The sequence below is a fragment of the Anoplopoma fimbria genome, chromosome 15, assembly GCF_027596085.1.
Source record: "Anoplopoma fimbria isolate UVic2021 breed Golden Eagle Sablefish chromosome 15, Afim_UVic_2022, whole genome shotgun sequence".
In the NCBI taxonomy this organism is placed as follows: domain Eukaryota; kingdom Metazoa; phylum Chordata; class Actinopteri; order Perciformes; family Anoplopomatidae; genus Anoplopoma; species Anoplopoma fimbria.
The window spans coordinates 22910206-23198563 of record NC_072463.1 but is presented as its reverse complement, the minus strand read 5'-3'; the positions used below and the strand labels follow the sequence as shown (position 1 = coordinate 23198563).

General features: G+C 38.8%; 15 protein-coding genes, 6 non-coding genes and 1 pseudogene across 28 annotated transcripts in view; 6 read left to right on the top strand and 16 right to left on the bottom strand.

Moving 5' to 3' along the window:
• Positions 1 to 8071, bottom strand: part of ppp2r5ca (protein phosphatase 2, regulatory subunit B', gamma a) — a 17585-nt gene extending 9514 nt beyond the window's left edge. For 2 of the 3 annotated variants that reach the window (XM_054613362.1, XM_054613363.1), the window contains exons 1-3: positions 7865 to 8070; positions 1890 to 2089; positions 75 to 185 (exon numbers count right to left, since the gene is read on the bottom strand). In XM_054613362.1, the coding sequence (XP_054469337.1) occupies positions 75 to 185; positions 1890 to 2089; positions 7865 to 7958 (405 nt within the window). In that variant the 5' untranslated portion in view covers positions 7959 to 8070. Of the gene's footprint in view, positions 1 to 74; positions 186 to 1889; positions 2090 to 7864 lie in introns of all 3 variants that reach the window. The other variant, XM_054613361.1, reaches the window with a different exon arrangement.
• Positions 8072 to 34022: 25951 nt separating this feature from the next.
• On the bottom strand, positions 34023 to 35180 carry htr1d (5-hydroxytryptamine (serotonin) receptor 1D, G protein-coupled). Its single transcript, XM_054614411.1, has one exon. It carries the CDS (start codon positions 35178 to 35180, stop codon positions 34023 to 34025), a length of 1158 nt encoding a protein of 385 aa, XP_054470386.1.
• An 87017-nt stretch (positions 35181 to 122197) lies between these two features.
• LOC129103035 (60S ribosomal protein L13a-like) lies at positions 122198 to 125356 on the bottom strand (annotated as a pseudogene).
• Positions 122613 to 122687, bottom strand: LOC129104049 (small nucleolar RNA SNORD50). The gene has a single exon (XR_008531789.1). It is a non-coding gene; the product is annotated as a small nucleolar RNA SNORD50 (small nucleolar RNA).
• On the bottom strand, positions 124500 to 124581 carry LOC129104046 (small nucleolar RNA Z195/SNORD33/SNORD32 family). The gene has a single exon (XR_008531786.1). It is a non-coding gene; the product is annotated as a small nucleolar RNA Z195/SNORD33/SNORD32 family (small nucleolar RNA).
• A 4425-nt stretch (positions 125357 to 129781) lies between the features above and the next one.
• On the bottom strand, positions 129782 to 133968 carry rpl13a (ribosomal protein L13a). The gene is given in 8 exon segments (XM_054613281.1): positions 129782 to 130029; positions 130411 to 130470; positions 130683 to 130768; positions 131261 to 131362; positions 131583 to 131648; positions 131941 to 132013; positions 132563 to 132695; positions 133955 to 133968. Coding segments are annotated over 8 exon segments (744 nt in total). The 3' UTR covers positions 129782 to 129819.
• LOC129104048 (small nucleolar RNA SNORD50) lies at positions 130210 to 130284 on the bottom strand. Its single transcript, XR_008531788.1, has one exon. It is a non-coding gene; the product is annotated as a small nucleolar RNA SNORD50 (small nucleolar RNA).
• LOC129104051 (small nucleolar RNA SNORD50) lies at positions 130871 to 130946 on the bottom strand. The gene has a single exon (XR_008531790.1). It is a non-coding gene; the product is annotated as a small nucleolar RNA SNORD50 (small nucleolar RNA).
• On the bottom strand, positions 131448 to 131527 carry LOC129104047 (small nucleolar RNA Z195/SNORD33/SNORD32 family). Its single transcript, XR_008531787.1, has one exon. It is a non-coding gene; the product is annotated as a small nucleolar RNA Z195/SNORD33/SNORD32 family (small nucleolar RNA).
• LOC129104045 (small nucleolar RNA Z195/SNORD33/SNORD32 family) lies at positions 131713 to 131794 on the bottom strand. Its single transcript, XR_008531785.1, has one exon. It is a non-coding gene; the product is annotated as a small nucleolar RNA Z195/SNORD33/SNORD32 family (small nucleolar RNA).
• A 1187-nt stretch (positions 133969 to 135155) lies between the features above and the next one.
• Positions 135156 to 136888, bottom strand: atp5if1b (ATP synthase inhibitory factor subunit 1b). Its single transcript, XM_054613581.1, has 3 exons — positions 136745 to 136888; positions 136151 to 136263; positions 135156 to 135860 (listed from the first exon to the last, which is right to left on the bottom strand). The coding sequence occupies exons 1-3, from the start codon at positions 136811 to 136813 to the stop codon at positions 135719 to 135721; spliced, it is 324 nt and encodes a 107-aa protein (XP_054469556.1). The 5' UTR covers positions 136814 to 136888; the 3' UTR covers positions 135156 to 135718.
• A 673-nt stretch (positions 136889 to 137561) lies between these two features.
• zmpste24 (zinc metallopeptidase, STE24 homolog) lies at positions 137562 to 142993 on the bottom strand. The gene is made up of 10 exons (XM_054613577.1): positions 142898 to 142993; positions 142583 to 142793; positions 141967 to 142113; positions 141533 to 141736; positions 140877 to 141029; positions 140582 to 140723; positions 140238 to 140413; positions 139493 to 139597; positions 139207 to 139350; positions 137562 to 139019 (listed from the first exon to the last, which is right to left on the bottom strand). The coding sequence occupies exons 2-10, from the start codon at positions 142691 to 142693 to the stop codon at positions 138795 to 138797; spliced, it is 1407 nt and encodes a 468-aa protein (XP_054469552.1). The 5' UTR covers positions 142694 to 142793; positions 142898 to 142993; the 3' UTR covers positions 137562 to 138794.
• Positions 142994 to 144057: 1064 nt separating this feature from the next.
• On the bottom strand, positions 144058 to 160853 carry rlf (RLF zinc finger). Its single transcript, XM_054613279.1, has 10 exons — positions 160841 to 160853; positions 160700 to 160724; positions 159059 to 159305; positions 155433 to 155587; positions 154113 to 154194; positions 152223 to 152358; positions 151892 to 152094; positions 150461 to 150597; positions 150170 to 150311; positions 144058 to 149233 (listed from the first exon to the last, which is right to left on the bottom strand). The coding sequence occupies exons 1-10, from the start codon at positions 160851 to 160853 to the stop codon at positions 144596 to 144598; spliced, it is 5778 nt and encodes a 1925-aa protein (XP_054469254.1). The 3' UTR covers positions 144058 to 144595.
• znf593 (zinc finger protein 593) lies at positions 160658 to 162839 on the top strand. Of its 2 annotated transcripts, XM_054613578.1 has the most exons (4): positions 160658 to 160744; positions 160844 to 161051; positions 162247 to 162309; positions 162461 to 162839. In XM_054613578.1, the coding sequence occupies exons 2-4, from the start codon at positions 160852 to 160854 to the stop codon at positions 162585 to 162587; spliced, it is 390 nt and encodes a 129-aa protein (XP_054469553.1). In that variant the 5' UTR covers positions 160658 to 160744; positions 160844 to 160851; the 3' UTR covers positions 162588 to 162839. The 2 variants fall into 2 exon arrangements, with proteins under 2 accessions (XP_054469553.1, XP_054469555.1); XM_054613580.1 differs by having other exon boundaries at positions 160714 to 161051.
• Positions 162840 to 164242: 1403 nt separating this feature from the next.
• selenon (selenoprotein N) lies at positions 164243 to 169171 on the top strand. The gene is made up of 12 exons (XM_054613576.1): positions 164243 to 164448; positions 165286 to 165403; positions 165520 to 165650; positions 166063 to 166275; positions 166366 to 166490; positions 167152 to 167289; positions 167384 to 167465; positions 167809 to 167997; positions 168092 to 168197; positions 168350 to 168462; positions 168571 to 168672; positions 168988 to 169171. The coding sequence occupies exons 1-12, from the start codon at positions 164275 to 164277 to the stop codon at positions 169153 to 169155; spliced, it is 1659 nt and encodes a 552-aa protein (XP_054469551.1). The 5' UTR covers positions 164243 to 164274; the 3' UTR covers positions 169156 to 169171.
• A 2237-nt stretch (positions 169172 to 171408) lies between these two features.
• On the bottom strand, positions 171409 to 188919 carry si:ch211-15d5.11 (nuclear receptor coactivator 7). 2 transcript variants are annotated; one of them, XM_054613574.1, is made up of 16 exons: positions 188837 to 188919; positions 187958 to 188171; positions 186295 to 186491; positions 186035 to 186114; positions 184464 to 184610; positions 183784 to 183957; positions 181961 to 182092; positions 181687 to 181871; positions 181143 to 181534; positions 180884 to 181043; positions 179613 to 179796; positions 174805 to 174921; positions 172168 to 172320; positions 171968 to 172063; positions 171656 to 171729; positions 171409 to 171549 (listed from the first exon to the last, which is right to left on the bottom strand). In XM_054613574.1, the coding sequence occupies exons 2-16, from the start codon at positions 188056 to 188058 to the stop codon at positions 171414 to 171416; spliced, it is 2328 nt and encodes a 775-aa protein (XP_054469549.1). In that variant the 5' UTR covers positions 188059 to 188171; positions 188837 to 188919; the 3' UTR covers positions 171409 to 171413. The 2 variants fall into 2 exon arrangements, with proteins under 2 accessions (XP_054469549.1, XP_054469550.1); XM_054613575.1 differs by having other exon boundaries at positions 183784 to 183954.
• A 1728-nt stretch (positions 188920 to 190647) lies between these two features.
• mtfr1l (mitochondrial fission regulator 1-like) lies at positions 190648 to 196885 on the top strand. Of its 2 annotated transcripts, none has more exons than XM_054613927.1 (8): positions 190648 to 190764; positions 191911 to 192041; positions 192227 to 192313; positions 192425 to 192534; positions 192938 to 193149; positions 194117 to 194489; positions 194739 to 194900; positions 195074 to 196885. In XM_054613927.1, exons 2-7 carry the CDS (start codon positions 192027 to 192029, stop codon positions 194854 to 194856), a joined length of 915 nt encoding a protein of 304 aa, XP_054469902.1. In that variant the 5' UTR covers positions 190648 to 190764; positions 191911 to 192026; the 3' UTR covers positions 194857 to 194900; positions 195074 to 196885. The 2 variants fall into 2 exon arrangements, with proteins under 2 accessions (XP_054469902.1, XP_054469900.1); XM_054613925.1 differs by having other exon boundaries at positions 192206 to 192313.
• An 11937-nt stretch (positions 196886 to 208822) lies between these two features.
• On the top strand, positions 208823 to 237224 carry stac (SH3 and cysteine rich domain). 2 transcript variants are annotated; one of them, XM_054613660.1, is made up of 12 exons: positions 208823 to 209149; positions 210356 to 210388; positions 212036 to 212369; positions 219897 to 220030; positions 223570 to 223651; positions 223827 to 223933; positions 224729 to 224810; positions 225791 to 225858; positions 229004 to 229101; positions 231545 to 231596; positions 232228 to 232365; positions 235683 to 237224. In XM_054613660.1, the coding sequence occupies exons 1-12, from the start codon at positions 209036 to 209038 to the stop codon at positions 235779 to 235781; spliced, it is 1341 nt and encodes a 446-aa protein (XP_054469635.1). In that variant the 5' UTR covers positions 208823 to 209035; the 3' UTR covers positions 235782 to 237224. The 2 variants fall into 2 exon arrangements, with proteins under 2 accessions (XP_054469635.1, XP_054469636.1); XM_054613661.1 differs by lacking the exon at positions 210356 to 210388.
• On the top strand, positions 217866 to 244915 carry LOC129103278 (antimicrobial peptide NK-lysin-like). 2 transcript variants are annotated; one of them, XM_054613664.1, is made up of 6 exons: positions 217866 to 217876; positions 243384 to 243458; positions 243553 to 243638; positions 244231 to 244308; positions 244404 to 244558; positions 244665 to 244915. In XM_054613664.1, the coding sequence occupies exons 2-6, from the start codon at positions 243410 to 243412 to the stop codon at positions 244738 to 244740; spliced, it is 444 nt and encodes a 147-aa protein (XP_054469639.1). In that variant the 5' UTR covers positions 217866 to 217876; positions 243384 to 243409; the 3' UTR covers positions 244741 to 244915. The 2 variants fall into 2 exon arrangements, with proteins under 2 accessions (XP_054469639.1, XP_054469638.1); XM_054613663.1 differs by lacking the exon at positions 217866 to 217876 and having other exon boundaries at positions 243376 to 243458.
• Positions 244916 to 245363: 448 nt separating this feature from the next.
• On the bottom strand, positions 245364 to 258215 carry tonsl (tonsoku-like, DNA repair protein). Its single transcript, XM_054613718.1, is given in 29 exon segments — positions 245364 to 246322; positions 246949 to 247082; positions 247342 to 247415; positions 247523 to 247698; positions 247944 to 248115; positions 248509 to 248816; positions 248905 to 248983; positions 249084 to 249240; positions 249386 to 249501; positions 250389 to 250576; positions 250664 to 250783; positions 250786 to 251146; positions 251672 to 251913; positions 252015 to 252138; positions 252775 to 252938; positions 253038 to 253110; positions 253404 to 253493; positions 253609 to 253664; positions 253784 to 253982; positions 254193 to 254318; positions 254607 to 254759; positions 254881 to 255032; positions 255131 to 255245; positions 255363 to 255534; positions 255681 to 255810; positions 255930 to 256113; positions 256287 to 256429; positions 257815 to 257910; positions 258000 to 258215. Coding segments are annotated over 29 exon segments (4329 nt in total). The 5' UTR covers positions 258025 to 258215; the 3' UTR covers positions 245364 to 246122.
• A 9508-nt stretch (positions 258216 to 267723) lies between these two features.
• Positions 267724 to 274290, top strand: LOC129103573 (gamma-aminobutyric acid receptor subunit rho-1-like). Its single transcript, XM_054614100.1, has 8 exons — positions 267724 to 267816; positions 268727 to 268794; positions 269457 to 269680; positions 270537 to 270619; positions 271079 to 271219; positions 271668 to 271820; positions 272719 to 272915; positions 273844 to 274290. The coding sequence occupies exons 1-8, from the start codon at positions 267735 to 267737 to the stop codon at positions 274144 to 274146; spliced, it is 1251 nt and encodes a 416-aa protein (XP_054470075.1). The 5' UTR covers positions 267724 to 267734; the 3' UTR covers positions 274147 to 274290.
• Positions 274291 to 277553: 3263 nt separating this feature from the next.
• On the bottom strand, positions 277554 to 282535 carry LOC129103032 (peptidase M20 domain-containing protein 2-like). Its single transcript, XM_054613278.1, is given in 7 exon segments — positions 277554 to 277729; positions 277872 to 277979; positions 278187 to 278313; positions 278657 to 278811; positions 279341 to 279483; positions 279588 to 279736; positions 282113 to 282535. Coding segments are annotated over 7 exon segments (1281 nt in total).
• Positions 282536 to 288358: the final 5823 nt, after the last annotated feature.

The following is a 288358-nucleotide window of genomic DNA, read 5'->3' as shown; positions in this document are numbered from 1 at the left end:
TTCTCCTAGGTTCAGAATGACCGTTTATAAACCTCTCGCTGTTTTGTGACTGATTTAATGATTTAAATGTCAACCTGGAGGTGTGGCCATGCAGCTTCAAGTGTAGGCTCGTCTTCCTCTGGATCAAACTCCGCTCCAGTGGGGTTGGACGATGGAGGCAATGTTCTGAACATATTCACCGCAAACTGGAAGAAGGGAAGTGAAAATTATAGCGCGAGTGTTTATTCCTCAGTACAGCACGCTAATAAAGTTAACTTCCTTGTGTTGTTTTGATAACCCGATGTTTATAGTTCATGTTGAGACCACACAAATGCCAATAGCTCTACCCAGCATAGGTTACAAGAGATTCTCACGAAGTTTATAAAAAAAACAAAGGAAAAAGAACACACAGCTAGACCAGGACTTCCTGTCAGAAACGTCTCACTCTTGAATAAATGTTTCCCATCATAACATGATGACAAACAGTGAAACCGCATCAATACAGTGAATTTTTTCTACAAACATGATTTTCACGCATTTCACGGCACAATGTAGAGATATTCTTGTGTATGTATGCGACAAAAATGTTTTCCCCTAAACTCATAAACACGATTTTAAAACAATCAATGCAATATCAGTAACAGCAGTATTTCTGTGATGTCTGTTTTTAAATATTTCTTTATAATTGATCCCCTTTGCTCAGCCTCCTTTGGGACAGGTCTCTACACAGTCTGAAGCACTTAATGTTAGCTTAAAGGTTGATTATAAATGCTGGTTCATCATGAGCAATGCAGCTCAACTATTCAGTTCCTTGCCCTTGTGTTAAAGGTTAATGAACATGGGTAAGTGCCACGTTTCATGATTTATTTTCCAAAAGTCAGTCAATTCTTGATTACTGCTAAAAAAACAAAAAAAAAAAAAACGGTACAATATTTAAAAAAATAATAAATGTAATAACATTTTGGCAAGAAAAGGCCTACCAAGTGTCCTATCTTATGCATTCTTAAAAAAAAAAAGGAATCTTTTTAGGTTAATATCAAACTTTGTCCTTGCAACTGGCCCCCTAGGGTTTGGCCCACAATAATCCAAGTGTGTTGTGTTTCTGGTCTCTCACAGTGTCAACTGACTCCCCTGTGGGCTGCTGTTCCCTGGCAGGCAGATCATGGGACAGTGCAGGTGGCCTACTAAAACACTGGGAGCCTTGTTTCAAAAGACAGGCTACAAGGTAGACGGACTATCTGGACTGTGCTGCCATTCAACTCAGAACAGGCCTTTCGAGGTGACTGTGCATTAACTTCACAATGGAAACTGTGAATGATAATGTCATAAGAGTTATTATAGCAGTTCTGCTGTTGGCTTTGATAATGAAAAGATCAAATATAATAACTTGTAGTCTAGTAAGACTCTTCCTTCGCCATGTCTTTAGCTTCATTTCTGTATCTCTACACACTAAAGGCTGTGATGAGATGGTAAGCAGAACATCCGTCATCGTGATTATTTCTGGCATTGAGTCATAAACACATTTCATTTTGACTTGATGATGACTCCATAGGAAACACTTGTATACACGAAATCTTGCAGATCATTACAGCTTTTGCAAGAGTTGCTACGTAAGCATAATATGTTTTTCCCTCTCCTTTTTGGCTTTAACCCACTTTATCCTTAAAAAACAACAGCAAGTATACTTACTGAACAAATCATTTCAAAACAGGTGACTGAATAGACACCTCAAGAAACCCAGATCCTCTGCCCAAAGCAAAAAGCCACATCAAAACCTGATCACAAACATCAGCTGTGCTCAACTCCCACCGGCTCTGTCCTGCAGCTACAGCCTGCCCCTATTCTTGGCCCAAGTTTCACCCTCAACTTCAGCTTTAACCGCAAACCTAACCCCCTCCGGTTTTACTGACCATGTGCACCACCTCCGGGTAGATGGGCTCTGTGATGACATTCCTGTTGTGGGTGATGTACTCCACCATCTCGCTCAGCGCCGCCCGCTTCACTTCCTTCCATTTCAGGTCGCTCAGTGGGTCGGACAGGAAGTCAAAAAGAACGCAGCACTGCCGTAGCTTTTGGATGAAGAGCTTCTCCTGCTCTGCGGGGGCCACATCTGGGGAGACAAAGAGAGGGGAGAGTGAGGTTTTGGGAAGGGAAGAAAAGGATGCAAGAGTCCAAGGACGGACAAATGAGAGAAGAAGGCGCTACAAGGCTACACAGTGCTGATGGAATAAGGCGGTAGGGAATATCGGAAAATAGAGCAAATGTTCAAAGAGTGAGGGGTCACAAGAGAAAAGAGGGGGCGGTTTAACTGTCAAGGATGACAGTAAAAGCGGCGATGCGATAGAAAAAAAGAAATATCAGGCAACAAGAGAGTGATGAAGACTGGCACAATGAGTCATGAAGACTAAAGTGCATTGAGAGAAAAGCTGAGATGGTTAGAGCCCAGCGGGAGGATAACGTCAGAGCAGAGAAGACAGGATGGAACTAGGTGAATGGTCACAGTCCAGCCATCTCACACTCTCTCTCTCTCTCTCTCTCTCTCACTCACACACTTTAAAAAAGGAATCATTATGAAATTCATTATATTTGTCCCTGGTGGTTTGCGGGATTTCTTCTTTTCACTTAGTTTCCACCAGTACACATAAGAACACCGGCCTGTAAACAAACAATCTCTTCCAGCGTCGTCACTTCACACTTAACACAAAGAGGAAAACATCCATTTTGGTTACTCTAAGTTCCTACCTGCTCATGTGCTGAGTAATAACACATAGTGACACCATAATTATGTAGTTATGTGACACAACTTTGATGTTGCTCGCCGTTTTTTTAAGAATGTTTGGTTTTATCTTTGATAGAAAATCTGCACGGTATGTTTTTAATCTACCATAATAATCGCAGATATGACTGACACACACACACACACACACACACACACACACACACACACACACACACACACACACACACACACACACACACACAAGCTGTTTCCATTTCCAGCCATTATGCATGCTTAGCTAAGCTAACCGGCTGCTACCTGTCGGCTTATATTTAATGGACAGATGTGAGAGTGGTATTAATCTTCTGATCGGTAAATAGGTGCATTTATCAAAAATGTCAAACTATTGCATTAAGGCCAGTAGAGATAATAACCTAAATAGATTCAAACTTGCTTAACTAGGCCTGCTGTTTCCTTTTGAACAGTGTAGCAGTGTAAACCCTGGAACCAGTGCCGCTTTTGTCAGTAAAGTTCTCTCTGCAAACACAATAAAGTTTGTGGTGTTGTCGAGTAAGATGCAAACATTTTTTACTTCCCTTTATAGAGAGTACTCAATAAAATAACAGACATGTTTTATCATATCAAGTTTATATCCTGACTGACTGATTTAAATTGATTCTTTCTAAGCCCAGCCACAGCTCAAACACTTAAAAACTTCTTCACTAAACTCAGGTGTGGGTTCATTCAAATGACACAAACAGCTGCATGTGACATACGTAGTCCGTCAGATCAAGATGTTGCTAGTGATTAACAATGCATCCGCAGAACCAACTTGTAAATGCGGCTGGTTTGCTAGACTTACATTTATGATTTCATTAGTGCCTCAGCTGGTGACCTACGTTCTGTATCTCATAGAAGACGAAGCGTTAAACAATTACTACACACAGCACACGACACATACAGTAGCTTTACATTAAGAATTTGCAATGGCCTCTTATTAGCAGGAATTCAATTCTACAACTCTTATTGCAATAGAAGATAATAATACAGTGCAGTGAGCGAATTCATATCATCCTTACATTAAGGATATACAGCCTATTGTCTGTCTGTCTGTTGTTAAACCTCAATAAATAAATCCAACCTAACAAAAGCTGCACTTTTCTATACCCCATAATTAGTGATCAGTAAAGGGTGTGGCATTGACAATAGGCTGGCACTGAGGCTCGGAAGCCGTGTCTGCACATGAACGAGGATGTTGGCGCTGTGAGCGAACTGAATGAGATCAGATATGTGGATGGCATATACTGTAGGTCAAAGAAAGAAAGAAATGAATACCATTCCTCCTCCATGACTGTACTGTTACCTGTAGGCAGAACACTTCTAATCACCGACAAGAAAATTAGGTTGTGAGACAAATGATGTTTCCTGAATTTGGCAAAGGGATCAAATAAAAAAAATTAAAAAAGGATGTATAACAAACAATTGATTGAAGGCAAACGGAGCACTGCAAACACACTAGATGCACGGAGGACTGTATATAAATCCAAATTATCCTGAGATAAATTAATTAGGTCTCTTTGCGTTGCGGCCAACCATCTTGTTTTAATGAGACTGAAAGTAATGAGCAAAAAAAAACAAACTGGCATAAAATGATTCTGCCAATTCATTCATGCAGGTGTGTACTAAGGAAACACTGAAGGAAAAACTTCCAGGTAAATAATGGCAGCGAACCTACTCGCTCATGCCCTAATTCCAATGAATGTACACAAAGAGTGACTAAGGCCAGTGAAAGGCGCACACACACACACACACACACACACACACACACACACACGTCTTGCAAACAGGCAGGTTCTAGGTAAGAAGAGAGATATCCTATTCAGACATGATGGAGACTTGGCTCAGACACACACACACACACACACACACACACACACACACACACACACACACACACACACACACACACACACACACACACACACACACACACACACACACACACACACACACACACACACACACACACACACACACACACACACACACACACACACACACACACACACTTCTGCAGTGTCAGTTTCAAGTCGGCCAATTTATCTTGATGACAGCGAGAGGTTGGGGATTCCAGAGGAGAGAGGGCAAGTGTGTGTGTGTGTGTGTGTGTGTGTGTGTGTGTGTGTGTGTGTGTGTGTGTGTGTGTGTGTGTGTGTGTGTGTGTGAGCTGCCATTAACGACCATTTTTATGAAGATTTGATGGCCAAAAGCGTTGTCACTGTCGCAACGGAAAAAAAACACCATGAGTGCCAGTACGCCTGATTAAAAACACATAAGAGAGAGAGGTTCATCCAATTGACATTTAGCATTATTATTACTGTCTCCAAAGAGGACACCCCTTTTCAAAATAAGGCCTGTTAAGGTCAACTGAGGTGCACCCAGAAGGCTGGTAGAGACAAGTGGATCAACAACAGGTAGAATACAGATTATCTTTAATATTAAGTGTTTACTTCCTTTTCCAACACTTAACTCTGTCAGTGAACCTTCCCTCTCCTTGGCATTCGGTTTACACTTTTTTTTTTAATTTGCTGGTTGCACTGGGACATGACGCTGCCCTGGAATGTGTTGCCATGCCTCGCACCGCTGACCGTGTCAGACTTGCTCCTATTACATAAGTCTGTCTGCTTGTGTTATAAAGTTTGTGTGCACTCCTAAAATATCTAGCGGGTTGTTGTGTAACAGATAAAGGCCCAGCGTTGTGATCCCAAAATTGACATTAACCACAATGTGGCGTTTATTAATGTCGCTAACAGAAGCCCTAGGAGGGTGAACAAGCATGCACATGCACACACACGAGCATCGGGTCTTGTGGAGAACAGAGAGAGATTTATCCTAATGCTCCCTGTTCAAAACAAAGATAATACATAACTGGAGTCACATTGGAACCGCAGGCTCTACTTTACTTCTCTGTAAATGGGTCAAATGAACAGCTGCTGGTCAAATCTGGAGTTGGGAACGGGTTTGCCAGTCTGCTTTATCGACAGTATGTTATGATCAATGTAAACATTGACTGATTACTATTTATAGCTATGCAGAGGGACAGTGTGTTGTGGTTTTAAAAAGGCATATGAACAACTAGGTTGGCCACATTCATTCATTTAAGTTGTTTTTGGCAGCTTTGAAAGCAACACATGCAGGATAAATATACAGTAAAGTAAGGTTCATGTGTGTTTGAATATAGTTAAAAGTATGCTACATTTCCACACTGGAGGCACATTGGTAGCTGCCATTAGGAAGCTACCTTGCGACTGACAATGGCTTAAAGTGCTTTGCAGTGCTCGTTTTATAAAATGATGTCTTGTATCTCAAAGAGACAGAGATTCACGGGCCCTAATCACACTTGGTGCAAAAATGCATCTTTTGTGACACATTTTCAGTCCCAAAATTCCTGACACCATAAACATGGCTCTGAATACAGACATGAGTGCATCCAAAACACACTGAGGAAACTGTTGGATGTGGAGTCTAACTCAGAGGTGGCCAGGGATTCATGTGTCAAAATAGGTAGTGTGGTGGGAACGGAAATGTGTTCCTAACAACGCTGAAGGGCCACCTGATCATTTTTGTAGTGTGTCTGAGGCCCAGAAAAACATCCCAAACACAGTTAAACATGGATGCTGGCTTTCAAATCTTTACCTGAGGTGGTCCTCTCCTTTCTTGTTCATATCATATTCATTTGCATGTACAGATACACAGACACACACACACACACCTATAGATATCCCTACATACAAAACCAAATGTGAGAATGTAAAAACCTCCAACAAGTGGTAGTCAAACCTAACTAAGAAACATTTAGATGCCAGGTATAAAATGTAATGTGAATCTGACAAATCTGGAAAGATCTGGATGTAGGACATTTGTTCTGAACGGGGTCATAAATGATAGAGACATACAAAGAGGAAAGAGGCAGAGAGAGTCCGATTGTTCCCCAACACCGAGTTGTCATTCAAGGCAGCGGCCTCTGTGGTTCAATAGAGTTTAATCAATAACTGCCCGAGGCTTCATCTAACGCTGGGCTGCACCCGAGTACAGTGGTAACAGGCTGGTTTCTTTCAAACATGACTGAGTACATTCTACACACATTAAAAAAAAAAAAAAAAGGGCCGTGCTTGGCATTGTAATCCTAAAACATACCTCCTATGGCGGGGTCACATTGACAGTGGTGCCTTGTTGACAGATACACTTAAAAAGGACACATTCAGATTTTTGTTTTCTTAATAATAATAATAATAATCAATCCTTTATTAGTCCCACAATGGGGAAATTATTTCTCTGCATTTAACCCATCCCGGAGGAGCAGTGGGCTGCAATGAAGCGCCCGGGGAGCAACTTGGGGTTAGGTGTCTTGCTCAAGGACTCAGGGGTTTGAACCACCAACCTTGTGGTTACGGGACAAGCGCTCTACCTCATGTGCCACAGCCGCTTGTGTCTTTTATTGGAGGAAAACATCTCCAAAAAAAAAAAAAAAAAAAAAGAAGGTGCTTTAGCTTGTCGCCCACAAGGGAAAAGGGTGGGGAGATGGAGCAGAGGGCTGCTCGCTGTCTACAGCCTACACACTATGACCAATCTGTGCCCAGATGAACTGGAGTGTGACAAAAATGCTGGTCTGGGTAGAGCAGCTAGGAAGGAGGAGGAAGAGGAATGGCAACATTTGACTCCTCTTCAGCTTCCCCTGCAATGAATTACTGCAACCACAAATGCATTAAAACACAATTAAAAATGAAACACATGAAAAACTAAAAAGGAGAAGACCCTTCCCTAAGCTATGACCTCACTTCCTTTGACATCACTAGCTCTGCTGGGGGATGGGCAGAGAGAGCAGCTAGCTAGTAAAACCAGGATTTCTGTTTTTTTGTTTGTGTGTTTGAATGCAGCTCCCCTGTCTCCCAGTAAGAAACACAACCTGTTCAAATCCCAATAGAGCTGCTTTCAGAAAACCACAGAAACAAAGATGTGAATGCTGACTAACCCAGTGGAGGGGAACAGGAGCACAGCAACACACACTGCTCTCTCTCTCCCTCTCAGTCTCTATGTCTCTCTCTCTCTCTCTCTCCCCCATAATTCCCTAGGACAATACAGGAAGAAAAATATGTCCTCACATACCTCTGAAGTGCATAAGAGCCACCGGCTGGAAAGGCCCATTTGAATTCGGCGCATCCACAACCATCCTGTCTGCAGATTTATTGCATGTCAACATCTAAACCTCAACCAGGAAGGCGATCCACTTAAGGCGAGAGGCCAGCCTCCATTTTAGCACAAAAGCAGATCAGAAAATGAAGCTCTCTTGCTGCTGGAGGGAACTGGCTAGTTAGTGACGTCAGCAGCGGAGGAGCTAGCTGATTGGCTGAGGGGCAGGCCGCTCTGGAACAATGAGGGTAGAGGCCGCCGGGAGAGAGGGAACGTGATTGGCTGAGAGGACGCTCAGGGGGCGGGACATGCGGTGGATTTTTTTTTTGGCTCCTCCTCCTCACTCACTGGTCTCTGATGACGCTCAGTAAGGCAGGCCCTGCTACAGATCTTAGATCAGATTGATTTAAATCCTCCCCACAGTTTAACCATTAGAAGGGGTTTCAGCATAATCTGATTTGGAATAAGCAGCTGAAAATAACTTACTCTGAGTGTGCTTAGACAGAGAGGCCCTGGCTGAATCTTCAAAGTCTCTCATTGTTTCCTTGGTTCTTAATCAAAGGGAGGTAGAGGAGAGTGTGGGGTGGCTCAAATCTTGGATTCAATGAGGAACAGGGGGAGATGAGAAGAAACCACATGAGGGGCTGAGGATAGGACTATTGGGGACTCAAACTACAGAGCTCTCCAGCAAGGAAAACGAAATAAAAACTGTAGAAATCTGTGTGACTTTTTACATTACATTACATTACAGTCATTTAGCAGACGCTTTTATCCAAAGCGACTTACAGGAAGTGTATTCAACATAGGTATTCAAGAGAACTACTAGTCACCAGAAGTCATAAGTGCATCTCCTTTCTTAAACAAGCATCTTAAAGCATAAACCAGAGCAAAAGTATAGTGCAGAGGCAAATTACTACGAAAACAATAATTGCAACAGACTAATACGAATATAATAAGTGCTACAAACTACTACGAATAGGATAAGTGCAGTAAACAAATACGAATTCGATAAGTGCAGCGAACTGATACGAATACAGTAAGTGCAACAACTAATACGAATGCAATAAATGCTACTTTTCACTATACAAGATGAAATACCATGTAAATGTGTGGCGTAGTGTCATCCTGAATAAAGAAAAAAAATATGAACTAAAGAAATGATTAGATCCAGTTTATGAAGACATGACATCGACAATGAACTCTCCAATCAGAACAAAGCGAAGCTTCAATCAATCATTTGCGGTGGCTTCACATAATGTAGTTTGTGAAAGGGTTTTATGACTCACACGATATTCGGGGCAATGGCAGAATTTTCTGCATTATGTTATTCTGAGTGACGTAAAAGCGTTTAACAAAATTAGATGTAAACAGGAAGTGAAAGTGAGAGGAAATAACAATAAATGCACGGTCACACAATGCAGGAAACTGCTGCAGCTCAAAGCATCATTTTTGCAGCCTGTCTGTTTATCTAGTGAGTTAAACATCTGGTTTAAAATATAGAAATCTCTATCTCTGTATCTCTCTTTCATAGTGCATTCACTTTCAGCTATGTATATTTAGACTAACCCATAATTCAAGAATCTGTTCACCAAAATAAATCCAACTACAAGGCAACAAATGCATATAATCTGCATTTCATCTTTACATAATGAAGTAGCTGTCCCTCTCATGTGACTCATCAGAGGACACGCGAAGTGGAACCACATTCGCATCACAAGGCCGACCAGAGTTTTGGTGGGGTTCGACACCCTTTTCCCAGTCATTACACAGTAATTTAATAACAAAGGGACTGTGCTGTTGTCCAACAATGAGCAATGTCAGACAATTATTACATTACATTACATTACAGTCATTTAGCAGACGCTTTTATCCAAAGCGACTTACAGTCAGTAGTATATTACATATCATTCACCCATTCACACACTGATGACAGGCTACCATGCAAGGTGCCACCATCAGACTCTAACTAACATTCATCATCCAGTCCACACCGATGGCAAGCCTTCAGGAGCAACTTGGGGTTAAGTGTCTTGCCCAAGGACACATCGACTGCCGAAGCCGGGTATCGAACCACCGACCCTCTGATTGGTGAACTATCTTGCTCTCCACTACACCACAGCTAATTAAATAAGAGTTCACCAATGAGGAGTGGAGGAGAGGTCACTGTTGTCCTACATAGTGAAATTTAAAGGCCTAAACGCCTTGATCAAATTGTTATCGATCTTGAGCACAAAATAGGACATTTTAAAGATATGTGACCCCAAAAATATGGCTGGTATGTTTGCCTCAGCAGGTGTTGTAATAGCTTTATTGTGAACTGACTTTGTTCTTCCTGTTTCTTAATTTTTTTGGGAGGTAAAGGAAGAAGATGAGAGGAAGGCCAATTGTATCACCAAGCGAGTCAGACTTGGCATTCTCTCAGTGAGAGGCCAAAGCCTCTCCAAGAGGTGCCATTACATTCCTCAGACTTGACAACGGGCGCCGGTATTTTCCTTGAGCTGCCACTTACTTCCTACTGGTATGACTGGGCAGCAGTGTGTACCAGTTCAAAAATTCTCCAGGACTCCTTTTTGGATTTTTCATTTAGACAAAAAATGGTTGGTTGAACGATATTTCGTATTGTAAACAAATTTCATTCAAAAGACCAAAAAAACAACATGGACATCTTATCAAGAATGATCTGACTTGCATGATGCATGTAATACCTGAATTGTTGTCCAAAACGATTAAAAACACATCTAAGAGCATCACTGTTGCTCAATGTTCAATGTTCCTGCTATGAACAAATGCTTTGTAGTTTATTTTGATTCTGACCCTCACACATCCCCAGCAAATGCAAAATATACTGCGGTTTGAGTAGTGTGTAACCAGCTGTTTTATGAAATTAATTAGCCTATTCTTTTTAAATGAAAAAATATGTATGCACCCCGTTTTTAGAGGTTTGTGTCTTTATAGGCATAAATAGTCTTGCAGAGAGCGCAGGGAAGTCAGAACGTATTGAGAGTTGGGAGAAACATTTTTGGTTCTGGTCTTTTCAGGGGATTTGTTGATAGGAAGTAAAATACAGAATATATTATTTTAACAGAGTGCCATATGGCAGCAGTTTAACTCAAATAAAAAGGTCTGACATTATATTACTATGACAACTCATAACAGTTTACTGTCAAAGCTGAGTTCAGGCAAGGAAACAAATAATTCCTATCTTCAGCCAGAAGATGGCAACCCATGCTCGTCCATTTGTCCAAGAGCGTCTGTAACACAAGCCCATCACTAAATGTTTTACTGACACTTGGCACAACATACTGTTTACGCTTCTTCATCAAACATGCATTGTTGCTCTCCTGACAACACATTGCCGCAACAGCAAGTAAAACTCTGTCGATTAAAGTTGTCTGAAAATATCTCATATTTCCTCCATTATCGAGATATTTGTGGTATTATTGTATTTGTCGTGTCAGGCAGATATTTATAGACCAGACTAGTCCCTCTCTCACACACAGAAACAGAAAGCACAAATAAGAACCTTATATTTTTAGTTGTCTGTGTAAATGAATAGCTCCTTTAGCTAAAAACTAAATCCATTTGACTTCTCTTGTATTCTGGTTCAGCTCAAAACCCAGAACTCACAGAAACAGGATTTCTTTAAATGTAACATCAACCTTATTTTGTATTAATTGTCACACGTTATCAACTGTGACCGTGTCTCCCTCAAATTTGCTAATTCTCTGGATTGCACACCTCTATTGTTTCTCTTCAGTGTCAGGCGGCTCATCCAGGTATGAGAACAAAGCATAGCAGGATATAGTTTACAGGAAACCACTTAGGCCAGATCCTGCCTGTACTGCCGTGTGTAAACAAAGAAGCCATGAAAGATTGATGTAAATGTGCAAACCTCAACCTCACAGTCGTGTCTCAGAATGGGCATTAAGGGTGATATGTACTAATCTATCACTCAACACTGAAAGATGGACCAGCTGGCTTGTTTTAGTTACTGTGGTTAGTTTGCTGGTTGCTGATAACTTAACAAAGCCATCCTGGTAATTTAAGCCTCTTGGTTAGTCTGTATTAAGATAAGATAAGATAAGATAATCCTTTATTAGTCCCGCAGCGGGGAAATTTGCAAAATAAGCTTATGATTTACAGCAAACTATTGAAATGTTTGCAGAACTCTAAGATGCCTGATGCTCTAAGACATGTCAGAGTTTACGGATCATGTTTGATTTTGGCCTATTGGGTTATTATTGGATGGCCTAGATTCCAACACTGTCCATTCAGTCTGAGTTATCTAACAAGGTAATATATGTTTCCTTCAGGTACAGCTGGAGAGACAGCTGATTGCACATCATTTGCATTACAGATAAAGCTGACGGGCAGTCTGCCTAGCTATAAATTATGTAGTGAGCAAAGGGCTCAAGGTTAAAAAGGCGGTTATGAGGATCCACTAAGGCTATGAATTGTTAATATGATTCCCTGCATCCATATGGGCCAAACATGAAATCAGATAAAGGTCAACTAGTATTTTCCAGGAGAAGACAGAAAGCTTATCTATAGGACATTATTGTAGTCAAGACCACTTAAACCAAGAACACGTCATGACCAAGACCAGAATGTATGAAGACCGAGACAAGACCAAGACCAGTACAGTGCGAGTCCAACACTGCATGACCCACTTACGCTAAAATGTGGGACATGCAAACCATATATACTCCTCAAATTGATCGGAAAGATCCACATTCCCATAGAAACACCCAGAGAAAACAAATGAAGATTCCTCTTCATTAACCTCTTTTATGCCATGTAAGGGTATGTGGGGATTTTTTGTTTATTTTCTATGAGCAAACTAATACAAACAAAATCTAAAGAGCTGAAAAGAACTTAACCACCTAATTCAACACTGCTTTTCCATGTCGTGCTCCCTCTCTAAGGGCCTATAAAGGTTTGATGTGGTCCCAGCCCTTTCAGTCAGTGTTGCGTTGCAGAATTTACATACTACTGTGTGTTGTGTTTTGGACGTGGTTTTGAAGATGAACTCTTTGTGGTTTAGGTAGCAAAGTTGTATTATTGAAGATTTGGCTGCCTTGGAGTGGAGGGGTGACAACCGTTAACAGTAACAAAACATTCTAAATAAAAATTGGGTCATGTTGCATTTGAAGTAGGACATTTTACATCCAATCACATTAATGATGTCGACAAATAAATCAGACAATGCACGTGCACTTCAGTGGTATCCACTGATTTGAGACCGAGACAACACTGAGTAAAAATTTGGTTGATTTTCGAGACGAGACAGGTTAAATCAGTCTGGAGACCAAGATCGATCTCGACTACTACAACACTGGGACATGAATTATTACAGTGAATGAAAATGTAAAGGAGTTGCATTGGAAGAAAAGGGGGATATCTTCTAATAGAGGTACTGTGTATTTGAGGGAGTCATACCTGCAAGTGCAGGCAGTTTCTGCAGCTCCCTGTTAGCACTTAGGGGGAAAGAGGAAGTGCTGAACCTCTTCTCCCTCTTCACGGCCGAGTTTGACCCTGGCTGCTTCACCCTCATCACCTGAGTTGCGGGAGGCACTTTCTTATTGGAGCCCTGCGGAAACAAGAGTCGCAGAGGAAGAGCTCCCGTTACTGGAGCACGGTAGGGCGAGGTAGTTCCTGCATCCAAAGGAAAAGGCACAGGAATCACTTTGATCAAGTGTCACTGTGGAGTTCAAAGGAGGAGAGGAGAGGAGAGCAGAGGGGGAAAAGGAGAGAAGGAGGGGAGAGGAGAGGGGGAAAAGGAGAGAAGGAGGGGAGAAGGAATGAGGGTGTTGTGGTTAAGGGTCAAGTTCCTTTCCGAATCAGATCAGGTGATTCTCAGTGAAGCAACCTGATCACAGTCGGTGGTGTACCGTGCAGCATCTGTCGACGGAGTTTGTGATGGACCTCAGTGGACAGAATAATTGAGCAGATAGAGCTGATAGAGCTGTCAATGGGAACAAACAGCAGGTCCAGCAGTAAATCAATCAGGTCACTGCCAATCTCAGAGCACTGTACTCAACATCACTGATGCATGCCAGAAATAATAAGGACAGAAATAGCCGCCACAATGAGTCCTATTATAATCCGAGGCCAACAAGTCATGATGGGGAGTACCAGGGATTGACGTGTTTTCAGAGAAAATAGAGTCATAAGATCATGCCGAGATGTCACATGAGCAACTTCGTCTTCATTCATCCGAAATATCTTCCACCTAAAGGCCAAACTAAGTTTTCAGGGAAACACCTCATTCTAATAAGGTTGTTTGCTCATAATGACACCAATTAACACTGAAAACAAACAAAAGACTCCCTGAAATGCACAACAGCAAAAAAAGAGCTTGTTCTCCAATACAACTCTCAATACCATCCTTATTAGAACAATTAACAACAAAGAAAACCTTTGTAGTATCCTGCAGTATCTTTACAATCATTAGATTTACTCTATATTTGTTCTACATGCCAGTATTGCATTTCTTAAATGTGTAGTACATTTTTATAAAGTAGCTAATGCAAGTCTTCTGATCAGTGAAAAGTGCAAAAATACTTACATCTTGGTTGTCTGCAGTACCATTTTTACTTCCAGATTTTTTAGATCTTCCAGATTTAGTTTCCTAAAGTAAGTGAGAGTGAGACACCAATAAAACTCAACAATCACAACATACATAACAATAATAGCCTTTCTAAAAAAAAATGACATATTAAAAAGAACATTTGCATCAATCATCCACTTTACCTTTTCTCTTTTGCTCTTGTGAGGCATGCTCAGATGGGAATCCCCGGTGTCAGCAGGTCGTGGTGGTCACACACTGACAGCAGATGCCTGGTTAACGCGTCTGAACACACACTGATGTGGCTTTCACAACTGACCATCTAAAAGCACCATGTGACTGAGACCGAGCAGCAACTAGATGTCATTCTATTTCCGTGGCTGTGGCTGCATACCACAAGTCATGTGTTGGCAAAAAGAAAAAAAAAATAGATATAGTTCATAATTAAAAGGAAATACTATATTGTGTTCGCAATCAGTCTACTTGTGCTGGTAGCTGCACTTTCTGTGCTCCAGCCCGACCAAGAGATGTGTCATCAGCCGGTTGTAATACTCAGTAGGAACCACAGGAGGGCAGTGTTGTATGTCACAAAGAGGAGCTAGACTGATCTGTAGTGTTATTAGTGTTGACCCAATGATGGGTCATCGGGGTTTTGCAGTGCTATGTTAGTGACCTACCCATTTCAGGCATTAAGTACTGTTTTAAGTTACACAACAACAGATATTGGATGTAGGAGTTATCCAAAGGAGTGCTCCCCATATTTATCTTCCCTAAGCTCTATTGTTTTGAATGTGTGTTGTAGCCTGACTTCTGCATGCCTTTCACAGATATTCTTTATGAATTTACCTGAAAAGATTGAGGTTGATTGCACATCTAAGCATGTTTAGCTTTTTGAAATAAATCTTGGATTTACTAACTTTACTCTAAATAACCAATTCATAAAAGGAAATCTTGGATTTATTTCAGAAGCTTCAATTTGAAATGATTTGATATGAACATAAAGGTAACATTAAAGCTACTGCAAATTCTAAAGCCAACAAAGTGTTCTGTCCTGCTGTGCTGCTACAAATTAACATTACTAACTTAATTCTAAATAACCAATTCTCATTTTTAGTTGCAGTTTTGAGGGATAAAGCTGGATCTGTTGTCTAGACATAGCTACAAATTAATTTGACATGAAAGTGGGTATTTTAACATACAAAAGGCTTACGTAGAAAGGCGTAGATATTTTTGTAATGCTTTTCATAGTTTCAACTTTGGACCGAGGTGGTGTCAATTGAATAATTCCAATGTTAAAGATAAATAAAAAAAATAATAAAAGAATGAAAAAGGAAACTTAAAAAAACAAACTCATGTCTCCTTTCTACCCTAATGCAATTTCCAAGATCATCCATCTGTAATACAACTACATTGAATATAATCACCACCCAGCATCGTAAAGCAGAAATCCCAAATATGTAAGTGTGATCTCATTTATGTGTCTCCCTAAGTTGAGCTGGCCTCATCTCTTCCATGAATAACAAAGCAATGGGATGTGGTTTAATTCCTGGTGGCCTGTTTTCCTAATTTACTGTCGTTATATTGCTGCAATATGTAACTCAGTCCACGTGGTGGCAGTGTTGCCTCCTTTTGAACTTTGTGTATACATAATATTGATTCTTAGTGGCTGCATTTCCTAAAGACTGGTGTGCATGAAGGGATCAATAAATATTACATTTGGAGCAAAGAGTTTGTAGGGACTTCTGTCATATTTGTTTACCATACAATGATAATGTAACTTTGACAACCCAAAGTCTATTTTTATTTTCAGCAAAATTTATGAAAAAACTTAAACCACCCACATGATCCTTTAATACTTGTTTGCATTAAAGCAGCCTCAAGGAGATTAGCCTTCTTGAATGTATCCACCTCTGCCTGTAGGTTGAAAAATGAATGACTCACACTTAATCCAGAGAGTTTAAACTATACTCCACTATAGTGCCTGTTTGACACTTGTTTTCACACAAGCATGTGTGTTTCATCATGACTGATTGAAGAACAAACTACAGACTGACATGAGCAATGAATGTGTGTGTGGGCTACAAACAGTAGGACTGTTTTCTATTCTGGTTGTTGATGCAGCACACTGATGTGTATTGATTAGGTTGAGAGTGTTCTGTTCTCTGATTCATTGTGTTTCCATCTCTCCATGAGCTTCATCATCAACATGGTGTTATTACTCGGTGATATGGCTCCCTTCATTTCCTGCCTCGGCCACAGCAGTGAATGCAACAGCATAGGGAGGAAAACAGAATTTTATGTGTCAGTGCATGTGTGTGTAGATGGCTGGGAGGATGGACGACTCTCTGTGAGACGGCACAATATGTCCTGTCTTCACAAAGAAATCCAATAAATTACCTTGTATTTACAGGCAGCTGGAGTAATGAAGAACATCAGTGATGTGAGTGAAGATTTGTATTCCTACCATCCTTCAATGAATAAATCTTTTTTTCCACATAAATCTGTCCAGTCTTTTCTTATTCGGCGATTTCAGGCTGAAACAATTTTCTCACTCAAGTATGTATTTTCTATTTTTATCTTGAGTTTTTAGCTTTCTTTGAGAATAACCTGATTTAAATTCTTCAACCTTCACAACAACAATAGAACCAGTTTAACACCAGAGCTTTGCAGCACACTCAGTGAAGAGTGAGTTGCCATAACACCAGCTTGTTTAATGAGAAAGCTGTCCAGTCAATGGGGCAAATGAGAGGCGCTGCTCAACAACAGCTTGTTTATTTTTCCAGGTGACAGACACACAAAAGGGTTAAGGTGAAAGGGACAGCTTACTATAATGTATGAAGATTGTTTGAGAGAACAAAAGAGAACCAGAGGGGAACGGGGCAGTGACGGCCTGGCTGACTGTAATCACTGTGCTGCATCGCAGGTGCACGATCCTCAATGATAACACATTCATGTGCATTGATTGTTTGACACAATTTGTCTCACACAAGCTCTCACACTTGCATGCCTGTCTGTTTGCCTGCTTTTATTGTGATATGGAGCCGTCATGGTTTGGCAGATTGATTTATGAGGTAATTCAAGAGGGCGATTTCGACCTTCTTCGGTTGAAATTTCTACTCGTCCAACAGCTCAGTTCATGACAGGATACCTCTAAAAGTAATAAATGTATTCACAGGTTCAGGGGGGAAAACAAGAACATAAGCATTGATACTGCAGGAGTCCTTTCAGTTAGTATTATGTTCTCTATTTGAAGCAATGGAAAAGCAAAGAAATCCACATTGTACGATGAATTCTTAGAAACACTCAGTGTTTCTGAGTGTAGTTCCAGACGTCTGAATTGTAGCACCTCATCTCAGATTCTTTTTCAGCAAGATTGTTCAAATGAGTTTGATGTTGTTCCCAGTGACAGATGTTTCTGCCGGTTTGGAGAAACAGTAGACAAATCAGAGTTTAGGCAGGATTAAGAATGCTAGCAGCCCTGTGAGGCTCTCATTACACAAAAGATTGTTGGGCAGATGATGAACAAGAACTTTGCTCTTCTCTTCCAGAGCTTTCAATTATATAACATGCCATTCATCAGCAGATGGAGCTTTCTGAGTAGTCCTTTAATAGTTCCATTAAAACTTTTTTCTGAGCACTTTAAGGATTTTTTTATCCACGTTGGCTAAACAATTTTAGTAATTTTCCTTTTGGAAACAGCGGTTGACAGAACAGTCTGACCTGAAAGACTATCTATAAGCTGTTCTGAAGATTTCTATCACTTCACATGTACTCCATAAGCAGGTGAAACAATTATTTATTTGAATATTTTAAACGTGGATAATTAAAAACAAAAAATAATAATTCGAATAAATAATTGTTTCACCTGCTTATGGAGTACCTTCGAAGTGATAGAAAAACAAAGTTGAGCTGGTTCCCAGTGTGTGGGAGGAGAGTTTCCGGTTTGGGGACCTGAGAATCGCATCCCTGCTTTTTGCAGATGATGTGGCTCCTTCAGAACGTGACCTTCAGCACGCATTGGGGCGGTTCGCAGCCGAGTGTGAAGCAGTCGGGATGAGAGTCAGTACCTCCAAGTCTGAGGCCATGGTTCTCCTCAGAAAAACGGTGGATTGCACCCACTGGGTTGGGAGTGAGTCACTGCCCCAAGCGAAGGAGTTCAAGTATCTCGGGATCTTATTCACAAGTGAGGGTTTAAAGGAACGGGAGATGGACAGGCGGTTCGGTGCAGCGTCAGCAGGGATGCAGGCTTTGTACCGGACCGTTGTGGTGAAGAAGGAGCTGAGCCGTAAGGCAAAGCTCTCGATTTACCAGTCCATCTACGTTCCAACCCTCATCTATGGTCATGATCTTTGGATTGTGACCCAAAGAATGAGATCGCGAATACAAGCGGCCGAAATGAGCTTCCTTCGTAGGGTGCTCGGAGTAGAGCTGCTGCTACTTTGCGTCGAAAGGGTCCAGCTGAGGTGGCTCGGGCATCTGATCAGGATGCCTCCTGGACGCCTCCCTTTAGAGGTTTTCCAGGCACGTCCAACTGGTAAGAGGCCCCGGGGTAGACCCAGAACACGCTGGAGGGATTACATACCTCATCTGGCCTGGGAACGCCTCGGGGTTCCCCAGGAGGAGCTGGAATGTGTTGCTGGGTAGAAGGACGTCTCATCCTCCTGTATACCGGTGTGCCGGTGTACCGGTGTTTTCATTTAATGTTTTATTTTCTTTATTTAAGGTTTTATTCCTTTATTTAATGTTAAAGAGCTAACTTTATTGAGACATTTGTTCATACATATAATTTTCTTTATTTAATGTTTTATTACCTTTATTTAATGTTTTATTCTCTTTATGTAATGTTTTATTCTCTTTATTTAATGTTTTACCGCTTTATTTAATGTTAAAGTTATTGATTTTTTCAATAACTTTATTGAGACATTTGTTCATACATATAAATTTTCTTTATTTAATGTTTTATTATTTTTATTTAATGTTTCATTCTCTTTATTTAATGTTTTATTATCTTTATATAATGTTTCACTCTCTTTATTTAATGTTTTATTTTATTTTTTTAATGTTTCGTGTAGCGGTGCAGTGACGTCATGTGGTGACGTCAGAAAAATGGTGACGTGTTCAATACTTATTCACCGTTCACCGGCGATCACCGCGCATTGCATGCCGGGTAGAATTTTTTTTTTTTTAAATAACTTTATTGAGACATTTGTTCATACATATAAATTCTCTTTATGTAATGTTTTATTCTCTTTATTTAATGTTTCATTCTCTTTATTTAATGTTTTATTTTCTTTATTTAAGGTTTTATTATCTTTATTTAATGTTTCATTCTCTTTATTTAATGTTTTATTTTCTTTATTTAATGTTAAAGTTATTGATTTTTTTCAATTATTGAGACATTTGTTCATAATATAAATTTTCTTTATTTAATGTTTTATTATTTTTATTTAATGTTTCATTCTCTTTATTTAATGTTTTTAGCACTCTCACTCCGTGTACAGAGACAGCACTCACCTAACCCAGCAGATGTCTTGTTTGATGGGCCTGGAAGAACATCATGTACCGCCTACCTCAGGAACATCATCCTCTGGGATTCAACTTTCCAGTTCCTCCAAGGTGACCTTATAGTCCGTTCGCCTGTAGCTACTTTCTGCACTCACCTTGATGTTTCATGCCAACTCCACTCGAACTCAGCTGTTTTGCAACCTACAGCTCATGCTGCACCAGCTTCAACCTCTTTTCCTTTCCCTGGGGTGTTGGAGTGCTCCTAAGATAGTGCTTCGGTCTTCCCTTTAAATTTGTGTTGCAGATTGATTTCTGCATGCCTTTTACAGAGATGTTGTGCTTTCAGACACCTTTTATCATTCAACCGGAAAAGATTAAGGTTGATTGCGCATCTACATTTTAGCTTTTAGAAATACATCTAGGATTTTTTTCAAAAGCTTCATTCAGAAATGTTTTGAAAACAAAATCTAAAGGCAGTACAGATATTGAATGTTACTTGTTAAGATATTCAAGGATTCCAATGTTTCTATCAATTTAAAATAAACATTTCATAGGTGTTTACTCATGTCTTTCTCCACTTTAGGTAGATTCTTATACAGCAAGAAAATAAAGGAGAGAAGATGAAGGTAAGATCATCCATTCCCGATCATTATGGCTGACAAGTCACTTCTAATCCTAAACTTCATCAACAATCAATTATGGCAACCATTCAGCTCTGACACAGACATAATGGCCATTGATTAGCTGACTTGTTACACCTTGTTTCAATAGACTCATACCAGCATCCTCACATCTCACCCCTGTCTCGTTGAAGCAATTAAAGGCCTTTTCCTAGAATCAGTACATTCCCTTTGGCTCTGGTGTCTGACCTCCTCTTTTACTTCAGCGAGACTCATTGACCATGGTTCACAGAGCAGAACGAGGGGTATTAAGTCTTAAATGTACATTGAAGGGCTGGTTATGCTTGTTAAGTCAGTGAAATGGGACTTTATTTTGATTTATTTGTCAATCTTAACAATTTAAACGAGAAAATATTTGACATGTGTTTTTGACCTTTAAATTAATTTATTCAAAACTGCGTTTGTGGTTTAATTAAAAACATCGAGTGTAACTGCACACTCATTGAAATTAGTACTTGAAGGTTAATGGTTATCTAGATATGACACATTTGCTAAAAACTTTGATTTTTCTTCGTGGTAAAGTCTAGATGTAGTTAGAGAATAAAAACATTTTGAGTTTGTGAAAAGGTCTTTGTGAGAGCCACAAATGTTTTCTACTTAAATCCTCTCATCACCCTGAGAGCACAAACAGCATCTCTTGTAGGTCAGGAGGGCCTGGCTTTTAAGAAAAGCCCTCAGGTTTTTTCATCTCTTTTTCAGAAAGTACACACATGCATACAAATGTGAATACAGCCTGCACATTTAGCGCGAACACTGCATGAAGATACAGAAGTATGGCATGTTTTGGGATCTGCAGATTTCGATGAAGTGCACATTGAGTGCGATGTTGAATGAAATAGTATTCTCTGACTGAATCATTGTTGCCAAGCTAAGCCTTTGTGACTCTGACCGAGTAAGGCATTAGTATGATACTACCGCAGACGTTTCTTAGGGCTGGAGACGAAGGCATTTCAGAGATTACAGGAATGAAGAAAAGCCTGTAGCTCTGATCTGTCATCATGTATGTCTATTCCCCACCTGCCTGCACACATATGCATGCACGAAACATACACAGGCTTTGAATATAAAATATACGTGTGATACAAGGGGAAGAACAAACAAATTTGAATCATGGCAGCATCAGAACAGTGGTTTGAAACTAAAATAATGCCCTGGGCTGCAGTTATATTGTTTGGTAATCACTGGTTTGCAACATAAAAGACAACAAAGGGCTTTGTGTGAGCTGCACTATGTTTTAAGGAATTGTTCTCCATTTTGGGAAATGTGCATATTTACTTTTTCGACAAGAGTTCTCATGTCCGTCTTTCTGTTTTATGTAAAGTTAAAGCAGGAGCTGGTTAGCTTAGCTTGAAGACTTGAACACGGGTAAACAGCTAGCCTGGCACTGGGAGTCCACACACAACCCGCCTTAAAACAACATTTTATATGTTGGTTTCACAAACAATAATTAAAATGTTTATTGGTGAGCTTTAGAGGTAGTGGTTGGCAGAATTTATTATCTTTTATTACAGTTGTGTAAGATAGCTTGAGCAACACAGTTGGTATTTAAATGTTAACCTCTGAGTAACAAGCTTTAAAGAGTGTACATCACAAGATGGACAATATAATATTACATTTTGCTATCAGCTGAATGCCCATGCATGGTTGCACAGACAGACAAAGACCAGCATATACACCCACAAACTCTTGAACATAACATAATCCCATTAATAACCCCAACTATTGTACAGCGAGATATGTGCAGGGTCAGCTTAAACTCTCTGCTCTGTATCTTACCTCATACGATACCTGCTGTCATGGGTGTGTGACTGGCTCTTTCAGCTGGAAGGGATTGACCTTCTGCAACAACAGCTGTCATCTGGTTTGTTGGTCTTGGGTTTTAATGAAGGAGAAAAGTTCAGGTACAGCTCGTCCAGGAGTTAAGGTTCTTGTTGCAGAGTGGACTTATTTCTTCTGCTGCCACGGTGAGAGAGTGGATCACTAGGTGAAATCTGCAGGCTCTTCTAACACTGTGGGTTACAAGGTAACAATAAAACTGGCTCCCCTCTGTGTAAGGGTTAGACCTTTTTCCTTTTTCGTCTTTACCTCCTTTTATCTAGCATAAAGGGGAAGGAAAGGGGAATGAAAAGTCCGGTCACAGCTGCAGTTGTCAGTACTTTAAAAGAAGAAGAGAGATATTGGGAGGAAAGTGGTTCCGACTTAAGAGAAGATGTATATTAATAATCAGATTCAAACATTGCAAAGATGCAATTCTACGTTGATTCATTTTTAGTTTGAGTTTTAATAGAATAGTATATTAACTCAGATTACAAAAGAGTAGCAATGGTGCCATTTAGATCTTCTTTGCGATGTATAACAGACAAAAACAAGTTGTTTAAATAACAATAAAATATATTTTGATTCTCAATACAGGAAGTACTTTTGGAAAAAATAAAGGTTAGATAAAATAAATTAAAAAGAAGAGAATTGCACCGATTTGCCATTGAACTCCATGAATATTGTCGGAATCACAATGGACAGTTAAATAAAGAAGGATGGAGAAGTACCAGATGGCATCTAAATTACACACAATGCAACTTGACCATCGACAGTTGAGCTGGAGAACTCAGAGGTTTGTGACTGTACGCTAATAGCGGCTAACGTAGCCACGAGCCGCTATGATATGAGGGCTGTGTACTGAGGCACATACTAATGTACTACATACCACATACTCATTCAGTGTGTGCTGCATACTGATTTCCCCAAAATGACAAAGTATGCTTTTACCTGCAGTCTGTACACTCTGAAGTAAACTCAAGCAGTAAGTCTTCTCTGCATCACATGACTGTATGACTGTATGGCTCACTAACTGTATGGATCACGATGTCACTGGTCCGAGCCACAGTTGAATGGAAATTTTATATCACAAATTTAAGTCAACATTAGCTCATGTCATTTTTTAAGTGTTATTTTAAGGCAAATAATTATTTTTACATTTTTTTATGTTAAATATGTTTTCTACAGTACAATAGATACGTGAGCTACTGAACTCTTCCTCTTAATTGTACCTTAATGTCACTACCCATTCACCTCCCTAGTGACAGCTTGTGCTTCTATAGCTCCTGTGCTGCTGTGAAATGTTAGAGTTTGTTGAAGGTTATGCTGCTATAAAAGAAAGCAGGACTGTATAACAGACTTATACGGTGGATATTTTGGATGCTATCTCTTTGTATTCAATTTTTTCCCCCTTAAAGTCCATAGCAGCATGAAGTTGTGAAACTAGTGGATTATGACTGTAGCTTTAAAAAAAAAAAAAAACTGCTGTCTGGTGTCTTCACCCTGCTTTCACACACTATATTTCATTAGAGATAAAGTCCTACTGAAAAGCTTGTGAGATTAAATAATCCTCTGTCAGTCAGTGGTTGCTCTGACCCCTCTCTTCTCTATGTCAGAGCGGCTTTTCTCTTTTTCCGTCCTATTCATGGATCTTCATCCTATCTCCTCCTCGCTCTATCCTCTGCATTCTCTCTCAGCCTCAGCTCAGTTCCTCTCTGCTGCTGAGTTACTCAGGTCAGAAAATGAGCCAGCTGTCCGGGCTAATCTGGGGAATACAGGCAGCTGGATACGGAGACAGAGGTTGACAGAAAGGCCAGCTTTCCACATCGATAAAAGGCTGTGCTTGTGCCTCAAGTCAGATACCATCCAACTTGACCTATAAATGCACTGGAACGCAACAGAAAAATAAGTGCATCTTCCTGTCTGGAGAGGCTCCATCGCCAGACGTGAAGTTCAAAATTACCCTTCAGAAGGAGAAATTTGAATTTGACATCAGGACCTCAGATTTATAGAAAAGATTATGCTGTGTATTGACATTTTAGAAGATAGAAAATAAAACCATCAACAGGGGAGTAATATTTTGAAGCATTTTCACATCAATCATCTGCTTGTAATAAAGACATTTTTGAATGGGTAATTACATAATTGCATGTTACTGTACATGTGGGATTTGTAGATTGCTAATTAGGGCTTTTTTAATTCATGCTTAAAACCTTTTATCTCTGCAAAGAACGTTTTTCGGGCTCTGCTTCTCAGCTCAAGGCGCAGATTTAGAAATGTAAAATACAATTCCTGCCAGGTATGGATTCGCATAATTAGAAATGAATTGTGTATTTCAAATAATGCTGAAAAAATGACTTTCCCCACTAATTAGTCCCACTGTTACTTTGCAGGCATTACAGCAAGTTTGGAAATTACTAAACTATTATATCTCCCTCCATGGTTGCATGGCAGCACTTAACAAAGACATGAAATGGGGATGAAATTATATTTTTGGCAGTTAGGCTTATGCCCTGGAGGAAGAGCAATGTCCCGATGGCTGCCTGTGTGTGTGTTTGTGAGTGTGTGGGGCCAACTAAGCTGGAAGGGAACGCCAGATTTTCCGGATTGTTAAGAATATTTCTGTTCTAATTAAAGTTGACTGTAGATGGGTAGGAGGAAAACAAACATGCTTAACTAATAACACATGTATTCTTATATACTACAATAATGTGGATTGTTTATGTACTGTCATTTGTGCGTGTATGACTTTGTTGGGGTATTCACCATGGGAGCACTTCTAAAGGAACGATTTGGCCATCTTTAACTGCTGTATCCAGTTATTCCGTAATATATGCATGCTTAGAACACGCAACAAAGCTACTGGCATGTTTTAAAGATAAATGTATAATTAACGCAGCTAAGTTGATTTTCTTCCCAAACTTTTAACAGCTTAGCACAAACAGTAACTTAGGTAACTTGAATGCAGATAGCCAATCTTGTTGACTATTAAAATATACTTATAGGAAATGTTGTACGTTTCTATTGACAAAATTGCTGCAGTAGGTCTGAAAAACAAGACAGTTTTTATTCCTGGAGAAGCAGCAGCTATTAAGTATTTATTGAAGCTGTCACTGGACAGCGTAGGAGGATCACTATGGTTGGGTTGTCTGCAGTTGCAGCCTACCACTGATGGCAAAAGTCCTACTGTATCTGAATGTGAGCAGCAACTAAGGCAACTATTGCCAGTGTCTATAAAGAGTACAGTGAAGACGAGTATTCTTCCATTGTGCTAGGAGAACATATCACAAACATATACAGGCAGCATAGTAGGGGACCAAAGCTAACCCGGTAAATACTCCTATAATATATTATTATTATTATTATTATTATTATTATTATTATTATTATTATTATTATTATGTTACTTCTATTAAATGGGGATTCTAAAAAAATGTAATACAATCATCTTTGTAAAAATACTGTCTGGTTTCATATTGAGATCATGTTGTCATTGTACAGATTTCTTTTGATGTGAGGATCTGTCTATAATTAAATTGCCTCTGAATAATTAATGAAACATCATCTCCTTAATTCAGGATCTTTTCTTGTTTTGTGAAATAAGGATCAAAGGGCCGATGTCTCTTACAATTTCTATTTATTAATTAAAGAAAAACATTAAGGCAGCTATGTATTTGTTTTGCTGCAGCCCTGGGTGTTCACTTTCTTTTATTGTGTGAGCAGTAAGTCAACAATGTTTTAGTGCGGTTATTCACATAGGGCTGCTACCTGGAGGTTATAACTAAAATTGCAGGTCTTCCAGCGTGTTCATAGCTCATCCTCTCCAGAAAAATAAAATAATTAAACACAATGTTAATAATTAATTGGATGATTGATTAATTTGCTTCAATGCTCAACTGTGGATGCACAGACTTTTAAAACATCAGCTTTAAATAATTTGCACAATCAATTCTTGATTCAGAAATAGACAGATTAGATTGATTGCTATGTCTCATTCCATTTGGGTTCAACTGTGGTTCATGTGCTCTCTAACCTGCATAGATCACTGACTGAAACAGACAACCACTGGGCTGTGTTTGCATCTTTCCTTCCCCCTTCCCCCTTCCTCTCTCTTCTCCCCTCCCTTTAAAACCTTGCCAAGAGCTCCTCAGCATGAATAATATCGTTGTGAGCAGCAGGAGTTGTTATAGCAGCCATTTGCTTATGTTTGTGTCTTTGGGTGTCTGTATCTGTGACCTGAGCATGCAGCTCGTCTTCTCAGGTCCCTGCATGGCAACATGTGCAGTACATGTATGTACAAAAGGTCTAATCAGTTTCAGGATCATCATCTGTTGATATGGTAGCTGACATTGGGTTTTTTTTCACAGAGTAAACAGGCGTGTGTGTTACAAAAGGGATTTATAAGGTTAATCCGTTACTCCATAGTGACTGCCCATTTCCTTTGTGAAAGGCTTAACCTGCCACGTGTTAACTAATTGCTGAAGCCTCAGTGACCAAAATGTTAGGAGGACCTTTAGTCACCTTTAATATCCTGACCTTTTCCTGTCCAGCACCTCACAGTCGCACAAAGAACAGAATATCAAAGGCTAATTGTGTCATGGCAAAGTAAAACAAAAAAAAGAAAGGCTGACATTACACTGCACAACTCAAACACAGCTTCAGTTTTAGGCAGCTCAGTTGTGTTTCTCTATAAATCATGCACTTGCAACAAATTGCGGGCATTTTTTTGTTCAAAATGAGATTTTATCTGAAAGAAAAATCTCTATTTTCTAACCCATATGCTTATTTATATATGTGTAAGTTATCTACTTTCACTGTCATGCTCTTTCTACTCCCTTTTGGCTTTAAAGATGTAGAAATATCATCATGATATCCCCCCTACTTCCCCCCCTACTGTGGAAAGTCAAACTGCTATATCACAGATCTATTTCAAGGAGGAGAAAGAGGCAAGAGAGGGACAAAGAGCTCTCTGAGGGAGTGCTTGCTGAATAATTACTCAAAGATTTGAAGCTTTAACGGAACCTGTTTCAAAGGATAACAGTTCCAAATTGATTGTAAATGGGCCTGAACATTTTTGCTTTGAAAGTGTGTTGAAAGTGGCAGAGATCGGAAATTGGATGAAAGAGATGAGAAGCCTCCAAGGAAAATACATAGTGCTTCAGTGTAACAGTGTCCTGCAAATACTGTACTTCTCAATTTACAATTTACTCAAAGTTTGTCCAGTTGAAGGCACAATATGGATTTAGTGGCATCTAGCAGTGTGGTGAACGTCCCTTCACTCACACCTCCCTTTCAAAGACTGCAGTAGCTACAGAGTGCAAAACCGCTGTAACGCCGTTCATCTTCTAAGAGGTGATCCTCGCCACAATAACACTACTTAGGGAGTTAAGGACTTAAAGGAACATTGTGGAACATTTAGGGGGGGTTATCGGCAGATATTGAAAGTAATAGTCATAACTATGTTTTAATCAGTGCATAATCAGCCAAAAACTAAGATTTGTTATGTTTTCCTCAGGTGATATACACTAATTAAAACATAACTATATTTTATTTCTGCTTAAAGATCATGCCAAATCCTACACACTGATCCTTTAAGAGATTGGTGTAGTTTGATATTGAGAATGCAACAAAAACTTAACATAACGGCTTGTTTTGCAAACCAACAAATTTCAGTAAAGCTGTTGCTTAGTTTTGGGGCACTTTTGGTAGGTGTCGGCCAAGAGCTTTCTTGGTGGCAGGCATTTGAATCAACCTGCAAGTATTCAGAGCCTCAAACCAAATACAGCTCTCAATTTAAATCAAAATGTTTGGCTGTTGGGCATCACAAATATCTAATCTACACACCATACTTCACTGATTCCAGTTTATTGCTTCTCTGTTTTTAGATTTTTTTTCAGATGTCCAAACAACCGATAACATCTTACAGTGAAAACTAGTAAGATTGAGTTCTGCACTGCTGGAAGGTAACTAGAGAGCACTAGTATGAGACATACTTATTTTTTACATCTGTTTACTCACTTCTGAATTCTGCCCCTACAGCTATTTATCATGGTTTTAGTCTTCAGCCTGCCAACCAAGCTCTGCTTGCTTGGTTAACCTTCAGTCCAATGGGTAGCTTTCTGTGAAATCAGCAGATACTCAGTGCTTTCCCCCGTACTCACTGATTTTAACTCTCTCTTTTGTTCTGCCTCACCATCCGAGCCTCAGTCGGAGGTTGTACGTTGCACAGCTTGCATAAAGGTTGCTGTAAACTTACAGTAGTGATGACCTTGCAGTATACTTTACATCACACCTTCATGTTGTAGATGATAAGATGATATATGACTGAGGTCTACTCAACCGTGTCTGATGCTCATGTATGTTTTAAACAAATGTTCTTTTGGACCCTCGCTGCTAAATAAATAATGAATCCTCAGCTTGCGTCGAAAAACCGTGTGTAAAGAAGTGTATGAACACACAATGGAGAGGGGGAAGAACAAAGTCATCTTTCAAACAACACTAGTATTACTTATTCATTAGTATTTTGAATACAACTGAAAAAGGTAAGAGTATACACAGGTGACACTGATCTTGGTATTGACTTAGTTTATTCGTTTGAATCTTGGCTATGATTGAAGAAACCCATCATGAATTTAATTAACTTAATTGATTACTTCAGTAAATGTTGCAAGGTCGGTTTTATTTATCCTTCAGTAAGTCTCGCTCATTGTCTGCCTGGAGTAAAAATGTTCACTGTTTCTGAATGAAAGAACATCTTTTTTTCTCTTGTAGTAGTATTGATTGTTGTACAAAATAATTCCATTCCTACTTCAATGGAGGCAGGATGTTTTTTTATTTCATTGACACTTCATGTTGCTTGCTTTGTGCCTCATGTGGCCTAGTAAATCATTTATCTCCTATGTTTGCGATCATGTACTATATTGAGTTAGCAAAGGTGTTTTTATGAGTGTGTGTGGATGTGTATCTATATAGAAAGCATATAAACCACACTGAATATGCATATGTTTGAGATGCATGGACAGAGTGCAGTCTAAGTGATTGTGTGTAGGTGGAGAAAAGCTTGTCAGATTGCATATGTGTTTGTTAATGAAAATGTGAAGCCATCGTGGACAGCACTCCGTCTCAGATTGAGAACGATTGCATAATTTAAATATTGTGTGCTCTCTTTCTAGCTCTTCTTCTGAGATAGAAAAACTTAGAAAGGAACGTTTGACAGTGTGTCTCTCGCAGGATGATGATATTTGAGCTTTTGATAATCAGGTTAACGACAGCTTTGAAATAAATATATCATATATTAGATCAATTTTTTTGTAATATTATGTTAATAATATGCGTATATGGCACTACTGCCATTTCAACATTTCTCTTCTTTGGTTCTTTAACTTCACTACACAGATGAGGTTTGACTGAGGTGCAACAATCATTCATAAATATCAGCACAGAAACAAACCCCATGGGAATTCATTTTATTTCAAATCAGCTGATATTGGGTCGCTATATCTGTTGGGCTTGATCTTTTTACCTGGTAATGTGATTTATATGTTGAAGTGGCACCATATAACCCTTTGGCCTGACTTGGTTACCAGTGCCTGTTGGGCTACTTTGGTTTAGTGGAGAATGGGTTGAGAAGTGACAGACAATCCCATGAGGTTAAGTGCATCCTGATCTATGGGTTGCAATGTTCAAGACAGCCTAACTCTATCCACGCTGATCCGGAGTGACAGAACTACTTTTGGCTCCCTTTTGTAATTTTTTGGGGGGCATTTTAGCCTTTATTTGAGAGTACACAGTGGAGGGAGACATATGCTGCCTGATTTGAACCCAAGATGAAGCAATTGCCTAACAAACTCAGCTGTCAGGATGCTTCTTTTGTGTCTTATCTTGGGATTTGAGCAGATATATTTTTTGTTTCAGTTTCTTCACTGCATGCTAATTAGTTCAGACACATTTGTTTGCCTCAGTGATTCCCAAAGGCAAAAAATCAATAGCTAATGGACTAACTGTGGTATCTTTAACACTATCCTGAAAAATAAGGATTTCATTTGTTCAACACTGCAAAATGTGACCCATCTTTACATTTGGAGAGAACATTAATTTGATCACACTGCGGGGGTGTGTGTGGCCTCTATTCACAGAGCTTGGCATATTCACGTTGTTATTAATTTGATCACATTAGCCATTAGCTCCCATGACAATTAAATATTTATTCAAAGCTGTAGCTATGTGTTCAAAGGAAGAGTAAGAATTCATATTGTCCCCCTTTTAACTTCTGTCCTACTTAGCAGTTGTCTGCAACTGAGTCACAGATTTTACCAAAGCAGGACACATTACACGTGAAGACCCAATTTGGAGATGACCTTTTACAACTTAACTGATACAAATTAGAGTAAAGTTTGGTCCTAAATTTATCCTAAATTGGTAATGTGTCTGCTACATATCTAATGATCCTCGAGCTTAAGTTCAGTGAGAAAGACTTTGCTTTTGCATGCTTAGGCCTGTAGTTTATCTCTCATACATCTGCCATTTACTCCTCTCACACATGCTCACTCATAATTTTCTTTCTGTCATTGTTTGGGGCTGTCAATATAATCTGCTTTCTTCTATTCAATCCTGCTGCAGTCTGTCCCTCTAACTTTAGGACGTTCATGTTGCTGTTGCACACCCTTGAACCTCCACATCTTCACCTGGTCTTCGCCAGATTCATCAGCTTCATCAACTCATCATTCTATCAGAATCATCATCCACCACCACCACCACCACCACCACCAGTGTCTGGGCTCCACTGGGAGATTTACATTGCTACTGCTCAGGGAAGCCGCCCCTCGATTACAAATCTCTCTGTAGAGTCCAAGCACCAAACTTCCCAAATAGACAATGTCATTAGTTTAGCAAGTATTTGGTCACCAAGGTTTTAGAAACGTTAAATTGACATGATGATGGTACTAGATGAAAAGTTAGTTAATCACCAAAGTTATGATGATTCATCCTGAGGTGGACATGAACGCACTTAGAAGATTTCATGACGATGCAGCCAATAGACCACAGCTCTCTTCAGAAATGGAAACAAATTGCACATTAATATATTATATTATTAATACATTTATTGTGAGTCAGTTTTATTTCTTGTGAACTGAATTTAGTCTGATCCAGCACTAACCAACCCAAAGACTGTCCACTCCACAGGTTCATCAAGAATTGATGGCAGAAACAAGTGGAGGTCCATTAGGTCACTAATGTTCTTGCTCCATAGTTGGTGATGGTTGATTCCGGTCTGATCTGCATCTGTGGACTGAGTTACTTGCAAACACACATCTCCTACCCAAACTAAAATTATTATATGTCTTTTCAGTGACTTTATCATTTCTGTATTTTACTGGACAGAATAAACATCCATAGAATAAATTTAGACTCATATGCCCACCACCAGCCTTTTGAACTGATGCCTGCAGGATGCACACGGAGTTGTGACCATTCCCGTGGACAAACATGAAGGTTATCCAACTTCAACTGTTTGACTCCTATGTTGTCTCTTTTTACATTTGATAGTCTCAACTTTAAGATTTAGTGTGTACATTACCGTGAAACATATTAGTACTCCACAGATGAATGGCTAAGTTGACCTGCAGCAAATGTATAGCAATTCAGGATATATATTTCTCAATCACCACAAATGAGATATTTTGTTTCTACTTACTGCCATGGAATTTCTCTTTGCTTGTCACGCATAAAAAGTTAACCACAGCTTTGATGTTACCGTAATATCTTCAAGGAAACGTGCAGCAAATAACCCACAATGTGGTTTCTCATCTTGTCTGTAAAAGATTGAAGAAATAGCTTCAAATTTGCATCCCTCAGTGTTGTGAAAAAAGTTAATATGACATTGAATATCTCTTGCATTAAAAGTCTATATCTGATGCTGAAATTCACGTTAAGGTGTTCAATTATTCAGACTGTTTATGCTGCTTATACACAAAAGTGAATGAAAGCTGGAACCTGAGAAAATAAACATCATGATTTCTAAGGTATTCACGGTGTTTAGGATTCATGTCTCCATGTGTGGAACTAAAATCTTATAGATGACAGTATTCTTAATTTCATGTGAATAATGACTAATCAGATTAGAAAATGTATATAAACGTAATCATTCCTCACAACTGTAGAGGGCATTTCAATATTATTTAAGTAATTTAACATGTTCCCTAAGCAGTGTACAAATCAGTTTTCTGGGTTTAGTTGCTTGTTGTTCACCATCAAGACAAACATAAGCTTTAAAAATGTCATAAGGTCAAGTCTAACACATTTTCATTGTTATTATTATTATTATTATTATTATTATTATTATTATTATTATTATTGCTAAGAGTTGCTGAGTTGATTCAAATTGTGGTGGCAGAAATTTAGTTGCTTACCAGTTGTTCATCAACTTTTTCGTTTCTTTATTTCTTTATCACACTTTCAACTTTGTGTTCCATCTCTCAAAGTCACTTTTTTGCATCCATTAAGCCCCCCAAAGCAGCAGCTCCATGAAGGCACTATTTAAAACACTGACATTAGCCAGGTCCTTCTCTGTCTTGGTCATTTTTAACACCAGTGAATCAGCTTTCCTTCCAATGACCCTCTTTCACATACCTGAAAAACAAGCATTTACCTGAACAAAACAAACACAATAAATCACTCAAAATGTGTCTCAATTTGCCCTCAGTATCCGGGATTCTGATCATTTGTTCTTATCTTGTCCTTTTTGCTTGAGCATATCATTTCATAACATTCTTTAGAGGGTTTATTTGTTGCTATGGTATTTACTTAAAATTCAGAGGCAGAGTGAAAATGCTGTTTCCATTTCTGTCTCTGTAACGACGTGACGAGCCTCACTGGAGAATAGCAAGTATAAATGTCAAACACTTGACAATCCTCCCCTCCTCAAACACGCATATATTACAGTAAAGTAACTTTACACACACTCATACAGACATACACCTACACACACACACACACACACACACACACACACACACACACACACACACACACACACACACACACACACACACAGGTACACGCAGAGGCACACCACTTTCAAATATAATTGCATATATTGCGACATACTGAATCTCAATAGTTTTGTAGTCTTTCCAAGTACTTTACTGTACCACAGAAACATTATATGGGAGCACAGAGACAACATATATTTCATGGCTTTTCATTTGAGCTGGATTAAATCCAGTCTCTCTAAATTTGCTCTTTCCATACAGTTACATCTGCTTTTGTGTCCCTGTGACATGTAATAGACTTCAAATATTCCCTCTTTATCTTTTTAATTCTTCACGCTCAATATTTTCTCTTTTTTAGCATGCATGCATAAGCCTATATGAAAGATATGCTACCTAAAGAGCTATGGCACGGAGCTGTTCGATATAAAAAACAAAAATATATCACAATTAGCATGTGTTCACAAGATGGGGTATTTAAGTGTCAGTTCTTCCATTATCATGATTATCTAGTCTGCATCTAGTTTGCTATTTTTCATTCTTATTTTACAAGAGAGTTTTAATCCTTTTTGTTTCTTTCAGGAGAACCGTCTGAATTTGATGAGTTTTTGGAAAGCCTGTTTGAACTCGTCGTTGAATGCGGTGTAGATAACAGGATTGATGAGGGAGTTCAGGTATCCCAGCCAGGTAAATATATCAAAAAGCAGTGGATCAAACCAGCACTCTTTACATATGGCCATGACGAGCGTGCCCACAAAGAACGGGAGCCAACAGACGATGAAAGCGCCCAGGATGATGCCCAGTGTCTTGGTCGCTTTCCTCTCCCTAGCCGAACACAGGCGTTTCCTCTCCAACACGCTGTCCGCCAGCTTCACCTTCACACTATTCATGAACAGAGGCGAACCTCCCCCTCCTCCTCCCCCACCCCCCGCATTGAGAGAGTGTAGGTGTGCTTCCTGGTTGGAAGCAGAGTTAAGAGAACAGAGAGAGGAGGCCGCAGAGGTCTGAATGAGCTGCGCTGTGGTGAAACGTTTCCCGGAGGACAATGGCGTCTTAAAGATGCGGGAGCGGGCGGCGACATAGATCTGTCCGTAGAGGATGATGAGAAGCACTGTGGGGACGTAGAAGGCGCCGAAGGTGGAGTATAGGGTGTAAGAGATCTGATCTGTGTTCACCATGCACTCTGTCAGCTCCTCGTGGGCTTTGGCCTGCCGCCAGAAGAGTGGAGGCATGGAGATCGATATGGAGATCACCCACACCACCCCAACCATGATCGCCGCCCGGCGCATGGTGCGGCGTTTCGAGTACTCCAGCGCGTCTGTGATGGCCCAGTAGCGGTCCAATGCGATCACACACAGGTGCAAGATGGAGGCCGTGCAGAAAGTGATGTCGGACGACAGCCAGATGTCACAAACAATCTGCCCCAGCGACCAGGTCTTGCTGACAGTGTAGACGATGCTAATCGGCATGACTAGAATAGACACCAGCAGGTCGGTGACGGCGAGGGAGCCGATCAGGAAGTTTGCCGGTGTGTGGAGTTTCCTGGTTAGAAAGATGGTCGCGATAACGAAGGCGTTTGAGAGCACAGTAGCCAGGGTGACAACAGCTAACACTGCAGACAGGGAGATCTGGAGGCCGAGTAGCGTGGCCTCGCTCCAGGGTGGAGGTGTAGTGGTGTCAGGAATCTCTGTCAAGTTGCTGGAGAAGTAGCCCAGAGAGCTATTATCCAGCTCCATGTCGCCTCTGCTCCTTTTAAACCTTTCTCCAAGGTTTAAACCAGCCTCACCGCATCAGTTTAGGCATGGCACTGAGCATGCTGTACAGCGGCCTGGCACTGTTGGTGTTGGCTGTAGAAAAATGGAGAAGCTTGTCTTTTAACCTCCTTATTTCACATTGCAATGTCCTTTGTATTGCAATGTGATTTCATATCAACCTTCAGCAAACATCTAATTCCATCCACAGCTAATGCTTCTGTAATTGAAGATGGCCAATTTGTCCATTTCGCCCCTCTGATATTGATTTGCCGACTGGTGTAGCTACAGGAGAGACAAATCCTAATTGGAATTCAGACAGGCACTCCCTTTCTCTCTTCCCAATGTTCTTATCTCTTCTCCTGCCAGCAGCGAGCTGGCAACTGCACCTTCTGACCAAACCTTCTATCAAATGCTTTAATGGGCTCCTCCTTTTCAGTGAAGCTAAGCGGGGAGCAGCGTGTAGGAAGATGATGACGAAAGATACACAAGGTTCGCTCCTGTTGTTCTTATGTCGACGGGTAGCCTTCTAAATTGAGGTTTGTACTGATACTCGGCTGGGTCTTGTGCCTTTGATGATATTGAAAAGCCGGAACGTTACAGTTATATGATTCAGACGAGGAAAAAATCCAGTCATCCTGTGGATAATTGTCTCATATCCATATAGCATTTTTCAGTTGTATAGAAGTTTGCTGAAATGCAGCGTTCACAGCGCTTTTTCAGGTTCCCAGTGTAAAATGCTTGTGTGTTAGTTTCTCCTCTTCACTGTCAGAAAACCTTTCAGTTGTAGTGTCCATACATAGCTGAGGTTTTGTCATGAAGCATTCTCTGCAGCATGTTCAACCTAGGGGAGACAAATGAGAGGGAGAAATATGAAGGAAGATTAGATAAATTCAACTTTAGCATCATCCCCTCCCATACTGAACACATGCATACACAAACAAACCTCCTACATGACAAAGCCCACACACAAGGGGCAATAAATGCAGATCAACAATCTCTGTAAACTCAACCTCAACCTGTAAATGGAGCATTATGACTTGATAAATCTTTAACACCCACACCTCCAGCCGTTGTTTTGATTTATTACAATTGTTTTAAGACTGTACATTTGATACCTTTATAAAGACTGTGCTTTATAAAGGTATCAAATGTACTTAATTCGAAACATGAAAGCAATTAATACTTTTAATATTATTTCAAATTATGTTGGTATAAATCAGTATAATCAAATATAAAATGTTATATTGATCATATCATTTTATTAAATACATTTTTGTCTAAAGCTCATACAAAGCTCATTAAACGTTTTTCTCTCATGTAGATGAACACAGGTAGACTTTTGGACTCCTGACATATAAACTCAACTCGCTTCAGATTTACTTTTATTGATGCTCAGAAACACTGACTAAGATGCCTCCAGGTAACAGAACATGATCACAGGATGGAGAGCTGACTCACTTTGAAGTACAATGAAAGAGTAAGAACTGAAATGTGGTCTTATCTCCCACTGGGGATGAGGATTGTTAATCACCACAGAAAGCATTTCCTCCCCCAGCCTTCCATCTATACATTGCTTTAATTTATCATTAAAGAGCAGCAGCATGGATACGGACAAAGTTAATTTCAGAAGAAATAGTTATATATATATATATATATATATATATATATATATATATAGAGAGAGAGAGAGAGAGAGAGAGAGAGAGAGAGAGAGAGAGAGATGCTTCTTTACTGTAAGTCGCTTTGGATAAAAGCGTCTGCTAAATGACTGTAATGTAATGTAATGTAATGCATCAACAAGCTATGAAGTGATGTTACATTAAGGAACAAAGCTGCCAAAAACAAGTAATGGTATTTACCACAGTAATTACAAATGCATGCTTTTTCACAATCCACACAACCTTCTGCCGGCAGATTAAGAGTGTCAAGACTGATTTCTGAGTGCATGTTTGTTCCTGATACAACTCTGCAAATCACCTCCATTAAGTAAGTGTTGATTGGCAGCTGAACTCTAGAGTGGGATTATTATCTTCAGCTGTGACAATAAATATGTTTATTAAATAGTAGATGAGAACAGCCTCCGCTTAGCACATTCATTTACAGACTCTCGGGTGGGCATGAACATTTTTATAAACTAAACTCAGTAAGAATCCTTTTGTTCTGTATGTGCAATGTTTGCTCTTGGTTACGATGCTTCTTGAGGGTCATTAAAGGAACAAAAAAGAGTTGCTTCATTTATGGGACAAAAATAACTTCACGATTCACTGATTTAAAATAAATATTTTTAAGGCAGAAATGAATGAGTGTCCACAGTAGATATAGACTAGGGGACAGGGCTTCTATACAATCAGACTTTACAACCAGTAAAGTCACCCCCTGCTGGCCTTTAGAACAAATGCAAGTTTAAGGGCATGTCTACACTATCCCGTTTTCGTTTGAAAACGCATATCTTTTGCTTCATTTGGACCGAGCGTCCACACTATACCGGAGTTTTAGGGCACCGAAAACGAAGCAGTTCTAAAACGATGAAATAGGCACCCGCGTTTGCTATTTGATTGGGTCTTAGGAGTTACGACGTGTCCTTTCCTGATTCATCACCCCCTTACCACGTGACCCTTTTCCGGAAGAGAACAACAACAACAACCTTGATTACCGTTAATTCAACATGGATAACTGATTCCAGGCGTTGTTGACCTAGCTGTTAGTTGTCTTTGCTAGCAGCTGTTGCGCAGTTCAATTCTGCATTTTATAATTCTACTACTGCCGACATGCAGAGGAATCAGCTGTTATTGGAGCGATTAGCGAGTGGTGTGTCCAGCGGTGTTATCAGCCCTACGGAACGGACTTCTGAAGTCCTGGGTTGAGGCTTTGAGGAGAATGATAGACACAAAACGAAGGACTTTCCTTTTACTAATTAATGCTTATTTTCTTCTCCACAACTATTGTGAACTTCACAAATAACCAACGAACGAAACCGAGAGGAAACGAGTGAGAGACTTTAATCTAATCTAGTAAACTTTGTTTAATAACTGTTCATTTAAAGTAAATTTGCTGTCTGTGTGGGAGAGATAGAGTTGGACCTGCAGTGTTGTAACTAAGCTTGAAAAATAAAACTTCTAAAAACTTCCACGAAATGTGTCTGTTTGAGTTTATAGAGGAAGATTTTAGAGGAAGTTCTTAAGTATTAAGCACGACGAGTATCAAGAGTAGTGTAATCGTATTATCTGTAACCAAGCAACCAATGTACTTCCTGTTTACACCGGCACGCGCATGCCCAGTGTACGTGAACAGTCACGTGATATTCGTTTTCAGGGGGGCAAGTCTGGATGCAAATCATTTCGAAAACGATGCAGAAATGCATATGTGGACGGAGATCGTTTTTGTTTTAAAACCCCGTTTTCATTTGAAAACCACATTGACTTCACTTTTTAGAATTGGATGCTGCCCCTTGAAAACATTTCTCTGGTTATATTTTGTTTTTGTGTGTTGTAGATTCAAAGAAGAAAACATGAAGTACAGATGTGATAGAGATAGCTGTAACTACTGATGGGTGAAGCATTACACAGTATGACAACTTAACAGTCTCCCTTCACTGCATCAGTGGAGAAGAGACTGATAAGTGCAATAATGTTCAGTCCTAGTGTTGTCGCACCACACAGTGAGCTAAGTAAGAAGATTGTCGTGGACAGCATCGACTTATTCATTAAGTTGTCTCCACAGTAGCATGTTTGATAGATGGTTGAATAGCTTATCTGTCTACACATCAAACAAGTCAAGGATGAGGCTTATCTCCTAAGGGTCTGGTTTACAGCACAATGAGGTTATGAGGTTCATAATGAATGGATGAGAGGAAAAGGATTTTGAATCGAGAACAGGCCTCGCCTAAATTGGGCTGACTGTTTGTGTGAAATATATTAGCTTCCACATCTGGCTTTGAAATTGAAGATCTAATCCAGGGAGACATGTCTCAGCCCAATGTGATGAGATTGATTCAAGATTTTTTTTATTTTATAAAGTGGGTATGCTGAAGTAAAATCTGCATAATAACAAGCACAAAAAATGTCAAACTTATTGCTGCAGGTCTGACAAAGTGCAGAAGAGGAGTCGTATACATCAACACAGCCCGGCCCAGTTGGCCTCATTGCATCACACATCCATTCACTACAAATCCAATTCATTCCTTTCAGGATTGGGCAAAATCCAAGCAGATGCTGCAGCATATGCGGCAGGCTGTTTGTTGGTCTGGAAGAAACAGTGGTACCCTCTTAACCCAGCAGGCCTGCAAACACCGCATGGCCCTACTGGAGATAGGCTAATTGATTTAGCTCAGAGGAGGTAGAGCCATCTCTACCTCCGCTGTCAGCTAATGTCTGGTGTTTACTCAAGCGTGCACTAAACGGTAGGTGAGCAAGGATGTGCTGTGTGTGTGTGTGTGTGTGTGTGTGTGTGTGTGTGTGTGTGTGTGTGTGTGTGTGTGTGTGTGTGTGTGTGTGTGTGTGTGTGTGTGTGTGTGTGTGTGTGCGTGCGTGTGGGGGGAGGAAGTTTACATAGATAGGGAGGTTGGGGATTGATGATGGAGTAAATGGAAGAATGTTTTGATGGAAGGAGTCATGGGAGCAGACTATTGGAGCTCTACAATGAATCATGATGTGAACCATTTTTTTTGTCAGATCAGCTTCTAACCGAAAAATGACGTTCGTCATTCCTTGTACCCGCACCGGTTTCGGTGAAAACTGTTTTTTAAGGCTTTGGACCGGCTTCGTAAATTAGATTATTTCATGCACATGCATTTAAAAAATAGGATTAAGGTTAATTTGTGCTCTGATTGTACTTTCCCTTACATGGGATGAACATTCTTTGATTGATGCTTTTGCTGGGTTGTTTTTAAATCTGTTATCTGTGTTTTTATGTGGTTGCCATCTTGACCAGTATCCCTTGCAAAAGAGATTTAAAAACTCAATAGGATTATCCTGGATTAATAAAGGAAAAAAAAAAGAAAAAAATCAAATACATTTTTGTCATAGATGCAAATGCTTTGCAGGGTTTTTATGTCCTGGGTTTCGCCTCTCGTTCTACATACAGGCAGCCTATCATCTTGAGCTGCGTTTGAATAATCTTTTTTGCTCAGGAAGGTTCCTCACTTAGTGGCAGCAAAATAAATATATTTTTACAATGCAGTTTGCTCAGAACAATGCAGATACTGAATAATAGATAAGTGAGCTGCATCAACTGTGGGGAAATGAAACGATAAAATATAGATTAGTAGGAATATCTTAGCAGTCAACATGACTTCAGAAGTGATATCTATGAAAGTGCAGCCTAAAGGTTAAGGTGCATGCAATCAAAACAAGATCAAATAAAACAACAACAACAACAACAACAGCAATACCAGTATGCTATGCAGAATAACAGAAACACATTTCATGAATGGCTGGCATGCATGAATTTTAACATGCTGGCATGTCGCGCTGCAATTCAGTAAATTAAATCACATTATTTCTGGAGGGCTCAAGGGTTTATCTTATGTACTTTGTTTGCAGCTGCCTGGGAGAGTGGAGAGTAGGTGTTTTGTTCGAGCCATGGGGGCTGCACATGTATACAAGCTTTCACATGTGCAATTACATCCATCCACCTTCTGCACCACCCTCCAGTAATCCTACCACCACACACACTTAAAATATCACATTATTCCTCATAGCAAACTGGCTCTAGAGGACACTGAAGGAGCTCCAAAGGTTCATGTTGATTTATGGTGACTGATTCCTGTGCCGGCAAATTAATTTACATAGAGGGTGTGAAGTAGCTAAAGTTACCCAGAGACACAGGGACAGCGGTCCGCGCAAACCTCTGGGTGCAAACCTCAGGACTCATTAAAAAGGCTGGGGAGGATAATCTCAGATCTTCTATAAACCAATAGAACAGGAACAGATTGTTGAAAACAGGTCAATTCAGCCTATAATTGCTATTGCTGTTAATGAAAGAACCCCCATTTATTAACAGGTTTCACAGCAGCATGTTAAAACTGTTTCAAAAGCACCTTTCACGTCTTTTCTGCCTAGAATAAACTTTATCGACACATACTGCAGAGACAAGTTTTTTTTTTTTACACCATCGTGCATTAATACACTTTCTAATGACCCTTAGAAAGTGGAACAGGTCCAATTCAAATCTAGGACACCTGAGAGGGCCTTCTTTGAGAGTGGGCCTCGGATGAGCTGATGCAGAGATTATCTGTCACAGCTGGCTGTGTGTAGATGTGTGTGTGTGTGTGTGTGTGTGTGTGTGTGTGTGTGTGTGTGTGTGTGTGTGTGTGTGTGTGTGTGTGTGTGTGTGTGTGTGTGTGTGTGTGTGTGTGTGGTGTGTGTGTGTTGGAAGTAGAGAGAGAAACAGACAGGACAAATGAGGATCTGGTTTAAATCTGGGGAGATGCTAAAAGAGCTTTCTGTTCAGAACTTTGTTAGTGCTAAGTATGTTTTAACAAAACAAAAGATACATTTTAGGCAGTCCCTCCTGAAACGTGTGATCTTGTGCAGGATCAGCGGAATCATTTGTGAGAGCTTGTAATTGTTTAAATCCCTGCTTAAATGTTTGCCAAATTTACAAAATGATTCTAGTACAATAACATTATTGTCATTTCCCACATAAAATAATTTATATTCCGCCCACTGTTGTCAGCACAAATAAAATCAAACTTCACCCATAACAAATGAAATTCCTTGCAATAACATTAACGCTTGTCTCTTTACAGAAGCCACTGACTCACAGGCGCTGAATTGCCTCCAATAAGTCTTGTCTTAGCAAAACATTTAAATTCTTCCCCTATATTTAAACATCTAACCTTATAACCAAGCTTATACATATATATAGTCTATAACTACTCACACTTACAGCAGCCTTACAGAGTTAAACTATAAAAAAAAAGAATTTCATATCATTTCTAATCTCCCAGGATTTCATAACTACATAAATATAAATATTTCACATTTTTGCTACTGACTTGCATTTTAAAGAGTGTTAGTTAATGCAAGAGGATGTGAATTGCATTGCAAATTTTCATTAAAGTTGTTGCAGACTGCTTCATGCTTTCAAGAGCCAGAGTTTCACTTATTAATCCTGTTTACATGAAGTAATCAAGTGGAAATCAGGGGCATTTATCCCAAAATACACTACTTCAAAGGGATCCCTTCATGTTAGGTTAGACATGTTGTTCATAACTAAAATCATAATGATTTAGCAGCCACTTTTGGGGAAATCTATTGAGAGTATAGTTGCTGCTCTCCTACCAACAAAGCATTTGAAGACACATACTTTTCTTTAAATACCATCAACCTGCCAGGTACTGCAGATGAAAATTAGCCTGCATGGCTAAATCTGGCACACATGATCACGTTATTTCATGTGCATTGTCCCTTCTTAGATAAAATAAACACAGAGCAAAGACCGGTGAGAACAACTTTCAGAGAGGCTGAAATGAGCATCAGCTAATGCACATTATGAAGGGACTGTGAATTCCTTAAATGAGTATGTGTGAACTCATCACATTAAGTCATAGTGACTTGATCATTCCTGATACATCCTGCATTAAATCAGCATGAGTCTTGCATTAGTTAAGTATATTATTGGCCCAGTATTATAAAGTGTTACTGACTCAAGTGCTAAATTGTGGTTTGTAAATATCACTGCTGAGCCACAGAATTACACATTCACATAGAATTACATTAAACAAAATAAGCCCACTCATGCAGTCTCTGTATGTTTCTTTCTTTGTCCTTTACTGTTTATTTCAAACTATTTAGCTGGTTTGTCCCAAAGCCTAAATATGGTTCAAATGACAATAAATGGAGTTACCATCCCTAATAGGAACATTAATGCCACGCAATGTCTCTATGGATCATTGCAAAAATGAGGAGAACAACGTTTGAACAACATTATCAATACAACCAAATTTGATGAGTGTAAGTGGAGAAGCTCTGCAGTTGGATTCATGTTTATCTTCATCTTCTATGTTTGAGTGTTTGTATGAGTTATGAAAGTGAAGTGGTAGCGGTACAACAGAAGTTAAGAAACAAGGATCCATCCATAAGGCAACAGGAGATGTTTGACTAGAGCACCGAAGAGTACAACATTAAAGCCTAATAGAGGTTGAGTTTTAACAGAATGACAGAAAGTGATGATATAAAGATGAATAATAAAGATGGCATGGTTACTAAAAGTAACAAAGCACAAACTGTTTTACACAAAGAGCAACACATTTAGACAGGGAGGAAAGTTTAAACAGGAAATAACTACTAAAATGGGGAAATAAGCAACAACAACCAGAGTTAAATATAAAAGCCAACTCAGGTATGTTGTAAAATAGTTTGACTAATGGCGCTGGGAGCAATTGCTAATGTACTGTTTAGTTATTAAAAAAATTAGATGTGGAAGAGTTTTTTTCTTGAAGCACAGTACACTATAGCTGACAGCTTGATTATATTGTGAGACCCAGAAACCAACCAATACTTAATCCTGGAAAAAACACCATGTGAGCACAATATAAAGTGAAATACAAAAGATTTAGTCAGCACTTTAGTTCAACACAGCGCCTCTTTACAAGACAGGGACTCAAGATTTGATATTGTACTTTAGTGGTGCAAATTCCAGTCAAGTTCCCAGGTAATCACATTCCCAAAAACCAGCAGACACAGACAAGAATGTTTTCATTTTCTCTTCTTACTCTACACTTAAATTATTCTATAAATTAGTTTTACAAATGGTGGGCAAATAAGACCCTGAAGGTGTTCAGCTTGTATAAAAAATGTAAATGATTTTTCACTTTCCTAATGGTATCTTCAGATCAGGAAAAGTCATCAAATGTCATGCTGAAAGTAGGACGTTGCCTCTGCTGTTGAATCCATGAAAAGGTATTTTCTGTTTTTTGTTATTGCAGATTTATGTGTTCATTTTCATGTAATTGTAAATAAATAGACTGGATTATTTAAAATGGAGAGGCAACACATGTAAAGCAACCCTTTCTTTAAAAAATGACATTCCCATAAGACTAAACTGCATTCTCAATGACGTTCCGAGGGAAACTTATTTTTCTCCCAGATTACAGTTGCCGTTTTAAACATGTGGTTAAAATTGTTAATTGAAAGAAAACACAACCAAACTACTTGGTTAATATTAAGTAAATACATCATGTATTTCCTCACTATGGGTATATTACGTTATTTAAGTAACGGACATTCATAACGGACTAACCCAACCACCATCCAGAAGCTCCTCCCACCATGGACTTCTGTGGACAATGTTTGTCATAACATATTTGTGTTATGACAAAAAAAAGACGTTTTACTCGAAACATAATCAACGATGAAGTTTCGTTAAATTGGAATGTAGTTTAAAGACACCAGGCTGAAATATACTACACACCAAAGAGAGAAGTTTTCAGGGATTTAGTTTATAGTCTCTAGATTTAAAATAAAATGTTACTCCACTTGTCCTTAGAAGTAGGACTTGGTAAGAGGCAGAGCTGTTACAGGGGTGGCATTAACATGGCGGTGCAAGAAAACATTATGATTCACATGACCGAGGGTTAACATGTGCACTGAAATTGGACCACAAATTGAGTCCTGCAGTGCTGTGCATGTTCTGAGGAAGATGAGCTGCAGCGGTGAGAGATGATCCGGTTTAGACTGATCTTAGCAGAGACATTTACATGTGGGTTGATTTGATCTTGTGCACAATCTTATCAACCCACTGTATGGTTTGTGCCAAGGACACACTTTTTTTTTTGTGCACCGTAAACATGATGGTTATAACTCCAGGCATTCAATTCGATTGCAGTATTGTTTAAGGATTGAAATGTAACAGTCAGCCAGCATCAACTGACATCAGAAGGTAATTAGGCACTTTTTAAATATATAGGTTATGTAAAGCTCTCAAGGGAGATTTTAATTACTTAGAAATGTTGTTAGAAAGCAAAATCAGCTTGATAAGACGTGCTCTTGTTAAAAGTTTTCATAAAAACGTTTACAGACACGGTTATAGATACACAGATTAATTACTGTTTTGTAAATAGTGCACGTGGCTGTAACTGAAATCGTGCAATACAAATAAGCTTCTTTCTGACAAGGAAATAGGTTTAAATCAATTAAAAATTATATTCCTTTTCTGGGAAAAAAGGTATTAAAAAGTACAAAATATGGCTGTTCTTTCAATGGATTAATGAGACTTTTGCTGTATGTTAAGCCGTTTTGAATATTTCTGCAAATGGGCAGTAAGAGTTAAGGGCTAGTTGGTGAGAGTTGCACAGACAACTGTAACTTTCTCTGAGATGGTGTTTGATTTTATTGTCAATTAAACAGGATGGATCCATATTGCATCGCAGATCCCCAGAGAAATTGTGTGGAAGCCCATTTGTAAGTAAAGAGAACAGAAACTGACATCTTGTCTCGGACTTTGGTCAAGTTTCTGACAGAGAGAAGGGGCTGTCAATTAACACAACAAACTACTTTAAAAAATGACAGAGGGGCGCTTTCAACTTTGTGTTCAGAGGATTGTCTGAAATATAAATCTAGAGTTTGAGACCCCGGGCTTATATGCTAATGTTTTAACAAAAAGCCCAACATGCAGAGTCCTAACAAATTTCAAAATTCTTCCAGTGATTACAAACTTATATTGGCTGAGCTCAATACTGCATAGCAAATGCAACATTTCAACATCACTTAAAACACAGGCCCACACATTTTGGTGTGGTTTTGGACTGGTTTACAAAAGAATATGATTTGTGGGCTGATGAGTGAGTCATCATCGTTGGCGACCCTAAAATTGCCATAAGAGGTCCTTTTCTGCTTTGTGTGTGTGTCATGAAAATGTTACCAAAGAAGATTAAAAAGAAGAATTTAACATCGGGCTCTAGCTTCAAGTTTCGATTTTATAATTCAGCAAACTAAAACAGAACAAAATTAGCCGTCAGTCACAATGAACAACACTGCAGCTGTCATTGACGTGTCATCAGAGCAGAGCTGTACACTGTGACACAAATAAAGAGGCAATGATTTAACATTATTAGTCCACAGTCACAGAGATATGTGACGGATGAAGACTACAGCCTTCGAGGATGCGTCAGAGGATGATACTGGATTCTACGAGAAAATAGGTGAATGCCATGAATTCTCTGAAATTGCTGTTTGTGTGAGCGGTTCTTGTTAGGTCTTGGTCTTTATTCATCAATGACAAATAATATTTTGCTTTTATCAAACTATTACAATAGTTACAGCAAAATATGAATACACATTCCCACACATAAAACCAATTTTCTCCCAGTGGCAGACAAAATAAAAGAGCTCTGAGTACTGGAATGTTTTGAATAATAACAATGCTTTATAGTAAGTCTTCTTTTTAACCTAAATACAATTTTAAAACATGTGAATCAACAAACTGTACAGTAGATGCTGTTTTGTGGCTCAAATAGAAACTGTGAAAATGTGTTTTTGTTTTTTATTGCCTTGTGGTAATTTCAACTTCTCCTTATTTCTTCTCTACAGGATTCAGTCAACAATTTTCAGGCTGCTGGATAAGGTGACTCAGCTATACCTCCCTCAACTGGCTTATAGCGCTGTAATTGAAACCGGCATCTTTCAACAAGTCAATCTCGAAACATTGACCACTAATGGTCTGAGTGGAACAGCTGCTGATGTGAGAGTGATGAGTACAGGCCGTCATTTTCATGATAATTGCCAAATTGTCTCTCCTTCCTCATTTTATCCAGTAGTGAGAAACCTTTTTATTCTGCTTTGTGTTCTTTACCGTCTTTCTTTCTTTGAGGATACCGCTAGGCCTTTATGCTGCTGTTTTTATGACTCATAGTTGGATACCTGATGATGGTGACCGGTTCCTGCTCTGGATGCCACTGATGATTGGTGTTAAGTGATGATAATTTCCTCCACTTGTTCTTCCCGTACTGTTCAGTCTCAGCTCTTGTTCGGTTGCTTCCCAACACCTTTGCATGTTTACTTTATTTTACTTTCATCGGAGGGCACTGTCTACAGGTAGCCGAGTTCATCCACTCGCCTTCTGTGTTATTGCTGCTATGGCATAATAACACATTGGTTTCAGTTTTAAGAGTTGTGGGATTTGGAAGTAATGCTGCACTGAGACCTGCTGTCACATTGTCTGATAGCTGCTCACTGAGTTTAGGGATTTTTTTTGTCTGATGGTAGTTAACTCTCTCATGTCAGCAGTTGGGCCACTTAACGTGTATGGTGTCAGTGTTTATCTCATCTTCCTTATTGCACTTCCAGTCCTCTCAGTGCTGAAACAATGGTCTAGAAAATGAAAATGAGAGAGAGCGACGTTTTATTTTGGGAGTGAAAGACTGCTTTCTCACAGTGTCCAATCCCATGTGAATAATCCTGCCTGTAAATCCGATGAGATTACCATTGATACAGTCTCAATTCTAATGGATTATTTTAATTCCAGTGTAAAGAGAAAACACAGCAGCATAAAGTGTGACAAGAGGATTTGATGAAAGAAGTGAAGAAAACATGTTATAAAGACTGGGTTTGCAAATGTCTGTATTCTTCAAGTATATCGTAAAGATCTAGCTGAGCCATAGTCACTTTAAAACACTGTAACTTCCAAGTTTCATATTGTGAAATTTGTGAAACTCAAACAAATAAATTTAACAGCGCATGTGAAAGTCAACAGCTTTTTGGGGCTAATAAATATAAATATTAGGAGTAGGAGTCACTTTTGAGATGGGAGAGTTCAATTACTTTTCTTACTACTGTACTTTTCTTGCCAAAAATCTCAAATTTTAGGGTTTCCAAAAGCAACATTTGCACCGAACACTGCCATTGATCTAAACTTCACCTCGTTGCGGGGTACAATGTGTGATTATTAAGCGAACTTCAGCCTTGGGTTTAGCACAGTTAGTTTAACACTGATTCAAGTTTAAACCTCCAACTCTGTGAGGAAAACTTTAAACTGTGAGTCAAGAATAACAGAGCAATCAATTAAATGATTCACCGCCATAATATCAAGATGTTGTTTGAACTGGGATCATATGGATGAATGGGACCAAAGCCAGTTCTGCATGATGATCTGATACAGTCCTTTGAAGAACAGCAGTGGGGTTGTAACATCCATTGTGAGCCAATCGTCTCGTTGCTATCAAACTTTAAAAACGATCTTTTCTCTTCTGCTGTCAGCTGTCATTACGGTGTCTGCTGTGAACCTCCTCAACTCAATTCCACTTCCCATCAGAACCATTCTTCCCAATTAGTCCTTCCAGTGAGCTCATTAGAAACCCCTGTCTAAATCATATAGATTTAGATCTTCAGCTGCTCTTCCCTCCTTCACCATCGCCTCCAGAGTTAGGCGCATCTTCCTTAATTGCTTGTGGCATGACTTCCCCGAAAAATGGTGAGATCACAATGTGGTCTAAATACCAAAAAACACATACAGTATCCCTGTATCACATGAATTCATATCTTTAAGCAAGACTTTCAATTAGTCTCTATTGCTTGAAAGGCTAGAGTTTGTCAAGCAGAACTGGGTTGTTGGCCAGGAGTTTAACGAGGATCTCCATGATTCTCCTTCCTCATTTTATCCAGTCGTGAGAAACCTTTTTATTCTGCTTTGTGTTCTTTACCGTCTTTCTTTCTTTGAGGATACCGCTAGGCCTTTATGCTGCTGTTTTTATGACTCATAGTTGGATACCTGATGATGGTGACCGGTTCCTGCTCTGGATGCCACTGATGATTGGTGTTAAGTGATGATAATTTCCTCCACTTGTTCTTCCCGTACTGTTCAGTCTCAGCTCTTGTTCGGTTGCTTCCCAACACCTTTGCATGTTTACTTTATTTTACTTTCATCGGAGGGCACTGTCTACAGGTAGCCGAGTTCATCCACTCGCCTTCTGTGTTATTGCTGCTATGGCATAATAACACATTGGTTTCAGTTTTAAGAGTTGTGGGATTTGGAAGTAATGCTGCACTGAGACCTGCTGTCACATTGTCTGATAGCTGCTCACTGAGTTTAGGGATTTTTTTGTCTGATGGTAGTTAACTCTCTCATGTCAGCAGTTGGGCCACTTAACGTGTATGGTGTCAGTGTTCATCTCATCTTCCTTATTGCACTTCCAGTCTCTCCTGGTCCTTAATGTAATATTGACATTTCCTTGGCAGGTGATGACAAAGATATGTAGTCAGGCAGAGTGTTTTACAGCCGAATGGTAAAGTGTTCTTCACAGTCGCTGCCCCACCATCTGCTCAGCTACTACTAATGTGCTGCACAGTTCTGTAAACAGTAGTCTACAGAACTAACAACGTAGTGATGACACTGTTAAATTAACTCAAGTGTTTTACGGCGTCTGCTTTGTTCTGTCTCCTGGAAAAAGTTACATTTAGGTACAAGTAGCAAATGTTAAGATTGTGGAATGAAGCTGTAACTCAACTGAATACATCTGCTTTGTGTTGTAGTTGCAACACAGTCCTGCAAGTGAAATACCTCCAGTCACGTGAAACTCCCATCAGGCATTGCCAGACCCAAGCAAACATACAATACTTAAGTTGAATTATGACATCACATCTAAATTAAAATCTCCAACAAATATGTCATTTTAGTCCACCTATATAGTCAACGTCTTTAGCAACATTTTTGAAAAAATGTTCCTCCAATAAATAGAACATTGTTAGTAGATGTGAGAGCACTACACAAGAAGGCTACTATCTTTTTGAAATCTTACACATTGGAGATGAAATCATTAACCCTACCAATCTTCCACCGATCTTGTTTATCAGCAAGGGTGGGGAAAACGATCAAGCACTCAAACTACCGTAAAATACAAGTCGAACATCTGCCAATGGCTGTGAAAGAGATCATTTGGCATACAGATGAGAGGCATTTTAACATCTTCAAAAAGCTCCCTTGCTCACTTATTGCTGTAGTTTGCCAATGGATTAGCTACCACGTGCCAATGGTTGCCTACCCCTGATGTTAACCCACAAAATAATGGACTTAGGTACTTAAGTGTTTGTAGGTTTCTGTTCATGTCGGTTTTAAAGTACATTTTTGTTTTCCTTCATCTTATACATAGCTGACTCTCAGCGTCACTTTGCTTGTCTCTGGCTTTCCTCAGTGATTTGTGGTCCAGAGTAGTGAATGCCCATTAGTGGGAGTTTTCCTTTGGGAGTTAAAACAATATGATGCTTGGCAACTGAACGTGAGAGAGCAAATGAATGGGGATTAGATTTTTACCCCTATATCCTCTTCATGTAAAAAGATGTTCTTAGAGAGAACTGTTATATTATCATGTGCTGCACTCTTGAAACCATCAGGCATAAATTGCTTCTTCCTACATTAATTATTAAACACAAACTTTATACTTTGGTTAATGAGCTCTGAACCAGTCCTCTTTGTGATATACTCTCTCATGCCCCAGATGAGGGGAGAAAACTCCTCCATCATTGTATATGAAAATGACATTTTCAACAGTATGTTAATGTTTCAGTATCATACACATTTCCGATTTTTAACACAGTGTTATTATTAAGTAGGGAGAGGCTTTGGGATGATAGGATAGGAGTTGATTTTAATGGTTTGCCGATTACATTTTCTGTCTTCAGTCACACCCTGATTGTTAAGGAGCATGTGCAGAGGCATGTGTGTCTGTGTGTGTGTGTGTGTGTGTGTGTGTGTGTGTGTGTGTGTGTGTGTGTGTGTGTGTGTGTGTGTGTGTGTGTGTGTGTGTGTGTGTGAGAGAGAGGGGAGAGAGAAAGATGGGAGAAAAAACAGCGTCAGTGTGAGAGAGGAAACTGCACGAGTGCGTCTCCCGACGGAGTGGAGGTACATTGTGTTCTTAAAGATACTTTTCATCAGAGCACCGTGATGGTGATTCCCTTTCATTTTGCAGAGTATCTCTCACATCAGTCAGCCTCTCAAAGCAAAAATATGCATCTCTCTCTCTCTGCGATCAGAGCCTGAGGTGGGTTACTGAAGGACAAGCCTATTTTTTTCCAACTTGAAATGGACTTAATGCTTGGGCTGCTCCTCCTCACCACTTCTTCAAATAGAGGAAGGTCACACAGAAGGGTGCAAAAAAACATTATAAAGATTCTTGTCAACAAAGGGCCAATTAGAACATGAATATTATCATACTCCCTTGCATCTCCCATGGCAACACACCAAATTACTACAACTTACATGTTTTTGAATGCCTCCCACAAAAAGCCCAAAGGGCGCATTACTTCTAATTAATATCACCATGTAACTTCACCCTCCTGCCCTACATTTGCTTAATGAATTCATGGCCAGCCAACCAGTGACTTCTCTCCTACAGCAGAATATTAAAGATCACACAGGAATTCAAGCCTTATGACTAAATGAAATATGCTTAATTACAATAGAAGCTCCTCACCTGCCAAACCCTTAAACTATTAACTTAGAGGTTTAAACAGGTATAAAAAAAAAAACATAAAGTCAGTAAAAAGACCCTGTATCCTTCAAGTTAGCATTATTTTCATAGAAATCAGGAAAAGCTAATGAATAAATGTGTAAAGTTATATTAAACTGCAATTAGTGACCTTGAAGAACTGGAATTAGTGTTTTTTTTTAAAATAAATAAATAACGATACTAAGGTTACGGTTTCTTTTTTAAACATAATTTGCTTCCTGCATCCTCCAGCTGCTTACTCTCCATGTAAATTGTTTTTGTTTTGTAAGTTTGTTTCCCCCTTAGGGACTCATATATTGAGCCTAGTGACCTCCACAAAGCCTATTTTGAGACATTTTCATCTTGTTTGTGGGATTTTTTCCTAGAATCTCAGGTTAGTTTTATGATCTCTTTATAATAGCCTATTGGAACCTGTAATGTTTGCGTTAGTTAAACATTATATTGCACTCCACTGCGCTCTCAGATGCGGACAGGTGGTGTTTATTTATTTATTTATTTATTTATTTATTTATACAAAATAAAAATAAGATCTTAAAAACTTACCATGAATTTTCTTCATTTGACGAATTTCTCTCCAACCCTCTTTCAGAAAAGAGGAGCACCATAGAGATCAGGGAATCCACGTCCAGTAATAATAAACACAGACTGGTGCTGAGATTACTTCACATCTCATCTCAAAGGTAGAGCATGTCTGTGTGTCTATAACCACAGTAAAACAAGTTCTTCCACAGTTGTCCCGAAAAACTTGTAGCTCCTCGAAATGATGACATTCAGCTTCAAAAATTATCTTTTTCCAACAGTTCAATGTCTGAAAGGTTTAAAAAGTGTGTTGACAGCGGAGCTCCATCTGATCCATCACAGCTCAGCTCCGGAGGAGACACGGAATCGTTAACAAGTTGCATTAAAATCTGCGTTTCTGGGAGGTTTCGATAGGACTGGCTGTAGGAGAGAGCCTGTTCTGTGCACACACACACGCCTGCGTTGTGTGTTTGCAAGTAATCCAGTGGATATCTCTCTGACAGTCCATCTCTTGTTAGTGTATGATGGGAAGAGGTTCTCAGAATATGGTGCAGGGACCTCCCAGAGCCCCCTGGCAGTTTAAAATGGTCCCACAGCAAAAATGATCAACTCATTTCCAATTCTGTAAATATTAATGATAGATTCTTCAAGAATATCTGGGGAAATAATTTTGATTAAATCTGTCTGAGTTCTGAGATAATTCCAGACTTACATTTTAGTCCTGTATTTAAAGGAATAATGCACCCAAAATCAGTCTTAAGAGGCTCTAACTGACCCCATGGAGACTTAAAGCATGGTTGTCAAATCTCGATTCAAAGCAGGATTTCAAGTTTACGGAGTTAAAAAAAAAAAATAATCCAGAGAAACTTCTCAGAACATTCCTACAGGATAATGCCAATACTCTGTTTCTGTTCTGTCTAAATATGCACCAGCAAACCTTTGTTGAGTTTGTTGCAAGCATTGGTTTAATTAATATGTAATGATTTCTGAACCCTCGTCCGCATACATTATACCTTTTATGTCGATACAGTCTAGATGGGATTTCCACTGTAATGCTGAAGCTGCATACTTTGGGTTGGCATAGTTTTTCAGTGAAAGTGCACGCGTCAGTAACACACATATGCACTGTTGCAATGCAGCATGAGTACAAATTAGTAGCCGCCTCTCTCTCTAATGCACTGTAAACAGAACTACGATGTAATTTAAGAGCTCATTTTGATAAAAAAAATAAAGGTTTAAAATAGTATCTTCAGAGGAAGATTGAGATAAACATTTCCTGACATAACAGTAGTCATTTTGTTAAGTTAGTAATATTCACTCTGCTCAGGCTATTTGAGCAGTCTCAGATTCAAGCAGAGTAATGAGGAAAACTGCAACGTTCTGCTGGTATGTCTTCCTCTTCTTCTTGAGGTGGGGGCTGTTTATCAGACAGCAGAAACATGGTTGTTGACGGCTATTTGCCAGTTTACCACTTATTTCCAAAAGTTGAGGGAAGCACCTGCAGCGAGAAACCTTGCAAATGTCATTGATGACATCCACATCTCAGCCATTCTTCCTTCAAACAGATATTTTCCATTAACTTCATCATCATACTGCTCCGTTTCTCGTGGATATCAGTGAATTAATCACTAGAGAGTTCTCTGAAAAGCTCTACTTTTAGATACGAACAAAGTGTCTTAAAATGATTTCACAAACTCCACACTAATTCACAGAAAGAGCTGCCTTGTTGGTTCATTAAATGCTTTGATTAAACTACTTTTCTCTCTCTCATCTTCTGTATATTTTATCATTAATTGAATCAATAGCAGCTCCTTGAAAGCTTATTAACAGGCTCTTCAAGTATAAGAAAACGTTAATCAAGAAATGGAGCCCATCACTTTCAAATTTGTAGGCACACACACACACACACACACACACACATATACACATATACACACACACATAAGGGCTGTTTTAAGTGGAAGTAAAAACTGCCTGACGTAAAATTGACAGATTTGTCTTTGATCCCATCATCTCGTCCTCGGGAAATGGAGCGCCCACGTGGGAATGAAATACAGTGCAGTTATTTTGGCAGTTTAGCTCTTTGAAATACTTCTCTCTGAATGGAGGGTCAAACTATGTCTGTGTTGAGTTTTTCTTTGGTGCGGTGGGATGTTCGGATATTTCAGTTAAAGGTTCAATTTACGAGTTCAGTCTTTTATTTCTCTTATTCTTATTTTGCAGAAGATTGTGTCTTTTGCAACACTTTGAGGAACTGCAATTCAAGAAGAAGTTTGGAAAGTTTTTCTCTACCCACTGGAGAAGTCCCTTCTTTAATGACCCTCAGATTGTGTAGTTCTTAATTTATGACCAGATACTCTTATAATAGATAGATAGATATTTTTTTATTTTCGTGTCATGCACAAAAACGTGCCCAACCCTCATGGGTTTACAAGACACCAACAATACAGCTGCAGTGGATCCACATCTCATCAGGTCACATTTGATTACAAAATAACATGTTGCTTCATACTATAATACTAATAATTAATAATAGCATATTGGACTTTAAGTTAATTAAGTAAGTCGAAAAGAAGTGTTATTGCACAGTACAAAATATATATGTTTGTGAAAGATGCTCACCAGGTAGGCATACTTCAGACAACATAAAGGATGTCATGTCATTCAATACTATTCTTTCCAGCCGCAGGTCCCAAATCAGCCTTTTTAGAATAGCTACACATTAAATAAAACATATTTGCATCCATGTAAGTGAAACTATTAGCTGTTGCACCACATCTTTCTTAGTCTGAGTATGTTATGCCCTTGATATTGAGTCGACTGTAGATGACAGGAGATAGGGGGGGAAATAGAGATGAAACATATAGAGATACAATTTATGATCAGCTCCTAAAGCCCATCGGTAACCAGGCACCCAGCATCACATCTTTCATCAGGACTGAGTGGGTTGGTCGGTTCTTCTGGTTCAACTTTAGAAAAATGTTTTTATCATTTTAAATCCCAGACCACCACTGATTCTTATCAAAGGGCTTGAACCGTTTAATGAAACTTACTAAAGTACTGAATCATCTTTGTGAAACTCTAACACACCAATAACAATGAAAACATCTGGTGACCACAAACACCTCACTATAATCTGCAGTCAAGAGTTTATTACCCTCATTCAAATCATCTGGATCCCAATTTGCTTCTCAGGGAGCCGTTGCATTAATGGTTACAGGGAGACTCCAATAAATCCTGTCACATCTTTATTTGACATTATTATTTGAGTTGTGTTTGACCTAGCGGGAGGTGAAGCAGGATGAGTTTGAACATTATGGTCTCCTGGAGAATTACCAAGAAGGAACCAGATATCTTTATTGCCTCTCCAATTGAAACACTTAAAATATAAACTTACAGCCCCTCCCTGTTTGTCAAGCACAGAACAAAGGCTTTATTGTATTATCATGATATCACAAGGCAAAAACATTTGCCTCAAGGCTCAATAGTTTGTCATAACCCTGTACCTTAAAACATAACACACAATACAGCTTTTTTACAGAATTTTCCAAATGTTGTCTACCTCTGAAACCTGCAGTTGCATATGGATCAGTGCAAAAGTATTTTCAACAAAGATAATGGATATTGAAGACTAAATAAATGACCACAGTGAGTGAGATGGATGCTTGACCCTCTCACACTAATCCATCATCATTCTTTATTAAAGTTAATAGAGAGAGAATTATTAGCTCACATGCTGTATGTAAAGTGTTTTGCTGGATACCAATTTATCCAAGAGTTGCCATGAATTGAAAATATAGTGAGAGCGTACAGATCAGGAGTTGCACTGCGAGGGGTAAATTGATTTAATAGACTGATCTGACATGAGAAGAATCTCCTCAACAACTTGAAATTAGGTCCGTCATGGGGTTTGCTGGTATATTCTTTTTATTTTAAAAAAAGAGACGATGATTGAAATAATACATGTCAGCTATTACAGTGATGTTAAGAAGGTGGAATAACTCATTTAATATTTTTCTTTGCATGTTTTAATTGAGCTGTAACTACATATAAATTAATCCAACAGCATTCAATTTGGATTAAGCCGTGTTGTAAGAGATACAGAAATGATATGTTAGGAGTCAGAATTATTAAGAGACACACATTGTTGGTTTTTGCCTTTTCTTTCTTGGCAATAAGAAAAATCTGAATGTCTCTGTTGCCCCAAGTTGACATATTTCTTGCTCACTACATCATAAAACAACACAACAGTGATTTTCTGAATCTTTTTAAAAATAAAACTGAAGTTGCTTTTTGTTTAAAGACAACCCAAAGGCAATTTGGCTGCAGAGCCGTGTTTTTTATTTCTTGCTGCTCACCATGAAGAAATCTTTGCCGCATTTGTAAGGTTCAAAGGCCAAAGTGATGAGATACAAAGGCAAAAGTAACAGTAAATAGAGGGACGACTGAGGGAGAAGATGAATAGCGGCACACAATACTGTCAGTACTATACTCACAACTGTCAGAGAAGGATAATGTTATTATAACAAACATGTTTATTCATGTTCATTTGTGCCTAAATTACCTAGAAAAGCTTAGTTTAGTCTAACTTCTTGTGAAATTCCACTGATGTCCTTCAGAAAAATAGACATTTTACAGTTGCTTACTTCTATGCAAGAACTATATTATATAATTTGCAACAGCAAATATGTTTTGTGAGAAACATAATGCCACTTGAATAATGTTTCAAAATAATGAGAAAATGTTGTTAAAATCTCTATCAACAAAATGTTCACAGACAACATATTTGTTTGCTAACAACATCCACTTGTAGCAACTATGACCCTAGCTGAACACCTTCCTACTTGTGTGCGTATTAAACAACATTAGCACCTCCTTCACTGGAAAACAAGGTTGCCAGGGAACAAAATCCAGGCAGTGATTGTTTTTCCCAGCAAAAAGTAGTTTGAAAACTACTAGAAAACAGGTTTGGAATAGTATGTTGAATTTGTGAACAGGCTGTTTAGTTTGTGGAAGTATTCAGAGAAGGTGGCGGACATTAGATACTTTCCCCACTAAATCATGTAATGATGCAATCAAGGTAGGGTTTTACCCAAATACACGACCAAGAAACCAGGCAGATACAGAAGGAAAAAAAAAAAGTTTGTCTTAAAACATTAACAAAAAAGAGAGGAGTCAAGACCAAGTTCAGGCTTCAGAGGCAATTTCAGAGACAATCTGAAAGGGAACAGGTGGAAATAAGCTGCAATATATACTGCATGGCTGATGAGGGAAGTGGGAACGGGTGATCAGGTGGGTGTGGCTGTCAGTTGATGAATGACTTGAACAGGGGTTACTGCAGGTCACTAGGGATTGGTAGGGTTTGAAACAACAGGAGAGTTATAAGTGTTGCAGGGAAACAAGCAGACTGACTTGTGACATGAATTAGGCTTGTGTTGAGACACATCAGTTTTATCTGTTGTTTTAAACCATTAAAGGAAATTAGACAGTCCAATCAGCCCAGTGTTTTGGTATAATAACACAGTAAACAAACACTTTATCATCTTACACAGGCCCTCTGTCACAGCAGCAGTTATTCAGCAGCTCAGTGGTAGACAATCAATAAATAATCAGTTTTCGTAATGATAAAACACTAGTGATCACAGATTCCGTTAAGAGTTGTGTGCTGATGAATGCAATCAGATGGGCAAACTGTGCAAGTGCAATACATCCACAGTAAATGGAGTTGTGGCCCTTTGTGACCGCAGGCAGGCATAGTGGGATCTGTTTCCAATGCCAAGCCACTAATGAGTATTCTTTCGCCAAATGGATTATAAATAACTGTAGCGGTGTCCCATTATCTAAACCACTATGAAGTAATGAATATGTTTTTCATAGCACTGGGTGAGAGCCAGAGCTGCATTATTTGGTCTAATTTGCTCTAAATTGAGGCACAGCTATAAGGCTGAAAGAAAGGGTCCCTCATGCCCCTTAAACTTGACACATCTTCAGTTTGTGTGAACTTTTGGGGAAATTAAAGCAGCACAATACAATCTTCTAGATAGTTTTTTGGGGAGTCTCACTGTGCTAGAAACCGTTATCTCTAAATTATGCATAAGCCTAAATCCCAGTAGGATTCTTCCCCCCTAAGTTTGCCTCAGGATAATGTTGTTTCCACATGACTCACCTGTCCGATGCAGTTTGCCCAGGTGGGTCCAATCTTTGCACTCACACACACACACACACCACACTTTAAGTCATTAAGTCAAGTGAAGCTCCCGCTCTTTACAGTTGGATTGTCTAGTGGAAATGATGGAATCAGTATCAGCTCATTAATCCTTACGCCGGCTGCCAATGAAAAGCTCCGGGAACTCGGCCCCCTTCACCCGAGGTCTGTCAGTTCAAATTCCACCAAGCAGGCCGACCTTTAAATGCTGACTAGACGAGGGATTGGAGGTTAAAACGGCCAAGAGTTCTTGTTAAGATCCATCCTAGGGGAATTTGTTGAAGGGCGCTGAAAACCGTGTGAGGGATTGTGAGCCAAAGATGCAGAGATTGTCTTATGTGGCCGAGCTGCAGTTGTTAACACAGAGCAAGTTTGCTTTTTGTACCCTTCTCAGCTTCAACATCCTGTCAAAAGTCTTTAGATACTTGGCGAACCTCAATTATATTTACCATCTATCACATTCGAAAAATAAATGAACATTTAATTCATTATTTTTGGTAATTATAGTTTTTAACAAATGATATACACAAGTCAAAACAAACACCAAGGATATATTAACTAATACATTTAGAACAAGTAAATATTAATTAATGTTTGACTTTAATTTAAAGGTCTATAATGAAGAATATGCTAAATTTGAACAAACTGTTGAAACTCTGAGAGCTAGTCCAAATAACACTGCTAGCATGCCACTAACTGTTGGCAGTATGGGTCCTGCATGTTTTGGATTAAATCCAAAATGGCAGAAACTACAGTGAAAGTATAACAAGACCGGATTGCTGGGATAGCTGGTTAGCATGCTCATTTCAGTAGATATCAGTGCAAAACAAAACGTCAACACAGTAACCTCTTCACATTCTGTTGTTCAGTTTCAAACTATAATTCTGGCCAGATCTTACACAATGCAACTTTTGAATCAATATGTCTTTGGATTTGTGAGGATTTTATAGAAATACACTTATCTGTAATAATGGCCTGAAATGAGTAAAAAACATTGGAATGGTGTTGGTCTCAAAATAATCTTTCCGTCCTAGAGAGCCACAGAGTTCCAGTTCCTTGACATTTGGCATTTAGATGTTTGTAGATTACACCCACACTGTAGATGCCTAACACAATGTTACTGTAGATAAACAGAAACACATCACTGAAAGATTCCCCAAAATCCATCTAACCCAACTGACTGAATACACTGACTGGACTGCTGGAAATACACAGTGCACAACTTCTAATTCAGGCTCTCCTGAATGTTTGGAGAGGCAGAAAACATTGATAGCAGAGTGTTCACCAAGACTAGATTGTTTCTATAAATGTCCTGCACTCACAGCTCAGCCCAATGCTGTCCGCTGATATAATGAGCAGCTGCTGACAAAGGCCTCAGCTGATACACACACACACACACACACACACACACACACACACACACACACACACACACACACACACACACACACACACACACACACACACACACACACACACACACACACACACACACACACACACACACACAGTAGGGTTGCAAAATTCAAATGGACTATTCCAGGTGGAAACATTCCATGGGAAGTAAAGTAATTTATTGGGATTACCCAAAATTATAAAACGTGGATGTGATTTTTACGACGTCAACATTAGCAAGCAAAATAACTAATGGGGAAAGGTACTTTGGAAATGCAAGACAAAATGGGCTGGGTTAAAACTTGGTGTCAAGTTAACAACTAATTCAAAAAAGAAATGCTTTAAAGTGAAGACAAAAAAAAAAATCCTGCATTTTAACAACTGGCAGAAGGTATTAATAAGTTACAAAAAGTGTACTTTGCTTTAGGCTACTGTCTGCTGGTGAACTGAACTATCATTAAACATTTTTTAAATGTAATAACTCCAGTAGAGAAGACGCCAAAAAGTCAACTATTTAACACAGTCACAGTGATGGTAAAATGTGGTTATGAAAGAGGGGATCATTCCATTCGGGCTACATGGGAAGCAGAATGTCAGATTTTACATAGAATTACTTGGTTTCTCCCAATAAATCATGATGTATAGTCTATTTTGGTATAAATATCAGGCTATTAATAAAACTGTTAATAGAAAATGGAAAAGGGAAATAGAAATGGTCTTTCAATCAATCTCTCTTCATTTGTGAGAATATATAAACATTTAGACCAAGTTTTCTATCCAAGGTTGCGGGACCATCGGAGAGAGCTGAATGCAGTGCATGTTTACAGTTCAATAAAATGTGCGTGCTTTTAGCCAAAACATGACATAAAACATTGGTTTTCTTACATGTGTATTCCCCTAGAAGTCATTTATTCAGTGTACTTTAAAAAGTACACGTAATGTTCTTATCTCAATTGAGCAAAATTACAGCGCTTCATTTTCTGTAAATTGACTCCTTTGCAACCCTAGTGTGTTTATCTGTTATTAGGGAAACACATCTTCAGCAGTTACATATTAATCCAACTGTCCTTTCCATCCCAAAATACAAAATAACACCTGTCAGTTTCCTTCTGTTTTAAGAAAACCACTTGCTTCATTTCATAATTGTGAGAAGGCAGCACAAGTGAAACATTTTCAGTGAGCTTCACTGTTTTTCCATTTGAGGGGTGTTCAGAGGTGACATGTCACCTGAAACTGCCAACGTGTTTACACTTGGATGCAGGATGTCTCAGCCTTCAATCTTTTGGAGTTGGTTTGTGATCCTCACTGTACCTTTTTCAGTGCATTTAAACCTGCACTCAAATGAAGTCTAACAGTATTGGATAGGCAATCCGCCACCTGAGAAGCATAATAATGATAGTTGTAGACAGAATGTTCAATCAAAGTTGTAACAATAATTGTTCTGCCTTCCTTAATATCAATCTTTCCATTCTTGCACTTACACTAGTTTGTTATATCACTTCATTTCCATCAACCAAACAGGCAGTTCTGTTTATTTGTTATTTCAGCACTCCCTCTGTTCCTCTGTTAATGTACTGAGGAGGTCAACAGACTACCTGTCGCAGTGAATTTTGACTGTCTGGTTATGATATTTACTGTCATCACATCTCAACCCATGAGTTTGCAGGAGTTATAAAACTCAGACTGTGTCAAACTAACTAGCTTCTATTGTATGTGCGTGGCAATCTTGAACGTCAGTTTATTTCCATTTGTACTATGGCTTTTTATTAACATTTCACTTTTTACCTTTTATTAACATAAAACAACAAGAAAATGTTTTAATGTTAAAACGATAGAAATTAGGAATAAACTGTTAAGTAATTGAATGAAAACTGTTGTTAAATACAACGTTTTTGTCACAGTTCAAATTGGTGATGACAAGTCATGGTTACAGGTTGCCTTAGCAACGCAACTCGCTTCCACTTCAACACCAGTTAGGGACCAGCTGTAGAAAGATTTGTCACTGAAACCAGAGATCATGGAGTGGTGGCATGTAAAACAAAATAATCACTATGAACCACTGGTCAAGAAAGTTTGAGGTCAACCAATATACTGGGAGATGCCCAGAGAGGCTTAATGCACAGATTTCACCAATACTGAAAATCCAATGTTTTAATCCTCTTTTGAATAGCTGCAGTATCACATAAAAAGTTTATATTTCCTTACACAAATGTGTGTTCTTTTTTCTCATTCACCCTCCTATCAGTCAGCAGCAATAATTGTATTTCAAAGTAGCGTTCCATGCTTCATTTCAATATGTTTAAGAACGCTAATGATTATGCACCGCACCTGAAAAATAAAAAGAATAGAAAGTCATGACTGTGCTTTAGGAGGATACAGTAAAACTTCACTAAGCAGCAGATGAGAGCTGAATTTGTGTACATCTCAGTCATGAGCGTGGCTATGCTTATCTCTTATAAAAATAGCAGAGTTACATAGAACCGGATTGATGTGCAGTATGTGGAAGTACAAAGGCATCGATTTTACTGGCTATTTTACATACTGTATATATATATATATATATATATATAGGAAAGTGAGAAATAACACTCCCCAGACTGTATATTATTTTACTGTTTGTCCTTTCAGTATAAATGAACATATACGATGACCAACAGCTATTATCCAGTTTGCTTTTGACCTTATTCCCTTCTAACTTCCTTTTTTACACTTGATATTAAATCCCAGCTTTCCTCATTAACACTTGGATGTTTAATTGACAAAGGGGCAGACGTAAGACAGCTTCTAATGGACAAGTTAGCTTCTCTTCATAAATCATTCTGTGTTCAGAGTTCAGTGCACTTAATGTGTCTCACCACTTACAGTAGTTGGAAAAGCCTATAATCTCCCCCGGGATGTCCCTGCTGCCAAAATGTCTGATTAAATTGGGGGGGGGGAAAGTTCTTATCCTTTACAGTCCAGATGAGATGATATAACAAGGCAAAAATCCACACTGAGTGAAGAAAAGCTGTTAGAGACAGAACACACTGTTGGTTTTACATTGTTGAGATACAATATTTGGTCAAAATTTAGGCTTTTGAATGTCTCAGTCTTGTTTTTTCACAGTAGCTTTAGTTAATGTTGTGTTTACAGTCTGTACAAATGTTCATGTCAGCAAAATGAGATTAGTCAAATTAAAAAGGCTTCCCCTTCTGTTTTCATAAGCAGACCCAACTCACATCCAATCACTCTGTGTGAGCTCAAATTAATAGGATTAATAGCGTATCTTAATTTTTAATTTACCTCAACTCTTTGAGACGGAAAAAAGGCTTTAATGAGTTTGAAGTATTTGTGGAATCCGTTAAAAACAACAACACACTTTCCTGCTGCGGTGTTGTTATTATTCAGGAGTTGCTATGATATTCACTGCAAGTAAGTCAGCGAAAAAATGCTCCTGCCTACTATTTCAAACACTTAAGGCAGACATGTAAGTACAAACAGCCACATGTTTGTAACCTCATTGACATAATGCATTCCCATAACCCCCAAATTAACTTCACTTCATTTCACATAAATCTATGACTACACAACAAGTCTGAGGATTTTTATGCCTCCACACGGGCTACAGCTGTGTCTGGAGGCATTACGTTTTCAAGTTTTCGTCCATCTGCTCCATTCTCGTGAACGCAAGAATACATAACATTAGAGATCAAAGGTCAAGGTCATTGTGACGTCCGTCGAATTATTTTAATTTCCTCAAATTTAGTCTTAACATCCACTTGTAGTAAAGCGAGAACTTAGAAACTGGTGGTCAAAGGTCAAAGCTGGTCAATACTTTTCGGTCTTTGGCCTTGAAACAAGAACTGACATGCTAAGTATGACAATTACAACTTGACAGGCTGACGACAAAAAGGTTGATACAAGGCTCTGTTCACGGTGTCAACAGCATATCGACAGACATCAACATAACATGCCAATATTATAAAATAATAATCACAGGAGAAAAAGCTGTACATTCACAAACATGTTGCATGGATGCAGGGGTATATTCTAATGCCAGGAGGTCCCCAGATGCAACCAGCACCAGTGAGTGTTTGTTGATCAAACCTGCCCATGTTCATCATAGTGAAATAACATGGTTACCCATTGCAACTGAGATGTGTTTTTATTTGTTTTGGGGCAACAATGAAGTTCTATAGGACACAAAGGGATCAGTTACATCAGGCTTTGGCTACACATACAATACTTCTATATCACCAGCCTCAACCTTTAATACTAAAACCAAATATTAACCCTCAAAAAGGCTTTTAGAAAGTGAATCACCTCTCTCCCACTGTATAAAACTCAAATTAGTTCTCATAAAGATAGATGTATAAGAGCACACACACACACACACTCGCATACACGCTTCACTACCTCGGCTAGCGGTGTGTAACCTCCTGTCATGGCCAGTTTGGCTCAGAGCTGAGGATCCAAGTTGAGGAAAGTGTCACATGACTTTAATCGTTTAATGTGATACGCAAGCACTTTTTAGATTATCAGTCGTTTTTTCAATTTTTTCTCATTAAATCTCATCATGGTGAAATCACAGATCCGTCTTGACGTTCCTTGCCTGGAACACCTTTCCTATTTTTCCTCTCATCAGACTCGCTTTGGTTTGAGTGCTGTTACAGTCTGAGTAAAAAGAACCATATGAGCTAAACTCGACACAGAGGGCAAATTAAATGAGTCACTAGTGTTATTAGATAATATGTGTGTGCGTTTCATTAGACATCGGCTTTATCGTAAGTAATATTTTCACTTGAGTGCAACAAAGGGAACATTATGCTGCTAATGATAGTTATAATTTCTCTCTTTATAAATTTATAAAAGGTATGGATACTGCAGTAATTTGTATTGCTTCCTCCTTTAAGCTCATAATTTGGGAAATTTCATAAAGATACAGTAATTGCAACTGTTGAAAATTAATTTTGCGGCAAGCAATGCAAGCTAATGGCTATGTATGCCTGTTACAAGTAGAGGTTGCAAACCTTTGACAAAAAAAGTCAGCTTGAACCATCTAACCATTGGTGTATAATACATCAATGCATCCAACCCATCTACAAAAAGTTCAGAGGTCTACAGGAAATGTTCTCAATTGGGCAAGTTTTAATAGTCCTTACATGTCAGCTAGTATTGATCATATTTCATGTTCAGAAAAATTTAAAGGGTTAAATCCAAGAAAACGCTGACAGCAGAAACAACTGATCATTCATGTGAATTAAATGAAAACTTTTTTTTACAATAAATCTTATGGAATTTTGCCATTTCTGTGCAGCTTATCTAATGGAATACCTCAAAATGTGCATAAAAATGTGATTGGAAACACCGCTACAAAGACTTTCTGAAGACCTTTGCAATAGTAGATAATTACATGTTGTTCGTGTCAATAACACAACCATATTTAGATTTTCTTAGGTTACATTTCTTTCAACTTTTATGCCAATACAATTGCTGTTATGGGCAAAATATTTTTTATCATACTAAAAGTAATTTTGCATTTTTAATACTTTTTTAAACAGCTCATTATTTTACATCCTAAAAAACACTTTTATACCTCGCAGTGCCGATGTGCAACACATCCTCATCCACACTCACAGAGCCCGAGACTCAAACACAGGGAGAGTGGGATTTTTAGATTTTATGAATGAGTAATTATTCACGGCTTATTGTAATTCACTGATAATGTGCTGCTGGCACAGCATGCAGCTAACAGCAGGGGTGGGCGAATAAATCATCATATGCGCCCTGAGATTATTCTGTCTGATCTTACAAAGACAAGAGGAAGAGAGAGAGAGAGAGAGAGAGAGAGAGAGAGAGAGAGAGAGAGAGAGAGAGAGAGCATGAGGAAGATAAAATGCATCAGGCGGTGATAGATTGATGGATGGCAAGAGGAAAGTCAAACGTCATTTTTTCTATCAAGAATCCCTATACATCAGAGACCTAGTTTAAAAGCAGTTTAAAGCCAGAGATTTAAATATTAAATAAACCTTAAGCAAATATTTAAATTAAAAAAAACAGTGTTGCACAATGTAGTTAATCATTTTGACAATAACTATCTTCACACACCTATGTTTTGGAAATGTATTAGAAACGATCAGTTTTAATGTACTGTATTCCAATACCTGCAGCAAGATTTCACTTGACTTCATCCAAATTATGAATCGGAAAAAGGCGTTTTGCCTCAGCCACCGAGCATCAGTTTCAGCCGAGTATGTCCATATGTTCTTTGTGACTGGAGAGGGACATTTACATGCACTTACATTATCAACATTTCCCATTCAGTTGTTTCATACTGTACAAAACATAATGGTATTTGTAGATACAATCCTACTTTCTATAGCTATAAAAAAGTTCTGCTAACCACAGAAGTTGAGATAAAACTCTCCACAAAATATTAGTGCCAGTCAGTGGCTTAATTTAGATCTTAGAATGCAGAGTTATATTTTTAGAAAATCGATTCACAGGTTTTATTAGTAACAGAAGAGGTGCCAGATTCTACAAAATGTTGTTGGTGCTGGCCCCAATCGAGCCACCACAGGGATCCATGGTACAAACAGAAATATAGTTTTATCCTCTTCTACTGAAGGCGATATGTCTCTGTGTTTGCCTCAACTCAATCAGCCTTTTGGGACATGAAACCATAATAATATTTTCTATTTTTCCTCATTAACATGCTTTGATCGCAATTGAAACATATGTGTGAGTTTCTCGACATCTTTCTAATTCAACACCTTTGAATAAGCAGTATCAGATTAGATTCAAAGTACCGTCTCATAAAGCGTCATAACTGTGAAGTATTACTCCCTCGTGTCACAGTTGACATTCGACTAACAGAGTAACTGAAAAAGGTCACAGCTCCATTTTTTCAGGAAGCTTATTTCTTGTCACACTCTTTAGAGTTTACAGATCTTTAATATCTCTATCTTCTTTCTCCTTTGCCCTCCCACACTTACCGTTTCATTTCATCTTGTTTTTGTATTTGTTAGATTTCAAATTTTCTATGTAAATGACTCTTTTTTCTCTGTCGTCCTCTTCATCTATCCTCCTGCACTGCATTGAGGCTCAATGCATGTAGTGTCACATCACATCAGTGAGTCAGCTCAGTCATGTGCCTCACGTCGGGGATCTCCATGTTTCCCGTAGTGCTCCATAAGGTGGGCTGTCTTTAAGATTAGACTTAGTGCCACGAGAATCACCGCACAATGATAGATAAATTAGTTCAATTTCACCGACCAACTGTAATAAGACTTGTAATTTGGTGCCATCAATGCAGGTGACTGGTTTTAGCACACAGCATGTTATTTCAGCCAGATATATTTGAGCAAACCTCAATGTGACTTCCATGCAGCTTTGGCTGCTGTGATTTAATTTTATTTAAATTTTAAGGAGTGGGATACATGTCACTGGTCATTTGGTTTGGTACTCTGAGCCAACAAATGAAGCTCTAGTGTAAGTTCAGTCAGGAAGACAATACTCTCGCATGCTTAGTCTTGTTTATTTCTCATACATCTGCCATTCTCTCCTCACGCATGCTCGCCCATGATTTCCTCGCTGTCCTTGTTCGGGGGTGTTAATAATGACATCAGCTGTTTAGATCAGCGGGTCTCCTCAATCCAATAGCACAGCGACACAATTACATCGTTAGCCTATCATCTTGCTGCTGTCTCTTTTTAAATATGATTGTCTCTCTACCTTCAGTACGTTCATGCTGCTGCTACGCGCCCCTCCATCTCCCCATCTCTGCCCGATCTTCGCAGATTCATCAGCTTCATCAACTCCTCATTCTATCAGCCTCATCAGCCGCCACCACCACCAGTGTCTGGACTCCATGGGGGGGATTTCTCCTGCTGCTGTTCAGGGCAGACACCCCTTGATAACAAAACTCCCCGTAGAGGCTGTACAGGTGGAGCTTTGAACAACATGCTCACAGTGTTTAAGATGCATGTTAGCATGCTACTGTTTATTAATTGGCATTAAATATATTATATAAACATCAATTTTGACCTGACCATGGAACTAGATGAAAAGTTGAGGGATCTCCAAAGTAATTACAAATCATTCCAAGTGGGACATGAATGTTTGTGCCAAATTTAATGGCAGGCCATCAAATAGTTATGATCAGACATTTCCCCCAAAAAGCATAAATGTCAATCCCATGAATGTCTGTACAAAGTTATAGCAATCCATTTAGGAGTTGCTAAAATATTTCAGTTTGGACCAAGTGGCGAACTGATCAACAGACTGACTGCAATCCTTGGAGTCATGCTGCTAGTAGCACTGTAGCACTTATTGTATTCGTATTAGTCTGTTGCAATTATTGTTCTTGTAGTAATTTGCCTCTGCACTATACTTTTGCTCTGGTTTATGCTTTAAGATGCTTGTTTAAGAAAGGAGATGCACTTATGACTTCTGGTGACTAGTAGTTCTCTTGAATACCTATGTTGAATACACTTCCTGTAAGTCGCTTTGGATAAAAGCGTCTGCTAAATGACTGTAATGTAATGTAATGTAATGTATGTAATGCTAGTGTGGCTACAAAGCATAGAAGATAATCACTGACTGAAAGTAGACGACATTTTTATGCGTTGATGCAGACTTATATTCACACATCAATAAATGTGAACTTACACCTCCTCTCCCAACACATTTTTCACCTTCTGTTCTTGCCTTCCGTTCCTCGATTCATCCAGTTATCAGTGAGAGATGGTGGGAGGAAGAGTCCTCCATAGGTGAGCGATTGCTCTGCAAGCCTAATTACTAATTCAGTCAGATCAAAGGTTATCCACTCAGGTTTATAACAATGACACCCTCTGCTCGTCAGCAGCAGCAGCAGGTCAGGCAGACCGAGAGAGAGAGAGCTGGAGAAGTTTTGATGCTTGTCATTGTCGAACAATTTCAACTCGTCACCCATTCCAACAACTGTTATTGTATTTCGGATAGATAAATTTGCTTGCACACATGATTCATCAGAAACTTCCAGAAAGCCAACTTAAACAAATCTCCACCTCCTGATAGTCACAAATTCCCATATTTTTTCATGTAGATTATGATACCTAGAGACTGCAAGGGTATTTTAAATATTGAATCAAAGAATGTACATTTAAAGTCTAATACAGCAGCCCTGCAAACAAGGTTGGGGGAATAAAGGTCAGTGTTTCCTTTTTTTGTTGAATATAATCAGTATAATGACCTGAAAGAAAAACAGTTACTGTACGTCTTTGCAGAATCTTGCAAAAAAATAAACAGTTGTGATTTAAATCACTAAACAGATAAAGCAAATGAACAGGAGAAGGTCTCAGGGGAAATTAAAAAGCTAGATCAGACAGCTTTGAATTTATATTTTTATTTTCTAAATCATTACTCTTAATCTAATTCTACACCAAATATTCAGGTTCTGCATTACAGATTCAATCAGTATGTCTGGGACAAGGCTTATTTTGTATTTATACTTATTTACTTTTTTTAATATATCATATCTCAAAGATAGACACAGTGGGACGTTTTTTAATCGAGCCACAAAATATCTGTTCCCCTTGTTTCTTGTTCCTAACCATAACCAAGTAGTTAACAGGCAGATAACCGTCACATGAATATTTTCTAGCATGCATATATGAATTGTTTTAGAAGGCAACATCAAGTTTGAGGCAATAACAATTTTGGAGCACGCATTATACTAAAATCTACTTTATTTTAATGTCTTACATGTTTATTGTCAGTAATAAACATATTTCATCTGTAAAGTTATTATCCTTTACTTCTCAGTCATTCAAGTTTCTTATTCTGAGGGCTTGTAACTGTAAGAAAAAAAACCTTGGTTCCTTTCTCCTCTCCTCTTTGCGTCCCTTTAGTCTCCAATTTTTCTCTTTCTTCAGCACCTCTGTCCCCTCAAGACAGAGCCGGAGCAGCAGTATGACACTGCTCCCCAGTTGTTGCTGAGGGTGGTGAAGTCAGTTTTTAAAGGTTTCCTCTAGAGACGAGACGTACCAGGCAGGTTGGTGTTACTGCTGGCAGGTTACAGTGGGAGGTATAAGGCTCCAAACATCATCACTAGAAGTTGACTGAGACCTGGAGCTGTGGCTGAAGGCGGTGAAGACGGCTGGCTTGCTCAGTGACAGCAGATGTGATGGAGCTGGATGTTACTGCCGGCACGCTGCAGGAGGAGGCATGACGACTCACAATTCAGTCTCTCAGTATCATCACCAGAGTGTGACTGAAGCTGACAACAGCAAGGCAATGAAGTTAAATGTAAGACTTTGAAAGGGGGAAGTATTTGATATAACTTCTTGGAGCAGTTTATTGTACAGATTAATATTCAAGCCCCTGTAATTTCTTTGAATAGTCACATAAAGGCAGGAATGTATCAGGTTGTATAGAAAATAGCGTAATCTAAAACGAATGGGACTTTGAGTGTGAAGCTGAGTCTCAATTCACAGAGCAATGCGAAACGGATGACTCTGCAGATGATTGTGTGAAAGCAGCTGATATATCCAACTCAAAGTGTGCAATAGTAGAACTTGAAAGAAATCACCCCTCCTTTAGGGTGACTATTTTCACCTGCTGTACAAACAAAGGTGTCAACTTTTATTTCAAGTCACCAAATCAAAGACCAGAGGTATATTCACAAAGAAAAAGAAGACAATAGGATTCTATGGAACCTACATGTGGAAACATTAATTCTCTTAAATGTAAAAACAGAGGAAAAGAAAAGGGAACTAGTGCTTTTCACTCTACAAAATTTGCTCCCACTCATCAAATTTTGTGTAATCACAGTCCCAGCGTCATCCTAAATGCACTGCAGCCATATAAATCCGTTTTTGGTGGCACCTTTTGGAAGTTGGAGCATGGCCCAATTATTATCCCCCACTCAAAGATGCTACCCCTGTAACTGAATGCTGCTTTTCAGCATACTGTTAAACATACTAATTGAGAATAAAACATTAAACATGAGCGACTTTTCTCTCAGTGTAAGCGCAGAGTGTGTCTTTCCATTTGCTCAGATTACAGTAGAATGGTTTGTCTCTTTTCTCATGGTTTGTGTCTTAGTCTTCTGCCCCAACCACACAACAGAAAACACACTTGTTGTTGTTGTGCTCTGAGCTGATCAGCTGATCATCATGACACACTGCCTTGGCATCTGCTCGTGTGTGACGGAAGACCTGAAGGTAGATGCTGCTTTTACTGGTGTGAAGTTACAGTGTTATGCACAGAATGCTTCAAGGTATAATCATTGTGCTTTACCAGGCCTCTGCAATTTAACATGAGCTGTTTGATATATCCTCTTGAATTTCGTTGAATTTTTGAGTAATCCTTAGATTTTGTATAACAGGTATTAAGGGTTCAGTGTGCTTCAGACAGACCAGGTTGTACAGTGTGTTGGCTGACCATGTCTACTTGGGTTTATTTGGTCTGGACAAGCAGATAATGCTGCAAATATTGCTGCACTTTTCTGAACCTGATGTGATCTTTTGTCTTCTCTGTCGTCTAGTTGTTCACTTAGCACCAGAGAGTGATTGACAGCTTTCCCACCAGCCTTAACAAAATGAAACAAACAGGCAAACTAATTAAAAGGACTGTGAACACCACTTGAAAGACTTACTTTTGCACCTCCACACACTTGGCCAATTACTATACAATGAATGCCTAAATTACCTGTTTTGAAATCTTAAAACTTTTTAAGACAAAAACCCAATTGAAAGCTCCAGAAAAGCTTCAACATATAGTAGACCTGAATGTGTGACAACAGATATATATTGTATGATCTAGGAAAGTAAAATTACTTGGTTAATGTTTTTTGTTGTGAGTTCATGCTGAAAGCAGCAAAAGGTGGTGCAAAACAGGAATTACCAAGATGATTTTCAGATCAACAAAACATTTTTTAAGAAGCCACATTACTGTCACAGTAGTGCCACTTGAAGAAGTGAAAGTACCATTAATAAACAGAGCCTCATATTTATTCTTAACCATACTCTGAGCTGGATACACAGTGGATACAATGCTCCATTGTGCTTGTCAAAACCAAGACTCTTGCTTCTTTTAAGTTATCTTTCTAAAAATCTTCCAGCTTTCAGGTGAATTCACACACATGTGCAGTAACCCTGTGACCTTGCTCCTGCCTTCATCTGTCTTATGAAGAGGTCCATGTGGTTTCTGCTCTCTAAGTCCCCGCCGGGAGCCACTGAGAAATGTCAATAGTAAGCCGTGTTGTAGAGCCACTTCAAGATCAAAAGACTGACCCTGAACCATAAAAGAGCCTGTCCACTCATCGGCTTCGGGGGAGTTGTGTGATTCAATGAATACAGATCATTTCAGCTTTCATTGTGCATTGTCCATTCTTCAGTGTACGTATTTAGCTGAGTACAACCACCCACACTCGTAGTGGCGTCAGTAGTGATGCAGGAAATGTACAGAAATGTACAGAGCTCAGCTGGAAGGCAAATCTTTCAATTTACCAGTCCTATTGTTCAAACCCTCACCTTTATGGTAATGAGCTTTTGGTAGTGTCGGTACAAATGAGATTGTGGATACAAGCCGCTGCTCCTTCGTGTCAAAAGCCTCCAGCTAAGGAGGTTAGGTGTCTGATTAGGATGCATATTGGACGCCTAACGTTAAGAGGTTTCACGTACGATTAGTGGGAGGCCAGGCAGTAGACCCAGAACATACTAAGGAGATATCTCATCTGGCCTGGGAACGCAGCAGGCTCCCACCAGGAAGAGATGGAAAACGTTGAGGGACGTTTAGAACAGCCTGCTCGCCTTGCTGCCCCCCCGCAACCCGGATAGATGGACGGACAATCGCCTCTCTGCATTTCCTTAGTTTGATAGTTTTGCAAAAAAAAATAAAGATCGGCATGCGAGGCTCCTTTACGATGGGTGCAAAGAAACTGCAAAAATCAGTATCAGTTGAATATTAATAGTTGAATGAGCTGCAATTACAGTAAGCCTTAAATAATGACCAGAGAGAGAACTGGAAAAATATTGGAAGTGTTTTACAATGTAGGTCTGCCAGAAGCTATTAGCGAAGATCTGATTAGATTTCACTGTAATTACAGGCAATTTATTGAGGTACCATCCTACAAGTTATGTGTGCTGGTCAAGTTGCCCCATGTGCTGTTTAAGTCCATTCTAAACCACCTCCTTTTATTTTATTAAATACTTTCTGTATATTTGTGCTGTAGGGACATTTTGCACACGTGTATGTTGTTCAAGTGTTGTCATCTTATCACTGTGAAATTTTTGCAAATCAAAGTTATCATACACCACACACCCTTGAAAATAGCTTTGTGCCAGCAAATAGCCTCTTTCATCTCCATATTCAACTGTAAATTACCATACGTGCTTCATGTGTAATGCTTATCAATCAAGATTGGAAACCTTGCGCCCTGAAGAGTCCTTTTTCAGTTGAGTGTCCTCTGATCTAATATTCCAGGACCGAAAAATCCTCCTTCGCTTGTTCGCCTAACAATACCTCCATTACAGCAATGACAGCAGCCTTAGTGGAGAGGAAGCCCTCAGAGTACCACAGTAATTTGAGGGGATTTGCTGCAAGTGGTTTGGATTCTCATATGAATCCAAACCACTTGCTCATATGACTCATATGGCCTTTAAAGGTGTCTGGAGTGTTTCATTAATAGAACGACACTCTAATTTAGTCATGTCAGAAATATGCATTACAGTGGTGTGAGAAAAGTGGAAAAAATGACCCAGTTATACCAACTTCTTTGGATGCTGCACTGAAATATCTAGTAGAAATAAATCACGACCTTGACCTTTGAAACAGTTGACTCAACTCAAGGTCTACTTATTCACTTGTTTGGGAGTTGTTTACCATTTATCACAGCCCTCATCAGCAGATGGAGTTTGCTCAGTTGCCAAAGAACCTTAGATGTTAAACTTCATAATTCTTAACAAGGACTGTTCATCAATGTTGACTTCCAAGTTGAGCTTGACGACACAAAAAACCCGAATCAGAGCCTTAACAAGCAGCAGTCCACAGGTACGAATATGTGTTTCTAGTGACTGTAAAAGTACCGCCGGACTCTGTCTCTCCAGCAGAGACACAGTGACTCACTGTATCATAGCTGATTGTTCGCTCCCCCTCATACCTCCACTTCCCTGTTTGCATTTTCAAAATATGCTGGAAGGGATAGTCTGAGCAGACTTTGAGGGTGTACTTACTCTTAAACAACCAAAATGGTGCTCTGCAGGATCCAAAGGTGTTGCTATGCAATGCTATGAGGGTGGTAGGAGTGAACCAAAACCATAAAGTTGTTGGCAGATGGCAACCTCAGGTTTTGACAGAGCAAAGGCAATGTGGAATTACCTTAATGTTGCATTATTTTTAATGGCCAGCAGGGGGCGACTCCTCTAGTAAAAAGAAGTCTGATTCTATCGAAGCCATTGGAAAAATGACCCTAATTCTCACTCAAATTTATTAACTCAGACATGAGTTTATGGTATCAACTGCTTGTTTCAAGTCTTATCCAAAACAGCATGTTTGTTAAGTAATGTATGGTCCTGTTTAGAGTAAAATAGATGTTAAAGCAGGGTATGCTTTCGGGCGTTGCTGGCCTGTGATTGACAGTTTGCTGCCACGCCGTTGTCTGGGAGTTGTCCATGTTTTCGTCGTTGAACCTTTCACAATGTGTTGTCAGTTAATGAAAGTTAATTGTAACCTTTTGGTCGCCCTTCAAATGTCTTGTTCAGCGTACAAATACATAGAGTTAGAAGAACGATTGAAACATGCACTTTTCGTTTACCTCCTGCATTTAACAGATTTTATTTGTTGCACATGTGCGATCTTGCTTCATCTTGTTTTACTTCTTAAATTCCGGGTGTTATTGCTTTTATGTTTTTATTGTAAAGCACTTTGTAACTTTGTTTGGAAAGGTGCTATATAAATAAAGTTATTATTATTATTATTCAACCAAAAGTTGTCCGAGCTATGTAAAAGTTGATTGGACTGTCCTGAGCCAAGTCAGCACCACCGCTGCTAAGAATTCTTACATTGACTAAATCTACTATAATAATTGCACCATTGCACCATCCGCCAGCAACAGCTGATTGCCAAATAGACTTAAACCTCAACTCATTGTTTGGAACCACGCCATATCAATTATTCTGAGCTGCACAACATCAAAAAAATGCTTGTCTCAGCATTCTAATTAAATGGAAGTCAGATATGAGTAATAGACCATCTAGCTTCATGCATGCAGGACCTGGTAGGATGACCTCGTAGAAGTAGACAGTGTGACCAAGGTCATTCTTCAGAGTATATTAGATAATCTATTCTCTCTCACAGATAACATCATGGTGTTATGCTTTATCTTGTGTTTATACCAATGAACTTTTGTCACACAAGCTACTACTATGGTGTAGACATTTGTTAAGAGTAGAGGCGTGGTTTTAAAATCGGCTCCTCCCACGCTTCACAGTGCATCTTTCAGGAGCAGGAAATGGGTGGGTATAGGCTGTTAGCATTAGCAGTTGCTAATTAGCACAAAGTACAACTGAGTCTGATGGGAATAGTATTAGTTGTGCAGGTATTGGTATAAGGCAATTCAAATAGTTGTTCTGAAATGAATGTGTGAACTAAATTTCACGACAATCAATTCAATAGTTGTCAAAACATTCTGCTCAAAACCACACGTCAACCCCATAGTAGCCTATCTCTAGAGGAACAGTCGGGGTCACCGAAGTCATTAGGAGCCATTCTCCGTGAATGATGAATCTAAAATGGAATGGATAATCTCCTTGGTCACGTGGGTTTACCATGTTGTAGATTTAGCACATCCCATCCTGTGATTTCATTAAAAGATGACCGCTCATCTGTTGTACAGATGATCTCACCATAAAATGGTATAAAGCCGCTCTGGCATATTCTCACATTCAACATATATTTAAATCTCTTTTGACTTGACAGCTGTGAGGTGCTTGTACTGTATTTTTTTTTTTTTTTTTTTTTTTTTTTTTTGCGGAGCCATGGTGGGAAAAGCATATGTATTATTTATGTGTGCGAGGTGAGAGGGTACAGACACTACATGAATTATACAATATGTTATTTGAGCTGCAGTCTTCCCCCGCTATGAAATGGTGCTGCCTAAAGGCTCAAGATGCCTTCTGCTGACATGAAACTCGAAACAACGGTGTGACCTGAATGATGCTAGAGTCTGCTAATCTTTTTTATTTAAAATAAAATGCCATTGATGGATATTATTACCGTTATATTTTTGTTTCTTCACCCAAAAATAGCATTTATTATTATAAATTTTACTATCTTCACATTTTCTTTAAAACTGAATGAAGCTCTGGTTTGGAAACATGTCCAGTTTTCAAACAAACCCTGTTGTAGCATGAAATGGTAAGATGAGAAAATGTGAAAGCAGTTAACACAATTCAGAATATATGGTGTATTTTTCAGCAATCTGCATCAGGTAGCTTTTTAATCTCTCCAATCTCTCCTTAAATGTGGATTAAATGACAACTACTTGATTTAAATGTGTCTTAGATAGAAGTAAGATTGTGCTGAAAGCTAGTCAACCCTATAAACGTGGTTCTTTTGAAGCCCACACTCAGTAACAGTTGCTTTAGATACGCATCGCCTCAGTGAAAGAGCAGATGTGGCCATCTTCCCTTCTTAAAAATGCTCTCACATTGCCATATTAAGGACAAAGTTCTCATCACAACAGTAAAAAGAAATACTTGTTTGTATGCCATAACACTTTAATACTCTGGTATATCCAAGTGTAGTTTAGATGAGTAGTGCATTAAAATTCAGTTCAAGTGCATCCAGAATCAGTCAATTCTTAAACGGTTCTCAAGGAAGTACAAACAAGTATGTGAAAGCTTCCAGACCAGCAGGAGTGGCTGGTGATAACAACCAAAACAATATTGGAATTGGTATGCCAATGCTGATGTCTGTAGCTGTTGGTCGTATTGGTCCATTTATGCGTTTGGTAGTCGAGTCAACACTCTTTCTGAAACACTTCAAAAATATCTCTGACATTTCTGTGCAGATATTTCTTGTTGCTATTTGGCCTCTATATATGGCATTATTTATGTAACACTATGTATATATGATAAGCTGAAATATGACAATAATACTGTCCATGCTGATACGTCATTTCTACTCAACATGGTGAGGTACAGCATTAGCCAACATTACAAGCAATTTGGGCAAATAATGGAATACATTATACCAGTGTTCTTTCAATGTAACACTTGAAACTGTCATGTAACATATATGTTTTATTGATATCAGCAGTTGTGTAGTAATAAGAGCTGGAGGTGAACTGGCTGCTCATTCTCCTGACAGGCCTGAAGCCTGGAGACACAGGGTGAAGAGACGGAGCTGCCTCATTTTCACTTTAAGCCAGAACATGATGTCTGGAGAGTTGGAATAGAAAGGGAAGGGCCCTATACAGCTCCAGAGATTTCCATACCTCCACATAATATGGCCTCATTCCAGTTTACGTTCCTATATTTGACAACAAGTAGGGAGAGGAAACGAGTGGTGAGCAAAGGGCAAACTCCTCCACATATTCCAAATGTTCTCATTCCTACAGTATAATAATTCAGATACTGCAGATATGCGCTGTATGTTCACCCACTATATGTCCCCTCCTCCACATACAGCACATGCAGTGCTCTTCATGTTTCCAGAGGGGACAAAATGTACTGATTCTGTCTGGTCTGTCCTCAGCACAGCACTGGTGTTCCTGTGTAGTAAGAAAATCCCCCAGGTGAACCCGCCGAGGTTTAATCAGGTTTCTGCTTGTGTCCAGGTGGATAGCTGCTCCTCTGGCTGTGCTTCTCTTAACACCTCAGTTGGCTTTTCTTTTTCTTCAGAGACAGAGTAGACTGCAAAGCCCCTGCATCTAACCTCACATGGCATGAGTCCACTTCTACAGCTGTTTTGGCAGCAGTCGCTGTCCAGAAGCTCATACTGTAGTCGTAGTTCCTTCTCAAAGGCCTCCCTCAGAGGTTCTACCTCAGGGACTTTCTGTTCTAGCAGGACAACTTGCTTCAATCCATCAAAACTATGTCTGATGTTAGGGTGGTCATGAATGATATGATTTTGGTGAAGGTGGACCTGATTCCTCCGGCTTAAAAATACTTAATACTTAAAGCTAATGATTTAAAACTCTGCAATTCAGTGATGTTTTACTGGCCTCATCTCAGTGCCAACTGTACCAGGTGTTCAAATCGGAAACAGCAATGCATTAAATAGACGCTCGGGTCTAACAAGGGTTCTGCTTCCGGTAATATGATCCAGAAAGGTAGGTTTGAGTCACAGATCATTGCTTGAAGAGAGCCTGTAGTTTAACTGACCCCCGCTTTGGGACAAATGTGATCCAGTGCAGTTTGTGAGAATGTGCATTAAAAAAGGAAATTGTCTCTGCATTTCTTGGATACCAGGACGGTTATGAGAAGAAGCCGAGCCAAGGTCTTTGGTTTTGAATGTGTGCATGTGTGTGTCAGGGGAGAGAGAGAGAGAGAGAGAGAGAGAGAGAGAGAGAGAGAGAGAGAGGCGAGTGTGCTGTTTGGATTCTGTTGCAGGGTAAAGTTGTTGCGTGGTTGTTGTGTGAGTGGCCTTATTGTCAACGATTAACCTTGGTGATTTGTGTGTAATGCATGTAGGCTTTAGCCAAGTTAACTGCCTGGGCTTGCATCTATGAAATCTTGAATATTGTGTATTGAGTCTGTGTAAGACTTCAGCATAACACTCAAGCACTAGGTAGGTGGGACCCCCCCGGAGGTATTTTCACACACCAATGGTAGTTCAACATTTTTACTTGAATGATCCAATATGCGCTTGGAGCAGGTAATAAAAAAATAAGAGAAAGAAAAGAAAAACCTTCATTACAAGAGAGCTCTGCTGTTGGCAAATGTAAGTCTGTTCTTCGACCTGCGATTTCCCACACACCACCATTACTCTTAAGTTGCATTTTTCCAGATGGTCTGAGAAGGAATTGATGAAAAATCTGAACACATTGTGACGTCTCTCCACTAAAATTCAACTTGTAAAGTAAATTTGGAGGATATATAGAACAAGTTCAGAGGTACAACATAATGTTCAAGTTCTCATAAACTCCAATCTAGTCCACTCCCTTCTTTTTTTTTGTCAGTAACCTGCCACAGTTAGTGCCTCATCAACACTGATGTGTGTGTTCCTGTTGCCAATTTATTTCTCTTTAAACCTCCCTGCAAACAGAGCCTTCTCCTGATTGATCGCTATGAGTTTGGGGATCAGTGTTTTTTGTCTTTTCTCTCGTCTCTTCCACCTCTTATCCCTGTCAGAAAGCGAGTTGATTGTGTTTCCCCAGTCCTTCTTTAATCTCCAAGCCATGAGATAGACGACGTGGAAAGTGTATTTTCTTGCTTAGTGTCTAAGACTCTGGAGGCAATCTGTCAACTCAATCCCCATCAACAACCTGCGTGCATGTGTGTGCACACATTTGTTCATATGTGTGTGCTCCTACTCACTACGCCTGTCACCATTCAAGTGTGTGAGGCCACCCGTGGTGGTCTCCATCTCTTTTCACGCCTACGTGGGTTTCTCTGCCGGTGAGGCTGCTTTGCTCCCTGTGATAAGCATTACTACATGAGGTTACAGCTACTGTTAACGGTGGTTGACAGACCAGGGATGGCACTGGGGATGATCATTACTCTACAGAGAGGGACGACATGGAAGCATGGCATTAATTAAATCCAAGCAAGAACTTGAACTTAAAATGGTTTTATATCAAAATCTGAAGCTGTAAATTGTCTTGTCGGGATGTTCAGCAAAAATGTGAAAATCAGCTCCTGATGCACTGAACCATGGACGTGATGAAAAGCTCCTTTTTAAGTAATGTTGTTGCCAGGCATCCTGCCAATGTGGTTCTGTTCTATTTATTAAAGCAGTAATACCTTGTTACTGATCGGTGTGTGTGTGTGTATAATTGCATATTTTATCCCTTTGAGGATCTAAAAGGATGCATATACATCATATATAGGCTCTTTTTATTTTGTATTCACCACGCGGCCCGCCAATCCATATGAATTACATTTTAAGCAGCATAAAATCGTTCACGTATAAGCTTTAACCATGGTGAATAAATGCTTATAAATGCGATTAAACTATCCATTCACATCAGTCAGTCAAATGAAGTTCAGCAGCCCAACCCCCTTCCTCACATTTGCCGGTTTAAAAAATGATTCCGAGCTTAATGTCTGTCATGTGTTCATTTGTGTGTGTCAGCCAATCATACAGTGCATTTACAGTGGAGTATATATTTTTATTGTATAGCAGCTTTAGATGCAAACCTCTGTCTTCAGTCTTTTTCTTTCATTACAGATGATTTAACAGAGTCAGCCATTTGTCTTCCCCCCTGACAGATTTATAGACGTCAGTTTCTGAAATCTGTTAACTCCTTTTAAGAATTACTACCCTTAGTGTAAATCTCTGTGTGTTTGAGAGTGCACGTGTATTAAGCTGTCACACATGGGATTTATAGTTGTGAGGCTTGTAAAAGACTTAAAAGGCTGAAGCTGTAATTCGTGGCTTACAAGTATTAATGACAGCAAACACTGTCCTCTATGCCTGCTTAACGACATGCCAGATTACAGCAAAATCAATGCAAATGATCGTCCACTTAAGAATAGATGTTAATGTTTGACACGCTCAATTTCGGTTACCTTTTGATGACGTTGTTACTGTAGATAAACACAATAAATTTCCTGTTTTACTTCCCTGGGTAAAGCCCTTTTAAATTCACTTCAAAGTAGTTGTTCCTCAGATAAATCTTCTTTAAATGTATTTGATAATTTTAGGAAACCTTTAACTGTCACGCAGGTGGGTCGAGGCAACAAGATATTGGACCCAAACGCAGACAATCGAACAGCCAGGAACTGTTCTGGGATTTATTTGAGGTATGATACAGTGAGATATAAAGCTTACTGGCCAGTCCAAACAAGTAATTGGTAATCAGTACAGGGGGAATGGAGCAGGGAAGAGTTCTGGCAGGCAGGTAGGAAAGTACAGATAAGGGTTTAAATTACAGTTTCATGTTTAGACAACAGGGTTTCAGTTGCAGGGTTGAGAGGCTGGAAGGTAACACATGAAGCAACTATGACGATCTGGCACGGGGTGAGTGGAAAAGGTCTTATTAAACACTCAAGGCTGATGAGGGGAAGTGGAAACAGGTGAGCAGGTGGACGGGGAAGATCAGGTGACATGAAGGAAGAATCCATATTTATTCAGTCCATGTAGAGTATTTCATTTTCCATCTTCAAAACTTTTCTGATTTATATTTTTGATATAACAATACAAATTTTGTACTTTGTCAGATATTTTTCAAGATACATAAGATTGTATGTTTGCAGGTGAAAGAAAATCTATAGTCTGAACACACATCGTTTCTGTCGCTTGACTTTGTGAGCTGTATTTGCAGTTGGATTAGGGAGGGAGGACGAGGCAACACTGTAATCATACCCTGATCAATAAGACAACAGAATATATATCTGAGGTCATGACCGCGACAAATTGTTGAAATGAATTGAATTGAAAGAAGTGTCTTAACCGCATGAACATCTGGACCTGATGTCTAAAATACAGCTTTGTATGGTGGGAGGGATCTGTGATTCTATGTGTAATGTTTGGCTGGGTGTGTGTGTGTCTGAAATATGTTTTACTGTAGCTTTCCTGGATTCTTATTAAAAAAAATTATCAATACTAATAATAATGCATTGTTTTGTTATTCTCCAAAGGTTGCAAACAAAATGAATATGATCAGTGCTCATTGCCCCCCAAAGCACTCTTGTAATGGCACTGAATATAAAGGTTGTATTTACTTATTTATTTGGTCATGAACTATTTGCCTGCTAGATCCGTAGACAGGAATAGTTATGAGTGAGTTTTGCTAATCTGCCAAAAAGAAGAGCTTAATTGCCCCTAGTTGTCATTTCACACCCTCCTTTACACATAACCTAATGCTGCATGCCTGATATTCCTCTGCGTCTGAAGTTCCCACAGGCAACATCTTGTCTACCTTGACCCAGGAACAATGCCCCAAGTAAAAGAGCCGGAGGCCTTCCAGCACAGCCTGAATGTTACCCTGACCACCACAGCTTTTATTCAGCTGGATTTATTTAATTTTTTTATATTTATTTATATTTGCAATACATTTAGGCATTTCTATACATTCAAAAGTTAATTTCATACTCCATATAACATACCTTGTAGTTTGTATTTTGTATCAAATTTTCTTATATTTTTCTTATTTTATTGTTGTTTTTTAAATGCTGTACTAATCATTTCTTTAAGATAGCAAAGCTCAGGAAAAGAGTCCCCTTGTGAGTCACAAGCAAGACATCGGCACACCGGCTAAAATTGCCTAGTGAACATCAGCCAAAGCATTTTCACCTGTTAATAACTTTTAATTCAAATTATTTCTCTAACCCTACTTCTTTCAAACTTATATTGCAATTGTTTTTGAAAGTGGATCACGACTATTTTGTAAACCTTTCTATCTCTCTTTTTTACTGTTGGTGAGTAAGTATGAATTTATCTCCGCTCTGTTTGGTTTTTGATTAAAGTTGAAAGTAGAAGTTTATCCTGAAAGGCTGAATGAATGCAGCATCGACCTTTTTGCTATTAATCAAAATATTTTCAGGCAGTTGAACTTTTCTTCTGTAGCTGAATGACACTTGCTTTAATTACTTCTTTTTGGGGGAAATATTTAAACTTTATTTTAGCTGTAATCTTGCGGTTATAACTTGACTCACACAGAGAACTGTGGCGTTGAATAAAATCTCTGCAGATGAGTTTGAACTTTGCCCAAACAGTAATGGGTCTCAGCTATTATCATCAGAAAATTGTTACTTTTACTTCTATGTACCTCATAATCAGGGCAATTTCATGCATAACTAACCAGATATGTCACAGCCAAGTAGCGCCGTGATATTGATAGATTAAGCAGACATCATTATCATCACTGATCATCACTGGGTGTGAGCCATTAGTTTTCTGTCAGTGTGTTGGCTCGCCAACCTCCAAATGCTTCCGTCTGATTGATTAAACTAGCATAGCTTAATGAAAACAAATGAATCAGCCAATGGGAAACAATTAACTGTGGTTCTCTGAGGCTTAACATAATGGTTCTGAAAGCATTTAAACACACATTTCTATCACTTATTTTCTCTCCTGTTAGAACACTATCGCCTCAAACCAAACTGCTAACACTACAAGTTTATTCATATGTTGTTCATTACAAAATGTATATGCACTCTGATAATACTGTATGTTTACTGTATATATTTTTCTTATTATCATAAAGCTCAGACAGACCCCAACAACCCTTTTTGGCCTATAAAGTGTACAACAACATTTAAAAGGCTGGTCCCTCTCTCCTCAAAGCTAATGTCTATGCAGCAGAAAAGCATTCACTGAGTGAATTTACATGCAAATTGCAAATTTGAGGCATTCAAGCATTCTGTTTATGAGTTGGCACATGAAAATGGTGGATTCCGTTTACTAGAACCAGGATGATCCATGTGCCAAATATGACAACCAACACACAAAGAAGCTAGCTTGGATTTGCCAGAATGACCTGGCCTTTCCAATGTATTCTAGGCTTCACAACGAGTTTATTGTTGGTGCCATGTGAGTAATACATATTGAGACAGCGATGAAAACATGTGGATAACTAGAACTTTATGTTACTCAGATTTATTATAGATATGTGACTACAAGATAAAGGGCACTTAAACAAACCAACATTTAGACTGTTGAAATAAAACTCTAGTCCGGTTTATTTGGGCAGTAACGTACGCAGTTAACGTACTTTGATGCGGACCAGAACAACCAGTCCGAGACCGCTTGTGAGAGTTGGACTCGGACCAATTCAAAGCGAACCGTTGTGCGGTTCGATTGCAGTCAGAACATAATCCGACCAAATTGCAGGAAGTGAACCAAAATACAGGGTTTTATAGGCTGCCTGCACAGGCATTTGTTGATATTAAATTTATTGATATGGAAACAGGTGAAGGACTGGTCATCATGAGGCGTAAAGGACTGTCCGATATTCGGTTGACATCTGGGCCAGAGAGAAAATAAAGAAAATTATGTTTTTATTGTCATTCGATATAAACTTGAGGAGAAGGTATTCATGCGTACATAAGATCAGTGTAGAGTCAAAGTGAGAAAACTTCGGCCCGGTTCCTTCATCTTTTGACCGGATGATTGCACCTGAGATAAAGTCATTGGATCACCAAAGTCACATGGATTCATCCTCTGGGGAGCATGAATGTCCCTACAAAGTTTCCTTCCAATCTATCCAATATTTGCGGAGATATTTCAGTCTGAACCAAAGTCGTGGATCAATCATCCCCAGAACCGCAACCTTCATTACATGACTCAGCTCAAAGCAGAGCGAGGAGCTTATAGTTACTTACACTGTTGAGACTCCACAGCAGTGAAATTAATTCAAAGCACGTCACATTTTAATGCAGTGGGAAATTGAGGTTGTGCTTATCATCTACCTACTCAGCATGTATTCGCTCTCACGTTGATCTGAGAAATTAATTGTCTGAAAGTGTACGTTTTTCTAATTCCCATCTCAAATTGCTTCATCTGATTGCTTTCTCAACGTGGAACAGATGCTGACCTGTAGTCATATGCACAATCATCTCATAATACATCCAGAGAGCTACACTTCTTTTTTCATTTACACAGATTATTACACTGTGTGTTGCATCAATAGCAGTCCTGATTCTGCTGAGGTAATATTTCAACTCTCTGCCCCTGTTGTTCTGACATGGTAGGACACAAAGGTCACATGCTGCTGAAAAACAAGTGTCTATGTGGAAAAGCAAAGCTAATAACTCTGCCTCAATGTAGGTGGAGGCAGATACAGTGAAGTGGGCCTAAAAAGATAAACATGACCCCTCTGGCTGTTCAGATTAGTACATATAGGGAGGTTTTGGGTACGGCGTAGGCAGAGATTAGTCATTTTCAGGTGGTTTTCTGATTTTTCAAAGTTCTGATGAAAAATGGTTGGAAAAATTAAACGTCAGAGCCGACCAGAGGAGGATCTACACCCAGCGGCAGGATTACAAAGAGGTTATATATGGACCAGCTGATTAGGAGGAGATGGTCCTTTTGGAAACCTCACTCAACTGCTTGGCAACGGAGGATGTCTTGAAATACAGAAATATGGAAGGTTATAAATCTCCTGAATAGAGTCTGAGCAAAGTAAAGAGGGCAGGAGAGAGAGGGGAGGCACATGAGGGGAATTGTATTCTAAAGAATGCAAGAAAGAGTTAATGGATGGTATTTTACTTATTGTCAACTTCTGGTTCTGCAACTCTGCCTCATGCAGTATTTTTCACATACATTTTCATATACTTTCATATGATTACTTAGAGTTAACTTAATTTTTCATGTATTTGTTTTTGACTACTTGAGGCAGTTGAACAAGCTGTAAACATCCCCATCACGTTATTAAGTTGGTGTGGTGAACATGTACGCAAATAATTGCCTCTTTACACACTTAACAGACATGGAGTAATATTGGCATTCATTTGGAACAGAAAACTATATATTTTCTTGCCAGTAAAAAACAGAAAATGGTAAAAAATCTCTAGAGCTGTGGGAACTACTGGGTTGACAGGGTTATTTTCTGTGCGTTTGCCACAGCAAAAAAGACCTTTCAAACTATCTTCTGAGCCGGGTCAGTGTATGAATAAGTGTGCTTTAAGTGGTCAGAAGACTAGAAAGGCACTGTACTAGTCAACTATCTACCCATGTAATATGAGCTCATTGGTTAATGCAGCTTTAACCAAATGTTTTGGAAGCCTAAATCTAGAAACAGGTGGAATGTATGACACAAACATAGATTTTTATGTGGTTGAAATCCTGTGGTTTCTACAATTCAGTTTTACCAGACTTCCTCCATATGATTTCATTATAAGTACATCACATTTCCTGTATTGGCAAAAAGTCCCACATTATCTAAACTCTAGGTGTGCTAAAATGCTTTTTTTCAGAGCTTTCAATCAATCTCTTCAGTCAGCAATTACATTTTCCACAGAACAAATTTGGCAAAATGTATAATGTATTTTGTAGGAGACACTGTTTCCCGTTGTAGTATAACAGAGTTTTTATCTGTAAATGCAGAGGGTGTTGGCATTTAAGCATGGTAATTGTTTAAAAAAAAGGACCACGAGGAGATTATTCTAGAGTGGGTGACTCCTGATAACCGTATTACCAAGAGCCATTGATGCCATGGCTCAAATAATCACTGTGTCAACATCATCAGGCTGGGTAAATGGCAAAGTAATGGCAATGAAGGTACTACGCTTTCTCTGCAGCCGAGGACACACTTTTTCTAGGACACCATTAAGTCAACGTTGTCCTTTACAATCTTCACAATGAGAAAAGTCAGTCTGACCTTCTTGTGCTTTCATGAAAGACCCAATGCCTGATTTTTTCATAGATTTCCCTGAAAGGTTTTTTCTCAAACAGCTGATATGACACTTGTCTTTAACTGTGCAGACACCTCTCAGCAGAGTTATTAATGATCTCTTATTTAAAACTTGGTAGATTCATCCTTTATAGGGAATGGCAGCTGTGGTCAGCTTGAATTGAAACCAACCATGCAACATAATCCGCTTGTTCTCTGTTCAATCAGATGCTCTTTATGTTCCAAACCCTCCCATGCTCTCCAAAAGTACTCTGTTAATTCAATGTATTTATTTTGATTTACCTTGAATTAACAGTCTTCTTTTACTGTGACATTGTGGTGTAAACCTTTTCACCCTGACTCTCTGCCCGAAAGTGAAAAAAAAGCCTACTTTTAAAATGGTGAACTATTCCTTTTAAGGGACACAATGATTACAGGTAGCAATATTTTTTTCCTTAGGAGGCAGAGGCATGACACGCCCTAGTCTGCCTCTGATGAACTCAAATAATTTCACTCCTTGTGCCTAAACCTAACCAACCCAAACAACAGGAGCAGTACTAGTAATTCAGATACAGAGTAGGGTAGGTCATGACTTTTTCCATGCAAGGAAAACAAATTGGGCTGCAGGTACATGCATCCTAGCATAGGATCAGACCTTACCCTGTTTGAGAAACTTTAATATCTTTGCCTATTTGCTGTGGTAGAAAATTTAGAGACTGTGTCTTGTAAACATCTTCTGTCTACCTCAAAGGCACTTATTCAACTTTCAAACAATTTGATGTGAACAATCTACAAGAAACAATCATCTACATATTGATGTGAAATGAAAGTGTGAAACAGACGAGAGGGAGGACGGACTCATTATCGCTTGTCACTCTCTCCTACGATTTCTGGCGACAGGGTGAAGAGGTCAAATTCAGCAGAGCGGGTTAAGATGCAGGCGCATCCAGTCGGCCATTAATCAAAATGTTGTTTCATCCTAATCTGTTATGGAAACTTGCTACAGAAAGACTGGCAGGGGAGGTTTTATGTAAACAAAACAAAAATAAAATGTATGATGATTGTGTTTGTGTTAATGTGAATGCCTGTCCCTCATAGCATGAGGAGAAATGTTGTCTATGATTTTCAGGCTAAATGCAATGACAGACAATTAAGTCTGGCTGCAGAGCAGATTCACATGGGTGAATTAATGAACAGACCTACCAGGCACAGGCCTACGTAGGGCCCAAGGGGTCACGAGTGCCTCCTGAGCCTCTGTTTGAAGTGACTTAAGGTTTTTTGTTAGATAGACAATTAACAACCATAGAGAGACACAAATCAACCATAAAAGATGTAGAAAAAAATACTAAGAAAGACACAAAACCAGAAAAGCTGAAAAAAGACAATATTACCACCTGATGCAAAACAACTTCAGAAAGACACAAAACGACCACAGAGAGATGCTTTTTTGTCTGGGTCTTGCTCTTATGTAGGAAGTCTCCAATTGGCCAATTGTCTCATAATTTGCCCATGCGGAAATGGTACCACAAAGAAACCACAAAAGAACATGTAAACTGCCTGCAGTTTAGAAGTTAAGTTTAGTGGACTTTTTAAACTGTTGCTCAACCTTTCCATCCCTGGTCTGTGTCTAGAATTCAAATGCCAATTTTGGGTTTGACAGGTGGAGCTGGAGGGAGTTTCCATTTGACTTCCTTGATTTCCATATTCCCTGGCAAGTTTTCAGCGTTCTCACTTTTGCACGGAGTCGGAATTTAAATGTCTCTGCAGGGCTGACACCCTCTTGGCGGGCTTGTCCCACTAATAGAGTGCTACTTCAGGGACAGCCCTTGTTCTGAATTAAGATCTTTCCTGTCACTCCCCCACAAAACACCTGCACATCACACAAGAAGAAAGAGAATAAGATAGAGAGGAGGAGGTGGTGGTATCTTTGTGTTCCTGAATGACTTGTTGATAAAATAGAAGCATTGGGTAAAAAACTGCCCAGCTTTTATTGACAGAGCGTCAGAGAGCCTTTAATTCAGAGAAAGGTGGGAAGCCAGGAAGAGAGAAAATCATTGTCAGGAACAAAGCAGCATCCCTTAAATAATGAAAAAGAATGGATGAAGAGGCAGATCTGCTCAGGATGATGAATGCACTGAAGAGGCTTCTCTCCTGTCTTTCTCTCTCTCTCTCACACACACACACGCACTTTTTTTTTTAACTTCCATTCAAACTGTAAGTAGATGACAGTACAATAAACAATAAACATGTTTACTGTCTTTCTCTGACAGCAGCGGGTCATATTGGATGTGAATTCTCATCCTGTGGCAAATGTTTTCCTCTCTGTAGATGATTTGCATCCGATTCCACAGCTTATGAGCCCGTCTGTCTCTCCGTAGGCCCTTGTGCTTGTGAGCGTGTGCATGTCTGTCATCTTATTCCGGCTAAATGCTAACAGGCAGTTGCAGATTAAGAAAATTGTATTGGAACAATATTCCATAATAGACTTTAGCTGATGCCGCTGGAGGGCTGGCACTCCTATTATACAGACAAGTGGAGCAAGTCGCAGGGCTTTGTCAGCACGATTTAACCGCTTCAAGGTAAAGACCCGCCACCAAAAACTGAATTGAGGTGCCATGTGGAGAGATATGCCATGCAATTGTGTTTCCTCGTGTGCAGTGAGAGTCCGGGAGGCGTAGAAAAGGAAGATTTTTCCTGAGGAAGGTGAAACATTTAAATGGAAATATGTTCTCTCCTTTTTTTTTTTTCAGTGTCATCCATCAGTCTTTTAATTTTTGTATTTTAATTACAAACCATCAACCTTTTAGTTGCACTGAATGCAAATATGTATCACTTACATAACTTAAAGTAATGAGTGTCGCCTGAAGGGAACATTTATCTTTTTACATAGTTACAGCTTTGATTCCTTTGTTATGGATATAATTACATCAGTAATAATTATGTCCTTGTCCGCCATGATGGGAGAAGAACCAGTCGTCCTTGACCTTGAAAAATATTAGCACTGCAGGAAAATCATTGAATGGATGGATATTCTAGCTTTGTATTTCCTTGTTTAAGACCTACACCTATACTTCAGCTCACACATTTTCTGGCATCATATTGCAAACATTCACTCCCATCCACATTTTGAGTCTACTTTGTTGATAAAATCAGTTGATAGTGATGAGTGATAACCACACATTATGTGACAAATGCAGAGCAGGTATCATTGATATTGATGTTATTACAGATACATCGTTCTACTTTCATGGAGAGAGAAAATCACAGAAATTCAGAACACAATCTAAAGTTCAAGTACTCAGCATACATACAGTATGTGTGCATAAAAGGACACTCCATCCAAAGTTGTGATCTGTTTGGTATAATCCATCTGACTTCATGAGAGCACTCTGTTCTCCTATGAGTCTATGTCACTGAACACATTGTAGAAGCTTCCAAACAAGGTAAGATGAGACAGAGAAACTCTGAAAAGCTAGTCTTTGTGAGACGTCGGGAGAAATCCCACATGCTGTGTCGGTTGTCTTCCACCATGACACTCCTACACAGGATTAAAAAAAGTCTTGCACAACACAGATTTTTGTTCTAATGGCAGCACATCTGTTAGTTTAGAAGATATTTGTTTTATTTTGTATGAGATGCCGCACCAAAGCAATAACTCAAATTTCCATTTCAGGTAACACTGGCTCAGACCTTCAGCATTAACTCAAACAAGTGATGATGTTGATGCTGGATGTTCCCTTCAGATAAAGAGGAACGTACTCAACAGCAGACCTCCTCATGAAAGATGCAGGAGGAGGAGCCTTATTGTACAGGCAAATGCTCACTGCTTTTAATGCAGCTTAGCCAAGTTGGAAACGTGGAGGAGATTGAGGCCGATCACTATAAGAAAAAAGCTTTTACATCCCTCTGTTTCATTAGGAATGTGTGGAACATTTTCCAAGAGCTGCGGAATCCAAATCAAATTGTGGGAGGATATTTGCATCCACGACAGGCCTGAAATAGATTACTGCAAGCTCCTGCCAGGACAAATGATGGGCGAAGAAACAAAAGGCTCAAAGCTTTAGATTTATCACATACCAACAGTGCGTCTGTCTACTGCGAAATGTGTACCTGTGCATGCATGCATTAATGCATGTAATTGTGAATTTGTCAGTACATGCGTTTAGGAGTTTGTTTTCGCTGGCCATCCAACATATTCATGCAGTGCCTCTCTTCTTGGCAGCGCTTCACCTGAAATGCTATTAACTGCCTCGGAGCGCAGCTATTCATCATTTGTAAGATTTCCACAGGGTGTTTCTTTTTACTTTTTAATCAAGGGTTGGATCCCATGCCGAGAAGCTTATTCAGCTGTGAAACAAGGCCCTGTCGTCCCCGGCTAACGACACACATCCTAAACAGAGTGAGCTGCCCGCTGACAAATGAGCTCAGCTTGAACACCAACAGGACAGGCCACAGACAAATGACCGAAATGAGATGGAGAAACCATGATGATAGACAAACACCACCAGGGTCCAAAAAGACTAGCTTAATCATTCATTCACCAGTCCTTTCATTAACCACTGTTTGTTTGTACTTGAGTTGCAGCAAAGTGGCAGGTTATGTAAATTACCTGCCATTAACAGCAAATTAATATAGAAGCTGAAATCAGCAAAAGTCTGGCATTTCCAGCACAACCATAAAAAAAAATAATAATAATTGTCCTTACTTTCACCACTTCACTTATTGCTAATTTGCATGATCGCAATGTTAATATGATAAATAGCTTGAGTGAATTACTAAATTTAATGAACAAGTATACATAACCAGTAATATTGATTTGTCATGTAATAACTGGAATCACATGAACTATTGGCAGCACAGCATTAGGAATTATTTGCAAAATATTTCTGACACCACAAATATAGCTAGACGTACTTCGGAAAGACTACGAAAGATAAAAAAACATATTTAGACCTCAGTTTTTTTGGCATGGCAATAGACTATTATTCTTGTTGCTTCATAATTGACTTTTAACAAATTAATTTCAGTCTAATAATTGACAAATAGTTTCTACACTCATGTAACAGTCACGTTAATTCAGTGTTAGCATCGACCTGAGAAAAAAAGTCTGTTATGTTTGTGCAGCATGTGCCTGCATTTTTAGTGTGGCACAAGTGTTGTGGGCCGTGAGCAGAGCAATCAGCAGTGGCTTGAAATTTATGACACTTGAGAGAAGAAGAAACGAAGGTCTCCACCATTACTCACTGACTGCACAGATATAAATGAGTCAATTTCTCATGTTGTTCAGAGACTCAAATCATGGCAGAAAGAGGAAAATAAACTATAGTTGATCTCAAGATAGCACCTAGCACTCCATTATTTTATTGGTCCCACTAAGAAGAATGCAAACAGAATGTACCAAATGCTTGGTTAGTGATGTGCTGACTATACAGAGGGAGAATGTACTTACGGTTTATTAACAATACTAATATTGGAGTCCACCCCTATTTCAAAAGGAAATATTGAACAATATACTCCACATTTATCTGACATTTTTATTTACAAGTTGCATTGCAGATTGATAATTTGTTATGAAACAAATGTGATCAGCTCTAAAAAAGAATTGATGCAATAATACCATTACTATATTTAAAACGTGAAGTTTGCTTCTCTTTCACCAGTTACAACATTAAAATGCAGTTCACAGTCAGAGTGGTCCATTTATTACTACAAATAATTAATAATTATGGGTTAAGTGTACGTTTACTTGAAACTTATAGTTGATACTTCTATTCATAATAATGCAACTTTAATTAAATGCAGTACTTTTACTTGTAATGGAGCTGTTTCCTATCTATACATCCAGTAGACAGTTCAACATTATCATTCATTTGAGTTTGAGTACGAGTACCTGGCCATCTGACCAATATAAATGTTATATTTACTATTATATTAAGATAAGTAAATTATTTGAATAGTTCTCCCACCACTGGCCAACTTAGGACAAAAACAGATGAAGCATCAATACAGTGATAAGTGACTCTAAGCTTGTGGATATTCAAATCCACTGTTTTTTTTAAACATCTCTGAAAACTGGAATGATAAAACAAAAAGTGGTGTAGTATGGACAAGTTGCAGCAGCAGTACAAGCTGTGCTCCAAAGGTATTCTATATTTTTCACATTTTCTGCACCTCATGCTTTTTTCCCCCACTTCACTTCATGAAATATTTATTACCTTTCTAACAATAAGCAAACTTGATACAAGCACATTCCAAATGACAAAGTTAAGGGATGAGAATGAGTGCTGTGTACTGTACATACAGTACAGGATGTCTACATGCAACATTTAGCAGTGTATAAAGCTTTTTTATTAAATAAAAAAATAATTTAAGTAGCTGAAGTTGAAGTTGAATTTGTGACCCAAGGCAACAAATTCCACCGTATGATCAAACTACATTACAGATTTATTGACATAAAACACGTCTGCATAGCTAGCTGTATGTCATATTCCAGTCAGATCTATGGAGTAATGGACAGACTGCACCAGTGTGAGATACAGTCAATAACATCTTAAGCCAAGAATAAAAGCCCTGCTAGTCCATTTCCTGTCTGAGCTATATTTAACAGCCAAAAGCATAAAGTAAAGCTTCCTACTGTGTAGATGAAATAATGCGTTTCCCTCAGGAAACTGAAAACTACCACTAGAATAATGGCCAACCCGAAAGCAATGTTTTGGTCCGACGCAGACCGTGTTAATTATATAATAATCTTTTCATACAAGACACAGTGCTGCAGGAATTGTTGATGTTTAGGTATGTTGTCCTTTTTTTTGTGTCAGTACTATTATCACTTGCAGGGGCAGGCAGGATGTTGCAACCATTTATGCTTTAGTTTTCGCATTTTTTTCTTCTCTCCCCCAAATTTCTATCCTATGTGTTTGTTTATATTCATCTTAAAACACAAATACGCTGATATATTTTTTCTTACCAAATCAAAATATCTAGTTTTGGTTTTTAATAAGTTGAGCTACTCCATGATCTCTTCATTAACCCAAGGCAAATGCAGTAGTACTCTCGGGGCAACCCTGTGTTCTAGAAAGTACATTTATATACTTATATGTAACAATTGTAGCAAAAAAACACATGAACCCAAAGGTGTGACACAAAGACATCCATTAAAACGTATTTCATTCCTTAAACAGGCAGGCAGAAGAAGCAGAAGAAGCAGAAGAAGAAGAAGAAGAAAAGAAGAAGAAGAAGAAGAAGAATGCTTGAAAGCACGGGCAAATGCAAACTAGATGACCTGGCAGAATGGATATGGGCCGGTATATATGCTGCTCAACTAATTGGGGGAAATGAGGAGTAGTGTCAGGCGAAGGTCAGGTGGTGGAAATAGCAGGAAAGAGGTTACTGCAAGGCATGAGGGAGTGCCTGGACCTGGAATGACGTTAAGAACAAGGCTGAGGTCAAATAGTCATTTTTGTTCCTCATTGAGTGAAATAACCCAGGAGTATTTTAGTGGGAGCCATAATGAGAGCGGGTCAATATATTTAAATACAAGGGAAATACTTCCTTTCCTTTTTCCTTTAACATAGAGAACAGTGGACCATCCTTTACGGAAGTAAAGGAGATAATGTCGTCCCACAAGTCCTTTGGGCAACAACATTGAGAGTGATGCAACATTCAGGTGTCAATAATATCAGCTGTTGCTGTCTAATTGTACATGATCTTGTCATTGATTCATTAATATTACTATAGCTGGCTTTCACATGTGGTCTATCCACTTGATATGTTGACAATTCAAGCCAGATTGAATCTGTAAAAAAAAAAAAAAAAAAACAAGTTAAAATGACGCAGCAGATATTGTGCATATTTGTCTATTATTCAGAGGAGGATTATTTGGGACATGTTATTGGAAACAAGCTTTAAGCTTTTGGTGTTCGTCAGCGACTGACCTCTGAGTGCGTGGTGTGCTACAAACCAGAGCCTTTGAATGTTTACACTTATTATCTTTCTTCTACAAGCGGTGTGTTAGCTATCAGACTCTGATTCACACCTTTATTATATTCCAATTAGATATGTGTAATGCGCTTCTCCTTGGTGTACCCACTGGGGGTTTAAAAAGAGTTTGTCCACAATTTAGCTGTAAGTATACACAGTGTACATGCGTCATCACCCCTACCCTTCAAAAACTGAACAGCCTCCCAGTTAAATACTATTTTTTTTAAAAGTACTTCTCGTTGTTTATAAATCTCTCCATGTTTAATGTACCTATCCAATCTTCTACACCATTACATAGCTACTTGCTCATTACATTCCTGCGAGGCCCATCTACTCTCCACTACACCCTCCAGGTCCTGCACTATGGGTGAAAGGGCCTTTGGTGTGCATGGCCCTCAGCTCTGGAATGCTCTCCTTCAGGGTCTGCGCCACAGCATGCAATTTAAAACTCACCTTTTTAGATTAACCTTTCCTGGTGCTTCATAATGTGATATTATGTCCACCATAATATAATGAGATCGGTCGTGTTTGTGGGTGTATGTGTGCACATCTCTGTCTTTACACAGCTAATGGCGCATACTGCTGTACCAAACTGTGTAATATTTTTTCGGCGTTCATTTATGGCTGCATGCTCACGGACGGTGACTCACACGTTCTCAAAACACCTTTTATTTCCTGCCATTGACTGACTGCTGACTCCTCACTCAGCTGAATGACTTGAAATTAAACTCTGACAAATATGCAAATGACATGACATATTTGTCCTATTTGCTTTGCATCATTTGCGCCCCCCCATGCAAATTCACAAACATTTGCATCTTTGCATTGACTTTATATGTTATTGCAGTGAATGAAACATTTGCTTCACGTTTTGATGACATAATCATCTGTCTGTGTCTCTGAGTTTGGGCAGATTTGGCTCAATAAAAATGCAGAATGGTACAATTACAATAATACAATACAACACAATCTAATCCTTTTACCAGAGCTAAAAACTGCAGTAAGGTGAAAAGATTGATTTAACTTAAGTGACCCTGTGCTGAAGTGCATTTCTGGAGATAAGTTAAGTCTGGGCACAAAGCTTTCTACATCAGCATCACCAGGGAGGGCCTAGCTACCCACACGCTAGCCTGTAGCACCTCCAAGACATTTCTGTGGTTTATTAATATTTTTAAATTGTCTTGAGTGCGTTTGTGAGAGTGCATGCACGTGAGTTTCTGACGGGGGGTCTGGGGGAGATAAAAAGGTCATGGATTGCATCAAACACATGTCCCGCTGTTCCTGGAGCCGAGCGAGTGGTGAAAATTTCCACTCCTGGATCAGGGAGCTGTTCGTTCCCGCTCTAGGCTGCTCCTCTGAATATCACTCCATGCTCAAGTGTATTTTAATTTGGCTGCACCAATTGTCATTTCATTTACATTAGAAGCTCTTATTGAGGTTTTTTGGATGAAGCTTTGAATGTCTGTCGTCATAAGATATATCTTCAACCCCATAGCACTTTGGCGCCGCCACCGGCTGTGTAAACCTACAGCGACAATGAGGGCTTGTCTGGGAATGGAAAGATGCAGTGAAAAATTGATGCAGGCATACATACTGTACTAGCAGGCGTCTTCAGTAATCCTTAAATCTAAAAAATAAATATTCTGAATGGTGTTTCGCCTTCACACGTCTCGTGTATTCTTGCAGATTTGCATCAGAATCCAGCACTGCACATGAAAATTACGTGACTTTTCCTAAAATCATCTCTGCTTTGTAATTAGTGTTTGGATGTTGTTGATGAAAGCCTTTTTCGGGACTCATTTCCAGTGTGTATTTATGTGCTGTGTGTGTTTGTGTGTGTGTGTGAGTACAGGTGTGTACATGGATGTGTGTTTAATAGTGTGAGGTCTGTTTACTCCACAACCGACAGGAAATTAACTGATCAGCGGACATCCAGGAAAGGGAGAGATGACTGTCTTATTAAAAATGTGTCAGATGCTGGAGGTGGTGGATTCAGAAGCATACCAAACTGAACTGAACAACAGGTCTTTGACATCATCAATTTTTGGTTTCAATATTTGAAATAATACACAGAATTCTCCCTTTTTGTTCGTGCACATGTTTGTGTATCAAACTAATGTGATCGCTTGTGATCCGATTACCCACCAGAGCAGGAATGAAGTCAGCCATCTGTAGTCTCACTTCACTGTTCGTCTGTCAAAAAGGACAGTTGGCTGCTGTTATCAAAACAGAAAAAATACTTTATTTTCCTTTGGAAAAAGTACAGCAGAAGTTAATACAACCTCTATTACTTTTAGGTCAATGAAAGCAGCTTTGCAGCACCTACAGCTCTAGTACTATATCTATCTATCGACTCAAACACTTCTCCTACAATTATCTTTATCTAACTCTATTACAGAGAGTTGATTCCTTTTACAGAACATGTTTTGGGAGACAGTCTTGGATGCTTCTCATTGAAGCAGCTGTGCACTGCTCTTAGATGAAGGTGGGGAAGTGAACTAGGGGTACATTTATGAAACCAGCACGATTTGACATTTTAAAGTTTATTTTTCTATGTACATGCACTGGTGCATGTAACTTTACAATGACATAGACCGTTTTTATTACCTGCTCCAAACCTTTTTTTTTACTTCACCTTCTATCTCTGCACTTCCACCACGGCAGAAATCCATTGCGCTTCTAAACAATCCTATTAATGTGTGATGAATATTTGCTGTAACACAAGTCTTTCTTTGTTGTTCTTGGATGCTCCAAGTTCCAGTGAAATGCTAAAAGGCCTTTTGCATGGAAACGTGACAACTGCGCGACACCACTGCACTCTGAAACCCATTATTTACAATGGCCTGCGAAGCGCCACAACCGATTTTGGTTTGCCAATGACAGCGTTATTAGATAAGTGCCTTCAGTTAAGGTGGACCTACGCATTGATATGACCCAGGTCAATAAAAAAAATAGCAATATAAAATTCTGTTTGAGTCAACATAAGTGAATTATATATTATATTATATTTTTTGGCAGGTTGAAGATGCAGTCTGCATCCCACTATAACTTTTCCTAGAAAAAAATAAAACGTCTCCATATTCACCCAGGTCATTAGGCCTGATCTTAAGCATATCGGTGAATCTCTTAGACCCCTACCAATTGGCTGATGGTAAAGGCACTGATGATGCTCACTACAACTCTTTAATATAAAGCCTCTTGAAAATCCTTCAGCTTTTGCTGGACAAATGATTATGGATTTGAGCTCAGCATTCAATACCATTATCCCTCAGATCCAAGATGAGACAGATAGAGGAGAAACACTAATCTATCATGCATTTCTCATAGGAAGAAAACAGCAAGTGAAGGTTAACTCGGCTCTCTCTGACGTCACATTATATAAGTACTGGAGCTCCTCAAGGCTGCATAAGCTATCCTCTTCTTTTCATATTATATAAAAAATATTGTATAAACCAGGACACAAACAACCACATTAACTTTTTATAACTCTTTTATTATACTCCCATACTTAGATTAATGACAAAAGATTCAGACATGGCTGTATGTAAGTCATTTGATAGCGTATTTGGCGGTAATGAAGGCCCTGCTGATGGTGTCATGCTTAGTTGAGGGGAGGAGTAAAAGGGCTAACCCTCACGTCCTTTGTTGCTGGATTGCGTTGGCCTTCAGTGGAGGTGGACCTTTATTTCTATGCTTAGCTTTCACCTAAGTAAATGAAATGGCAACATGTTGATAACAGCACGAATATACACACTTCAAAATGCATGTTAGCTTGACAGTTTTTAACACAGTGCTGCTGTCTTGTCTGTCAGTGTCCTCTCTTCACACTGCAACGCTATCAGTTTTAATGCTTTGCAATTAGTGTTTGTTTTCATTTTAATTAGTTTTTCAAGGACATTTAGAGTGAATGTTTTAATTTCATGAGTCTGACGGTAAATACTTAAATGCAGCGGTGCACGGAGAGCTGAACATTTCATACACAGCTTAAAGGTTCCATGCACTACTGTGCATATGCACGTGGTATTTCGAGCCCCGACCAACAAGTTAGTCCTTATCCTTAAAATCTTTTCTCTGGCTAGGGTAAAATTGTTGTTTGAAAAATCCTCAGAAAAAACATAAATCTCACGGTTTCTGTTGCATGCGGCGTCATCAGTAATACTGAGATCATTACTGAGTTGAGGACGTAAAGGTAAAGGTGTCATTGATCAAAAAACATTTTTTAAATACCTCAAGGGTGAAGACTATCTTGTTAATTTGGCAAATGTACACATGTTTGTTATATTTTGGAATATATTTATAATATAATTATAATAATACTTTCTCTAAATAATTACACAAACAAATTTGGGATAAAAGAAAGACAAAAACACAGGGAACAATACAAGACAGCAGATGGAAAAGATGAAGGGTGAAGCTACAGCTAAACAGTCATGGGGAAGCTAGGTGAAGAAGCACTGGATTTCCCTGTTTCTCTGTGGTTACAACCCTCAGGTATGAGATCTGGGTAGTGACTGAAATAAAAAGATCATGAATTTAAGAGACTTAAATGAGTTTTCTTCTCACAGAGACTTGTCTCCCCCCCAAAGAACGGGATGAGCACAGATATCAGAGGGAGCTCTCACCACTCACTGCATGTTAAACAAAACCAGTTGAGACAGTTTGGGAACCTGGTGTATTCCTGTTGAGTTATTCCAGGCATGCCCAGCGGAGAGAAGACCCGAAGGCTCCCAGCACACACTGGAGGGATTACATGTCCCGTCTACTTAGGAACGCCGTAGGATCCCATGAGAGGAGCTGGAGGACGTGACTGGAATGAAGGACATCAGATTTACCTTGCTGTCACCGCAGCGAGTATGGCAGAAAATAGGCAGACGCAGTAGTGACAGACACAAGTTTATAAGCATCTTGCATTATTTTAATTCTCATACAGTCTGCACCATTGATAATCAATATCTTTATTTACTAACAAATTTTAGCAGAAACTGAGAAAATACTGTAAATTATGCAGGAAATACCCCCCCAAAAGTGCTGCCACAGCCTTAGTTAGTTTTGCCTAAAACATTTATTAGACTCCGGCTGATAAATTAAACTTTAAACCCTATTTTCTCAAATTCACTTTTGTTACTGCTGTCTGCCTTTGTTAGGCAGAATAGATACATCTGTGAAGATAAAGGTATGCTTTTTATAATACAACTGCAGAAAAAGACATGCTGAGTACCTCTAAAATAGTTATAGCGATAGAATATTTATGTTGTGTGTCTGCACTTTTCCTCTTTCCCCTGCTCAAACCTCAAAGCTGCCCCTGACCTGAACCTTTGATGGTTGGAGAATACTCAGTGTGGTTAACCTTGTGCACTACAGAAAAAGAGCCTACAGAGGAGACTTAAATGTTGGAGTGTGTTATTGTTCACCCCCCTCCCCTGGTATAGAAGAGTAATTCTCATTGCCTGAAATGTTATCCCTAAAACTTTTTAGGGATCATTTTTCAACAATATTCTTTTAAAATGTTAGTTTTAGGAGTATGTAAATGTGAAGAATGACTTTGCATAATGTCGCACTTCTCTTTTATCGCTGTCCTTTGGCCTTCCCCAGCAAATGATTCTCCACGGCACATTATTTATTTTCTTGTGTGTGGATGTGATGCCTCAAACAATAAAAACAATGATAACCTCGGTCACCAGTTCCTGCAGTGCTCTAATTAATTGCTTGATAAACAAGCTTGAGGAGTAGCTTCTAAAAAAAGAAATGCCCAGGAGTTTTGAGGCAATGACTGAAACTGTGTGCTGACTATAAATCACAAAGTGCAAATTTCCACTGTGCTCAGTTTAAATTGAAAACAAACATAAAGAAGCTTTTATAATATTGAATTAAAAAACTGCCCACTTCATTCCCCTGCATATTGCTAACCTCAAAGTCCTGCCAATCAGTTCCTACTCTGGAAACGGCACAACGTTTCAGTGGGTGAGGAAGACGGTTACGTAACAGCTGGTTATGGTCACCACAAAGGTGAATGTAGGCCGTTTTTTCTGCTTCCCACACTTCTTATCCACCTGATTATTTGGCCATCGCGATGACTCAAAGCTTGTTGTATGGCGACTTGGCACAATGTCACACCCACACTGCCGTCAGATGAAAGCTTTGTCTTCTATTATGAAACTGGAAACTTCTAAGGGAATCTAGAAATTAAAAATCAACCTTATTTCCGTCAGATTGCCTAGAACAGCGATTAGCATTTTGAAGCCAGACCTCAAGACTTTGAAGGCCAACATGATGCAATCTGTGAAACACAAGCGTTCAGTACTCTGCTCCCTTTGCACGTACAATCAAGAAGCCTGATTAACTTCACCCTCAATGATAGGTTTGAAAGAGCAGGTTTGCACAATTAATAGCTTTTTTGTTTGTTTTTCAAATGCAATATCATTATGGCAGACTTATCACTTAAGTCTCTGGGCTTTAGAAAAAAGAATTACACTCTAAACCTCTCACGTTGATCAATCAGAAAAAGGATCACCAGGAGATCACACCTAGTAATGGCACTTTCCTGTCTTTGCCATTGAAAGATCTAATAAAGACAATTATTTGTTGGAATCCTAGCAAAGGCATTATACCTTGAAAAGAGTTTTGTGTTTATTGAGTTTTAAAATGGGTACTACAAACACAAGCATTTTTAATCACTCCAGACAGCAAAGTTTCAGTTTAACAGTTACCCTTAAAATATACTGACTGTTTTCTATACGCAAAGTTGTTGATCGAACAGAGGCAAGAACAACTGCTAAAAAACCTTTTTCCCTTTAAATGTGTTAATGGAGACAGGCTATAACAACCATATATCTACATGCTTGGGGATGTATTAGGACACAAGAGGATAACGTACTGTTATTGGTCAACGTCGTCTGTTACGCGGCTCTGGAGGAGAGAGCAGGGAGGAATATTATTATGGAGGAATAAAACTTGTGACAGACATAATCAGTGTCCTCACTACTTGTTGTATTTTAGTATTGTTGTCAACGCCTCTTCGTCCTTACACCACCCCATCGCCATCTGTGTCAGCGCCCCATCTATAGCTACTAATAGCTGCCATTTATAAGGTTTTATCCCTATCAATCAATAGTCAATAGAGTCTGCCTTTCTGTTTACTTGTGGTTTCTTTCCCAATTGAACTTTCCTCCACATTATGTTCCTCTTTGTTATTAATGATGGATGCCATCTATTTGTAGTTAAAACTCCTATCCTGATAATTCTCCTTTAGCTCTAACACCAGAGAAGATAAATAAGTCCTCCGAGCACAGAAAAAGTACATTATGAGTTGTCAGTCAAACTTGTTTTCCCCTGCGGGTTTGTGCAGCACAGAATAAAAGGTCAACAAAACTTTCAAATTAATTAGTTATCTCTCTGTCAATGTCACTTCATGTTCAAGCTCTTGGTTTGTTTGGTGGTCTACAAACATATACAGGCTGAAACTAAAAGGAGATAACAAATCTTTTCTGCTTTGGTCGAAACAAAGAGAACATTAGTACAGACGTGAACAAAGCCACAAATGTGTGAATGCATGTGTATGTTTGTGTGCAGAGAAGTTCCAGTTGATAAGGCAACAGTCATTTTTGATTTATCATTCTAAGTGCTGTAAAACCTTGAGGATGTCTAAAAAGAGGCGGGTGACAAAAAACTATTTCTGGTTATCATCTGGTAATGTGCATCAAAACACAAAAATAGCTATACAGATATGTTTTCCTGTAGTATACGGATGCCACTGAAATGTATTGTACAACCAAATGTACAACAGGCTGGCAAAGACATCGTTGTTTATGCTGACATAAAAAGAAACAGAATCATGAATTGATTTGTCTCGCAAGGCACACAAATAGGAATAACAAAAAAGAAAATAAACCATGGAAATAATTACCACAGGGATCAAACAAAAAAAAAGCTTCCAAAAATGGTAAAACATTGAGCTTAAACAAACATAATAAGGACACTGCTGGAGAGACTGTTTGAGCCTCTATGTGCTGGATTTAGCTCTTATTGCTTGTATTTGCAGGCATTGTAAAATGTCCTCAGGGTGTTGGAAGACTTGATTGAATATTATCAATTGTGTCAGGTATTTGCATGTCGAACCAGGATTTTTATTTGCTTTGCCTTCTTTGCATAAATATTGATGAAAATCAGGATATTGTGATAATAAGAAGCAAATAACTTCAAAATGAAAATGTTTAACTATCTGCACTCTCCTGTGGTATAATTAAAAAGGACTCCAACTTGACCAGGGCAACCTACATTCAACCCAGAATCGTGCACGTAATAGGCTGAATGCAACAGAGAGATTGCACCAATTTGTGCTGTGATTGACTCCTTGTTCCTATTTACTTTCAATATTTTCCCGGCTTTGTGGGTAGTACTGTACTATAGGGCAGGTATCACCCAATGGCGGACCACTATCGAGACCCGGACTGGGAAACGGTTTTATCCAGACCTTCTTGAAATCTTGACAGAGCGATATTTTTTTTTTTTCTTCCCGACAGTCGCAGCTAAAGACTGCAGGTGCGGCTAATCCAGTGAATACAGTAATAGGGTCACTCAATTCAGCCCGTGCTGATGGGGGTCATTATTCTTTTGTTATTACATAATGCAATCAAACTTCAAAATGTACTTCAAAATAATATGTTAAAGCAAAAAAACTTGTCTATTGCCACTTTAAATGTACTTTTATCATTTGACTAAAGCCTATTGGATAATCATCAATTTAGACATTTTCTTTGTCATAGCGGTTAAGTATGGCTCCATTATTTGGCTTCTATGGCAGCAGATAGGATGACGATCTCTTTGGCCCCCTTACAGTTAAATGACTTTGTCTTTATTCAGAACAATAAACAGCACTGTAATAGAAAAATACTTTTTTAATGCGAATTAATTAAAAAGTCATGGCTTTGCAAAAGCACACCAAAACATGAAGGATAAGGTTTACAGATTCATTTTGGAATTAAACACAATCAAGCTAAAAAATATTGTTTTCATCCAACAGAAATATTGCAGTCTCATGTCAATGCCAACAAGTCTGCACCCAACTCTGGATTATCCCGGCCTCTGAGCTGATTATGTTTGTGTTGTGTGTTCTCTTCCTGTGTGTTCAGTCTACTGTATGTGGCTCACTGAATCATGTATGAGGTTCATACTTATAACCAGTTTCACACAGCAGGTCTGATTGGCACCCCACTTTTAATTGCGCTCACAATTTCGCAGCTCCAATAAGACATTTACACTGCTTGTGCAAAAATAACTGAAGGTTCATGCTGGATGACTGTGTATTGAGTGGTCACATGACACACATCTACTCAAGCGTCAGAGTCATTAAGGCCTCCATTCATTCATTTTCCATAGACACTGATTATACAAATGTATTCACTGGTCTCACAGTGAAAACACATCCTCCTGCTTTATTCCACTGTCAGTCTGCTGTCTGTTTCCGGTCCTGTCTCTTCTTTCATGGCGCAGAAACAAGATTCTCTTCTTTTCATACGCAGACAAAATGATTTGCATTTTAAGACATGCTCATTTCATGATATTTTATGAGCCTGCAGGCTGTCAGGAGCTTAGCAAAGAGGAAGACTCCCAGCAATGCAAGCTAATTGAGCAGAGGGGCAAGTATTTTTGAAAATTGCTTAGCTCGTACATTTTCTCTTTTTTGTTTTAAGTCTGTGGTTGGCCTGCTAACTAATGTACCAGATAAGCAGTGAGTCAACTATTTGCTCTTTGCAGTGCCCTTCCATTTGAGAAAACGCGATGAAATTGCCCCCTAGTGTAAACTTCCACTTCCAAACGTGATCCAGTGCATTAATAGGTGTTCTTAAAATTTCAAAAACTTGATTCAATGCCTCCTAGCTAAAAAAAAGGTTATTTTGCCCTATCAGGCAAAGTAATTTTATTTGCCCCTATACAAACTATGTTCTTTATAGATGGTTATCAAATAACAAGCAATGACATTGTTTATGTTTAATGTTATTTTTAGTAAATAAATCTTGAGTTCCTCCCACATCCACTAACACCACCCAGCTAAACGTTCACTTGCGCTTCAGCTCATGTACTTTGTTTTTACCCGCCGCCATGACTGCTATCAGAACTGCACATGTGCACCTCTCAACAGAGATGAGTAGGAAGTAAGATGGCTCATTTTCATCATCAGTATAGGAAAAAAAACACATTTAATTATGTTTTACCAGATTACTAGACCAATGTGGCATTTTGCCTTCCCCATGCAAGCTGTAATCCTTATTGTTGAGCCTCGAACAATAAAACATTTTTATGGTACTATTCCTATATCAGTTAATTTTCATATGGTTACATTTTAAAAAAGAAACGGTATATAGGGATGGGATGTATAAGTGTGATTCAAATCAGACCTCATGGAAACATTCCTTTGGCAGTGAAGAACTGAATTACTTTCTTTTCTTTCAGTCCTCCCTCTGTCACTGATTTCATTGTAAGATAGGAAATGTGGAAATAAGGTTCTAGTCAGAAAAGATGCTGCGCAGCAGGAAAAATGTTAAAGTAAAGTGATTCACAGTAGGTATCCATGTATCCCAGGTGACTCCATTTGCAGTCCAAGCCATCTTGTATATCATTTTTCAAATCTGTGTATAATGAAATCTATGAAAAGAAATTATGGTATATTCACAGTTCAAGCTTCTCTAGGTTTCTCAGTTACAAGCACATTTAAGTTAAGCAATTCTTTACTTTTTGTTATCTGCTTTAGGAGTGACTCCAAACACATTTCCTCTAGATATACATGTCCGTGCGATTTCTTGGTCTTGCCGCTTAAATATTACAGTAGTGCAAAGACTCTATTTACCATGATATCATTTTTTCAACAAATCAAAAGCAAACACCATACATGCAGCCCATGCAAATTGCAAATTTCCCCGCTGCGGGACTAATAAAGGATTATCTTATCTCTTATCTTATGCATGAGCATGCAAGAGCCCTCAAGGACACGTGAATTTATCTGCAACTTGTATGCATAATAATTTCTGAAACATATAGTGCTTGCCCCTGGAGTTTCGTCACGGTCCATTAAACTGCCTCAGGATTGTGATGAGAAGAGCTAATGTGTTTCATTTAATTTGTTATTATTCACACATGTTGATAATCTATTCCTTGAGCTAACAAAGTATTCACCCTGCTTCTCTTCCATTTTGCATTGCGTCCAGATGGAACTTGTGTCTTTGGTCACCAAAGATGTGTGGGCCACACTTAAATGCACTCACTTGGATGCTGCACTGACAATTGTTCTTGTCCCCCGTTTCAGGAAATTTGCCTTCAGAGTACATCTTTTTTTTCATAAATAATGAGATCTTTCATTGAAGTTTCAACAAAAGTGACACATTTTCTGTTCTTATGTGCTCTAGCTTTGATTTGACCCTGCCTTGTAAATTGCTGTGTTTAATCTCACGCTCAGTCTTGTCTCGCTCTGGGATACGCTGTGTGTGTTTCAAAACTATCAACGCTTTCAACTATAGTTTCAGTACTTGGGCTTACATCTTTTATATCAATGTAGATGACACCCAAAGTCCTGCCAAGCGAGTGCAATTACTTTTTAACTAATGCGTTACTGACAGTGATTTACAGATTTGTATTATGGAGCAGATCCTTTTTCTACTGGAAGAAAACGATTATCTAGCTTGCTTTGATTGCTGCTTTCCGAATCAAGTCACATACAGAGAAACGAGGAGAGAGGAAGACAGTGACAGACAGACAGGCCAGAGAGAGCAGTGCTAATGAGTGCTAGTCAGAAACAGGGAACCTCAATAAGCTGTCATGATTTTTGGTCCGAATTCTTTCACTTTATCCCCTTTTTCTCTTGACTCCTCCCTTGTCTTGTCTATAGCAGTAAAGACTTGGAAAAACACAGAGAGACTAACTCAGATAAAGTTTCTCCCAAAAGAAATGTAATACGACATTTTCCATAAAGGATTTTTTGGGGTTTTAGATGTAGGCCTACAGTAGAGGTTTCTCTGAAAACATGTACTAGCCTGTGCTCCACAAATCACATTCTGATTCATTTTTGCTTCTCAAATTAGGAAAATCATATGGCCAAGTTAGTTTTGGGCAAATAAAACCAAAACTATCTGCATGGCTAGATAAAATAATCAGAAATAGTTTTTGTCATTTGAGGGAATAGACCCTTTAAATAAGTTATGATCTGTTCAGAAATCTTATTTTCCGTGTGCATTCTTCAATTTGGGTGAAATAGTGCACAAAAACAACTAAACAAAGAATTGCTTTACTGTGTTGTTCCTACTGGTAGCTTGACTTTATGAAGGCCAGAAAAGACACATTGCCCCAGCGTGAACAAACTCAGAAATTATCTATGCGCTTTACTAAAACTTTCCTGAAACAACCAACAATGTGTCACCTTCAGCAACAGCCTGAAAACAATGAGATGACACTATCTGCACCACACCAGCCTTCACTTCTATTTCACGTCTGTCACTTCAGGCCAGGGTTGAAAGCAAATTCAACAAAGCCAAACATGGAAACACTACATTTGTTTTCTCCTCTTCTTACCTCGCTTCAGCTTTCAGTTGTTTCTTTGTCAGATAGAACAATACACCGTTTGTTATTTTCTCAACATAATGGATTATTCCTTTTTTAAAGTTGCAATGTGTAAGTTCTGGCTAGAATTTTTGTTAAAAACATTCAATAAATGCAACATAATCAACTGAGCATGAAGAGATTACAGTGTTGACATTATGTCAGAGATGTTTATGCATTTTGTTGCAGAGATACAGTATATATTATTCTCTGACTCAGTCATTCTTGTTTTGTGTTCCTGCTTGTTTTTTTCAAGGCTACACAAACTGTTATGTTGTTTGTTTCTGACCATTGGTCCATAGGGAGCTTCAGGCTGGCATAGTGTTCGTGCCTTTATGCTTGTTAGAGTCGAGTATAAGAGTCTCATAGGAAATCCATAGAAAAGAAAAGAAAAGACTGGCAGCACAGAAATAATGACAAAATGCCCGATGAAAATGCCAATTTAGTTAATCTAAATTGTGAAAGTTGAAAAAAATCAATTTAAATTGTTCTTTCCTGTGCATAAATAGCCTGCTGTGCATGCCCGTGAGTGTGGGAAAGACATTGAAGGAGAATGTTAGCATACGAATGAGTATTCTAGCCATGTGTAATAAATATGCATTTGTCTGGGCTCTCAGATGCATCACATCCTCTGCCTCCATCTCTCACCTGGGTTTTCACTTTCCCATGGGGGTTCCTAGACTTTAAAGATCTACATTACATGTCATTAGACTCTCACAGATTCTACGCACACAGTGACAGAGAAGATAGTGGATTGCAGACAGAGAGGAAATGGAAAAGTCAACGGGAATTTTAAGTACGAGACGGGTAACAAGTCACACATTGACACACAGCTTATTATCTGCTGCTACCATTACCTTCAAGATCTGCACTATGTCTTCAATCTCTGTTCTTCTGTCACCTCTGTGTGTGAACAACCGCCACAATTACCATCACCGTACATAACTGCATCCAACAAGGGCCAAGATAGAAAAGGCGGTCACACAGATGGCTTCTCACCAGGGTTTAACCACAGAAATGTCCTGTTACCCAAGAAATATAATAACAGGATAACAGGGAAAAACTAGTTACGTTGTAGACATTAACCAAAAAGGCTGATACATACAAAATATAGACTAAGTAGAAAAATGTAAATACTTCTGCAATCACATGCAGGCTGTAACGCACAAGCAGCCTCTAAACAGAACATGCTCTTCAAAAAGATGCTGTGCTCAATGAAGCATGAGGATAGCAGCACAAGTTCACTCATTATTCCAGAATCTAAAATTGTAGTTCTCTTTCCTTTGTTTATGCATTATTCATAATAAGCACACGCCACCTACTTCCCTTCTGCCAGAGTCTCCTCTCTAGCAGATCGGTACACAAAAAGAGTTACCTAGTTGAAACATTGGACACCCCAGCTCATTGTTATGTTGATAAACATAAATAACATTATTTTGCCTTAACAATAATTAATACCACCAAAAAAAATGTTCACGCTGTAAAAATGATGAAAGTGGTGTAGATTTGTGAAGAATATCTTGCTAAACAAAACGTTAAAGTATCAAACATTTGTTTGCCACAGAGAAGAACAAGTATATTGTATGAGCAGTACTGTTATATTTTAGTGCTTCCTGTGATGCATTTGATCACAACTTATTATTGGAAAAACTCACATAACTGTTTTGCTCCATCTGCCCTATCAAGGAGAGCAAGCTACCTATTCAATAGTTCACTTTTTTCTTTAATGAAAGCTTTTCAGATGCTTGAGATATGGAGTATGGAATCCAAAATGAAGTTTGCAAAGCCCTTTACTTTTTTTACAAGAGTTACAAGAAATGAGTTACTCTAAATCCAAGACTAAGAACATTATATGGGCGCCAAATCATTCCTTGAGCTCTAGACCCCAGCTGAATTTGATGATGAAAAATGTAGTAAAAAGCTATAGTTGCTCGGAACTCACTTCTAGCTCAGATTGCTAAAGCACAATAAACCAAGCTCATGGCAAGTAAAAGAACACGTAATTGCCACATGCCTGTAACCAGTTTTTGTACCTTTTTGTTGTAAAATGTTTATGTTTGTAATGTTGTATATAAAATTATCAAACATGTTCTGCATCAGCTAAAAATCATCCAAAGATATTGCTGCTTACAGATTTCAAGAGAACAACAAACAAATTTACACTTGACACGGCACTTCCTTGGGACCTGAGCCTCACACCGCCAAGTGTGAAGTCAATTGGATGAATGGTTGCTGAGAAAATCTTAGGACAGACAGACTTCCATTTTAGTTAAATGTCCATAACTCATCAAGAAGTTACCCAGCATCTACCTGCTAATGCATCACTTAGCAAACACACTGTACGTTTGAGGTTGAGAACTAATTCCACCTCAGAGGGCAATGAGTTCTCTCATTTTCTCTCTTTCTCAGTGAGCTCCTTCTGCTCTGAGGGAAAACTCCAGAGAAATGAATGGGGACAGGGGCCAGAAGCAAAAGGTTTCATGTAAAGGAGTGATTTATTTCCAGGCATTTCCAGGTGAACATCATGAATAAATTTAGAGTTAGGTCAGCATTATCACATTCCTCTCTGATTGTTTCATCTTGTCAGGGGAAAAAGAGGGGAAAACTATAAAAAACCTTGTGCTTTGGCTCCAGTTTACAAAAGGCAAGGGGACATGTGGAAAATCTGTATAGAATCACCGTTAAAATCCTAGAAACAGCAGCTGACAACCATACCGATGGCCATGTGATAAAAGGCTCTGCCAACATACACCACAAACAGGAAATGGTAGGACCCCAGAGAACAAGAGCTAGCCATGACTAGGCCTGTGTTTATATGTCCTGTTATGTGGGCGGAGACTTGCATGAATAATTGGATATACCTGCCCTACTCACCAGTCCCTGGTGGTTACAAATTGTATAGACATGAATAAACCATGACTGAAACCATCTCGGATGTAACACTATTAGGTAGTATGACAGGAACACAAACAGGCATAGCATAGAGCTCAAAGCAATGTAATTACTGGAAACACAAGAACAAACTCACAACAACCAGTCACATTTACTCATACGACCACCAAGAAATCCAAAATGCCATAAAACCTAATAACAAAAGGCTTTCCGACAGCTAAGCTGCTGGGCCTAAACACACATGCCAATACACAGACTCAAATGTAAAGCCAGGCCGATGAATCTGAATATCATTCACAAAGGCAGCATCAATCTCAAGCAAGCAATAATCAAAAACAAATAAAGATATACAAAAACACTAAACATACCAAAGCTGCTCATCATTTGAAGACCAAGTCCATCCTTCTTTCTTTTTTTTATAAAGAGTTCGATGTCACGGTTGTGCAGGACATCAGTGTGTTGCTGTTCCAATAACAGGTAGTTGAGATCAACCTTTTGTCGCGGTTTGATCAAAAAGTTGATCTACAAAAGAGGAAATTGTAGACATCAAAAGCTCTGACTTATTTTGGTTTTATTGTTTTTTGTTTTGTTCAATGGAAATAAATCTAATCTGGAAATGTATTGACATTTTGAAATACATTTAAGTTACATTGTATTGTGTGGACAACCTGGACAAAGAGACCTTATTCTCACAAATCCACTGAACATTATCTCATGTTTGTTAAAGTGAATATCTGTATTTCCATTCAGGAAAAAGCTAAAACTATCTAAAGGTTTGATGTGGGGAGGTAATTGGCTTCCTCAATAACTCACTCACTCTTTCTCACTCACATATTTCCAATTACCTTATGAACACTTTAAAAATATTTTTGTCTCTGCGCGCACTCTCTATGTCTCCCCTCATCATAAGACAAAAGTACAGTGTGTGTTGCTGCTCTGCAAATATATAATACTGGGTTTTGGTGAGGTTTGAAGCAACCAGTAGAACAATTTAGAAACCATCATCAAACTTTATTTATACCCTGTCAGAGACCATTGGTGGTCAAACAAACACAGGACTTTTACACACGGCACCAGAGTTCAGTGATTTTTACTAATGGTGCTGAATCACGGGATGTCACATGATGCTACGTGACATGGTGTTACGCCCGTAGCTTGAGTTACGTTACAAGTGTCCTTATTTTAAGCCAAACCATGATGTTTTCTATAACTCTAACAAAGTTGTTCTGTTGCCTAAACCTAACCTATTGTTTCACAACGTTAACCACGTCTTAAAACATTAACTGTGACCATTTCATAACGTTAAGCACATGCAACCCTTGGATACTGGATACTCCATAAAAGGCTGTCACTGGGGGCTTCTGCCCAAGCGGAACATTTTTGAAAAGTAGGGATTAGAGCACTATAACTATAAACACAAGATCAACACCGGATTATCCTCAGGTCAATGTGTCCACACCATCCTTGCTGTAACAGTGAATGATCAAAAGAGCAATTATACTGTGGTCTCTGTCCATTCTTTTTCGACCCCAGTGTCAAATGGTATGATGCTATACCCTTTTATCCCAACGTTTTAATCATTATAAAGAAGGAAAAATTAGGAAAAGAACATCAGAAAAGAGAACACTGAAAAAGAGGATAAAAGGGAAAAAGATAACTGAAGTGAGAGGGAAAGTAGAAGGTCTTAAGGCTGTTGTGAGACAGTTGGAAAATTGATTAATGGAGGTAAAGCCAGAACTAGAAAACAGCAGAGTCCCCTCTGACTGTACTGCAGCACACACTGGCGATATAGAAACAATTTGCTTGTACAATCATGAATTATTGTCAAAGACAGGCTTCAATATGACCGGAGTGTGTTACAGGAGAGAAAATCAATACTGAACGTACAACTCAGTGAGTGTCATTACTGATTATCACGATCAATTTACAATTCTCGGAGCGCTCCGTTGCCCTTTCATATCAGTGCTTATGGATATCATGTTCCTATTTGTTAGAATCCAGGAAAAATAAACTGGAAAAGTTTTTTAATTATTTTTGCCAGCTTGCAGGTGGGTATGTGGGAGTACAGCGCCTTGCTCTGAGTACAAGGATACACCGCTGTTCTCCACAGAGCCTTATTAGAGATGTTCATCACTGTGTGGGTTTCTGTATTCAAACATCTCTCTTTGCCTCTGTATGTGTCATCTAAGATTCCCTGACAATATTTATACAGTGAATATATATATATATCCAGTTTGTTAGCAGCTTTAAGTCAGTTAAACTCTTCTCATTAAACTGCAAAAACCCTGTGAAAGCTCTCGCTGCTATATTTGGTTTGTCAATGAAATGCGCCTCTTCTCCTCTGGTGCCTCAGCATCTAATCTAATTAAATTCCCTAAAAGGATTTGAATAGAGATACAGTTCACTGTCTAGTGAGATTTGTAATCCCTTAAAGTCACAGTTAAACAGCAGTTAAAGCGTCTATAACTTCAGTAAAGTGAAATATTTCTGAGCGAAACATAATAGAAAATTATGAGTTTAACCTCCATGATGTAAGACAACAGCATCCACTACAGCACTCAATATTTAACCTGGACTCACTTCGAGGGTATCAAATACTGCACCCCAAAGTGTCCATGTGAGACGCTTTTAACCAACTCCAATGTAAATCCATCCGCGTCATTATTAGACACTCATAGCAACGGACATAGTGTTAAGAGGGAGAAAGGTGGAGGGGCAGTTATTAGGTCAAACCAACACAGGACTTTCACCCAGGGAACTACTGTTCATGTCCTGAGTTATTTTTGTGGTCAAAAGCGACCGTTTCACAAGGTTAACCACGTGTTACATCTCTAACCATGTGCGAACCATCTGAGTCAAAACAAATACTTTGTGAACACAGAAAAATTCTCCATTATGAAAAATTGACTCACTCGAACTGTGATGTTCAGCCTGAGAAGGTCTACGGCACATATTAGCATGTAACAAGAAATGAATTACCATAGGATCATAGGGTTGAAGTGAAAACATTATATTTAATTTCATTGTGTCTTTAAATAGTTTGAGGGACTTATTCAGCAATAACACTTCCTGTTATACTTTGTATAATATATAAGCCACATATAGTATATTCAACACCTGCACACAAATAATTAAGCGACAATCTTCTGGCAGACACACTTGGGATGTTATGCAAATTGCGTGCTTCAAATGGTGTAGAGCTTTATAGGGCTTGAACTTCTTTCCACTCCAGCGTTCAGAAGAAGTCTCCCTCTTAATGCTAATAAGCATAATGACGGTATAGACTGTTGTCAACACGGAAGAACATCTGAAGTCCCTACCCATCCAGCAGACACAGATATGAGCTGCTTGAGAAGAGAGCAGATGGCTGAAAGTTATGATGATGATCAATATATTTGCTCTGGCTTATTATGACCTCGGTGAACAGGGAATGAATAAAAAGAGCTGGTGCATGTATTGCGTGCTCTGGCAGTGGTGGATAACCAGTACACTCAGGGGGATTTTTGTGCATTGATAGATTTCTTTAGCAATTCCATATCTTGCTCATATTCCCAAGTGTGTTTAGTTGGGGAGTAGGAGGGGATGACTGCATATTTGTGTTTGTTGTTTATCCCACAAATCTCTCAAGACTGTTTTTATGTTGCACACATACAGTACGTATCACCTGAAAATATCGTATTTCTGTTTTACATGTGCGCTGACTTTCCTCAGCTTGTCTGCACATTTTATCTGAACAATAACGGGGTTTTGTAGTGAGTAAGGACATATTGGCGTGAATTTTTTCTTCTAACATCAACAGCTTCACTCGGTATCTCTCATTACAGGTAATTTCACACAAGCAAAACAGCCTCCTCAAAGCTGTGACAACAAAAAAATTTAGCAGGGTTCAGATTGATTAATTAGAGGTGGAATTTGTTCTGGATGCGCTCCATCAATCGGGGTGTGCTTGGAGGTGAATGACTGCATCTGAAGCCTTAATGGGTCATGTGCTGCACTGCTGAGAGGTATGTTGTGCGGTAGGATCAACACATACAAGTACTTGTTCGAATGCCAGTTTTAAAGCCCCGTTCATGCTGAAAGAGACTGAAATAGGCAGCAGGAATGCCTCCCAGACGCTTGTGGAAAGAAGCATTAACTCCATGTGAAATGGAGTTTAAAGATCAACCATTAAGGCGCTGATTTAGAAAATTTACCAGGTTATTTATTTGAACAGAACTCATTCCTTAAGACGTAATATCACTTATATTGCCTCTCTGTGTGCAGGAATAAACAGAAAGCTGCCCTGTAAATACCTAATCAAGAATCAATACACAGCAATTGTTTATCGTTCCACAGAGAACAATAATGAAAAATAGCTTCTGTCCTTCAACTTTGCTAATCCTGCACAGTTACTGTTCTTTACCCTCCTGTGGAAAATCAGGTTGCATAATCAATGGAACCGCAGAGAAACTCGTGAGCCAACCAAATAATCAATGATTCCAAATGATGAAGGAATAATTCAGAGACAATTCATGCCACGTTCTCCTTTTTTCTTATAACAATATTGCTGAATTGACAAAGGCTTTACTTGTAGATATTGCATTCTCATTTTCTTTCTCATTAATGATCTGGTCTTTCCTCTCTTTAACTTTGTTCTTGTCTCTGTATATGATTTGATATGATATTAGCTAAAACTTTGGGCCATGCAGCATCCATCTTTTGTGTGTTTTACCTTCTAGAGCTGATTTATTTCCATTTTTCTTTGCCACATACATACATACATGTATGTATGTATGTATGTATGTATGTATGTATGTATGGATGTATGTATGGATGGATGGATGGATGGATGGCTTTCTTTGGATTTCTGTCTGTTGCAGTTCTTTAATTTGTGAAAGAGAAGGTTGAAGCCTCCCACAAGGCTTCTTGTAATATTTATTCTTACCTCGGGTTACCCCCATTGAATTTGAATACAATGTTAATAGATAGATCTTTTCAAGAGGATAGCGTGTCCATTATTAATCATGTTTCTTGAAGTTCAAATCCTGGGTTCAACCTGCTAAAATAATGCATGAATGACTGCATAGCTCCAATTTGAATACTTCTTAGTTTAACTAATTTAATATCCATCTATTGTTTCATAAGACCAACTAAGATGTTTACTAAAAATGCAAGGTAGTTGAAAATAAAATCTCTGTTCCTAAAAAGCTGACATACAGTATATAAAATAATACTTTAATGCCACTTACCATAGAAAGGTACCAAATCAACAACAAGGAAGTTGCACAAGTTCAGTAGCAGATAGAAACATTTCTCAGCTGCAAAATGCCTTGACAGTCAATATATTTACCTTATTAGACACCCAAAGGCAGTATAACCAATGCCCAAATTAGAGTTGCAACACTCAAAAAGCTGCTAAATTGCCTTAAAAAAGCCCATATTTAATGATGAAGAAGAAAATTGCATTCACGTCACTGATAAACACACTTAACATGATAGTAGATAGATAGCACTAAAGACCTCAGAAATTACCAGTGAATTAATCAATATCTCTGTGAAAAAGACTGTACATTGTAAACTTCACAAAGCTGCTATTTGTGTAAGCGAACCTGGAATAAGGAGAATAAAAGTCGGAGCCTTGTCCTTGGGCAAGACACTTAACCCCAAGTTGCTCCTGAAGGCTTGCCATCGGTGTGGACTGGATGATGAATGTTAGTTAGAGTCTGATGGTGGCACCTTGATGGTAGCCTGTCATCAGTGTGTGAATGGGTGAATGATATGTAATATACTACTGACTGTAAGTCGCTTTGGATAAAAGCGTCTGCTAAATGACTGTAATGTAATGTAATGTAATGTAAGCAAAGGAGAAAAAAAAAGTAATATAGAGCAATAACCTCTATTTCCTTTTCCACAATCATAAAGGGGTTACATTCAAATTAAGCCAAAGGATACCTTCAAGCTGTTGGAGGAAACAGTCACACGAGAGTCAGTCCAGTGTTCAAATATATGAGACTATTTTACAGGACAAGGTGCACTCTGACTTTTATGCAACTTCCTCTCAAGATGTTCCCATACCCCAAGATGATAATGTGTTTTAAACTTCAGTGTTGCTTCATACACACCAGGATGAAGTCAAGAGTCAATCATCACAGAAAGAGAATAGAAGTATTTTCCTTAATAAAATAATTAGACTATATCCCTTGGGACAGCTCAAGATTTTAAGTTTTATTTAAAGGCAGCTTTAAGTATTAAAATATGATTATGAGACAAGCTCATGTGGTGTGATATCATCAACAAAAAATACTTTTAAATAAAGAAATGTTGAAAATCTTAAGGCTACATAATTTACCTTTTGATGAGACTGATTTGTTACTTTCAGGGGGAAGAATGGACTTAAAGATGTATCTTAAACCTTTTGGCTGACATAGAAAAGAAGTTGATAAAACCCTTAGCAACCACCTTAACAAACATATAAACATATATTGTCTATCATCTTGTTGCAGCTCTTCTTTGAAACCATGTGATGTTTATAATGTGTGAAATATTCAAACCCCAGAATATATATTTTTATGCATGCATCAAAAGCAGATGTTCTGTACTTATTGTGCATTGATAAACATTTCCAGAAAAACTCAGCCTGACATATTGGGTATCTTTGGAAACTTTGGACTTCCAAATGAATTTAATTTATCATTATATTTAATTAGATTAATAAGATTAATGTTTCACTCTGTCCTCTGTCAAAGTCATCTTTTGTAAAGTGGTCACCAGGGACACACCATTTGCACCTGAGTTCATTACGATCACTAAATTATACGTCATTCACATGTGCTTTTGCATGAGACATGGCAGCTTTCAGTGAATACATGCTTAGATCATTTAAGCAACTTGAAAGCAATATATGAACCCACGTCCCCAAAACAGTGCCAGGCTGCTGACACTGATACATCCAATCCTCACTGTAAAGAATCATGCTTCGTCAACGCAGTGTCAAGATCATTTCAAATGCTGCACAGAGAAAGTGATAGTGTCTTACACAGAGTGTAATTAGTCATTTGTTTTTATCATAGCTCCCTATAAGATACTTGTGCATGACTGTTTAAACAGAAGAAGTGCTGGTTTCGGACATCTACAGCTACTGAAGATTTTTATTTGGTTGAAGGACACTTTGCTGTGCACACACATATTGGATGTCACAGAGAATGGAAATGCCATCCTTCACTCTCCCTTATTTCCTTTGGTTATTAGCTTTTTCTGAAGGTTGTTTCGTTTTTGCGCTTGTCAGAGGTTTCTTAATACAATGAACTTGATGATGATGATGGACTTTGTGATTGGTCGTTCCCGGATTTCAATTTCTGAATCCAATTGGTGCCTCTGCGAGCCCAATTGCAATCTCTCACCACAGCAGTCTCTCCCGTCTGTTTTTTTTACAGCTTCTCTTATCTGTAAATGGATGAAATTACTTCAGCATGACTGAATTAATGGAGTTGCACTACTGTCATTTTAAATCAATTAAATTACACCCAGAGGTCAGTGAATATAAACAAGGCGGGGGCATGCTCTGCTCCATCTCGTGTTTATAAAAAAGCATTACAGTGCTGCACAAGGTACTTATGACGGCTCTGAAAAATGTGTGTTGATCTATATTACAGGGATAACCAATCTCTGTCTTCACATTTCCCCCAATATGTATATATGTATATGCATAATGTTTGTGTATACTATTGACCAGTGATTCTGAACCAGGGTATTTGTATCCCAGGTACTTCTGCAGTTGCCAGAGGGAACATGTAGAGATTGTGAGCAGAGAGGTCAAAACAGTTAAAAGTAATGGATAAACAGCTCAAAAAGTTAAGTTAATCCGAGGATTAAAGGAACGTTTAAATAGATAAAGAAGGTAGTCATCTAACAGTAATAGATCCATGATTGAAACATTCATCTTTGGCACTTTGATTGGTAATAGTACAAAAAAACATGATTAAACCAACATTAACTGTCAATTCAATTGTATGGAAAAACATTTTTTATAACAGTATCAAATTTGATATAATCAGTGGTATTAAATAACATTTGGTTTAACAGCAATTCAAATGCAAGTTTTAAAAAAATGAATGAACCACAGTTATGGAAGGCATATGATTTTACTGAGGTGTTTTTTGTGAAGAGTTTAAGTCAGTGCAATATCACAACAAGGAAATATAAGAAACATCATGATTGATCATCATCACATCAAGGCTAAATATGAGAAGAACAGGGATAGTGTGAATAAATTGTATGACTCTTCAGAACACCATTCTGAGGAGAAGAATCAAAACTATTGATCTGAGTACAGTGCTGGTCTATCTATGGACAAATAATGGGAGTAAAATTCAATATTGTGGCAGTTAGATTTATGGATACTTGAAGTTAGCTTCTCAGTCAGGTCTGTGATTTTCTCAATTTTATCTAGGTATTATTCGTTTGACCAAACTCAAACTCTTTTCCAAATCTCCATCTCTTGCTCTTTATCTTTTTGATATACCTTCTCAAAGCCAGCCTTTGAGACATGGAATAAACGTGTTCCCATTCAAGGGTGACATTTGAAGAGACTGGAAAAACTTTACTCTAACTGTTCAAAAGAGGGAGTCAGCTCATCTATGGCACTTCTATATAGACCCACACACTGAAATTTAGCACATTTTCATCAGGAATAAATTAGGTATGGTATTCAAACTGTGCACCCTGATGTGTTCCTCTTCGCTAATCTGATTTTAAAGCTATCTTTGGCGCCATAATGACTCCGGAGCAGAAGCGTGAGACAGACTCAGTAGTAATGAGACATTGCTGAAACATCAAATAAAGGCTTAAAATACTAATCAGCTCATGCTGACATGTAGGAAAGCCTTTATATCTTCCTCATTACTCACACCTTTGTGTTTTGAATGATACACTGTGGTAAAACCTGCATCAGATGTGGGATAATCTTTCAGGTGTGTCACAACAAGAGCAGCCAAATAAAGGTCAGTGTGGTTTGACTAAAATTAAGTGAGACTTTAAAGTTAAAGTTGCTAGGAAATCAGTATATATATTTTTGCGGTGCTGATGGTAAGGCTAATTCTAATTGATAACCCAAGAACAAATTTAAATTGTATTTACTTTTTTGCCCGGATAGTGTTTGAGTATGCACATTAGTTCCTTTCTGTCGCTATTCAAATCACAGGATAACAGGAGCTGTTACTTTCTTGAAAGAAAGACAGCTAATTCAAGATTAACCCCCCTCTTTTATATACTAGGCTATAGGGAAAACACATTGTGTGGGAGCTGCCAATGACTTAGCAGGTGTTGAAATAACATGAATGATAGCTAACATCTGTTATAATTAGTGGTAATATAAGCTTGTTAGCTTCCACTTTCTGGGTGAATTACAGACTGCATGAGCACAGTCTTTAAACTACATACATGAATATTGAATGTTGTGAAGAAACAGTCTTGAATTGCTGACAGTAAAATGTCAGCACTTTGGGCTTGCTGGAAGACGGGGGAAAATGTCTTTAAAATAAATGTTTGTTGGATTCAGAGCTATGACAGTCCTGAAGCAGCCCATTCTGAAACTGAAGACCAAACACCAGCCAGTCAAAGGAGGAAGAGGAGGAGACAAGGAGGAGGAGAACGTCTCTACCCCATGATTGTCGGAGCTCATAACAGGCTGAGCCCGCGGGACCAGTTTCAGATAATCATGGTCTTTTCAGTCTGTCTCAGATTGTGTGGTTAAAGAGCGATCTACCGCAAGCATCATCCAAAAATCTCATTTTTGGAGTCGTTACAGTGATTTCTCCATCTGTTTGCTGGAGACATAAATGTCCCTCCTTAACGCAGGTAGACAGGCGTCAGATTTGCCTCCCGTCTGATCCTCAGTGGGCCTGCTTTTATGAAGGGCCTGTGTGTTTATATAGGATATGTTCATGCATGACACAGAAAGAGGGAAGACAAACAGAAAATATTGGATGTCTTGCCAGCTTTTGGTAAACAAGAAATCCTCCATACAACATACACTTTAATCAGAAGATAACCAACGTTTCGCCTCAGTTGGAGTCACTCAAAATAAGAAATGCCATATGGCACAAAAACAATGCCCACACATGCGAAACTAATCACTATAAGACATCGCAAGATGCTTGGAGGAAGTGCAGAGGCAGGCGCTTCGAGAGTTTTTTTTTATTGAAGGATGTCCTTCAAGCATTTGTCTAAGTATCAGAATCCAACTTCATCAAAAAGAGAGGATCTACATGATGGGTCTGAAGATGTCATGTTCTAATATATCAAAACAATTCTTCACACATCTTCTCATATGCTAAAATGAGATCAAGAGGAAAGAGTGAAAAGGGAAAAGTGAGAAGACCTCCAAAAATAAATCATCAATTTAAAAGAAGTCTTAAGAGTTTATTGGGATAACATACTTAGCAGATATGAAGATTAAGTCAACAGTCAAATCATCTCAACAAGGATTTTTACACATCAAAAAAGCAACAAGTAAGGATATCTGAAATATATTTTGTCGAATAATTTAGCTGCACAAAGAGCTGTAGTGACCTCTACTCAAGAGGTCAAAGTTTGCTTATTAGCCAAGGACAGGGGTTACCAACCTTTTTGGCTTGTGAGCCCTTGACATAGGTTGAGTGTTTACTCTCTAAACTTCTCAGAATGTTTAGTTCGAATAATTTTTAGAGACCTGTTGAGATAAAACAGTGTTTCAGTATTTCACAAGAAACCAGAGAAGTACAGCCATACCAGTGAATCTGTTAGACTGTATTTGCTTGCTTGAGCTAAATGCTAACTGCATGCTATCAACATGCTCACACTGACAATGCTAACATGCTTATGATTAGCAGGTATGTTTACGGTTTAGAACCTTCAATGGGTCCAAAGATAAAAAACAATAGGATTTAAATGATAACAATTTCTGTTCCCCTTTGACTTTTCAAGAATTTTCCTTGTTTCTAGTCAAATACTGGATTATTTTACCTCTTCAAATCTAAAAATCCTATAAATGAAACAATGTAATAGAGAAAAATCACTAGGATTACAAGGCAGAGTGTTTGGTAATCTGCCCAACACACAATTCCCAAAACGTACAGCTATATCAGCAGGTAAGTAGGTCTTCTGCAAAGTCAAATGAGTTAACATGTGTTGAGTGAATGTTGACATGTAAAAGCACACGGGCCAATGCAGATGTGATTAAGTGAATCAATATGACGATGCTCAATAACCTTCATAAGCAATTTACTTTAGCACCAATAAAAAGAGGTAAGGCCTTGGTCACCTAAGACTGTGTCCTATTTAACATAGAAGAGGTAGTTACAGAAAAGGGTTCAAACGGGCACAGGTCATCCATTCACTCCCAGAACATTCAGTTGTTTCACCAGAAGAGTGCACCTAAAGGAATATTGTTCTTATAAATAATCCAATAACCTGTACAGTGCGAGTACCTCCTTAAGAGAATAAGCTTTTTAAGAGGGTAATCTTTAAAACCATATAATTGTACATGTAATTAAATAAGTATAAAGTCCACATCATCAGAATGGGGTTTTGAATTATTGAACTCATTCATTTTTAAGCAGGTTCCCAAAGGATGGCATCATATTTTACATCTCAAACTATTATTTGACCAGAATTAATCAGTAGAAAGGAAGGTATACTTGGTGGAGAAAAAAAAATCAATAATTATTTTCTTAAATTTACTGCTTTGTGAATGAAACTATAACACTGGACTTAATTGAGTTAATTATTTTGATGGTTACTTTGAAGATAAGTTCTACCATGATCCCCCCACATCAAGTATAACACTGCTCTCTGCTGGTAAAAAGGCTCAACGCAGTAGGAAAGATGACTTTAGTTCAACACGTCACCTGATTTTGATAACACAAAGATTTCCCTGATATTTATTGAATTGTGACAAAAGGATATTAGTCAACACTTCTACATGTCTGCAGCAACCGTATAATTACAGCAAATTACTCCTCTCACGTTTCACTTCATCTGTAGCAGATGGTGAAACAAATTAAAAGATGACCCAAAAGTATTGAGTATTAAAGCTTAACGCCTGATAAAAATATGTTCACACTTCGAGTGAATGCCTCTGGCTTATACAATATAAACCAACTCTGTAATTTATCAGGAGTGGATATAAAATATTGTTCAGTTACTGGAAGTTGGCTGCATTTTTTATTACAAGCAAGATAAGGCTTAGAAAGATTGACTCAAGTGCTGCAGGATCTCAAAAGTAAGCAACATTACAAACACTGAAATCTTTCAACAAAAAAAAAAACCTGCATGCCTGACATGGTCCTAAATCTCAAAGAATTATAAAACTATGTGTTACACATTTTTAACTATAACTAAACTGTCCAACATAATTTTGAAAACTAGACAAATGTTAAGTCTTCCCACTTCATGATCTTATTTATGTTCAACATTTCTATTAGAAAGCAATAGCACTTCATTTCAACAGAAGTTTATGAATTAAAGCAATACACTTACTTTAAACATTTATGCATCTTTATTGGCCGCAGACAACCAGCTCAGACAAGGACTCCATATTGTTTCAGAACATCTGTGTATTTTGCCCTCAACATTATTTTCTGCCAGCTTGATCAGTGTATTTTTCTTGCCGTAGCGGAGCTTAGCCTTCTCCTTTCTCTTCTCCTCCAGAGTGGCTGTGATAGCCTGGTATTTCCAGCCGACCTCATGTGCCAGACGCCCAAGGAGGGCAAACTGAGAAATAAAGAAGTGTCAAAGTCAGTAAGTGGCACAGTGAGTCAATGGCAGGTCTAAGTTTAGTGCAGCAGATATTTCTTAAAAATGAAGGGGATAGGAATTACACAACAAACATTTTCTTTAAAATAACATTTAAAATGTTTAGGTTTAAAGCTTCAATTTATATAAAAAAATAAATTAAAAAAAGCCACAACTTTTAGACTCAACTCAGTAATCAGATCCGAAAATTTGTCTCATCAATAGATGATCAGCTTTGGGATAAAGTTTTCATCACCGTCAAGTAAGAACTGTTGTGGCAGGTAAATTAAAGCGTCTGTCCATATTTGCCAATACTACTATTCAAATCTAAGCTTGTCCCACAAAAATCACATTTATTAAGTCAGCATTTAAATATTTGAGGCTCACCTTGCGAGTGGGTTTCAGACGCACAATCTTAAGAGCAGCTGGAACAACCATGCGCTTCCTCTGTGGAACAAAAGCCGAAATCAGATATAGAAGAAAACAGAGCGCATCTAACCATTGATAGGATAGCATGTCTCAGACAATATCATTCTTTTCAGTAGTATTCAAATAAGGCTGGTAAGGGTAATATGTAACATCATAGACAGCATAGTTAAACATGTATGGGCCAAACAGGGATATATTGTGGCCCTTTGTGGTTCATTTAGAGTCATCACCTTGTCATAGGGCGGGGGGATACCGTCAAACACCTTCAGCCTGTCCAGAGCAGCCCGTCCTCTGTTTTGTGGGGCAGCATGCCTGGTTAGCAGAGAGAACACTTATGAGTTAAATAAATTTCAAACAGCAACAATTACATCAAATGTTTAATTTTTCCCAGCGAAAATTTGTCTCAAAGGATGATCAGCTTCATGATGAAGTTGTCATCAATGTCAAGAAAGAACTGTTGTGGCAGGTAAAGTAAGGCATTTGTCCACATTTGTAAATTCTAGAATTTAAGTGAAAGTGTGACCCACAGAAATCGTATTTATCAAGTCAGCATTTAAATATTTGAGGCTCACCTTTTGAATGGGTTTCAGACGCACAATCTTAAGAGCAGCTGGGACAACCATGCGCTTCCTCTGTGGAACAAAAGCCAAAATCAGATATAGAAGAAAACAGAGCGCATCTAACCATTGATAGGATAGCATGTCTCAGACAATATCATTCTTTTCAGTAGTATTCAAATAAGGCTGGTAAGGGTAATATGTAACATCATAGACAGCATAGTTAAACATGTATGGGCCAAACAGGGATATATTGTGGCCCTTTGTGGTTCATTTAGAGTCATCACCTTGTCATAGGGCGGGGGGGATACCGTCAAACACCTTCAGCCTGTCCAGAGCAGCCCGTCCTGTTTTGTGGGGCAGCATGCCTGTTAGAAGAGAGTACGTACAAGTTAAATACATTTTCAAATAGCAACAATTGCATCAAAAGTTTTATTTTTCCCAGCACAAATGTACATCTCTGTACTTTACTCAGTAATCAGATCCGAAAATTTGTCTCATCAATAGATGATCAGCTTCATGATAAAGTTTTCATCACCGTCAAGTAAGAACTGTTGTGGCAGGTAAATTAAAGCGTCCATCTATATTTGCAAATTCTACTATTCAAATCTAAGTGTTATACAAAATCACATTTATTAAGTCAGCATTTAAATATTTGAGGCTCACCTTGCGAGTGGGTTTCAGACGCACAATCTTAAGAGCAGCTGGAACAACCATGCGCTTCCTCTGTGGAACAAAAGCCGAAATCAGATATAGAAGAAAACAGAGCGCATCTAACCATTGATAGGATAGCATGTCTCAGACAATATCATTCTTTTCAGTAGTATTCAAATAAGGCTGGTAAGGGTAATATGTAACATCATAGACAGCATAGTTAAACATGTATGGGCCAAACAGGGATATATTGTGGCCCTTTGTGGTTCATTTAGAGTCATCACCTTGTCATAGGGCGGGGGGATACCGTCAAACACCTTCAGCCTGTCCAGAGCTTTCCTTCACATCTCACCACCACCACTTTGTGTCCTAAAAGACGACATCAGTTTAGCTTCGGACATCAAACAAATCAAGACACATTGATTACTTGGATCCCGTCTCAGATGGTAGTGCATGTGAGTTTTCTCATGGTCGTTAAACTCAAGCAAAGCTGTACATTTATCATCATTGACAGACTGAGGCAACACAGCAGCTTCTGGGAATACTGTGCTGCTCAGTATTTGAGTTAAGTTTTCATAATTGTTAATAATTTTTTGAATTTCTTGAACCATAATGGTTCATAAACCAAAAAAATGTGTTTAAAACTTACCCAGCAGAACCTGTTTAGCCACAAGGGCAGCAAGCCGGCCAAGAAGGTGGCCCCTGCCATCAAGTAGCAGAACCTGCAGATTAAAAACAAACAAAAAAAGGTTTAACTTATTTTTCTTCAACGTTGCATTTGCATCAACTTACTTGGGCAACATTGCCTTAAAGTCAGGCGGGTGACGTCACTGTTGCTAAAGTTACAGATCACATATTATACAGAATGCACATAGCGTTTTAAGAACCGCCACATGGAGCCTGCCGACGAGGACATAGCTTTAGCTTAGCATCAAAGTGATAGCATGGAAGCTAAGCTAGCACTATTATTTAGATATAACGTGGTTGGTTGAGCATAAATGTTACACAAAAGGAAAACCTTTACAATGTTTCTACATTGACCTAAACCCACACGTGTAAGCTAACAGGCTAACATGCTAACATGGCTAACAGCGTGATGAAGGTCTCAAACATGTCACCGAGAACAAACAAGATACCATTAAGAAGTTCCATAGTTATAACCTGTAACTTTGCCCCTAAATAGCAACGAAACAAAATAGAGATTATGATTCTGCAGCGGGTGCACACCTCGTTGAACCGGTCCTCCATGATGTGCGAACAGAAAGACAGACGGGCTGCGGACCGTCCTTCTATAAGGCAGGAGAGGCGGAAGTGACGTCGAGTTTAAATATTTAAACTCGGGCGAAGAAAATTCGAGTGACGCGGTGTTGCGAGAGCCAATCAGCGTTGAGATTCTCGTCCCGTCATTCTGTCATGTAAGCACAGTCCAGCAGATAAGATAAGATAAGATAAAATAAGATAAGATAAGATAAGATAAGATAAGATAAGATAAGATAAAATAAAATAAGATAAGATAAGATAAGATAATCCTTTATTAGATCCTTTATTAGAAATTTGCAGGCTTACAGCAGCATAGATATAGTGCACACAAGAGACGAAGACAAGATAAAAAATAAAAATGAAAATAAAAAAAAACAAGTATTATAAATAAGCAATAAAAAAACAGTAGAGAATCAACAATAACTGAAATATTATATTTACAGACAGAAAAAAACTATTTTAACTATTTTAACTATATTGCACAGTGTAATGTGTAATGTATTGGCAATACATTACATTACACTGTTTTTATTGTCACAGGTTTTATTGTCATGTTTTTATTGTCATGTTTTTATTGTCATGTGTCATGTGGTCTGCTGGGAGCAGAGCTGGTTGTGCAGCCTGACAGCAGCTGGAAGGAAGGACCTGCGGTACCTCTCCTTCCTAAAAGTGATGTCCTTGTCGTTTTGCAGAGAGAACTAACAAAACATGAATTCCGACTTTTATTTTATTTATTTTTTATTTTAACAAACAACCATCATTATGTTGTTATTTCGGCGTTATTTATTTTTTAAATTAAAGTTTTAATTATTCAAATCTAAGAGTGTTATACAAAATCACATTTATTAAGTCAGCATTTAAATAATTGAGGCAAACAACCATCATTATGTTGTTATTTCGGCGTCCCTTTTTGTACATTTATTGCAATTAAATCACAGTAAAATTGTTTATTTTCGTTCATACAGGGAGAAGTGAACTCACCATATACCATATTTTTTATTTATAATAATTTGATGCTCTCTTGATTCCCAACCACTTTATCTAAATAATGCTAGCCAACGTCTCATTATGATATTGCGCTGATGTTAAACTCTCAATTAGTTTTTTCAGATTCAAACCTGGGACTTGGTGAAAAGAGTTGTTAGTGATTGCCAATATTGGGCTGTAAATACTCAGGATGGGCTTTTGCTGAATTGAGGAAAATAAATGTTACTTTGTAACATTTGCCTGCGTTGGGTCATGTATTTAGAGATCATGCACACTGGAGTTATACTTTTGTGTGATATATTTAGTTCAGAATCCAGTGTATGTGACCTCTGTGCTTCAAGGAAAGATTACCAATCGGACGAAGTGAGAAGCTACTCCAGGGCCCTTACTAGCCCTATATTCACTTTGCAAGTTAGTTTGTGGTTATATTACTAAATTGACATTGGTTGGCAGTATGCACCACTAAAGCATAATCTCAATTGAAATGACACACAATCACATATTCACAAATTGCATTTAAACCCAGTAAGGCTGTGTCAAAATCTATATGGTGCATATTCCTTAATATTCACAATGTCAGTTATTATACACACGTGGACAAAATTGTTGGAACCCTTCCGTTAAAGAAAGAAAAACCCACAATGGTCACTGAAATAACTTGAAACCGACAAAAGTAATAATAAATAAAAATTTACTGAAAATTAACTAATGAAAATCAGACATTGCTTTTGAATTGTGGTTCAACAGAATCATTTTAAAAAACAAACTAATGAAAATGGCCTGGACAAAAATGATGGTACCCTTAACTTAATATTTTGTTGCACAAGCTTTTGAGGCAATCACTGCAATCAAGCGATTTCTGTAACTCTCAATGAGACTTCTGCACCTGCCAACAGGTATTTTGGCCCACTCCTCGTGAGCAAACTGCTCCAGCTGTCTCAGGTTTGAAGGGTGCCTTCTCCAGACTGCATGTTTCAGCTCCTTCCACAGATGTTCAATAGGATTTAGATCAGGGCTCATAGAAGGCCACTTCAGAATAGTCCAATGTTTTGCTCTTAGCCATTCTTGGGTGTTTTTAGCTGTGTGTTTTGGGTCATTATCCTGTTGGAGGACCCATGACCTGCGACTGAGACCAAGCTTTCTGACACTGGGCAGCACATTTCGCTCCAGAATGCCTTGATAGCCTTGAGATTTCATTGTACCCTGCACAGATTCAAGACACCCTGTGCCAGATGTAGCAAAGCAGCCCCAGAACATAACCGAGCCTCCTCCATGTTCCACAGTAGGTACAATGTTATTTTCTTTGTATGCTTCATTTTTGCGTCTGTGAACATAGAGCTGATGTGACTTGCCAAAAAGCTCCAGTTTTGTCTCATCTGTCCAAAGGACATTCTCCCAGAAGCTTTGTGGCTTGTCAATATGCATTTTGTCAAATTCCAGTCTCGCTTTTTTATGATTTGCTTTCAACAGTGGTTCCTCCTCGGTCGTCTTCCATGAAGTCCACTTTGGCTCAAACAGCGACGGATGGTGCGATCTGACACTGATGGACCTTGACCTTGGAGTTCACCTCTAATCTCTTTGGAAGTTGTTCTGGGCTCTTTGGTTACCATTCGTATTATCCGTCTCTTCATTTTGTCATCAATTTTCCTCTTGCGGCCACGGCCAGGGAGGTTGGCTACAGTCCCGTGGACCTTAAACTTCTGAATAATATGTGAAACTGTAGTCACAGGAACATCAAGCTGCTTGGAGATGGTCTTATAGCCTTTACCTTTAACATGCTTGTCTATAATTTTCTTTCTAATCTCCTGAGACAACTCTCTCCTTAGCTTTCTGTGGTCCATGTTCTGTGTGGTACAAACCATGATACCAAACAGCACAGTGACTACTTTTCACCCTTTAAACAGGCAGACTGACTGATTACAAGTTTGAAGACACCTATGATGCTAATTAGAGGACACACCTTAGTTTAACATGTCCCTATGGTCTAATTATTTTCAATCTTTTCTAGGGGTACCATCATTTTTGTCCAGGCCATTTTCATTAGTGTGTTTTTTAAAATGATTCTGTTGAACCACAATTCAAAAGCAATGTCTGATTTTTTTATTAGTTAATTTTCAATATTTTTTTATTTATTACTTTAGTCAGTTTCAAGTTATTTCAGTGACCATTGTGGGTTTTTCTTTCTTTAACGGAAGGGTACCAACAATTTTGTCCACGTGTGTATACTTCTGACCATAATTAATTATTGACCAAATACCTTCTCATATATATTTTTTCACATTGTCAAATGAAAGATGTAGGGTCTGCCACAAATGAATTATCACCTTATCAGTTAAAATGACAATTATTCTTACTATTAATCAGTCGTTAATGAAATGTGTATGAAATTATAAAAAAATGTTAATTACAAATTCCCAGAGTTCCCAAGGCGAAGTCTGCAGACTGTTTGTCTGACCAACAGTCCATAACCTTAAATATATTTAATGTGCATCAACTTTAAACAGTACAGAGCAGCACATCCTAACATCTGCAAAGTTAAAATGAGAGAATATTTGGTAATTTCCCAAAATAAATTAAAGTTATTCATTATCAAAGTCATTGGATTTTGTGTTGATCAACTTATCTCCACAGCACTAAAAGATAGAACTATCAGTTCCATTTACATTACACATTTATTTATACGTCACAATGAATTAAGGTGACGAAGTTGTTGCCATGTGAAGCATTAAAAATATTTAGTTGATATCACTTTGGTGTTTTGCATGCAACATTAAGCTCACTGACCACCGACTACAATTAAGGGGAAATAAATGTAACCTTTTGGCCATTACTGGTATGTCAAAATACACTTAAAACCTTTGGTTATCCCTTTGAGATTTAGTTACAATTAATTGAAGCATCCAATCTAACAGCTGAGAATTCCTAACTTGTGGACTTCAGAATTGACTTTACTGTGACCAATTTAATTTCTGAAAAACATTAAACCCTAATGCCTGACAAAATTATGTTCACCTTTTTTTCCTGCAACACTTCAAGATGTAACATTTCAGTCAGGCTTCTGAGCAAATGCTCTGGCGTATACAATATAAACTAGTGTCATTTACCTGGAGAGCTGGAAGAAAATGTTGATCAGCAGTTTCTGGAAGTACGCTGCTTTTTCGTTACAAGCAAGAGAAGATTTAGAAAAACTGACTTAAGTGCTGCAGGGTCACAAAAGTAAGTGTACTTTACAGACACTTTAAATATAGTTATGGCCCCTAATGTTTCACATTTCATTGAATGATAAAACTTACAAATGTGTTATACATTTCTAGAGTATAACTAAACTGCAAACTAGGCCCATGTTAAATGTTCCCTCCATTCTTAAGATTGTATTTATGTACAACATTGCTATTAGCATGCAATAGCACTTCATTTCAACAGAATTTTCAGCAAAGATAAATGAAATAAATCAATACACTTTCAATAAACATTTATTTATCTTTTATTGGCCACAGACAACCAGTTCAGACAAGGACTCCATATTGTTTCAGAACATCTGTGTATTTTGAGATTTTGCCTGCAACGTTCTTTTCTGCCAGCTTGGTCAGCTTGATCAGTGTCTTTTTCTTGCCGTAGCGGAGCTTAGCCTTCTCCTTTCTCTTCTCCTCCAGAGTGGCTGTGATAGCCTGGTATTTCCAGCCGACCTCATGTGCCAGACGCCCAAGGAGGGCAAACTGAGAAATAATGCGTCAAAGTCAGTAAGTGGCACAGTGAGTCAATGGCAGGTCTAAGTTTAGTGCAGCAGATATTTCTTAAATCTGAAGGGGATAGGAATTACACAACACATTCTTTAATGTAGAACTTAAAACATTTAGGTTTAAAGCTTTAATTTAAAACGCACAACTTTTAGACTCAACTCAGTAATCAGATCCGAAAATTTGTCTCATCAATAGATGATCAGCTTCGGGATAAAGTTTTCATCACCGTCAAGTAAGAACTGTTGTGGCAGGTAAATTAAAGCGTCTGTCCATATTTGCCAATACTACAATTCAAATCTAAGCTTGTCCCACAAAAATCACATTTATTAAGTCAGCATTTAAATATTTGAGGCTCACCTTGCGAGTGGGTTTCAGACGCACAATCTTAAGAGCAGCTGGAACAACCATGCGCTTCCTCTGTGGAACAAAAGCCGAAATCAGATATAGAAGAAAACAGAGCGCATCTAACCATTGATAGGATAGCATGTCTCAGACAATATCATTCTTTTCAGTAGTATTCAAATAAGGCTGGTAAGGGTAATATGTAACATCATAGACAGCATAGTTAAACATGTATGGGCCAAACAGGGATATATTGTGGCCCTTTGTGGTTCATTTAGAGTCCTCACCTTGTCATAGGGCGGGGGGATACCGTCAAACACCTTCAGCCTGTCCAGAGCAGCCTGTCCCCTCTTGGTTTTGTGGGGCAGCATGCCTGTTAGAAGAGAGAATACTTGTAAGTTCAATACATTTTCAAACAACAACAATTGCAGTTTTATCAAGGTTTAATTTGTCCCAGCACAAATTTACATCCCTTAACTCAGCAATCAGATCCGAAAAGTTTGTCTCATCAAAGGATGATCAGTTTCGGGATAAAGAGCTCATCACTGTCAAGCAAAGAACTTGTGCTGGGTCAAATTTTTCTTGCTTTACAAGACAATGATGTCAATGCAACAATGGATCAATATTTGGTTCTCTTTAATGGCCACAACTAGACCAATGCGTGTTACGAACAGATTAATAATAAAAACCACTTGCGAACAGATTTACTCATCTTGAATTAAGCTCTGCAAAGAATGATTGAGCACAATCTACCAGGTGATGGTAAATAACATTTACACTGTATATGTATGCTACAATTTTTTGTTTAAGAATCTTTTGTCAGTGTTGCACAAATTTATTCTCTATGCTAGTGTCACAAACTCACCTCTGACAGTCCTCCAGAAGATCCTGCTGGGGGCTCTGAAGTGGAACGGTCCACGAGAGGGGTTGGTGTTCATCCTCTTGCGCAGGAAGGCAAGGTACTTCACTGTAGAGGGGTACATAATACAGATATTTAAACAGTTACAAATACTTCAAGGCACTAGGCAGTGGCAGCAAGAAGTTTAGTATGCAGTGTCTCAGATGGTAGTGCATGTAAGTAGTCTCATGGTCAGTCAAACTCGAACAACAATGGGAAAACATCACTGACAAGCATACGAATAAGGGAACAGTGAAAGCTTAATTTAACAGGCATGTACTCTACTTACGCTTGTTGCGGTAGAAGTTTCCGGAAATGTTGATTCCTTCACATCTCACCACCACCACTTTGTGTCCTAAAAGACGACATCAGTTTAGCTTCGGACATCAAACAAATCAAGACACATTGATTACTTGGATCCCGTCTCAGATGGTAGTGCATGTGAGTTTTCTCATGGTCGTTAAACTCAAGCAAAGCTGTACATTTATCATCATTGACAGACTGAGGCAACACAGCAGCTTCTGGGAATACTGTGCTGCTCAGTATTTGAGTTAAGTTTTCATAATGCCACTACACATGGCTTTAGAATAAACTTTTACCAACTTTCCCATATTAATGCTACACCAAAAAATGTGTTTAAAACTTACCCAGCAGAACCTGTTTAGCCACAAGGGCAGCAAGCCGGCCAAGAAGGTGGCCCCTGCCATCAAGTAGCAGAACCTGCAGATTTTAAATGAAAAAAAGAAAGAAAAAAAAAAGGTTTAACTTTTTTTTCTTCAACGTTGCATTTGCATCAACTTACTTGGGCAACATTGCCTTAAAGTCAGGCGGGTGACGTCACTGTTGCTAAAGTTACGAGCGTTTTAAGAACCGCCACATGGAGCCTGCCGACGAGGACATAGCTTTAGCTTAGCATCAAAGTGATAGCATGGAAGCTAAGCTAGCACTATTATTCAGATATACAGTGGTTGGTTGAGCATAAATGTTACACAAAAGGAAACCTTCACAATGTTTCTACATTGACCTAAACCTTATAGACACACGTTTAAGCTAACATGCTAACAGGCTAACAGCGTTGACTCGCTGCCATGATGAAGGCATGAAGTCTCCAACATGTCTTAAAATAAAGCCTTAGGAGTAACACCGAGAAAAAACAAGACCACATTAAGAAGTACCATAGCTATAACCTGTAACTTATCTATAAATTACCGGATTTAATTCGCACTAAATAGTAAAAAAAGACATTATGATTCCGCAGCGGTTGCACACCTTATTGAACCGGTCCGCCATGATGTGCGAAAAGAAAGACAGACGGGGTTGCCCGGTCTAAAAGGCAGGGGTAGGCGGAAGTGACGTGTTTATATTTCTTACTCGCCCGGAGTGTGCACACGCGTTGCATCGCCTCCGTTTGTGTGGAGGAGAAGTGAACTCACCATATACCAGATTTTATATTTATAATAATTTGATCCTTGATTTTTTTCAGATTCAAACCTGGGACTTGGTGAAAAGAGTTGTTATTATTATTATTATTATTATTATTATTATTATTATTATTATTATTATTATTATTTATTATTATTATTATTATTATTATTATTATTATTATTATTATTTATTATTATTATTATTATTATTATTATTATTATTATTTATTATTATTACCATTATTATTATTATCATTATCATTATTATTATTATTATTATCATTATTATTATTATTATTATTATTACCATTATTATTATTATCATTATTATTATTATTATTATCATTATTATTATTATTATTATTTATTATTATTATTATTATTATTATTATTATTATTATTATCATTATTATTATTATTATTATTATTACCATTATTATTATTATTACCATTATTATTATTATTATTATTATTATTATTATTATTATTATTATTTTATTATTATTATTATTATTATTACCATTATTATTATTATTATTATTATTATTATTACCATTATTATTATTATTATTATTATTATTATATTCCTTTATTGATCCCCATGGGGGAAATTCGGGTGCTGCAGCAGCTCAACTACATATAAACAGATAATAAATACAACATATTATACAATAAAAAAAATTAAAATGTTGTTGTACAGTCTGATGGCAGTGGGCACAGATGAGCGTCTGAAGCGCTCCGTCCTGCTCTTTGGCAGAATGAGCTGATGGCTGAATGAGCTGCCCAGCTGCCACAGTTCCTCGTGGAGAGGGTGAGAGGGATTGTCCAGGATGGCTCCGAGTTTGGCCTTCATCCTCCTCTCACCCACTGACTCCAGACTGTCCAGCTCCAGACCCACCACAGAGCTGGCTTTCCTCACCAGCTTGTTGAGTTTGTTGGCATCTCCAGTCCTGATGCCACCTCCCGCACACCACAGCGAAGAAGAGGGCGCTGGCTACCACAGACTGGTAGAAGAAGAGGGCGCTGGCTACCACAGACTGGTAGAAGAAGAGGGCTCTGGCTACCACAGACTGGTAGAAGAAGAGGGCACTGGTTACCACAGACTGGTAGAAGAAGAGGGCGCTGGCTACCACAGACTGGTAGAATGTTAGTGATTGCCAATATTGGGCTGCAATAAATACTCAGGATGGGCCTTTGCTGAATTGAGGAAAAATGTATGTTACTTTGTAACATTTGCCTGCGTTGGGTCATGTATTTAGAGATCATGCACACTGTTGTTATACTTTTGTGTGATATATTTAGTTCAGAATCCAGTGTATGTGACCTCTGTGCTTCAAGGAAAGATTACCAATCGGACGAAGTGAGAAGCTACTCCAGGGCCCTTACTAGCCCTATATTCACTTTGCAAGTTAGTTTGTGGTTATATTCAGTGGTGTATAGTAACGAAGTAGAAATACTTCGTTACTGTACTTAAGTCGTTTTTTTGGATATCTGTACTTTACTTTACTATTTATATTTCTGTTGACTTTCACTTCTACTTCACTACATTTTGCAAAGAGAACTGATACTTTGACCCCGATACATTTCCCCTGAAACCTTCGTTACTCGCTACAAAATCAAATCTATCTTTAGAAAGAAAATGAATCATGAGACCAACGTCGGGGACTGTGGTGGACTTCTAATTTAACTACACATGGTGTATGTTAGGCTGCTGTCTCTGTTTGTACCTCCTTGTCCTTGGTCATGGTGGCCACAGCACTTAAAATAATAAACTTCATAATTCTCAAAATTCTGACCCTTTGCTTTTTTATTAACAGCATTTACTTGTACTTTTACTTTCAATACTTAAGTACATTTAATATCAGAAAATTACTTTTGATACTTAAGTACAGTAAATATTAGATACTTTAAGACTTTTACTCAAGTAGTATTCTAATAAGTGACTTTCACTTTTACTGGAGTCATTTTCCAGTAAGGTATCTTTACTTTTACTCAAGTATGGCTTTTGGGTACTTTATACACCACTGGTTATATTACTAAATTGACATTGGTTGGCAGTATGCACCACTAAAGCATAATCTCAATTGAAATGACACACAATCACATATTCACAAATTGCATTTAAACCCAGTAAGGTTGTGTTAAAATCTATATGGTGCATATTCCTTAATATTCACAATGTCAGTTATTATATACTTTTGACCATAATTCATTATTGACCAAATACCTTCTCATATATATTTTTTCACACTGTCAAATGAAAGATGTAGGGTCTGCCACAAATGAATTATCACCTTATCAGTTAAAATGACAATTATACTTACTATTAATCAGTCGTTAATGAAATGTGTATGAAATTATAAAAAATGTTAATCACAAGTTCCCAGAGTTCCCAAGGCGAAGTCTGCAGACTCCTTGTTTGTCTGACCAACAGTCCATAACCTTAAATATATTTAATGTGCATCAACTTTAAACAGTACAGAGCAGCACATCCTAACATCTGCAAAGTTAAAATGAGAGAATATTTGGTAATTTCCCAAAATAAATTACTAAAACAAGTTATTTATTATCAAAATCATTGGATTTTCTGTTGATCAACTAATCTCCACAGCACTAAAAGACAGAACTATCAGTTCCATTTACATTACAAATTAATTTATACATCACAATGAATTAAGGTGACGAAGTTGTTGCCATGTGAAGCATAACAAATATTTAGTTTCATATCACTTTGGTGTTTTGTATGCAACATAAAGCTCACTGACCACCGACTACAATTAAGGGAAAGGGCTTGAAGAAGTTGTACAACTTGATTCAGAGCATGCCATGGAAACAATAATCACTATATGAATGGTTTTAATAACTCAAGCATTTACAGAACAATAAACCATACATTTATGACTGTCTCGGTGACACAGTGCATGCAGCAATCTGAGTAAGTTGTAAAGGTGTCTGGCTGTGTAGGTGAGAATACTGGAACTTTTTCCCCAGGGGGTTTAACTCAGTCGTCGTGCTTCAACTTCCTGATTTTTCCCTTGTGGCGGTCGATCTCGCGTTGCATACGTTCAATCTCCTTTTTGTGGTGGTCAATTTCCTCCTGGTGATGCTGCTTCAATGCAGCTAGCTGCTCCTTCTCCTTACGCCTGGTGGATGGATAGATAGATAGATAGATAGATAGATAGATAGATAGATAGATAGATAGATAGATAGATAGATAGATAGATAAAGTGGTGGGTGACAACAGAGGAGCAAAAGGATAAAGAGTGAGGAAAGAGAGGGCCGGAACAGAGAATGGACAAAGAGACACAAATAGAGATAAATTAGGACAGTAATACAAGATCTTAGTAAAAAGACACTTATAAGGTTGGGATCAATAGTTAGTAAAAAGATAGCAAGTCCGCATTTGGTTGCCGTAAAAGAAAGAAATGCATACTTAAAGTACATCTCCTCCTCAGCAGCCTGCTTCTTCCCCATGGCTCCACCTGCCTCTCTGATGGACCCTCCACCGCCACCACCTTTTCCTGCACCTTTACCCAGCTCACCCAGCTAAAACAGGGCGGGGAAACGTTTAGTAGGGAAACACATGCTCAGTAGAGATCATCATAAGACTTGCCCATGTGATATTAAGGAAGAGGCAGTTGGGCCATATGGAAATGACCCAATACTGAAGGTCAACAGTGCCACAGGAGTCTTTGTTTGCCAAGTCATAAAAGAGGCATTTGGAACAGACCAGAAAATGTTTGTGTCACAATGCAACCAAAACATCAAGAGGACAAAACAAGTTAGGACTGGATTCCTTTCTGAATAAGAGAGCTTTACATGCAGCTACTGGTGTTTTATTGAAACAAAACCAGCTATGATTTAAATGAACCCTGTGTAGGTGAAGGCATAGTTAATTGCATTAATACAAAATACTTCTGGACCTTGTCAGCAAGTTGTTTACATACTTGTTGTTGGGCAAGCTTTTATTTAATTCCTCTTAAATGCTTCTCACACAGCAGAATAACGTTTCCAGGAAGTGTTTTACCTGGTCAGATGACTTTCTCAGCTGTGAGGTGACAAAACTCCTGATGTTGGGCCTCAGAAACCTCGCCATGTTTGATGCTCACATGTGAACACTCTACTGACAGTTTTCGTGTCCTTGTCCTCAAAATACGCCACAGGGCAGCGCCATTATTATCCAGACGGGGGTGACGACACCGGCTCTAAGTCTGTCTAATATTAAACCCGAGGCAAGTAACAATTCATACACCACCACACACAACGCCAGCATATTTCATTTTAATATAAATAACAAGAAATTGCATTTAGTGTAAGGAAAAACAGCGCATCCTTTTTTCTTCCCTAAATGGTATGGTCTCAGAAGTGGCGAGCGTCACCCCTTACGTTCTCTGCGTCACCCCTTACGTTCTCTACGTAACTGCTGACGTCACGTTTTTTTTATTTTTATATTATATTACCATGTAGATTTTTTACCAAATATTACCGTAAACAGTAATGCAATTTTTTACTTTTAAATCCTGAAAGAAAAATAAAATTAAAATTTTTTCATATGTTGCAATACAAGTTAAATATATAAAAAAAAAGCTATAGTGAATTCAGGAAAAATAATTTCACAGGCTTATTGGCAAATAAGCCCTAACAACATTTCTGTAAACAAGAGGCACAACTAGTGCATTAATTATTAGTATTGCTGGCAACTAAAACTCATCAAGGCGTAGGCCGATTACTGAAAATTGTCATGGTAAGACCTGAAAGATGTAGCAATGCTCTACTTGGAAACACAAGCTTACTTTTTATTTTTATAACTGTATTTACAAAAATAAAACCATCGACAATAAGGAATGCTTTGAAGGATTTTATTCAATGCAGCAAAGAAAGTATGCAGTCCCCTCGCTGAACAAACCAAGCACTGGCTTATGTGGTGAAAGGAACCTCATAAGACCCCCTTTCCCAAGTCCCCTGTAAATACTTTGCTTGCCAGGCAACTCTGGGCTCACTCCGGCCCAAAAAGAAGAGCAGAAACTAAGAAACACAGCATCAAAGTAAAATTTCAAACCACATTCAACATTTTTCACAATTCACATCATACGCCATTATTCTACTTATTTAAGTTACATATGTACAGGTATGGTTGGAACCTTGTCGGCAAACAAATGCTTTAGAAAAAAATAAAACAAGTTCCCCGCAGTACATATAAAAATGATGTCTCACCTAAATTCAAATGAAATATTCTGCACTGCTCTGTTTGTAATGCGTCTATCATCTGATCAAAAACAGATAATCATAGGCACTCTCATTTGTTTCAACATGACTAAGCATCTCCATAGTTCCTTTGCGAAATTGAGAATTTGAGTTGATGACTAGATCAAAGTTTTTACCTTTTGAGCTTTTAGTCGCACTTGAGAGACAAATCAAATTCTGGCCTGTGTACTTGCAAAAAACATTGTCTTGAGTATGTTAGAGGTTCTCAACAGGTCTTTTTGTTTTTCAAATCCACAATAAATAAAAACTCAGAATAGTGTAGGATTAACCTAAACTGAGAAAATACTCTGATGACTTCAACAGTTTGATGCCGTGTACACATCACAACAGAAACATAGTTCTGTAAGTAAAAGTTCAGGTTTTGAAATGTAACATTGTCTTCTTTCATTCCAAAAAGGAAATGTAATCAAATTGTACAGAAACTGAATCATTTTAGGTCAATCTGCAAAAAGTGACCTGTTCTCCAACAATAGTTTTTGCTAAACACACATTGCCCGGATGTATTGCTCTCAATAAGTACATATTAGGTGTCTCTATAGAAAGAGTGCAGATCTTCAGTTCAGGCTTAAGATTTGTTTTAGGCTGGCTTGTGCTGATATGTTTTGGTTTTGTTTAAAACAATGTTTCAAAGGGAACAAAACAGAAAGTAGGGCAGAGAAACGACTAAAACAAGATAAAACAAGATAAGGTTGGGTCGGGTGGGGTGAGTGGGCAGGTAGGTAGAAAAAGGCCAGGGTGCATCACAGGGCCAGGAGCGGTCTGCGGCGGCCCTTTGGTGGAGGCAGCAGCCGGTCCTCCCCCTTCCAACCCCGTCAGTCCTGCTTGATGCTGCCCAGTGCTCTGAGGCGCTCCAGGAGGGGAGGGTGGGAATAGTGCCACATGGAGAACAACCAGTCAGCCACGGGGAAGCCCAGGTTGTCCTTGTTGAGCTTGATGAGGGCAGAGCAGAGCTCGGAGGCTTTGCCCATGCCGCGTGCAAAAGCATCTGCCTGGAACTCGAACCTGCGACTCAAGACTGTCAGACAGAAGGACAGGAGCTGCAAAGAAAAATGATATTAAAATCTAGATTTACAAGGACGTCTTTTGTGAAATAATGTGAAATAATATATATATATATATATATATATATATATATATATAATATAAATAAATAAAGTATGATTTATATAAAAGCTCAAAAGCTCGAAAACGGCGGAAACAATGTTTATAAATCCCAACACTCACCTCATTGTACGGGGAGAAGATGAACTGGAAGATAATCATCAAGCCTATTAATGTGGGTTGACTGTCATTGAAGCCAAAAGCTACAAACAGCTCCTTGCGTCCAATCAGAACAGCAAACAGGGAGAAGCACAAGAAGGAATTCATCTGAAGAAACAACAGAGTCAGCAGATGTTATTTGCATATCAAGTGACTTCTAAAATGTCTGCATTTGAACATGTGTAATCAGGCCAACTTGTGATTTTAGGGCTAACGTTGAGAGAAAAAAATGAGGGAGAAAATGAATCACCTGACTGATGACGATATTCTTGACCATGTGGCCGAGCTTCCAGTGGCCAAGCTCATGACCAAGGACGGCAAGGATCTCTCGGTTGTTGCATCCTTGTTTCTTGTTCTGTAGAAGTATATGTAAGGAAACAACTGTTGAATTACACAGACAGACATTTAAAAAAACAATCATATGACAGCCAGGTCACAGTTATCTCTAAAAGAGGAGGATTGAATATAAATAGTTATATTTTCTGTTGACTCAGTGTTGATGGTAAATGTAGTTGATTGGTACAAAATGTCTGGGTATTGACCAAGAAAGCCGAGTGCCCATGCTCTCATTTGATGACGCGCTCAAAAACAGAACTTCCAAACCTGTTGTAATTACCAGTGTGTGAATAAAGTTTTTTTTTTTTAAAAACAGAACTTCCTTGTTCTCTTCACTTGCATTGCAAAATAGCTACGTTTCCTACAGCAAGAATGCCATTTTACTTAAAATGTTGCCGCTAGGCTTGTTACACAGTCTCACAGGGGTCCAAGGTGCTTCTTCTAAGAATAGTTCACTTGCTGGATTACAAATGCCACCAGCCATATGCCAATTATGTGCGGCACGTACAGTAGTCAAGAAATTATATGACAATTATTGAATGGAGAAATCCAAAGAGACAATGCATGTTGATTAGTTTGGGTGGAAAAGGCATGTGGAAAACCCTGGTTTGTATGAGTGCAATAAGAAGAATTTTGAATAAAGTTCATGGATATGTAACCTTGGGCTTGGCTTGTGAGTCGTTGGATGTATCCTCGCTCTCTGGCTGCTCCGGCTGTGGCTCTCCAGACTTGTTGAGAGGCGAGTAGTCCTCCAGCAGAGTGTCGAACAGTACAATGCGTTTGTTCTTGAAGAACCCATAGAAGTACGCATTGCTGTGTGAGGAACGCTTAGAGCCTGGATATAGGAAAACATTAAAGACATTTTAAGAGTGGTGTATCTACAATCATCCTGTAGAAATATTCAACACATCGTAAAAATAAAATATATTTGTAATGTGATAATGACAATTTCTCAATAAGAACATGAAACTTTTGATGATTTTATGAAGTTGTTATACTTTACCTTCAACTACATAAACCTTAGTGAGGGGGAAGCTTATACTCTTGGCCATAGTCTCAATGTCTGTCTTCAGCTCTCCTTCTGGCAACGGAGCGAACTTGTCAAACAGGGGAGCAATGTAGTCAGCATAGATGGTGACAAGCACCTGAGAACATGGGAGAAGACAACATACATTGATGAGTTTTTAGTACCAAACAACCACTCACAGTTCAGTTACAGAGTGAGTCCTTTATCACGCAAAGATTCCTTTTCTACAAGTTCATCTGAATGTTTAACACAAGTTGAACAAAGCACTAACCAGAGAAACAGCCAGGGTGAAGAGCCAGGCATAGATGAAAAAGTAGTCTCCACCAATCTTGATGATGAAGAGGAGCAGCGAGGTGACAGGCAGCAGGATACACTGGGTCACAATAAACTTCTTTACAGCATCCTTAAGGAAGAACCCCAACGTCTGAGAGGAGCAAAACACATTCATGTAAAAAAGGCAATAGTGGATAATAGAAAAATATATGTCTGCATTTGAATGCCTGACTAACAGTGGTCTGGGTCATGAACTGGTGATATTTTAAGGAACTAATAACACTGGACTTCAGATGTGGCTGTAAAACGTTTTTGGTTCCCTGAGAAAGCTGCTGTGGTCTGCTTTAATTCATATCCGTTACAATCTTTTATGGTGAGAAGCTTTCACAGCAAAAGATAATGGAGGTCCTGTAGCATTATTTCATCTTTGCTGTCCATCTGCATGCTTTTTATGTTTGCCAAAATATAGTTAAAACACTTCCACTTCCACTGCAGAGGATGACACATCTCAAATACATTACGTTACAACACGTTATAGCTGTCATGAAATCAAGCTGATCACAGATATGTTCTTCCTGAGGAAGGAAACTACAAACATTTAAAAGCCACATTTCAGACCCACGAGTGTGTGTGCAGTTCAGTCCGTCAGTCTACCTGCTGGTTAAAGCCATGCTTCTCCTCTATGACAAATGTGTTGTACACACTCCAGGGAAGTCCAGTAAAGGCACTGAACAGGGTGGCAAGCGTCAGAAACACGAGCGACTGGGTAATCTCGTACTCTGATCCAAATCCTATGCGAATCATCACAGAACCAGCAACATCCCACAGAAATGGGATTCCACCCAGGAGCAGGATCAACTGAAAAGTTTAGAGAATATCATAAGGCCATTACATATCAAATTAAACACTTGGCATTTACATAAATAATGAAAATTGTTAAACTGGATATACATGGTGACATAAGTTATGCAAAAACGTTTTGACACTAACAGCCCACTTATATTACACATCCTCCGTAACTACTGCGGAAGTACAAGTCAAAGTACAAGTCAAGCAATCTATGGCTTTTGATTAAGCGGTTGCATTACCGTTCCCTCAGTCTCAGAATAGAGTCCAGACCAAAAGCCGAAGTTGCTTTTATCCAGCTGATATAGACGCGACTTCTCAAATGTATCAGAATCCATGATCTTCAAGAGTTCCTGTGGCACATGTGTTGTTGATCTGTAGACCCCCCTCTGTGAAGGGCATCAGCAGCAATGTTACACATCAGTTCATTTATACTGTTAGAGCAAGATACAGATTCAGACATCACGAAAAAAAATGGTAAACTGACCTTACTAAACAATGCATATCAATATTAATCCTAACTTATCAACACATACAATCACATGTTTTTGAATTAACTGATTCATTAATTTATTGTTGTTTTTATTTCCATCTGAAATTGCTTTTGGGAAATACACTCAATTTAGCAAACTGCAAATAATTATTGCTTTTTTTTTTAAATAATGACTTGGTCAAAGTGTACTTGTCCTGCTCCTATGAAACTCAATTGTTAACACTCTCATTTACAATTGATTCAGCCTGCACAATAAACCCAGCTCAGGACACCCCTCCAAATACGTCAGTTCATTGTGTCTTCACCAAACCAGGCTACAAAGCAGGAACTTTGGGTCTGATGCTGTCAAACGATGCTCAGCTTACCTGTCTGTAAGAAAGGTATGCTTCCCATAGATACACCGTCCACGAAAACCCCAGAACAGCATAAAAGATCTGCTTCTCCACCGGCAGGTCAAATATACTTTCATACACCATCTTTGCTGTGTGTTTGGTCTATGTTGTCCGGCCGGGCTGACACACTAACGTCAACTAGCCTGACTGGTAGTTTTAGGCTAGCAGCTATTTAGCCTCCACTCTGCAAACAAACACACAGAGAACCAGAGAGAGTTGAATAAAGGGAGCACTGTTAACGTTAAATCGACAGATACCGAGTAAAAGTGCAATCTACGAGATCCATACATCCATTTTCCATTCCTAAATGAAGGCTTTTACAGCTAATATCATTCCATTCATGCGAGATGGGAATTTGACGGTGAGGTGTGACAACGAATTCCTTCCCTGTGGAAACTACTACTAGAACTTTGGTTCCGTCCCTGATATATTGTCGTTGCACATTTGTAAGGACATCACTAGTGTTAATACGAACTCATAGGAGCAGATACACAACATACATTTTTGTTTGATGTATGGTTGACTTTAACTTTCGGTTTTAACCAAATTTTTAAGACCTGTGCAATACAATACACTGTGCAATTGTAGTTATAATAGTTTCTGTCTGTATATATATTTCAGTTATTGTGGATTCTTTACTGTTTTTATTGCTTATTTATAATACTTGTTTTTCTTTTACTATGTCTCTTGTTTGCACTATAACCTATGCTGCTGTAATCCTGTAAATTTCCCCACTGCAGGACTAATAAAGGATTATCTTATTTTATCTCTTAAAGAAAATGGCCGAAAAGTAAAGTCTTGTCGAATAAATTATACAAGAAAAAGTGTTAAAGATAAGGTCTCCTCGTAATGCACTTATACAGTTCAGTTGCTAAACTTTAAAGACTGAGCCACCAAACAAACACATGCTGGGTGTTTTGAGAGCAAGCATGGCAGAAGTTAACTGTTCAAGGCCTCGACCCTTTGAAAGAAAAAAAAAAATCTATTTTGAAGGTCAGTGAAGGCTATTATTACTGCCCCTAGAAAACAAGACAAAAAATAACCTCTAAGGAGCTTGAACATAACTAAAAAGTTTTATATATGTGTGTTGTGTGCATTGGTATTTTATTAGACACACTGCAGATTATGTGTAATCAATCTCCCATTGTGTACATCATTCCCAGGTTGCAATATTGCATTGCATGGATCCCAACCCATTTGTTAAAGTATGTGCAACGCTCAGTCTCTCACACAGGCATGCACTCTATTTCTGATAATAGTACCTCATCGTGTACCATTAGTAAATACTATATTCCAGGCAGTGGAATAGCATAGACACACAACACAGATTATTTTAAATTAATTAGTTAGGTGGTTTTTCAATTTAGCAAACAGCTCCTACTGTCATTTCTGTGACTTTGCATATAAAAAAAAACAAGTCACTTACACAATTCAGAAAGTAAAGCGCTTTATATTCGTTTCCACATTTATTTCATTAGAAAGTGTTAAGATACATGTCTACCAACATCGGTTCACTGCATCCCAACACTGATTTAATATAAACTGAAGTGAAAAATAACCAAACATATTCCTCAAGTATTCTTTAAGTAAGGACATGTTTTTTTTTAAGTCACATTTTCACACAACTGAGAAGGTCTTGCAATGCGCTACTGACCAACGCTAACATCTGAAAATCTGTACATTATTTAGGAGAACTACAGTATATACACTTGTGATCATAATGAGTTAACATAACAGTTGTTATCTGAATGCTTTCATATAACAGATGTCTTAAAAACAATCCACTTGGATCCGATGTGCACTGTTTAAGCTTGTTTTTTATCTTAATGCTAATATAATTTCTATATTCATTCAGTTTAGCAACTTAAAAAAAAAAAACAGCCAATACTAATATTGTGGGAGAAAAAAAAAAAAAAAAATACTGGTACAGCTTGTGAAAATACAAAGTCATTTGTCATAGCTATGTTAAAAAGGTGCTCAGTTAAACTAACTCCCAAGAAGCAATTTGCTGTTGTTGGTGTCTGAAGGGAAGAGGTCAGACAGGGTGGTGCTGCACACTGGTCTCCCCAGGACCACCACAGGTCTGAGGTACTGAAGCTGCTTAATAGCCAGGTCCCCACACCCAGCCAGAGCTTTGTCCAAGATGGACTTCAAGTTTTGGATTGATGTGAAATCTCCAGTCATAGCGTGGGGCTTCAGCAGTGGGGAGTGAGTGCGCCTGCTGCGGGCATGAGAGATTCCCAGCTGGTTGTTCTCCTTAACAGAACAACTGCGTCTGAAAGAGTCTCGCCGTTTCCCCGACACCGCATTTTTGTCTTTCGGGTTCGTCTCTTGTATGAACCTCAGGAATGAAGACTCAAAGCCAGTAGGCTTATAGGCGGCGATGTCAAAAGGGCGTGGAGAAGGGCTCCGAGGCTGAGTGTCTTTCAAGTTTGAAGGCGGTTCAGACAATTCGTTTTTCCGTTTTAACGGCTGGCGAACAGGAGGGGTGGGCAACGGAGCTGATCCGTTCAACATTTTACCCCCGTCCTTGGTGCTCGACACGTCTTGGAAGCCCTCCTCAGCAGTAAAGCGCAGCGAGCACGGTGGAGAGAGGTCAATAGTGAGGGGACGAAGTAGAGGTTTGATTTTATCCAAGCTTAATCTCTCCTCCGGTTTCTGACTGTTCTGCGTTGCTGAAGCCGTGTCCTCGGTGTGCCCACCAGTGCTCGGCTCACCGTAAAGCACCTCATCTGCACCAACAAGGACGCCGTTTCTCTCAACGGGTGGTGGCTCCTCCGTCTCCTCCTCCGGGAACCCCAGTGGATCATGATTAGCCTCCTCCTGTGTGTCTGCCTTGATGGAGTGTAAGCTCATGGGTGCAGGCGGCCCCTCTGTGTTCTCTGGCTCTGCCTGATACTCCATTTTGCGAACTCCATTAGGGGAACACGCTCCTGTGACTGTAGGCCTGGCCGACTTCCTCTGAATCAATTCCTCCAGCTGCTCGGCGTTAAAAACCAGCTCCTTTTGATTCTTAGAAAGGTATTCCCGACGCATGCGGTGAGACTTCAGGTAGTGACGTTGCAAGCTATGCAGGTACGTGACGACAGAGTCACAGTCCTGAAGCATGCATGGGTAGGCCGCGCGCATACAGCGATCTTGGCACATCTGGAGTGCTTCTTCATGAGATCTGAAGACATAACGGCTGTCAGAATTTCTTCTCCTTCTTTCTTTTCCTCCAGACACTTTCTTCTCCACAGCCGCCTCCTCACCCTTCTCCTCTGACTGGGTGGTCTCTTCGGGCTTTGGACTTGATCCCTCAGCCTGCGTGGTGGTTGAACCGGGTTCTTCTTTCTGAGGACTCGGCGGTGTGACGATAAGCTTCTTTTGGCATCCAGTAATTGACTTTTTGTGAGTGCTCTGCAGACGTACCACCAGGGAATCGTAGTACTCACAGTGACTATAAAGTGTGTGTTTTTTAAGTGCATCATCGTGGCTGAAAACTCTCGTACAGCCTTCAAAGTTGCACCTTACTAGCTCTGGTGGCTGTGAGTGTATATCCCGAGTGTGACGCACGAGGCTGCTTTTAAGGTGGTAGGAAGCGTTGCAGTTGGCAAAGTGACACTTGTACTGAGGCTGAGGTTCATCAAAGTTGGGGAGAGGCCTTTTCTTGCCAGGCTCTTTTCGGACTTCTGAACTGGGTTGCGCATCAAAATCTTTTTCCAACAAGAGCTGAGAGCGATTGTAATGATGTATCGACTGTAGGTGGCGTACCAGGCCTCCCTGGGTGGAAAAAGCAGCATCACAGTGTTTTGCTACACAATGGAAGGGTTTACTGAATTTATCCAATATATAGCAGAGATTACTTTTGGCTACCAGGCGTCTCGTAGTTCTGACCTGTTGTGAGGTCCCATCCTCACCTTCTCCCTTCTGCTCGTCGTCTTTCTCTTTTTCCTCTGCTTCATCCTCTCCTTCCTCTTCAGATGGAGAAGAGTTTTGTCCATTTTCGCCTACCACGGCTGAGTTTCTTTTCTCCTGTTGTTTCTTCCACACTTTTAGACCGTGGTTCGTCAAGTGCTGAGATGTATTTTTTTTCGGGTCTTCGTTTCCCTCAGACCGCACAGATGCACAGTTTATTTTGTCCAGCAAAGTTTCACTCAGTTTATGGATCTGAATATAGTGAGTCCTCAACACGTTTTTCTGTCTGTGACTCTTGGAACACAGCTGGCACACGTAAGGCTTAAAAGATGTTGTTTTCAAAGAAGTCAACCTTTTGGCCTGCTCTACAGTGCGGCCATGTTTGGTGTTATAGTGTCGCAGTAAGCTGTAACTCTGAGCAGTCCTAAAGCTGCAACCTTTCATCTCACAGATATATGGCTTAGCAGTGGCTAATGATTCAGCAATGCCTTCTTCATCAGCTTGTTCGGTTTTGACTTTGACGTTTTCCTCAGGAGGGGGCCTCTTCTGAATCAACACAACAGGAGGCTTTGCCATGATTGCCTGATGGAGAGACATTTGGGATGCAGTAGACTCTGGGTTGGACTGAGGGGCCTCACTTTTCACGCTGTGAGGCGATGAGGAATTCAGGTCCAGCTTATCGAGCCCAACAAGAATTTCATTCAGAGCATCATTTTCCGGTTGAAGGCTTAAAGAGTTGGATTCGTTATTCTTGGGATGAGTAGATTCTTTTCTTTCTTTGCCAGCCTCCGCAGGTTGCAATGGAGTCGAGTTCTCCTCTTTTCCCTTCTCCCTACTGTCTGGCTCAGTTTCAGTCTTTATCCCTTTGGACCTTGAGCCCCGCTCTTTGTCATGTTTGTGCTCTTTGTTCTCGAGTTTAAGGTGTTCTGGGTGGGCACATTTAAGATGCCTCTGGACATCTCTGGCTCTGGAGAAAGTCATGCCACACTTCTCAAACCCACAGGTGAACTTACTTCCATCAAAACACACAGCCACCAAGGTCACTGTGGCTTTGGGCTCCTTGCTGTCAGTCATTGTTGCTTTGGGCTCAGTGCTGTCAGATGCTTGCAAAGAGGAGGCTGAACTTACTGCAGAAGTGTTTATGACTACTCCATTTACAGTCTCTTCTGTATCAACTGACTTATTAGGGAGGACTGTCGCTTCAGTAACTGTCTTAAGAAGTTTCCGCTTTGCCTTCCTCTGAGCCTCAAAGTCTTCTTCAGAGAAGGTGATGTTGTGTGTGGATAAATGCTTTATGAATTCTTTTTTGGATAAATAGTATTTACTACATTCAGCGCTAGAGCAGGTAAACGCTGCGTCTCTGAAATGCTGTGCTTCGTGGTGATAGATTTGTCCCAGGTCGGAGTATGTGATGTAACAGCCTTTCAGGCCACACTGGTAGTTTAGGTGAAAGCCATGGATCTGTTTGTGGGTCACAAGTTCATTGGAAGTACTAAACTGAGCGCCGCAGCCCATAACCACACACGTGTAAGGCCGATCACCGTAGTGAACTCTTCGATGTTTGCGGTGATGGTACGCAGAGACAAAATGGCGTCTACAAAAAACACACTTCTCCCGCTTGTCTCTCACCTGATGAAAATGTTTGACATTGTCATCACCGTTGTGCTCTGACTTTAAATGAACATACAAGTACTTGGAATGTTTAAAAGTCCGAGGGCACCCGGTTCCTGGACACGGGTACTCATCCCGGTTCTGCACACTGAAGTGTTGGTCAATGTATTCGAATGTTACATACTCGTCATTGTCCACATTCTTCTCCTTCACCGTGTTGGCCTGTTGCACAATGTGTTGCAGCACGTCTGGATCATGTGTGGATTTGTAATACTGCATTAAGGAAGGGTCGATGGTGATCTCACCTGGTTCAATATCATCATCCTCATCCACCCGTCCCTGCCCGTCCTCTGTCTTTATGCTTTTTTTAATTTGTGTTTCACTCTGCACATGGTCCTTCAGATGAGGAACGAGATCCTTCCTGCTCTTAAATTTTTCCAAACACAGAGGGCAGGGGTGGCTGTGGTCCTCTGCATGTCTTTTGGAATGGTGAATGATTTGGGTGTCAGTGACTGATCTTTTACAAATCTGACAGCAGAACCTGTGTTCCTTTGTCTCTGATTTGCCTGGAAATTCTGCCAAGTCAGAAGACTGTGTTTTATCAAGCTGCTCATGAACACCAACACTTCCATTTATCGTCTTTTGATGCTCCATTTCTACTTTCACTGTGACTCCCTGTGGCTCATGTTGTTCACCCTTCTCTTTTTTGTCTACCACCTCCTCTTCTTCTTCCTCCTCGGACTCCGGCATCAAGCCTAGAAGGGAGATGCAGTGATATTTGAGAGTTTTCCAGTCCCAGAATTCAGGGTCAAAAGGCCAGTAAGCTTTCAGAGCTAGTAGCAGCTCGCAGCGTAGTGAGTTGGGAATGACCTCATTTTCCTGGTCATACTTTTGGTCTGGGCGCAAGTAAAGCTCCCGAAGGGACACAAAGACGTCCTGGCTGGGGCCAAGCAGGAACTCTGTGAGTAGGCAGGCACGCAATACTTCAAGGTCCCCTGGAAGTAGGCAGGACATTGTCTTACAGACAGAGATCCTCGATTCTGAGTCATCCTGCTTTGGAAGTTGAAGGGCTTTGACACAAAGTTCTACTGAGGCAGGTACCCCGATTTCCTCCGTCTGAAAATAAAGTGTATATCATTAGCATTAGTCCCTTTAAATAATCATAGGGTAATTAAAAACATCATTACACACATCATATTCTGAAATTCTGTAGGTAAAATGTCATAGCAATTAAAAATGCAAAAATAACTAACACTTTCAAACAGGGATTTGTACTTTCTCAGCTTGGGACCCAGTGCGGACCTTCGCTCACTGGTCGAATACAACTCAGGCTGCTTTAACTTGAATACATCTTCATTCAGAAACATTTGTGCAACTTATTTGCAGTTTCACACCTCCCGCCTACACCTTTAAAATAGATAATCTATTTTGAAGACAGGACGTTTTTAGCCTCCCTTACCACCTTTTTATGTCTCCATTTGCATTATCCCCAAACATCAAAGACTCTGTCGCTGTTTCCTCATGTGCATCATTTTCTAAAATCTGTTATCAGACTGAAGTGCCAATTTCTTATGGTTCCTCAGATGTGGAGGAAACATAAACAGGAAGTGCTTGATAAGAAAGTTTTTAGTTCCTATGTTTAGTATCTGTGGCTCCTTAGTACCAATAACTACAGCCCTGTTTCCACCGAATGGTTCGGCTCTTCTCGACTCAACTCACTTTTGGTACCAGGTCCTTTTATCTATTCCTGTGATTCAACTGTAGATTGTACCCCTCAGTGTGGGTGTTGATTCTCAGCTGATCACCTCACAGAGGAACGTAGGCACTTCGTCAATTGTGCGTCGTAGCGTACGTATTGTGTCTAGTGTAGTTGTTCTATTCATACCATCCACAATAAATGCTAATGGAAATGCAAAAATTACCGTTATACTGAGTAACGGACTGAACTGACCTGGACAGCCTGGTGGAAACGCAGCCTTAAATTGGAACCGTATACAACCAATACACCAACTCAAATAGTTTAAATATGGACAGTATGGCTGTTGGGCTCACCTCTGTCTGAATGACGCGGACCAGGCAAAGCAAATGGTGGACGGTTTTGGCAATGGCACCTAGCTGAAGGCATCGTTCCAGAAGCGAGATCGATGAGGGATCGATCCTCCTCTGAAGCTTACTCCACAACAGAGTCAACTCCCTTTGGATAGAAAGAAAGAAGTTATTTTAAAATGTTGTTTTTCTTAAAGCTATACCCACACATGACCGACTCTGATGACCCCAACAATAACAAAGAAACAACATATTTGTTCTGACACCAATGTACATTACATGCAGTCTACTACTCACCAGGAGCAGTAAAGGCTCTGCTGCTGAAGCTGCTGTGTCAGGAAAGTTGTGCACAAGATGAAGGCCGTGTTCTCCTCCCCCTCGGTCTCCAAATTACACGTGACCTCCAATACATCCTTACAGTCAAGTCTGGATATCTGTTCAAGGATTAGACACAATGTTGACAGCTTAGAAAATAACATGACAGACAACACACCCTCCAGGCATTCTCTAAATAAAAGTTTGGTAATCAAATGTGTAAAACTGGGTATAATCAATTCCTCTATACCCAGTGAGCAATTATTAAAGTTAACAAGTCAATTAGGGATGCACCTTTACAATATGCTGGATTGGTACTCATGCCCAAACTGACCTTAGAAAATTCAGTGTTTTCACTATCAGTTACATTCGCTTAGGCATAGCTTTTAGTGCCACATCAATGACTATCAATGATTATATATAAAAAAGAAATGCACATTATGCATATCCAGACGTTTTGATTAGTAATCCACCACTGTCAGGGTAATGTGACAAGATACAGTACAGATGAAAACTGACCAATTTTCCAACATTATTCAGGATCTTAATAATATTAAGTATAAAGGACAATATTCAAACAATAATCAATGTCTTATATTTTGTGCATGTTAATGATTCCCAACATCATTAAAATACAATAAACAAGTGTATAGTAAAGCCAACACAAAAAAAACAATTAAGATCAATACACACAGACTAAACACACATACAATATTTGAGCTTTAATACATAGATCTCTATTCAACTCTGGTCCATTATATGCATCAAAGTAAGGCAAAGGCTAGAACACGGTGTTGACCTACGGTGGGACTGGGATCCTCTAACAGCTCTAGAACTGGACACACAAGGTTTTTAACTGACAGCATACCGAGAAATGTGTGGGAGTGGAGACAGACGTCAGTACAAAGGGAAAACCACACTGAGTCTTAGGAGGACTTATAGTGTGAGAATAAGGAGGAATCCTGCTACACAAGTATCTTTGGTTTAAACAAATAACTAAATAAAAACTGCACACATTATTGCCTGAGTCAATTATTACCCATATGATCAGAAAAGCAGTGCTGGAAAGACAAAACGGATGCCACAACAATTTTGTGCCTCTATCTAAAAATCTCATAAGCCTTTTCAGCAGAAACCTCCTCTTGAATGTGAATTTAGGGCTCTATTTTTGGAAACGGTGCACTATATAAATAGACACCTTTTTAATATTTATTTTTAAAAGATTTGACTTGCAAATATGTCCACATTTTCATTCAGCATTGTCTGAAGCATCTCTGTTATGCAACATTTAATCACAGCTGTCAAAACTGACAAAGGGACACTCAAATGTATGACTGTGCTAAAACAGCATCATGCCAACGACTGAAAGTCTAAGTATTCCCCTCCCTGTTCAAACACAAAGTGTTGTAATACCTCCAAGATGGCCTCTTCATTGGGCAGCAGGTGACAAAGCAGGGAGACAAATGTTTGACGGAAGGTAGCTTGGTTGGAGATGACGGTGCATTCAGTGCACGCTTTGGCCAGCACCACTGCCTTGGCCACTTCGCCCATCTTCTCCAGGTGCTTCACCCGCATCTCCATGAAGCCCTCACCCTCCAAGCTGATGTAAGCATCAACTAGCGACGGAATGCAAAGAAGATCTGATTAGCAAACTACCGCGACACGGCCAATGTGACAATAAGCGCTAAAGGTAAAGCAGTCATGTCCAAATGAAGTGAGCTAGAAAAGTTAACTATATTCCAACCTTCTTCTAGGTTGGTGGGCTGGCCGCTGAGGAGAGACGTAAGGACAGGGTTGCTCCACGCCCCTCCCTCTCCTGTGATCTGGAGTAAAGCTTGGAGGTCTGTGCTTCCATACTGTAGCAAGGTATCATGGGCAATCTGCAGAAGACACACACAAAAAAATTGATATCTAAATACAATTTTAAAAAGAACTACTTATTCAGCTCATTCTTGAAAATGAGCCCAATAACCCTAAAAATCTAAAAGAATTAAGACATATTTTCCTACAGCCAGCTACACACGTTTCCACTACTACCATGCACATTACTACATAACATACCTTGTATCTGTAGGCAGAATGCATTTACTCGAAACAACAAAAAACATTCCCTTTTTGAACAGCACTTTGAGCATCAAGGCCCTGTTTCAGAAAACGGGTTTAGTGAAAACTCTGTTTTTTAATCCTGAGATAAGGGAAACTGTCAGTTACCGTGGTAACAGAGCTCTTAAAGAGCCAGTTTTATTTTCTCATTAATTCCATCCATGCAAAGGACAGTGTATCAAAGGTTTACTGTATGTCAGAATCAAAATCCTGTATCGATAGTTTGTAAATCAGGACTATCTAAAGCAGGGGTGGGCAATTATTTTTCCCAGGGGGCCAAATGAGCAACTGAAAATATTTTGGAGGGCCGGGCCAAAATGGCGAACTCAATTATGCATAATATACATTTTATTTCTATATAAAAAGCAGTAAATGGCATTGTTTTGACCGCTGGTAAGAGTGTATGTTATTATTTGGCAATTAAAAGGTGAGGTTAGCTTTCAAAAATATCATTTATTCAAATAGAATTTCCAAAATGATAAACAAAATGTGAAACATTTGACTCATTTTCAGTCACATTAATAACAAAGGGCATTTTGAGTTTCATATACTATTGAAACAAGGATTTTCTTAGCTTTCTAAAGACATCACATCATCTTTGTAGCCAAAATAAACAAGACATGTCACTGAACTGTGTAACTGTGTAAAGAAAAGTGTCCCAGTTTTGTAGCCTTTTTGACTTTACATGCCTATATTAAACATTTAATGTTTTCAGAACTGTGCAAAAAAATAAAAAAATAAAATAAAATTGTCCTCTTTAAACACGGCGACATGCTCCCCACAAACCAAACACACAGGTTTACCCTTGACTTCAGTAAAGAAAAAAATAGTAGTCCATATTTGTTTGAAAGTTCTGCTTTCGGCATCCACTTTCCTCTTTTTGGCATGAGCCGACATTTTCGCATTTTTCAGGGGTGACAAGGAAGGAAGACAGGTTGTCAATCACACGCATTTCACGTGCACAGTTGACGTGCACGATTGCGTGCACTGTGAGAATAAATGGGCTTCAAAATAAAAGCAATGCGGTTTTAGTCCACCCATAAGATAATTAGAAAATATGTTTTATACACAGAGCGGTCAGTTGATGTCAGCTGTCACTGATGGAACATAAGTACTATAATATTTGAGATTATATGCTAATATTTCTGAGTGAGCAGGAACGTAGGGCAGCTGCATAAGAAAAAGTTGTAAAGTAAGTGAAGAATGCAAATAGATGCCTAAAATGTCAATGTCTACTGTATTTTAACATATATACCTTTTTAAGTGCAAATCACCAAACACATATTTACTGGATTTGTTTTAAATCTTCAACTATATTTTTTGTTATTTGTTGCTGAACTTTGTGTTTTGTCCTTTCAGATTAAAAGGTGCACAATACAAGATTGGGAGCATTTTTTCTCAAGCTTTACTAGCCCCCTATCAGGTGGCTTTTGAGAACACCTGCTAACGCATGAACAAAAAAAACGGAACTGATCTTTACACTTTTCTCCAGGAAAACTCTGCAAAAAATGTTTGAAATGAGTTCCTCTACCTGAACAGAGTGGTGGAACTGAACCCAGGCTTCATACGGGATTTCATTCTCAGGCACTGACAGCAGCAGCTCAAAACAGCTCCTGCAAGAAATGACAACAAGATTACAGTCATTTCTATTTATTATGATAATTTTGGACAGTTTTATTCCTAACCCATGAAAAGAGAAAAACTTCATCTATGAAGTCAGGCCATTTTAATCTTAACTACAGTCTGTGATACTACCTAAACGTCTGGTGGTACAACAAAGTTTTGTCTAGCTCTCTATCAATGTTTTAGAAGAGTTAGCTTCACATATCCATGGATTGAATTTGTCTAAAAGGATTGTTTGAAAAAGGAATGAACAGTGGTGGCATGTTTTTTAGGTTGTATCACATGTACTTTTCACAGCTGCCACCAGTAGTTTAATTTAACCATCAGAGGGAACTATTAAAAGATCCTTTGTGTGAGAATTTGTATTCAGCTCAAAACACTAATACAACCACCACTCCTCGCACTACATTTGCACATAAAAGGATGGTGATGGTTGCAGTAGTGTGGTCTTGGCGATAAGCCAGTAGACATTATGAATCTCTAGATGACCTTATAAGTAAATTATCAGTAAAGTATTTCAGATAAGCTGTCATTTGCAGCATGAACATTTTAATGTACAACAAGAATCAGGTCAAACCAAAAGTAACAATCGATCACTGTCAGTCTGTGCATGCTTGTGTCCATTATGAGGGTTCATTCATGACCGACTTAGCGGAGTTGTTATTATTTTTGTTGATTAAGATGTTACAGCTTTGAGAGGAAACAACTTATTCCATGACCTGTAGCACATTCTTGTGATATATAACAAGTACTTGGAAAAGGGGAAAAAAGCAAGGACAGAAAATCACACATTGGTCTTCATTATCTATTCAGAATAGTTGGATAGTTCGGAAGAAACCTGAAACAGCAGTCCTGTTTTGAAAATTTTAAAAAATGGGTCGAAAAGACAAATGACAACCGAGCAAGCTGCACATTCATCTAGTCAGGCATATGAAGGGTCTATACTGATGTCTGAGTGAAGAAAATAACTGTCAATCATTCAATGTACCGATAAGGACAATTTTCAAAGCAAATGCCTGAATAATTCTACATTAGGCAAACTAATAATGTAGGCTTGTGTTGTTGGCTATTAAAGACTTATGAATACTAGAAAAAGGCAATCCTGTATCCTTAAATCCAGATAGTGAACAACTAAATGGTTCCACAACACAAACGGCTAGGTATGCACATAATACTCGCTATAATTGATATACGATTTTATTTATTGGATACATTTTTCAGTACTCACAAAGCTAGTCTCTTCAAAACAAGGGCCACTCTGTCCGACTCTGCAGTGAGGTGAGATCGGGCGGCAGCGAAACAGTTTATGGACAGACAGTAGACCTCCAGGAGAGGCAGACCATGCTCCATGGAGTTCCTGCTCCCAGCATAGTGCATCAGTGCCTATAAAAAAACAAAACACAAATATGAACAATAAAGAAAAACAAGTAAAATTTAAATACTCTCAAAAACGCAGTGATCAGAAGAGATCCATTAGAGAGACATTTGTCTAGATCAACAGGGGTTTTCCCACCTGAGGGAGATACCAGCCTACACCTGATTGATCCCAGCTGACACTCTGTCTGGTGTGAGATGCTCCTGATTGGGCCTGAGGGGACTTGACTGTATAGCATGTGACAAACATGTACGTTCAATAGTGAGCGAACATGCACCAAAAAAAAAGGAAGGGAGGGACACAAACAGTTGAATCTTGTCACTTTTTCAGACTTTCACTGATTGCAAGCTTCATTTCCTTCCTTCATTCAACAAAAAAATGTATTTCTCTGAATTATGCTAACATTAGCAAAAGGTAATACAGTAGAGAACATGTTCTGTTCTCTCATTGACACTTTGTATTAAACAAGGAGCACAATATCGTTTGGAGTAAATATTGTCTCAACTGTCAACTGTCCCCAGGCAAAGAAGAATCAACATATGTGCCACCAGTTTGTAGCCTGCTGCATGACACATTAAATCATCATCACTATCAATATCCCAGAAGTCCCCCTTTCCAGACAGCAGAAGCCTTGCTGGTTGCTGCTTGTGTCTACAGAGACACTACATTAATTCCCTTCAGTCTAAATATACGGTTCCCTCTCAAAAGGGAGCAAAGAATAAGGCCTGAACCCTGGAGACCCGTGTCAGCGTACTAATTACATCCAGACTACTTCCGACTTCAACAGAAAAGGAATACAACACAAACCTTGTTTAATATCAACCCCAAAAACATTATATTTACATAGAGTGGAACTATAAAGGGTAGTTTCACATTTATCCAAGTAAGTAAGTTACATAACAATTAGATGTGTCCATTATTGTTGAAGAGATTCCTTTCATGACTACAATGTAAATTACATTATATTTTTTATATCTCTTTGTTTGAATATACACTGTTTTTGTAACATGTGCATAACACTGCCAAATATAAATCTAAGCTGCTGTATATACAGAATAAACTGTGTAAACTGCATGTACATGTATATACTGTACATATCCACCTACATCATTCATGTCAAGCAGCCTGTTACATTAATCATCCAATAAATATTCCAGCATATTCCAGCATATTTGCCCTCTTCACCATTGCACTACTGTATTAATGTTTACAATGTACACAGAGTCTGACTAATAGACATTGTATGTTGTTGTTGTTCCTCGTTTTATTGTACTTATAGTTACAGTACCAGCCAAAAGTTGGACACACCTTCTCATTCAATGGTTTTTCTTTATTCTTTTCTACATTGTAGATTAATATTGAAGACATCCAAACTATGAAGGAACACATATGGAATTATGTGGTAAACAAACAAATGCTCAACAAACCAGAATATGTTTTATATTCTTCAAAGTAGTTGAATGAGAAGGTGTGTCCAAACATTTGACTGGTACTGTGTGTGTGTGTGTGTGTGTGTGTGTGTGTGTGTGTAATATAAATAAATAAATAAATAAATATATATAATATTTCTGTGGAAGTACTATGAGAGCAAAATAATATTTTTTTATGGTTTGAAATCCCCTTGTAGTGTTAATATACACCCCATTTAGCCACAAGACACTGTCGAGGAAACTACAAAGTTAGAAATATCTCAATAGAGATCAAGATCTCTTTCGATGAATGTATATTTAAGCATGAAAGCATCACTTTAGGCAACCTTTAAACAACAGCCACCATCCTAACACAGCACAACTACCACAGTGAGCTGGCTAATGAATAACTATTCTCAACTATCAACTTTGGCTGGTGACCAAGTTTACATTGCCTCAGACTTAAAAATGAAAATGCTTTGTTTTATAAATCAGAGGATGGAAATCCAGGTGGTTCCCCTGTTTCCACCAGTACTAACATATATGTTTGCACTACTCACGGTTATAGGACACTGAGAATAAGAAAGTCTCAATTATCATCATCAAGAGAAAACTAATGTCATATCCACAACATTGCACTGAAAACATTAAACACAACACACGTGCATGTTGGGCAGAATTTGAACACGATAACAAAACAAAAAAAAGCTAAAGAATGCAAATGTTGGTGATAACTTGTATAGTATGTGTATTTATTGTCTGTGTAGTTGTATAGTATGTGTATTTATTGTCTGTGTAGTTGTATAGTATGTGTATTTATTGTCTGTGTAGTTCTATAGTATGTGTATTTATTGTCTGTGTAGTTGTATAGTATGTGTATTTATTGTCTGTGTCTGTGTAGTTGTATAGTATGTGTATTTATTGTCTGTGTAGTTGTATAGTATGTGTATTTATTGTTTGTGTAGTTGTATAGTATGTGTATTTATTGTCTGTGTAGTTGTATAGTATGTGTATTTATTGTCTGTGTAGTTGTATAGTATGTGTATTTATTGTCTGTGTAGTTGTATAGTATGTGTATTTATTGTCTGTGTCTGTAGTTGTATAGTATGTGTATTTATTGTTTGTGTCTGTGTAGTTGTATAGTATGTGTATTTATTGTCTGTGTAGTTGTATAGTATGTGTATTTATTGTCTGTGTCTGTGTAGTTGTGTATGTGTATTTATTGTCTGTGTAGTTGTATAGTATGTGTATTTATTGTCTGTGTCTGTGTAGTTGTATAGTATGTGTATTTATTGTCTGTGTAGTTGTATAGTATGTGTATTTATTGTCTGTGTAGTTGTATAGTATGTGTATTTATTGTCTGTGTAGTTGTATAGTATGTGTATTTATTGTCTGTGTCTGTGTAGTTGTATAGTATGTGTATTTATTGTCTGTGTAGTTGTATAGTATGTGTATTTATTGTCTGTGTAGTTGTATAGTATGTGTATTTATTGTGTGTAGTTGTATAGTATGTGTATTTATTGTCTGTGTCTGTGTAGTTGAGCTGCTGCAACACTTGAATTTCATCAATAAAGGAATATAATAACAAACTTGTGAAAATGACCAAAAGGACATTTCACTGCAACTAGCTGAGTGAAATGTGGATAAACATCCAGCCCCGCCCCACACACACACACACACACACACACACACACACACACACACACACACACACACACATGCATGACATGCAAACTGTGGCAATGTCATGTGCATCCACACATCTGGTTTTGACAGCGTGCTTTAGGGGATATAAGCAATCAGCCAGCGTGCATTAATAACTTAAACCTGCAAAAATGGGCAACATGTCACTCTGACGCTGCATCGCCATCAGCCCGATGACACTCCACCACATGCTTTATATCACATGCATACGTGCACAGGCATTCAAAACACACACTGTGCATTACCTCCGTGGTGACAGACCGACCCTAAACTTGACCAAGGAGCTAGCAGGCCAGCAGCTGAAGGAGCTAGCTGCTGAGCTAACGCCATGCTAACGCTAGCTCCGATGCTACATGTACACAATACCTGGCAGAAGTTGTCGCAGTACTCCGTGGAAGACGCCGTGGATATTTCCTGTTGCCTGAGCACGTCTTCAAAGGCTCTCAGCGTGGCCAGCAGGGTTTCCATTGCGACCAGAGTGTCGTCGGCCGTGTCCAGGGCCCGGTCGCTCCATTCGTGCTCCGGTTCGACGTTATTCTCCGCCATCTTCGTTCTCCGCCACGGCGCGTATGCAGTGCAGGCTGACGCCGCCTTCAAGTGCCGTCGGAATATTCTAATGTGTCAGATAAACACGGGGAGAGAGGGGGGTTGTTGAAGTAATGGGGTGTTCGGTTTGTTTGTATTGTTTGTTGTAGGTTTGCTGGTATTTAGTAACATTTTCATTTTCATTTAACGCAACCCTTGGTCTGTAAATTAGTCTGAACGTCAATTTAATTATCTAGCCCTCAAATTGGTCATGAATTATGTGTTTTTCTCCTTTCTTCCAATTCTGATGCTTCGTCGTGAAGTGTACAGTTTATTAAACGAGAACCACACATACTTAAGTTTGAGCAAACATGATTTAACTGTAAAAACGTCTTGTTAATTTAATGCTTTTACACTTGATATGTACTTAATTGACACTAATACACTAATACACTGTGCAATACAATAGTTATAATAGTTTCTGTCTGTATATATACTATTTCAGTTACTGTGGAATCTCTACAGTTTTTACTGTTTTTTATTGCTAATTTGCTTATTTATAACACTTATTTTTATCTTGTTTTTTTATTTGCTATGTCTCTTGTTTGCACTATCCTCTCTGCTGCTGTAATCCTGTAAATGTCCCCGACTAATAAAGGATTAGGCCTATTAATTAGTCTGAACGTCAATTTAATTATCTAGCCCTCAAATTGGTCATGAATTATGTATTTTTCTTTTTTTTTCTCCTTTCTTCCAATTCTGATGCTTCGTCGTGAAGTGTACAGTTTATTAAACGAGAACCACACATACTTATGTTGCAGATTGATATCAAACCATAACAACACTGATGTTGGAAAGTAACTAGGAGTGCAGCAAGGTATAAAATCATGCTTGAGTATAAATGTACCTTATATTATTGCTCTGTTAAACTTGTGCAATGAAGTTTGAGCAAACATGATTTAACTGTAAAAACGTCTTGTTAATTTAATGCTTTTACACTTGATATGTACTTAATTGACACTACTACACTAATACACTAATACACTGTGCAATACAATAGTTATAATAGTTTCTGTCTGTATATATACTATTTCAGTTACTGTGGAATCTTTCCTGTTTTTTTACTGTTTTTTATTGCTAATTTGCTTATTTATAATACTTATTTTGATCTTGTTTTTTTTATTTGCTATGTCTCTTGTTTGCACTATCCTCTCTGCTGCTGTAATCCAAGGATTATCTTATTTTATCTTATCTAATTAAATATGAGTGAGAGTTAGCTCAGTAAAGAAAGACAATAAATAGGCTTATGCAGATGGTAATTTATGTATTTTGTGGTTTGATTTAATCATTCATGTTGTTAACTACTCATATTTCATGATGAAGGCATGACATCATGTTTACTTTCTTTTTACTATCTTAATTGCCAAATAGTGGTGTTTGGCGCCCCCTACCGTCATTCATTGTAATTGCAATTCCCTTGACCCGGAAGTACCTTCATTCCTCTCAGCTACACGTGTGAAAGCAAGGGTAAGATAAGCTAAAGTGGAAATACGTAGGTGTTTATTAGAAGGACATTTAAACCACTTCGTTGGCTGATATCTGGATTTACTGTTTTCTACTCACCAGGATCTACCATGGGGAAGTCCAGACAAACAGGAAACCACAAAAGTGACAAAAAGAAGAACATTGCAAGAACATGGAAGACGAAACACAAGACTAAAGACCTGGACCAGATCCACTCAGACATGAAGCCCGAGACAGCAGCCAAGCTGCTCCATCAGGAGGTGGACTTGGATGTGACAGGATGTGCTCAACACTACTGCTTACACTGCGCGTAAGTTGAGATGGATTTTAACCATTTGTCTTAAACATTTGTCTTGTTATTGGTCATTGTATAGTATGTGTATTTATTGTCTGTGTAGTTGTATAGTATGTGTATTTATTGTCTGTGTAGTTGTATAGTATGTGTATTTATTGTCTGTGTAGTTGTATAGTATGTGTATTTATTGTCTGTGTAGTTGTATAGTATGTGTATTTATTGTCTGTGTAGTTGTATAGTATGTTTTATTGTCTGTGTAGTTGTATAGTATGTGTATTTATTGTCTGTGTAGTTGTATAGTATGTGTATTTATTGTCTGTGTAGTTGAGCTGCTGCAACACTTGAATTTCCCCCATGGGGATCCATAAAGGAATATAATAATAATAATTTAGTGCCATCATTACAAATAGTAGAGGAGCTGAACTGACCAATGGTGGAAGAAGTACTCAGATCTTTAACTTAAGTAAAAGTAGCATGTGTGTCAATTTCCTCTGCTCCAACTAAAAGGTCTGCATTCAAAATCTTACTAAAATAAAAGTACATAAGCATTAGCATCAAAATCTGCTTAATGTACTGAAAATATTTCTTATGCAGGATAGCACATTTCAAAATATCATATTTTATTAGATGTTAATGACAATTACATTACAGTCATTTAGCAGACGCTTTTATCCAAAGCGTTTTTTTAAATTATTATTAATTAAAAATGTACAATAAGTGTATTCAAGAGAACTACTAGTCACCAGAAGTCATAAGTGCATCTCCTTTCTTAAACAAGCATCTTAAAGCATAAACCAGAGCAAAAGTACAGAAACAAACTAATATGAATACAATAAGTGCAACAAACTAATACGAATACAATAAGTGCAACAAACTAATACGAATACAATAAGTGCTAAGCGGAAGGCTCACTTCTTGACGCATTAGTGCTTAAGCATCACATGTTGCAGAATAACAAGCAGCACAGATATTGGACATTCTGGAACTGACAGAATGTTATGCAGATCCTGAAAGCAACACAACTTGTTTCTGTGTGACTGGTTATGATTTGTTGTGTGTCCTATCGCCGTTCTTATATCTTCTGCTTTGCGCATAGTCTCTCTTTCAAAAGAGATTGGGAACTCATTGAGATTACCTGATTAAATAAAGGTTAGAATAAAACTACATGTTCCAGTTAACTTTTAACACTGTGGCACTTCATGTCTTGCAGGAGGTATTTCGTGGATCTGAGATCCTTGAAAGAGCACCTCAAAACTAAAGTGCACAAAAGACGGTAAGGCACCCTATTTCACCCGTGCATTCTATTATTATACACTCGCATTTCTTGGCTGAAAATATTTGACCTTATTTCCAACACCTATAACTGCAATACCCAAGTTTCACAGCAATCTTCAGAGATTCCCTCTTCTTCTTTCTCCATCCAGGCTGAAACAGCTCAGAGAGGCGCCCTACACACAGGAGGAGGCAGAGAGAGCAGCGGGGATGGGCTCCTACATTACTCCACAAAAAGTTGAAGTGAAGTCACAGACTGTGGAAGAGGACATGGACTGAGAGCTGCTTACGTGAACCCAGGGACGGATCATTTTAATTACAGAAGCATTTACAGAATTGATAATGCTGATATTATCTTTTGCTGTCACAAATATTGAGTGCATTGTTAAATGATTTTTTTGTTACACACTTCATGTGTCTGACTCTTTACAGCTGTTAGACATCTGGATATCCACAGAAACAGGAAAAGCAACATGTGCCTATGTAAATATTGAGTATTTGTGGAATACTAATAAACTATAACATAGTGTACATTTTGATTGCATTTATATGAGACTACAATGTTTGATTAAGCATTGTTTACATGACTCCAGTCCACTCTGTGCTCATAACCTGGAATGAAGGGTCACACATAGACTTCATTTTAAGGGATCACAAACCAAAAGAGGTTGGGACCAACAGAGTTTAAATATACTTTAGATTCAGGTCTTGGGCTCATGTCTTGTTATAATATTATTATATTCCTTTATTGATCCCCATGGGGGAAATTCAAGTGTTGCAGCAGCTCAACTACACAGACAGACAATAAATACACATACTATACAACTACACAGACAATAAATACACATACTATACAACTACACAGACAATAAATACACATACTATACAACTACACAGACAATAAATACACATACTAAATACAACTACAACACAGACAATAAATACACATACTATACAACTACACAGACAATAAATACACATACTATACAACTACACAGACAATAAATACACATACTATACAACTACACAGACAATAAATACACATACTATACAACTACACAGACAATAAATACACATACTATACAACTACACAGACAATAAACATAATACAACTACACAGATAAACTATACAACAAAAATAAAGTAAAGATAGATAAACATCACATTTATGGTGATACTGATTCAGCATTGTAATGGTCGAACACACATGCCAGATAATGACAACAGTCTGAATCCATCTTGGTATGTTTATTAAATATGGCTGATACACCTTTTGTTTATGCCCATATTTCTACTCCATGCAGATTTCAAACCTCCAAAAATATAATAAATTAAATTAAGTTATAGTCACTATAACATTATAACACGGCCCCATTGTGGACTAAAGGCTAGTCGAGCAGAAACAGCCTTCACTTCAACGGGTAAACATGTAACTACAACAAATAATAACTGCATTGGCAAAGAAACATACAATTATGGCTTTTTGCAGACATTCCTGTGATGAAAAATGCAACACTGGCCCTTTAAATGCGGCTCCTGTGCCAGTAAGTGACACCAAATTAGAGGGCATGTAAACGAAAACTTCCGGTTGGGACTTTCAAAATAAAGTAATCGATTCTTGGCTCGTTAGAAAGCGGGACGGTTAAGGAGTTTTCCCAACGTTTTTAAATCTTTAATTTCCACAAAGCGGAGAATATTGCACATGTGTGAGCTAAAACGACACGGGGTGTGGTTATTAAGGAATTGAACCTAAAGCATTGTGCTTTTATTTTGAGCGCAGAAACGCCTCACATCCGGAATCACCCTGCGTTCACTCGCTCGCTTGACTCTTTTTTAACCTCATCCATATGGCTCCACATTAGATGTGGGAAATAAGAAATCTGTTCTGTTAGCTAACGTTTCATCCCGCTGGATCCTGCAGACTTTACAGAGAAAGTTTATACCGAGAGATTCCTGCTGGTCGAGGATGGCTGCAGACGTGCATAAAACAATCCCCGAGGATGAGAGCAACACTTCACATCTGAGTCCTCCGAGGTCCTGGATCTGCAGAGGGGTCTGGACGCTGCTCATCGTCGCCTCTGTCCCTCTGCTCGCCTTTGGGATCCAGTATTATCAAGACAGCCAGCTCCTCCAACGTCATGTGAGATCTGTGATAATGTTGCACACGTCTTGTAATTGAGCAGTGATCTTAACTTGGAAAATAACTGCAAATTAACTATAAAATGCATGTCTGTATTCATAGAAAGTTTGCATTAACCTTAAGTGATTACTGTGTTATTCACTGTAGGCATATCTAGTTGTTTTATTCCATTGCTATCCTCCCTTAGAGGTGTGTTCAAAGTCATTATTTGTATTCTTATTTTTTATTTTATTCTATTTTATTGTATAATATGTGTATTTATTATCTGTTTCTGTGTAGTTGAGCTGCTGCAACACTTGAATTTCCCCCATGGGGATCAATAAAGGAATATAATAATAATTATTTGTCAGACAGCAGCCGCCACAAAACACCACATCTGCAGTTTTCCACCCATGGTGTTTTATTAGGGGAGGTGGATGTGAGTCACAGCTGGTGAAACTCAACCTCTTGTGTAAATCCAGTCTTGTTTGGCCACAGAGGCTCTCCAAATTGTTCCTGTACTTCCCTCCCCCTCTCCCTCCATTGTACCGGCACTAGTAGGCACGCATCAGTTCTGACAAACACATGTTAGGAATCTGTGGCCTCTGGGCTGATCTTTATCCAGACAGGACACTGCTGAGGTTGAATAAATGCTCTGAAACTACAGTAACGTGGATATATTTTATATGACTCCTAAACATAAGATCATGCATCTACAACAGTGTTTTTATTTTCCAAATAATCTGTGCTTTATGTGATGCGACAGCTCACCGTCCTAATGTTTGTGATGCATTGACAATCGCTGAAGCATGTGAAATCACAATAAGGGTCAGGCTAATGCATGTGTCCCTCCAATAGGAAGAGAGTGTTCGAACCCTGGGTGCAGAGGGGGTTTTTCTTTTCTCCTCCTTGGATACCGACCATGACCTTTATCTCAGTCCGGAGGAGTTTAAACCTATTGTTGAGAAACTCACAGGTACGTCACCTTATCTTTCTCGCTTGATGTCCCATTTATTTAAAACCTTTTTCCTCTTTAACTAACAAAAACACATAACCCCATGTTTCCTGTGATACGTATTGGCTTCCTCACAGGAATTACACCCCCGGTGGATTTTGAGGAGGAAGTGACCCACGACCCCAATGGAGAGACTTTGACATTGGAGGCCAAAATGCAGCCTCTGCTGCTTGACTCCATGACAAAGAGCAAGGACGGTTTTCTAGGGGTAAGACGAGACCAATCTGTTCTCTCTCTCTTGACCACTTGAATGGTAATCACAGATCAAGGGTTTTAAATATAGTCACACATTTACTGGGATTTCTGAAAGGTTGAACTCATTTTTTTATAAATAATCCTCACCTAAAGTTTCTTGAGACTATTACAATTAATTCAATTATTATTCATAAACTTTGCAATACATTTTCTCTGTCTACTCCAGCTCTTTGTCTATGCAGTTCATTCAAAATGTGTAAGCAACCAACAATTTAATCAATAAATAGCAGATAATTAACTTGTAAACCTCTTAGATTGATTCAATTGTAACATGTATTTTTTCAAGAAGCAGATCTTCTAATTTTGAAAAATTCACTAATAGTAAATTGCTTTAATTTCTGTTTTTCTGCGTCTTGGTCTTGCAGGTGTCTCACAGCTCTCTGAGTGGGCTGCGTTCATGGAAGAGCCCAGCAGTGCCTTTTTCCTCCTTCTCTGCTAGCCAGTTTAGGGCCCTCTTGCCCCCAAAGAACAAGGGGGAAGTGGGTGACACATGGTGGGTGATTCCTAGCGAGCTAAACATCTTCACTGGGTACCTGCCCAACAATCGTTACCACCCTCCCTCACCAAAGGGCAAAGAGGTATCCTAAACAAACTCATCCTTGTTTAGTGTTTAGAGACTTGTGATATAATCAGACTGTATATTGATATCTGTTCTCATTCTGCTGCAGGTTCTCATCCACTCCTTGTTGAGTATGTTCCACCCGCGGCCCTTCATCAAATCACGTTTTGCTCCTCAGGGCGCAGTCGCCTGCATTCGTGCCAGCAACGACTTTTATTATGACATTGTATTCAGGTGAGAAGCAATTTAGGAGGAGACATAAAAGGCCATAGAGGTGCTTTTTCTCCTTCAAGCGCATTAACTACAACATTATGTATACTTTACATTAGCTCTGCCTAATATCCAGAACTTAATATACATTTTAATGTCGTCCCTGGCAGGCAGCCATGGTTTCAATTTGAAGTCAGCTAATGCAGTTTCAAGTACCTGGTTCCTGTTTTGAAAGCTTTTTGTTGCTGGAGTCGAAACACAAATGTGTATTTTCTAAGTCAACAGCTGGAGAGAAACTTTTTTCATTTAATGTTGGATCTTTTCTTTGCACTCAGGTTTGACTTCCCGGCATCTTGTTTTGACATCTTGCAGTGCTCTTTAGCTGCAGCTTCAAATACCAGATGTCAGAATTTGAAGACCTTTAAAAAAAGTCCTCACTCACAACTGCATTTCCATGTGACAATAATGTAACATTAGCAAATAGAAAACTATCTATGAAACCTATAACTGCCTGCAAAGTTTGGAATCAATCTACAACTGATGGTTTGCTTTGAAAAATGGTCAGCAGTAATATTAAGTATGACATTATATTCACATAAAGTGGCTGGTTTGGTCTTTTTTAAAGGCTACACCAAAGTTTTTTTTCACATTTTAACTCAACTCCTCATTCTGTTCACCTCTGCAGGATTCATGCAGAATTTCAGCTCAACGATGTTCCAGACTTTCCCTTCTGGTTCACCCCGGGAAAGTTCACCGGCAACATTGTTCTCTCCAAGGATGCATCTCATGTCCGCGACTTTCACCTCTACGTCCCTAATGACAGGTGAATCCTTCAAACACACACTGTTAACCTTTGTGCACGCAGTCCCCACTCAGAATGTCGTAGTTCTAGTGCAATATATTCTGTTGTGTGTCAGGTCTCTGAATGTGGACATGGAGTGGCTGTACGGGGCCAGTGAGAGCAGCAACATGGAGGTGGACATCGGATATCTGCCACAGGTAGAGCTGTAGTGATACACTGATACTTCAGAACAGACTAGTGTCTTTATTTCTTTATTTATGGGATAAGCACTTCTTGATTTAGTTCTAAGTCGTTAAGATAGTTTAAAACTCATTCAGCACAATTGCCCCCCTTTGGGTGTCTTGTTTCAGGATTTCTGTCTTTTTAAATGTTCCCTGTCACTGTTTTTGATTTATTATTCTCATCACAGTGTCCTAAAGTCACAAAATCATTTCTGCAGATTTTCCTCAGAAAAAAATGGTCACAACCTAAAATATGTCATTTTAATTTTTTTATTCTATGAAAGATGGCTTGTATAAAACGTTCTGAATGTGTTCACAGTTAGAGCTACAGTCCACGGGCCCGTCCACTCCCTCCATCATCATGGATGAGGAGGGCAACATCATCGACAGTCGAGATGGCGGCAGGGAACCGATCCAGTTCGTTTTTGAGGACATCCACTGGACCTCAGAGATCAGTCGGCAAGAAGCCACACGACGCCTTGAGGTCACCCTCTACCCCTTCAAGAAGGTACCCATCCATGAAGCATTTATTCAACACATCGTTGGCTTAAAATTCAGTGGTTTACCAACTGTTACATTGTCCTCATCTTACTCCCTCCCAGGTGTCCTATCTGCCTTTTTCAGAAGCCTTTGAGCGAGCTGAAGCAGAGAATAAACTGGTGCATTCCATTCTGCTTTGGGGAGCATTAGACGACCAGTCCTGCTGAGGTGAGATCACTAAGATGTAGCTGATTTCACAGCATGGTACAGTCATTTACTAAAATGGGCTGCATCAAAACAGTGACATATATTTATTGGTTTAAGCTTAAATTTATATTGTGAACTTTTTCATAATGTGTCTCCTCTCCACATCTCTGTAGGTTCGGGGCGAACCCTCCGGGAGACAGTCCTGGAGAGTTCGCCCGTCCTGGCCCTGCTCAACCAGAGCTTCATAAGCAGCTGGTCTCTGGTCAGAGAGCTGGAGAACATGCAGGTGAGCAGTTAGGGCAACTAACTAACCCGAGAAACTCAGCCAGTGATTAGCTGACTGCAAACATTTTTATTCTCCATTTACAGTTTCAAATCTTCCTCTTTCAAACAGGCTGATGAGCAGAACCCTGTGTTGAGTGAAAAGGCCCGATTACACCTGGAAAAGTACAATTTCCCTGTGGAGATGATGGTGGCACTGCCCAATGGAACTATTGTAAATATTTTACTCTTTATCAGCATGCAATTTATGAAACGTTCAGGTCAAGTTATAAACTAATTATATGTAGAAACACTCCCGCTGATATGAGTATAAAGTCATTTAATTTAATCAAGTATAAGTGTGGTTTAAATCATTGTTCAACCTTGGCTTGAGTGAGGTCGGAGGAAAAATGTTTTATCTCAGTGGTACTTGTTAATGTTTATAATCTTTCATTTTAAAGAAGGAATGCCTTTCTGTTGGCAGTCACAACACTGGTGTAGTAAAAAGTCAGACTTAGAACTTGCATCTACTTCCTGTGTTTGGCTTTAGGTCCACCACATCAATGCCAACTTCTTCCTGGACGAGACGGCCATGAAACCAGAGGAGGAAGGAGCAACTTTCAGCTTCTCTGGTGGGTTTGAGGACCCCTCTACATCCACTTATATCGGCTTCCTCAAGGAGGGGTTGGAGAAAGCCAAGGAGTACCTGGCACCGTAATTTGTGTGTGTGCGATAGAGCCTGAGAGACTAAACAGGAGGAAATGATCAACATTCCTCTGGGTAATGATCCAAGATACGGAAAAGCTTCCAACAATTATGTGGAGAAGCTTTCTTATCAGTGCTGTAAGCCTTCTGTCCTCTTTGTTACTATTTATTTGGGCGTCTCTTCTGGTCAGAAAGTTTTATATCCAGTGACACACAGTACAGGGAAATAATGCTTTTCAAACCCTAATGATATTGTCAATATAGTATATTTTACTGAGATACAAAGCAGTAACAGATATGTTAACACATTTAGATTGGATATCTGTGCGTGTAGCTGCTGATCATCATAACACACCGAAAGATCCTATATTTCTTCTTTTACATCCCGGTGTCTCATGTGCAATATTTAATGACTTGAGTTTGGTTTCCTGCTGCTGAGTGTACCCAGACACGGGGGGTGCTGGTGCAGCTGTTGCCTTTAGTTGTGTTTCAGCAGTTTGTGAAGACGTTGCCTGAAAGCTCTCTTCGGGCCGGGCGGCGCCTGATGTCATTGCTGAGGCCGCTGGAGGGAACACCCCTCTCTGACTCAGGGGACAAAAGCAGCAGGAAGAACTAAACTGGGCTGTGGCACATACAATGATTAATTCAGTTGTTTTTGATTTTGAGACCAAATGTTGAATATTTAGCTTTTTTTTTTTTCTATGAGGAAGATGTAAAAACACCAAAGAGCATTGTTTTTAATATGTACAGAAGCTGCCTGCAGCTACAACAGCTGTCGAGGTTCATATTTATGTAACTCAATGGAACTAAATGGTTGTCGGTTTGATCTTGAACTGTGAGGCACATGATACCCTGTCCTGTTTTCCACTTTAAGGATCCAGTCAAAACAATGTATTTGCTCATGTCTTTAGCTGGACAAGAGGAAATCCTTGATGTTTAAGAAAAAAAAGGTGACAATCTGGATCTACCATTAGCTATTTTTTCACAATATGTTTCATTTTCGCTTTTCCAGTCATACAACAAATAACGTTTCATCTTCAGGTCCTAGTCCTTTTTTCTATGGTGAAAGCCTTGAGCACAGCAATCAACAAAAGTCATTTTAAATAGTAACAGTGAAATTTGATAAATGAGAGCAACATTAAGTCTGAATGTGACTTTGTGAGAGGTCATACAAGGTCCTCTACATGTGAAACATCTGACTGATTGAAGCCTTTAAGGGGGAAAACACTGTTATTCTGTAACCTACCAGTGCCATTTTTTTCCACAAAGGTAAAATAATTAAAATGTTTTTTTTGTACAAACTGAATCGTGTGTTTTTTGGAAACATCTGCAACACGCTAAACAGTTAGATAACAAATCATACAAATGTTTTTAGCCTTTTAAATGTTCACTTTGTGCTGATTTTATTAACTAATCTACAATACTGTACAATGTAAGCAACGTCGATTTGCTTTCTTCGAGTATGGAGCATGTTATGGATACAGTTGAATTGAGACAAAAAAAATGATGTCACGTTCAGAAACCACAGTGGTGTATGAGTCAGCACTTTAAATGAAAGAGTTCAGAATAGTCATTAATGAGACTCTACGATCCATTCCAAGTACAGATGTTCTTTCAATTGAAAAGCTTTCCATTAAGTGGAGCTCCAAGTGTGTGCACATGATTATTTCCAGTGTTCATTTATGCTTTCTATGAAACCCCCCTAGAAATTATTAGTGTCCGATGATGGGAGCTTGTTTTTGTGGGACTTTGGGCTGTGTTCTTGTAGTCTGGTTTTCATTAGAGAAATCTATTTATAAGAAGACACATTTATGTTTCAAACTTCCAGCATTAACTGAACACAGTTATATGAAAGCTTTAAAGACAGCTGAGCCGTCATGTTCACATGATAAATTATGATATCATTAAGTTATTGATTCACATTAAGAGCAAAGTGCAGTTTGCGAGACTTACTTCTTGGACTCAAAGAGTCCAATTCAGATCTACTCAGTTCACAGTTTTTCCGCCAAACCAATAGGAATGAGTCAACCATGAAACAGTCCACCATTAAACCCCCAGTCCAGGAGATCGGGTTGCCTTGTTCAGTTCAGTTCAGTAAAATCCTCAGCACTTAATCACACAGATAAATCCAGCAGTTTGTAATAGGTTTTTTTTACATGGATGTTACCACGAAATAAATGAGCGGCTGTATTTGTTTTTTCTCAGTGATACAGTAAATGCTGTCTTGATCAATGTCAACGAGGCGAGTCAAAGAAAAAGTCAGCTTCCTTTTCAGGTGAACGTCCACACCTCCAGCTCCATGACTCGGAAGTCGTTGGTTTCTGAGAGGCAGCAGTTGTTGAACGTGTAGCAGGGGCTGCTGCGACCCAGGTACAGATTCTCATCCACCCAAAGACCAAAGTGACCGCTGCAGAAAAAGAGACATACAATAGTAAAGGAAAATAAATGAATGAAATGCCTACCCAGTTTTTTTTTCTGAAAAAAATCGAAAGGAAGTTGGAAAAATGCATTACCTGCCTCCCCCAATAGCAAAGGAGTCCAAGTCTCCTTTAATAAAAAAGGAGTTTTCTCCAGTCCATCTGAAGCACTGCAGAGAAAAGACAGAATCGATCACCACAGAACTGTTTCTGTGCTACCTCTCAAACTTAGTCTTGTTACTTTTAGTAAATGTTATTGTGAAAAACTCTCGTGAAGCCATCAATACCCTTACCCTATCTTAATGACTTTCTGACATTTGACCACACACAAAATATTGGAATTTATTTTACAAATTGGCTGAACTAACATCAGAAACCCTCTGTGGGGCTGATTGTTAGGCGCCTCACCTTGAAGCGAGGATGTAACATGAAGAGGAATGTTTCTCCTGTCCCGTAAAACGTCTCACTGGGCCTCAGAGGGTGAGAGAGGAAAGCGCCGAATATCTGATGAAGAAAAGTCACAAGAGACAGCAACAAGACACAATTTAAAAAATGAAAGACATTACAACATCCAAAATGAATATGAGAGGAAACAACGTGTTTTTTACCTCATCGAGTGCATCCTTGATGACAAGAAGCACAGGCGAGTCTGTGGCACTGAGTTTTCTGTAGAGGGACTTGAGGCTGGTGCCGTTACGGGACGTACTGTAAGTCAGCTGCCAGCTGTGGCCAACTGTCCTCGGAGGAAGCTCCTTACATAGCTGAGAGAAGGTTAAAGGAGGAAGGAAGGAGCACAAATATGAACAGGGCCAGATGCTGAGATCTAAATCTGTGCAGCAATCAGTGTGCTCTTCTACTTTGGCTCTTCTGAATACATCTCAGTGTACAGTGGGTACGGAAAGTATTCAGACCCCTTTAAATTTTTCACCCTTTGTTTCATTGCAGCCATTTGCTAAAATCGAAAAAAACCAGAAATGTAGAAATTTTTGCAAATTTATTAAAAAAGAAAAACTGAAATATCACATGGTCATAAGTATTCAGACCCTTTGCTCAGTATTGAGTAGAAGCACCCTTTTGAGCTAGTACAGCCATGAGTCTTCTTGGGAATGATGCAACAAGTTTCTCACACCTGGATTTGGGGATCCTCTGCCATTCTTCCTTGCAGATCCTCTCCAGTTCTGTCAGGTTGGATGGTGAACGTTGGTGGACAGCCATTTTCAGGTCTCTCCAGAGATGCTCAATTGGGTTTAGGTCAGGGCTCTGGCTGGGCCAGTCAAGAATGGTCACAGACTTGTTCCGAAGCCACTCCTTTGTTATTTTAGCTGTGTGCTTCGGGTCATTGTCTTGTTGGAAGGTGAACCTTCGGCCCAGTCTGAGGTCCTGAGCACTCTGGAGGAGGTTTTCTTCCAGGATATCTCTGTACTTGGCCGCATTCATCTTTCCTTCAATTGCAACCAGTCGTCCTGTCCCTGCAGCTGAAAAACACCCCCATAGCATGATGCAGCCACCACCATGTTTCACTGTTGGGATTGTATTGGGCAGGTGATGAGCAGTGCCTGGTTTTCTCCACACATACCGCTTAGAATTAACGCCAAAAGTTCAATCTTGGTCTCATCAGACCAGAGAATCTTATTTCTCATAGTTTGGGAGTCCTCCATGTGTTTTTTGGCAAACTCTATGCGGGCTTTCATATGTCTTGCACTGAGGAGAGGCTTCCGTCGGGCCACTCTGCCATAAAGCCCCGACTGGTGGAGGGCTGCAGTGATAGTTGACTTTGTGGAACTTTCTCCCATCTCCCTACTGCATCTCTGGAGCTCAGCCACAGTGATCTTTGGGTTCTTCTTTACCTCTCTCACCAAGGCTCTTCTCCCACGATTGCTCAGTTTGGCTGGACGGCCAGGTCTAGGAAGAGTTCTGGTCATCCCATACTTCTTCCATTTAAGGATTATGGAGGCCACTGTGCTCTTAGGAACCTTGAGTGCTGCAGAAATTCTTTTGTAACCTTGGCCAGATCTGTGCCTTGCCACAATTCTGTCTCTGAGCTCCTTGGGCAGTTCCTTCGACCTCATGATTCTCATTTGTTCTGACATGCACTGTGAGCTGTAAGGTCTTATATAGACAGGTGTGTGCCTTTCCTAATCAAGTCCAATCAGTTTAATTAAACACAGCTGGACTCCAATGAAGGAGTAGAACCATCTCAAGGAGGATCAGAAGAAATGGACAGCATGTGAGTTAAATATGAGTGTCACAGCAAAGGGTCTGAATACTTATGACCATGTGATATTTCAGTTTTTCTTTTTTAATAAATTTGCAAAAATTTCTACATTTCTGTTTTTTTCTGTCAAGATGGGTTGCTGAGTGTACATTAATGCGAAAAAAAATGAACTTTTTCGATTTTAGCAGATGGCTGCAATGAAACAAAGAGTGAAAAATTTAAAGGGGTCTGAATACTTTCCGTACCCACTGTAGGTTTGAGCACAAGTGTTTACTAAATGGAGATCTACTAATCTATGAATGAAAACAAGCTGCACCACACAAACTAGTTCTTACATAGAGATTAGTCAAATATTCACACCTCCTAACTCCCAAAGTGTAGCTTACTGTTGGCTAACTGAACCAACTGACAAAATGATCTTGTTAATTTGTAAACTGTATGAAGTGAAAGACATGTGGATTATAGTCAAGTAAAGTACATTTTATGTATATAGAAAATCGCACATCATAAATATCACAAAGACAGACTGACTAAAAAAACTGTAGTGAGATAAAATGAAGAACCCGTATATATGGTTGACATGCCTGATTGACATTTGATAGAAATACCGTGTAATACCGATGCAAAAAATTGCAAGCTTCACTCTTCAAACTAGTGTATAAAATAACCAACAAAGTCACAGATTTGATATCATTTAAATATGCCTAAAACTGTTGTAGTTTTGCATCTAATTGAAAGGCCCTGCAGATGTCTCCTAGCAACCGATTTATACGTTACTAAAGTCTCAAAGTACAATTGAAGTCACAATTAGTCATCTCTTTTGCAGTCAAAAGTTCCTGTCAATGTGATTTTTCAGTTTATTAACAATAGTTTTACATTTTTAGTAGTAAGAAACATGATTTAGACAATCACTGTATTGAAACAAACTTGTAGTAACTAAGACACAAACTTAGTGTTGGCTTTACAAAGAGCTGGTACATGTGTGTGAAAACTTTGTGTATACTGCTGTATATGTGTGTGTGTGACCCACCTCTCTGACATGTGAGGCCTCTAAAATGTGGCTGCTCTCTACGATATCATTGAGTCCGTCAGGGTCCTTATCGATGACCAGCGTTGGCTTATCCCCATTCTCTTCCATCAACACCATCTGCAAAAAGAACATTGTTAATTAAAAACAAGAGAAGGGGTGAGATCCTAACACACTTCAGTTTATTTTATTAATAAACTGAAGTTTGTGATTCTTTTTTTTTTCCACACAAAAAAAAATAATCACAAACAATGCGTCTAATTATACTCAGCTATAGCTTTATCCCTGCCAAAGACGTTTTTTACATTAACATTGTACGCTTGCAATAGACACTCCAAGGCACCACCAGTTGACACTGTGACTATGGACAGTACGTACTCGAATGAACGTGACTTTTTCACCACAACCGTAGCTCTTATCTAAAGTAGTGGTATTGCTTCAGGAAAACAGCATGTTGATTGTTGAAAGTGTGAACATGTGAACATGTGAGCAGTAATAATTATCACCAGACCTGCTTTGAGGGAGTGGGCGAACACAGTCAACAACAATCCCCTAAAATGGCTCACCTCCAGCAGGGAACGATACAATGTCTGATTTGTTTTACCAGTTACCTGACATACATGACATGACATACAATACTGCACCACATCCTTCTTCAGTCCAGGCCAGAAGAAATGGTGCAACACCTGATCAAAGGTCTTATTTACATCAAGGTGGCCAGTGAGCTGATGATCAAGGGACAGGTTCAGCATGTCACAGCGGTATTTACCAAACTCCAGGCACAAACCAGGGACGCATAAAGTGGTCTCTGTTTACACATAAGCAGCCCATGTTCAACAAAGTACCCCTACTCCTGCCATACTAGACACACTGGGTTGAGAGGGCCAGACCGAGGCACTTGGACCTTCTATGAATGAGAACATTTTCCTCTGCAAGAACAGCAGCGTCAGACAATTTAACAGCTTCCTGCTCATTCAGATAAGTGGCAGCTCTCTCGGGCATACAGCTTTTAAACTCCTCCATAAGGCCTTAAGTTCTTCCAGAATTTTTAACCCTTTGTGCCGAGCACCATCAAGCAAAACAAGAAACAAGACTCTACCTCACGAGAAAGCTCAACCAACGATTGAGGTTCCTGCTTTCTATATTTGCAATTCTTCCACAAGCCCTTCAAAATGCCGGCATTGACCTACTCATTATCGACGCTTGTTTCAGTTCACCCCTCCTAAGCTTTGCCAGTTAAAGTTGTCCCTAAACGCTGAAAGAGAATTAAATATTAATCCATATCCATAATGTTTTAATATCTTTATTTAATCTTTTATTCACTTTATTTAATGTTTTATTATCTTTATTTAATGTTTCGTGTTTGTCACAGTAGCGGTTCAGTGACGTAATGTCATGATGTTTTCACGGATGTTTCACTGGACGGCTCATCCTCCTGTATACCGGTGTGCCGGATTACCGGTGTTTTTCACGGTACCGGTGGACCGTTCACGGCATAGCATAGCTAGCATAGCTAGAGGAGTGTCGGATTACCGGTGTTTTTCACGGTACCGGTACCGGTTGACCGGCTCTCAACCTCCTATAGCTAGCATAGCTAGAGGAGGTTGAGCCGTCTGGGAGCTAGAGGAGGCGTCCCGGTAGAATCCCGGTGACCGGGAAATAGGTTCCGGCGATCACCGCGCATTGCATGCCGGGTAGATTTTTTTTTTTTTTTTTTTTAATTATTATTATTTATTATTTTTTTTTTTAAATTCAATAACTTTATTGAGACATTTGTTCATACATATAAAACACATATATATTTATATATATATATATATTATATATTTACATTTTCAAGTTATTATTTTTAAGATCTTAAGTTGATGCCACGAAGGCTGAAACATCATCTATTATCTTTATTTAATGTTTTATAATGTTTTATTATCTTTATTTAATGTTTCGCGTTTGTCACAGTCGCGGTGCAGTGACGTCACGTCATGATGTTTTCACGGATGTTTATCTGGACGGCTCATCCTCCTGTATACCGGTGTGCCGGATTACCGGTGTTTTTCACGGTACCGGTACCGGTTGACCGGCCGGCTCAACCTCCTATAGCTAGCATAGCTAGAGGAGGTTGAGCCGTCTGGGAGCTAGAGGAGGCGTCCCGGTAGAATCCCGGTGACCGGGAAATAGGTTCCGGCGATCACCGCGCATTGCATGCCGGGTAGATTTTTTTTTAATTATTTTTTTTATTATTATTATTATTTTTTTTTTAAATTCAATAACTTTATTGAGACATTTGTTCATACATATAAAACACAATATATTTATATATATATATATATGTATATATTTACATTTTCAAGTTATTATTTTTAAGATCTTAAGTTGATGCCACAAAGGCTGAAACATCATCTATTATCTTTATTTAATGTTTTATAATGTTTTATTATCTTTATTTAATGTTTCGCGTTTGTCACAGTCGCGGTGCAGTGACGTCACGTCATGATGTTTTCACGGATGTTTATCTGGACGGCTCATCCTCCTGTATACCGGTGTGCCGGATTACCGGTGTTTTTCACGGTACCGGTACCGGTTGACCGGCCGGCTCAACCTCCTATAGCTAGCATTGCTAGAGGAGGTTGAGCCGTCTGGGAGCTAGAGGAGGCGTCCCGGTAGAATCCCGGTGACCGGGAAATAGGTTCCGGCGATCACCGCGCATTGCATGCCGGGTAGATTTTTTTTTTTTTTTTTTATTTATTATTATTATTATTTTTTTTTAAATTCAATAACTTTATTGAGACATTTGTTCATACATATAAAACACAATATATTTATATATATATATATATATATGTATATATTTACATTTTCAAGTTATTATTTTTAAGATCTTAAGTTGATGCCACAAAGGCTGAAACATCATCTATTATCTTTATTTAATGTTTTATAATGTTTTATTATCTTTATTTAATGTTTCGCGTTTGTCACAGTCGCGGTGCAGTGACGTCACGTCATGATGTTTTCACGGATGTTTATCTGGACGGCTCATCCTCCTGTATACCGGTGTGCCGGATTACCGGTGTTTTTCACGGTACCGGTACCGGTTGACCGGCCGGCTCAACCTCCTATAGCTAGCATTGCTAGAGGAGGTTGAGCCGTCTGGGAGCTAGAGGAGGCGTCCCGGTAGAATCCCGGTGACCGGGAAATAGGTTCCGCGATCACCGCGCATTGCATGCCGGGTAGATTTTTTTTTTTTTTTTATTTAATTATTATTATTATTTTTTTTTTTTTTAATTCAATAACTTTATTGAGACATTTGTTCATACATATAAAACACAATATATTTATATATATATATATATATATATGTATATATTTACATTTTCAAGTTATTATTTTTAAGATCTTAAGTTGATGCCACGAAGGCTGAAACATCATCTATTATCTTTATTTAATGTTTTATAATGTTTTATTATCTTTATTTAATGTTTTATTATCGTTTGTCACAGTCGCGGTGCAGTGACGTCACATCATGATGTTTTCACGGATGTTTATCTGGACGGCTCATCCTCCTGTATACCGGTGTGCCGGATTACCGGTGTTTTTCACGGTACCGGTACCGGTGGACCGGCCGCTCAACCTCCTATAGCTAGCATAGCTAGAGGAGGTTGAGCCGTCTGGGAGCTAGAGGAGGCGTCCCGGTAGAATCCCGGTGACCGGGAAATAGGTTCCGCGATCACCGCGCATTGCATGCCGGGTAGATTTTTTTTTAAAAAAATTTTTTTAATTATTATTATTATTTTTTTTTAAATTCAATAACTTTATTGAGACATTTGTTCATACATATAAAACACAATATATTTATATATATATATATGTATATATTTACATTTTCAAGTTATTATTTTTAAGATCTTAAGTTGATGCCACGAAGGCTGAAACATCATCTATTATCTTTATTTAATGTTTTATTCTATTTATTTAATGTTTCATTATCTTTATTAAATGTTATATTCTCTTTATTTAATGTTTCATTCTCTTTATTTAATGTTTTATTATCTTCATTTAATGTTTTATTCTCTTTGTTTAATGTTTTAATATCTTTATAGGTTCCGCGATCACCGCGCATTGCATGCCGGGTAGATTTTTTTTTTTTTTAATTCAATAACTTTATTGAGACATTTGTTCATACATATAAAACACAATATATTTATATATATATATATGTATATATTTAAATTTTCAAGTTCTTATTTTTAAGATCTTAAGTTGATGCCACGAAGGCTGCAATATCATCTATTATCTTTATTTAATGTTTTAATATCTTTATATCTTTATTTAATGTTTTATTATCTTTATTTAATGTTTCGTGTTGCATTAAGCTCTAATTCCTTTAAGCACAAGACACACTTAGTCTCTTCTTCAAGCTTTCTCATCTCAAGATTACAGTCAATCTTCATCTCCTTTAGATCTAGCCGACGCAACTTAAACTCTTTCACCTTCACCTGTACGGCCAAACCTGCCTCTTCAGCTCATCCCATCTGAAAACAATCCTTGGTCTCCCTAATGGGAATTCCAACTTGAGCTGGTAACTGGTAATCAGCTTGATCAGTATAAGATGTTTTTTTTGACAGTTCGTCTGTGAGCTACAAGCTACTGGCAGCTACTGTAGCACCCAGAGAGAGGGAGAAGAGCACAAGAAGGGGGGAGCGCATAACATAGAACAAGTCCTCATTGCATTTTAGTTTTTAAAGACACTTGCCTCAAGGGCACCGATGTTCAAGGAACCAAAAACATTCCTGTGAGACTGTAATGAACCTGCTCACCTCCCAGTCTTCCCCCGAGCCGCGGTGCCTCTGGAACACCTCCTCGTCCTCTTCCTCCTCTTCTCTGTCCTCAATGAGTACAAACTCCTCTTCGTCCCGGTCCGCATCCCTCTCCTCCTCCCCTCCCTCAAGTATACACAAGTCTGGTCGACAGTGCGTAAGGTAGGCGTACAGCTCATCAGAGCTGCGGGGGGGAAACAAAGCAGACATGTTGGAAAGACAAACAATCCCGACAGCTGTGTCAACATGGCCAGAAGAGACATAAGCAGGAGGAGCTTTTAAATGCTTTTAATTTAAGTTTATGAGTATATTCTCAAATTAATAATTTTAGTTAAACTGAGGTGGAGCTTTTGATCTAAAAAGTAACTAGTAGCCAAAGCTGTGAGTTAAATGAGTTAAAAGCACAATGTTTTCCAGGAATGTAGTGGAATAGTATGAACTACTAGCATTAATAGCATAATATATATAATATTCAATACTGAAGTTTTGAATATGTATATCTAAACATCCCAACAGTGTTAAATAGTTACTCTTTGGATGCCATCCTTTCGCTAACCTTTGTACTTTTACTTTAATGTTCACTGAGTGACAAGAGATTGGTAGACAGAGAAAGTAAATATTCAACTGAAGTGATCAGTTTGAGCATCACAAGCAGACGGAGTGTGTTAATACTAAGCTGAATTGGACAGGTGGTTCAGCTGAGTACAACACGGTGTGTGAAAAACAGTTGAATACAGTTGTTCTATGGCTCAGATGATGTCATAGTGATGTCATCTCTGTTATTTTAGCTTGGGTTTGAGACAATAAATTCATAACCAAAAAACCTGAGGCAACAACTGGATGTGTGGGGTTTGAATAAAGCTGGTATTTAAGGTTAGGGGGATTCTGATGAAAGATGCTACTGGGTTGCATTGTGGGAAACGTATGATAAGACATTAGGGGGTATCAAACAACATGAGGAGTAGGTTAAATTCTAAAGAACATGTACAAATATGTAAAACAACAAATCATTCACAAATATTTAAATTTCAGATGAGGAACAGCCACAACTTAAAATGAAGCACCAATGCTCAAAGATACGAAAATATTCTCTCATGACAAGTAGGTCAGCTTGTCTCCTAGACAGTCTGACGCTATATGAAACCTAACCTCAGCTCACTGCACTTAAAAACAGGCTCTTGTGAGTCACCCAACTGTGATATTAAAACGCTGGAGTATCCCCTTAAATCTCTGGTCCATGTACATTTCTCCGTCAATAGTTACTGTAGTACCTCTCTTGTGAAAGGGCCAGCCAGGCATCCCTTCTAGGTAAAGGCTTTGACGACCCCAGCTGAAGGCCTCCTGCACCCTTTTTCTTTCCTGCAGACGGCTGAACCCGCAGCCGCACAAACATCAGACTCCCAGGACTTCCTGCTGACGACCTCCGAGGCACTGAAAGTAAACAGCGAGCAAGGGCTGACTTATGGTAAAGAAAAATAGAAACCAAAAAAATAAGCCATCTTTGAGACAGATAATGATTCACATCCGTACCTGCAGTCTGACTCTTCACAGAGGACATCCCAGTTTCATCAGTGTGAGGCAGCTCCGTCTTCACTTTACTCACCGCCTCCTGACCTCCACAGCAGAAGGTGGCAGCGCTGCTCAGGACACCCACTCCCAGGCCGCCTTCGGCCTCTGACAGCACCTCCAGAGGGCTGCTCTCAAGCTCCACCTCAGCCGCCGCCATGTCTCTGCTCTCTGCCTCCTCCTCCTCCTCCTCCTCCTCCTCAGTGACCTCTTTGGTCAGGCTCAGAGCCAGACGAGACAAATCTGATGCAGCCACAGACACTGGAGCTGGGAGCGACTCACCCTTTGGTTTTGGGATGCCGCCTGCTTGGCTTTTGGCGGGTTTCAAATTCTGGAAAATTTTCTTGCCTTTTCTCCTAGTAAGAAATTAATAAAACATGCTTTATCATGTAATCTGTGTGTGTGTATGTGTGTGTGTGTGTGTGTGTGTGTGTGTGTGTGTGTGTGTGTGTGTGTGTGTGTGTGTGTGTGTGTGTGTTTAGTTTAGGAACAGTGAATCATTGCTGACCTCTGCTGAGACGTGTTGAAGTGAACATGTGAGATGTCAGAGAAGAAGGAGACGGATGCCAGATTGTCAACAGAGCAGGACAGGAGGTATTCCTCACAGCCATGCTCCTTCACCAGAGCATGTGTCTTGCATGGGTCAAAGAAGATCTTGTTAGACGTCACCAGCAGGATACCTGAAACTACACCCTAACAGAGACAGGGAGTGATGATGTTAGCGTACAGGTATCTAGTGCTGTAGGGAGCCAAAACCAGACAGATGTGCTGTTCACACTGACCTTACGGTCTGTGATGTAGCGGCAGAACAGTTTGAGGTACCGCATGGCCTCTGGTCCCTCCCCCACACAGCACTCTGGTGGCAGAGCCAATAAGCACAGCTGTCCATCAGGCATGGGCACCGCCTCCACATCCTGTCCAAATCACAAACCGTATCAGCGTTAACAACAAACAAATGTGATAAATTTAGAGCTGGAATGATTAGTCAACAGCAGTTTTTTTAGGAATGATTAACCATTTAACTCATCTTTACAGCAACAATTCTGAATATATTTTATCCTAGTAAACCAAATATATTTGTGTTTTAGAATTCAGTTGGACAAAACAGGAACGTTAACTTAACTTATAGGAATTTATTTTACTATTTTCTGACCCTTTTTAGCACAAATGATTCATAGATTAATAAAGAAAATCTGTTCTATTCAATTTTCCAAATATTTTTATCTTTTGCGCCTAGTAATTCTTGTGACTTTTGTTTACTGTTATGTAATGTTTAGTCTTGCAAAATTCTGTATATGGTTGTCTTTATTTCGTCTGTGCTTTTTTAATATTGCTTGGTGAAGCACTTTGAGCCGCCTGATTTTATGAAAGGTGCTATTTAAATAAAGTTGAGATGAGATGTGATATAAAACACGTTTTTCTTAATTCATAAAGGAGTTCCATAATTACATGTGTATGTGCAGAGAAGTTATAAAACTTAAGCTAAAGTCAACTTCATTATATTTCTGTAAACTTCTATCCTCTATCTAGTCCTATCACTTCATTTTTTAAATGTCAGAGTTTGATGATTGTTCGCTGTGCTCCTAAATTCAGTCTGCACTCAGCGCTGTCATTTTTGATGACTGTTTGTTTTGTTGCTTGTTTCCACGGATACATGTTCTGTTCCTTTGATCAATTATAAAAACCTCCTCGGCTAATTTTTTCTTCACCACAGCTAATAAGTGACAAAGAAGATGAACAGACACTGATGTTCTCTGTTTAACTACACTGTTATCTCTGTTTTGTTGCTATTGATGCTTTTCTTTTTATTTACTTTTAAAAACTCTTAACATAAATGCCACTTATTCAATTTGACTCAACATAGGGATTACTTTTGCTGAATTGAAGTGTCAAGAGTCACTTTGCATCTTTATCCTGGTCTGAAGTAAGTAAAACTATCAATACCGCAGTTTTAAAATATTCCAAAAGCCCTGCACTTAAAATCCTGCACACGTAAAAGTATTATCAGCAAAATCCCCTGTAACAAACATTTTGTTTTATATTACATTATTAGATGCTGAATATTGATGCATCAGTGTATTTTATTTAGAGTTAGGTAAGCTTAGTCTGAAGGTTCCTTACCTAGAGGTCAAGCCCCTTCTTAGAGTCAAAATAATATATGAAAGGTCAGATAATTAATAAGGTAGAAAAGAAGAAGAAAAAACAATCCATTTAGTGAACTGATAACAGCTGTCACGGTTTGTCATAAGTCTTCCTCATTCCTAGTGTGTTTCTATGTTACCCCTTCTTTGTGTTTCTTGTTCTGTCTGCTGTTTGACCTTTATATGCCTGTGAGTGTCCGTCTGGGTGTGGCACTCAGTCTCTCTCCTGCTGCCAATCAACCTGAGACTAATCCACTCATCAAGCTCCTGCTGTATATCTACAGCGGCTCTACACTCCAGTCTTCTGCTATACTGTTCAGTATGCCAACATGGTACAATGGGGTTTCCTAGTCTGTCTCTAATTAATCCTTGTGTCTCAGGTCTATACTCTGGCTGCCTCGCCTAATGCCTTGCCAGTTTGAAATGCAGAACATGCAGTAAAGGAAGATGGTTTTTTTTCTTACCAGTAGTTTGTCATATTCTGCTTCTGGTGAGGGAGGGTGAGGTTGAGCAGCAAGTTTTTCTCTGGATTCTGGATCCGCCTCTCGCTTGGGTTTAGGACCAGAGTCTGAGTCCAGTTCTTGTTGAGACGATCCTTGACCGGTGGAAGTGTTTTTTCCCTTCGGGACGACCAGCTGCTTCAGAATGGAAGCCATGATAAGAATAGCGCTGACATTGAAATGGATACAACCCAGTGACAGCAGTGACTACTTCCTCTTTCTACAGGCCAGCATTTCCCTACCTCTCTTTGTTTATAGTCAAATCTTAGCTCCATGTCACAAATAAGGGTTGTGGATGAAGGGCTGGAGGCATATTTTTACAGCTACAATTCAACAATTTATTGCATAAAAACGACTAAATATTATATATAAATTGAATAATATCAGTCTGAGTTTATGTTTTGTGGAATATGGGAGAATATGTTTTGTGGTGAAGTATTGATTTCCTGAATGGGTTAAAGATGGAGCAACGCACTTCCTTCCTAAAGCTTAATACTTGCGGCTCAAGTCATAAGACAGACACGGGAAATGTTTTGTTCTGCAAATCCACTCAGAGAAAGCAGGAAAAAAACCTGTTTCCTATCCATCCTTTTCCACACATAACATACACACTGTGCCATCATCTGCTTACAATTAACTCTTACCTCTCTGGGGACGAGGGTAGCAGACGAGGAGGGTACATTTGAAGTGCAAATGGGGGGACGGTGACCCATTTTGCCCTCTTCTGCTGAAGATGTGCCGTTACCGTTGAACTGAGATGAGACGCTGAACACACTGTCCCCGGGGAGACCCTGAAACACAGACGCAAGAAAAAGATTCAAATCAGATTACAAACCGGATCTTAAGAAGTTTTTCTTCATTTATACACATGATGGTTGTGCATCCATCTTCATGCATGCAGCTGTCTATGGGAGACATCTTTCAGTTGTGCAGGAGCAAATAATATCGAAGAGCTCTAATAACCGCTACTTGAATATAATTACGGACTCAAATAACGACTGCTATTTTGTTTTGCAGATCTCACTGCATGCTCCCACTCTAAATCAGGTCAAACATTTGCCAATCAGATGTGAACCTGTTAAATAGATAGTAGCTGCCGAGTTGAAGAGTTGAAACAGTGGAAATTCCACAACTGTCATCGACTAACAGGTGGGCCCATTGACCTAAATTGGATTACTGGCGCCTGACAGATTATGACCACAGAGAAACTGTGTGTTTTTGTGTGGCTGTGAGCATGTGGATGTGTCTGGAGCTGTGTGTGTGCTAAGGCATAAACTATGTGTGATTGTACATATACTATATATAAATAATGGATGAATATTATCTTAAACATAACAACATGCGACCCTGAGACTACCAACAAACTCAAGCTGCTCAACAGTTAAAAAAGGAGAATGTGCATGTATACTCTACTGTCAATCTCAACATACACTCGCTGCAAAATACATGAAGTTGAATAAACACCTCTATGAAACAGTTTGGACAAGACATGGACATTATAACCATCATGAATTGAATAAACTGGCAACCGATAATACAGTATGTGCTTAGGCTTCCGCTCAGAAAGAAAAATGGAAACTAAACTGGTTTAAAAAAATGTTTTATTTTAGGGAGGAGAATAAGAGGGAAAACAATAAATTCAGTAAAGGAAAGAAAAGGCGATGATGAAAATTTCAAGGCAAAGTTCAAACAAATAACACTGGAACACTTAGTTATATGCATAGACGCCCTGCCCACATACATGATAATACAGGGATAATCTCAGGCAGACAGAAAAGAAACAAAAAAAACCACTTGATTTCATATTTAGCAACTCAGCAGAAAAATAAAAAACTGCAGTCAAATACCTTTGAATAAACATCTGAATATACATTCCTCCGGCTGTACTTGTTGTAGAGGCTCAGAAACAGACTCTGTTTTCCCATGGCACATGTGAACGCCTCTGGCAGCTCTGATACTCATCTCTGAACCTTGGACGCTCTTTATCAATTTTTTCATGACCATAAATTGTGAAACCAATTTCCAGGCACAAAAGGCCTGCTCTGGCTTATATCATCAGATGATATATAGATGCAGCAATAAATCCATTATCTGTATGTCGCTTCCCAACTTCCCAAATTTATATCTCACTTGTTCCCACAAGCTTTGTTCCTCAATGCACGCAAGAAGAACAATAGTGTGAAACAAAGATAAAAACAAAATACATGTGACTCACCCCGCTGCTCGTGCTGTCATCTGACAGTCCTCTCATATGCTCTTGCTTCACTGCAGTATTGTTAAGGTCCAATGAAGTCCCTGTTAGGGAAAAAAAGGATTTCTGTCACAATAAGCATCCTGTGTTCTGGTGCCTCATCACCATTTTATAACAGGATAAATACACTTCAGCTCATTTCCCTGTATGAAAATAACTTTATGCAAATAAAATTGCAATCAGTGTGTTCCCTGCCCTGGGTATTTCAAACACTGTAAGTGCACCTTGCAGGTAGTACTGCCGCAGTTTGGGGTTTCTGATGTGGGGTGTGTGGTTGAGAGGTCGGCCCGCGGTGGGTTGGTGCTGACGCTGGCCGCTGGCTGCAGGCTCCTGCATCACTCGCACCTGAGGTTGAGTCTCCCAGGGCCGCTTAGCAAACTGTGGAGGCTGAGAGACACCAGGAGGAAGCTTGGAACCCAGCCTGAGAAAAAGCAGATAAAAAAACAAACAGATTATATCCCGATATATTTAGGTTACACATCTGCTGAATGTACTCTAAAAAACACTGAGAGCATGTTATGAACTAACTAAGGTAAAAATTCCCCCACTCAAACAGAATTTACATTTGGTGGTAACTAACTATTATTATCATTATTATATTACCATACTTCATGTGTCTGCTTTGTTTGTTTAAAGGTTTAGTCTAAAAAAGGTCCAGTTAATTAATAACTATAACTAATAATTGATAATAGTTGTATTTGAATTTTCGGTTGATGATCATTAAAATGACTCATTTAGGCTCTGTTATTATGTTATTATAATGATTATTTTTTTGGTGTCACATCTGACCTGGCACTATCTATTGAAAAGCATGGGAAGTGTTTGATTTGTACCTAAAGTGAGCTGAACAGCTGAAGAATATAACGTTAGCAAAACATCCCCGGATCCTCAAAAACTTCTCATGTGACTCAAATCTTGATTTCTTGTAACTTTCCATCCAAATAGTATTCATTTTATGTTGCACACATGTCATATATCATGAAATGTCCTCCTGTTCCAGTACAATCATTGTGTGATTGCACTGGAATAACACGATGACAGTATCATAGGATTTATGTCTTTATTCACTGTCTATAAAGCAGCTACTAGATTTCTTTATTGGTGACATTATCTCCACAGTCTCTGTTACAGGTTAAGTACTCATTTTCTCAATTCATCAATTATTTGTTGGACTGTAAAATCAAATACTCATAAAATAGTTAAAAAACGACCATCAAAATACTATAAAAACCCAAGGTGGCATTTTCAATGTGCTTGGTATGTCTAATAACAAGTGAAAACCCGACAAATATTTAATTTAGTATCATACAAGAGCGAGAAAGACGCAAATGCATACATTGCAAAAAAAAAAAAAACTAAATTCAAAGGTCCTCTGACTAGTGTTTCAGGCTTTCCACCCACATTGCATGATCTTCATCCACATTGTTTCTTGAGGTCAAGATTGAATGTCCACGCAGAAATATAAATTCTTTTTCAGGATGAATTCCCCTTTAATAGCAGAGATTCAAGGATTCATTTGTTTTAAGAATTTGAAGTGTGATTGACTGAGTAGAGCAGCACTCACAGTCTGATCAGAGTTATTTTTAGGGGGAGTGGGTGTTGTCTGCGCAGTGGATAGTTCCTGTTGTAGCTCTCCCCCACATGATGCTCTTTGAGGGAGCATGGAGTTCTTCAGTGACAGTGGATAAAACCAGCTGAGGAAAATGTGCATTTTGTGCTAAACTAGCATTACTATTTGTATCGTTGGCTGCCATGACACATTGTTAATGGTTAACCTTGACATGTTACCCTTCATATGAGAATAATGAAAGACTGAATTCGTCACGTGTTTGCTTGGAGCTTTCCCCTTGTTTTCTCTCAAGTAATCCATGTATTTAGAGGCCTGACCTGGTCTTGACGTTGCCAAAGTAGCTGGTCCTGGTCTTGTCCCTCTGGGGCTCATGGTCCATGGCTGCTAGAGTTTCCGGCCTCCTCACGGACTGAGCCATTTTCTGTCTTTCTTTAGTCTGACGCTGGCAGTGGTTGCAGAGGGATGAGGGGCTCAGCTGGCATCCTTCCTCCTCCTTTTATTCCCCATGCCTCCTTTTCGCCCCAGTTACACCTACAGGAGACAGGAAGTCATGGAGGAATTTTACAAATATCTATGCAGAGGGAGGGAGAAGGGAGGGTAAAACTTCAACCTGCAGCCACATGACCCCATAAGGAAGTGAGCTAGACATCCTGCAGAGTAATGGAGACAGGTTCTTAATCAATCCATGCAATCAGTGTTTTGTGTTTACAAGCAATTTGTCAATGTGAGCTTGTGGTTCAAGGTTGCTGACTAGGTACAGTTTGCACTTAATATTTCTATAATAATGTTAAGTACAAGGATACTGCACATCTATAGGCCTATAGCAGCTGTATTTTAGCATCACGCAGCACACAGCTTTGTTTAGACTGAAGGCTGTGATCCTTTCAGGACATATAGAAATGCATTCTGGCTACAATCCAGCATTACAAGGCTGACACCCTGTTGTCTCTGAGTTAACAGCACCATGCTGTTGTCCTGCATTCTTCACATTACTCATGTGGTCATGTGATTAAAAGAACACAGGCGGCTTCCTGTTGATGCTGGGCGTGCAATAATGAAGTCAGCATTTTTGGACGACATTACAGAATGATGGAGACTGCTGCTGTGGCAGGAAGAAAAACAAGACATCCTGCAGATCAACAGAGATGAAAGAATTCATGGGAGCATCATGTCAGCTGAGCAGTGTGTTTACTGACCTGCTCCCTGCCCAGGGATGGAGACGGGTGTCGGTCACATGAGCCTGTCCTCATATTGCAGTGTTGTGATATCACTGCAGACGACAGTTACGAGCTCAATATTCAAGCTCCGCCCAGTCAAGATATATATCCTCTTTCGGCCGGCTGACAGAAGCGAAGCCGGAAGTAGATGGGAGTGATACATCTTGTGTTATATAGTCTCTACAATAGCGCCCACTACAGTGATACTGTGCCATCAAAACCCATGCATATACAAGAAAACAACAGTTTAATAGCTGTTCACTGTAGTAACTTCTATGCATGAAAGGGTTAAAATACTTGTTTGTTTTTTGCACTATATCTATGCTGCTGTAATCTACTATATGGGGTTTTGATGGCATAGTTGCACATCAGCCACTACAGTGATAGTATTGTAGTGGCTGATGTGCAACTATGCCATCAAAACCCCATGCATATAGAAGAAAACAACAATTTAATAGCTGTTCACTGTAGTAACTTCTATGCATGAAAGGGTTAAAATACTTGTTTGTTTTTTTACTATGTACCTTGTTTGCACTATATCTATGCTGCTGTAATCCTGTAAATAAAGGATTATCTTATTTTATCTTATTTTATCTCTATCCTTCCTTCCTGCTGCTGTCAGGCCGCACAACCAGCTCTGTCTGCCATCCCAGTAGACCACAAAACAAAACACTAAAAAAATCTGTGCAATACAAACACACTGTTACTATAATTATTCTGTCTGTATATATATATAATATATATAATATTTTTTTAGTTATTGTGGATTTTTCTTATTAACTTTTTTTTTTTTTTTTTTTACTATGTACCTTGTTTGCACTATATCTATGCTGCTGTAATCCTGTAAATAAAGGATTATCTTATTTTTATTTTTTATCTTATCTCTATCCTTCCTTCCTGCTGCTGTCAGGCCGCACAACCAGCTCTGTCTGCCATCCCAGTAGACCACAAAACAAAACACTAAAAAATCTGTGCAATACAAACACACTGTGCAATACTATAATTATTCTGTCTGTATATATAATATTTGTTTTAGTTGTCTTTATTTTTCTTATTTACTTATTTAACCCTTTCATGCATAGAGGTCACTACAGTGGACAGCTATTCAAATGTTGTTTTCTTGTATATGCATGGGTTTTGATGGCATAGTTGCACATCAGCCACTACAGTGATACTATTGTAGTGGCTGATGTGCAACTATGCCATCAAAACCCAAAAATTAACTAAAAATATTATATATATTTATATATATACAGACAGAATAATTAAAGTATTGCACAGATTTTTTTGTGTTTTGTTTTGTGGTCTACTGGGATGGCAGACAGAGCTGGTTGTGCGGCCTGACAGCAGCAGGAAGGAAGGATATAGATAAAATAAAATAATCCTTTATTAGTCCCGCTGCTGGGATATTTACAGGATTACAGCAGCATAGATATAGTGCAAACAAGGTACATAGTAAAAAAAAAACACTAAAAAATCTGTGCAATACAAATACACTGTGCAATACTATAATTATTCTGTCTGTATATATATATATATAATTTTTTTAGTTATTGTGGATTTTTCTTATTAACTTATTTAAAATACTTTATTTATTTTTTACTATGTACCTTGTTTGCACTATATCTATGCTGCTGTAATCCTGTAAATATCTACTACTACTAAAGGATTATCTCCTCTCTTAGTGTGTACTCCCCTCCACCGCTGGGGGGCGCTGTTGTGCAGGTTCCAGTGGCGCAGCTCTAGAGGACTCCAGCCAATCAGATCACAGGAAAAGGAGGAACCGGGTTTCCGGCCTGACGAGCGAAAACACACACAACTCCTCCGAGCTGAAAGACGAAGAGGCGAAGCTGTTGCCCGTGAATAATCGATCGGCTGAGCTTTCCCGTTTGCAGTCATTATCTACCGTAAGTTGCCCTCTTGCAGCAGTGATTGCATTTCTGGAGAGGAAGGAAAACACGACGAGAAACAGCGTTGTTGTTGTCGTGCGTTGAGGGTCAACCAGGTTGTGCTGCTAAGAGCTAGCTGTGTTAGCACTGCTGATGTTACCATAACATCTGTATGTGGCCTCAGCATCACGATGAGAGCACACAATGGTACCAACAGTGCTTAAACCTTTTAATATCTGTTAATTACCAAATCATACATGTTTTGGATTGTTGTTTTTTTATTATTGTTATTGTTTAACTTCTATTTAAACTTCTACTTCTATTTATTTTTGAGTTTGGACATGTTTTTATATATTTTTCATGCTTTTTTTGTATCTATGTATCTGTTTTTTATCCTATCTATTTATTGTCCAGTTCTCAGGCCTCTCTAATTAATAATGAGAATGTACAGTACCAGTCAAAAGTTTGGACACACCTTCTCATTCAACTATATATATATTCCTTTATATGAATCTAAAATATAAAACATATTCTGGTTTGTTGAGCATTTGTGTGTTTACCACATAATTCCATATGTGTTCCTTCATAGTTTGGATGTCTTCAATATTAATCTACAATGTAGAAAAAAAATAATAATAAAGAAAAACCATTGAATGAGAAGGTGTGTCCAAACTTTTGACTGGTACTGTATATATAAAAATACAAATATAATAATAAAGAAAAACCAGTCAAAAGTTTGGACACACCTTCTCATTCAACTACTTTGAAGAATCTAAAATATAAAACATATTCTGGTTTGTTGAGCATTTGTGTGTTTACCACATAATTCCATATGTGTTCCTTCATAGTTTGGATGTCTTTAATATTAATCTACAATGTAGAAAAAAAATAATAATAAAGAAAAACCATTGAATGTGAAGGTGTGTCCAAACTTTTGACTGGTACTTTATAACAATAAATAACAAGCTGCATCTCGCCACCTCATGCATTTTACTTGAGATGTGCGATTCAAAATCTACCTGCAATCAGTCATCACAATAATCATTAAGTTTTGCTACGCATGGTTTGAATTTCTAAGCAGTTTCCTTTCTGTCGGTGGGTGAAATAATGCAGTGTTCTCCTCCTGCTTGTGTCTCTCAACTATTCACTCATTTATCTTCCAAGAGCTGGCAGTCGCTGTGACATGGCATCTGTCCACTGAACTGCTCTGTCGTCAGCCCCTGTAAGCACCAAGCATTGGTGTGCAACTTCCCAGCGAATGAAAGTGATCCATCATCACCATGGAAACAGATACAGTGAGTTTTCTTCCTTGCTGTAATTATGTCTTTTAACACTGTTTAATTTAACACTGCCTTACTCACTCATGACTGCGCAGGTATGCAAATTATAGACTAACAGACTGACGTTATAGTGTTGTACTTTGTGCAGAGACGTGTGTATTTTAATATATACTTTACAGGAAGTTATTCCTATCTGGCAGAATAAGCCTCATGGCTCCACCCGTAGCGTTGTGAGAAGAATAGGTTCCACTCTTCCACTCAGACCTCCACAAAGGGCATGTTTCCAGGTAAATATCAGATCCTACAAGTCCTGCATGTATTATTCTTTTTTAAATATTCCCCTTTTTGCAATAGAAATGCTTGTAAATACAACATTAACTTGTGTCCTTGTGCATCAGGAACTCCCGGGCATACCCGCTCTTCGGCCTATGGATGGCCCCCTTGTTCCCACCTTGGCAGACATAGCCTGGATTGTCGCAGATGAAGAAGAGACATATGCCAGAGTGCGGTAAATATCCAGACACGCCCTAAGAGACGACCACTAAGGTTATGGAGTAGTGCCAAGTCAATAATCTATAACTGCATTATTCTAGACACTCTGAGCTTCAATCTAGTTAGCTGCACATATATACAGCCTAAAGATGCAGTGGACAGTTCAACTCTACACTTGCAGCTGTAGATGAAAACTGAACGTTATTGATTTAACAAAGGTATGTTTTATTCTAGTTTTATTGGATTGGGCTGTATCTGTTGTAAACCGCTGGTAAAGTATCGATTAGTACAAGGGCATTTTCTGAGGAGTAGGTAAAGGGAGACATAACATAACATTCGGCATACTTCAAAAGATAGACTCAGACAGAATAAAGATTACTGTTCAGTAACACTTATCGCCCCCTCTTCTTTTTTTCCAGAAGTGACAGTCGACCTCTGAAACACGAATGGCGTCCCACGCCTCTCCTGGTGCTTCACAGGAACTCATCTGTACCCAACTTCCGCCGTGAGGGCAAAAGGATGGAGGGGCTTAGGAAGCCTGGGGTGACGGCGCTAAACCGTACGACTGCCCTGCAAGACGAGCTCAGCAGACTCCGTGCACAGATCGCCAAGATTGTTGCAACTGATTCTGGTAAGTAATCAAAGCAAACATTTAATTGTACCCACAATATAGACATGCCGAATGTAGATCTTAAACTTTGAATTTAAGTGATAAAACTCTGGGATATGAAAACTGGTTTCACACTTAACACGCTTTATTGATACTTCATACTAGGATTCCTGAAGCTTCTCAGAGCAGTGTTAAATTAAATTGCTTTATTTTATGAGCCACCCCTGAGTTACGGTCTTCATGTGACTGTGATCCTTTTGTTGCCAAGTCAGCTGACCTGATTCTACTAAAGCGCTTTGGTACTAAGATGTCTTGAATTTCTTTGTAGGTCAGCGGGAAAGATAATCTCTGCGGTTTAGTGGCAGTTGTGTGTCACTCATTAAACATTTCAAGGGTTGTCATGAGAAATGTATTACAATATATTCAAAAATATTGTATATTCACTGGTTTAAACATACTTTCTGATGTCTAAAAGAGCCACACAAGGAACATCAACTTCAGCTATCAGATTTAAACACTATTGTTAATCGAGCCTGCTTCTTAAATTCTGTTAATTCTGTACAGAGACTGTGAACAAAGGAAGGTCCTCATGGAGTCCAGGCTTTCATGCTCAGGGATAGTGTTGTGTGTTTTCAATACAATTATACAGTCAAGTTGTGAGGTAGGTAATGTGATCCAAGTAGCATTTGGGCTCTCGGGGGAGGAAAAAAAGAATAAATGCTTGTCTCCTGAAGAAATCACTAACTGATAAGAAAGAATGTTATTGATTGGAGTATAGACTCTCCCACAGCACTCCACTCAAGGTATAATAGTACCTGGTAGGAGAGTAACTGAAGCAACAATAGCATACGCAAGCGTCACATTTAATTCACATTAGAAATGGCATTTGAAATTTGTGCTTTTGATATTTAGATCAGCTCTCAATGCAAACTTCCCCAAACAACTACAGGACTCTTTTTCTCTTCTCTGCTCTTGTTCTTCCTTTCAGGCTCCAACCCCCTGACCCCTGACCTGCTCTCCCCCGACGACACAAGTATGAGCTTCTCCATGGCGCCTTTCGAGACGGCGCCCTACCAGCCGGCCGCCACAGCTGCTGCTTCCTTTGTCATCAGTGATGTCACAGAGGAGGAGGAGGAAGAAGAGGAGGAAGAGGAAGATGTGGTCTCTGTGGTATCAGAGCTAGTCCCTGACCCTCTGCCGCCTGTTTCCATGACGGCATCAGCAACCTTTGACCTGGACAGACCCAGCATGGACTTCCGAGAGGCAGAGGAGGACACGGTGTCGCTGTCAAAGTCTACTAGCTTTGCTGATGTTATGGACATTCTGAAGGACATGAACCGCATGAAGATGAGCAAGGACAGGTAAGAGCTGTCAGTTGGACGTTGTTATGTGTTTGTCTTATAAAGTCATGTTTGTCATACAGACACAAAAGTGGTATCCGTCTTCTGAGCTCAATCTCAGCAAGAAAGCAAATACGCGTATTTTTACAAAAATGCTTAACTATTCCTCTTAAAGATGATTCCTTATTAATATGCTAATCATTCTTAATGATTCAAACATTGTATACCCTCTCAGACATGGTTTGTATTTTTTGGTGGGTGTCATTGCAGGTACAACAGAGGCTGTACATCCCTCAGGGAGGAGGACTCAGCTTCTCTGATTTCAGAAGCTCTGAGGAAAAAGTTTGTCCTGAAGGAAGAAGATACTGACACCGTGAAACGGAAGTAGCCTGATCCCGTGTTTATCATCAATACCCGATCCTGCTGCTCCATGTAAGTCAGGACAGGGTCGTAGAAAGTAGTTTGTGTTTTTTTTAATATTTTGTATAATGAGCCCTTGAAGGCATGTGGTAGGTCATCATTAGGTAATGCGTTCAGTGGCAGAATGTTTTAGCTCACTTGTGGGTTCTTTGTTGTCGTTTATTTTTCTCTCCTCATTATTTTAGGCCTGTGCCTGTGGAATATGTACCCATGGATCCACAACCTTGCTCCTCAGACCCAAGGCAAAAGCTGTCAACCAGAGCTAGAACAAAAACACTTTGTCTCAGATGTCAAAATCTGCTGGTGCAGTGTGATCTGCCAGCTCTTGATAACAATAATTGTATAATGCATCCAGTTTATTTCTCTATGGAAAGAAGAAACTTTTATGTTAAATTTGAAGTACTCAAAAGACTGCTGTCCAGAAACTTACTCTGTGTCTGTGCTATTTTGATTTTAGATGCTTTTTTATTATTATGTTAAAGCAAATTGTGGACGGGCTGATATCCAAACATCACAATTCTTTTTTGACTTAAATTAAGAAATGTCCCTTTAAAACGCCCTTTATCCATCAAGCTATGAAGACCATTCTTTATTCCTTTTGAATTTTTCACAGAAGAGATGCAAATAAACATTTTTTTCTTTTATTCCGTGTCAAGAAGCCCTCTAACATACTTGAAAATATTTGATGTACAAAGGAGAAGATCTACTGCACAAGCAGAAATGTACTGTATCATATCACAGTGTGTGTGGAAAACCTCAGATCTTTGCTTCTGATATTTTCATAACAGGTGTGAGTTTTCAAATGTGCACAGCATTGTGTACACTATGTTGTTTGCTCCACTGCACCTCCTATGCCTGATCTCTTGTAAGTGATTAATATAGATTGATAGTCACTGAACCACAGGACTCATTTTGAAACCCAACTAAAAAAGAAATATATATAGAAGAGTTAACTGTGTGGTGTAAAAATCAAAGGAAGTGTGTGAATGAAATGTGCATCCATCATTGTTTGAAGTCATTTGTGTTTTTCAGTAAAGGCAACGACAGTTAGAAGCGTGTACAGGTCAGTTTAGACACACATTTCCAGTTTTCCTCCGTTCGACATTGTTACAAGTACTAGCTGAAACCACCTTTTTTTTTTTTGACACATTATAGAACATTCTGTATGCAGAGTTTTGACAAAGCCGTGGGTGAAATGCTTGTGTGTTCTCAATGATAACGATGAATATTCCTGTCGACGCCTTAACACGGATCGATTGCCTGTTCTAAAGCCTGATTTTATTCCCATATTAGTCCAAGTGCCATGGGTTTGTTTAATTAGCCAATCCCTCATTGCTTATCCTTTCCTGAATGTGCCCTCCATCCTCATCTTTATTAAGATTCCCATGTTTTCATCTCACAAAAAAAACCAGTTGTTTGTGTGTGTGTGTGTGTGTGTTTTGTAAAGCTGAATCTTTGTTGAAAATACCCTCTCACAAGAAAACACTTTATAGAGCCACTTTTACCTCCACATGTCACTATGTTTTTTATCTTTCACGTTCATGCCTGCATGACTGGGAGTCCTTTTAGTGTAGTTTTGCAGTGTGAAAAGTTAATGCTAAGTGTGTGTCACTGTATGCAGTGGAGTTAAAGTATGTTTTGTCCTGCTAGAGTTGGCCCTTAACTCCTAGATGATCTTCTCAAAAGTTCAAGTATAAAGTGATGGATGAAAAACTACTATATGCAAGTTTAAATATATTCATTATGTGTGTCTGTACTTAAGATGTGAAACCTTCCACAGCATACTCCAACTGCATTACTAGTCCTGCTAATAAATAGACAGGACAATTTAGTCGATGAGGATTTTCCACAGAGTTGACTTTGTTTCTCTTGTCTTGTTTAAGGGGTTCTCAACATTTTACTTGTGTGAGGGTTGAACCCAGCTGAACCACATATATGTTGTTTTTTTTGTCATATTAGGACTTGTAAATAAAGATTGGCTGATGTTTTCAAACTGACCATGTTTCTTTCGTCTGTGGGAACAGTTCATTTATCTTTGCAGTTCCAACTATCACCACATGGGGACACTGTAGGTGAACAAGATAAATATTTGGTTTTACTATTCTGTTTCTAACATAGAGTACGGAGCAACTTACAATGTGTCTGATAAACTTATCATGTACATCTGACTAAAACGTCCATGCAGATGCATCTGATTTCACCAATCGAATAAAAGCAGTGTTTTCTATAAGTGACTTGGATTATTAGAAGCTGTAGAGAAAGTGGGACGGGGATAAAGGCTTTTACATTGAGTTTAATTACTGTTAACCCACATTCTTTGCCATTTCCGGTTATTTCCCATGATGATCTTGCCCTTCAGTGAGTCACAGTCCATTATCTGTGAGAGTCCTTGGCCTACTTTTCCCCTCTGTACCTTCCATGATGGTCTTACCTATTTTAGATACAGGGAGATGTCTGTGGAGAGCTCAATTAATGGAGCTCAGTGTCACAACGAGGCTTTGTTAAACCTATAAATACAGGCCTTCAGTTCAAAGTGACATTGGCGCACTTTCACCAGTACAAGACCTGTGGAGATAATTTCAAAGCAGGTTAATACACGTGTGAATGGGTAGTTTCTGGAGGTCTAAAAAACACGAATCATTTCTGTACATTTTTTGTATCTCGCTGTGTTTAAACATTTAAAACAGAATTCAATTGGGTGTATTAGTGACTTCATCACTTTAGTTTGACTTAAGAAAAATTATATTTTTGACTTACTTTGTGACTTGTATGGCATCAACTTTCCCAAACCTGCTGATGTGCCTCTTCAAGTGTCTCCACAATGCCGGTCGTTGCTGCAGACTAGTCCCCCTCTCTGTGATAAGAGGCAGTGAAGCAGCAAACACGCAAACAGGTAGAGTATCTGTCATACTGACTGGTCAGCGTGGCCCCTCCATCTCCCTGAGCCTCAGAGCTTTTTATCATTGTCTCCTTATGTTGCTGGAAGCTCTTCATCAGGAGACCTGTCACTAGAAACCGAAACTTCCCTCCATGTCCTCAATGTTTTCTATTGCTGCCCAGAGACTACCAGGCTTCAAGCCCATTTGTGACTTTCAGGGACAATATGATCAAAGGAATTGCTTTTTGGTTTCCCTTCATAGAGGGAGAATTGTGTCTTGAAGTTTTACTTTGGAGAGAAACATTGTTAGGGTTTGTGGTTTTGATTAATCTGTCTGACAAATGTTTCGAGCACGGCTGCGGCAGGGAGGGTGAGTGTGAGCTACAGCTGAGCTGAGGCGAAACCTGGTGGGCACAGATCACTCTATCACTCTCATAGAGCAGGTGTTACAGGAGACATGTCACTGTAGGTAGCCCATTATTTATTGACACCCTTCTGGGAGTGACAGGAAATGCCTTTATTCAAGGTTCACATCGTAAAATACAGCATTAGTATTTCCAATTCAAAGTTATAGTTGAAAGTGCATGTACATGTTTTTATCATCAAAGAGAAGCAGCTGAACAAAGTGTTATCTTTAAAACACAAATATGTTTTTCCAAGATAACGTTTGTTGATTTACAGATAATAAAAATACAAAGTAATCGTCAGTGAAATATTTTTAGGCAAAAGCTTTGAATCTCTACTGACGCCTGATTGAAACTAAATTGAAATTGAAATATACTTAACTTAAATATTAATTAATTAAAGAAGTTGCATGCATCATCGTACTTTATTTAATATAAATAAGTCCAAACATGCCTAAATGGTTTTTATTTTGTAGGGAAAGTTGGCAGTGTTGTGCATTGAGACATCATTGATGAAATGTTGGAAACGTTTGCCTTTATGTAATATTTATCTTTTTTCAATATTTAATCTCTGCTGATTTTTCAGCCTCAAAGACATAGCAACCGCTCTAACTATATCTTAATGTTGACTTAATACATTTTGCTATCTGGGTTCAAATGCATTTAACACAAGACTTTAGAGTTATTTTCCTCAGTGGGGTTATGAACTTGTTTGGCATAGAAATGAAAGTTTTATAGACTGAATGGCCTTCAACGTTGGAAGAGGAAATACCAGAGGCAGAGTGCACTGAGCTTCATGATGATTAGAACAGCTTACCAAACTCTGTCCTCCTCATCATCCACATGGGAGCCAAGAGCTGCCCTGATCACCCAAAATACAACTCATCATGCTCTTCATTTGATAAAAAAAAAAAGGCCATTGTAAATGTTAACCTCTGTGGCAATATGTTAAGTGTTCACAACTAAATATCCTGGTTTGACTCACTAATAGTTTCAGAAATAGAAAAAAAATCTCAGATTGTGTAAAGAAAACCAGCTTTTGTGTGTGTTTGTCTGCGTGTTGAGTTTGAGTGTCATCTCCCATGTTGTATCATAGCAACAACCAACTGAATGAAGCCGAGACTGAGTGGATGACAAGGGTCTGGGGTAACGCAAGCGATGCATCTGCTGCTCCCCCGCCCACCCAGCCCTCCCCCAGTGTCACCCACGCATCCGCCCGCGTCATCAAGACACAGAACTAACACTTATGACTCACAACAGGAACAGCGCCACAAGAGCGGCTGCAGCTCCATTGAATTCAGCCTGTTATTTTTGGACCCTTGTAGTGTTTCTGTCTTATTAGAGGGTTTGCCCTCTAAACATGATTGCTTTGTGATGCAAAGTAAATTACGTCCATAAGTGGAGCTGCTGATGGCACCTAAGTGCAGGCGTTGAGCTGCCTCTCACTGTGAACATGTTGCTGCTTTTTCAGTGCTGTGTTTAAGATCAACATGTTTCCTGTAAAGAAGATTCGAATATCTGTAATTTAAACATCAGATATGAAATATCCTCACGTCTCATAGCATAAAGACTGGACACGGAAAACGCAGACTAGCCCTGTAACAAAGTCGCAAAACCAACCAACCAGCACTTCTTAAGCTAAATAATTATCATACTTTATCTTGTTTTGAGTGTAAAATTGGCATATAGTGGTTTTACGTGGGACTATTAATTGGCCGGGAGCAATGTCTCTGCTCTTAATGCTTATTGAAGGTAATAAACTTTAGTCTATAGACTAACATTTTACTGACAAACCTGAGAGTGATACCAATCCTTTTATCTAACTATTGGCAATAAAATACTTTTTCAGAAATGTCAAAATATTCTGTTATGCCTAGTTCAAACTACACAACTTTAGCTGTTATTTTCCACTCCCAGACAGTTTTTGTTTTAATGAAAAAGAATAGTTTTGGGGCTTCATTAAGGATTCCTCACAGTAAAAGATCTTGTAGCGTGTGACCCCTGTTGCGGGGTCACACAACTTCAAGATTCCTGATTACAAGACAGCAAGTTCGATCTGATGACCTTTTAAAAAGGTGTAGTGTGAAGTTGGCTGTAGCGGTGGCCTCGGAAATGTACAAGTAGGATGGAAGAAGTGATAAATGGAAAAAAGAGACAAAAGTGAAACAGCGTAACTGACGAGGGATTACAGATGAGGCTGATGGAATCTGTATTAGGACAGCACAGCACCCAGATATCTGAGGTGTGCTCATATCCATCATTTTACTCCATTAATTGGAGCAAGTTATCATCATGACCTTGTTTCAGAGTGCCAGCTCCTCATGGGTGGCAACTGGCTACCTTAGTAGGAAAATATCCCAAAAGCGACTTCAGGAAAATGGTCATCCTGTAAAATGACACCCCACATAGCCTCTAGAAAATGATCAAGGGAAAACAAACGATCCCAGGTTCATGGCAGTATTTAAAAAAAATCATCAAAGAAGATTTGATAAGAAATTGATAAGACCAGTTTGTGAGTCACAGATGGTAACCCAGTATCATGGCCTATGTGGCAGCCATTCATAAATTATGCAGTTTTTGAAGAAAAAAACAAAAGGACTGAGGCCAATATGCTCTCCAAGTACTGTAAATAAATCAAATAGTGGATTTCAAGAGTGCAGTTTTCAGCTGACACTGGTGATTAAATTAACAATTACAAGCCCAGTTTTGCTAAATTATGATATTTTTTGTTGGCTGATTATTTTTAAGCTGCAGAGCTTTTTCAATTAATAGCTCATTGAAACATCTTAACTGTCCCATTTGGTTATTTACCCAAATATGACCAACAAACTATGGAGCCACGAGCAATCTCTAATGTCTGCACAGCCAGATTAACCTGCCTGCTGTGATCCCTGTTTAAACGCAACATTTCAGTTTATTGTGCTTTAGCTGTGAATATTACCAAATAAAACTGTGATTATTCAAATAACCACAAGTGCTACAAAGACAACAGGAGTCTGAAGACTCTTAATCAAAAAAAGCCGTTATAGATTTCAGGTAATTGGTTTAGCACCACCAGGTTCATTAAATTCCAACATTATAAGTAAATCGTGAATGTGGCGCTTGAATGGTTACAACCAGAGATGAAACAACTGGTGACAAATATATGAGAAAAAACGATATGATTAAAGGCAAGACAAGAATATAGAAAACAGATAAAGTCTTCATCATTTGCACATTTCACTCCAAGGTCTGTGGTCATGGGTATAGCATTCCTATTGCTTCCGACTGGCAACACTCATAAATACACCTGAGGAATGTCCTTAGGCGTATAATAAGTATCTCCAGAGGAGTGTAAATATATATATATATCAAAGACAGGAAAGAAACAGAGAGTTACTAACTAGCTCTGTTACCACAGGACTTGGCATAGCAACCAGTAAAGCCAAGCTAAAGCCGTGTTTTATGGGGATAAACAGCACGGTTGGATCCCGTCTTTAATAAATCAGATTGCTTGGCGGAAGCGGCCCGTGTTATGAATAAAACAGCTCACTTCAGGCAAACTATGAAGAGAAGACTGCTGGTTTGATATCAACTGCAAGTGTGCAGCCAGTGATCAAATTTAAGTTAAAATACAACAGTCAGATGACGGCTTTTGATCCAGTATTCTTTATGAATAGTAGCCTATTTCCTACAATCATCTTCACAACTATCATGAGACCACAAAATATATAACATTTAAAAATGTCACATTTATAAGTTAAATCATGTGAATATATAAACATATAATATATGACATATTTATATAGTTCTATATTTATATATATCATATATCATATGATATATTTAAATGTTTATATGATGTCATCTTTTTCTTCTGTCAGCCAATCCCGTTGAAAAAACAAACACAAAACCAAGAATAAATTGATCCTGTGCAGTTTATTTATCTGTGCCATTGACCTCCATTATTGTTTAAAAACTTAAAATACGTATTATCCCCATTATAATCAACACAGGCAGAAGTTTAGTTCGAGCAATATCATAAACAATACATACATTTTACTATACATGTTCTATAAATCGTATTTATAGAGTAGACGAGTAGTTAACAGTGAAGTATTCTTTCTGACTGCTGGTTAGAAAACATCCAAAACACACATTCATGTAATCAAACATAATGACTGCCATCAATTGTAAAAAAACAAAAAACATAAGATTATAAAGCTGGTTATCCACATAACTCAGTAAACTTCAATCCTTGTAAAGGCATCTAAGGAATTTAAGGAATTTGTGTTTGCTTTGCCAAATATGTTGCGACCACAAACAATTGCCAATCAAAAGAAACAATTTTAAAACATCCCACATGTTCGAAAAAGAAAAGTAATAAAAGCAAACCTTTGTAGCTCTGACATAAGGTCAACCTGTCAGAGTGAGATATGATGCTCCCAGCAAGGCAGAGGATCAGCTGCTGCTCTGCGCTGTTTTTAGCCTCCACTGTCTCATTTGCTCTGACCAGCTGGAGACCAGTTAGATGTTCGTAGGGGGGTCAGCAGTGCTTCATATGGAGCAAATACAGTAATGAAAGAACGATGCTCCAATATGAATGGCTCCACTCACTTAGATCAGTGTCCAGTGAGAGAAATGGACAGTATTTAACATGACAGTTTTACATCTTTGAAATTATGAAGATTCATGAATCAGTAGACACATGCTGAGAAAAAGTCAGCATTTCATTATTTTTAAAATGTTAATATCAACCTGCTATTTTAACACACATTTCAATGATGGTGATTTTGGGAAATACCCATAATCACATTCCTTCCAAGAGTTTATTTGAGAAGATAGTATGATAAGATGGCTCTATCTGAAGATGATAAAAAAATAAGTGGATTTAACAAACGTTTACTAATCATTGAAGTTATTCAACACTAATGTACATGTTTTGATTAAAGGTGGTGTCATTTTGAAATAAAAGCAAGTCTGAGTCATGAGAATTTTTTGTCTGTTTTGCCTTTATTGGACATCTGACAGTAGATGAGGACACAGAACAGATTATAGCTGTCATGCAAGGTGCAGGCACCAAAGGTCTTGGGTGTGTTGGGCCACTGGATACCCATAACTTGACTTTTTAACTCTAGAGTGAAATCTCTCTACCTCAACACACACACACACACACACACACACACACACACACACACACACACACACACACACACACACACACACACACACACACACACACACACACACACACACACACACACACACACACACGTAGCATACTTCTATTTCTCATTACTTGATGTGTACCCTGCAGAGACTATTCCTAGGTTGTCTCATGATAAGATGAGCTAATTAGCTTTGGTTCTTAGGGAATCCATTTGCCCATTACTGTAACACATGCTGGGACGTGTGTGTGTGTGTGTGTGTGTGTGTGTGTGTGTGTGTGTGTGTGTGTGTGTGTGTGTGTGTGTGTGTGTGTGTGTGTGTGTGTGTGTATAATGTCAGGCTGGGTCATTGGTAATTGCTAACATTTCCAGTTTTGCTTTGAGCTAAGGACACAGAGAATAATTGGTGGCGTACACTTTTTGATGACAGGCGTTAAAGGGCAATCTCCACCACCTAATATCGTTTTACTCTTTATATGCATCCATCACTTTGCAGGACATACAATCAAAGTTTTCAATATCATGCTTCATCTATTTGCTGTTTGCTCTGCGAATCATTCCATTGACAAACAGAAATGCTTTGCAGTGACTTATGAACCGTATAAATTATAGAACTGCTGCAGTGTTAAATTAGAAAGCTTCATGGTACAGAAGCTCCACCAACAAATAAGAATTATGATAACATCCCAGACTAGAAAGTCACCTTCTCATCAATTTCCCATGGGGTTCTTAAAAAGTTTGTGTTGTATTAAATCTACAGAAGAGCGATAATGATTAAAATGGGTGGATCATTATTTATGATAATACATTATACGTTGGCTCTATTACTTCTGCCATGAATGTGACAACGCTGATGGTAGGATTCATCATTGTCTTGGCACCTGAAACTGATGAGATCATCATGTGTGTGAGAAGGAAACTTCACTTCAATAGCTGACTGACATCTTGAGTCTCCCAGAGGAGCTGAGAACCAACCACAAAAATGCAAAATGTGATGTTTGGCACATGTAAGTAAGCTTGAGAGAGGATTTCATAACCTCATGAGGCACAATGTGCGGTATTGGCCTGGATGGATCAGGCTGTGTGGTGTTCACGAGAAGAAGTAACGTCTTCTAACCTGCATGTTGTTTATTTGTCTACAGGGAAAAGTTCAGCACACAGAAATGTACCACTATTCATAGTTCAACCTTATGAAATTATAGCTTGAATTTTGTAAGTACAGATCATATTCACAGACACGATTATGCTTTTAAAACAAATCATCCTCACAAACTTTGATCACTCCTGTTTGTTTTCCCAAAAATATGTTGTGACATATAAACAGCTTCATAGTCAAAGCAGTAGCCACCACTGATGCCCTTTATACTTTACCACAATAGTGATAATGAATGATTGAAGAAAACGGTTTTAGTTTTTATATTTACTTGATATAATAGAATTATGTCAGCATCACCTTTGTTTTAAGGGGCCTACTGTCGTTTTGATTGGCTGGTGGTGACACTTTGGTTTAACTGAAATATCTCAACAACCTTTGGATGGATTGTGATGAAATGTTATTCAGACATTCATGATTCCCAAAGGATGAATCCTAATGCCTTTGGTGAACCCCTGACTTTTTCCTCTAATGCCAAACTGTTAATTGTCCAATACTTCGGTTTATGATCAAATACCTTCAAAACTACATCCTCATTAACCTTAACTCTGGGTTTAAGATGAATTGGCTAATGTTAGCATGCTAAAACACTAAACTTAAGAGTGTTATTTGATAAGATTGTTTTTTTCTACCAATCTAAGTAAATAACACTTTAATCCATAAAATTGCATGTATTTTTTAGACCCTGCATTCACTCTGAATAGTGAGCAAAAGGTTGTTACCTTAAAAACAAAGGCCTAGATTCAGTGTACATTAATATCTTTTTTATTCTGAATCCAGTTTGATTAAGTCCAACCAGCAAAAACCCAGACAGCTGGAGATCTTTCTAATCTTCCAAAGGCAGAAATTAGCCAAAAAGACATGTTGGGTTTTTTAACCAATGCAACACGTTTATGTGTGAAATCATTACATATGCAGTGAGGTATTCAAACTACCAATTACAACACTGTTCAAACGATCTGCAAACAGCTGGTGAGGAACAGTTACTGCAGAGCATTATTCACACAAAGACACACATATTTCAGCACATCCTAATATATACGTCCTCATCAACGAGTCTGCCACAAACGTGTAAATCCGGGTGTGATCCTGACACTGCACAAAATAGACATTGTTGTTTTATTTTATGTTACTGTACATTTCAACATTATTATTGATATTGATAATCAAGTTCAGCTAATATGAAAACAATAACAAGTTTTAGAGTAATAAATCTATGTACAATATACAACTTCCTCACAGTCTGCACCCATCTCCATTGATGAAGAGGCCGAGTCATCTTAAGGTCTGTTTGGTTTGATACTTCTGTGTCACTCAGACTTTAAAACAGACCTGCAGGTTTTTAAATGTTTAATCATCATATCCCCTGAGAGACAGAATTTCTCAGAAATGCATGAAAACGACCAGTGCAAGTTGTAAAAACAAAACTTTAAGCAGTTTCTGGAAAGTTTAACCACAATCCTCCAAACGGAAAAGTCTGCTGGAATGGAATGTACTTTCTGATATAATCTGCTAAACATTTCAAATATATTTTTACAGACTGTCTCACCAGGTGGCTGGTAAACAAGAGGGAGTACCTCAAGGTTAGAACAAATGGAGAGGTCACACTGGTGTCTTTAAACGTTGTATTAAAGTCTAGTATTGTTTATAAACATAAATAATTATTGTAAGAAAGAAAACAATCCTTAAAAAGACATTGCTATTTGGAATATTTAAACCCTATCGCTCAAATCCTCTGTCCTATTCTCCTCCATCGCTCCATCTTCCTCTTTGGTCTTTTCATGCCCTCCCTCCACTACGATGGTCCGGCAGCTGAGAGAGGATATCATAATGTTCTCTTTCTGTTTGTCATCACCTCTTTTCACACTTAGCTCTCTCCTCTGGCTTCCTGGTATGAATTTTGCTGACATGATTCACAGTAACCACACACACACACACACACACACACACACACACACACACACACACACACACACACACACACACACACACACACACACACACACACACACACACACACACACACACACACACACACACACACACCATGTGGACAGACATGCACAAATGCAACATTGACTCATGTTCCGGTAGTCTCTCTGACTGACTCGGGGGATCGTCTTGTGCACTCTCCAGGTGGTGGACTACCATGTGAATGAGTACTACCTCAGCTCATTTGTGGTCTTAAAGTTTCACCTCAACACCAGTTTTAGAAAACTCAAAAAGTACCCTGTGACAAATTAAAGGCAGACAATTTTAACTGGTAAGAATAATTTTGACTACATTTTCAACAGGTAATAATGACAGCTCACTTTTGATCTTTGAATTAGTAGTTTTAAAAAACAAAAAATCCTACTAACATGCTTTCTCTAGGTTTGAATCATATCCTGTGGGTTAATAACACCTAATACAGGCCTTCTGAACTAACTAAGCACAGGGTAAACAACCTCTAGTTTAAATCCCATCACTGATTTACTGTAAATACACGCCATCACCCAGACCGTGTCATACATCTCTTTGTTTCATTCACTCTGACGCGCTAAATGCATCATCAGCCCCTGAACACTTGTTATTCAAGTGATGCTTTTTGATGATGCTCTAAATCGCAGAGAGCTTGTATATCACAAGTGGCCGAGGAGTGTCAAAATAACAGAGCCAGAGTTGTTTGGTAAACTGTAATCTGTCAAAATGGTTCTAACAAAACACCTAAAATGATTATTCTTTAGATTATACAAACTATAAATCTCAAGTCAGGGGATGTTGCTGAGTTTTTCAGGGGGAAATCCCTTCTGATTTCTAGCAGAAACTGAGCTGAGTATTTAGACTAACTTCTTGGGACTGTGTTGGTGTTTGCATTCTTGCAGAGTGAGGAGGCTGCAGTCTGGCGCCTACCTCCTTCCTCCCGCAATATAACTTCAAGGACATCACATCACAGGGGGGCATTCAGGAGGCAGCGTGATGTATCACTACAGCGGGCATCACATCCAATCTGAGGCCCGTGAGGCACCTCATATTTCAATGCAAAAGTGTCATATTGGTGTTTGTGTCCCTAAAGAATGGCTTATCGATGTGTTAATATATATGTGTGTCATTGTTTCCTTGGCTGAATCAGGAGTCCCTTGAGAAAAAAAATAATTTCACCACACAGCCTACAACTTCCAGTATTTATTAATTAAATAATAATCTGACATTTTAGAAAATATTGGAGGCTTATTCATTTTGAAAGCAAGCTAGGTGAGAAAATTACTAATAATTTACAGTGGTATATCAATCTTCTCACCTTGCTTACCTTTGACAAGAGAGCCAATAAGTATATTCTCCAAAATGTCAAAACACCTCAGTCTCAGCCGGTTGCCTGACAACTGGTGGTCCCTCCAAAAAAAAAAAAAAAGCAGCATTTCCCAACATGTTGAGTCATTCATTTAACAATTCAGTGTCATTTCGGTCAAAACAAAGCTACTTAATTTTTAAATGCAACTAATTTCTCTGCCTAAAATTGATCATACTTGAGTTAAAGGGGGGAACCCTTGCTGTCCATAACCTTTTTTTTTTTTTTTTAGGAACATCCTCTCAGTCCATGTCAAAAAAAAAAACTAACTTCCTGAAATGCATCTCAATTGGGGGTGTGAAACTGTGGAATGGGATGAACAAGGAGCTAAAGCAATGTCCAAACATGATCCAGTTTAAAAAAAGGTTCAAAGCAAGGATTTTCAAAAGGTACAGGGATGAGGGACAGAAGTAAGAAGGAAAATATAAAAAAATAAATAATAATATTAATATATATATGAAATAATATATCAAATATAGTATAAAGAGAGATTATGAGGAATACAGGAAGTATATATTAATTAAATAAATATTAATTATTGAACTGTGGAAAAGGGGTAGGATTAAATAAGTGTTACACTTCTTCCTACTCCTTTTCAGACATATCAATTGAATGTATGTAATTTTTTTTCTTTAGTGAAATAATTGGCACATCGCTTTTGTTTATTGTAGTGTCATGTTTTTTATTTTGTTTGGTGTTATTTGCGATGTTTGATTTGTATTTTGATATGTCTGAAATAAATAAATGAAATCAAATCGAAATCAAATCAAATGTCCATAAAATAAGTGGAATTGCCCTGGAAATACAAAACACATGAAATAACGTGGCTACCCTGTTAAACATAGGCAGGGATTCAATATGACCATATGGATGTTTTAAAAATGAGAGTATCTTGTGTCACATTTCTCCTCCTTCCCCATCCTCTCCTCCCCTGGTCGTACAGCTCTCCTCCCATCAGAGGCAGTGAGGACTTGGAGATGTCTTGTCATTACGCACGACGACACGACCAACGAAAGAGGCTGCACTTCCAGGCTGCACTGGACTGGCTTTCAACTTTCGATTTTGAAAGCATTTATTCCACAGCCTCCTCAAAGCCTTGTTCTTCTCGGATCTCTCCCCCTCCCCTCCTCTTATCCTCAGGTCACTGTGACTACAGAGGAATGGAAAAGATGTGAAGACCTTGGGGAGAAAACAAACTCTACAGAGCAACATTTTTTTTGTTTTTTTTAAAGAGAGGATGATCCCACCGGCCAACATGATTCAGGACGAAAGTGGGGGCAAAGAGGACGAACGGGACCAGAATGAAACACCCAAATCCCCGTCGGTGAACGCCAGCCAGCAGGAAACCAAGGTAGGTCTACCCTGTTATTCTTTATTATTTACCATCCCCCGGATAGACAGATACACTGTGGGATCCGTACTGCTCAACAACTCTTATTAATAGAGCTGGGCAAACAAACTATGACAGGGAAATCGACTCAACAGGGACCAGCTCCCAAAAAGAAAAAAAGCATGCATGTAAACTATGTCACTTTTGCATCAATGTAGTAATCAGCTGTAGAAATAGGACAGAAAAAAACCTGTTTAAAGTGCTATGAAAGGTCACTACAGACTCATTATTAGCACAACAGACCTCCATGCCATTAGAATAACATCATGATAATGTACCATATGAGAAAAAACCTTTAGATAAATCAGTTTAAACTCACAATTGAGCCCCACAGGCACTCTTTTTATGACTTTAATATAAATATAGTAGGTCTTTTTCTCCTGGGAAGAGGCAACAACCTTTAACTAATAGGGATTTATGGTATTTAAATTCATTGTTGCTACATCAATGACGGTGAAACAGCTATTTAAAGCTCTCGATGAGCCTAAAAACACGTTCAAAGTGTGCTGTAGTGGTAAAATAAGTAATATGGTGTTAATATTATGTGTATATTAATAAATAAGGGCAATATGGGATTGTACTTTCCACTTGTGGCTAATGTAGGAAAGTACGCTGTGTTTTAGAGATCCACAGCTGCTGCCTCAGGCGTTTTGCCATCAATGTCGGTCACATGTCACCCAGACTACTACAACTAGCAGTAAATATTGGACAAGTCATCATGCTAATCGATGGGTACATCAGCTCTCCTCTCCTGTCCCGAAGCGCATATAAAGGACAGATGAGACTCGTACTTTTTCTTTATTATTTCCTAAATGACAGTTTGTGAAGTTCAGAGAAAAAAGTTCAAGCTTTCATCAAGATGATAGAGATACCCTCCTCTTCGTATTGTGTTTTTTAAAGCTTGTGCATGTAAGCTCTTACTCTGGCACATCTGGTCACTATGTATTTCTTGAGAATCCTGGCTGACATTCCACATAAAGTTTCTGTCAAACAACCACACTCCCTTCCAATATCTCACTTTAATAGTAGTAGAACACCTCAGAAAGACAAAAACATTTATTATAGAATTGTTCATCCTTACAGACAGTAGTATGAGTTCCACAATAGGCTTAACACATTTTCTACCATCAAGTGAAGCTTTGTTTGTGTTTTTATTCCTCCTTTAAGAATACTGTGAGGCCTGAACATCAGAAGCGCAAGGTGAGCCTCCACTCTTGTGTAAGCTGTAGCGCACTGCTGATTTAAGTCCGGTGTAACATAACAACATACCTGCATGTACATAAAGATAAAAGTTGGTTTGCGTTACAACTTTTACTGCTCTTTAATATAGATCACTTTAGTGACATCAATGCCTCATAAGGTTTCATCCACCGTCACTCATATTTCTAGAGGGCACTTTTTGTTAAGAGGCTGCATCATTAAAGTATTTATTAACAATGATTTCAGATATAATCTTATGTCATAACTGGCATTTTTTTTTTTTTGCATTACCTAGTCCAGGCCCCATTTACCCTCTCTGCTTAAGATAGAACTCAGCTCCAACAGATTTGGTGCCATCAAACACAGCATGAGCTACTGAATGCATGCACACATTCTCTTACTTTGTGTATTTAGAGAGATCTTTATTTATTATAGTTGTTTTCTAAGTTTAGATACATAAAACCACCTTTCCGGAAAGATGTATAGTATCCTCTACCATTACAGCCTTTTTAAAGTACAGCACATGCAGAATGTCCAGACAAAACTTTCTTATGTATATCATTTACTTATCAAGACCTAATTGTGTTAACATTATTGGTTTGTGTTACCACCAACTTTCTTTTCAGGGTGTGTAAAAGCCATGCAAGTGATGAACTACAAGAGGTTGCAATATAATATATGTGTGCTGTCTGTTCATGACTGTGTGTGGGTGGTAATGGTAGAAAAAGGGTCCAAATTGATTTTTTTCCAGACTGACCCGTACAATTGATTGATCTTCACCATACCAAAGCTTCAATGATAAGCTCTAATTGTTCAGACGTTGTAGCGAACAACATCAACAGCTAACAATGTATGTTTGTTTTTTTACATAATTGTATTGTATTGTTTGAGTTTGGGATATCATGTGAGTATCTTAACCCCGAATCAGTTATAAGTTATCATATATGAACTGTGTCTTTGTGTTCATAGCTAATACTTTTGACCAAACTTAGTAGAGGACGGATCAACCTTTCTGCACCCAGTAGAAAACTGTAAATCCACACAGTTATAAATTCAGGCCTGTACTGTGATCTCATCAAACACTTGAAACATAATCTATTTCTTCAATCAGAGACCTGAAGCCACACACCAGCCAGAAACCAGAACTATTAAATCACATACAGTAGCTTAAAGATTCTTTAGTGCGTGTTTGAGCCCAGAATTAAGTGGGTTTCACGGAGGAGGAAATACACACTGAGAGGTTAAATGAGGGGTTGTCAGTGTGGAGTGTTATGAATAGCATTACTTTAAAAGAGGAGCCTAAGGAGATTGATAAAGGCTGCAGCCAGAAATGGCAGCACAGTGTGCGAGAAATAGTGTTGATGCGATGCATTGCTCTAACCAGGAAATCACATTAGCTTCCAGGTGGGGAATCTCAAAGGTTTTTTCATTGCGCAGTGATAAGTTGCTCCTCTCAATGTTTTTTTGTCGGCCATCAGACACTGAGACATTTGCCGGAAGGTTTTAGAGACTAAGTTTGTGATTTATTATGTTATTACAGGAATTGATTTACGTCACTGAATTCTTCTATGTCCTCTGTCATTCTCTCTCCTTTTAATTTTCTCCATTGCTCCATTTTACTTCTAACTTTTTTTCCCTCTTTTTCAGCTGCAGAGACTCAAGCGCTCCTTGTCCTTCAAGACCAAGAGCATGCGCAGCAAGAGCGCAGACAACTTCTTCCGAACGAGCAGCGACAACAAGACGGAGCTGCTCTCAGACGTGAGCAGCAGCACGGGCCATCTCTGCAACATCGGGATGGCCCCGCCGCACTCCACCAACCACCCTATCCCTCCGGTGCCTCCAGCCATCCCCTCCGCACCTCCACCCACGTCACGCTCCCAGTCACGCAACCCGCTGCAGGTAGACTCGGCGGGACACTGCTTCATGGAGCACATCTTCAAGAAGCCCACGTTCTGTGACGTCTGCAACCACATGATCGTAGGTATGGTTCGTAGGTGCCTCCCTCCTTCATAAGTGTGATCAGAATACCAAACAAAGCACAGTGACCATATCAGAGGAGAAAGCAAGGTAAACAAAAAAAAAGTCCTGCACATTATCTAATGAACTTTGCAATCACAGCATTGAGATTAACCTTTTCATAATGAGACCTTCATCAGGTAACCTAATGCAAGTTATTAGTAAAACTTTTCTGTCATCAGAATCAAAATAAGGGAGTAATGAATATGCAATAATATGCACATATGGTATGGACACGGCAGGGTATAAGAGGTTATCGTCTCCTAAAGCAACTCATTTTGTTTTTTAAAATATCCTAAATACCAAGTTTTTTATTCAGAATGAACCCCCGAACCATATGTATCGAAACCCTCTCAGACATTAAGGCACCTGACCTGCTGACGTGACCAAAGTGTCTCAGTCCTCCTTTTTTTCGCACACTGAGCCAGGTCCCTCCATCTGTCTGCTGTGGTGTCAGATAGCCAACAACAGTGCCAACTCCTTTACCCATTCTCCCCTCGCCAGATGTTTTAGTTCCTCTGCCTGCTCCCCTTCTTGTTATCCATCAGTACTGAGGGACCTCTAAGTCTTTATATCTCAGGGCCTCTGCAGCATGATAATGGCAAGGGCTGCCCGTACCATCTGCTCAACAAGACCTTGATTTAAAATTTGGTTGCATGTATACAGCATCTGTATGTATATTGTACACTGAAGTAACACCAGTACAATATCAGTTTGCCAACAGTCTTTGATTTGCTTTGCATGATTAAAATAATTTAGTTTTGACCTGTGTACATTAGTCTGAGTTAGAGATTTCCCTCTTTTAACCTTAAAAAAGCTAATTCAACAGGCCCTTTAAAGTTATTAGTTGGGAGATTGAGTCAAAACTCAGTTCCAAACTTGATTTGAGTTTACAGAGTAAAAATGGTACTTTTTAACAAATCCATTTGGACATTGTAGTTTGTTTAACGAATCAGCATAGAAGAAAGCGACTATAGTCAATATTTTAATATTAACAATGTATCAAATGTGTAATGTAAAAAGGGTCGCTCATAGTGCCAATCCACTCAGCTCTATGGGCCTTATAGCAAGTTTCAGCTCATTGTTTTAGTTTTAAGGCCTTCAACTTTACCTTTTTAATTCACTTTCACCGTCTAATTAACGTTGTTTCCAGCCACAGCAGCCAAAAAGCTCTACCTGTCCAGCACCAAACAACAGACAGACAACGTTACTAGTAGCTGATGAACATAGTGGAGTGTTTAGCAGCTAAAGAGACAGATAATTCACCTTTTATTATCTGTTGGATTGGTAAATAAGTGACTGTTGCTTGTGGAATTCGCAATATCCACTTCAAAGATCCCAAAATTGATAATATGTCAGTCTCGTGCTTACAGCTGATTTCTGCTGCTCTTAAATGGCCAAAGAAATCAGTAAATGCTGGTTTTATGTTAGTTGGTAAAACCTGAGCACTTACAAGTTTACAGTGCTCTTCAGCAGACAAACAAAATCGTTTCCACGGGTATCCGTGTTTCCCATCTTTGTTGATCGAATTTATGGAGGTGTTTATCACATTTGACCTCCCCGCCACGGCATGTGACTACAAGAAACAGAGATAAATGCTGTTCAGACGCTTGATAAAACTCTTCAAGGAGCACACATTTATTTTCATTTCCCATTAAGATGGAAGACAGTAACATCTATCAATTTTTGGTATTGGTCATCAAATGGCAATACTGGTTCCATTATTACTCAAGTAAAACTAAAGTTCATCCCACCATAAAACATATTTCTACATGTTTATGACCATTGTTTATTGTTTCTGTTTTATGTGGTGTGGCCAGTGAGGCGCATCCACTGGCCGAAGCCTTGAATGGGCCTCTGGTGGTCTGTTGATAATGAAAGTATGATGCCAGGCCTCCCTGGCTCTGTGATAGGTGCTGAGCCCTCCGGTCCACTCGTGAAAAAAGATGCTGCCCTCTTCTTCATTTGTCCTGCTTTAATGAGAACACAGTGTGGTCAGCAGAGGGACAGGGAGTCGAGGTTGTTTTTCTGTGTGTGTGTGTGTGTGTGTGTGTGTGTGTGTGTGTGTGTGTGTGTGTGTGTGTGTGTGTGTGTGTGTGTGTGTTTGTGTGTGTGTGTGTGTGTGTGTAATGAGCTTCGATGGTGCTGTCAAAGTCTCACTCTGTGTCTCAGAGTCAAAGGGCAGCACACACGAGAGAGAGTAGAGATACATAGTTGTGGTGGAGGAGCTCAAAATAATAATACAAGCATAAGAGGATTATTAAATCATAATAGATTAGAAATTGCTGCATGTTTATAGAGATAAAATAGTGCAGTAATTGTTTTATAACATTGATAAAGGTTGATTAGATTGTGTTAAAGGGAAGATACCTGTAATTTGATGAACATTAGTGCACAGCAAACTAAAGACACATTTACACATTCCAGTGAGCACAAAACCACATTGTTGGATCTCTCAATTACAAAAAAAATGTTTTAATTACAGATTTTCATTTAATCATTGTGTCGATAAAAAACATAAATTACAGAAATATGCCACTGAAACGAATATAATAGTTTTGGATTATTAATAATAAACACAAGTTCAAAAGAGAAATAAAATAATATACTATGTAATCTATGATTATCTTTAATTGGATTAAATGAAATATACACAAATTTCAATCTAGGGGCAATCTCATAATCAATGTCACACATTTAAATCAAACGTTTTTTTAATTCCCAACGCACCCTAATGCATAGATTAATACCAATATGCTAATATTGCAAAAGGCAGCCTAGAAACATTAAACACCCACCTTATTCCTAGATGGGGATCCTTTATTGTATTTTATAAGAGCCTGTACAAATTAATTGTGTCATCCATAACAGAAATGTCTGAATTATATTAAAGTGCTCACTGACTGATTCATTATGTTTCCTAGATGAAGCAGAACTAGATTAGTAAATATTTGATGGGGCAATAAACATATTACCATTTTTCTGTAGGTGTTCATCTTTGTTTTAAAACCTTTTGTGTATAATACACTAGCTCATACACTAGCTCAGTTTAACATGATACTAAAAACAGTCAATATGTTTTATTAATTAAATTATTTTTTAACTAAGATCAAGGTCAACATTTCATCTGTTTGGCTCTGCCTTGCCACAAGATAAAAATCAGAGGATACTACTTTTAGGAATAATAAAGTCAAAGCCAGTTTAATCCCTCAGTCTTTCAGGCCAATAAAAGAAAGGTAAAGCAACAACCATAGGCCCCAACGCACTCCGTCATTGTGTGATTGACATTTCCCTCACTATCCTGTTAGTTTAGCTACACTTGATACAGCGGTACATCGTCATTGTCATCATTGTTATTAGGTCATAAAGTTAAGCACAACTCCACCCAACTTCAACCTGAGAAGCCATCCAATCAGCCAGAGTAATTTAAAACACCTGTGTGGGTGGAGAGAGCCTTTAAGAAGAAGTTAAGAGTACTACTTGCAACTTTACTAAGAAGTGTATTCAGTTGCCTGTCTTACCACATTTCCCTGTATTTATTCCAAGGTTACTCTCCCTCCTATTGTGTTTCACTTCATTGCACGGGCTAAGTGCTACGTGCAGTGTTCAGCTTTTGTCCATAAAAGCAAGTGTCCTTGTTGTGAGGCCCACAGTGAATATGTTTCACTGGAACATAAAATGCTCTGATAGAGTACAGGCTGATGCTGAGATATTGATTGCAGGTCTTTGCAGCAAATGGCTTATTAAATAAATGTCTACATGTGAATGTGAATGGGAGAGTTATCTGTGGTTGACAGAGTGGGTAATATAATTGAAAAAAATGAAATAATTGAATATTCACAGCTTTTAGGAGACAAATTCCACACAAAGAGCTTGTGGGATTACATTTTATACAGTAAACGCACAAACTGTATGAGGGATATATACAGATGGAAAATGCAGATATTTAAGCTACTATTACAAAGTATTACAAACTATTATCACTGTCAGTGTGTAATCACTGATATCCTGAGTCAACATGTAGGGATTAGGCAGTGATTTACTACACAATCACTCAAATGCCTCAAATCAAGGCATCCAAAAGTGTGGATTAATTAATAAGACAAGTTGATTTTCACCACGAATGAGAAAGTAATCTCACTTGATTAACATGCACTAATCTGTGCTGTGAAATCCTCGAGATACACATGACAGGTTCGGTGGACCCTAGAGAGAAATAAATCTGGGTGGTGAGAGGTTCAAGTTGGGGTAGTAGACAGATAGGCCTGTGGTGCTTACTGAGGCTTTACAACTTCTCCCTACGATGCACAAACGTGTCAGACAAACACACACACACACACACACACACACACACACACACACACACACACACACACACACACACACACACACACACACACACACACACACACACACACACACACACACACACACACACACACACACACACACTGTGTAAGAACTGTATACTAGTGTCATTGGTGTCAGTAGTGTTTTCTCTCTTTCTGTCACCCAAGATACAACAGCCATGTGTTGTGATGACCTTTCACTTCCGTTGATACCCGATTGATTCATTTTAGTGTTACAATTGACAGCTGACATTGTCTGCCATGTCTTGAAAATCTCTCTGACACCAGTGCATTATTAGAAATGTAGTAAAGAATGTCAGACTGCATGGGCACCAGCGTGAAAAGTGTTAACTGAAAAGAGCCAGTTCATAAACAGTTAAAAGAAAGTGACATGCTGGCGGCATGGTTCACATGGTAAACATTATACCTGCAAAACATCAGCTTGTCGCCATTGTGAAAATGTGAGCATGTAGTTCTAACTGTAGTCTCACAGAGATGCTAGCATGATGTTACATTCGTACAGATGGACATGTAACAAACAGCTATACCCCACCTTTGTATTCATCATTCTAGGCCTAATTTCCCTAATTCTTTGGTTAGGTAAATGGGATACTCAGTGGTCAAAAAAAAGTATTAAATGGCCGTGGGAGAAACTGATTAAAGTATGCAAATTAACCAAAGAATGGTGCTCAGGTCAGTGTTTTGGAGGAGCTTAATAAGAACAGGAGGTGGAGGAATTTTTGTCACGATGAAGGTTATTAGCAGAGAAAATCAGGAGGCGTGAAGTAAGAACAGCGGCTTAATGGATCAATGTGTGGCTATTGTAAAGAGAGTGTGCAGCGTGAGAGAGATACTGTAGGGAGAAAGAGTGGGAATTGAGGGAGAAAGACTGTGTGGGAAAAAATTTGAGGCAAGATGAAGGAGGTATGGGAAATCTGGCAGGAGGCTTGTCCTTTACTGTTTTATAAATGAAGAATAGACCTTAAAAGCAGAGTAGCCAAGAGAGAGCAAATGCCATAGAGATCTGTACAGTCACTTTCCCCACAGCTGTAATGTCCTGGCCTCCTCTTCAAGCCTCGAAGACAAAGCACTGAAACACACACACACAGACACACACACACACACAAGCTATCGTCATTACCCAACCATTGCTGAAGGAATTCGAGAATGTCAGTTTCTTGTATCAGCCTGCGGAAACACAGTGGTTTGTTCTCTTCGAAGCTGTTAAGCGTTAACATGGAGGTGCCTCATTATTCCTCCATGTTGGAGTGAGTTAGCTCAAACAAGGATGTAAACAACTCCTTGTTGAGGATTTTATTTGCTTCCTGCCCCTGTTTATTTAGAGAGAAGGACAAGAACTTGAGTCACAGTGTCTTAAAGATGCCATAGAATGAAACTCCCAAGTCTTTATTGAACATCATCAGTTGACCTGATTTAGAGTGACCTAAAAATTGGTACAGGTCATGCTCATTGCCTCTGCTCCTGCTGTTGTCGCTTTTTGTGTGGATCTGTGGTGGACCGATGCGAGGTTCAGGCCAGGATCACATTTGTCTCGGTTTCCTTCTCAGGTTCACTGAGTCCGCCAGCGCTGTGGCAGTGAGGCTCAGCCAAGCAACACAAGAGCTTAAAATTGGGAATACAGATCCAGTTTTCCACCCATTACTGAGCTCCTGTCACTGCTGCCCAGCTCCAGATAGCCGTGACATGGTAAACTACACGAAGGGGTTTGTACTTTAAGTACACAGTACCTTGTGTTTGCCGTCTTGTTCCGGGATCAGGTGTTCTGCTTGGTTTCATAGTTACAGTGTTACCTCTTCTCACTAAACTCAATATGCTGCAATCTCGATTGAAATGCTGACAGTATGTGCTTGCCTCAATGCCCATTCACAAAGCACAAAAAAACTGTACAAAACAAACATTGACAATCTTTCAGTGATGAAACTTTTATTCTCCCTGCGCTCTTTACACATAGGTCGATGAATCCTTTGCACGTCAGAAATTTCAAATGCATGCATGCAGAGTGTAGGCCAGGCCTGGGCTAATGCTCATTGACTGATCAATAAATAGCTGGAGGTGCATATCCACCAGACTACAACTAATAACAGCACTGGGGCTTGTTAACACTGTAGTCTCTTGTTAATGTGGAATGAATGTCAAATGATACACCACTGCTGGCTGCAAGTGTTGTTTTTGTCCTGTTATGTGTCACATGATAATGGCTTAGAGATAAGTCTCCTTAGGAATTAAGTACTTCTTTCATTTTATCTTTTGTGAGAATGTACCATTGGAAACGCTATCCTCTTGAAAAGAAAATAATTCCACATTTTTATATATTTGGTCTTATACCGCACGCTTCCACAGTCCAGTAACAGCTGGTTCTTAGCCTAAGTCAAAGTCAGCCAGTCAACCAAACTTATTATCATTTGAATGCAGAATATTTACCAATACATAGTGTTTTAAGTTCACCCTTCTTGTTGTATGTCTTTCTGTCTCACAAACACACACACTGACAGAGCCCCAGCCCAGTGATCCTCATTAAAGATTGCATTGATGCAATCTGTTGCGTTTGCCATGTGAGCTAGTATTCTCTGCCAACACATTTCCCTTTACAATCTATCTTGTAAAAACCATCTTTCTAATTTTTGTGTCCTCATCTATCTCTCTGTCCATATTTATTTGTTACTCATTCACACACCTCTGTGCATAAATGTGCACAAGCATGCTGAATGTTTGCTGTTGCAGTGTAATTTTTTTCCAGCAACTGTGAGTCACGTGTCAATAAGTGAGGGTGAGCATTACACAGGCAGGAGTTTGAAATGGGTTTCTCATGGTGTTGATAGCACCTGCTCAATTACAGTCAGTTTGGTTTAAATGGCTTTGCAGAAATGGCTATCATGTGTCACGTTTGAAAACTCTGTCCCAATGTTCCACATGTCACTTCACAGGTTTTCCCAATGTATGCTGGGAAAGACTCCAGAAACCCTAAGCTACGAATAAGCCTGTAAAGACAATACATTAATTAATCAGACAGCATTCTGAAAAATATTTTCTTTTTCCTTTTTCTCATGTAATTTGTTGTTCACTTAAGGACACCATTTGCAGGACATATGTGAACCTGTTGCCTCTTTTTCTCTGTGTATCAGGCACAACAGCCAAGCATGTGGTGTTCCTGGCGGGAAACACGGCAAAGCATGGCCTGCGCTGCAAAGCCTGCAAGATGAGCCTACATCACAAATGTGAGAATGGAGTGGGACAGCAGCGCTGCATGGGAAAACTGGTAAGATGCATGACACTGAATAGTACAGACATGAAGGCATAATATAGACAGTACATTAGTGTCTTTGCTGTCGACAGTTTGGGTGCTTATAATTACTATGTCAGTATGATAGAAACCAAAACAGACATATTAGAATTGGCTGTCTGACCATTTCCCATTAGAATGTGCATTTTCAAAAATCACACTTTATGTGCGAGTGTTCTGGTACATCTGTCACCACCATCCATCGTCGTCATCATCATTATATTATCACTCTGTCCGTCTAAGTGTTACATAATAGCAATGCAACTCAGCATTTACAAAAAGTCTGACCTCCTCCTCACCTCTGTTAATTTCTGCCGTGCTGCTGTCAGCATAAGCCATTAAATCAGATCAATACAATCACCCTGAAGCAACTTCATAACCCTTTTTGAAGATGTCACATGTCACATGTGTTGTGATGTGTTTGGCATTTCACAGTCTCAGCCTTAATGTCTGTTATTAATATGCAGGTCAAGCATGGCTTGTTTGTGAAAAAAGGGGCTGTTAAATCATCACATCATTATTTTTTCAATTTAAGCTTTTATATCACAAGCAGAGGCTGTGCTATTGTGAAAACCTTTCAGTATTTCAAAATGGAAAAGTTGGCAGTATTGACCGGTGATCAACTAGTTATTTTGAAGCATTCTGAACCCTTGAAAGTTGAGAAAAACCTTGAACCCTTTATATGCTTAACCCATTGCAAAACCTAACTGAAACTTTTAATCAAACTTAAAATAATGTTTTATTTTGGTTTGTTTGTGAAAAGCTGGAAAAGGCAATTGGTGATATTAAAGAAGAGACATCAAGCCTTGTTATCATCATTTTATATCATTTTCCTTCCCAGCTACAGACTTTCTAGGGGCCTGTCCTCATTTTTGGGAGATGATAATTGAAAATTATGGGCTATTATGTGATTCACCCTCATCATATGTGAACCTGAAGTATAAAGAGACCATTTGGTTTTGGGATTGGTCTGTTGGGAGGGCTGAGCATTTTTACTGGGGAGGATTCAGTTACACCAGCGAGGGCCAGCGCCAAGAATGTTTTTTTACTTTCACAGCAGTCCAGCAAACTGCCAGTCAGGACTGAACTGGGACTCTTTAGTCATTCACACCCATCCCACATTAAGGAGAAAGATACTGTAACACTGTCAAGTCATATGATGTGTGATTTGCTCCCTTTTCTTACCTTGTCCCTCACAGTATTTGGCTACACCACTATTGATTTGGCTGAAATTAGTTAATTTGAAATAAGCTGAGTTTGTGATAATCAGCAAGAATAAAGTGCATAGATGTCATATGGAAATTATATGGAAGTAAAACTAACCGTACAGGCACAACCTTCTCCTTTCCCGTTCTGATGTCTCCCCACTAAATGCCTGAGGGATGAGGCTTGAAGATATGATCGGCTCATAGGAGTGGAAAATGAGGTTGAGAGGTCAAGCATAAAAAGGGAAGTTTCCCCAGTGGAGTACAGCTCTAAATTCAACTTACTCTAAACTTGGACACTTCAGCAGCCATGCTTGTTTCTCTTGGCTTGAGAACTCTTTAGCAAAGGAATCCAGTTACCTCATGCTCTGAATCTTTATAAACCATGAAACCAGTGTTTCACCATTTCTTCACTAGGTTTCTGAACTTACTGAAACAGTGAAACAAGTACATAGAATTCCTAACAACTATAGTTGAAAAATGGTAGTATAAACAGTCAGGCCTTTGTGGTTCATCTATTTGGTTACATAACATTACTTCACCATTAGCTTTGGCAACAATCAGCTAATGATACTAATGTTTTATGATTTTCAAAGACTCTGTTGAGGAATAGTTTGGTGTTCAGTGACATTTTCTAACTTATCTAGAGTAAAACACACAATGTTTTCCTGTTTTTAGGGTCGTATTTTCCTTTTGCAGATTTAGGATGTAGGTCACTTAGCTAACAAAAGCTGACCATTCACTAAAATGAGTTGCTTTAGCTTCTCCTGACACAGTTTTGGTTTCAGTACTCAAGTAACAGTTTTTCCCTTTTCCAGTTTGCAGCCACAGCTTCCATCAGATTCCTTTGTGTTTCCTTGGTGCCCAGCGTATACGACACAAGTTGAGTCAGTGTTTGACAGAGACAAGATCCCCGAAAACAACAACCAATATTTAATAGCTTTTGGATGAATTTCTCAATTTCTGTGGGGTCAACTAGCAGTACCTGTCAAGATGTGGAATGGGGAAACACACCTTTTAGCTTTTATAAAGATTGATTGCAGCTCTGAGTGTAATGCTGTTATTTATGTACATTTTTAATAGTTACTTAATTTTCCAGATAACAAAGACAATATGTGCCAACATCTGCCCACAGCAGATGAACATGAATCTATAAATGACCATCCTAAACTCTTTTATGTGTTGATGGGTGCTGAATCCTAATAATCAAAAATCATGAAGAAGACAGCTCTTCTATTATTTATTCATGCACAGATTCCGGCAGATATTTTTCTTTAAAGTGCAAAGAGATAACAGTGTTTGTTTTTGTACAACTTTCGTATGTATGGTTGTAACATTATTCTGCTGTGCCGGAAACATCCGTGCATGAATAAATTATTTAAGTAGAGATCTCTTCTTGCTGTGACTTTTGATGAACAGAAACGAGCATAATGGGAATAAAAGACATAAGAAAGGTCACCATGACTCTTCCCCAGATTTCCCTAAAACCTACAATCACTGCCGTCACAACATCAGTGTACTAAATAAAGGTCACTGACAGCAACTGTGAGTAATGTCTTTTGTTTGTAGCCAAATTAACCTGATTCCTTAATGAGTTTGCCCCCAAAAATCAGACATCTAAATTCTCGAGATGGGCCTTAAGAGCTCAGTGTTTCTTAATTTAGCCTTCTCCTCATTAGAAGGGTAAAATGAAGACGACTGATTAGCAATGCAGATTTCACCACCTGCCACATGAATACAGGGAATGTTAACAAACAGATAAAATGCAGTCTTATCAGATGTAGGTCTCCAACACTGATCCTAACACATCCAGTAAAGAATTCAAATGGACAAATATTTATACAGGACAATCTCCAGATTTTTCCCCCAAAAGCTTAAGATATATAAATTAATAATTACCCAGTGATTGATGAGAATTTCAATCTCCTGTCTTTCTTCTTTACTTAAGAAATATTCAAAACAGATGGGAAAGTATTGATTGGATAGGACGCAGGTTGGAAATGGATATATAAATGATACATTTTTAGGGCCTTTGGAGATGGAGTGGAGCTCCTGACATCCGATACATTTTCTACTCCTGTTGCCCATGTTCAACTCTGTATGTAACAAATCATGTACACAAACTGTAGTCCTTAATATTTTTTCATTCAAATAATTATGTCTGTTTGACATGAACAACAGTGATGTTGTTCATGTCAGACTTGAGTTATATGCAGTATTTATTTCAGTGTCAGGATGCTGCGTTGCTGCATATTGATATATCTTTAAAGTCTGTCGCTTAGCTCTCCTTTTTCCCTCTCTTTCTTTCAGCCAAAAGGCTTTCGACGGTACTACAGCTCTCCATTACTGATCCAGGAACAGTATGGCTGCATCAAAGAAGTAATGCCCATCGGTGAGCAGCTTAAATCTCTATCATAATTTCAACTCTGTGTGGGATGACAGTGTGGGAGCCACTTGAGCTGTTTTACAAGATTTATCTACCTGTTTTTATTAGTATTGTAAAGCACCACATGGCTAACTTAAAAGCTTAACATTTGATTGCCATCCGGCTTTATTCTTTTCTAAAGCCTGTGGCAACAAGGTGGACCCCGTGTATGAGGCCTTGAGGTTTGGGACGTCGCTGGCACAAAAGGCCAAGAGGGCCAGTGGCTCTGAGTCTCCGCACAGAAACTCAGTAAGGGAATGATAATTTATCATGTTTGGTTAGTGTTTGTGATTTACCCTGTCAACAAATGTTTTATTTATCCTATTTCTTATCTCAAGTATTTTTCATCAAGCTATAATGCCCATACAGATCATCACAATCCAGTTTATTTATTATACTTGTTATATTTTGTCCAACTGCAACAGACTGTAGCTGATGGTCTAAATAGATACTGCCACTGCAGGGCTGTAAACACTACCAATAAAGGCAGTCTGGTACAGGCAGTGATGAAGGGAGATGTCGGTGCAAACACTCATGTTACAGCTCTGAAGATGGACTGGACCGATTGTAATGTACAGCTAAACTCTCCAGCCTCCTTTTCCATCCCTGTGTTATGCGCAAGGAAATCTGTTTTTTGTAGCTTATCACTTTTTAATGTAATCTAAACTGTGTATGCAGTCTGGATAGGTGCCTCTGTATGATGACAAGGGAAAGCTGTTGGGTTTGGGCCATCCTGTCCTGTCCCGTGCAGCTGTTAGTGAATTGAAGTGTGTGTCGGTGGAGGCTCACAGAGACAGTGTGGTCTCAACAGGGGTTATGATAATAGTTTCCAAATGTAGACTTAGAAACAGCATGTTTGCTACACTACAGTTTTCTCAAAACAGCTACTTGGACTGTGAAAGTGAATTATTTTTTAGCTATTTTAACTGAATTACTGAATTGAATCTCTATCTATCTGTCTCTCTGTCTTTATATCTCTCTATTTATCTATCTGTTTTATCTCTTCTATCTTTACTCAAATCATCCTTGAATGATTATCTGCAGACCAGTGACTTGGATAAGGTTCCAGAGGAAGTTGTGGCTCACAGCAGTAGGCAGGAGCTGTCGAGAAAACACAGCGATGATGGTGAGTATCTTCTGCGGTACACTGTGTGCATCTGGATTGCAGCCATGTAGTGACACAGGGGGGAAAAACACACTGCTATTTCTCTCGCCACAAGAGAGTCTGAGAAAGTTGCAACATTGAATTTTCCTCCTCTGAACAATCAAAGATTCTTAACTGTTTTCCACAGATCTGAAGTTGCTCCATTTGCTTGCTCTCTCTGACCCTGCAACAGAATATACTTTAGAAAAAGGCCAAAGAAAAACGTTGACCTCTCTTTTTTAATCTGCATTGTGAATAGCTCTGCATATAGTGGTGGCCGTTATTTTTTTCATCTGAACAATAGTCTCTGTAGTGAAGGGCAAGGCACTGACCCTTTGCAATCTGGACCATTCACTCTGAGCAGTGAAGGCAGAACTACAAGTGAACCAAGGTACTCCCTTGCATTGGAAAATGCTATTTGGAGCGTGGTTACAATGCTACTGAACAGTTTCCTTCTGAGAATAGCACCTGTCCCAACAAAAGAAGAAATTGATATGTTCTTAGCCTGGAACATGTGTCGGCCACGACACTGCTCTAGCTTCATGTGCTTGGGTAAATGGAAAATAGACTTAGGTCATAATAAATACTATCTTTAAATAAATAGGATAAACAAGATAAAATAAGACACTACTGATCCCCAGAAGGGGAAATCTTGGTGTTACAGCAGCACAAGAGTTAAATAAAATGAAATATAAAAGTACACAACTAGTATATGTATAAACTATACAAGAATGAACAAGGACAAGTCATTATTAATGGCAAAAATATATATAATTGTTGCCACTTTTCTGACAAGGTTCTAAAAGTCGTAAAGTTATCAGTACGTTTTTCTATGTGTCTAGCATATAATCCAACAAGCATTGCAGTTTTTAGAGGTTGCAAACAGGGCTTTAGAAAAATAAATGATTTCAATGGTTGTTGATTACTTTTAGTAATTAGTCTTTGTTTTTTTTACCTTTCAGTTTTCACAAATATTGAGAACGGGACAGATCAATACTTCCAGCCAGAGAGAAAACCTGATGATTTGCTGGTAAGAAATATATCTATCTAATTGTATAACATGATACATATCTAAAGCTGTCAAGTGTGTGTGAGACAGTACATTATAGATGCCTGAGCTGTACTGTTTTTCTAAAATACAGCTGCATTTTAGTCATGTCAACATATCAGACTGAATTGAGTTGAGAGGAAATAAGATTGATTCAAAGTTATCTTGTATAAGTAATATATTAGGCTGTTTACAGTAAGATATTCATTCTAGTGATGGCCCTCTTTATAGGTTGGCCTCTTTTGACAAAAATATTATCCCTGTAAATAGTGATGTCATGTATACACAGTGTTTGAGAATTATCAGATGAAAATGTCCAAAATGTGATTTTTAGGAGTGAAACATTCCAGCAGTTGTAGAAAAAAACACATACAATTAATTTTGTTCCATAAACCAACATGTGAGCCTTCAACTTATGTCAAATACAAATATCAGCAAATTTTGAGGTGAATATCTTTCCCAGACAAAGACAATTTGGTGCAATATTTGTAAATAAAAAAGAACAAAAAAAGAAACTGGCAGAATAAGAAGAAGAAAACTGAATGTACCAAATACTATTTTAGAAGAATGGACACCTTAAACTGTCCTGTCAGCAACTCTGGGCGTCAACTTTTCTCCTAATTGTTCACACTGATTGTTAATCTGCAGCTCATAGTCTTACAGTAAGGTGTATTATTGGTGCAGTCTGATACCCTCTAAGAACAGACTTTGTCCACTGACCAGTGCCTCTTTGTGGTCTCTCTGAGAACTGATACCCAGCCAGTCGATTCTGTGTCCATTAAGCATGCTGCACTTTGCCCCCCGTCTCCATCGTCACTGCTGAATTTCCCAGGACTCTGAGGGAAAACTTCTCTTCCTGCTGTAACAAATCATACCCGAGTTGACAGGACTACTGGCCTGCACTGATAGAGCAAAGCTTTGACCTTACGTAACATTTGGATCTGCAGCTCTAGGGTCTGTGCTTCTGGTTTTATTCTCTACAGTGAAGATGCAGTGCTGATGGTGCAAAATTCATGCTAGTGAGAAGAAAAGGTGATAAACCTCTGTGAATATCTTGGCACCCCCTGCAGAGTAGCGATGAATATTTCATGGGCAGATTTCAAAACTGCTCTTTTCCTTTCTATCTTCCATGATAGGGTTTGTAGTATCAATGTTTTTTATACACATTTCCTATGTGCAGGCATCTATTCTGTTTACTTTTATAGTTTAACATGTTTATCTCCATTGTCAACAATGGAAAAAGACCACAGATACTAAGAAAAACACAGAAATGAACAAATAACCATATAAGGCAAAAAACACACACGCATGCATACAAACACACCTATCTTCTGCAATACAATCTAACAGTCCAGCCGTCCATTTTGGGGAAGAGACATGAAGTGCATTGTGCTGTGTTATCAGGCTGGACCGAGCACAGCTGGCAACAGGCTGTTTGTCTGTCAGCCGACAGGTCCATTAGCTCAGGCTGGCGGACAGACAGATGGAGGCTCTGCAGGGTAATGAGCAGAGAAAAACGCTCGAAAACAGCTTCGGCCAAAGAAGCAGCTTCCAATTTGAGATGAGAGGCTCACACGCACAAATGGAACACATGCAGTCACACACAGGAACCCCATCTGTTCACGCTTTTCAGGTTTAGTGTTGAACAACCTGAGATCAATTTACAGTAAAATACTCTGGCTCATGCTGTTTCTTTTTGGTTGGCGTCTCTGTTTGGGAAGTTTGATTTTGTTGTTGGTGGCTTGTTTTGTTTTTTGTCTTTTCATTTGAGGCAGCTCATCCAAACAAACTTTTGTTGCTTTTGTTATTGCAGGAAATGTAAAATGTGTAACTTCCATCAGCCAAACGACTGTTTCTTGAATATAGATTTCTGAAATTAGCTCTATTTTATGTATATTTATGTGTAGCGACTAGTTAGTGTACAAAATGAGGCATTTAGCTGCTATAATGTAAGATATTCTTCCAAGGAGTTGGTGGAGCAAAACAGTGCTATAAGGAGAGTGAATATTGGACTTGCAATCGCCAGTTTGCCAGAAACATGACTGCAAATTAAAGCCAATATTTGTCTGTGTTTGCTAGATATGGAAATAGACATCGGCTGACACATTCATCATAAAAAAGGTTTAAAAAGGGTATAATATGTCAAAGTTGTGTTCACTGGTTACTGCAGATTTAAAGGAATTAACCCTTTTTTTCGTTTTTCCTTTAACACACTGGCCCTCACTTTAAATACTGCCTTCTTTTAGCTCAGTTGCAAAGACGCAGTTATCTCAACCATGCAATCCGACCTCTCATTTAGTGTTGAAGGCTCCCACAGCATCAAAAGCCTCTCAAGGCCAGTGAGCATCTCGTAGTTAGCGGTAATGGATTGCCAATGCTTGATGTTGTTGTTTTCAGCCAGAGGCCACAGAGGCAGTTTGCCTTGCGGCTGCTTTTAACTCGACTCATCCATCAGGCACATTTCCAGTCCACATGGATGATGCTCGAAGAGCCACAATAGACCAGGAACACTTCTCTTCATTAACAATACAGTGCCGCAAAGAGCCATTAGTGTGGCTTAAACAATCATCCTCATACCTTTTGGCAAAATTTCAGTCCAGTCATTATACAGGGACAAGTAATAATTTGGAGTGATTTCAGGGACACAGCATGCAGGATTCAGACTCAAGGTGTTAGTGATGAAATAAGAAGACGCCCACCAGCTTTGTGAGCAGGTGTGAAATGGCCCAGAATGGCGGCTCATCTCCCTGCTAATTGTGCTAACACCTCTCTGACAACTTCCTCTCCACCCACACCCCTGTCCTGTTTTTAACTTCCCTAAGCGTTGAAAACCCGATCCTGCTTCTCCCACTCATGTTGACGGTGGATTAAAAGGAACAGATTGCAGGACAACTTAAGCTGCTCCCCAGTCTAGCAGTGTTCTGTAAACAAGGGCTTCTCCTGCCTATGTGAATGCCAAAAGACTATTTTGAGATACCGCTACGAGGAAATTGACAATAGAGAATATGGTGTTGTTTTCTATATGTGTGACTATGAGCTTTGTTTACTTCGTCAGCCATGTTTTCCTTTTCCCAAGAGACTTTCTCAAAATCCAATCTGTGTGTTCATGTGTTTGTGTCCTGTCTAGTTTGAGCAGAGCCAACTACAGAAGGAGGTCCTTAAACTCAACACCTATGTGGCCTTGTTCAGCTTCACTCCCCAAGACAGCCATGACCTGGACATGAGGTTAGTTTACACACGTCTGTCTTCTCTTCATTAACACTTTAATCATCATATTTTGATTGCTTGTATATGCATTGCCTGCCATGCACACACAGCCTCAATGACAGAGAAACAGAATCTCATGTGACTTTTTTTACAAGATTTATTAATGGATTCCTTTAGTCCTGTTAACAATCATGTTAGTTGCACCTGCCTGTTTGCATTTGCTCTAAACTTGCCTTGTATGATCTTCAAAAAACAAACCAAAAACTGTGAAATGCAATCCTACTGTACATTATGTTTGTACACATCCATACAATGCAAGATCGAGGTAGACAAACAAACACACAAAGTACACATGTTCACATAGTGTTTCATTTATGTTGGTAAATAAGATGACATGCTGGTGAATAGCTGTCTTCCCCTCGTCAATATTCGTCTGCTTTTTATTACCAAGAAATTCTGTTGTCTGTTAATTACTGTGTCTATATTTTATCTTATGTAATCAGTGTATTAAGTCAAAGAATAAAATAATAGATTTACAACATGAACTAATTAGCTTCCTCTTTGTAGGTAATGGTCCTCAAAGATTAATTTCTCTGGAGGGCCTCATTAATAGTACCTGTGTGTGAGCCATAACGGTCTATTAATATCAGTCAATCTATCTTGAGTCTTTGGTAAGAAATCCATGTATAGCTCCCAAGAGGCGTACACAGTGTACCAGTGGCTAAGGGGGATTATATTATTTTTGAAAGCTGGAAAAAAATAAACATATTTTACTTTGGTCAAAATTATGAGATGCTTAATTTGTACTGGTAAATACCCATTCAACTAAGAATATGGAGAGAAAACAGACAAAAAGCTTTTCAGACAAACCAATGAAAGAAGCTCTTTATGAAAATGAAAAACAACCCACTTCACCCGTTGTCATACCGAGTTGGAGACATCGGGGATTTCTTACAGCAAAAATGTCTCCCACTTGGTAAAAACAACGACAGAAATGTCAACAGACTTCTGGCAAAATGGCTGCTGCACCTTCATCATCAACACTTACACAATAAATTCAGTAAGTTCAAAGTAGCTATACACAGTTTTTCACAATTAGGCTTTTTTTGTAAATCTGGTGTGACTACAAGCTAGAACCGTCTGAAACTCAGGCTACAGATAGCATCCTATTTGTTAACAATGCTGGAGAGGGCATCACCAGCAACATGCTTTGAAATAAGCCCTCAAGAAGAGTATTCATCATGAGCAGTCCTTCAGCCTAAGTATCCATTTGGTCCTGGTTCTCACAGGAATCATTGGAGGATTTGAGGTTATGAGTGCACTTATTCTCCCTCTTTCTTCTATTCACACACACACACACACACACACACACACACGCACGCACACACGCACACGCGCACACGCACACGGATATGTCGAGAAAAACTCCCATCGTCACGCGTAATTTATTATTCATTGACTTCTCCTTGGACTCCCTGTCCACTGATACCTGCTAAGTTCACCAAGCTTTGTTGCAGATTTATTTTCATATGAAAGCCTACATCAATGTTTTTCTCCTCTGGGTTTCGCTCCATACAGTAACTGATACTTGAAAGGCTTAGACATAAAGCACAAATGGGAGAAAAGGATTCTTTTATCAAGAGATTCAGTTTTCATTTTAAGTGAGAAAATCAGGTTTGTGATTAGTTTTAGTTGCAGCCGCATGCTCTGATTACCTGATTACCTTTGACTATGATGTGATTGTAATGATGATGAGTTCTGCACTGTTAGAATACAGAATGAGGAAAGCCACTCGTTATTTAAAAGACAGTGATTTCACCAACCTCTTTTTTTCTCACTTTCATGGCTTTCATTCTCATAATTTACTTGATTTGAAGGCACAGTACTTCTAGGAGATGCTCGTACGGTACATTTCCTGTTATTCATTAAAACAACATGTCCCTACTTTGTTTTCACGTTAGAAGTTTTTACAATGTCAGGTGCTGTGCTGTTTCTCACCTAAAATAAACAATGTTTTCTGAGTCATGGGGATCATACCAAGCGAAGGACAGTCAGGGTTGTAACTGAACTACGAGAGGAAAAACAAAAGGGGAATTGCGTAAACCAACATTTGGCTCAACAGTGCAGACCTTTTGATTTTTATTGGGCAAATTAGCCGACGGCTTTGAACAGATGCTAGTAATTATGGTAAATGCGGCAAAGGGGAAAATGATTCAATCGCTTCCTGGACAAAGAAGAATTACTCACAGCAAAACAGGATTAAGATGCATTCAATCGGAAAAAAACGCAAACACATTCCCTAAAGCATAAAAGAGGTTATGTTAAATAGATTAAGTGTAGAGGTGAAGCTCTTCTCATTGTCAACAGTACGTACATTAACTTTTACGTGTTGCTTAGTTCACCCTTTTCTAAGCCCAAATGTTTTTGAGTAATTTGTACTTTGTTTTGCTCTTTAATGCAGAGCTGGAGACAGAATCTTGTTGGCTGATGACTCCAATGATGACTGGTGGAAGGTATGTCTTATTACACATAAGATGTGACATTTTTCACTTTGTTTAATAATATAATTAACCTTCCAAGATGCAAAATCTAAGTTAAAGTTTTAAGTTTGTTTTTTCCAGTTCACATATAATGTGTGTCTTCCGAAATAAATCCCAAAAATGCACACATAAGAAATGGATTGATAAATTACAGGAAGTCGAGCTGTAAATTATAGGAGCGAGGCAACAGGCTGCCTCACGACACAACTGCATGACGGATAAATTAGGGAGACAAAAGGGCCAAACCCTGACTGCAGGCAGCCGGTTGCCACCAGACCATGAAGAAACTCATCACGCATTTTAACTCTGTTGCTTTTCTCTTCAGGCTGTAGACAAACAAAGACATCTGGGCTGTTTGGTCTTTGAACAGTGATACTTTACCCTATTTAACACCTGCATACAGTACAATGTATAGGTACTGAAACTGAAGACTTATACAATATATCTTCGCTATGTGCATGAACCAGCTATATATAAGTTAGTATGATCCAAAACAAAACTTAATACATGTACTGTAACCAACCCCTGGTTTTAAATACTCTTAAGTATTGTGCAACTTGACCACGTGTCAGCTGTTTTAATGTTTGCTGATTTTTTTTTTCAGGGGGTTATTGAGGACAGGATCGGTTTCTTCCCAGCAGCCTATGCTCATCAGCTGCGGGTTGAGGACCAAGTGTTCAGGTGTAACAGGACGTTCATTGGCTGTAAAGAACAAGGCCAGATCACCCTGAAGGAAGGACAGGTACTGTACAAACCTTATGAAGATGATGAGGATGTTTATAGGCAGATGAGGGATATTTTAAGTGAAAAGTCATCACATAAAGTCAGGTTGAGAAGGATGCTTCCCTTAAAATAGTTTATTTATATTATAAATCAACCTGCCCCATTATTATGTTTTTTTCTGTGTCGATGTCTGCATCTGCAACAACTTATTGTGGAATTGTTCAGGAAAATGTCCAATTCAGATGAAAGACGTCATGTGTAGAATGTATTGTAAATATAAATTAAATCATGCCCACTGAGTTCTTGTAAAGGATTTTCCCAAATATGAAAAAAACACTAGCTTAATATCTGCCTGGATGCCACCACTACAAGTCAGAAATGTTGAATTACACAAAGTGGCTTTTAAGAAATTGTTGTAAGGAAGTCTGCAACCTTTTTGTGTCACGGTTGGTGTGTGGACCCAAGAGCAGTACGACGAGGAGACAGATAAAGTTCTGGAGCTTTATTTGAAGCTGAGAACACAGCAGACAGACAGGCAGGATATGACTCAGTGGGAAACAGGCAGGGGATCAGGCAGACGGAAACCAGAGGAAGCGGAGGCTAATCTCGGGGTCTGGGACAGAAGGCTGAGACGTTGACCAGGGCAAAGGCAAGGTAGGGAAGTCCAGACAGGCAGGGTCGGCAACGGGAAATCAGTCCACGGGAAATTGCTGGAAAGTGTAGCATGAAAACAACAAACGATCTGGCAGCAAGTGTGTGAATGAGTGGGGCATTTATACTGCAGGGTGGAGGTGCAGCAGAGTGAGCAGGTGAGAGGGATGGTGCTGATGAGGTGGGCGTGGCAGACAGGTGCACTGCATGAAGCTGATTAGGTGAGAGAGAGAGAGGGCTGGGCTGTGAGCTGGAAGTGGAACCGGGAGTGGCCGGAGTGAACTGAGAGAGAGTGACAGGCAGGTGAACAGAGTGAGCCAATTAGGTGCGTGAGACAGAGTGACAGGGAGTATGGAAGACAAACTGTCAGTATTGAGGAAGAACTGTGACATTTTGTGAATAAATGCCTTTCAAGAAACAATCAAGCTAATAACAAGGACTTTCAACAGACAATAATAAAAGGATTGTTGTTAAGGTTGATTGCCTTCCTTTGGAGCCAAAAAGACAAAACACATGAAGGATTAAGTTTAGACCAAACATTAGGAAGCTTCATCACATGAGCATCCTCTTCATCGTGGGTTGGAGAAGCAATGACCTTGGACATTAAAACTTCCACATTACACCTGTGTCTAATTCATGATGGCACCCCAGCCATTAGAGCACATCCAATTCACATTATCCAGCAGCTCTTTAGCCATCTTATTACCCTCCTGCAGCTCCCACGTGGCCTCTTACCTCCAGCAACTCTACCCTCGCATGTGCTTATTTTCCCGGAAAGAGTTCGACTGGAGTTGGCTGACAGAGGATCCTTGAAAGGAATTACTTTACTTAACTTTATTATTGCAGCTTTAACTTAAAGCTGCAATAATAAAGAGAGTGAATGAGACTTACATATGCCATGTGGCCAGAAACAAGAGTTCAAATGAACTCTAATGTTGCTCCGTCAATGCTGGATGTGTAATAGGCAATTGTTTATCCTTAAGAAGCCAAAATAATAAAAGCCAGTTTAAGTCTAAAACTAACTTTTGATCAATATAGTGCATCCCTCAACTTAATACATATACCATTAAAGATACGTTGTGAATGGGAACAACGTTCTCTTTAGTTTTAACTGTTAAAGGGAACATGAAGGATATTCCAGCAGGTGTTTCCATACATAAAAAGTGACACACAGTACATATCTATCAACTTAATTAATCAATGAAATCTAAATTTAAATTACACACGTCTTATTGTGAGTGTGAAAGAATGTACATGTTACTGTGAGTGTTAAATATGGTTTAGGTGTGAAAGAGGAAGCTCTTAATGGTGTGAGATTCACAGCTAAACTTGGACAAACCAATAAAGTAAAATAACTAAATTCTAAATATGCCCATGTTCACATTTTACTGAAACCCCCCTCAGCACATGTGAACAAAACAGCTAGTAGCCACTTGTAGTACTCCAAGGTTAACTGAACTGCAGCAGTTTTCTAATGTCATGTGGTGGGTTTGCACTGCTGTCAATTTCTTACTCAGCGATACCATGAATGTTAGTATGCTAAACATCTGCATGTTACATTGTCACTGTAAGAAGCATGTGTGATCACATGACATTACACAGAGCTGCTAACACTGCCGTAGACTCTGGTCAAAGGAAACCTTCAAGCTCAAAATGTATCATATTTGTATGTAACCCTGTGCAATATTAAACATGAATGTCCCTTGGCAGGTCAAAAATTTGACAAATGAAGAATGAAACATCAGAATATCTTTAAGTTTTTAATGGTCAAATTCCGACCCTTTGATTGACAACTCAGACAACCTGAAAGCCTCAATAGCAACATTTGTAAAGGGGTCTCTAAAATCACAAGACAATTATTTGTCACTTGTAATTGTCACTTAAATGTATTTTAAAAGCTTACTAATGTCCAGTTTTCGTTACTCAAACAGCAAAACGTTTATTCGAAAATATGAATAGTGAGTGCGAGAGACGTTTATTTGCCGTAAACAGGTCTTCACATCTGAAGTCAGTATATAACCCCTGTACCCCCTGGTATTTTGCTGACTATGCAACCATAGAATAATAATAAAATATATTCTATTACTATGGGAGCAGCACCGTGGCTCCAGCACATTTCCTTTAATGCCAAAAAGTGAGCATGTTTAGGCATCCTTGAAAGGAATTACCATTAGATTAGCATTTTGGTATATTGGCTGTACTTAGATCAGGCTCCTTTTCCCACAACGCTTTCCAGGCCATGTTGGAAATCATAGGAGACTTAAGGCAAGTAACCCCCAGTGGAGATGAAATCACCAAAAACAAGATTAGTCCGTGACCCGGTGTCTTCATTTTCCTGTCACACAAACCCAGGGGAAGTTACTGAGTGTACTCAGAGCAAGCATGAAAATACAATGTGTTCTGGTCCGTCATGAGGGTCAGTGACTGAGTTGGAAAGAAAGGAAAGTTTGATCACTTAATTGCTGATGAAAAATTACAGAATTTATTCCTCAGAACAGTAATGACAACTTAATCATAGAAATCACTCGGTTAGGCCATTTAAGAACGTGCATCAGGCCCATTGTGTCCTTCCGTCAGTCACTCACATATTGAAATATTCTTACAAATGTTTTGAACATTGTTTGATTGTACTTCTTTGTAGTTTTGTAGTTTTCATATTAAAGTAAGTTTCATTCTTTCCCTCAGATCTGTGTGAGCAGTGAGGGCGAAAACAGCGGCTTCATCAGAGTGGCGAGTGGAAAGAAGAGAGGCTTCGTGCCCTGTGACGTTCTGGAAATCATCTGATACAAACAGACGAATGAAGAGAGAAAGAGAGGAAAGAAAGGATTAGTCGTCTGGAAGTCAGAGGAGGAGGGAACTGAATCTGCAAAATGGCTACAAGAAACCAGTGAGGGAGTTCGCCTCATCAGAAATTTGGAGTCAGACCTGAAAGTGATGATGTTTTTTGTGGATGAGAACTCCACATGGTTGCAGGTCAGAGTGTCAGTACCTTCTTCACTCCCTTTAAGCACTTTTTTTGTTGGCAGAGACATGAGAATTCACTGGATTTGATTTAATTTATAGAGCCAATGTGTGTGTTTCTTTTCCTCTTAGTTTTATTCTGCTACAAACTTTTTTTTAAAGGAGAATTGCCATCTTGCTGTTTAAGCCAAAGATAAGGAAACAGGCACTTAGTACAATGATTATTTTTCAAGGTTTCAGCACAAACAATGGCATTCCTCCTACAAATAGTTTAGTTTCTCATGCTTTTACATTATGTTCAAAGACAAAGTTGAGCTTTTAATGCAAATGTCATTCCAATGGACTCCAAAATGTCTGATTATTATGGATGACAAAGTCCTTTAATGTCAGAAGATGATGAAAACTTTAGATCAGAATAAACAACATATACAATTAAATAAGAACATTTACTTTCTTTGAAACCTCAAATCTCCCTCAAAATCCATTTAAAAAAAGTATATATATCTAACTTCTACCGTAAAAATACAGTCCTAAGACAGATGTTAAAAAGGTTTGTGTTTCAGGTGAGAAACAGAACATCAGATGTAACAAAGAGATCTGTGGGAGTGTTTTCAGAGGAGTTTGACACAATCAAAGACTGCTGAGAAATTCTCAGTGGTCTTCCAAAAATATTGGCCTCATATTCCACAGGATTATAATATTTAATTGAAAGCAATCAAGGATTTAATTAAATGATGATGGTAATATAATTTATTTTATCATCATTAGGATCAGAAACAAAGATAATCATTTAAATCTATGTTCCAGTGGACACAAAATGTAACATGTTGCATTGTGTCCAATCTATTGAATTAGATGTATCTTTAAAGCTTGTCTTTAACTTAATTGTATCTCTTTTCAGTTGTTATTATTTCAAAGATTTTACAGCTTCATTGCTATAAAAGGGAACGAGACATAAAGAAGGCTCTGTGAACACATGACGGCGCCTGTAAGCCAATGACACATATAAGAAAAGAAACATTCATAGTTTAGGTGTTGCCTTTAATTGTGACCACTCTCATGTGGTTTTCCTCTTTCTCAGCACAGACAGTTCTGATCAGCACTTCTTGTTTAGATTCCAGTTAAGTGCGTTTATTGAAAGGTGTTGCATCATAGTAGATATAGTATATCTCAAAGGTTGTTCTGCACTGAAACTTGGCTTTATTGAATGTCCAAGAACTCCACATTGTACATACTGTACATACAAGATTAAAATGTCTTCTTTATCACAACAACCATAAGTGTATTATGATGTTTTTTTTCCTTCTGCAACACAGAGTTACTGCAATTAATTCTATAAACATACGTATATGCCTGATATTTCACATATCTCATCCTACATCTCTCAGAATGATTCCTAAATTTCTGTCATTGTTCTCTCTCCTCTCTTGGGCATAAATTAGCTATCAATAATAAGCTCATTATTCGCTCAATTGGGCCCAAATAAATAATGCGTCTTGTAATTATGCTTATTATGATTATTACATATTATGGTTATTTAGTTGACAGAGAAAACAACTGGATTGTGACCGAGTTATTCACAGAGCGTAAAGACCCAAAACCATTTTCACAGCAGGAAAGACCGAAGTGGGGAGAAGACAATTAGAACAATTTGCTGTAATGCACAGAGACGCACAACGATTCCCTTTTCTAAGTTTTCACATCAGTCCAAAGCTGTGGATGCTTAATTGTAAACTTCTAATTCTGAACTAAAAAGCACATGAGTCATTGTAAATTTGACCTTGCTGCGATCTCTATCACACAGCCACCAAATAATGCTGTCAAAATTAATCAAAATATTATTCAATGATAATTTCCTTGTACTCGGAAAAGGTCTTGAATTCAACTGTGAGCATTTCCTTTGTTGTTATGATCCTGTATTCTGATACACTGCATTATAAATATACTACAGTCCATCCTGATGCAAGAAGTGGTCAAAAAGGAAGATTGGAGGTGTCTGAAACTTTAAGCATTAGCACTGTTTTAAGTTTACAAAACAGTTCACTCCAAACAACCCCAAATAAATAATACAAAACTTGTTATCTCTCTCAGACTCTTTGCAGTCTCACCAATTCAGTTGCTTTATTTTTCTAAGCACAGCAGCTTTCAAATATTTTGCTCATATGCTCTCTGTTATATGCAAAACCTTAAAAAAACAACAACTGTAAAGTGTTGTTTCCCTTTATCCCTTATCTTTATCTCAGGACACTATCATCTGGCCCTCTCACTGTTCAGTAAGCTTTGCTGATTTACCCCCATTTGATCTACAAGACCTTCAGACCAGACAGTCTGCACCCTGCAGTCCACCATGAGAGAGTCTGGTTTCAAGCTTCTGAGGCTTCAGCAGCTCCGTTAATCAACTGTTTGCATGTTTAGATTTTCTCTTGAAGCACAGTCCAACTAAAGAAGTTGAGACAATTACAGACTCTTTGCTATTTCAGTGTCTGCCTATTTTCCTGTTCTATGTCTGTGTAATGACAGACCAGGCCTTCATTGCAGGATGTTGTTCTCAAACAATTGACTCTAGCATCACCTGTTGGTTCATTAGAGTAACAGCAACATCCGGGTACTGTCGAGCGTGTTAGTCAAGTGCAGCAGCCTCTGAACTGTTGAGACACAAATAGGTAACACCTTTGATTTTGGAAATTACACTTTTGCACACAATTTGACACCTGACAATTTACTGTATGAGCTGAAGTTGTGAGCAAACAAAACAGAAAGAAAAGCAGTTTTCTGACAGAACAAACTATAGATAACAACAGAGGTATTAATTCACAATGTGCATTAGATACATGAGTGACACACTTTTGTCTTTTGTCTCTTCTGGTCCCATGACAGCAAGACTCAAGGAGAAATTATTTGTCTTAACTTTATTATTGCAGCTTTAACTTAAAGCTGCAATAATAAAGAGAGTGAATGAGACTTACATATGCCATGTGGCCAGAAACAAGAGTTCAAATGAACTCTAATGTTGCTCCGTCAATGCTGGATGTGTAATAGGCAATTGTTTATCCTTAAGAAGCCAAAATAATAAAAGCCAGTTTAAGTCTAAAACTAACTTTTGATCAATATAGTGCATCCCTCAACTTAATACATATACCATTAAAGATACGTTGTGAATGGGAACAACGTTCTCTTTAGTTTTAACTGTTAAAGGGAACATGAAGGATATTCCAGCAGGTGTTTCCATATATAAAAAGTGACACACAGTACATATCTATCAACTTAATTAATCAATGAAATCTAAATTTAAATTACACATTTACAGGGTAGATTTTTTTTTAATAAATAAAACATTAAATAAAGAGAATGAAACATTAAATAAAAATAATACAACATTAAATAAAGAAAATTTATATGTATGAACAAATGTCTCAATAAAGTTATTGAAAAAAATCTACCCGGCATGCAATGCGCGGTGATCGCCGGTGAACGGTGAATAAGTATTGAGCAATTGAGTGTGAAAGCATGTACGTGTTACTGTGAGTGTTAAATATGGTTTAGGTGTGAAAGAGGAAGCTCTTAATGGTGTGAGCTTCACAGCTAAACTTGGACAAACCAATAAAGTAAAATAACTAAATTCTAAATATGCCCATGTTCACATTTTACTGAAACCCCCCTCAGCACATGTGAACAAAACAGCTAGTAGCCACTTGTAGTACTCCAAGGTTAACTGAACTGCAGCAGTTTTCTAATGTCATGTGGTGGGTTTGCACTGCTGTCAATTTCTTACTCAGTGATACCATGAATGTTAATAGCACATGTGGGCTAGTAACGCCTAACCTGCTCCACGGCTGTGGTTTGACCAGGTCAAGTTTCAGTACATGAAACTGAATTTATGCTGTTTTGCAGGTGGGGTTGACCCTTAAGTGGTCACTTGACAGTATATTGGAGTTTTTGTGGTCTTTCAATAATATTTATATGCAGTTTGCACGTTTTTAAGTCCCTTACAGTTAATTTCATAACGCATACGCAGTGAATACAGACCAGTGGTCTGCTTTAAACACTCTGGTTCACTTTGGGAAATCATTGGCAGCCCTGTAGTAGTCCTGTCTTGTAGAAAAATAAACTAAAACTAATACATGCAAACAATAAGTTATTTTAAGGGAAAGAGAAACAGTAATTTGAGTGGTTATGATTGAAGCCCATCACATGTTAAAAAAATGTCTTATTCCCAAAGTGTCTCATGTGCAGCATGCTTCTGCTCTTAAAATTACAAAACAAACCATCTAATGACTACACTTTACACATATGACTCATAAGAGTGAACAGTCTGAGGTGGAGGCACAGTTAGAGTAGCTCAGCACAAGACTTAACAAATGACATGAATTAAAGTAACGTATCTTTTATTTTAATTTCAGTCACGTAAACACTCTTTCACACATTTCCTCAGGGGTGTCGCAACATAACAGTATTAATGAGAACCTTGATTTCTAAAAAATGTATTATTGCAGGATAACCACTGCTTCACCGATCATAAATAAGGTGCTAGAAGTTTTAAAAAGCTCAAAATGATAAAATAGATGTCCACACACTTTAATCTACGCAGAGAATACTTTAAAATACACTTATAATACACTTCAAATAATTATTGAAATTATGTTAATAATACACATATGATATATTTTGTAGATATTCCCGTACCTATTTAATAATTTCATTCATACAGTTATGGTTACACACGCTCTCTCCCCACCTTCCTACATTTGGATTTGTGTTGTCTCTCACTATAGTCAAAGCTCCTATATCAGATTGGTTGAACTTGGTGCTAAATTAGAGATTTTCAAAAGGGATGGAAACTGTTCTTGAATAAATAACAAGAGTGTGAAAAGCTCCACTAAACAATATGTATTGTATATGATCACCCGTATGGTGATGAGATTGATATCCTGGCCAATATATGAATATAATAATAATTCTTATTAATACTTTAGGCTGAGTATTTGGTACATCAGCAAATAGCGTTTGACCGTAGCATGCACCATTCGGGTGGTAATGTTAGTGCTAATAGATGTGTTTGAGCAGCAAAAGTATAAAAAGCCAAAGAGAAAGCTCAGATGAAATAAAGAGCAGAGCTACTCTCCTGCTCTCTACAAATAAAACCAACGTCATTTAACACATTTTTCCTTATAATTGAAGTATTTTCTTAAAAAAAAAAAAATGAAGTTGTAGAAGTCTCTTAAGGTCCGAACTGAAGAGGAGGAGGATTTTCCACGTGATTTAAAATATGATGTGAGGGTGAGAGCAAACCACCGCACAGAGGAGGTGAGAAACTGAGACACACACTCAACCTGATGAATTTCAAGTAAATAGCCCTCTACTTTTATTTAGACATGCTGTGTCAACATGATACCAAGTTACTGACTCATCAAGAAGCTGATATTTTCAATTAAAACATATGTCATTATCATTTAGTATGAAGGAAAACATTTTACCTAAACATTTCTTTATCAGATATTACAGAATGGAGCTTTTCCAAGGTTACAAAATAGTCAACTATATTCAGCTTCTGACCAAGGCTCCCTTATGGACTGTCACTTATGAACAGGACTCATTTTTAAAAAATATTTTAATATAGGCTTATCAAAGTGCTTAATCAGCCTGTAAAGTACAGATTCATTTTGGTTAATTTTTTGCAGATAAATAGATTCATTTTTGTCTTTTATTAGCACCTTAAATGTCTTTACCACACGTACATGATATCTTCTTTTTTCAACACAAACCAAGCAACAAGTCTGACCTTCACTTTTTACAACATATTGTGTATTTTTATATAAATATCATGCTATGCATTGACTTTTTATACATTTTATTACATTTTAATGGCAAATCATACTTTTACTTTTTTATGACATACTATATTATGGCATTTTTACAGCATACTATACAACAATATTTTTTATAAAAATTCGTATGGCATACTAAATCATATTTTTACGACTTTGGACATATCTGGACATATTCTTGTAAAGTGTTAATCACACTGAATGATGTCTATTAAGGACCATAGCATATAATCTAATGCATTTTCAAGAAGTTGATGAGAAAAAACTTGATTTACATTATTTGGCATGTTTTCAAAATAGATAATTACGCTCAAAAAGAGCACCATTATATTCAAGTGATCATGTGCTATAAAATGAAAACTCTACCCTAAATAATAAAACTGCTGCCGCACATGTTACACAAACACAAAGATGGATCACCTTTACAATCCCTTTCAGAAAGGATATCAACAGAATCATGTGTGATGACTGTACAGCACATTATCGCACGGCAAGGGAAACAAGCGACGACCATTTGGTACACCATTGAACTGAAAGCAGCTTTGTTATTTAAATAAGATCTGTTCATCAAACTCTACCATCTTACACTTACGTCGAGTTTTGTGTTTATTATCAGCTGTTGTTGCCCTCTTGCCAATCTGTCACTTTTTCTTTCCTCCTAATTTTGTGAATGAGCCTGTGCTCTTCGTTTTCACTTAGTGCTCATCCACAGGTGGCGTTGATTTCCTATAACATAACAGGAAAAGGAAATAAAAACACTAGATCAATATACAACAATGTTCCTTCTAACAATTATCTCCGATAAGTTTTTGCCTTGCATCATTTGGATGATTTTGACTGCTGGATAGGTTTCTTTTTATACTACTTTGGGCTGAAGTTAGTATGCTAAACATCTGCATGTTACATTGTCACTGTAAGAAGCATGTGTGATCACATGACATTACACAGAGCTGCTAACACTGCCGTAGACTCTGGTCAAAGGAAACCTTCAAGCTCAAAATGTATCATATTTGTATGTAACCCTGTGCAATATTAAACATGAATGTCCCTTGGCAGGTCAAAAATTTGACAAATGAAGAATGAAACATCAGAATATCTTTAAGTTTTTAATGGTCAAATTCCGACCCTTTGATTGACAACTCAGACAACCTGAAGTTTTAATTGTCACTTAAAGTATTTTAAAAGCTCAAACAGCAAAACGTTTATTCGAAAATATGAATAGTGAGTGCGAGAGACGTTTATTTGCCGTAAACAGGTCTTCACATCTGAAGTCAGTATATAACCCCTGTACCCCCTGGTATTTTGCTGACTATGCAACCATAGAATAATAATAAAATATATTCTATTACTATGGGAGCAGCACCGTGGCTCCAGCACATTTCCTTTAATGCCAAAAAGTGAGCATGTTTACTGGAAAAGTCTAGATGAGTGGGTGGTGTGAAGAAGGTTTTGTGTGATTGTGGTCTAAACAAAACCACTTAAAGGTCTGTGACGAGCCACCGGTTGTGGTTTGAGTTTCCGTCCATGGGGGCTTGCAGAAGTGTTGTTCTGCAGCCGCTCACCTCTGTCATGTATAAAAGGTTTATTACCAGACACACACCCAGAGATCACCGCTCACTGCCAGCAATGGAAAAATCTTCAGTCCTCCTTGTGTGCATTCTGGTGACATGTTCAGGTGAGCTGATGTATTTTGATTGTAACATTGTCTTTATCAAATGTTGCAGAACATATGGCTGTTCTTCAACATGTTTTGTTTTGTCTCTTCACAGTTTGGACAGTCCAAGGGAGATCCTTTGAGGTCAACATTGATGATCAGGAACCGGTGGAAGTGGAAATCTCTGTGAATGCCGACAAGGTAATAAGATATAATCCACAAAGCGTCAATTGCCTATTTGCTATGTCTCTGTAGAGTGTGTAACGGTAAATTTGACTTTGGGACTGACACCAATCAAAAGTTCAAACCCTGACTGTATTTCTTATCCCAGCCTAAACCCAACCTGATAAACTCAGGCTTATGATGAATGATGATGGACATGCTCCGATCTTTAGCTTAAGTAAAAGAACAACTGCAACAAGTAAAAATACAGAAGCAGAATGTAATTAAAGTATCAAAATGGTCTCTTTGACACATAGAATTAAACATTTAATTTCTCAAATATTAGCTATTGTTCATGGATACTTTTTTTAAAATTAAGTTAAGGGTCAAATAAGAGTAACATTTTACTTTATTTAGCATGTATAAGCAGTATGGAGACATTTTGACCATTATAGAATAGAGTTGTAATCAGATATAAGGACATTTTTAAGTTAAATAACTTTTTTTATCTGATTTCAACTTATATCATATTTTATATTATATGTTATGTATAATATTATGTCAAGTTATAGTGACAAATACAATAATTAACACTTAAAAATGTCCCAATACGTGTCACTTTCACCTGCAGCTTCCAGGTGTGTGCTGGGCCTGCAAGTGGGCTTTGAACAAGGTGAAGAAAGCCATCGGCAGTAATGCCACTGCAGAGGTAAAATAAAGTCTCAAAGTCTGCCGGCTCAATGAGCAGCTATCTAGTTTGTGCATTGTGTTATGAGCAATAATGATAATCTTGTTCTTTCAAAGAACCTGACATCGAAGTTGAAATCCATCTGCGACCAAATCGGCCTCTTAAAATCTCTGTGCCGCAAATTTGTGAAGACGCACCTCACAGAGTTAATCGAGGAACTCACTACTACCGATGATGTGAGGACCATCTGTGTCAATACTGGAGCCTGCAAGTGAGTTTATCTTAATATTATATTATTTCACTTTAATTTTCAATACATCTTTCACCACTGTTTCTCCATTACATCTTACTACTTTTTTCTGATGTGCCCACTTTAGGCCAAAGGAGCTGTTGGACCTGTTCTTTAATCCAAGGGACAAGGGTCCATCAGTTGAAATTAATGAATATGCCTGATGTCGTATGCATGAACAATAATTAAGATGCACTTAATTTGTTTGACTGATACTCAGTGCATAAAAAATATGATCAATAATCTCTTCTAGCTTTCTGGCTTTCTACTTTGCAATGTCTGTAAAATCTATTTCTGTTTCTGTGCAAAGATCATATCAATAAATGTTTGCATTTCAAATTTTCAAGAATATTCTTTGTCGCAAGAGACAGTGTGTCAATTGAGAATTTGCATCTGCACCATTAAACCTTGTTAAAATCTCATAACTCCAATTTTGGGGATAACTATCACTTCAGTTGAAAAATTGCATGCAATTGCATTGCAAAAAATTCCCAGAGAAAATACTGGGCTTTAAAACTTTCTTACAAACTATATAAAAAAGTTATTGTAATCAAGTTACGGTATGCAAGGTGCATTGTAAGTTCAAAATGACCAATACAATATCAATAGTCTGATTCCAAAGCTGACACAACAAGGTTCTTGTTCTACAATTCTAGTGGTTTTTGTGCTGAAGCTTCTCAGATACCTTTAATTTCTATACTTGAACTCCACTTTCACAAACAAACATAGCAACTGTAAAATGCATTCAGCACTAGATTTATTTTATTGTATCAGCAAGTTAGGAAGGGGTGTATTTAAACTGCATCCAGTTTGTCCAAAAAAATGGAACCATTTCCCACCAAACTCTCTGAAAGGATGTTGTTGGGTGTTGTTAACACATTTGAAGTTGGTGTGAAAAAAGGTCATACAGGCCGGTATACATGTGAAAATGGTAAACAGTACACGGCTGGTGACTTCAGAGACTCTAAGATATGTTGCATAAGTGTATCAATTTCCACAGGTTCAGTCTCGAAACTTTGCATTAACCACAAGATGCGACACTTACAACTCAGGGTTGTACGTGAGAGTACAGCAGGTTTGATGTTCAATACGTTTTCAATATCGTCAACCAAAGTAGCAAAATGTGTGGCTGTGCAGGATTTATCTGAACCAGAAAGAGTCCCTTCATAGAGATGAAAAAAGGGCCACTGAACTATAAAAGCATGATGAGTTACTTTAATTGTTTTTTATATCAAATAATACATTCATCCAGTTGGTGCATCACGACACAAACACACTGCTGCTAACATATTAAACGTAAGACTTTCTCAGATACACATAAATAAGGAGTACAAAATATAAACAATATACACATAATGTCCGTGGGTGCCATGCCACTGGCAGTTTGCTCTTTTCGAAGATGTAAGTGCACGGCCTCAAGTGATCACTGCTAACTGAGCAGACCCTTAAAAGGAATAGCACTCTTGTTATACAAGTTGTGTGGTAATGTTTTCACTTGGCTCAAAATTCAGTGTGTTTTCTCCGACTCATTTCAGTTCTCCCCTCTTCATGAGGAGTCGGCAGCAGAGAGCAGACACTTACTGTTTCGGTCAATAAAGTGTCCACGTGACCGACTTGTGTCCCAGCTCTGCTTTAAGGCCTGACGGTCCAGCTTGTTGAGTCCCTGAGAGCAAAGACGGAGATCCTTAACCAGCTCTGACAAACCATCCAGACCTGCACTGTCCCAGGGGCCAGACACCTCGCAACCTGTGGGCAAAGCAACAAGGAGCTCTTATTAGCTCTTCCTAGTATTTAACTTATGTTCTTTATATTACACACAGCCTAAACGCTTATGAAACAAAACATACTAGCTAACATGAACAACTCTCAAAACTTAAGTGTTACATCTCACATTTGTTGTGTCTGGAAACGCTACATGGACAATCAATCAGGAAAGATGATATAGATTATACTCTGAGTTCTTAGTATATTGGTACAAAAAGAAAATCAATAATGCTTATTTGGGAATACAAAATAAAACAAACATTCTGTCGGTCCACAAATTGAGTCTCTCATTCATCGTCTATGGAGCAGCAGCATACTTTGTACTTGATGACATCACAAGTTTGAGACTTATTGGCTCATGTTCTCAGATATTGATTGAACTGTCCTAGGCCATGAAAATAACATACTGCCATTTTGATTTTTCAATCTTCAACAACCCTTTGATCTCTCAGTTTAAATATGTAGTGGCCTCTGTAAATGTTTATGAGGAAGACAACACATATTTTAGGCCTCAAGGAAACATAAGACGTGTATTGATGTGAAACAGTAAGCTCCTAACACTGGAATCCTGTAGGTTATGACCAATACACACAAACACACATACGTACCTTGAAGGTTTAGAAGGGTCAGAGGTCGACAAGCCTCTCTGAGTGAGGTCAGGATGTTGAGAAGTCCTGCTGAGGTAACAGACGGATTTCCTGATAGGTTCAGAGTCACCAGAGTCGGACATGAAGGCAGGCACCTGGAAGGAGAAACCAAAAGTTGAATAGAGACACTTGATGATTGCAGACAGATCAAACCACAGAAATCCTAAAATTAAAGATCGTTCACTGTGAAAAGGAAGTCTTGGCTCAGTGTTAATGTACGAAGCATGAAATGAATCCAATCATAATTCTGATGTTCACGGACGTTTGGCAGCATACTTCAAAGACATGATGACAATATAATTATATTTAAAATTATGCATAATCTCAAAGAAAAATGCAGCAGCACACACTCACCTGGCCAAGGTGGCGACACTGCTGTCCGTCAACCCGTTTGCTGCCAGACTCAGGTGGGTCAGTGAACACTCATCCTAGTACAAAGACCAATGCTTTGATTTGTTTGTTTTGTACTGAAGTTACATTCATAGCTCTCAAGGGTTCACACATGAATGATATCTGTATTTTTATGTTTGTGTACCTGTGACAGGATTTTGGTGAGGTGTTCCAGCGTCGGGCCGTCAGACGGACCCCTGCAGACAGCAGACAGGTCCAGGTGTGTGAGACAGTGGAGTGGCAGAGTCTTCAACACCAGCTCAAAGCCAGTGGAGCCCAGTGCATTGTGGGATAGACACACTGATTTCAGGTGGCCTGTTCCTGAAAGATCAAAAGATAATAAGTGACTTATCTATATACAAATTTTTAAACCCTCATAACATCTTTCTTTCAAGCTGAAGGAGACTATATGTTGGTTCCTGACACATATTGCTTGTATATGGTCGGTTCTGATACTACATAATAAACAATAAACAATATTTGCTATTACATGAATCATACTACAATATCATTCTTTGGCATTTCAGTGATAGGCTGCACATGTGAAAGAGACTTTAGACAGTCACCTGTCAGAGCGTTGGCCAGCAGCAGTCGATGCTGTTGGAGGAAGCGAGCAGTGAGGCCACAGGCCTGCAGAGACAGCTTGGCTAACAGAGGACAGCAGGACAGCAGACAGGACAGGGTCTCGGACACACCGTCACCCAGCTGGTTCATACTGAGGTCAAGCTCCTCCAGGCACTGTGACAGGAAACAACAACAAACAGCAGTGTGCATAAGAGAAATTCTAACAGAGAGATTCCGTTAGAATATGAATAGATAAATGTAAAAGCTTCTGCATGACTGAAGTATCTATTTATAAGAATCCTGCTACAAACATAACAATGAAATAAAATAGACTAGCATTTTGTGTGTAGTACTGAATACAACAGCAGCATGTCTCTCCATCACTTTTTATAATCCACAGACGTGGGAATTTAATTAATTTAATTTTTCAGTGCTTTGATGGAGGCAAAATTAAGAGTAAAAAGAGTGAGAAAATAAGTTTAAATGTGAGCGAGTGTACGGTTTAAAGTTACTATTATATAAATGCATATAAATTAAACTAAAAACAACAACAACAAAAATCTTTACCGGAAAAGCAGGATGACTCTGTCCCTTTAAAGCATCTACTGCCTTCTCCAGCTCTTCCCCTGTAATGCCATTGGCAGAAATGTCCAACAGCCGAAGCCGAGGCATGGTGATTGTAGTGGCAACCAGCTCAGGAAGAAGGTTGCCACGGAGCCGGTTGCCGGAAATACGCAGCTCGGTGAGGCTGGCCTGCAGTTTTAGGGCACGAAGGAGCGGGCTGAGGGAGGAGGCCGCCAAGCTGAGGCCGCAAACCGACACAGAGGAGCTCCCATCCTGCACCTCACACAGCCGGGTGACACGCTTGTTCTCATCTGCAGGGAGAAAAAAAAACAGAGGCTCGAGGATCAGTTATCAAAATGTGTGTGTTTGCGGTTTTGGGCATTTGTGTTTGTTGCTCACCCACTGCCAGGCTGTTACAGGCTTTCTTATAGCGCTCAGGGAGCGGAGGAAGATCCCAGGAGCAAACTTCAGCCAGAACCTACAAAAGCACAACACACCTTTATAACTATGTCCTGTTGAAGTAAAAGTAATATTAAAAAGATGCTTTTCTTAAAGTCAGTACTCAAACTGGCCCTCACCTCTTCATTGGTGTGTAGGACAGCCAGCAGCAGGTCCTGCGGGGAGAGCAGAGCACCTTCCTTCTGCAGCGAGAGGCGAGGCAGAAGGCCACATTTCTGGTAATAACGCTGAGCAGCCTGCTCACACAGCCACGACACAGTGCAGGAGTCCGCCTCACTGCAACACAGTGGAGGTGAGGATGTTGATTAAAAACAGGCAATAACACCAGCATGGTCCATAGAGTCAAAGCCAATGTTAAATTAGGTAAAATACATCACTTGTGTTAATTATTCATATATAAAAAAGTTACATATACACCAACCTTTGTGGAACTGGAATGAGGAAAACATCTTCTTGAACTCTGACCCTCATTCTGATCGGTGGAGGCAGTGATCTCGGCATGGGAGCAGCAACACTATGAGCTGGAGGCTGAAATTGCTTGACAAATAAAAAATAAAAAAACATACACATAAGCAAAACAAATTAGCTTCTTTAAAAGGGGGAACTGCACCAAATCTTGAAATCAGATCAAGATTAAGATCTGCAAATACTGAAACTGTGCAGCGTGATGTAAAATACAGTTTAGATCGAGGTGAAGCTGAGGTATTCAAGCTGCAGCAGAGTCTTGGCACTACTTTCTTGATCCTCTCTCTCTCATTCATCACTGTCTAAAGTTAATCAAGAAGAAAACAGAGATTCCTGACGGATGATGATACACTGATGATGATGATGCCCCTAGTAATGCTGAAACATCAATAATTGTCTAGCTGCAGTCATAGTTGTACTGATTAAGTGATGTAAAAATCTCTTTATGAACTTTCACTCTTTTGAACTCGAAATTAGTCATCAGACGAAAGATATACCGGATATCATGTTTGTGGACAAGAGCAGTAAGGTAAAGTTATGCGAGGCCAGCAGAGAATACCGACAGCGGTAACCGGAGACGGCACTGGCGTGGAAGTTCAAATATTTTAACTTTTTGCCGTACTCTGCGGATGTTATGTAGCCCTGCATGTTTGCAATCAAATATTAATAGCAAGCTGCATTTCATAGATACATGAATTACTAGAAAACTTACATAAAATAGACACAAAATGATTTGATATTTTATTTCATCACCATCGCAACATATTGTCCGGTTTCGTTTTGCCGTCCTGCCATGCCGTTGGACGGATTGTTTTTTCTTCCAGTCCAGAAGGAGTCAGGCGTCTGCTTGACTCCATGTGAATGCAGTATTTGTCCAAATGTGCATTTTTCTACAGTAGAACTGACTCCATCTCTAACTCGTCAGAACAGAGGGTATGATACAGAGATTTTTTTCTCACCTGCATTCGTGGGGGTGGTGGGGTCTCAGGCATCATGTCCTCATCGTCTGTAACTGTGGGGCTGTGTGACCTGTTGACCTCTCGTCTGCCCAGCCTGACCATACCTGGCATCTGAGTCATTTTGACCTGGTGAGGCTTCAGAGAGCCGTTCCTTTTCAGAGGGAGACTCCTGATGGAGGACGAAGGGACTGCAGAACATAAAAGAAAAGAGAAAGTGAAACAAGCAAATATATGTGGAGGAATAAATAAAATGAGACATAATAATCAAGTCATACCTCTGCAGGCTGCGTCAGGGTTTAAGAGCCTGTTTTGGCCTCTTGCTGAGGACAAGGCAGTGTCCTCCCCTCTCATCCCACTCTGATCCACTCCAAGCCTCCTCTTCTTCTTCGGCTGGATTTCCCCAAATCATCCTCCAGCCAGTCATCAGCCAGATACTCCTCCTCGGGAACCAGTGCTGATTTGTTGCTGGATGAAACAGCTGGTGTGCTGGAGAACTGAGGCTGTGACAGACCCTGGAGAAGAGTTTTGGCGCTCCCCACGCTTCGAATGGCACTGTGGTACTCCTCTCGTGCAAAGACAGATGGCGCGGGAGCCTCCCGGAGACTTTCTAGACCGGAGTTGGGGATCGGGTTGGTTTCTCTGTTTGCAGGGACTTCCTTTTGACTCGGGGCTGCTGGGAAACTGTGTCGAGGGCGGACGGCACGGAGAGGACTTACGTGGCAGTCGGAGTCGCTGTCTTCTGAGGAGCTGCTGTTATTCTAAGGAAGACATACATACAAATCACGTACAGTAACTGTAGATCAGTTTCAGTGGCAGGGTTTCTGCAGGGGCAAACAAGGTACCTCAAGATTTTTTCAGACCTTTCTTACATCACATAGTATGCTAATACTTGTTTCACCAGTCAAAGCATTAAAGAATGATGGAAAACAAGTAGTGATGACCTAAAGGGATTTATTATTATATCACATAATTATTTTCAGTACATGCCGTAATTCCTAATTATTAACGTGCTCTGGAACCAGATAAGCAGCATAGAAATGATAAATTATTTAAGGTTTTGCTTAAATCGACACTAGCCCATTAAGAGACAATGAGCTTCCTACTTTCTGTGGCTGGCAGTGGTTACAGTTGCTACAGGATTTAACAGCATCTTGCAGCACAATCCACTGTTGAAACTTTGAGCTTACAATGTGTTTAAAGTCTCCTAAGAGCTCAGATACAAAAATATTATAGTATTAAGTATTTCTATCTTCATATAAATATGTATTTGGCATTGTCATTACCCCATACAGGACAGCAGCCTCTGTTCCTCTGGCTTTGTGGCGCTGTGCTGAGCCGTTGCTTTTCCACCGTTTGGGGCTGGCAGGTACTGCCTTTACCTCTGAGCTCCTGCTGGTCCGGGGCCTGTCTTGGCTGGAGGAACAGCCCCTTTCAGAGGACAGCAGCGGCTCTGAGATCTCAGCATCAAACAACTGGCTGTCCTGCAGTGCATCAAAAGCCTTGGCCGGGGCCGGAGCAGTGGGCACTGTGTTAGACAGAAATAAGTGTGGGGGGAGGGAAAGTGTCTGAAAGGATATTTAAAAAGCAAACCGAGGCTAAACTGTTGTGATAATGTAAAGGCCTTACCTCCCCCTGCAAGTGCCTTCCTTAGCAGCCTCTCTGTAGCGATGCACTCCTGCTTGGTGTCCTTGTCCAACTCTCTGCTGTACGTCCTCTGCCACTGACGCAAGGTGTCCATGGCGTTGTTACCCTGAAAGAGGATGGGGAAGCATGAGTCAGATGCACATTCTTTGCACTGGACGTTGTAACTCCAATTTACTTTGCATTGCAAATAGCTGCTGCTATATTAATGTTATGAATGTCGGATAGAGAACCTTTTACATTTTAAGGATTTCTGCTCTGAAACTTAAATATCTTAAAACTTGATTATAGTTACAGGAATCAGGTCCATGCCTCCATGACTAGAAATAAAAAATAGGGAAAATTCAAACCGTGGAGCAAATTAAATTTAAGATAAGAGGGATTTAGATGGAAGATAGAATTAATGGTTTCCTTATGAAAAACAAACATATACATGTGAACTTAAGACATAATAATTATATCCATTACAACATGTGTTTTGAACTTTTGGCAACATCAGGTTTTTTTTAACCACAAGGAATAAAAGTGTCTCTCTGAGTTTTTATAAATTGCGCCGTGTATCTGAGTTAAACACAGTGTAACTGACAGCTTTACAAACCAGTTCCTCTGTTACTGTACACGCAGTCTAATTCAAAAATATTTTGTGATATACAGTTTGTATATTACAGTTAAAGAATCACTGGTAAACATTACTATTACAGAGCCTGCTCCTGTAATTAACCAGAGGCGTATATGCAATACACACCTTAGAGTTGCGTTGGGTGACAGAAGCCCCTCGTTCAACCAAGAGTCTTGCAACTTTTAAATTGCCACAAGAGAGGGCGTCATGTAGAGGTGTCACTCCTTCACATGAGGGTCCACCGGGATCATTAATGTTTGCACCGCGATCCAGAAGCACACCTACAATGTCTGCATGAGAGAAAGAGGATGCGAGAGTTTCTCTTTTTGTATTTTATAAAAGCAACATTTAAACAAGGTTTTAAATTAAGTTAATATGAAATCAGTTACCATAGTGACCGTGGTTGCAGGCCTCATGAAGAGGAGTCCAGCCACAATAGTCTCTTGGATTCACTGGGTGACCCTGAAGTACAAACAAGCAAGAGCATCATTAATTATCATACAATGCAGGTTGTCTTTTTTAACTTTTTTAATGTGTTCTTTGTGTAGTAAATATCTAACAAGCTTAGGCACAAGTTTTGTTATCTGATTATACTGCTCAGTATAGTCAGATATTTAACTGTTAACTGAAGATTTTACAGTCATTTGCCAGGATGACAATGTTGCCTCAATTTTACTTTTTTGGCCACATTTTACATAAAAAACTGCATTCTTTCTTAAAACAATAAAAAAAATTACAACTCTAGTTTTTCTCACCTGTTCCACCAGATACTGGACCTGCTTCAGGTTTCCATCTATACAAGCTCTGTGCAGAGTTGTCTCGCCCTTCTCATTCCTCTTGTTCCACTAAAGTAAGAAAAAAGATACAAAAATAGCACAGAGTCAAACACCGAAGAGGGACTTCATACAACACAAAGATGAGATGATTGCTGGGGTAAATTAGATCGCATTTATGACTCACCCTTCCTGTCTTCCTCCTTCCTGATACCATCTTGTCATAACCTTCCAAATCATCATCTAGAAACCGTATGAAAAGTCATATGAGACATAAATAAACAAGCACAGAAACTTATAATAACTTTGGGAAATATAATAATTTCTCTAGAGATGTCAGAGGGGAAGAATGCCAGTTCTACCTGATTCTGAGAGAACGACATCACTGTCATCCAGAGGTTCACTGTTGTCCATTTCCTCCTCTTCATCTTCCTCACCATCACTCCCATCTGGACTCCAGCCCTCAGCAGCACACAGCTCCTTCAGCCTCGCCTCAGTGTCATCAATATTTGATGAGCCATGTCGCCGCTGCGACGCCAGCCAGAGCCTCAACACGCGTTTCTGTGGGAGGGAAGTGAGTGTTTTTACACAGTATCAACTTTTAGAAACGTTAGAAAGTATTATTAATTGAATATAGTATACGGATTGGCAGCTATTTTAAAGGGCAATTATGTATGAAAACCTGCAAAAATGATTCAGCCTTTTAAATCCAGTTTGACTTTCTCTTATCCAATTCATCTTCCATACTTTCAGTGGCTCTTTTCAGCTCACCTGTAATCTGGTCTGGCCAGACTTCTGAGCGCAGTGTGAGGCTGCACTGTAGCTGCTGTCCATTTCCTCAAAGGCACAGCCGCTCTCCTCCTGAGCTACTGCGATGTTCAGCCAGGTACTACACTCCTGATATCCACACAAACAAGTGATTAGATAACATGCAGAATTTATTCTATTAATATTGTAAATTATGTGGACAGTTTGACAGTTATAATAACACTACCAGTCAATTTCTAAGCCGGTCTTCACCCAAAACCATAAAGGTGATTCAGCTGGTAATTATTATTTTTTTACAGGATTTATATATGGTTAACCTATAGTCATAAAATCTAGATAATATCACCATGATCATAGAAAGCAGACTTCAGAAAAAGAGAGTAACGTTGGGTGAAGATACATATCGTTCAGTAGTACCTCAGCAGAGTTGCCCTGTCGTAGAGCCAGCTCCTGTCTGTAGTGCTCCACTGCCTTGCTGTGCTGTCTCAGGTCTGTGTAGGTCGCAGCCAGGGACACGTGGATGACAGCCAGCTCCCTTGCAGGCTTTCCCAATGCTTCAGCGCTCTTTAACTGCAACACATAAAAAACACAACTTTACATAATTCATTATATTTTGTGAATAAACTTGAATGGAGAGAAGTTCAACTGCAGTGACATGAATTGCTAAAGTAAATATTCAAAAGTTCTTTACCTGAGCTTGATATGCATCCAGAGCTTTGCTGTAGCAGCCAACCTTACAGTAAAGGTCCCCCAGCTGCTCTGCCAGCCCCACGGCCTGATGGGAGCTGATGCTTTTCCCCTGATCCTCCCCCAACTCTTCCTCCAATTTACAACCGAGGTCCGCTATAAAATTGAAACAACAACACCATCAACCCAGGTTTCTTTTGTGAATTTTTTTTTTTTTTTTTTTAAAAAGCAAATAAACTAAATTGCTCTTTTACCATATTTGAAAGCTTTCTTCACTGTTTGCCTGTCCAGTGGCTGTTGGGAACCCAGAGCGACAGCTTTCTTCAGAGATCGTCTAGCTGCTACAAAATCAGCCAGAGACAGCTGCACCTGTGGATAAATGTCATGGCGATACACTAGTTACACAGAGTACAGCCACAATAACAGAAAGGGGGTACTTGGTTGAATGGAATTTTTGCAAAAGCTTTCTCAAGAATGGGTTAATACCTTGCCAATGCAGTGAAAGCACTCGCTCTCACTGAACTTGTCTTTGATTTTCCTTGCACACTCCTTGGCCTGTTCAAGGCAGCGCACAGCATTAGACTGCTGACCGTGACGGAAGTAAATGTTGCCCAGGTTAAAGTTTGCACGGTAGAGATCCTCCAGTAGCTGGCTCTTTCTTAACATGATAAGAATTGAGAAAGTACAATTAATAATACTTTATGCTAATCTTTAGACACTTATTGTAAATACCTGTTGTACACAGTCAGAGAAGTGTAAGAAAAAATTAAACATTCCTGACATTATAGTTTAGGATGTTCTTACTCTGCAATAAAGACACTTCTTCTGATAAACTCGCTGCAACGTTTGTGCTCCCCCAGATGATCACAGACCAGACCAAGATTGAGGAAGAGGCGTGCCTTCATCTCACTAATCTCTCGCCCTGGCACAGTCCCTAGAAGAAAGAAAAATGTTGGAACAAACAAACATTACAAAAACTATGGGCACTAGATAATTGAATAGGTTGCATGAAAACCCTGATGAGACAAACAAGTACACAGAAACAGTGCAGACCTTCAAGACGTTCATCCACAATGGCCAGGCTCTTCCTGAAGGCATCATCTGCTTGCTCCAAACTCTTTCTGGATTGGTCTGATTCATAACGGAAGAGGTAGGTTCGACCAATAGTGGCCAGCGCCCTTTGCTCCTCAGCATGATCTCTGACAGAGCGAGCTAGGTCCAGGTGACATCGCTGGTGCTAAAGAAGAAAAATACATACAACCCCTTAAATACTTCCTTAACGCCCATGGAGTGTTTTAATATGAGCCTGCATGTTGTCCGCTACGTTTGTATCACTATAGTACTAACGTGAAGAGTTTTAAGAAATGGTTTAATTCTGTATTCTGTACAAAGAAGACCTTTTCTACTCACTTTCAAAGCAGCTTCTATGTTTCCCATCTCTGCATAGCACTCTCCTATCTTACGATTGGCCACAGCTCGTCCAATCACATCGTTTAGCACCTCTGAGAGAGACAACTCCTGCTGGTGCTCCCTAATAGCAGCCTCATAATCACCTGAGATACAGAACAAAAAAAATACAGGAGGGAGGATGAATGAGTAGATTTAGAACAGGACACAGTAATGTTGGAGCTGCACTTTACATAACTGGAAACCATTATATGTTTGTTTTTTTGTGATGAGTGCAAAATGACAGAGAAGAACATTTGACAGAGACACAATAAATGATTGCAGACTTGCAGGGATTAGGACTAAAATAAAAGATAACTATATTGATTAAACTACTAGTGATGTCACACTGGGAGCAGTTTAATTCATAAGGAGACAGCAGCAGAAGAAGACAGTGGTGTGTAGGACTTTAAAGCTTTAAATGAATGCAGAGATGATGGCTCATAACTGCTTATAGAGAACCACTTAAAACTCAACAGCATGGCCTATATGATGTGAAGGTATGGTGAGTAAATTGACGTTAGTTTGTAGATGCACACAAGCAGAGTTAGAAAATGAGGAGTTGTGTCTGGTCAAATAAAACTCCATCCATATGTATCACATGATGAGTAACTCGGTATAATCTGCATTATTTAGACATGTAAATGCTGTCAATTCAGTTTGAAAACTTCTGATGTGTGTCCTAGTATGTCTATCTGTGTATCCCCGCTGTGGGACTAATAAAAGATTATCTTATAAGATAAGATAAGATAAAATAAGATAATCCTTTATTAGTCCCGCAGCGGGGAAATTTGCAGGCTTACAGCAGCATAGAGTAAAGTGCACACAAGAGACGAAGACAAGATAAAAAAAAAAGTATTATAAATAAGCAATAAAAAAAAAAACAGTAGAAAAACAACAATAACTGAAATATTATATTTACAGACAGAAAACTATTTTAACTATTTTAACTTTATCTTATCTCATATCATATCATTTTGCCTTTATTATATATGATGAATGCCATCTTAATAATTGCTGCTGTTATTATATGTAGTCTTATTATATGAATCATTTATGTCATATACATTGAATGTGTTGTATCTCTGTTATGCTGTTCATTCTGTACACATGACATCTATTGCATTCTGTCCATCCTGGGAGAAGGATCCCTCCTCTGTCGTTCTCCCAATTTCTTCCTTTTTTCTCCCTGTTAAAGGGGTTTTTTAGGGGAGTTTTTCCTGTGCCGATGTGAGGGAAGGACAGAGGAGGTGAGGGTGTAAGGACAGAGGATAGGGTGTAAGGACAGAGGATGTGAGGGTGTAAACAGAGGATAAAACAGAGGATGTCGCATGTGCACAGATTGTAAAGCCCTCTGAGGCAAATTTGTAATTTGTGATTCTGGGCTATACAAAATAAACTGAATTGAATTGAATCTTCAGAGATTCACATCACTGCAACACATCTTCATTCAACAGTAAACTCAATACTGTGACCATCATGAACCACCTACCGTTTCTGGACAGCAGCTCTCCCAGCTGATTGCAGAGGTTCGCTTCCTCTGGTAAGTTGCTGCTGTTCTGCGCTTTGCTCTTTGCTTTCAGCAGCTCTGCAGAATAATCCCACATCGAGCAGATCATACATCATTATGTGCAAACAATCAAAACATGCTATGTTAAGAAAAGCCTTGAGACTTACGTTTTATCTCCCTCGATGAGCTCATCTTGATTGGTAGGTAAACACTATGTAAGCTAACGACACATTAGCTCAATGCTACCTGCACAGATCACAAACGAACAAACCAAACCTCCTTATTTCACTTAATAGTCCCTTATACTTGTATTTGCATGTCCTCGCTGTCATTTATGGATCCGATCGAGCTCTACACCTCATCATACAGCGCTACATAGAAACATTGCAGTAAACATGTGTTAGTTAAGCTATCAGCTGTGTGTAGACTTCACAATACCCGCCAGTATTGCGAGAACCAATCACAGCGCAGTATCACTGATGTGTAATTCCCCCCCGAGTTTAGTCTCTCAGGCACGAATCCCTCTTGGCTCAATAGGATTTATAAAATCGCGTAGTCTAGAATTCCCTCAACCCCTTATCATAACTATAACCGAGCACTTAAACCAAAACGTATGTGATTTGTTAACGTGTGTGTAGACGGTGTACTGCGGAAAACTGAGCGTGGCTGTCTGTCTGACAGACTAAACTCGGGGCATTAATAACAACGCCACAACATGACGACCTTCCATTGGCCAACGCCAGAGTGTGACGTAGTTCTCCATGGAAACAAAGACAAGGGTTAGTTCAAGAGAAACCTTCTAGTGACTTTACAGTTTGACAACCATTGATTATGAATGAGCTCAAATCCCACACACAAAGCAGTAGAACACACATATGGGAGTGTGTTAAAGCCCTGTGGTCGAAACAACAGACGTCACAAAGGCCCCAGGAACTCATGTTGATGAGCAGCTGCTGCCTGTTTGCTGGTTGAACTCTACTTTATGTGGGGCCAAGTGACGTCACTAAGGTCAAAAAGGTCAAAGAATTAAGAGTCCCATTATTTCCTCGGCCAGTTTTTTTTTTTTTTACCGAAATTCTCACATCTAAACCTGATGCCCTTTTGCTTTAGCAAGGGAGATAATGAGTATTATTTTGTTTTTCAAAGACATCAATAGATAATATTGATGTGGGCGGCTGTGGCGTAGTGGAGACTAAGGTAGTTCTCCAATCAGAGGGTCGGTGGTTCGATACCCGGCTTCGGCAGTCGATGTGTCCTTGGGCAAGACACTTAACCCCAAGTTGCTCCTGAAGGCTTGCCATCGGTGTGGACTGGATGTTGCATGAATGTTAGTTAGAGTCTGATGGTGGCACCTTGATGGTAGCCTGTCATCAGTGTGTGAATGGGTGAATGATATGTAATATACTACTGACTGTAAGTCGCTTTGGATAAAAGCGTCTGCTAAATGACTGTAATGTAATGTAATAATAGTAATTAGGATCCCATTCCTGCCAGGGAGATAAAAAAAAGAAATATATTTCATTATTTGAATTGTTAGAAACAAATATTATAAAACCTCATAATACTGACAGGATAGGAGGTCAGATAAAATGAACAAATTATTTCCTCGGCCAGTTTTCTTTTTTTTTTTTTATCTCTGGAGAGACCTGAAAATGGCTGTCCATCCAACCTTCACCAACCAACCTGAGGATCTGCAAGGAAGAATGGCAGAGGATCCCCAAATCCAGGTGTGAGAAACTTGTTGCATCATTCCCAAGAAGACTCATGGCTGTACTAGCTCAAAAGGGTGCTTCTACTCAATACTGAGCAAAGGGTCTGAATACTTATGACCATGTGATATTTCAGTTTTTCTTTTTTAATAAATTTGCAAAAATTTCTACATTTCTGTTTTTTTCTGTCAAGATGGGTTGCTGAGTGTACATTAATGCGAAAAAAAATGAACTTTTTCGATTTTAGCAAATGGCTGCAATGAAACAAAGAGTGAAAAATTTAAAGGGGTCTGAATACTTTCCGTACCCACTGTAACAAAAAGATCAGTGTATAAATCATCCATTGTTTGTAAGTTTGTGAATTTGGTAGCTGTTATCTGCTCGGTCAGCAGGATCACTGTAAAGAAGGATGCACAGATCTGAAACACAAATCAATGCCTAACGTTACTTACACCACTTTTAGATTGACGTACATGGAGCTAACCCAAATTCATGATCTTATAATCCAACTGTTCAGTCTGCTAAAAAAAAAAAAAGGAGGCCACATGGCTGGTGACGTCAGCACTGGGATGTTTTTTGATTGGCTTTTGCAGATGGACGGCACGCCTTGACATACAAATAGTGGTGCAGCCACTAGTGCGTTGTTAAACTGAAAATACATCTGTTTTTTATCCTTTTGAGTTTGTTGAAGCAGGTTGATAGGTGTATGATGACCAATCTGTTGTAACCAAATGCATGTAATCCTGTATTTATTTACTATATATATATATATACAAAACAAAGGACTAAAGCATTGTGGAAAATGTTAAGCAAATATTAAAAAGTCAGTTGCTTTAATGGCTTAATATTCAATATGATATTTCCTCTAAATTATGTAGATTTCTAGGTCTCTTGTTTGAAAAGCGTTGTCCTTATTTCTGCTGGATTTGCCAACACATCAACCTGTGTAATCATTTTTTTTAGAGCATCCAAAAATATTCCCAAATCTCAGTCCCTTGAGAAAAAACAGTAGACATCAGACAGCAAGAAAATAAAACCACAATCAGAAAACCCTACATTCACAGTCAAGGCAGAGATATTTGTTTCACATTCCAGACACAAGACTCCTGCATCAGAAGGAGGCGAGAAGCCTTTCACATCAGACACAGAGCTCCCTCTCAGCCTCTGTGAGTCTGCATCTCTAAACCGTTGACCTTACAAATGAGTGCGCCGCATCATTGTGAGAATTGGTGTTTCTGGGCGGCGCAAAGTGGAGAAGAGCACATCAGAGTGCAGGATATCTGAGCACAGCAGAGCACAGAGAGGCAGGGACATCCGCCGCTGGAGGGATCAAATCTGTACCATCTGACGCTCAAGGATTTATGGGTTTAGTCAAAATTGCTTTTCCCACTGTGGAGATTAAGCACCGTAGGATGTTTTCCACTCAGGCCGTAGAATAGCTCAGTGTGGCTGCTGCTGCTGTTGCCATTTTTCCTCCCTCTTATCGGCTCCGGCGCTGGAGAAGGGAATGTCTCAGCAAGGCAGAGTGCTCCGAGCCCTTGAGGGGAGTAGATTCTGACTGACAGGAGAGGTCCGTCCTCTGGGGAATGTGAACCATGCAGGTGGATGCTGTCCTTGTTCTCTTCTGTGTTTGGCTCGCAGGTGCAGCTGGCAGGATGACCCAGTCGAGGGGTCACAAGCTAGAGACCTACAAGCAGAGCAGGTAATGTCAAAGCAGTTACTGACACTGGAACAGTACGTGTGACAGGTTTAATGGAACTTTTAATGCAAATGTTTTTGGGTTAAAGCTCTGTTCCCCATAAGGGCTTCATTATGTTTTTATAGATGTTGTTTTAGGTTTACACAATGTTGTCCAGTGTTTCCTGTGTCACCTGTGCCGCTCCCTCCCCCTTCTGAAAACAGACTTATTCAGACGGCAGATTGGAGAGCAGAGAGAGAGGGAGACCTAAATCCCAACATCTATTTATGCCCTACTAGTGAATGTTGTGTTCTCTTGCCCCACAACTGCTGCAGGCCAGTTATTGACTGTTTTCCCCCGCTGGCAGCAGTTGTTGCCAATGTCATTGCCAGGTGATTATTTGGGCTAATTGCTGCCTTGGTAATGCGTCCAATGGATTAGATGTTTTAGTCAGTGACTGAACTAGATCTGGGAATCGTTAAAGCACCCTCAACTCTAAAAAATGATTGATTGAATTGGGTTCAATATCGGAAGGGATTTAAATAGAAAGGTTTGTATTTGTTTGTTAATCAACAGTTTTATCACTGCTGTTAAATTCAGTGAGTAGAATGTGGAGGGGCAGTCTGACATTTCTGTGGTGGAAGAAATGTCACATTTGCACTACAAAACAAGCTATTGGAATCTTAATCTTATTTATGTGGTATTAGAAATGCTGATAACTTGATGCTGTTTATTTAAAATGTATGATTATTTGAATGATTCAATGAAATTTGATGCACATAATGAAGTATTAGAAAATGTTATGAAATTGATATTTTATATATAAATGGTTTTTTAGAAAGGTGAATGCTTAACTTTTTGTCTTGTCATAATATTCAATACTGGTGTGTAAAAAGGGATGCAAGTACCAAAAAATAAAAAGCATGCCCCTCGCAAGTTCCCAGCACCAAAATTGACATCTTACAATGCCTTGTTTAGTCCAACCAGCAGTCCAAAACCCAAAGATATTCAGTGCTTTATCTTATAAGACAAAGAAAACCAGCAAATATTCATATTAAAGAAGGTATACACAGTGACTGTTGGTCATTTTTGATTAAAATTGAATTGATGAAATGAAAGAATGTTTGATTATAAAAGTGATTATCTGTCAATGGACTAATTATTTAAACTCTAATAAGAATATTAAATGTTTTATCACGACTGTTAAGTGTGGGGAGCAGTATGTGGAGGTGCAGTTTCACGTACTTGCAGTGAAAGAAATCTGACTTTTACTCTACAAAACAAAATAAAGCATCTTATTCTGACGTACATTAGAAATGCAAATTTGATCATTATTTCAGTGAGTCAGTTACATTTGGAGCACAGTTTGAAGCATAAAAAACAGCTGTGAGGTATTAAAAAGATGAATGTTTACATGCACAACAAAATTGTCAGAGTGAATTTAAATAACGCCCTCAGATGGCTTTGAACACCTTTCAAGTGCTCTAAGTAGAGGAATAACTCAGTGAGGCTGCTACAAATGATTGTAGTCATAACAGATAAATCTATTGATTTTTTTGTTTGGTTGATAAAATGTTAGGCTGCACGGTGGTGTAGTGGTTAGCACTGTCGCCTCACAGCAAGAGGGGCCTGGGTTCAATTCCCGGGCTAGACAACCTTCTGTGTGGAGTTTGCATGTTGTCAGCGTGGGTTCTCTCCGGGTTCTCCGGCTTCCTCCCACAGTCCAAAGACATGCAGCTTAGGTGCATTGAAGACTCTAAATTGCCCGTAGGTGTGGATGTGAGCGTGAGTGGTTGTCTGTCTCTATGACTGGCGAAGGTTATGGAAAATGGATGGATGGATGATAAAATGCCAGAAAATTGTTGAAAATGCCCTTCACATTTAGCTAAAAGCCCAAATGGATTTCTTTAAGTGTCTTGTTTTATTCGAACAACAGTCCAAAACCCAGAGATATGCGATTTACTGTCACAAAAGACAAATTTTGACATTTAATAAGATAGAACCAGCAAATGTTTGACTAATCTTTTCAGCTCTCGCACAAGGTCAGCACTTTTCGATGGCTTTGAAACTCTTACTGAGAGCAATATGGGAATAGTTGCATTTATCTGACACATAAAAAAATAAGCAGAAAAATGCAAATGATCTGTCACAAAAAATTCCATAAATAACCAGCATAGTTTGGACTCTTTTCCAGCATTTATATCTACAAATTCAAATATTCTCTTGTAGAAACATCACAAATAGCTCAACTATATCCTGAGGTCCTCCAGTGGGACACGATAAGATTTTCCCAAGCAGGCTAAGTACGGCGCCGCACACCTCATGATGCAATCTGCGTTGAATAATTTGCATCCACTTAATATATTCAGCAAACCCTGTCAAATCATATAATCCCTCTGCCTTTAGATACAGTATCACTTTTGATGCTGTAACTGTTGTTATTTATAGATCAGAGGAGACGTCTAACAGAAATCTGCTATTAAGATTCTCATCAGTTTTGAAATAAATAAATGTGTTTGACGTTACATACCTGCTGGTTCTTATGTTCATCATGACAAACTGTCAGAGCGCTTGACAGGGCCAATCTGATTTTATTGAATATGTTTTAAAGAGTTCAAGCTGTCTTTTAAAATCCAAACAATCCTCATTTAAAGTGATCATCTCAGCCCTAAAGTGATAAAGATGATCATTAAGTATAAGAGGAGCACAATCGTTATCATCTGTGAAAAATCTTCAAAAGACAGAAAGCACAAGTGGCTCAAAGCTGCATCGTAATCTCTGAACACCAGTGTTCCCTTGTTATCAAATCTGGTTTTTTCCCCCCAACTAGTTTAAAGTCCTCTCACGTTATTTCCTCTCTCTGCTGACACACAGTGTGAGAATACAAATCAAATGTAAATCTGTGATTCCTCTTCCAGCAGGAGGAAAAATAAAAACTCAAATACTTATGCAGAAGTCAAACATTTCCTCTCCCTGTTTCTCATCTCACCACTCCTCCTCTCTCTGACCGTGAAATTGCAAAATCGGCTCGATGCTGCTGGCGTGTTTTCACCATATATTACTTACAATTTCCTTGTTGCTGCTATGAGAAGGAAGCAGAGAGGGGGATAAGTGTAGGACAGCAGAGTCCCACGCAAGAAAACATCTGAGGAGAAAACCCTCAAGAGATTTAAAGGATGATTTTGAGTGGTGCTTTGATGATTATTGAGACAGAAAAACACATCATGATGATAAAAAAAAGAGTCATCATGCTTCTTTTTCCCTGATTTCCGTATACTTTTCCTTATTTTATGACTCCACATAAACATCTAAAGCAGGGGTTGTGGTGACTGAGTGCCAATTTAGCGAGCCAACGTTGAGGGCCACACAATTTTGAGGTTAAGGGACCTTCACCAAGCCGACCCACATAAACGCAGTTTTGTGAGATACCACAGGCTAAAGCAAGTGAGCCAAAACAAGCTAGCTTGTAAATTAGCCACGGCTTGCATTTAACCAATGATACTCTGTAAGCTTTTTTACAATATTACAATTGATATATTAAAATGATAATTGTGAAGAAATAAGTTCCAGGTAATTTTTATTATTATCCGTCAGGCAACAGCTAAATTCAGTCATGGTGAAACTATCCTGCTAGCTGTGAAAAGCCCAGTTTAGCCTAGTAGGCTACCAGTAGCTGTTTTAGCTTTCAGACTAAATGAAGTCACAATTCATATGTCAAGGTATAGATTTGTAGAACTATTTTTTACTTCCATTTCCTTGCACTGAGAAAGTCCTTTGGGCAAAAGCTTAAAAAAATCTGCATAGATTTAAGTGTGCCAATATCTTTCAGTGAACTTTTTGACACTTGTTTTTGAAGAACATAAGCATCGCTTAGTGAAATTGGTAATGCCATAGTGTACGAGTGAACGTCTAGCATTCAAAGTCCAAAGTATAACCATCTAAACATAAGCTACTTGAAGTACCAAAATATGTACTCAGAAATGCTAAATGTCTAATCACTTGATCATAATTACTGACACATTAGCACCGCTAATGCACTAATGTTGCAGCTGGTAAAGGTGGGAATCATTTTTATGTTTTTGATATACTACCATGTAGCTTAATCAATAATAATAATCCATATAATTTATTGTTTATTTATATTTTAAATTCAAATTCTGAATCCGTAGAGTAACTATTTAGTTACTTGTTAGGGAGCTAATGTTGGAGTAAAAAGTAAAAGTAGAATTAAATGGAAATAACTCAAATAAACTATATTACCTCAAAGTTATCCTTAATAGTACTTGAGTCAATGTACTTAGTAACTTTCCACCACCAGGATTGTAGTCAAGTCTGAAAATACATGAAATAAAAAAACTACACCCTCTTCATCTGTTATCCAGACAGCCGATAAAATTGAATTCCCTTTTTCTCAACATCAGTTTTTTCTGTCATTACTGCTCCCTGCATACATTAATGTGTCCAGAATGATGTCTAGAGGAATCTGGCCCATTAACCTTGATACAGCCCCTGTAGTGATGTATACATCCAGGACCTAGCTGCAGAAACAGCGAGCAGATCGGTGGTCTGCTGTGTGTCGTAGGCAGCCAGAGGGGGATTGGAGAGAAATTTCTGCCAAGAGGATTAGGAACCAGCTGCTGGATGGACTCGGACGAGTAGCACCCATTGCCCATCCGAGCTCTGCAGCTAGCCAGAGAAACCCTCTTCTTACCGTTTCATTTTTTTCTTCTGTATTCGTGCACACCATTCATCTCTCTCCCGCTCTCCCTCTCTCTTCCTCCGTGGTATTTCCTTAATGCATAATGTGGTTGTCATAGGGATTTGTCCCTGTCTGTCACAGCATGCTCTACTCTAATAATCCATTTTAGGGTTTTAGGAACCCTTTTTTTTTTCTCCTTCTCTCTGTGTCCATGAACTGAAAAGGCTGCCTAAGAGACAAGTATACAGAGGCAGCACTCTTGAAAAGTGACACCCGAGAAGAGCTGGCTTCCTCTAAATCAGACATGATGAGGAAATGTTCTTTTGCCCTTTGTGCGATTTGTGGATAAAATGTTTTAATGATTTAACCAGATCTACATCTTCTTAGGAAAGGAAAAGCATTCAAACTCAACAAACAAAATGCCAAATTATTGTGAATTATTATTTACCTACTCTAAAACCATGTACATTTACGAGCACAATAATTTCTTTCTAAATTAAAGCTGCAGGTAGTGATTTTAATTATTGATGAAACTGCAGATTGCTTTTTCATTTAATTGATATAATCTTTAAGAAATAGTTTTCAATCTACATTGGAACTAGTGGACGGTAACTAGTATAATTTCTCATAGATCAAGATTTAAGTTGCTTGGTTTTTCCAACAAACAGCCCCAAACCCAAAGATATTAAATTAACATTGTAACATATAGAACTGACAGATCTGAACATTTTAACATTTTGTCAATAAAGTAATTTTGATTAGAATTTCCTACAGTCCAAGGTGACATCTTGAGATAGCTTGTTTTGGTTGACAGTCCAAAAGCCCAAAGATATTCATTTTACAATCATGTACGACCAAGAAGAGCATCCAATTCTCTCATTACAGAAGCTGGAACCAGAAATTGTTTGGCTTTTTTGCTTAATAAATTTGTAAAATTATCATTTAATTATCATTATAGCTGTCACAGTCACACCTGTTCACTCTTCCTGCACTATTTCTCTCAGCTCACAGTCCAGCCCCCTCTCTCTCTCACCACACTCTCCCTCACTCACCTAATCAGCCTCATGCAGTGCACCTGTCTGCCACGCCCACCTCATCAGCACCATCACTCTCACCTGCTCACTCTGCTGCACCTACACCCTGCAGTATTTAAACCAAAGTCTCACACACACTCACTGCCAGATCGTTCTCCGCATTATGCCAGACCTTCCAGCGTTATTCTGCTTGTCTGGACTTCCCTACCATGCCTCTGCCCCGGTTAACCGACTCAGCCTTCTGTCCCTGACCACGAGATTTGCCTTTGCTCCTTTTGGTTTCTGTCTACCTGCTGTTTGTTCCGCTTTGAATAAAGCTCCTGAACATTACTCTGTCTCCTGGTCGTACTGCACTTGGGTCCACACACCACCCGTTACAATAGCTGCATATTTAAGTGCTGTTGAACGACTAATCAATTTATCGGCTAAATTGTTTGAGCTCTACATACATATTACAACTCAAAATGAAAAACTTTGTAAAGAAAGTAACAAAAAAAGAACAATTTGATTTGGCTGTCAAATCTCAGCAAGCTCAACTACTTTGTATAATATTGCTGCCATGTGAAAGATGTTCGTTTTTTTTATTTTTTTATTACTGCTGTGAACTTATCAGGTCGCGAAGAGAGACCAGAATGGATGGAGGAGGCGATCAAAAAACTGGAAGGTACATTGTGTTTATTCTTTGAATACAATTGGGACCCACCATATCCCTGAAGGCTCATTGTGACCACACGTGTTTCTATTTTTTGTTTTACAGCCCAATTTACAAACGAAGTCCAGACATGACAAAATCTCTGATGACAAAATCTGAGCAACTCCTGAGGATAGACGACCATGATTTCACCATGAGGCCTGCATTTGGAGGTCAGGAAATTAATCTTACTTCAGTGCTTTTAAATCCAAGGGTGTTATTTGTAGCTCAGAAGTGTTGAGTGCCGGCTGTAGACGCTGTATGCTCAGGAAAAGATTTGTGCAGTGGTCACTGGTTTGGGCCAAACAGTCCTCGGAGCATTAAGCTCTTGGAGATCTTAATGACACAATCAATGCAAGCTGTGCTGGGTTTCCAATTGTAGCGCCGTCCTTTACACTCTTGTGTTAATACACGTCTTTTGCATCATCACTGTGTATTAGAGGGATTTGATGTTAGAAAGGGCACACAGGCTTTTGTATTTACTAAAATATTGTAATGAAATATATATTTATAATCCTTTTAGCTGTCTTTATCTTTTTATTCTTCATTTAAAAACACGAGAGCTGTATTTAAGTACCAAAAAATCAGCCAAGCCATGTGCTGTTTTCATCACCCCGTGACTACTTTAATCACACAACAATCTGCTGCTGAAAACACACCAAGTGACCCTCACAAAATCTTTTAGCTGCGTTTGATTGCTAATATCAAGTATGTCTCAGCTGGAAGTGGAAAAGAGGGCTGTATTTCATCCACCGTTGCATCATCTTTGATCCATTATTGTGACCTAATTGCATTTGTGTACTATTGGTGGATGATGATGCAGAGTAGAATGACTGAAATAGGTCAAAAGTACAATCCGAGCCAGACCGACACAGTCCTGGCGCAAGCAGTTGCTCTATATTTGTGTGAGTCATTGCTCTTTTTGAAACGTGATTTTCATAACAAAAGGGTTCAAACAGTCTCTGTTGGTCACCTCAACTGTTTTACTCACTGTCACATTAAAAATCAGGCAGAGCTCAACAAGCTTCTATGCAGAGACAAAACACTTTGATACATTTCTGACATGAGTCCTTTTTCTTTTAGGTCCTCCAATTCCTGTTGGAGTGGATGTTCAGGTTGAAAGCTTGGACACCATCTCTGAGGTGGATATGGTAAGTATTAAATAGACAGTTGGTATCATTTATTTTAGAATGATGTAGTACAGATTACAATATAAAACATTACACTTATATTTCACTTAATCCTCATTAATTTACGAACATATGATAATAAACACAATGAAATGTAAAAGTTCAACCAGTGGCTCATATTAGCCATCTATTTGGCTTGTGAAAACATTTTCTAGTTGGGGCACAGTTATTATTATTTCACATTTCAGACATTCGTGAGTTAGTTAGCAATTCCACCAAATATCTCAGATGATTTCAAATCATCCAATATTTCTATCAGAGAAAAGTCTAAATAATTAACACAAATGTGTTAGTAAGAACTTTATTTCTTCTGCTTTCCTTCTCATTAATCATCTCACGACCCCACAGATCCAACTTGAAACCCTGTGGAGGGGCTTGACCCATAGGTTGAGCACCTAAACAGCCTAACTGTACATCAAGTAGATAAACTAGCTGCCCGTCACATCCACTAGTTTGACTTTCATACTTAAAGTACGGTGATAATACTTTTCTTTTATTTAAGTAAGATTTTGAATGCAGGTAAATCTTGCAAGTAAAAACTTGTAATGGAGAATTGTACATTGTTGTTTTGGTACTATTACATAAGTAAAGCATTTGAGCACCAGCTTTATTTCTTCCCATAGGACTTTACCATGACACTGTACCTGCGTCACTACTGGAAAGACGAGAGGCTGTCGTTCCCGAGCACCAACAACCAGAGTATGACCTTTGACAGTCGACTGGTGAAGAAAATTTGGGTTCCTGACATGTTCTTCGTTCACTCCAAGCGCTCTTTTATCCACGACACCACCACCGATAACGTCATGCTGAGGGTTTACCCTGACGGCAACGTCCTCTACAGCCTCAGGTAAACACAAGCCTTATCTGAGCCAAGGATGACTAAGTCACACAAGGAGATCCAGATCCTCCCACGAGCACTTCGTATATCTAAAAAAAGACATTTAAGATAAAGATATTGGTCATTCATCACTAAAAAAGAAAACAGTGGTGAAGGGCCATGTTAATTTTCATGTAATGCAAAAAAAAGAGAAAAACATCACGATAAATAAGCTTTTTACATTTGGCATATTAAAAAATTAAGCAATACTCAAAAACACTCCACATAAAAAAATCTAATTGCAGTAATTAGAAATGCTAAAGGTCATTGCTGGTTTACTTTGATGATTTTCACAGCAGACGATGCATTTTGTGAAATAATAACATTTCTGTGTAATTTGCTAATTTACAATCAGTGTAGCAAACAAATGTGACAGTGTCAATTCCCAGCAGGGACTTCTTGTTATTTAATCAGGCAATTAATATATATTTAATATATATTGCTAATTTGCAATCAGTGAATGAAACAAATGTGAAAGTGTCGAGTTATCAGAAGAGAATGACAAATGCTGTTTGACTTTTGTCAATTCCCAGCAGGGACTTCTTGTTATTTAATCAACCAATTAATATATGAACATGTTATGTGTAAAGAAAGTGTGGAGGCCACTTGATGGGGGAATTGGGGGAAAGGGGTTGTATGTGTGAAACATCACTGCTCAAATAGAATAGCATACAAAAATAATAATAATAACAATACAATAAAAGCAGATCTCCTACTTCTTTTGTTCTGGAACAGCCTATATATGGAAATTTGTAAATTTACCATTGCTGAGGAAGTTGAATTACAGTGTTTGTTTTTCTTTGGTTCACTGCTGTTTCTCCTGCAGAGTCACTGTCACCGCCATGTGCAACATGGACCTCAGTCGTTTCCCTCTGGACACTCAAACCTGCTCGCTGGAGATCGAGAGTTGTAAGTGAATTAATCAATAACAAATATTTCAACAAGACAATCGCTTTTTTTCCACTGCTCACATAATGATTCAGAGCACATCATCAGGTCAAAGTTTCCTCTTCACCGCCATTTTTGCCCATAACATCTGAAAAAGTAATGTCTGCATTTCAGTATACAACTTTCATATTCATGTTTCCCAGAGTATGGATTCCAGCCTGTTTGACCTCTCCTCCAGCTCTATCATTATGACAAACTTTTCACGTATATATAGGCTACTGAGCACATACACACCTTTTCACATCCATTTTGTGGATACTATATGAGCTTTTCTCTTGCGCTCTCCTTGTGCCAAAATGTCAAGTTTGCTCCTTGTGCCAAAATGTCAAGTTTGCTCACCAGATATTTCAGTGTTCCCAATAAATATGTTCTGATTTGGTTTGTTACAGATGTGCTCACTTCTACTTCTTTCCCCTCCAGATGCATACACAGACGACGACCTGATGTTGTACTGGAAGAAAGGCAACGAATCCCTGAACACGGACGAGAGAATATCTCTGTCCCAGTTCCTCATTCAGAAATTTCACACCACCACCAAGCTGGCTTTCTACAGCAGCACAGGTACTGTCATCCACAACACAAGCGCTTCTTCTACATACAGTAAACTGAACTGTTTATGCAAATGGTCCAAATGTGTGCATAATGCATGTCAAATCTAGATCACAATTGAATTACAACTTCAATGGATATCATTTATTTTATAAGGATCGAGTCTTCCTTAAATATCCTTTGAACTTCACACCAAGAAGAATGTACAAATATTTAATCCTTACAGCGAAACAAAGTGAATCTAACTACTGCCAACTACTTGTACGCTGCTGGAAAGCCACTGTGACGGCCCTGCAGCCTTCTTATAACCACATGTCACTTTCTAGCTCCATAGAGCAACCTCCAGCACAAAAAGGATTTTGTGTCTTATCTCTCCCTGCCACAATAGCTGGGAACCTTGGCTTTGAGTGTATCGGCAGCTAACATATGACAATGTAATGGTGATATTTCTTCTTCCCAGGCTGGTACAATCGTTTGTACATCCACTTCACCCTGCGGCGCCACATCTTCTTCTTCCTGCTGCAGACCTACTTCCCTGCTACTCTGATGGTCATGCTGTCCTGGGTGTCCTTCTGGATTGACCGCAGGGCCGTCCCTGCCAGGGTGCCACTTGGTAGGATAGTTTCTTTACAGGGCACGGCCTCAGCAAAGAAACCTAGCTTTACAAAAATATTATTTAGTGTGAGAAATTAAAACTTAAACCAGCTCCCAACCTCTTAGTGAACCAAATTTTGGAAAAGTGTGTCCACAAAACCGGCCTGTCAAGCTTATTCATTATTATGTCTCCCTTTGTTGCTAGGCAACCGGCTGAGATTCCAGAAAGTTACTGGCCCTGGGCAAGACATGCACCAAAATATTGAAATTGCAAATTGTTTTTCTTACACTTCAGATAATCAAACAAGATATAACATTTTAATTAGTGAGCTTTAGAAGTGCTGGTGGGCAGTTTGCTTAGGTTAGCTAAAGACAGGAAGTACGCAAGTACACCTTGTCACAGGTTGTCCATGAGCTGTGAGCAGATTAAAGAGTGATTTTCCAGTCTTGGTTGTATGTTTTGAACTTTTTTTTTTTATTGGACTGAAGAGGTAAAAGGTTATTTCATGTGAATAAAGCAAAGATTAGAGAAAAATCTGAGAAATATGTTTTTTAGTTTTGTCCTTCACAATCTATTTGACTTCTCGTGACCCTTCATATTTTTCCTGTGAATCTTTCATGTGTTCCTGACCCACACCTTATTGAGCAAATTATTAAATAAATGTTGTTGCAGCTGAGACTGACCAGTGACCTTCCTGATGAAGTGGAAGAGCAATAAAAAAACGTTCCTACAGTGATTAATAAACTAATGGATCAGATAAAAAAACTAAACAAGTACACAAAAAATATATATATATATTACAGCATCACAAATTTAAACACAATATATATTTCTAATGTACAGCCCTTTCTATGATATGTAGCATTGAGTTTTAGCTTGACAAGCATGACTAAACTGTTTGTGTATTTCACTACAGGCATCACCACGGTGCTGACCATGTCCACCATCATTACCGGGGTCAACGCCTCCATGCCGCGGGTCTCCTACATCAAGGCAGTGGACATTTACCTCTGGGTCAGTTTTGTCTTTGTGTTCCTGTCGGTGATAGAGTACGCGGCAGTCAACTACCTCTCCACCGTACAGGAGAGGAAAGAGAGGAAACTGAGGGAGAGGGTAAGTGATGTTTAATGTGACTTCTTCTTGTGGTTGTCCATCGCCTGCAGTTAAAAACACGGTTAACTTAGAAATGTTGAATAACAACATTTTAATAACAGTAAAAACGTATTTATTATTACTGAGTGATGAAACCACATTTGTTTTCATACAGGATGTAAATTATGAATGTGTGATAAACTCGTTATCTTTTCTTTTTTTTAGATTTGCAAGGAAAAATAAGGAAACAAATGCCGTGATGTTTTCATAAATTATTAATAACGACGTTTGACTGTGAAACAAACATTTTTGTCTTGTTTAATGCTGATTTTTCCCCCTGAATTAACCCTCGCTACATATATTCGTTACAGTTGATGATAAAACTCTAGGTACACCCTGTAATAGCTGCAGATAGGATTTTCTCATTAAAAGCTAGGAAGGAGACGGCTGAAGTGAAATGAAACAGACACATTTAAAGCCCTCTGTAAGTCAACACAGGACAAGGCTGACCTGATTTTACATAAAAATATTTTACACATTAATATATTTCTAAACTGTCAGAAACATGAATTAATACTTAATGCGTGTTTCCAATAAACAGATAAATATTTTTCTAAATTGGCTCACTTTAAACAGTTCTCGAGGCTATGGCAAATTATTTCTGGGACTACGGCTCGCGTACTATACTGATATTCTTCATCTGCCAAATGTTGCAGCATATGGAGCCAAATTGCCCACGTACCCCGAGGAACATTTCTAGCACAAACATCCTTCTATTAATGTTTCATGCAAAAGTTATTTAAAGGCCCTGATTGAGCAGAAAAATGCTAGAAATTAAACAAACTAAAGTATTTATAATCTTTCAGTTTATGGCTTTACAGATAACACTGTTTAGAATAAACTGATCATAAAGTGTAAAAATAATTGTGTTTCTTTTATACCTCTCTAGCTGCCGTGTACATGCGGCATTGGCAACCCGGACGACATGATGATCGACCCCCAGATCACTGGCTATGGGTCCATGGATGTCAACAACACGGGGAATTATGGGATGCCAGAGAACGGAGGTCGCCAGGATCGGATGTTGGCCCAGGTGTCTCTGAATGACCCGCAGATCGCAGGCCAGGTTAAGCCATCCAGAGGCTACGTGAACATCTGGATAGACACCCACGCCATAGACAAGTACTCGAGGGTTGTGTTCCCTGGAGCGTACATCCTCTTTAACATCATCTATTGGTCCATCTACTCGTAACCCGGGATGAAGAAGTAGACTCCAGGAGCTTGGTTAAATCGTGAAAGAGCAGGAAAAAAACCCATTGCATTTGATGCTGTTCAGAAAGAGAAACTGCACTTAAGATGCATGGGGACCATTGGCAGATTGGTGACCATTGCCTTCTCAACCCAGCCACTTAAAACATGAGAGTTTAGAAATGAGCTGATGACAAACAGGACAGTCGTTGTCCTCTCTGGTTTTGTCCATCAAATCGATGTGGTTTCATGTTGTAACTATAATGCCATTGATGGAAAGATGTTTGGACTGACTGCACTAAGAGAAATTAACCTGTGTAACTGTGTTTTTTAACTCAGAGACATTTCAGTTTTCGATGCAGTGACTTTTTGACCACATTTCAAAACCTGAAATGTGAACTGAAAACGGATTTCTGACATTTCCAGAGTATGGACGGATTCCTTCAACTTTGCATATGAACTGGACTTGACAATCAATGTCAAACCAAAAATACGTTAAGGAATAGTTTGGCTTATTTGCTTTCTTACGGAAAGTTAGATTAGACATGAGAGTGGTATTTCTTGGCTTAGAAAACGAATGAGAGCCACTTCCCAAAATGTGGGAGTAATTCTTTAAAAAACCTGCTCTTCTGATTATTCTAAAAGTTTGATCTTTCTTTTGCAGCACGTTAGTACGATTCAGTATGTGTTACTTTTTCTTGTGATCTTTGTATCAATGCATTTATTTTGCTCTCAAGCTACTTACTGCGTTGCATTTGTGATTTGATAAAGTTCAGCAAAAAGAAAAAATAATGCTGTCTATTAAAAACACAAATGTAAAAATATGTCAAGTAAATCCCAAACACTGATTATGGTATTGACTTTTTAAAAATGTCTTTATTTCTTCTTTTTTTCATACAGCTGAAGCTCATGTCCTCTGTTTGGTGTTGTGGGGCTTTGAGGTTCACTGCGACCTGTTAGTTGCTAGTTTAATCGTCTTTTTCAGCTTAAAACAACTTTATACTCTGTTAGGCAAAAGATATATCAAAATATATTTTGGTGGTTCACAATTTAATGAGAAAACATACAGATTTTAAATAAAACTCTTGAAAAATGTTATATGTGGGAAAAATGTTTAATAAATGTTTTGTTTTCTGAATATATGAAAATTATTTGAGCAGAGCTTAGATGCTGAACAACACGATCACAATACTGTACATTTTAAATCTCCATGTAATACATTTAGTTTGTACAAATATAAATGGATTGAGATGCATGGCTGAATATTGCTTTTTCTGAATATTGCTTCTGCAGACATCAATTAAAATCTGCTAAAACATAATTCTGGTATGACCTCTGAAGTCTCGGTGCCAAATTTTCATCCTATTTTTATGCTCTCTTATACAGTGTATTTCAACAGTGCTGGAGGATAAGCTTTCACAGTTATTAGAAATTGGATTGCCACCAGCGTCAGGGTCTCTCTTCTTTCTATAGCACAGGTCTGATTGCTGATGAGCTTTCATACCAAATCATATAAACTGCATATTCTGTAATACCATTATCTGCTCACATGTGTCGTTAAGGGATATATTAAGCCATTTTTCAGATTTCTCCCAGCCAATCTTGTGGATTATGATGAACGTTTCTTCCTTTTTTTTTTTAAACTTTTCTTTTTATCAAAGTAACACCCAAAGGGAAAGTTGACGATTCAAACTTTTTGCACCATCATCCCTCAACAAAAACTTGGAACAAAGGCATCCCTGCACATGAAAGACATGAAAAGGATAAAAGCATCAAAAAGATGCCCAGATGTGCCACTACATCTAAGACCTCCCAAGGGAAGCCAAGGTTTTGATGTGCTGCTGAAGGCATGTCTGGAAATCAAAATGAATATACAGGTCATGAGTGGAAAATTACATACAATTATAGTGCAAGTAATCTCTGTCCGTCTGTCTGTGTATTTGATGCAATTTGGATGCGAGACATGTTCAATATTAATAAACTAATTAAACAAGTTCTCTGTTCAGTAGCAGGAGCAGGCTTCAGGGTCGTCTGCAGCTGGCCTAGATCGCAGCTCTGCAGTTCACTTTTGCTGCTGGATGCTGAATATGTGTCATGGAGGCTGGATAAGTAAAGTTACCGCCATACTCTTCTTCACTTCCCTGGGGTCAACACGAGCAGATAGCCAATTGCAAGCAGAATTGAACCAGAGTGCATGCACTGGACTTTCTGACCGTCTAGTGAGCCACGGCTTGGGTGTGTTTTTCACCCGTGACTAAGACTGTAGTTGCCCAGTTAAGTCTTGACTACTAACTTATAACACTAATGTTACTGGTAGCAAAATACCCCTGCTAATTAAATCTGTGCCCTACTAGTGTTTACGTAAGTGTATTTCACCAAAGTTTCTGACTGCAGGTAACGGCGATTTGGGTTTGTCGAGGGTGGATTTAGTGATCTGGGACCCCCAGGCAAACACCGTCTTGTTTTTTTTTTCTCACCCTTTCTCTAGCTGGGAATGTTGGTATCTGCAGTGGTGGAAAAAGTAGGCCTACTCAAAAGTAAGACTGCAGGGGTTTAACTGTGCTTAATACAGCACAATAAAAGCCCTGCATTCAAATTTTTACTTCAAGTGAAAAGTGAAAGTGAGACATTCTCAGCATAATTTTCTTAACTCTGTTCAAGATGGAGCTTTTAAATTCTAATATGATGCTATAAAGTTTAATGAATAATAATAAATCTGCAACATAAATTGTAACATTTCTAATGCAGTGCTATTGTTTTCCTCTGAAGTAGAAGTACATAGTAAATAGTAGGCTATACAGTTGAATTGCATACTTTTAAGCACTTTGGGGGCCCTTTTGTAATTTATTTTGGGGTAAAAGGAGTTAGAATAGTGACACAATTCAATACTTTTCGTATTTATCTAAATAATGACAGGTGGTGCTTTCCCCTAAATGCTTACACTTCTTAGTTTAGCATGCCACCATTTGTTAATCAGCACTAAACAAGAACTACAGTTAAGGATGATATGAATGGGATAAGTTTTGCAGGTACTTTGGTCAAAAACCATAGTATAGGACAAATTCAAATGTTGACCTTATTTTGACAGAAATCCATAAAAAAAAAAAAAGATTTCAACCTCATGGTGGCGCTGGAGGAAAAGCAAGGTTTCATAATCACCATGAATATTTGTTCACAATTTCATTTTAATTAATCCAATAGTTGTTGAAATATTTCCGTCTGGAACAGAGTGACTTACAATACAACAGACTTCATGACACAAACTGATAACTAGAAGCGAACTAGAACCTGCTTACACTTTTAAGAAGCCTTCATTTTACCTTTTATTTAACATTTAGGCGTTAAAGCCCAACACAACTCCGACGAAATTGTCAGCTATAAAATGTCTAATTATTACTAAAGTAATTGTATTTATGGAGCTGTCAGAGCTTTATCGCTGCCTTTTAGTCGTTTCTCCTGTTTCAGTTTGGCCAGGCTGAAGTCCTCCCTCACTTGCCTCAGCAGATCGGGGCAGCACACTACATCCACAGCTGTCATAGCCAGGGCTGTAGCTGTCCTCAGGGTGAACAACTGGGCCTTTTCAGCTCCTGGCACCGGGTGAAAGAGCAGAGGAGGAAAATAAAGCAAGAAACTTAAGAGACAAACCGAGGGACCTGGAAAGATGATGATGTCTGAAATCGTCTGATCGTAGTGCAATCCAATTTTATCACAAGAGAAAGACTGCCGTACCTGCTGCTTCGGTGTATTCCTCCGTGTGGTTAAACGCGTCGGTGCAGATGTAGAAGAAAGGATGGATACCGGGGACTATGAATGATACGTTGCCAAAGTCTGTGGAACCTGCCAGATAATTAATTAGAAATACATTGTGATGGATATTCTTTGTTGATTAGGTGAACAACAAAAAAGACAATCTGTGGAGAAAAAAAACCAAGATTGCTGTACTGCTGTTCCCCTTTTCACATTTCTTCTGCACAAAGCAGATACAGAAAGATATTCTTAAGTGTAAATAATATCTGTATCTGTATTTTATGTATTTTTACATACCAGAGAAGGTGGCTGACTGCTCTTGAAACTGAATCCCCAAAGCTTTTCCATTTATTTCATACAGGTTTGCCAGTGTGGCATTAGGCAGAATGTTATAATAGCAATGGCTTGGGTAGGTTATCTCCACCTGAAGGAAACACAAGTATGCAGTCATTCATAAAATGAAAGGTGCGAAAATAAAGATTACTATAGTACACCACGTAATGAAGAGCCCCATGCGTGCTCTGTAATGTGAGTTCAACCTGCTTGAAGCAAGGGCAGACGTAGGAGAAAAGCAGCCTGAAGAGAACGGTGAGTTATGCAACAGTAGAACAACACTCGGAGCATAATTACTGGGCTACGTTAAAAAGGGCATTGTTATATAACAGAAGAGTCAACACCAGCGTTGCGTTGCTCAGATATATATCAATATACACTGTGTGTTCTTACAGCGCTGCTAGAGGGAAGACAGCGTCTTTAGGTCAGCTTACTTGGCAGCCGGTGGCAACAGCAGCTGCCCTGAAGCAAGCCTCCGCTTTGGCCTTCAGGTCACAAAGATCCTTAACCTGCGGCGAGCGCAGATAAAACTCTAACTCAGTGTAGGCAGGGATAATGTTGGGCTTCTCCCCTCCATGTTTGATGATGCCTGTAGTGGAGGAAATGGAAAAAATAGATGATAAGATTGGATGCATCCATAACACTGAACTATTGCACTACTGGTTGGACTTTGAGTCTTTCCTGATTACTATTAGAGCTGAAACATCCATTTGAAAAGGCAAATTAAAATTAGTTGGATACTTGGAAAAATTGCCTCTTTTGGTTGCTATCCTCTATGAATTTGTGTTCAGCTGTTAGTGTATAACTTCCCTGTAATATGAAGACAACACATAGAGGTACAAATGTGCAAAAGTTATTGGATGCTCATTTGTGAGCATTCATTTCTAACTCCGAAATCGCACCTCAAGCGTCATCCAACACATAATACACATGCTTCATCAGCAGATGGATTTTTCCTGTTTGTCATGGAACTTCAGATGTTTAAGTTTCAATTTTTTTTTTTTAGTACATTAAGGACTTCTCATACATGTCGGTTTAAGCAAAAACGGACCTTGGGGTGAAATGGTTTTGAATGAACTTTGAAGCTCAGCTGATCACAGTTGCTGCCTGTTCCTCACCGTGAAGCCTCCACTCTGGCTTGAGTTGCTGTCTGAGTGCAGAGAGATTGCTGTAGGCCAGAACAGCAGCATCCAGGGCATTCACTCCCTCCCAGGGGTACGCAGAGGCATGGGATGCCTTCCCGTGGTACTTCACTGACACCCTGTGTAACGTCAACATAGCGGCTTCAGGGTGATCTGAAATATGTAGAAGTTAAAGGGCACAGAACAAGTTGTGAATCCATAAATGCTTTGAACAGGAATTTACCCATCGAGTGCGACACAGGGCAGGAATGACACATCCTGCTGAGCTGGGTGAGCCATGAAGACGAGGTCGACGTCAGCGAAGGCTCCTGCATTGATCAAGTCAATCTTTCCTCCTATATCTTCCTCTGCAGGAGTTCCCAGAACTGTTATCTGGTGTAAAAAGTGTTTAATTCAGTCATTTGACATCATCATGTCAGCTCATGTGTGTCAGTCAGCCTCACCGGACAAATGAGACACTAATAAGGTGGAAGTTCACTCTTGACATGGAAACAGTGGTTTTAGCTCAAGTTCCACTTACTAGCTTTTTCAGATTACACGAAATTCAGTTTATAATAGCTGTCTTAGTGGATGGACTTTGCTTCAAACGTAACCAAAGACCGCCATCTTTAAAAGAGACAGTGGTTACAAATCTCTCCCTTTCAAAAAGGACCACGTCTTCTCCATACCTCAGCCATCTTCATGACAACTGACTCAGCAAACACTCGTTAACTGGGGTAGACTGCAAGACGCAGTTGAAAGCTCCAGAAAGACAGAAACACTTGAATAAGAATCGGCTTAATGTGCCAAGTATGCGTGTACAAACAAGGAATATGATTCCTGATTAGCTTTCAACTGCATCTAGCACTCTTCGTCAGTTGACAGGTTTTTGATCAGTCAGTTGTCATGGAGATGGCTTAGGTATGTGGAAGCAATGAAAGAAAAGAAAAAAATTAAAATTGAGCTAGGCAAAATGAATAAATAAAACAGATTTACCAAACTGTCTATACAGAAATAAACATTAATCTGTAATATGTTTATGTTACACCTGTTACATAGATAAATAATTATTCTGTTTTGCACATACATCAGAACAATATACACACTTTTGTTCAAATGAAAAGTATTCAGATGCTAAATACGCTCATATATAAATCACAACACTTTTCAGTGTAATTACTGGAGTGCAAATGTTGATTGTTTGTGGACTCGCATAATGTATAGGCATGCTACTGGGATGTTGAAAAATATAAAAAGGTTACGGAATAAACTATTATAGGGGCAATACAATGAAATGTGGTTTCTGGTGGCTGTCTTTTATTGGCTGAAGGAACATTTTCACTTCATCTGTGTTCACTGAAGGAGTTATGGAGATTTTACTGCACTTATCCTATTCGTAGTAGTTTGTAGCACTTATTGTATTCGTATTAGTCTGTTGCAATTATTGTTTTCGTAGTAATTTGCCTCTGCACTATACTTTTGCTCTGGTTTATGCTTTAAGATGCTTGTTTAAGAAAGGAGATGCACTTATGACTTCTGGTGACTAGTAGTTCTCTTGAATACCTATGTTGAATACACTTCCTGTAAGTCGCTTTGGATAAAAGCGTCTGCTAAATGACTGTAATGTAATGTAATGTAATGTAAGTCAAATCATTAACCCTTATTAATCACTAGGGAAATTTTGACTTTTCATTTTCAATTTTAAAAAAAGTTTGAGCATTCTTTTAATTAGTTCTGATTTTTGAATAATTTTGGCTAATGGTTGTATTTATGCATATGGCATATATTTTGGCAAGGATGAGATTTATTTTAATACATTTTGTAAGTTCAACCACTTATTGTAAGTCGCTTTGGATAAAAGCGTCTGCTAAATGACTGTAATGTAATGTAATGTAATGTAATGTACAATGAAATGTGGTTTCTGGTCTTTTATTGGCTGAAGGAACATTTCCACTTCATCTGTGTTCACTGAAGGAGTTATGGAGATTTTACTGTACTTATCCTATTCGTAGTAGTTTGTAGCACTTATTGTATTCGTATTAGTCTGTTGCAATTATTGTCTTCGTAGTAACTTGCCTCTGCACTATACTTTTGCTCTGGTTTATGCTTTAAGATGCTTGTTTAAGAAAGGAGATGCACTTATGACTTCTGGTGACTAGTAGTTCTCTATGTTGAATACACTTATTGTAAGTCGCTTTGGATAAAAGCGTCTGCTAAATGACTGTAATGTAATGTAATGTAATATAATGTATTGTAATGTACAATGAAATGTGGTTTCTGGTCTTTTATTGGCTGAAGGAACATTTCCTGGTGAAAGCTGGAGGTTTAATTATGAGTTAACATGCCACAAGTCAAACGTTGACAGCTCACTTTTATGTTGATGACTTACAATCTCCATAACTCCTTCAGTGAACACAGATGAAGTTCATCTGTGTTCACTGAAGGAGTTATGGAGATTGTAAGTCATCAACATAAAATAAATATAAAACAGTGAGCTGTCAACGTTTGACCTTGTGGCTGGTTACCTTCATAATGGTTACCTTCCTCCTTCACTGGTTACCTTCTCTGGTTACCTTCACTGGTTACCTTCACTGGTTACCTTCACTGGTTACCTTCTCTGGTTACCTTCACTGGTTACCTTCACTGGTTACCTTCACTGGTTACCTTCTGGTTACCTTCACTGGTTACCTTCACTGTTACCTTCACTGGTTGGTTACCTTCTCTGGTTACCTTCACTGGTTACCTTCACTGGTTACCTTCACTGGTTACCTTCACTGGTTACCTTCAGTCTGTGGTCTCAGTCTGCGTCTCTAAAGCAGCTTTCAGCCCCAGAGCCGCCGCAGCTCCGACCTCTGCGACCAGGTTGTGCCCGCAGGCGTGCCCGATAATCGGGAGCGCGTCGTACTCGCACAGGAACCCCACATTCAGCACCGGCTCTCCACCTCCCTCCACCTCCACCTCCACCTCCGGACCCCACACGGCCCTGAAGGCGGTCGGTAGTGTGTAGTGAGCCTCCACCCTCCATGTCTGGTCCTGAGAGAAGAAGCGCACCAGTGTGTCGTGCGCGTATTTCTCCTGTCCGGCGAGTTCAGGACGTTTCCAAATGTCCCGACTCAAAGTGTGCAGCTCGTCTGTATGCGTGTTTATGCAGCGATGCACGGCGGCCTTCATCTGCTGCAGGGGGGCCTCCATGTGGACGAGCTGTGTCCCTCCCTGTGCAGGGGAGGAGGGGAGGAGGGGAGCAACCAGGATGACACGTGATTCTGCTTTCATTCTGCCTGATACTCTAAGATAAGATAAGATAAGATAAGGTAAGATAAGGTAAGATAAGATAAGATAAGATAAGGTAAGGTAAGATAAGGTAAGATAAGGTAAGATAAGATAAGGTAAGGTAAGATAAGATAAGATAAGATAAGATGTAAGGTAAGGTAAGGTAAGGTAAGATAAGATAAGATAAGGTAAGGTAAGGTAAGATAAGGTAAGGTAAGGTAAGGTAAGGTAAGATAAGAAGATAAGATAAGGTAAGGTAAGGTAAGGTAAGATAAGGTAAGATAAGATAAGGTAAGGTAAGATAAGGTAAGATAAGGTAAGATAAGATAAGATAAGGTAAGGTAAGGTAAGGTAAGGTAAGATAAGATAAGATAAGATAAGATAAGGTAAGATAAGATAAGGTAAGGTAAGATAAGTAAGGTAAGATAAGGTAAGGTAAGGTAAGATAAGATAAGATAAGGTAAGGTAAGGTAAGGTAAGGTAAGGTAAGATAAGGTAAGGTAAGGTAAGAAGATAAGATAAGGTAAGATAAGATAAGATAAGGTAAGGTAAGGTAAGGTAAGATAAGGTAAGATAAGGTAAGGTAAGGTAAGGTATAAGGTAAGGTAAGATAAGATAAGGTAAGGTAAGATAAGATAAGATAAGATAAGATAAGGTAAGGTAAGGTAAGGTAAGATAAGGTAAGGTAAGGTAAGGTAAGGTAAGGTAAGGTAAGGTAAGATAAGGTAAGATAAGATAAGGTAAGGTAAGGTAAGGTAAGGTAAGGTAAGATAAGGTAAGGTAAGGTAAGATAAGATAAGGTAAGGTAAGGTAAGGTAAGATAAGATAAGATAATCCTTCCACCTCTTCAGGAAGTAAGGACATAGTAAAGAAAGACAAGATAAAAATAAAAATCCTATGAAAAACTAAAAAATAAAAATAAAAAAACAAGTATTATAAATAAGCAATAAAAACAGTAGAAAAACAAAATAGCTGAAATATAATATTTACAGACAGAAAAAAACTTTTAAACTATTATTGCACAGTGTTTTTATTGTCATGTGTCATGTGGTCTGCTGGGATGGTAAGCCTGACAGCATTACATTACATTACATTACAGTCATTTAGCAGACGCTTTTATCCAAAGGATATGAAGTTAAATGTTCATATCTTCAGCCATAAAAGATGACAGAAACCACATTTCATTGTACATTACTTACAACATTATGTACATCATTTAAAATCCAAAGCGACTTACAATAAGTGGTTGCCAAAATATTAAAATGAATCCATCCTTGCAAAATATATGCCATATGCATAAATACAACCATTAGCCAAAATTATTCAAAAATCAGAACTAATTAAAAGAATGCTCAAGGTTTTTCATCAGGGATGACAGCTTGGCCATCATTAAATTGAAAATGAAAAGTCAAAATTTCCCTAGTGATTAATAAGGGTTAATGATTTGACTTACATTACATTACATTACATTACATTACAGTCATTTAGCAGACGCTTTTATCCAAAGCGACTTACAGGAAGTGTATTCAACATAGGTATTCAAGAGAACTACTAGTCACCAGAAGTCATAAGTGCATCTCCTTTCTTAAACAAGCATCTTAAAGCATAAACCAGAGCAAAAGTATAGTGCAGAGGCAAATTACTACGAAAACAACAATTGCAACAAACTAATACGAATACAATAAGTGCTACAAACTACTACGAATAGGATAAGTGCAGTAAACTAATACGAATTCAATAAGTGCTGAAGGCTCAGGGTAGTACTTCTTGAAGAGGTGAGTTCTATCTTAATGTTCAAATGTTAATGTTGCAGCTGATAAAGATGTGGAGCTAATTTAGGTCGATATAGATGGAAAGAGTATTTATTTATAATCTCAGCGCCCCCCCCAAAAATGTGTTATAATGCCTTTTTTTTATTATTATTTATGTGTCATGTTCTTTGTATTTTGGAAAATCATGTAATATATTGGTGTCAATTTCAAGTTAAACTTAAAAAAGCTTGTTTCTTTATTAAAAACATGCATTTTTTTTTATTGACCCAATATAAATATTTTAAATAACATTACAACCTTTTTTGGTGACTCAAAGTAAATGTTAATATGACATCTATTTTACTGTGTCATAAAAATAGGGTTTTTTTTAGGGTTGTGATTGGAGACCTTGTGGTTTTTATGCTCATGGGAACTGGGTCAGTTGTACCCAGTACTGGGTCAGTACCTGGTTGAACCAGAACTAGATACCACGATTAACCCAGTATTTTTCACTATACCATTACCACAGCTTAGAGCAAGATAATGAGCAAAAAACTATTACTAAACTGAGATATAATGAGAGACTTTTTACTGCAACCTTTTTTTCAATGTTAGTCAAATCAAATTGATGCTTCCCCACTGTGTTTAACTTTATCAGATTCAATCACAAGCCAATCCAACAACAGCAAAAGTAGGCTGGGGCTAAAATCCTTCTCCATCTGTCTGTTACCACACTAGAGGGACCCAGAGTGACATACTTTGGTAGAAGGCTCCTTCTGCTCATGGACCTGCATTTAATTAGCAGTGAATATAAATCTGTATTCTGCTGTGTTTCACATTTCAACCTTGAAACATTTCAATGAATAGAGAAACCATGAGAGAATTCTATTACTTTTCTATTTATTAATTAAATTATTTCCTGTAGCTTCTCCGAAAGAATAGCAGAAAGAAAACACTGCAGCCTTGCTGAAGAGGGACTAACTGAGAGCCCTGTAAAAAATAAGGTAAATTAGCGCTGAATGAATAAAGACGAAGCTCCACAGCTGTCACACACCCAGCGAGTGTGTGTGTGTGTGTGTGTGTGTGTCTGAGTGTGTGTGGGAGAGAGCAGGTGTACATGTATGTGTTTTCTGTCTGTATTTGAGTTGGAAGTTAATTGGGGGCGCTGTCAGTCACAGGAGGAGACATGTTGAACAACGCTGAGCAAGCTGACATGTGACACGGCCTGTCTGTCAGCTTACTTTACGCCCCGCCGGTGATGCCGACACTCTCCATTGTGTATCAATTAAGTGACATCGAAGGGAGGCATCCATGTGTCACTCCATTGTCTTATTCAGGGCTTTGCCCTGTGAGCATGTGTTTAATTTCCCATGATTACACATGTTTTTTGAGCAGTGCTTCCAAAAAACCTGAGATTTTTTGTGTAAATGTTAATTTAAGACTGCTTTAATTCAGTCTCAAATGGTGCATCATATAGATTCTGATAATAAAATAGTTGCAGGAAGATCTGCCCAACAGACAACAGTAAAAGCGATTGCATCCATCAAGTGACTCAACAAATAAAATCTTGCATGACACTCTCAGCTCTTGTGTGTTAACAAGCGTTCAATGTTTCAATCAGCATAGATATTTTAGTTTGAGCCACTAGGCATCACACCCAGCCAGAGAGATGCATGAGTTGTGATATATGCGTCACAACAGCAGGAAGGCTTGTTTGACAGCCACAAATGGATGTGCTCCCGATGACAGTATTCAGTCTCTGAAATGGGGGATGAAACAAACAACAGACTTTGCTTGGGTGTGTTTGCGTGTCCGTTGCCACAGCACAGAGTGTGGTCCTCATATTAATGTGTTTGTGCCTCTGCTCCAGCCTCAAAGTATGGAAGCCCAAACCGGGGAAAAGAGTTAGTGATTAAATAAAATGAATGATATGAAATTATTTTGACTCTTTTATTTTAATTAATAATACTTAATTAATATTCATAAGAAGACATACTAAATGCACATGATCCATTTTTAAGGCATCAGTTTTAACTTATTGATAGTCTGATCTTTGGCATCATGGCATAACAACCCACAATTCAATACTGTTGCACCAAAATAATATTTTTAACTGAGGAATTCTTTGCCTTTGCCTACCAGTTGTGTTTGACTGATACAAAATAATTTACTGTATGGCACTTTAAGAAGTGTTTTCCAGGAATGCTATAGATTTGAATAAGCTCATCTAAGTCCCTTATTCCTGTACCAGTTGCCCAAAATGTGGTCTGGTGTGAAACCAGATAAAGATGGAATAAAACCTTTGAGCTTTAACCTGAGAGTATATTTTAAAACAGTACATTTTCTCCCTGCAACTCATCCCTGGTTCCTTTTTTTGTTTTTTAGAGGCCAGTAGTTTACTAAAAAAACAACAACACTAATAGGAAAGTCTGAAAAAATAAACCCAGGTTGGACTACAAGTCATGTATACCTACTATTTTGCAAACCATATGCTGCAGTGGTTTAAAAATGTACTATACTACTAGACATTTTGATACATCATGAACATTTACATTTTTTTAATGAAACCTTGTCATCTTCTTTCTTTTCCGCATAAATCAGCCACCATATCAGCCTCAACTTTATGAGTTAATTTTCTTTCCGACAGACAAATATGAACCCTGACAAGTCATTGATGAGCCTGATTTTAAACATGAGGTTCCAGCTGACTGGAAGGAACTGACAACGTGTCAGTCGTGCTTGCTCTGTCCTGTCAGCATCACTACCTAACAAAATGCACCCTTAGAGGAGTCCCCCGGAAATCCAGCCTGCAACGTTCGATATCGCACAGCAAGCTGCTTGGTAGTTGGAAAATATCACCCGAGGGCCTGAGAAATATGAGTGTGCATGTGTGTGGGTGCATGTGCTACTTGACAGTCCTTAATGTCACATCAGTGCACACAGTGTGCCTCTGCGTTCTCCGAGCTGGAATACATTAACACCTCGGTTTATCAAGTCTTCCTGCATCTTCAGGCGGTGGAGTGGGGGTGGGATGTCACCGCACAACATTTGTTCTTGTTTTTATGATGGTTTATGATGGAACTTAGCTTCAGTCTGGTCTCTGAATAATGTAGCCCTACATAAAACAACTATTTTTTACACTGTCAGGGCTTATGCATATGAATTCTATTAAACATGTTTCTTATTGAAAGCCGTAATCTACATTATCCATGTATATTATTGTCTATTTTTATTCTAAATTAAACAGCGTATCACTGCTTCTAATCATTTCCAGTAAATAGGAGCTTTTACATTTTATGTTCCTAACACCCTTGTAAGAAAAAACCTCTGGCCCACAGATAGTGACACATTTTATGTTCTCGGGTTACAACAGACAGGAAGTGATTTGTTTGTAATGGATGGAAGATGGACTTAATAGTATACACAGGCAGGAGAAGCCATGATTGCTCTGCAGAAAAACAAGAGGGAACAAAATACAACGGTAGATTTGGATAAAGAGCTGTCATAACGATATTCACATTGCGTAAAGTGATAATGTCTCATCAAAATACAAAATCAGATTGCTGTTTGAACAGAAAACATTTTCCCTGTCTTCAGTCTGAATTGTATGCTTTTTTTTCTGTCTGCACAGCTAGCAGTGCCCTTTCTTTGTGCGACAACGCTGAAAAGGCTGCTGTCTTCCCCCATAACATCAACCTTTGTGGGCCGTGTGTAGAACAGTGGGAGTGCGAGGAGTCCCTCCACAGAGGCGCTGCAATCAGACAGCAGGGTGTGTGCAAAGTGGAGCTGAAGTGCCGACTTGAACTTTCACTAAGTTGTTGTGCTGGATGGATTTTTATGATGACAGCAAATAAATCTGAAATGCTTTATTCCTCAAATTACACTCACTGTACACCAAGCAGATACGTCTATATTAAGGTTTTCTTGTAGATTACACCTCTTTTTACATCAGTAACAGTAAGCTGTAGTTGAAAAGGAGAAGAATTGTTGAAAA

Coding starts and splice junctions, on each gene's coding strand:
- LOC129103573 (XM_054614100.1), top strand. CDS start 267,735: ATGACAAAATCTCTGATGACAAAATCTGAGCAACTCCTGAGGATAGAC. Junction 268,795..269,456: donor CCATCTCTGAGGTGGATATG/GTAAGTATTAAA, acceptor TTCTTCCCATAG/GACTTTACCATGACACTGTA. Junction 272,916..273,843: donor AGAGGAAACTGAGGGAGAGG/GTAAGTGATGTT, acceptor ATACCTCTCTAG/CTGCCGTGTACATGCGGCAT.
- stac (XM_054613660.1), top strand. CDS start 209,036: ATGATCCCACCGGCCAACATGATTCAGGACGAAAGTGGGGGCAAAGAG. Junction 209,150..210,355: donor CCAGCCAGCAGGAAACCAAG/GTAGGTCTACCC, acceptor TCCTCCTTTAAG/AATACTGTGAGGCCTGAACA. Junction 231,597..232,227: donor CCAATGATGACTGGTGGAAG/GTATGTCTTATT, acceptor TTTTTTTTTCAG/GGGGTTATTGAGGACAGGAT.
- znf593 (XM_054613578.1), top strand. CDS start 160,852: ATGGGGAAGTCCAGACAAACAGGAAACCACAAAAGTGACAAAAAGAAG. Junction 161,052..162,246: donor CACTACTGCTTACACTGCGC/GTAAGTTGAGAT, acceptor CATGTCTTGCAG/GAGGTATTTCGTGGATCTGA. Junction 162,310..162,460: donor ACTAAAGTGCACAAAAGACG/GTAAGGCACCCT, acceptor TTCTCCATCCAG/GCTGAAACAGCTCAGAGAGG.
- htr1d (XM_054614411.1), bottom strand. CDS start 35,180: ATGGAGCTGGATAATAGCTCTCTGGGCTACTTCTCCAGCAACTTGACA.
- LOC129103278 (XM_054613664.1), top strand. CDS start 243,410: ATGGAAAAATCTTCAGTCCTCCTTGTGTGCATTCTGGTGACATGTTCA. Junction 243,459..243,552: donor CATTCTGGTGACATGTTCAG/GTGAGCTGATGT, acceptor GTCTCTTCACAG/TTTGGACAGTCCAAGGGAGA. Junction 243,639..244,230: donor TCTCTGTGAATGCCGACAAG/GTAATAAGATAT, acceptor TTTCACCTGCAG/CTTCCAGGTGTGTGCTGGGC.
- zmpste24 (XM_054613577.1), bottom strand. CDS start 142,693: ATGGTGTATGAAAGTATATTTGACCTGCCGGTGGAGAAGCAGATCTTT. Junction 141,737..141,966: donor ATTCTGAGACTGAGGGAACG/GTAATGCAACCG, acceptor TAAACTTTTCAG/TTGATCCTGCTCCTGGGTGG. Junction 141,030..141,532: donor AGCATGGCTTTAACCAGCAG/GTAGACTGACGG, acceptor TGCTCCTCTCAG/ACGTTGGGGTTCTTCCTTAA.
- atp5if1b (XM_054613581.1), bottom strand. CDS start 136,813: ATGGCGAGGTTTCTGAGGCCCAACATCAGGAGTTTTGTCACCTCACAG. Junction 136,264..136,744: donor TGAGAAAGTCATCTGACCAG/GTAAAACACTTC, acceptor GCCCTGTTTTAG/CTGGGTGAGCTGGGTAAAGG. Junction 135,861..136,150: donor GAGGAGGAGATGTACTTTAA/GTATGCATTTCT, acceptor TCCATCCACCAG/GCGTAAGGAGAAGGAGCAGC.
- mtfr1l (XM_054613925.1), top strand. Junction 192,314..192,424: donor CACAAAGGGCATGTTTCCAG/GTAAATATCAGA, acceptor CTTGTGCATCAG/GAACTCCCGGGCATACCCGC. Junction 192,535..192,937: donor GAGACATATGCCAGAGTGCG/GTAAATATCCAG, acceptor CTTTTTTTCCAG/AAGTGACAGTCGACCTCTGA.
- rlf (XM_054613279.1), bottom strand. Junction 150,598..151,891: donor ATGAAGAGGCCATCTTGGAG/GTATTACAACAC, acceptor ATCCTTGAACAG/ATATCCAGACTTGACTGTAA. Junction 149,234..150,169: donor TCCGCGTCATTCAGACAGAG/GTGAGCCCAACA, acceptor CTTTATTTTCAG/ACGGAGGAAATCGGGGTACC.
- si:ch211-15d5.11 (XM_054613574.1), bottom strand. CDS start 188,058: ATGGCTCAGTCCGTGAGGAGGCCGGAAACTCTAGCAGCCATGGACCAT. Junction 181,872..181,960: donor GCTACATCACAGACCGTAAG/GTCAGTGTGAAC, acceptor TGTCTCTGTTAG/GGTGTAGTTTCAGGTATCCT. Junction 171,730..171,967: donor TGTTACATCCTCGCTTCAAG/GTGAGGCGCCTA, acceptor TTTTCTCTGCAG/TGCTTCAGATGGACTGGAGA.